General features: G+C 36.9%; 1 protein-coding gene across 5 annotated transcripts; it reads right to left on the bottom strand.

The window, feature by feature from the left end:
* Positions 1-49,654: 49,654 nt before the first annotated feature.
* On the bottom strand, positions 49,655-215,643 carry EPHA7 (EPH receptor A7). 5 transcript variants are annotated; one of them, XM_054629295.2, is made up of 17 exons: positions 215,301-215,643; positions 211,202-211,266; positions 206,314-206,983; positions 160,631-160,786; positions 159,427-159,762; positions 96,028-96,152; positions 92,292-92,460; positions 84,748-84,856; positions 83,996-84,051; positions 80,177-80,302; positions 75,891-76,076; positions 75,271-75,332; positions 74,066-74,275; positions 72,852-73,001; positions 68,214-68,407; positions 66,961-67,116; positions 49,655-53,434 (listed from the first exon to the last, which is right to left on the bottom strand). In XM_054629295.2, exons 1-17 carry the CDS (start codon positions 215,395-215,397, stop codon positions 53,239-53,241), a joined length of 3,063 nt encoding a protein of 1,020 aa, XP_054485270.2. In that variant the 5' UTR covers positions 215,398-215,643; the 3' UTR covers positions 49,655-53,238. The 5 variants fall into 5 exon arrangements, with proteins under 5 accessions (XP_054485270.2, XP_077030863.1, XP_054485272.2 ...); XM_077174748.1 differs by having other exon boundaries at positions 80,177-80,290; positions 215,301-215,546; XM_054629296.2 differs by lacking the exon at positions 49,655-53,434 and adding an exon at positions 61,572-65,794.
* Between the last annotated feature and the right edge of the window lie 72,715 nt (positions 215,644-288,358).

The following is a 288,358-nucleotide window of genomic DNA, read 5'->3' as shown; positions in this document are numbered from 1 at the left end:
TCTTCCTAACTGCATACAAACAAATAACAAGGAAATTCTCCCCACCACAAAGAACTTGCAATCTCATTATAAGACGATAGACACCAGATGGATGCAACAAACAGATGGAGGAAGAATAAGGTAGCAATGAGATGATTATAATCAGCATGATAAGCAGTGATGCATACCAGCAAACCGGCTGCCTAGCCATTATCTATGTGTGTGCGCACGCATGTCAAATTTACACAAATACCATTTACGTGATATTAACTAATTCAGAAGGTCTGATATTGTCAGTTTATAACAACAAGAAATGCAGGCTCTGCCAGTGAGAGTTGATACCCTCAGGTGACACTGGGAAGAAGTATTATACATGCCTGATGATATTAACTAAAGAAAGGGTGGAGAGCGCTTTCAGTCAGCAACTGGTTTGCTGAACTTTAACAAAATGATCATTTCCATGTTGCTTGGAATTATAAGATGAGGAAGGGATTTTAGGTGAGGAAGATTCATCTTTTAAGGTTTTCTTTCCAAATGAAAGTAGAGACAACGAGTACTAGAGAGAAATGTGTTTTGGATAGGAAATGTGCTGTGTGAGGAAGCACAATCTGAAAGGCTTTATTGCTAAACATCTGAGGCCATTTTGTTCAACATTAGATCAGAATTTCAAACGGAAAATTCTACTCATAATAGCAGAATTACTTTAGAAGACACTGTAAGATCCCTGGGAAGTATGTGGTTAATATTTTCTCTTTGAAAAAGAAAAATTTTTAAAGTTTCTTCCAACATTTATGACCTGAATTCCCACCAATATTTAGATAGCAAATACTAGAGGAAAAAATATGGTTGCATCTAATTCTCTTTGTTGCAAAGAAAGATGTCTAAAGGTGAAAATATAAATTTAAATGTAAATGTATATTTAAATGTAAAATATGTGAAGCAGATAATTCTGCACACTCACTTGTTTTCTGTGTGTCACACAAATAACTGTGGGGAACATTGAGCTGCAGCCACCCCTGGCCTCATGACAGCTTTTTTTATCACAGGATGGCTGAGCTTCACAAAATGTTATGAAAATGACAAAGTTCTGCAAACTGCAGCACATATTTTTGTAAACAATTAAACAGTGAAAAACTAAAGTGCACTGCAGAAATTTTTTGCAAAACATGTCCCATGCCTAAGTAAACCTCATTCTTCCCAGTGTGACATTCAAGGAATAACTTGAAGTTTGTTACTTCTATCTTTTTTTAAACACCTATACAAACATGAAGAATATGCAGTAATGTGAATTTGAAACAGATCTTCAGATGGTGACAGTATTGCATTTGCATTTCCAAGAGGGATTGCAATGAATAGAAAAAAGTCTACTTTTAATTTTTCATGCAATTTTAGTTCTGACTGCTTAAACAAGTATATATTTCTCATGGGTACTTTAGGACTCTGAGTCTTAATGCTGTTAAAATTCATTCAGTTTCTGAAATTAATTCAGGGTTTTTATTTTAAAAAAAAATATAAGGAAATGGATTTTTAATCCATTGCAAACACATTAAAAGCAAACTTTCCAAATAGATTGTTATTAATATTCTATTAATAATATAATTTATTTCTGAAAAGATTTTACTTTTTCCTAAGCTACTTTATTCAACAAAATTATTTTTTTCACACAATCTTTTTCATTTTAGGTGTAGATTTAGGTATATCTGTGGTCTTAAACGCCATAGAAATTATTTTCTTCAAACAAAGGGACTCAAAAGATACATCACTTTATACTAAGTCTTCCCAGATTGACATGATGAGGACATGTGAACACCTACTAAAAGCATATACATATTGAGAATTTTTCTTCTAAAAGTATAAATAGTAACTTTTTTACACATACCCTTGACAGTAACTCAGTCATTCTGTCACTGTTATTTGATTTCATTGATTTAAACAGATAATTTGCTTACCTTAGCAGGTAATAATCTGAAGGAGGGCAAGATGGAGATTGCAAAGGGTAGCCCAGGTCTACCTTAGTGCTTTGAATGGTTCTTTGCCTATGACAGAACTGTATCCATTGGAGTCTTTGAAAATGTCCATAGCACTTTAATGGATGAGTAGGTTAATTAATCAGTTTCTTTAGTGAAGCTTTCAATTTCTTGTCTGATAAATTTACTAGATTATTATGTTAGGTGGCTTTAGATCCAGATGTTAGTCATAATTCAGGTAATGCTAAAAAAATCATAAAAAGTATTAAAAGTTAAGAAGATGTTAACAGCAAAATTTTGTAATGTTCATGCAATTTCACTAAAATTAAAATTGCCTTATTTCTTTGATTTAGTATATCCAGAGTAATGGGCTATATTAAAAAACAGCAGCTTGGCTTTTATTTGAAAAATTAAAAAACTTCTACTACTTCTTTCCTTTTACATTTTACTTTCTTTCCATATTTATGTACTTTATAATAGCAAATATTATTATGCAAGTTTCTCTTCCACCCTAAAGTCAGAGAGAATAATCTAAGCACTAATAAAATAATTTTTAAAAAGGGAGAGTGATAGATAATGAAGAACTATAAACAGGAGAAGAAGGTAGATAAATGCACAATAGTAAGGACAAAAAATTTACATTGGAAATATTCCTGAATATTCGATTTTATAGAACTAATTTGTAGCAGACTATTGTTATTTGCAGGTTTTTAATTCCAGCTGCTGCTAGGATTTGAATTGCATTGCTGAAACAGGTGGTTGCCTTCTCTGTGAAGGGGCTTCCATGACATAAATCATTCCACCACTCCCAGATTGTGTTGAAGGAGGAGGAGTATTTCTAGTTGAAGCAACACTTCTTTCTACTGTTCAGGGCTGTTATAGGAAGTTTTGAGTTTTTCACCCTTCTCTGCCTGTCTAGTTCATGCCACAGGTAAAATAAATCCCAAATAGCTCCAGTACAAGGAACTGAAGTGTAAAGGAACAGCGCCTTTGTTCATAAGGTTGCTGGCAAATCTTTATGGATGAAGACCTCAAGTTCATTTATTTGGGACTCTGCTGAGAGACAGAGTAGAATCATCAGTGGCCTTTAGGATATGCACATAATTTCTGAGGTTATTCAGTTATAAATCCTTCATAGCTTTGCCTGTCAGATATTTCTTGTGCTACATTTAATAAATTAATTAAAATATTTCATTTATTCATAAAAGGCTGATATCAGTTGCAATTAATTCAAACTTTACTTTAAAAACTCTTGTAGAATTTTCTTTTGTATATCTGAAAAAAGATAGAAGAACATGAGAAAATTGTCCAGATTTTCTCACATTTCTTTCACATTTTAAAATTTATTTTACAAATTACTGACATTTTTAAATTCACCAGCTTTAACCTGTACAAATTAACTCATTTAGAAATAATTGTAAATTATTTTTATTTACTGTTTTTCTGTCATCTTGCTTATATGTCATGTCTCTGACTGATATAAATCTGATAAAACAGATCACCTAATGTGTCTGTTAATTACTGTGGCTAACATAGTAATTAAAAGAAGAAAAACTACCAAATGAAAGGGAGCAATTGCTCACATTCACGCATCAAGGAAAAATGTCTTTCAATATTCAGCCAGGGCTACAGGGAATTGATTTCCAAAGATAGAACTAAAACTGCTGTAAAATGCTAGTTTAATGTTGAACATCTGTTTTAGTGCAATAAGCCACATATATTGTAGAATCAGGACCCTAAGACAGTAAACCATTTAATGGAAACCTAGAATGGAATCTAGAAACCCAGTTTTGAGTCCTGTTTATTCAACTATGCTTTTCTTTTCTGTTTTTGCATTGTTCCTAATGACATATTCACAGTCTGTGGTATTTCATGATGATTTTCCTTTCTTTTTTTTAAATTTGAGAAGATTTTGCTTATTCTAGAATGTTTTGAAATATTAATATTACGAATATTAATCCAATTTTCCCATAAGCAAGTAGCAACATGAGTTTTCTTCTGCTTTTGTATGTCAACAGTAAACATATGACAACAATAAAGATGGAAGAACAGTTACACAAACAGCAAAATATAACCCATCTGTTGTCAGATATGGATATTGACAGTCCAAAAGTGCTTGGACATGTAACAGTTAAAAGCTTGGAATTATAACCCTGAATTAGGGTTTCAAGCTGCCTACATGTTGTAGGATTGTTGCTGGGTACCTAAGAGTGAAACATGCAGCCGATGAAACACTAAGCAGAGAAATGAACAAGTGAGATAAAAAAGCCACATTTATAACTCTGCCTTTTCTGGATTCTTCTGTAGCCTTCTATAAGACACCCATGGGAAACCGAAAATCCCTGCTGAAAATGCAGCTCTCGTCTCAGCTCAGACATTTAAATCATGCCCCTGAGCAGAATCAGCCAACATGTACCTCTTATGGAAAAACAGTATGGGAAAAGAAGGAGTGACAACTACTGCCTGATAGGTTAATACAGGGAAAACTCTCAGTGAAAGCAGGGAGTTGCAATATTCCACACTGCTTGGCCTGAGGACATGAAACCACCTGCAGAAAGATAGTTTAGCATATGCTACCTGGTTTGCCATACCGTGCACACTGCCAACTAAAACGCTCCAGTAAAGGAAGGAAGGGTCACAGGAGAGAGCAGGGAGAATGTAGCTCTACATCCCATAACCAGGACTTTTACAATAGATATTGGAAAACTCTGGGATTTGCCAGAAATATTCCTCCACCAATAAAGCCTGAGCTGAAAAAACCACGTCTCATCTGTGCATGTGCTGTGCTGCAGGTATGGCAAGGAAAAGGCTCTAATGGGACTGTCCCTTCCCATCCCGTCTCAAGGGCTGTCCCACCCTACTCATCACCCAGGACCCCACTTCCTCCAGCCTGGACTGTCAGCCCCTGGCCCTGAAATGCCACAGCAGGACTGGTCTCCAGCCCCCCATAGCCTTTCCCTGCCCACGCACAGGGCCTGCTGAGCCAGTCCCATCTTCAGTTTCTCAGCCCAGGCCATTCTCAGCCCATCCTGACCTCAGGTGAATGGCTGGTGACCATGGTTGTGCCTGTTCTGGTGCCACCAGCTTCCTTGCTCATGGATGGAATGGTGGGGCGGGTCCTGGTTGGTGTCCCCTGAGGAGCCCCCAGGCTCTACAGACACTGATGGAGAGCACATTTGGACTTCACTTGAAGTGAAACAGCTGTCAAACACAAGCTGGGCTTGGAATGTCTATAAAATTGGATATTGGTAACTCTTTTTCACTGTTTTCAGAGTGAAAGTTGAGAATTTGTAGCCCCGTGTGCCAAGAAAGGATGTGAATTATTCTTGCATCCCAGAGGATCATGTCAACTGTTAGACAAGTAGGTACACAGAGTTCCTGACAACAGGTTTGCTCCTCTGGACTTGTCCTTTTGGTGAAGTTGACCATTGAGACTGCATTTTGTATTGCTGGAGTGTGTTAGTCCTGCTAGCCCAGAGCCTGTGCTGGGCACAGGGCTGAAGAACCTGTAAATCTTAGGCAGCTTAAAGCAGCTGGTGAACACCTAGGTACTCACATCAGATAAGAGGCAAATGCTTCAGGGTCTGATTTGTAGCAGAATCTTAAGTGCCTGAGCAATTTGTGAGGCAAAAATACACTCCCTGAACAGGATAAGTGTTGGTTTAACAGACTTAGAGATCTAAATCTTGTTTTGGATCTTGCCTTCCATTCATACCTTTAAAACGTTAAATGCTCTGTATCCAGGACAGCTATTCTTCAAGAGGCACATCACTCCTGACAACTGTAATCCTCATGTCCTGACAAAAATCTCCAAAGAGAAAACTTTCCTCTCCTACAGAGACATGACTTTAAAAAAGCTGGCCATGTTAATCACTGTAATTATTCTTCAAAAAGAGTTTACTAGAACAACTTCCTGAGGGAAAGAAAAGCTGCTTCTTCAATCTTCTCTATCTTTACATAAATAAGCAGACTGATAATATACTTACTAAATAGGAAATGTTTTCCTACAGATTTGGATTTTGAGAGGCAAATTGAGAAAGAATTTTTAACAGTGCTGTTAGAGATGTTTCTCAGTTTTTGAGGTTAGTCTGCATAGCTGCCTAGGTAGGTTGCAACTATTTGTCTGCACTGAGCAGTGATCTGAATCAAGCCTATCTGGCAAATATATTTGTACATAGCCAAGGGATGTATAAGAATAACTCTCTGGATGGGTCTGGCAGATTGGTGGAGTTAGGATCACAGAGGATACTGAGTAATCTTTCAGAAAGTTGATTGTTTCAGCAACTATTGAATCCTGAGGACACTTTTGAGAAATTTGTAGGCCTTAGATCATTTCAGGTGTGAATAAGAGGACAGGACTTAGTCCAGTCCATGTGGTAGTCAAAGAGAATTGTCAAAGCAATGTATAAGGCATGGAAACACAGTGAATGGAGCAGAGGAAGGAAATAAATCTCTACAGGATTTGTTTATTGGAGGATGATCCAAGCTGTTATACAAAATGAAACTTCATGCCTTTTAGTACTTGCTCATTGTTATTATTGGTGGCAGGATAGGGACTGGAAGGAGAAGAGGATCAGTAAAGGAAAACATTGCTAACTGAAATATTTGATTTAAAGATATGAAGGTATATCTAAATAAGAATTCTCTTTCATGCACACTCCACATAGTTCGTATTTTTGCCAAAGAAGAAAGATTTTCTTCAAGTAATCTTTCCTTAGTCAAAAACTTGCCTTATTTTTTACCCTTTTAGAGAGAACATCAGCAAAATAAAAGTTTTCTTCTGAAGATCCTAAGATTTTATTTTTTCTTTTTTAAACAAATAAGAAAATACAAAAAAAACCCAACCACAAACAAACAAAAAAAACCCATTAAGAGCTGGAATTCTTAAACAAAACAGAAGGATTTTGTAATAGTAATAACCTCGTGTAAATGCAGACTTGTGTGCAAGAAAGCCCATTTAGAGGCTGAGTGCTTAGAAGATTTGTGATCAACTCCATTTACTCTTGAAGGATAGATGATCCTCCACAGAATACATTGACCCCTTCTAGGCTCCAGAAGCTCATTCAGTGGTCTTATGTCTGTTTGGATGTTCCTTCCCACCAATATAACTTAGGGGTTGAGAGGGAAAAGGCAAGGCATCTTTTTCTAAGGCTTCGATGCTCTTAGACTTACCACAATTATTTTCCCATTTAGTTTGTTCAGTTGTTGGATAGCTCAGTATGTAAAGCCAAGGATTAAAAAACAAGAAAGAAAATAAGAGGTGGTCTGAGATAGGCTGAGCTGTAATCTAAACAAGGAGAGAATGACTGAGCATTATCTTCATGTGAATGGGGATTCCTGGGATAATGCTTTTGGCTCTTAACTGCAAGAAACAGACTCTACCAATAGCCACCTATTGTCCTGCTTTTGTCAAGACTGAAATAAGAGAAGACAGGCTTTTCAGGTCCAGCCTGTGAGGATGGCAGGGTGGAATGCAGTTGGATTCCAGCTGAGTGTTTGATGTCTTCATTTTTGAGGCCTCTTCTGAAAAAGAGCTGGCAGGAAAGTGTGGCCTTACATAGAAAAAGGGCAAGTCCTGGAGCAAGTCGCTTCCCTAGTAATGAGTAGACATCCAATTCTATTATAATAATGTTCTTTCATTGCCACAGTGGAGCTAATAGAGTTGTGGTGACTTCACACCTGCTGCAGCCTGGAAAAAAAAAGTCACCATGAAAACTCCCAGAAGGCTACTGCTGTCTACAGGCAAGAGTGCAAGTGACAGATAAAGTGTCTGACAATGACATATTGCTTTAGGACTGCCATGAAATTACTAGAATGCTGTAGTATAATCTCCAAATTCCCTGCCTCTGAATAATATGAGAAAGGCAAAGAAATTATACGCACAATTGAACGCTACCATTTCTTTTCCTAAATGTCTGTGGAAGCACTAGTACTCCATCTGAGAAGTTTGAGATTTAAACTCCTCAAGACCATGTATGCCTATTCAATTCCATACTGCTTTTATTACTGTTAGAAAAGAGCAGTTACCATCTTACTGTTTACATTCACTTTCAAATGACATTTTGTTTTAAAAAATGTCAAGATCAATGGAAATGTTTCCAATGGCACAAGACTGTGTTATTGCTTTTCTCCAGATTCCACTGATAAACACAACTTGGTTTTCTTAAACAGCAAGATGCCATCTTTTTGACAGATACAGTATGTAGTTATGTCACAGCATTATGATAAACCTTATAGGGAAGACACAGCAGGGTCAGAGAGTTTCTACATTCCCAGCACAGTTTCCATGAAAGGAATGTTTACATGACCTACAGCACAAGGTTTAAATATATGCAGCAGTTTTGCTGTTAACTCCCTGAACTCACTTGCTGAGCAGCCTGTGGCCAAAAAAATTCTACCGGACTTGTTACAGTCTTAGTGTTAACATTTTCTTGTCTTGTCAGCTGTTTTGGACATCTGTTGTGCTCTATAAAATGACTGCAGAAGGGTGGCTGGGAGGTTTTGTTTGGTCTGTTTGATCGTCTGAGGAACGTAAATATTAGTCTGTCCTTTTGTTTATATTGGTTGAGAGCAGATGAGAGAAGGAAATCTTGGATATCAAGCCAATGAAAATGAGTAAGAATCTTTCTTGACAAGTGCTGTATTTGCTTTATTTGCTTTTTGTGACTGCTTTTCAAAGCTGCAACATATACGTAGAGAAAGCACAGGCTAAATATGACGTCATGTCTTGTTAACATGTTTTTATAGGACTGATTCAGAACTCATTGTAGTCGCATAGGGTTTTCATAATCTTTGTAAATATCTTTTGGTTGACATGGGATTGCTTTATACATAGGACACATTCTGTACACCAGAGAAATGAAACTGTATAAAATGCCTTGAATACTTAGAGAGCATTATATGTTATTTTCAACAAGGCCTAATTAAAGCAAGAAGGCAGATCAGATAGGGTGGTAACCAGTGACTGGTTGAAATTGATGCACAGAACCAAGTCCAGACCCAGTTGTGTTTGTTCCTTGTGCTACAAAATCTTATACTCATAACATTTAAAGCAATTTTACAGTGGCTACTATTGGTTCTAGACTAGAAAAGCATGGAGATTCATGGAGAAAAGCAGTTATTTCCCAAATCCCAGTGGTAGACCAAAGAGACTAATTCAAGACAATGTCTGAAGTGTTAGCCACAGTAAGATCAAGTCCATATTCACTTACTAATTTAAAACTGGTTAAAGCATTAGATGAGAGTGAGCTTCAAAACTGCCCACAAATCATGACTCTTAGCTCATGATAACTTCTTTAATGCCATGGTTAAACTGTTAGAGATGCCTGCCCTACCCTGTTTAAAGCTAACTTGATTATGCTTATAACATAATACCCTTGCTTTTTGTGACTGACATTCCAATTACTATCCACAAAAGAATGCTGCTTGCTTAGGAACTCTAATTAGTTTGCAAGTTTTGAAGGACTTTCTGAACAAAACTCAAAACTCTGGGGAACTGCTCATCACAGCTCTAATTTTGTGTCATTGTTCAAAACTTCCAAAAGTTCTTTAAAAGAAAGACTGATTAAGACTGCAAATAACTAGCAGTGCATACTTGAAGATTAAAACATTATGGCTTTGATTTATTAGAAGTTACTCAGTTGAAGCATTTGAGCTTGCTTAAAGTTTTTTTCTCTTTTTTTTTTTTTTTAAACTTATTGGCCTGAAGTTAAGTCCAAGTATGCTTCTTGCCTTTACAAAGAATATTGTTGGGGTTGTATTCATAATGGGATGTCTAGTGTCTTAGATGTACTAAAGAAGTGTTACCTCTTTAAAATGTTTTGTTTTCAAATGTGAAGTAAATTCTTCTGATTTATTTTTCCTTTGCATTAGCGCATGAGACAACTATCTCAAATAAGACAGGCTACATGTATTTTTTACCTTTTGCAATGACTGTAATTGAAATGTCTTCAGTAGTTGCAAAGAAACTTGAACTCAGCTATACAAGCAAACTGTGTTGATCTTTCTCTCCAAATTCAAGTTTAACTAGCATTGTATCTTTAGTTATTGGAATCTCTCTCTGTAGTACTATTACTTCTTTGCAGACTTGAGATGATCAACAACTTTAAAAAAGTGCTCTATGACTCACTTTTTAAAGCTTTCTGAAATAAATCAACCATATCTGAAGACAGGAAAATTAAACAAACATTTTTCCATCTGAATGCAAATTCTTAATGAATGTCAATTTACACTTTCTTCCGCACAGTAAAAATTCTAAGATAGTGACTCAGTCAAGCTGAGATATTGACAAGAGGGGCTGAAAGCTCAGGAGTCAGATACGAGGGAAAGGAGGCAAAGGATAAGTCTTAGTCTTGGCTGTCCTGTATGAATTTGCTTAGCAGTAGCAGGGAGGGACTGGGTATGCTTTATGACAAAAATGTCAGAGATGGTCAAAGGAGGGCTTCCAAGGAGTATTCCTAGGGAAGGACGGCACAGCGCAACAGCAGTGACACCCAGACAACTGCCTGGCCAGTTGCTAAAGGTGAATGGAAAGCACAATGGGAAAATGAACATATTTGACACTCACTTTTGAGAGAAAAGCATAAATGTTCCTCTTGCCCTGAAATATTTCCTTCCATACGCCTATCTCAGACCTGCCAAATTACCTGGATTCACCCTGTGCTCACTTAGATTTGTTCATTTAGATCTCTGGTGCTTCAGGGACTGTTAATCCCAGAAACTCAGAGGGAATCTCAGGTTTTGATCTCTCCACCCTTTCAGCATGTCCCACAGATGGATATGACAGCTGTTTGCATCTGACAGATTAAATCTAGTAAGTGAACTTGCTGTGTGTGCACTCAGCCAGTCCTTGAACCAGAACCCTGGGGATGTATAGAGAGCAGGTTTACCAAGTGAGTCAAAAGGGAGCCTGCCACTAATAGCTGTGCTAAGCTTCTCAGTTTGAAGTCAGTTATTTTCAAGTCTTGCAGCAGTTCTTTAGCAGGGGAGATTTCTTTCCTGTGATGAAACAAGAAAAAGAGCTGATGTTAATAAGAAGAGAGATGCTATACATTGCCACACTGAATGTGTGTCTGGTTTACTGCAGTAGGCTCATGGCTGTGAATTATGTCATTAGTGCCTCACCATAGATTTGTAACAGGATTTGAGAGGGAGAGAAGATCTTTAAGAGTTGCTTTTTTCCTTCAATTTAATGAAATGGATTCAGTCCTTATAGAATTCTAAAACATGACAGAGCTTCTATCTTTGTCACCTGATAAAATTTGGTCAAGGCTGTGTGAAGCCCAAACTATTGGTGACAGAGGTGTCACATCTATGTACCTTGATAGTAGAAATGCTGAAGTTTAATAATTTTTAAAAATAGATCCCAATGTTAATTTCTTGAAATTGTCCCTTCAGGCAGGTTTCAGCATCTCTGTCAGAGCTTCAAAGGGAAATGTTTCCCCTGACCTCAAAATAAATGTCAGTGTTTTGTTTTAAGACCCTCAGTCATGAAATCTGTTGGGTTATCCATCCTATTCCAATATTTTAAGTATGCTGAAAAGCATCTAAATGTATGAATGTGTTGCTTAAATTATTCAAAAAAATATGTATACACAATTCCCATCAAAGCCAAGTTCCCATTTTTTTTTAATCTTTGTACTCACCTCTCTGACTAAGAAGCTACATTTTTGAGTAAAGCAGAGAACCCAAAAGATTTCTCTCTTTTTATTCTTCCGGCAGCTGATGGAAACTCAGAGCAGGCGTATCTGAACCAGGCAGTGGTGGCAGCCTTGGAGTCATGAGCCTTGTCTCTCCTTAAAGGACTTGCTCTGCCTCACAAGATCTGCAGGAACTATGCCATGCTTCTAAACACATTTCTGGCAAATAATAAGGTGGACTTTCATTACTATTTTGATGTTTTTTACTTATTTGCTTAGGGGTTTTCTACTTATTTAATAGGGGTTTGAGTTTTGTGCCATATAATGCCAAAATACTGAACTGCTGAATGGACTAACATTTTGTTTGCAGATTTTTTTTTTACTGATATAAAAAAATTTAAATAGAAAATATAGCTCCCTAAGGATCAATAGTCAAATACAACTTTGGTAAACTGATATTAGAAAAATGTGTAAAGTTTTAGTATTCACAACCTTGAAAGGAGGTTAAGAGTTGGAGATGAGGTAGCTAAATCCATAGAAAATATTTGCAGGCTAGAAAAAAATTCTTAAAGTGAGAGATGTAAAGGTTTTCATGTGTTGACTTTTTTTTTTTTTTTCTGTAAATGGCTTTAAACTTATCATTGTCATCGTAGATGGAAGATAAAGGGTATTGAGGATTTTAAAATCTAGTAAAGAAAGCCATAACAAGATTTATGGCTGTAAGAAGAAGCCAGATTTCAGATTAGCAATAGAGCACTTTTTTAAAACAAGTGAGCCTGATTAATGGAAAAGCCCAGCAAAGAAATGAATTCTCTGTCTCTCAACATCTTCAAATCAAGACAGGATGCTTTTCTGAAAGCTCTGCTTTCCCTAAATACAAGGCCAGTTTTAGTTAAACAAGGACTGTTGGCTTTAGTACTCAGTGAAATTTTATGTCCTATAAGTAAGGCTAGGTAATCTGGTGTTCCCTCTGGCCTACTTTTTATTAACCTCTTATTAATTTAAATATGTTTTCAACAAGAAGAAAATAAAAAGACTGAGGTCTTCATATAGAAATCATTCAATATTTTCTTTATTGTGAGTATCATCTTGAACTAGATGAACACATTTTTCTTGGGTCTTTTTGAAAATACGCATGTGCACTTTATTTCAGTAGATGGAACAGAATAAAACTCAGTTTTTATTTCTTCAAACCAAAACCAAAATCAGAAAATCCTGCAACTCTTTGCTGACATATAGTGTCTTTTATCTAAAATTCATGGACAATTACCGTCTGCAACAATAAAGGCAAAAAAATACAAGCAAGGTTGGGGGGGGATTTCTATATTTTGTGAAATGCTAGGTGCTTGCTCTCCTTATTATTGCACTAGTCTTCCAGTGCAGATGTGCATTCAATATCAGATTACATTTTGAGCTACAGCTGATTTTCCTGTACTTGTTTGAAGGTAAACTAGCAGAGGGAAATTACAAATCAATAGGAAAATTGCAATGAAGGCAATAGTACAGAAACATTGTCTTAAACTGACAAAGTCAGAGTACGACCTGGCCCCTGTTGGTCAGGGATGGTGGTCACAGTCCAATCAAGCAGTGGTTGCAGTGGTTGTTGAAGTGGTGGTTCTGGCCTTGTGAAAAGTTGTGGTCCCAAGAAAAACTGGGTTCCCCTCTGGTTGTCCAGTGGTGGTGGTTGTCCAAGTCCCCAAACCCTCAGGTTACATAGCTCCAAAATCCAGGTAAGAATGTTCAGTCCCCCAGGACAGGGAGTTTCACAATGAAATGATGCAATCCTTTGAGTCATAGGATATTCTGGGGAGTCCTTGATGGCCCATTGACAGAAACCACCCCCCTTATTCTGGGTGCAGTTGCCAGGTGAAGACCGAAGAACACTACCCTGAGCTCACAGCTGTTACACATGACCCACCATTAACAGCTCATCAGGAATAATATAGATGGGTGTGTAATACATGGTTTGGCTACACTCATACTGGTAATCTTTCTCCTGTAACCACAACACTTGACATGTCATTACATTTGCAGAATCATGCAGAGGATTCAAAAAGATGAAGACAAGGTATGATGGCTCGGTTTTTCGGAAGCATATTTTGGCATTGGCCTAACCGTGGTTTGTTGGAAATCAGTTAAAGTTGTGCTCTTTATTTCACAGGCAGTGTCTTCAGGCTGATGTTGAATGCTTGTAATAATCTTAAACTACAGCTCTGCAGTATTGTTCTTATTTTTGAACTCTAGAGTATTAAATGACAACAATGTATTAGAGGGAAACTATGAGTAATTGTAAATGAGAACATTTATTGGAAGGAAGTAGAGACTATTGATATGTTGGCAAGCACATACGTAAACCTATAACTCCTCACTGAAACCTTATTTCAGAAGAGTGTTGAAGAATGTTTCTCTTTCAGCTGAGTTTTAAATGGAGGGAGACTGAGAAATTTACACCATTAATTCAAAAACCTTACTTTTTTCTTTCCTCTCTGTTGTTCTAATATACAGTGAACAGGGGAGATAATAACATTGAAACTGATCAACATGACAAGAGATCCAAATGATTTTGAAGACAGTTAATAACTGATGATACAAGTCAAGAGATGGGCATTGCCTCATTCCTCTCAACTTGGTTATAGGTAACTATTATTAGAAATTTACCATACTGCACAGCTCTAACTTTCACCTTTTTTCTAGATCAGACATTTTTTCCTGTGCTCCTCTATTAATTGTATTATGTCCCAGTAAAATTCAGTTGATTCATCAGTCTTGCCAAATTTAATAAGAAGCAATTATTAGCAATGAGTAAAGTTTGTTTTGTGTTGATGAACATGTTTTTTGCTGCCTTCATCTTGCTAAATGAGACTTTGCCTTTTATGCCAGTTCGGATCCCAGGAAATACCAATAAGAACAGTGATATAAAGGTGAGAAATTTAAGAAGAAAATATATACAAAATCTGAATCAACAATGACAAAAATGCAACAACAAGAAGCAAAAAAAAAAAAAATAGCTACTCAGATCCACTTTTAAAGTGTAACGAAGGGTGAAATTTTAATGTTTTACAGTCCACTTACACAGCTGAAGATATTCTGATCAACTATGGTTCAATAGGGCATAGAAGCATAAAAAGAAATTAGTTTGTGGAGAAAAAGATAATGTGCAATCTATTTAGGAAGAGAAATTAGTTGGGTAAGGTCTTGATCATTGATTTTGATTCAGCTAAAATCTAATTCAAGTATTTCATTTGAAGGCCAAAATTTTTCTCTCATGATTTTCTGTGAAATTAAATATTTGGAAGTGCCCAAATCTGCTATGAACCTAAATCTCTTTGTGATATTACTAAACAACCTCCAGGACTCTGAAAGTTATCCAGGGATATCCAGAGCCTTTTCTGTATTTCTTATGCATTTAAATTCAGCTTCTTTTTCTCTACTATGTCCATATTGACAGCCAAGTACGGAATTCTATAAACCTTCTGTGATTGTCAGGACAAATATAAGAGACATCTAATAGTACTTGAAAATCAATTTTTATATATCTGTGGCAGTATAAGAGAATATTTTTTTCAGAAAATGCATATTTAAAATAAAATGAAAATAATAAGAATATACTAGAATAAAATATCTGGAGGGAAAGAGGCTTTCTTTTGAGCAGTGTTTAGATAAGGCTAAGCTCTGAATCACAAATAAAAATATCTGAATTGTTATTCTGTGTTCTTTTTCACTGAAATCATTGGAAAATTTAAATATTTCAATCTCTTGTCAGCACTTCAGCTCAACACTTCTCTTGCATCTGCAAACAGAAAGGATAATAATCATTTGCTTACATGCCCTATCAAGAGAAAAAAAAAAAAATCAAGCATTTCCCTGCATCTGGGGTAAGGAACACAAGGGAGCTATGTATGCTACTTTCTGTTGATGATGTTGAGCTGGGATTAATGATAAATGATTAATGAACAGATTAAGTGAGCATCCATTGGGAATGGGGTAAATACATTTGGAGCAGAAAGGTAGTGTAGGTGACTCCTCAAGGTTCTTTCCAGATCTATTTTCTATTGTTCTATGATAACATATAGGTCCATCCTCTCTTGTTGTTTCAGGCTTTTCTCTGAGGGAATGTCTCCATTCAAGGTCACTTCTCTAGAATGATATGCCGCATAATTAATTGCCCTTAAATAGTGCTGAGGTGGCAAAGTGAAAATATGAAGGCAAAAATTTCAACTGCTAAGTAAAGTGTTTCTGCTCACTACCCCAGAGCTGCTACAGCTCACCAGAGATAAGGCTCCCTTTCTTCAACTTTCATGTCCAAAATGTAGTGAGCTCATTCTCAATATTTAAAGTACCACTGTGGATGAATTCCAGCACTGGAAGCACATTTGAACTGGCAAACAGTAAATGGCTGCCATCAGGCATAAGCACTTGTTATATCAAAGCTTTGGCACATTATTTATGGAAGACTCATTCTAATGAATTCCATCCACACCTACCAGATGTGCAATCCAGGATTATGCCAGCTGTTTACCAGAATGCTTGATGTCCAATAATATCACGAGTATATCATGACATTCAATTTTAATGTTGTTGAATAAGGAAACTTTGTCTTGATATCTTTATTGAAAATGAATAAGCAATGTTCTTGCATATGCTGATTCAAAATGTTGGCAGTCCAGCTCCTCTGGAAACACGGGCACTTCTGTGAAAGTGGACAACCCCAACTGAATCTGCAAAGGCTCTCCAGTGTTCTTAACAAATTAACCTCATACATAAAATCTGTGGAACAATAAAATACCAAATGAATGATAAAGGAATCTAAATAGGCATTTACTATTGTCTGTTTTTTCAAAGGTATGTGCAGTAACAAAGGCATTCTTTCTAATAATACTCTCCTTCAGAAATCTCAGTAAAATTAGTGGTATCTTTGACAAATTCAGGTTTTACCAAACATATATGAGGACAGAAGAAATTAGTTCTGTTTTTTTATTGTGTTAGACTTACAGATATATGATTGAAATGGTATTCCATCATGGAGCATTGAAATAATTTAATATTAATCATTCCACTTCTTGGGTAGGAGCATTTAATCTTCAGATTTATATTTTTACAAGATTTATAACTTGTAATACATTGGCTTCATGGTAATTGTATTTACAAATACAATAATTTACCAGTGTAAAGAATAACTCATACTTTTAAGCAAGGAAGGCAACAAAGACTTCTTCACAACATTGGGTTTTACAGGATGATAAATGTTTGTGATAACCTGCTTGGTTTTATAACCCATACTTCCCACCATAGGTTCACAAGCTCCTCTCAGGCATCCTCCCACTCCAGCATGAGTCTCTTCCATAAGCCGCAGGTGAACCTCTGCAACCCAGTGGATCTGCATGGCCTGCAGGGTCACAGCTGCCTCACCATGGTCTTGGTCATCGTGGTCATCATGGCCTGCAGGGGAATCGCAGCTCCAGAACCTGTCACACCTCCGCCCCCTCCTCCACTGACCTTGGTGTCTGTGTGATTGTTCCTCTCAAATGTTCTCACTCTTCTGTGGTTGCAGTTAGATCTGCATAACAATTTTTTTTAAAACTTCTTCTGAAATATGGTATCAGAGAAGCATTACCACAATTTCTAAATGGCCCAACCTTGGCCAGCAGTGGGTCCATCCTGGAGCCTGTGGCATTGGCTCTGCTGGACTTGGGGAAGCTTCTGGCAGCTTCTCACAGAAGCCACCCCTGTAGCTGCCCATGCTACCAAAACCTGTCCATGGAAACCCAGTACACTACATAAGCCACTGACATATCAAGTTAGGAAGAAATACAATGTGTTGATAGCTACCCAAATAAGTAAAAAAATCACCTTTTTTTTTTTAAAAAAAAAGTTGTTTATAGATCTTTATTTGGATAATGAAAGCTACAAACCATTCATACAATAACTGTTTCCACAGGGAAAAAAATATGGCGCTAGTTTACTGTACCTCTTTTATGAAAGAGATTTTATTTTTAAACAACTATAAGGTTGACCTTTTAAAATGTTCTTTTCCTCCAAATTGCTCATAAAATTAGGACTTACTAGGTCTTGATCTCAGAAAATTGTCACACAATTCTTTTTGGGTTTTTTTGTTCAAATACTGCTGTATGTGCAAACATTTCCTACACAGGTCTTTGATTTGCTAAATTACCTACTCCTCTGTACACATTTTTCTAATCAGAAAGAGTAACTCTGCTGCTGATGTGACTGCATTAAAAATTCTAGTTTCTGACATCCCAGCTTGCTATTCCTACAAGTAAAGCACCACAAAATGATGTAACAACATAGCCACATGCTGGGGATATGTGTACTGTAGTTGTTCAAAACAGGGCATGAAGACAGTTATAAAATATTACTTTGTTTATCTTTTCCTGTAGAATGGTAGTAATACTTGTAATCTATTTTTCAAGTCTTCTTTATTTCCCCTGTGGGCTAGATTCTATATCAAACCCATAGGTTGCTATATTGAAAACAACTTCAGATTAACATTTCCATGTTGTAATACACCATGCCTAGGCTTTTATCTCTAAAAGCATTGTTAGAATTCCTGCATTTCAATGGTGTTTGATAGATGGACAATACTTGGGAATGTGTATAAACATCTTTTATTCTGCTTCTGCATGCAAATATATATGTGGGAAAAAAGTGAGCGATCTTGGCATGAAAAATATCTTTCACTGTTATAATTTCCTCACCTTATTCTGAATGTGCTTTATTCACTGGTCTTCTCTGATTGTTTCATTGACATCTCTGGCCTAAAACTTACTAAGGTCAGTAGGTTTTGAAATGATTCTTCATGTTCCAAAGTCATGGATGTATTTTCTGGTTTTGAATCTCATTAGAAAATGAATATTGCATATTAAAAAACACCTTAAACAAAACAAAGTTTTGAGGTAAATGTCAATCCACTCATCAGAAAATTTAGTTAAATCATACTTAATACTTCATTCTTCTGTGTTATCAACCTAGAACAAGTAGTCACTTCTATCCCATAAGTGTACCTGCTTGTCAGACAAGATAAAATCATAAAATCACAGAATGTTTGGGGTTGGAAGGGACCTCTGGAGATAATCTAGTCCTATGCCCATGCTCAAGCAGGTTCACCCAGATTATGTTGCATCAGATTGTGTCCAGGAGTATCTTGAATATCTCCTGAGAAGGCAGCCTTTTCCAGTGCTCAATGACCCTTACACTAAAGAAGTTCTTCCTCATGATCAGCCTGAACTTGCTCTGTTCCCATTTCTGCCTGCTGCCTCTTGTCCTGTTGCTTGGCACTAACAAAAAAAGAGCCTGGCTCCATCCTCTTGGTGCCCTCCCTTCAGATATTTGTAGACAGTGACAAAGTCCCCACTCAGTAATTTCTTCTTGAGACTGAGCAGGCCCAGCTCCCTCAACTTCTCATAAGAGAGATGCTCTAGTCCTTTAATCACCTTTGCAGCCCTTCGCTGGACTCACTCTTGGAGATCCATGTCTCTTCTGTATTGGGGAGGCCAGAACTGGACACAGCACTCCATACATGGCCTCACCAGGTCTGAGTGGAGGGGTAGGATCCTTTCCCTTGATCTGATGCATCTTTGGGCACCATTGGCCTTCTTAGCCACAAGGACACACTGCTGGCTCATGGACAACTTGTCCACCAGGACTTCCAGGTCCTACTCTGCAGAGATGCTTTCCAGCAGGTCAGCCCCCAGCCTGTTCTGGTACTTGGGATTATTCTTCTCCAGGTGTAGAACACTACATTTTTCTTTGCTGAACTACAGCAGCAAGTTGTTCAACTCTCCAGTCTGTTCAGGTCTCAATAAATGGCAGCACAGCCTTCATGGCAGCCACTCCTGCCCATTTTTTATCCTCAGCAAACCTGCTGAGGATACATTCTCTCTCTACACCTAGGTCATTGATTAAACAAAACTTGATCCAGACCTGACCCATAGGGAACACTACTATCCAAAAGTCACCAACTAGACTCTGTACCACTGATCACAATCTGCCTCACTGTTTCCTCATCTAACCCACAATTCCTGACCTTACCTATGAGGATGTTATGGTAGACAGTGCCAAAAGCATCACAGATTTCAAGGTAGACAACATCCACCGCTCTTGTGTCATCTACCCACCAGTTATTTCATTGCAGAAGGCTATTGTACTGGTAAAATATGATTTCCCATTGTTTAAATCAGTGTTGACTACTCCTGGTAACCTTTTACATGCTCGGTGATGACCTCCAGAATGATCTTACCAGGGATGAAGTTGGAGCTGACTGCCCTGTAGTTTCTTGGGCCCTACTTCTTGCCCTTTTTGAAGACTGGAATGACAGTCTTCTCCCAATCCTAGGCATTTCTCCTGTTATACATGACCATTTTAAATATGGCATCAAAGCTTTCAGGCTATTGGAGAATGTGTTTTTATTGTTTGTTTTTTTGGTTAACATAAACGGCCTTTTAAGAAAAGATGAGGCCCAGGATAATTAAAAACTGAATAAAATCATGGGGGCAGGTTGCACATCATCTTCTGCAGATTTGGAGAATAGAAAATGAATGAATGAATGAATGAATGAATGAATGAATGAATGAATGAATGAATGAATGAATTCACAAAATTGATAGCAGGGTTGGAGCAACTCTCCTGTGAAGATGGGCTAAAAGAGTTGGGATTGCTCAGCCTGGAGAAAAGAAGACTCCAGGGAGACCATATAGCAACATTTCATTGCTGAAAGGGGGCCTAAAAGCAAGCCAGAGGAGGCATGTAGTGATAGCACGTGGTGGAATGGCTTTAAACTGGAAGAAGGTAGACTTAGATTAGATATTAGGAAGAAATTCTTTACTGGGAGGACAGTGAGGCATTGGAACAGGTTTTTCAGAGAATTTGTGGAAGCCCCATCCTTGAAGTGTTCAAGGCCTGGCAGGAACAACCGGAGCATTGAAGGAAGATTAAAACTAAATGATCTTAAAGGTCCCCTCCTGCCCAAACTATTCTGTGATTCTGTGATTCTAATGATGATTAGGGGGAATGGGCAGAAGGGAGAGAATCTGGTTTGCAAAATATTTCCTATTACTATTACTAGTGTACTCCTCTAATGAGTTCCTGGTTGTCTCTATTCATTTCAGCATTTTGCCTGGAGAAAACTTAACCCACCCTAAAAACCTGTATATGATCTGTGTCCAAACACAAAAGCCTCAAACTCACTTCAAACTCTCCAGGAATGCTGGCAGACGGTCTTTTTTCACTAATCATACCATATGTAGGTAAAAAGGTGCCAAGAGTCAGACCAAACCTGAATCGTCTCCCACTCAATTATTTGTTTGCACATAACTTTTAGAAGCCAAATTTTAATAAACAAATTATTTTGCTATTAGTTCCCATCATCTTTGCTCAGTCTTTACAATGCAAAAGCTATCCCTTTCCTAAAACCTCTCTTTGGACACATGTCCAAACCTATGATATTTAATGGCAACTCATTACTCATTCTTGCTTCATTGGCAAGTACACCTGCTGAAAATGGCCAGACAAAACTGGAGCTTCCTGTACTCATAAACTTTCCAAGAGTCTCCTAGAAAGACAACATACTCTCTCTTTTTGAGATATTAAAATCATATCCAAGAACATAATAAAAAATATTTAGCGTAACAACAACAAAAGAAAGAAAATGTTGAACCTTATGGGGCCATACTTAAAAATTATTTTGCTTTCTTTTTTAAGGCAAAAGCAATTTCATAGACTTGGAAATATTTTTTTTTGTCACTTCATGGTGAAGACAAAGTTGACTTAATCAGGGAGGTGTATCATGGTGCATTCAACCTGACACGAAGTTGTTGTGATCAATAGAAAAACATCTACCCTTCTGACAGTAAGATACATAGTGTGGACTTAAATTTAATGCCCTTGAAACCTGAAAGCAGGCTCACGGTTTTATGGCACATCTATATGGATACAAGCAGTGCTTCTCGGAATTGTTACCAGTACCCTGTTTACACATGCTTGTATCTTGCTTTTATCTCATGTTTATAAGATATTTATCTTTGTATATACATGTATGCGTGTGGTATGTGTATGGAAAGGAAGAGAGAGAGGAAGAACATGCTGTAAGCTTACACAGTTATGGTGAAGTCACATAATCTTTTATTAATGTCATTTGCATCTTTCACAAATGTAGTTGTATGCCAGATAAAACAGCATCAAAAAAAGGAAGCAAGCAGACACATGGTGACAATTTTAGAAAAAATTAGAGGAGAATTTTTCTTCTGTGAAAATGAAACAATAATTTTATAGAAAATGTGTGTCTGTTGACACTTAACATTCCCAGGGAAGTATTTATTGCACAGTTGCTGGGAAACAAACCCTTCATTGGTATATTCATTTGCTCTGTCATGAGACTGAGCTGCAGTTTACTATAGAAAAGAAACATTGTCTGGCCATTTATATAGATTGTAGTATGCCTCCTTTGTATGAAATGTTGTCACATAAATATCATAATGCTACAGTTAAAGTATTGCCAATAATTATGGATTGCATCACTTCTAATGAAGAAGGTTCATTTTTTTTAGAAGAAGGAATGTACTCAGCCCTCCATGAAATCAATTTTAAACACAATAAGCAAAGTAATATACCTGAAAGTAGTCTCCCAAGCATGGGGATGGATCAGGGCTAAGTTGGGGCTCCTTCTAGAGTTAACCAACACCTACTCACAAATGGGATATATGTGATTAAAAATTTATATTAACTATTTTCTTTACTATTTTTTTCCTTTTTTACTCATATGGGGAAAAGAGTTGTACACAATTTGTTCTGGTTTTTAAGTTCACAGGTGAGGAGAATTGCATATTTTTTACTACCATCTGAACCCTTTACTACCATCAACTTTTACTACCATCAACTCTTTCATTAAATGTGCAGCTGATTAGAGAAATGTGCCACTGATTTAGAAATGCATCAGTAAGAAAGTATTTATTTATTTTTAATTTTTGCTGTGACAAGAGACAAAGTTTTGAACAGAGAATCCTGAAAGTGATTCAAAAGGAAAAGTATTTCTCTTGTGTCATGAAATTTTAAGCTGTAAAAAATGTCCTTTATCATGCAGGTTGACACTCAGACTGCCTAATTCTCTCTAACCTGATACTCAGATAGAATTTAAATCATTTATGTCTCAGACTGATCCTTTTCACCTGAGACAGTAGCATGAAAATCTGGACACCTTTGGTGTGGCAGATAAAGTTCGTAATATGCTTAAATCTAAGCTGTAACATATGTTTGAAAGCAGCACCTGGTTCCCACCTAAACCATTTTATGATTCACAGATGGGCTGGGAAGCAACAACACATTTGGAATTCCCAATATGTAAAATATGATCTTAGCAAGACAATACACTCAGACAGTCTAGAATTTTAATTAAAATCTACAGCCAGATAAAGGATCTTACTGCAGTTAATTCTGACAATTCAAATGCTTATAATGAGGGATATGGATGCAGATACTAGAGCTTCAGCCCTGTAAGGGGTGTCAGAGCTAGGCATTCTGCCACCAGGAAGGGAATTTAAGCACCAAATAACAAACTGGACAGTAGCAGCTTGAGCTCCTCTGGGTTGAATTGGTGATTCAGAGAGCAAGAAAAAATGTGGCTGAACTGTATAGAAACCTTAAGGCAATTTCTCCAGGTTAGGGATACCTGGACTACAATCCATTCTAAAAAAACATTTATTTATTTTGAAGAGTGAGCCATAATGCAAGAAAATAATGATTCTTTAAATAATTAATTCCTTAAATTCCTTAAATTTTAAGTCCTAACTTTCCTTCCTTATCCCACTAATGTGGTCTCTTAAATGTTTTCACAGTCATGTCCAGATTTATACCTTGCCTAGAGTGCAGATAAAGTTATTATAAAAGGGTAACCTCCTTGGTTTTCTCCTCCTGTGGTTGTGTTTTAAAAGGAAATGACAGCCACTTCTGTGGTCTCTGTAGTGCTGGTTGCCTAACACAGGTGTAAAGGTGACTAAATTGGAGTAAAAATTGCTTCCCAGATTTTGATTGTGAGATTGAAAGTTGTGCTGGCACATAAAAATACAACCTATACTGGGAATGCAGAGGCACCTGAGGAATGGTCATTTCAAGTGCCAACAAGTCTGTATGCTTTGGAACTCCTACAATCAGGTATCAGTTAAATATGTATTTTCAGGATCATAAATTTGAACCTAGACACATCATTTCCACTTTATAGCCCTTTGTATATCTCACCTTGTGAAAATGTTGCCCACAGCTGTAAGGAAAGAATATGTAACTTCCTTTACATTTATATCATTGTATTATTAGGAATGTTAATTAAAGTGATTTTTTATTCTGTATTTTAAACCATTTTTTAAATTAATTTAACACATTTACCTTTTTTATTTCAAATCATATATTTTTTTTTTATCCTAGCTAAATAGCATGTAATCTTACATATTTATTTACTAAAAGATATTGCTGACTATCTCTGGATTTGTTATTGATTTTACTATTGTAAACTGTTTTACTAATGATTTTTACATTGTTATGTAGTAAAATCTCCAAATAGTTGAATTACTTCAAACCAATAGTCCAATTTTGTGTTTAATATCACATTGTGTTTAATTTCACTACTGTGAAAATGTCTTTGATGAAAAGCATTTTGTTTTCTGAAAGAAAATGCATAATCCCAAACCTTCAATCACTGAAAAGTAGTACAATTCTATTTAATGCACTTAGTTTCAAAGCTGAAAAAATTAAAGAGATTCCTTTTGGCACATTCTATTAGAAGTTAAAAGACATTCCAATTTAGAAAGCATGAGCATACCTTCAGAAGGAAAAAAAGAATTCAGAGAAAAAGCCCAACATATGCCAGGCACCACTCTCTTAATACCATCGAAATAACATCAGAAGCCACTTGAGGATTCTCTGCACAGGCTTGTTCACCAATCACTAGACAGTCAAATGGGAGTAAGAAATCCCCTGTAAGACCAGCTAAAAGGCTGTGAATTATTCCTCCTTTCATCTGACAGACTTGTCTTGACCACAGAATGCAGAAATTGATCTGCAAAATAACAAAAAGCTGCACCCTAACTTTGAAAGATACATGTGTACATATATATTATGTGTATATAGTGTATATGGTTATATATATGGAGCCTTGGTCAGGTATCACATTGAACTGTCCCTCTGCCTGCCTCACCTGAGCTGCTGAGCTAGAACACATCTTGGTGAACTCCAGTAGTGCTACAGGCTTGCTTAGAGATCTTGTTTGTGCAAATACAGAGAGAAAAGGATTTATCAAAAACATGATCTGAAAGCACACTGGCACTTTCAGTGCAGATAAAACCTGGTCTCTGCTGCCAGCCAGGTGAGAAGATTTGAAGCCAATATTTCAAGCAAATCAGTCAGCTCACAGTGCCTCTCTCATCAGCTCACATGCCATCATCCTGCCCTTGGCTTTGTTTACTAGAGGCTGGGGGTTAGGGAAGCTGGAGATCTACAGCTTCTGCTTTCCAGCCTGGAAGCAGTCAGATGTGGGTAAGGCTGTGGGGAAAAGTGCTATGGTTTCTTATTTCTCTGCAAGACATGGTACAGCTATGCATTTTGGACTTTAGATGATAAGTGTGTCACAGGCATTTGTAAGGATGCCTTCACAACTCTCTTGACAAGTTAAAAGCTGCTTGATGCCTGTAGGTGGGATACCCTTTGTTCATTATTTGTGCCATTGGCCTTAATCCAGTTCCCTGCTGCTGACTTTCTTTTCCCTTCCTGCCTGTTAGACAGATATTTTCAGATAATGTCTTCTGATAACATACCATACCAGCTCTTGCAGTTCATTCAAAGGCTGAGCTTATGAATCCCTGACCATACAAGCAGTAAAAACTGTGATAAGGGCAGAGAGTGGATACAGAACATGGAAATACTTATGCTTACAATGCCACCTGATTGGTTTTGTGTTATGAAATTGCTTTTTTACGTTTTTTGCCCCAATAATTCTCTGTTGAACTTTTAAAGGAATAATATTCTGAAGTCACTTCAGACTTGCAAATATTTGTCAGCTGTAAGTTGTTTTAATGAAATTTACCCAGTCTAAGAGTCTATGTTATTAGTTGGGATTTTTTTTTCCCCACAATCACATTTTTATGGGAGCTAAGACTTAGGAGCAGTGATAGAGAAAGCTTTTATTTTTTATGAGAAAGGGAAGAAATGAATAAATTGAATGAATTAGCTTTGCAAACAGATCTCTGATTACAGTTGTTGCTCTGGGACTATCACTAGTGTTACAACCAATAAACAATTTGCTAATACTAAGCCAAGTTCTAACTCTCCAGCTGCTAATTTAAGGTAGAAAAATTGTTTTCATTCTTAATATGCTTTTCTTTCACTTATGTATTTTTCATATCCTTTGCTAAATGAAAAGGTAGAACTGTGCTCCATTTAAGTCTAAATAGGTAGTTTTATTGTATTTTTTTCATACTTCGCTAAGTATTTAGCACCTAATTTTCACCTTAATTATCTTTTACTCATATTTGAATAAGAGAAGAAGTGAGAAAAAAATCTCACATTAAGACTTGAGTTACCTTATATGATCCTAAATTAAAAAGCTTTTTTTATATCTGTTTTTTTTTTTACTTTATGTCCATCTGCTTTTTAATTGGAGCTCAATAATTTTTTTTAATATATTTTCAGTAAGGTGGATTTGTACTTTGGGGAAAAAAGAGAAAAAGAAACACATTAACAACAGTCTTCCAATTTTGCTTCTTCAATTTTTCAATGCCTCTCATGAAATCTAAGTTACTTTCCAACATGCTGAACTTCCCAGTAACAAAGAAACAAATTTATAAAACTTTGTTGTCTTTCACCTTTAAAAATAGGAATAATGATATAAAAACTAAAAATAACAAAAAAAAATTAACTTGCAGTAACTAGAAGATGTTGTTTATATTTAGAATAAGTAATACCCTTGTACCTAGGTTGTAAACTTTTTCAATTATATCTCCACAGGGGTGTCAGGGAGATTGGTTAGAAGATAGTTGTGAAACTCAATGCAGTTGTAAGTTACTTAACTATTCCTGGTCATATAGATGAATTAGTGGTTTTAAAAAAGTGCAGAGGATTTATTAATGAGTCAGCTATCTATTCTAGCAGAGAGACTGGAAGTTAGACCTGGAGAACAAGGTAGACCTAGAGACTAGAAGGTAGACCTAGAGAACATCTTCTGATGTATTTTATGTGGACTGGGACGAACAACATACCTCTAAAAGAAAATGTGTAACAGGGAAGGGTGTTGTAGTGGAAAAAGAAAAGACAAAATCACAGATCTGTTCTGCATTGCATTGCCTCCACCAGCCTGCACTGCTGCCCCTATTTGTGGGAACATCATTATGCATGGTGACAGCTGCAAAATTGGAAAACATAACAAGAGTCCAGGATATTTTCCTGCAGATAAGCATCCAGAAAATCTATATTTTTGCTTCTACCTGGCTTCCATTCATTGCTGCAGGAATGCACATCTTCCATAGAGCCTGTGTCAGACCTGTCAGTTTGTGCAAACTTCTCTGTTTTCAGAGAGTAACAGTGTACTACATGTTTAATGCATTTGCATGTGCTGACAATTGTGACATGAGACCTATGGATAACCATCTACCAGGATGGATACAAGGCATTCCAGTGCTCCTAAAGTGCCCCTGGACACCTGTGTTTGAACAACACCTATAAATTTCATCTAAACTTAGCAGAACTATCCATTTCCACCTGGTGTACTGACAAGACGTGCAATGAGTATCCTGCTAGTGATAGAGACACCGTAAGACAGACACCCAGACTCAGATGCCTTGGTCTCAAACTGAATCTCACCCACAGAGGATTTTCCTTGACTAAATGGTGGCATTGCATACCCAGCACACAATACTCACACAGATACAGATTATTTGTGTCATCCTCATTGCTGAATTGTGATGAAAGGTGTTATTAATAGAGCTTTCCCTGCTGGCTGCTGGCAGAGCTGTCCTGCACAGCATTTTCTGTTTAGCTGACCACCTAAGGTTTCTGTGCACTCTCCAAATTTGCTGGGTAATAGAGTTCTTGGCTGCCCTGTGTGAATCTTTTCTTGGTTGAACACCAGGACATGCATGAACTCAAAGGATCTCACAATGGGTTCCTGGGCACCAGCCATGCTAGCTTAATGGCTCAATGTACTATTATGATTTTTTTAAATGCTGTGCAAAAAATTATCAGCTGTGGCAACCTTTAGTAAGAGTCAAATTGCTCTCAAAAATACTGTTCATATCTTTATAGCATTTTTACAATTATTAAAAGTATTTCCAGAGGCTCAATTTTTCTCCTGTTATTTCACAATCTCTTCTGAGCTTTACCTTGTGTATTGGGACTGCTTTAAAGCTACCTTTATGCTTCTACTATTCAGATAATATTTTAAAGAAGTCTGGCTTCTAATTATTCTCAAGACATGCCAGAGCATGATGGCAATCTGGCTAATTCTAAAACTCTATATCTAAAACTACTTGGGAGAATGCAGCTGACAGAATGATGAAGTCCTATATTAATTACTCATGTCATATATTATAAGGGACTTTTCTGGCCATCCTTAATGTAAAAATAAAATGTAATATGGACATAAAAATTTGGAAGCCAAGGAACTACATAAAAAAATTAGGCTAGAGTGAGATATAAAATGTGAGACAGGAGAGTGTGGATGTTTGAAAGAAGTTGAGTAGTTAGGAATACATCTTCACATATCTTAGAACAAATCAATTCATTCTGAGGTGCCCATGCCCCTACTCCAGTATATAAAGTCTTTAAAAAAAGAAAAACCAAACAAAAAACCTCAGAAAACATGTGTGCCATAAAAGATACCATCCAAAGAAAACTTAAACATTTTAAACAATAATCCTACCCACGCTACTTTTCTTTGCACAAATATAAAGTCTTCTTATATTTTTGCTGCCTATCTGTAAATAAGAAGGAAAAAAATCTCCTTTATTTTTGAATTTATAAATTAAGAAATTATCTTTTGTGTGCAGTAGAAGATATACAGGTGAGGAAGGTGAATCTACCAGAAACAGAAATACAGCTAAAGAATTATGTGTAGAAGAATTTAGAAATATTGGGAAAGTGAAAGAGCAGTGGATTTTTTTTTCTTCTCTTTTGCTAAGTAAAAAAAGCCCCAAACACCTCTAATTAACTGGAAGAGGGATACAGCACCTAATAGCCAAAATACCCCAAACTTCAAACCAGAAAATAACTTTTCTGTAGCAGTGAGCAATTCACTTTGCCACTCAGAATTTTCCCATATGTAATTTGTAGAAAAGCATTTATTCACCTCATAGGAGTTGTATAAGGAAAATAAACAAATGTATGTGTGTAGCTTGCTTTTGAATAATATTTTGATTTTTAAACAGGATTTGTTAATTATGTTTTATGTATTTTGAAGGCTTTTACTGCCATTGGTGTACACCATTGGTTGTGGTGTCAGACATTCTGATCCAAAACCCTCCCACAAGAATATTTAAATGGATTTAAAATAACCAAAGGGGATCAAACATTGTCCTCTGAATGTAATAATCTCTGCCTAGTAAAATTATGTAAAAGTAATTAAAAAGCTGAATAAAGGGATCCCACATCATGTTTCCCAGTTCATTCTTGCATGTAACATTTCATGCAAATCAGCTTATGTTGTTTAACTTAAAAATTGCTGGGCCAGATTCTCAGCTGAACTGGAATCAATGGAGTGGAGCTGATTTACACAAGCTGTGGGTCTGATCTATGACATTTGTTTAATTTATTAAAGTTGTTAAAAAAACCCCACAACAACAGAACAACAAAAACCAGGAAAAAAAGGATTTCTTTCTGTATATATATATATATTTTTTTTTTTTGCCTTTAAGTGTAAAATATAGTTCTGCTTCATGGTAAGCAACACTAAACTGATGAGATCCATGCAAGATTACAAGGGAGCAGAGTCTGAATTTAGCCATGACTATGTAAGGGTGAAGATTGTGCCTACACCCACCACAACCATTTGAGACAATACATGTTCACAGACCCAATTTCTTCTCTGTTTCCCTTTACATCCAAGGAGTTAAAACTTATTACTGGTGAGGCTCAACACTGCATACCTATGCTCCCACTGTGAGATGGCTCAGTTGTTTTGGCTAGGGAAAAGGAGAAGTGAATCACTGCTGTGATTGTTCTTCCATTTCACATAAAGCAACCTGGCCCCACACAAGACCTAGCCAGGTTCAGCAGGAGAAGAGCAGTGTAGATAACAATTTATCATTATTCCTAACAATAACAATTCCAAAGCAGTCTATATGCCTTGGAAGTGCAGCAGCAGTAAATGAATGAGGCATAGTAACCTCCTCAACTTCAACCTGCTCATGATACATTCATCATGTATCACTAACTAAGAACCAGAAACAGAAATCAGCTGGGAAAAGATAATTTGATCCTAACTTTTCTTCAGGTTTTGTGGGCTTTCTTGTTTTCAGATTCTGCTGAAATTGAAGGATAAATTTCATAAATATATTGGAGGGAAATAGCAAAACACAGTAAGTTCCTTTCCTGTTCCTAGAATTTTGATTCTATTTCCAATTTTGCTTTCATAGTTAATGTGTGTTTAATCATCATAATTTAATGGCAAAACCAGGGAAATATTAGGTGGGTTACAGAGATAGTGGAAAATCACACTTTGCTTTCTGGAAAATGAATACATTAATCATTGGATAGATGTATTTTTACCTCAGTTGACTAACTCATCTCTGTGATATCATAAATATCAAGAATCACTTTTAATAAATATTTGTCATCCACTCATCCATTACTTTTTCTTCTCTTTTCTTTCCTGTAATGAAAAGGAATGGCTTTTTCTACATTAGTCTACGTTGCAGTAGCTAATAGTTCGACGCAAGCCCAAAAGTTGGTGTGAGCAAATTTTGTTATGTGAAACATCATGTAAGTATTGTTTTTGCTTTGCTTCTGCCTAAAGGTTACATGACAATAACATCTTTATTAACTTGAGGTGAGAAGCTTGTACATTTGTTCATCAAATGGCAGTGAAATGCAGGGATGACTTAAAGTTCATTAACTGAAGAACTGAATGTATAAAATTTACTCACAAACTACTGACTGTTTTTGGATCCAATTAAAAGGAATACTTACAGAAGCAGATCCTTCTTGTTCTGGAACCAAAGCCAAATAAATATATATAAAATGCAGGGATTAATAAAGAATTAATAAAATGCAGGAATTAATAAATTCTAATCCATGTTTCCTTGAGACAAATTGAAGAAGATTAAATAGGTATCTGTCCAGACCTCATTTGAAAAATATATCTTTGAAGATTCTAGGGCTTCTTGTGTTGCACTTACTCATATTGAAATTAAGACAAACAGAAAATCTGTTGTTTCAAATTAGTCAACATCTCCACATGATTGCTCCACAAAATCTTAGCATTTCTTCAATTTACTATAGTGGTAAAACTTTGCTGGAAAGGGAACTTCTCCAGACAAAGAATCAAAGAATCAATACATATGGGTATGAGCTTTCACATATACCTGTTGGAATAGAGAACAATTTGCATGTAGAGAGCACATTGAGTGCCGTGGAGTTTACAGAGATAAATGAAATGCCTCTGGAATGCATTTGTAAACAAACCTACTTTTTATGACCTGTATTTCAAGTAGTGGTTTTAATGTAATTAAACTGATTGCAACCTCATCTCCCTCAAATATAATTTTTATTGTGGTAGAGCATGAACAGGACAGATGTAGAACCCATAACCAATCACTTCTGGACTGTATCTGGACTGGGAGATCCACAAGTTTGTCTGAGCTCATGGTGCAGGTTCTGGCCAGGTCCACACCAACTTTCTGTAATCTGTCTTTTGCAGGAAAGAAACCTGGGTATACAACACCTTGGTATGCTCTAAGCAAGTCCTCAGAGACAGTCTGATCCATCAGGAATGTTTTCATGATTGTTCCTGTAATGTAGAGATCAATGAAAATCTCAAATCCACCAGATGGGCATAGTTCTAATTGTTCAGATTTCCTATGGAACACCACTTAAGTAACAGTAACATCTTCATGTCTCTAAATTCAATTCAGAAATTCAGATAACAGTAAAAGCTTTCTCTCAGTTTCATGTTTTCTCTGTATTTAAACTGTTAATATAAGGTTTTTGTATAGAGAAGAGTGTGTATGTGTTTGTGGGTGTACATCTGTTCTCTATAGGGATGGAGAAAAAAATGCTGCAATATACATTTTTAGAAACAGAAATAGAGACAAATATTTACTAGTGAAAGAAACAAATAATTTTTATCCAGTTGTAAAAAGTGCTTATGTACGGGCTGTTCTACTCTGGCTACATTAGCTAGATCCACGTTAACAAACTGAACAGGGCAGAGACTAGTGCAGTGGTGCTCAATCATGCATACAAATTTCTAAAAGGCCTTGTAAAGATTCATCTTTATGTGTCTGTGGAACCATGTACTCTTCTAATGGTGCTCATCTTTGCTTTAGACAAAAACAGTAGAAAAAATATATTTTGAAGATTCTTTATTGTCTTGTTTGTTTTCTAAAACATCTTTCCATACAGCCATCACACTTAAAAAATAGTAAATTCCTGTATTCATACCACCTTCTAGAGGTGTCAGATATAAACATTACAGATATTTTTGCACCCCAGGTCAAACCGAGAATGAGAATTTTGGATCATCTTGGCTAATATTTGCATACCTGGCAAGCTCTACTGTCAGCGAAAAGAAAAACACTCAAAACCTAAATTTCACAAACAGCAAACAGCTTACGTTGGGACTCTAAATTAAATGCAACACTTGTTCTTTCCATTGACTCCAAAGTCAGTAGGTAAGCCAAGCTGAAAGATTTTTTTTCCTGGAAATCTCTCATCATGATGCTTAACTGGAGTACCTCTGGAAGACTAAATGCCTCCTATGACACTTTTCTTCCTGCATAAGGTCTTTTTGAGTTTTGTTTGAACTTATCCTCACAAACAAAGCACCAATATGCACAAGAAATAACAGTACATTTATGTTTTTATTTTTAGTAAAGCAAGAATTTTATTCAGTACAGAATAATTTGCATTTAACTAGACATGTTTATAAATATGTAAATGCCACCAACAACTCTCTTCTTATTTTTGATCTAAGATCTTATTTTTAGGGGAATCATATAGCTCCGATGCCCTAATTTTTTAGAGTACACAATAGTGTTTGCTACTAAAAAATTGGCAACCTAAAAAGAGGTTGAATGGTTGATACAGCTGTTAAATCATGTCTACAATGTACATTAAAAAGCCAAAAGATATAAAGCAAGAATTTAATTGACCAGTTCTTGGGTAGTGTGTGACATTATGTAGCTGTTTTAGCTGGCTTTGTAACATCACACAAATCTATAACTTCATACTTCATGAGTCAGAATCAATAAACCTGCCATTACAGACTCCAAAATCAATCTTGCCTTACATGCTTCCCCGCCTTTACTTCTTCCTATTTTCCTTCTACTTCCCAGCAAAACAAAACAAACTGCTCTGAGAATTTATAATCTTTTGAGCTAAGTAAAACAGATGAATTAGGAACATGGATTCTATGGGAAAAATCACTTACCATATTCTTCAGGGTTGAGTGCATTCAAGCTGGTATTCCAATGTGGCCATAGCCCCTCGCTCCTCTCCCACTATTTTAGATTATTGTGACTTAAGCTTAACATAATCAGCCTCCATTAGGCAAATGAAGATCTTCAGTTAAATTCAGAAGCAAAGCCCTAATTTATTCTTCAATGCCTGCAATTCCTCAATTCTTTCTGAGAATTCGTTTTACAATCCTGATCTCCAATATTGCGATTTATATCTTTTCCACCTGACTGTATTTTTTACGTCCCCAGTTGACGACACCAACACTGTAGGTGCTAAACTTCATCTACTTATGTACTTAACCCCACATTCAGATGTCTTAAAGCCTCTACCATGCAAATTTCATGGATGTCCCAGAAATTTCATAAGCTTAGTCGTTGAAAAAGCAATGTAGCACACTCTTGTCATTCTAAAAATTTGACTACAGCAGTTGTGACACAAGAATAATTTATATAATGACTCTTTGAGCTTTTAATACATGCTTGATCATTTGAAATCCTTATCCTGTCAAGAAGGAGGAACAAGATCCTTCAGATATCCTACAGAGAAAGTGGATGTTCATGGAATGAATATCCCTGTTTTTTGAAAGTACAAGAAATCACCTTCATTTTAAAGTTAGTATTAGTTACCAAAGAAAAACTGAAAGATAATGAATGTGAATATTATTAACATTTGAATGACCAAAATAATTGCACAATCTGCCCCTACATTTCTTCTCTAGGGGGTTTGGTTCAGTAAAAAAATATTCTGTAAAAATATATTTATTTTGATGATAAAGTCTTGTCTTGATATTTAAATGTCTGGAGGATTAATCTCCAAAGAAGCATATGAATCATATATGAAAAAAATTTCAACAGGTTTAAGTTTGATAAAAAAAAATACCTGCTTGAACAGGCTAGGCCAAATCTCAAAAGCAGAGAAGAAGGGATATGATCTTTGATTTGGTTCATTATTGTTCACCAAGGCAAGTCTGCTAACAGATCTAAGATTTTATCTTGCAAAATGAATAGATAAATACTATGTTTTGTGCATCATATACTCCTGGCAGTAATTGAACTCCAACAATCTGAATACTAATCTCTTCTGAGCACAGATTTCCTGTATTTTCCTCATTATTTATTAATATTTCCAAATAGCCCAGACACTGCTCAGGATGTGGTTTAATAACCCTGGCTCACACTGTTGAGCTATTAGGGCTCTTGTAGGGAGAGGCTTTTGGCATGAATTTTGCTGTGTCAACCCACTGGGGCACTTAACAAAGGTTGGTAAATGAGAAGTTTGAGAAGTTAGCAGGTGTCATGCATTTGCTCGCAGAGCTGCACTTGTTACAATGAATGTGTAATCTGGCAATGATGTTGGCTTGAAATGGCAAAGAAGAATGAAAAACAAAGAATGTATAGCACAATTATTTTTCCTGGTATTTGTTTCATAGGTTCTGGCATTCTGGCACAATTTTTGCCATTTATAGGAAAGGCAGTGCAGTTCCTCCACACAAGATGCCATGTCATCCTTAATTAGCTTCTCTGATCTTTTGAAAAGGGGATGTGGATTCTTTCCAAAATTAATAACTGTGCATCTGTTAGTATAACAGTGAGGCAGATTTGTGATCAATAGACCTACACATGTATCTGAAGAGATCAGTGGCACTGAATGAATCTAATCATGTAATTAGGAAAATTAGGCCATTCTACAAGTCATCTGTGTCTCTTTATTTTGACGGTATTTGATTCTGCTATGATATTTCAAATGATCAAAGTATTACCCTTCCTTCCCTTCCCTTCCCTTCCCTTCCCTTCCCTTCCCTTCCCTTCCCTTCCCTTCCCTTCCCTTCCCTTCCCTTCCCTTCCCTTCCCTTCCCTTCCCTTCCCTTCCCTTCTCAACAAGAGGAAGAATGACCCTAGTCAAATGAAATTAAAAATCCCTAATTAATTGCAACAGAACATGGAGGAGAATTTTCACCAACCAGTACTCAGTAGACCAAAAACACATTCTCCTTTAACCTCTTCAGAAGCTGTTCAAATTGTAGAACTTTTTGGTACAGATCAAGTTTATTCTATTTTTGGTTGTGCTATCAAATACTAGTAATACAAGCACCGAAAGGGACAAAAGAGTGTAAAAGTGTTTCTACATTTTAACAGCAGCATATGCACCAATACTAACTTTAAAAACTGACCAGAGGGTTTGTTCTCCTATATTTGTTACTATGGTCTCTATGTGGATAAAATCGTCACTGAAGTGCATGGCCTGAGAAAGAATTGCAGAGAATTTCACAGCCAACCCACATCATTTAGTATGAATCATTCCTTTCCTGCAGAGGAGAGGAAAGTGCTGTCAATAAAATGAAGTTTTGACCTAATTCTATAGGAATTAAATACTTGTTTCATTTGGCAAAGAAAATAAAGAAGCTTGTAGATTTCAGCATTTATTCTTCACACAAATGTGCAAATCACCAGTTATTATCACCAGACTTCAAAAAATTTAGATTTTTTTCCATTCTGTTAGGAATCTGAAAAATACTCTCCAATCTTACATACATGTAGAGAAAGCAATGAACCAATATGGGCAACCAATAGACATTGAGTTTCTGAGACCTTCAGTTTTTGGGAAAAAATATTATCACAACCTCCTTTTGCACAGAGGTAATTATATTTTTCAGTCAATGAATGCAAGATAAACTGCATATGGATATGAATTCTGATGTTCCTTGTGATTTATTTTGGCCATGGAAAAGGATAAATTTAGTCTTAAATGAATGTGCCATGTCACTAACTGACTTACCTGCTTGCAAAAAACAGTAGTTATTCAAAGGAGGTGAAGAACAGGTCTACCTGGGGATTCTGAAGTTGTTATTACTAATTAAATAATAGTATTAAGCTTGAGATATTTGTCAAATTAGAAAACACCAGACAAACAACCAAAAGGAAAAGGGTCAATGAGATAACTAAAGCTGAATTATAGGGGAGTTATTTGGTTTATTTTGCAGTACTACACAGGAGGCTTCACAGTAAAGTGTAATCTTTATAATCTTTTCACAACATGAGAAACCTTTTGTTTTTATGCCAACCCTACTGATACCTTGTGCCTTGATAAAGCCATAACTACTTTCAGTAACAGCAAGTGTTTGGCCTCTGCACATTGGTTTTTTGACCCTTTGTGGTGGCCTGCTTTTAACTTTTAACCATGGTTCTTCAAAGCAGCATATCAGTTCTCCTGATATGCTTGGGGAAGAATCTTGTTTGGGGAAGAATCTTGATGAGAGTGAAGTTTCATCACTTTTCCCTGAGGATCTGGCTTCTTTTCGAAAATGTAAACTGTAATGCTTCACATGCTGTCCCTGGCAGGACCTTTTCTAGGCAAAATGTGAAGATTTGCAATATGAAAACTATTTCCTACCCATTGAGATTTCAGTGGGAAAGACATGAAAATTATTTCAGTTGTCACAGAAATCATACAGAGAGATGCTCTCTGCCAGTGGTAGATTCAGATTTGTAAGCAGGTGAGCAATTGCTGCTGACTTTTTCCAGTCTGCTCTGGAACTAAAGGTCAGCATGGATTTATGTGCTACACAATACAGCTGACACCTACCAAGGCAACTATAGTGCCTTGTTTTTTTTACTTAATACTTACAACTTGTAATTTCCATCTTTTTTTTTTTTTCCAAAACAGCATCCCTGAACAATGTTATCAATAGAGGAATGATCTCTCTTTCTGATTCTTATCTGAGAGATGTTAACTTTTTTGTGCTTCTCCCCACATCATTTTGTCAATGAGCCATTAAAATGACATGCAAGAGCTTGAAGTTAGAAGTGCTCTAAATTATGTATTTTAGTGCAGCACAGCTGCCTGGGAGATGTGAGCTTGATTTCACATCCAAATCTCATAATCCTGCACATTTAAACAGAAACCCCATGAATAGTAACTGGTAATTAATAACCCTCTCCAAATTGTCATCTCCCTCAATCCCTGAGAGTGACACTGCTTCCCCCATCGGCACAATAGAAAATGCAAGGAAATAGCAATAGAAATGTGGATGCCACTACTGTGGATGTTTATGCCATATTCCTTAACAACAAGTTACTCCTTGAAGTCCAAGAAACAGCTCTGATCATAAAATGAGTTAATATGTCCATCCCCTCACCTTGTTAGGACCCCCACTGGGTCTGAAGAATGATTACAGAATTTTACATATTTTTCCCCAAGGAAGCAGCTTTTACAGACCATAGATAAGAAGAAGAGACCAGGTCTTGATCTCATTGATCTGTGAGTCCTTGTGTTACAGTATTGGCACTAGCTCCAATGGCTGTGGTATTCTGCAACCATGCAATTAGGCTATCACAGGAGAAACTGCATTCCAGATTCAAAATAAGCCTGGAATAGACCCAATACTTCCTGCCACTCCAGAATGAAAAAAACACAACTGAAAATATGTCAAGGCCTATCCTGCTTTTCTGAAGACAAAAAAATCCAAAGGAAGCTCAAATTGATATTTCTAGTTCACTACCAAACAATTTGTTACATTGAATAATTATTCTTTGTAAATAAATATATTCGCACATTGAAACCTGATTATTACTTTTGTTTCAAGGAAAAGAAAAACTTTGTTTTCCATAGAGAGGTTGTTACATAGATTAGTTTTAAAAATATAAATATTTATTCTTGTGAATACAGATCACAAGATGCTGGTTTATGTTATTATCAGGCTCATTCTTGCTGCATTGTCCCCTAACATCCAAATTTTGAACACATTTCTCTGCTGAACACTTTAAGCCATATACTGCTGGGTTTCCATATGTATGCAGCAGTCTGCCATTGAGCAAGGAATTGCAGATTTTGGGATGTAATAAGAGCATAATGAAATTAAAGGAAATACTAAATGAAAAGTTAGTCTGTTCAGAACTGCATCATGCCCACTATATTTTATAGTTTTGTGAGAAAAATGGTGATTTGAGTAAGAAAATACATAATGATATAACATTTTTAAGAATTCTGACTATGAAAAGAGTATGAATAAAATAGATGATACTAAATTTAGCAATAACACAAAGATTTTTTGGCAAAAACTGGAGAAAAGAAACCCTTTAGGAATATTTATCACTCCTGTTTTATTTTTCATTACAAGGTCTCAAAGAGCTTTATAAACATCAATTAGATCACACTTGTCTCCTCATCTACTTCAAATGAGTAAACTGAAGTTCAGAGAAATTAAAGGGCTTCACTATTATAAAATAGTAAATCAGTGGAAGACCTGAAAACAGAATTTGAGGCTTGGATGAGAAGACCATATTATGCAAAATTTTCATAATGCAATAAAAAATGTCTTAAATATCATGGAGACTGTTTGTTATAGAGATATAATTGGATCTAATCTAGTGAAAATTACATTTATATTCTAGTGGAAACAAAATTTGGCTTTGTGATGGAAGTATTCAAATCACATTTGGGACTGTTTTCCAGTAATAACATGCCTGTTTGTGGGTGAAAATAGATTCTTGAAAATTGTTTGTACATCAAAGAATGAGTGAGAATTTATGGTTTTATATACCAGTATCTATGTATATGTATACCAATATGTTTATTTTTATATATACCCATAGCAAATAAAATCACATTATTAAAGCTACAAATGCAGGAGGAATGGTGGGACTGAATATGTTACCAGACCATGATAATTTTCATGCAAAACTACACAAAATAAAACCAAAAAATTTAATCAATTTCTAATCTTAACCATGAACACAGAGTCAGAAACTAATGTTACATTATAAACTGAAAACTTATTTCAGTTTCCAGACACATGAGCAGTTGTTTTGTAATATCAATGATTTCTTTTTTAGAATGAGCATAATTTATGCAAGTAATGGCAAGTAATGGCCAAAGTTAAGGCAATGAGATATATTTAGGATATTTATTGTTTTCTATACTGACAACAGTAAGATCAACTGAAACCTCTGGTGAACTTAAAACAGAGGTTTCAGCACTTCAAATGGTTCATGATGTTTTTGTTCTTGGAGATTTATTTGACTATATTATGTCTGGCACTAGCTGGTGAGCAACTAACAACATAACACAGTGGTGACTGCATGATGCTGTCTCTGCTCTCACTGTGAGCTGGGCAAAGATTCCTGTTTCATATATCCTTAACGATTCGTTCTAGTGGTGGAAAAAAACCTGAACTTGTCACATACTGGCAACAACAAAAGCAGTATTCATCCAGGAATGTTTCTGTCTTGTTAGTTTTGGAAAGTGATCTGTGAAGCTGGATGTGTAAAGCACACGTCTCGGTCACTGTGTGAGTTTATCTCATCGAGGCCTCCCAGAGCCACCTCAGCACCCAAGTGTCACTGGCCTTAGCTGCAGATACCAGTTAAGGATTTTGGTGTGTGCTATTGCAATCTCCTTTACACCTTGTCATTTCTATCTTTCACACATTTTGCTTGTTTCATAGCTCAGTAAAATTCCAGCTTCCCAGGCAACTGCCAGCTGCAGCTGCAATGTGGCTGGCACCTTCTCTCTGATCCCACTGCAGGCAGTGAAAAGTTTCTCACTGATTTCATCAAGAACTGGACTAAGAGTTCTGTGCGGAAAAAGCTCCTTCGAGACCGCAGTCTGTAATACTCCAAGTCAATTCCTCTGCCATACTCTTGGCCAGATAACAAGCTTAAAATCAAATTCCTGCTTGCCAAACCCAAACAGCTGAACACAGGCCATTTCTGATCCACCTGCAAAACTCAGCAAAAGTCAGTAAAATTGCATTAGTAGAGGAGAACTAACAGATGTGTTGTTTTTTCATTTTGCTTTTCTTTGGGGTTGGCTGCAAGTCTTTGCCTATTTAATCAATATTACTATAGTTTATTTGATGATATCCAGAGGAAAAGGTTGGTTTATTCAGGATTCTCAGGTGAGCCTTTTTCTACACGAGGCAGAAAATACATTTATATAAACACATATACAATACATACAAATGGCAGTTCTTCCATTTGCACAGAATAGGGAGGTAACATCATAAGAAAGTATTGGAAATTCTCATTCTGAAATTTACTCTTTTTGCTCATGTGGGTATAGTCTCATCTAACTCTAAAGCAGCTGCAAGCTTACCCATGTCACGTGGAGTTTATCTATAGCCAGGAGAAAGAAAAGCAATGAATCTAAAACAAGCAAATCAGGTAAAAGGAATGACTCACTTTCTAATGAACCTTGTCTCTCTGCATTAATTATATTATCTAAATAATTAATTTAGGTTAGACATATATATATTCTCTATCCCACTACTAATTTTTTCTTCAAAAGTTAAATAAGATGTATTTTAAAGACAGATTTTAATCAATCTGAATACATAAATTTATGTATATGACTAAAACATACATAACATGAAATACATAATACAAAACCACATATATAGATGTGTAAATTCACATAAATTCACACATGCATAAATTTATGCACATATTACTACCATAACTCTTGCTTTCATATACATGTGATCAGGTTCCTTAGATGTCTTTCTAAAGGCAGTCATTCTGTTCCCTTAAATATCACTACATAACCTAGTCACATCTCCCTGTGGTGTCTAAGGTATTTAATTAAGGAAATTACATCAATAATTAAAAAATAGTGTGGCCAATTTGAAGCTGTTTCTTTTTTATTTGATCTCTCTTAAAAAAAAAAAAAAAAAAACCAAAACAACCCAAATCACCACATTTAACACATTTGTTTGCCTGTCACTGTGTTGTCTTAAAAAATAAAACCGTAGAAAGATTTCCTTTCAAATACCCATTATTCAGTACAAAAAATAATTAGTTGCTTCTTTTAATAGTGATTTTAATAGCTAAAATGTCATTTTGATGGCACCTGTGTTTTAAAACAGCCATAATAAGGTTTTAAAATTCATCTTTTGTTGGAAAAATTCTCATGAGAGTGGAAGAAACAGTTTATTATTAGGAAGATAGAGAGGGACAGTAAATGCACTGTAAGATTGGAGTTGTCTTTATTTTCAAATTGATGTTAATTTTGCACCAGAGAAATATGATTCAATTCAAAATTATTTTATTCAGTTATGCATTTGAGTTAGATTTGAATCTGACAAACCAAAGAGGTGATGAGACACTACAGTTATAATCTCCTATAAATGTATTTAGATTCAAAGTCTTGTATCCTTTTTGGCTTGCATTTCTCCTCCAGATAAATGCTAACCTTTTAAGAGATTGTTATCATTATCAGTAATTGTTAACAATAATGTTGTTAATACTAATTAGCAAAAATGCTGCTACACACAGAGAAAAAATAGGCATAGCTAAAAATACAGAGGAGGTGCTTGTTAGGAAACTGATCAAACAAGCTTAATTATGACCCCCAGATAAAGGGACTGCCATTAAACCATTAAATTATCACAGATAAAACAGACGCTCAGGCACTGTCTGATGATAAATCACAGCTATAAACAGCAAGGAAATCAGAGCTTGAACTGCTAATCCTTCTGAGGTTTGTGATGAGCACCAGTTCCCCTACTGTTTTGCATCTATTTATATTGCACTTCGAACCCCCAAATGGCCTCTGCTTATCTGCAGCTCTAGATAATTTATGTCTACTGGTGTGTCACCTCACAGCAGAGGCTGTTATCAGAAAAGAGGAGTTTAGGAAATCTGATCCCTTGAAATGCTAATCCTCTGGAGATTACTGAACATAAACGAGTTTTCTGCCATGATTTACTTTTGTTTATTAGTAGCAGAGATTAGCACTTGTGGCTTGCCATTTCAGACAACTGCTTAGTTTGGGAATAAAGTTATCACTTAATGTGCAAGATTTTCACATATGAAGTTGTCCTGAGTATAGCATTCAAAGAAGAGATAGTAATTTTTCTTTATATGTTGTCTCTTAAAAAGATTTGTAAATGTTTTTTAGCACATGAAAGGCTGATCTTAAATTCCTCGTTCCTTAGACCCTAATCCAGAAAAGCACCTACCTACAATTCTGTGCAATTTTAATCATGTGGGTCATCATATAGTAACTTTGATGGGATATTATTGTCCTTATATTCTAGCTGTACTTAAGCACTTTGCTGGATCACATCCCAGCAATGAGATTCTCTCTGGTTTCATGCAGCTATGAAGGCTACACTCCATGCTGAAATGGTTAATGATGAGAAAGGATATGGGAGTAGGAATTTTATTTAAATGGTTTTTTCCCTATCTTAATGCTGTTGAACTGCTAAGAAATCTTATCTTTCAGCATTTGATGGGGTTATTTGGTTGGTAGCTAAATGCCACGGGTTTTAGTTCTACAGACTATTCCTGTATGAATAACTCCCAAAACCATCAAATCCAAACATGCCTATTAATGTAGTATAATGAAAGCTTGAACTGCAGGCATATAATGCTGCTGAAAATACGTGGGCTAAACACATAGCTGCTAAGAGTTCTCAATTTCCTTTTTTGTTGCTGCACTCAGGTTCCGTAGTCATAGTGGATGAGATCACACCAAGTGACATGACTGATTACCAATTAGCCAAGCACACTGATGGTAGCTGTTGGTGGCAGCTACTGAGATACAGTACTATGTGTCAAAGAGATAAGGAGATGCAGGAAATTAAGTTGACCTTGAGATTTCATTACATTTAACGTCACCTAATGGCACTTGATATTTTTAAATCCTGGTTACATTCACCTCATCAACTCCATTCCATCTGGTAATTATTAAAAAAAAAAAGTTTCAGAACTTGTGCATTGTTTATTTCCAAGGGAATACTTCACTATAAAAGGCATACGAGAGCAGTCTGGAGGGAAGGAAGTGGTGAAACTAGTCCCTGCTATTTTTGAGGGTGACAGAGGGACAATTTCATTACTTTAAAGCACACATTTTATAATTTTGAGGTTATTTCTTATGTCCCTTGTGGGAATGCTGTTAGTCATTAGTTCTGCTAACCTTCTTCAAAAGCATGGAAGTGAAGAGGTGGAAAATAGTGCCATCACCAAAAATAAAAGCAAAGAATGGACACAAAAAGGCAAGTAAGAATGCAGATTACATCTCTGAGTGTTTGTTTTTGTTGGATTTCACATAATTACATCTTTATACACAGGAAGGTTTCTGTGAAATTTTGATTCAGATATTGCACAAAGGCAAAGGTTTGCCTAAATTATTTTATTCTCAACATATCTCTAGTTTCTGAGAAAAGAAACTAAGATAAGACCTTTTGACAGGCTTCTCTACATCTATTTGTGAATGTGTGTTTGAATATCTGTGTGCACTCATGGGTAGATAGATAATAATTCTGGTAAATTTAGAGACAGAGCTTTTAAGCTTTCACCCAAGAATTTTGCCTAGTTATACAGAATAAATTATGGACAGCTCTGGTGATAATTAAATTGTGATTACAAAAATATCCAAATCTTTCATTTTTATTCACCATCAAAATGAATGTACCGTTTTCATGCCTGTACAGATAAAATAGAATTCTGAATGGAAAAATGTGACAATTTCTACATTTTTATTTGGCTGAGATGAATAATATTAATATGTTCATCTAGCTTTGAACTTAATTTGAATCATGTAGAAAAGCCTGCACTTATCTTATTGAGTGAGCCTTGCCTACTTTTTCTATAAGATAGAAGCAAAAGCTATAAGTTGTGTTTTCAACATACATTAGAAAACATTAAAATATGAAGTTTTCAGAAAGAATGTGCTCCATATATTTTTACTAATTAATTGGCAAATTCTCAACAATATAAATAATAAGAAATTTATAATAAGAAAACTGTATATCTTGAACTGCCCAAAGAAATTTCTGTTGACTCTAGCAACCAAGACCTACTATAGTAATGTTTGAAATATTCCTGTCCAAATTGGTATTAATTATGGTTGACAACAATGCATTTTCTAAGTTTCCCTTAGCTGAAATATTTAATGATGCATATAACCAACTCCTTGTATTTATTAGAAAAACCTGCCACCAAACTGACCATCTCGATTTGTTTTCCTTGATACTTCAGCTTTGATTAGAATGGCTGTCCACTGGTTAGAAGTTCATTTGTAATATTAAGGTTGAGAGACTTCCCTGGCTATTCATCTACACCAATGCATGCAGCAATGAGCAACAAGCAGGAGCTGGAAGCCATGGTGCAGCAGGAAAACTATGACATAATTGCTATCACAGAAATCTGGCGGGAAGACCCACACAGCTGGAGTGTTGCAATGGATGGTAAAAAAACCCCAAAACCTTCAGAAGGGGTAGGCAAGGATGGGAACGTTTTGATTGCCTAGAATTTAATGATGGTGATATTAGGGTTGAGCCTTTACAAGTGAGGATTGGAAAAAAGGCCAACAAGGAATATGTCATAGGAATCTCTTAGAAACCACCCAGCTAGGATGGAGAGGTGGATGAAATAATTTGCAAGCAGAAGTCTGTAAGAGAAGTCTCACATGGCTTTTGTTCTCATGGGGGACTTCAATTTACCAGATATCTGCTGGAAATATCTGAACGTTACAAGAGAGAAAATGGTCCAGAACTTTACTGGAATGTGTGGAAGATATTTTCCTGACACAATATCTGAATGACCCAAAAAGGGTCCTGTTGGACCTGTTTTTTGAGAACAGAGAAGGACTTTAGGGTGATGTGATGGTCAGAAGGCTCCTTGGGCACAGCCATCATAAAATAATAGAGTTTTCAATCCTTGGAGAAGTAAAGAGTGGGATCAGCAGAGCTTGGCCTTCTGGAGGGCAGACTTTGACCTTCTTAGGAGCCTGGCTGACAAAGTCCCTTGGGATGCAGTCCTGGAGGAGAAAGAAATCCAGGAAAGCTGGATGTGCTTTAAGAGGGAAATCTGCTGCCACCTGCCATAAGTTTTGGAGGTGAGGAAGAAGACCGCCCTGGCTTAACAGAGAACTTTGAGTGGGAGTCAGGGAAGAAAGAGGGTTTATAACCTTTAGAAGAAGGGCAGGCCATTCAGGAAGACTACAAGGATGTCATGAGATTATGCAGAAGAAAAACTTGAAGGGCTGAAGACCAACTAGAACTTAATCTGGCTAATGTCATAAAAGATAATATAAAATGTTTCTATAAATTCATCAGCAACAAAAAGGAGGCTGTAGAGAATTTCCATCCTTTAAAGGATGCAAGGAGAAATATAGTAACAAAGGATGAGGAAAAGTTAGAGGTAGTGCCTCAGTCTTTAATAATAAGAGTAATTTTTAAGGCACTGGGGGGTAACTAGTCCTCTGAGCTGAAAGAAAGGGATGGGGAGCAGAACGAAGCCCCCATGGGGGGAAATTTTCAGTGTCCTGCTACATCACTTGGTGAACACAAGGGTTACAAGGCCTTCATGGGATTCACCTGAGGGTACAGAGGAGATACTAGAAGAGTTCACTAAGCCATTTTCCATCATTTTTCAATACTCCTGGCTCGGCAGGTGAGTCCCAAATGACTGCAGATTAACAAATGGGACACCCATCTACAAGAAGGGCTGACCTCAGCACTGGGGAAGGTCTTGGAGCAGATCAACTTGAGTGAGATCACATGTCACATGCAAGACAACCGTGTGTATCAGGCCCAGCCAGCAGGGGTTTAGGAAAGGCAGGTCTACCATGATTGACCAGCTGATTGCCTTCTATGACAGGGTGACCAGCTTAGTGGCTGAGGAAAAGGCTGTGGATGGTGTCTACTGGGAATTTAGCAAGGCCTTTGACACATTTTCCCACAGGATTCTCTTGGGGCAACTGGCTGCTCCTGGTGTGGAAGGTGTTTGCAGTGTAAAACTTGCCTGGATGGCCGGCCCAGAAAGTGGTGGTGAATGGAGTCAAATTCCATTGGCAGATAGTTACTAGTGACATTCCCTGGGGCTCAGTGCTGGGCCAGTTATGTTTAATCTTTATCAATGATCTCCATGAGGAAATTGAGTGCACCATCAGTCACTTTGAAAATCACGCAAAGTTGGGCAGGATTGTTGATCTGATGGAGAGTAGGAAGGTTCTACAGAGGGATCTGGACAGAGAGGATCAATTGGGCAAGCCTAGCTGTATGAGGTTCAACAAGGCAAAGTTCTTGGTCCTGCATTTCAGTCACCACAAACCCATGCAGCCCTGCAGGCTGGGGCAGAGTGTCAGGCAAAGGGCCCAGCAGAAAAGGACAGGAGGGTGTTGGTCAACAGCCAACTGATCATGAGCCAGACGTGTGCCCAGGTGACCAAGAAGGCCAATGGCATCCTGGCTTTTATCAAAAGTAGTATGGCCAGCAGTGATTGTCCCCCTGCCCCTGTCACTTGTGAGGTGACACTTTGAGTACTGTGTCCAGTTCTGGGTGCCTGACCACAAGTACATTGAAGAGCTGAAGTGGACCCAGATAAGGCAACAAAGCTGGTCAAGAGTTGAGAGAATAATTCTAATGAGGAGCAGCTGAGGGAGCTGGGGTTGTTTAGCCTGGGGAAAAGGGGGATCAGGGGGACCTTATTGTTCTCTAAAAATACCTGAAGAAAGGTTGTAGTGACAGGAGGGTGGTCTCTACTCCTGGGTAACAACTGGTAGAACAAGATGAAATGCCTTCTAGTTGTAACAGAGGAGGTACATTTTGGGTATTGGGAAAAATTTCTTCATGAAAAAAGTTCTCAAGCATTTGAAAAGGGAAGTGGTGGAATCATTATCCCTGGAGGCATTAAAAGTTGTGTTGATATGATGCTTAAGGACATAATCTAGTGTTGGACTCGGTGATACTGGGTTAAGAGTTAGACTCAATCTAACCCTTTTCCAAACTAAATTATTCTTATTCTATGATTCTTTTATGTGAAAGTGCAAACATATGTGTATGCATTTATAAGAAAGAGAGAACTCAAGCATAATATAAATCAAGGTCCTAAAATGTCAAAGAAAATTCACTAACTAAGGCTTTTCCTTTTACTTTTAAAGATGCCTTTTTATATTTCTTTATTTTGTAATAAATTGAGAATTATGGTACTTCAGAGGTTTGGAAATCAGTACTTTCAAAAAAGTTAGAGTCCCATAAATGGCTTCAAATTGAGATCCCAAATGTTTGAAAACCTTAGGGAAAAGGTATGTTATAGGAAATGTTTTTCCTTAAGAGAATTAGAAGAGGTTTATTTTTTTTTTTTCTGAAGAATCAATCTGTCATTTATCACTTCCTAAATCTGGGTTTTGGAATAGAAAAAAAAGATTGAAACAGGTCTTTCAATAATGTTAGTGTAGTTTACAGTCAAAACACAACTAAAAATATTTTTCATGAGTAAACCTGCAACCAACAACCAATGAAGTCTTCAATCATGTACTACATAGAAAGAAAAGAGCTAGAAAGGGCTGGTGACATGGGCTGTGAACAAGGAAGGGGAAATTTTCTAGGATCTGGTGTGGACATAAAGTATCAGAACTGGCACAAAATTATCACTTAGATGTTTTTGGACAAGTTTAAAAACACAGGCTTCTACAAGTTCCTTCATGTCTCTAAGTATGTGAGGCCTCGAAAGAGCTTTACTGTTATTTGATGTCAGTGCATAAAAACACACTTCTGTGCCATTTTGGCATTATCTACAAAAAGCATTGTGCCTGCCCAGTACACACCAGGAAGGACAGGCTGAACTGGGATTTGTTATGAATTTTTCCTTAATCCCAACTTTCTGTTCACTGTCTTTTATTTTATTGCTACCTGACATCCTTACTCAATTAATAACTATCAATTAAAAAGTAGAACCCATTAATGTTAATATCAGCAAAACAAAAAAAGCTGAAGCACTGGAGAGACTGTGCCAACAGATAAATCTAACTATCTGAGAAAGAAAACAATTACAAATGTGTGAACTAGCCTGTATTAATATTGATACATAGATATAGATGACAGAACGTTGTATTAATGTAGATGCATAGATATAGATGGCAGAGATAAAGATAGCAGTCATTCAGAGCTTGTTCTTTTTTAAAAAAATCACAGGGCAGATTGATTTGATAGTTTGCAGTCTTAATTTTTGGCTTATTAATTCTCAAAGTTCTACTGTTTCAGACAAGGATTTACAGGCACCTAACATGTAATGGAACAGATGGAAATTCATCATCCCAAACCTCCTCTGGTAGCTGGTTCACTTTTGTCACTGGCCAGATTAGTATAGCTATATGTTCTGATAGAATTACTTGTATAACTACAGAAAAACAAGCACAGTACCTAACTGTGGTGTTTGGGGTTTTTTGTTTGATTTTTTGTTGTTGTTGTTGTTGTTTGGTTTGGGTTTTTTTGTAGTTTTCTTAATATTGGCAAGTGGAGATCTTTCTAAAATATTAAATAAATAAATAAATAAATAAATAAATATGCTCTCAGTTCTTTCTCTCAAATATTCAGCATGCAACTCAGCTTGAGAAACACTAAATGTCAGTCATGGTTCACTTAAATTGCTCACTCCTTTCCCCCACTATCTAAGATTTTTGGTATGTTATGAATACTTATAACTCATAGGGTCTACTCACCTGTCTACATTTACATACTGTCAGTATTCACATGGTAACATGGGTCATGGCACAACACTTGTGTAGACCAAGCACAGGCTTTGGAGGATTGCAAGAATGCCATTTGAGCGAAGGTTATATACGGGTTATATAAAGCAAGTCCTTTCTCACAAGCAAGTTTAACAGGTCTGCAAAGCTGGGATTCAAATTCTTGTCACTGCTTTCACTGGTGTTGTAACTTAGACCCCAGCTTAGACTTGCACTTAAACAGAAGTAGCTAAATACAGCTTTGAGTGCTCATGCTGACAGGGTAGTTCCCTAAAGTCTACTCACTTGTTGCCTAACCCTGAAAGTTCAACATCCACTGTGCTAGAGGAAAAGAAGGATTGTGACCTCAGCATTGTGGTTTGGTTCTAGAGCTCACTGCAGGAAATAATGTGATCAACAACAGCTGCTGTGGGAGAGATGCTGAACGTCTTACCTCACAGCACCTTACCATGAGCAAGGCAGTATTGAAAAATATACCAATATCAGTACACCACTCTCTGGTTTAATTTAGCCCATCTGGATGTTTCTTCTGTTCACTCAGAGTGCTCCCTGCTCAATGTTAAAGAGTTGGTGGAGGTTGTTGCTTAACACCCAGGTTTTCTCTTTTAGTATAGAGGGATGTAACAATCTGGGCTTACAGCTTTTGCAAGGAGAAAGGAGATCTAAGAGGCTAAAGGCATTCCTAGATGCAGTTTATGGATCTAGCCCTTAGCAATTTTTCACTCTGAAGGTTGTATAACCACTCTGTCAGAACCAGGAGGCAATAAGAAGGTCTAAAATCTACTTTTAAGGTTTCCAGTTAATAAAACACAAATGACAATAGTTTGAAGTCCTCCCTCCCCCAACCTTAAAAACATAGAAGTGAATTATAGCAATTGGGTACTTAAGTGTTTGCAAAGATTCCTGGACTGAAGCATGAAATAAAACAAAGGATTTAAGCAAAAGTACTTTTATTAGTAGTAAAGGGAAATGTGATATCTAAGAACTGTCAGATGAGAAAGTTTGATACAAAATGCTTCTTGTAAGTTAAATCAGTAAGGAACTGCCTGGAAAGAACTGCAAAATGATTTCACAATTTTCAATGCCCTTGGCCATGAAGGAGTGATGAAATCTGATAAAACAGAAAGAATTGAACAAGGGGTAAATAAGTCTAACTCTACACACACAGGCAGGAACTACGAATTAACTATTGCTTGAGAAGAAAAAAATAAGGAATTAACATCAGACATCTCTCTGGAAACATCAAGTCAAGCACCCAGTATCAAGTAAAAATGTGAAACAGGATATTTGGATGATTAAGAAAGAAACTGTAAACAAAATAGAAAACATATATATATATATATCACAGTATAAATACATTGTATAGCTATATCACTGTATAAATACATCATACACTCTTATTTTGAATAATTCATGCAGCCCTGGTCATTCTACTTCAGGAGAAAGAAGGGCACGACAGAGAGAGAAGATTGACAGAAGAAAGAAGTAAATTCACAGAATATAGGACAAATTCAGACTACTCATCATAGTGCACTGCCCTGATTTGGGAAGTATTTGAACTGTACATATTGGATATAGAGCCCTGAAGATGTCTGGAAGCGAACAGCTGAAGGTTTCCCTGATCTGCAGGGATCAGTGGAGGCCTTATAACAAGACTGTACCCCCACCAAGGCACACAGCCAGGTACACAGGGCTGCGTGGGCTCGTGGCTTGAGTCAGTGCAGCTATTCCTACTTTATGCACAACCAAGTGTCTTCTTGAAAGAGCTGACAGACAATATCAGGGAAGGATTGTGAGGAGAAGTATAGGCAAGGTTAGAAATTAATATATAGGCAAAATAACCATGCTGTCCTTCAGTCTCAGGATACATTATAGTAGTTTGTTATTTTTTTTTAATCTTTTTCCTGTAACACCTTGTGGCTACTGAGGTAGCTGGTATTAAATCCCTTCCCAAATCATGCATCCAGTTCAGTGTCTGAACCCAGAAGGTAGGTCAAACTGCATTCCCCAGAGGTTATGTCACATTTCCCAGTGGAATTCCCTTTTTTTTTTTTTTTTTTTTTTGTATCAGAGGGTTCCACACAGCTGAATCCTCTCTCAGCACCAAAAGTTAGGCAGGTATGGATAACCTCCATATCTGCTTTCATGCCAGAAGCAGTGGCAAAATTATGCAAACTCTGGAGCTTGGCTAAATAAAATTAGTACAAATATTACCTGTGTTTTGATATTGCTTTATGTTGTGCCTCTTATTGCAAAAAAGTGGTATGCAACTGAGTAATGGGGTTCTTTCAAATATGTAAAAATGATATGCAAAAAATCTATATTATGGGGTGATATTATGACACTACTTTGCAATCCCATTTTTTTTTAATGATAGATGGATTGTTATAAAACTTTGAGCTACATTTAATTGAAGAATTATTTAGGCAGAGAAGATTTTGGTAAATTGACACCATGACTGTAGGATTTACATCTGTAGTATTATTTTGATGACAGTGGAGAGAAATTACTGAGGTGGGAATCACTCTTCAAGCACTGTTCAGCATTGAGTTTACTCTCTATACCTCATATGTTCTTAAGTAGCCAAAGTTTTTACACTGACAGAGAAGGTCTTGTAAACCTCATTGCTAAAATGGTACCCTGAGATGACAAAAGCTTAATTAACTTAAGCAAAGTCCAAATTGAAGAAAATTAAAAGAAAGCGCTTGGCCATTGCTGGCATTTGGGAACCCAATAAAGCACCATTTACCAAAATCTTCAAGCAAATGATAGACAAATCCAACCAGTTAAGGATTTTTGGTAATATTTCAGCTATGACTTTCAGTTGCCTCCTCCTCACTCAAACAAATTATTTTAATCTTATCCAGAGTCATCATTCTCAAACAAAGCCATTGTCTCCATGAGACAAGTCATTCCACTGCTAGAAGAAACTAAAAATGGGCGTCATATTGATAAGGTGTCACAACAACCAACTTGATATCACTCTGGTGTACATTCAACATGAATGACTCATGAAAAGCTGTGTTACCCTGAAGGAGAAGAAAAATTTACCCAGTTCTGTCCTCTAAAACTTACCGAAAAATATAATGCGCAAGTACTTATAATAGCCTAAACATCAATACTTTGCAGTCAGAAGTACCAAGTGAAAAGTGTCTATATATGCCAAGGTAATAGAATACTTCATTAACAGCAGTAATCTCTCAACTGTCATACCAGTACATCTGCTAAGCTATAACTACGTTCAGGAACAGTTTCACTGAAGACAGAAAGATCTGAGCCTTTCCAGCATGCTTTCTGATAAACCTTTCCAGGCAAAATGGAAGAGCTTTGAGGAGGATTTAAGTGGACACATAGTCTGCAGCAAAAAAGCGACTTCCTGTAAGTAGATCCAGATAAAAATTCTTAAAGTAGTTGGCAAAATGCCTTTTCTCAGGGAGACATAGAAACTGGCTTTGCTCTTTGCAGACTAATCATTAGACATGTCTGATCACAGAAGCAGAGGAGAAGGAAGTGAGGAAGAGATTAGACTGGCCACTTCTCAGCTTTCTTACTCCTGAAGAATTCTTATCTTGGAAATCAGGGTATTTTAAAATGTCTGACAGACCGAACATGGCAATTTTCCTGTTTCCTTCTAAAAATACCAATCTTCTAAAAAAAAAAAAAACACAACAGAAAAAGCAGTCCTACATAATTAAAATAATTTCCAATTTTATCAGAAATTTCATGAAAAGTTATAATATGTATTTTTTTTCCACAATGAGCAAAATCCCCTTATATTTTTCTGTAATACTGAAATTATTATTTTCAGCATTAAAAAAAAAAAAACTGTTAAAATGTCCTTCTTTCCCGTTTCCATTTCACTGTGAGTGGTATAATTTCTTTCTGTTCTAGAATGAAAGGACATTTTAAAATGTCCCAGATTGGCTGGAGTATTATAATTTTGCTGAATATTTCTCAACAAGGCCTATTTGTAAGCAGAGGCAAAGACTCACATAGATTCATCTGCAGGAGTATGACTAACAGAATGCTCTCTGCTTCTTGCTACCATGAGGAGTATCAGTAGGGGTAAATCTGTATCATCACAGCTTAAACTTCTTCCCCAGCAGGATCTTTGGAAAAGTTTATTTAGCTGCTTCTCCTTCTCCTTTGCTCTTCTATATACATATTTTATGTATAAGAGGGGAGCTAGAAAGAAGATGGGGAAGCAGGGTTATGTTAGCGTGAGGAGCTTCCAGGGCAGGATTCCAGGGCAGCTTTGCTGGCTCTTCTCTCCCTAGCAGCATCACCATGTCCTGCTTCGCCATCCTCCTGAAATCATCATGCTCTTCAGATGTGGTCTTTCATCCTTGTCATTAGTCATAATCCTCAGTTTGTCAGATGTGTGTTCTGGCCTCTCCCATACACCTCTGTTTACTCTTCCTCCTGTTGCCAGTCTGTTCCTCCCTTCTTCTCCATTCCTTTCCATGCTTCTTTTCTACATTTCCATTCTCTAATCCCAACTACAGTCCTTATGGGCTTTAAAAAAATGCCTCATAGCGTTCACTGTGCCTCCAAACCAATCTCATGATCTTATGGTTATAACTCTTGTTTTGCTTCCCCTTTCTGCTTCCTTTGTCTCCTGCCATTATGCCATTTCTATTCAGGCTGTCATCTCTTCTGGAAAGGGATTTTTCTTGTTCTCTGTTTTGCAAAGCACCTGGCATGTTTTTGATTCTGTCAAACAAATAATAACAACAGATATGAAATTTGCAGTGCAGCAGAATCCTGATATTAGGAAGTAATAGAGGCAAATTACACTATCATTTTCATTGCCATGTATACACCACTATTTGACAAAAATTCTCATTGACTGGATAGGTAAACATCAAAAATTCTCAAGCAAACACCTCTAACATGAAGGATATGTAGTTGTGTTTCATGTTGGATCTCAATGAGCCACAGGGTTATACTTGACAATTTCAGTATTGGAAACAAAGGAAATAAATGAATGAGGTGCAGGTTTTCAGATGGGTATTAGGGTATAAAATCAAGTACCTGGAGAAGATGTAAATAACTGTTTGAAACAAAGAAGCAGGACAAGGGTGGAATGGGTATGTTCAATTTAACTCTGCATAATTAAAAACATATACAAGGTAGATAGATTCTAGCATGTAAGCTAATAAAAGTAGACTCTCCCTTAGCCCAGTGTTATCAGAAGCTCTTGGTGTGGCTGAAGAGTCTTATAAAACATTTTAACTGACTCATCTCAGTCATTATATGATACTTGGCACTTGAAGACAATGCTTATGTTACTTGTGCTGCTTAAAAAGCCCCAACAAAAAAAACCCAGAGCTGGAAAAAAAAAAGGAAATAAGACGTGGATTTTACTGGACATTTAGTGACAGACTAGTAATATGAAATCTCTAAACAGTATAGCTTTAGCACTAATGGATGCAGGCCAGGACTGAATGTAAATTATTTTACATATGGCTAGAAATCTCTTAACTAAGTTATTTGCAAATTCCTGGGAGAAAAGTGATTTGTTATAGACATTGAGACAAGCCAATGTAAAACTAATACTAAAGAAAAATAAACTAGCAGAGGAATGTCCCCCTGCTACACCAACCAATATACTTATAGCTGCTTCCAAAGTAGTATCTGTCATTCCAGCACATGGATTATATTATTTAACAGTGGGAATCAAAGGGAAGAGACTCATTCAAGAGAAGAGTGATATTAACACATCATTGCATGACATACATCTCTGTCACCAAAGTGGAAAAAGATGGGAGCAAGATGTTTTATGATAAACTGAGAAGAGGATCTGATATTATTAATAGCCATAATATCTGAGGCTTAACAAACAAAAAGAAGAGCTAGAAAAAGCAATCTGATGGAGGGACAGAAAGTTTTCCTCTGTCTCTAGTGAAGTGTCCAAGGGACTAATTTTACATGAAGGGAAGGAATTAACTAAGCTAAACCTCATTTCTATTATACTTTTTTTGCACCTGCCCTTTGAAGCCCTAGTAATGCATGGAATGCATGAGAAAAGAATTCATCAAAAAGGCACTCTGAGGAGAAATCTTTTCAAAATGGAAGAACTTTATTACTCTGATAGGTCTTTTTAGTATTTTGAAGACAAGTAAGCCTTTGAATTAGTAAAAATGATTGACATGTGAATTGATTCAAAGCTAAACGTAAATGGTAGTCAAAAATGTCACTTTGATGCATAGGTATTTAAAACCTCAAGTTATATTTTTATTGGCTCTCTCTCTCTCCTGATATTTTTTGGGCAGCCCAAAACGAAGGTCTCCAGATCCAGAGATTCATGAAATAGGGTACAGGGCCACCCTGGACTGTGGCACAGATTTACTCTGGACTGCCAGTAGTTCTCACTGCCCAAGTACCAGTTTCACCAGAGCAAAGCCCAGGGACAATAATAGCATGAAAGAAACAAGAATGAAACATCAACAAATGGGAGATGTGGATCCCTGTGCAACACATGGCAAATGAACGAAATAATTTCCTTGCATCACTAGGACCCAGCTACTCATTATCATAATGGCTCGTTTCTAGCTGCCATGCTGTCCCATATCATTCCAGATTTGAATTAGACAGTCTATCTCCCTGGAAAGAGATGGAAACCCAACAGTATGGAGAAACTAAAGGCCAGTCAAAGACGGTAGATAAAGCCTCTAAAGTGAGGATAGGGCTTCAGTTCTTGGTTGCTCCATCTGTATGGCTGAATTCAGCCCTTATTTATCCAGTCTCTGGTGCAAGCCAAGGCCACATCCAAAATTAATAATGAGAGAAAATATGCAAAAGTTACTACCCACACTGTGACTTCCACAAAAAGGAAACTCCATGAGAGCTAGCTCTCTGAGTGCCCTGGGTAAGCTATCATGTATCCCAACACTAAATCAGGATGTGTCAGGGATTCACAGCCCCTAACCTCTGAAATTAGATCTCTAAATTCATCCTTTCAACAGGAGATACATGTAAAGAAGGATCAAAGAGATCACATGCATGTTATCTAATAGTTGAGCAGTGTCAGAATGATATGACAAAGTGTGGTGCCTGCAGACTGAGATACTAGCTCCTCTAGGAAAAGAAGGCCACTCAATGTCTTCTGAGAAAAATCTCCATTTTACTCAGAAAAACAGTCCACTCATTCCCAGAGAAGTGTCATAAACAAGATTTTCTGAGGAAGAAGGAGAGGATTTCTGAAAAGGAAAGGCGCACCAGGAAGGGAAGGGATGGTACAGTACAGGAAGTAACTTCAGAGGCAATTTTTGACTAGGCTTATCCTAACCAACCTTTTCCCAGGCAAGCAGCTGCAGCTCAAAGTGTCTGGTAACATATGAATACTAATATACGAGTCTCTCCTTTCCCACAACAACACTTTTTAGAACTCAAAAATATCATGTTGGCCTTCTTGTAATACCTTCCCACAGCATAGTAGTGTAGAGTCAGTCTTAGTCTTTCTATGCCTTTCTCACCCAAGAGATATGCAACATTTCCATAAGTTCCAGAAAAGTAGGCCATTCATAATATCACAGGAAAATAAGGTGAGCGTTATCCATAAGGATGCCAGACAGGTATCACATGTCTGTCCATCAACATCCTGAACCATGGATAGCCATGATTCAGCTATTAACAAGCATGGAGGGAGTCAGTCTGTTGTCTTGCTCTGGCATTTATGCTAAAAAAGGATAGAGAGTGAGCCCAGTAACAGCTGGATGTCATCTCTGTGAGATATCTTCCTACTTGCAGCAAACAGCTTCTACCAATTTACATCATATTCATCTGCTTACTAATGCTCACTGACTTTAGCTAACAAGGACTTCTGTCACCAAAAGGTGCTTTAAATTAAAAATAATAGCAACAACACAATAGAATTTAGGTTTAAGAACTGTCAAATATAATATATTGTCTTGCAAAAGTATGCTGCAATGGTTCAATGACACATTTGCACATACATAAGTCTTTGCTAAGATATCTGGCTTCTTTGTATATATATATATATATATATATGTGTGTGTATATATATATTCTGCATGTGTATGTATATATTATATATATATGCATTCTTAATATATATTTAATATATTTTTGTAATCTTAAATTCAAACAACTTGACAGCATCTGATATTTAAAAAAAAAAAAAGATAAATTCAGCTTTGCACAATTCTATTCAAAATATACAAGTGTAAAAATGGTATTAGCTACTTTAAAGGCTTACTTTATACATATTTTTCTTCCCTTTTCAATAATTATTAAGATACTTTGCTATACTGAAAGCAGGTAATATTTCTAAGGTATACCTTCTTTTCTAAGGCATATCTTCTTGCTTTTTCAGCAAATAATTCAGAAGCAGATGACACAGGTCAAGCATTGGTTTTCATATGATTTTCAACAATCCAGCTATATTAATGTCATAAAATCCATAAGAAATGTTTATAGCAGTACAAATGAATGTGAAGAGACTTTCCCCCCATTCATTGTGAGGAGTGCAAAATCACAAAAGGTAACTCTTTTCTCCTGCTTCCCTGACATAATCCCTTCATCAGGTTTTTTCTCTTTTTCTGCCATTCAGCTCCCCCTTAGATTGCACTGCCAACAGAAAGAATTTGACATTATTTTAAATAAACTCCATTAGCTTCTAACACTGGTGTTGACTGGGCATTCCACATAAGCCTGACATCCTGCTTTTCTGCATACAACAATTCCCCCCACTGTAAACACACTTTTTCTTGTTTGTTTTGATTTGTTTTGACCAACACTAATGACTTCTGCACTTAGGAGTGGTCTCCCTGACTCACTGCTGGTTGTAGACAGACATTGCTTTTGTTGGGTGCTGGGTAGTAAAAATTCCTTCCTCAGGATCATCTTCTGCTTAGCCTGCAGGGAAGCATGGGTGCTGCTAGGTAAGTGTTAATGACCGATGCCAGCTGGGGAGAAATTGAAGTAGAGCATAGTGCTACAAATAGCTTCCTACCTCATGGCTGAGAAAATATCCCTCAAAGGCAGCTCTGCACAAGGTAACAAACATGGACAACTGCAGAGGGAATTTGGTGTTGGGACACTCAAGTAACTACTGCAAAAAAGGTACTGCCTGGGAGTCATCCTGTTGTTAGGAAAGCAGTTTCATGGGATAGCAGGCAGCTTGTGGCTGAGACTTTCAACAAAGAGCACACAGCCTAATTGGGATGCTTTTGCCAGCAAGTAAAAGGCATAAAAGAGGACTTGCCTCTTGCACAAATTTAGGTAATGTAGGCATTGAGACAATTATTTCTCTTGAAAAGAGCACTACATAGAAATGCCTGAAAGCTATTTTTTATTCTCCTTCCCTGCCTCCATTCCTGCTATTGGCAGTGGATGAAGTGTAGGGAACCTCTGTAGTAAAGAGCAGCTTTTCCCTCCACAACAGCAATGAATCATTTCTACACAGCACTAAGTGGTTAAGGCCCAGTAATATTAAAGGAGAATCCTCATTAGGAATACCTCTCAGTGCCTTGCTGGCCCAATTTCTTCAGCTAGGCATATTGGCTTGGATTTTAATCTAACCCTGTCTTTTTCTCCAGCAGCCTATGAGGGTACAAATATTGTCTAGTAGCAAAGGAGATGCTGCTATTTTGTATAGATTAATATAAGGGATGATTTATGGGCTCCTCCAGTAAACAAATCAGGAGAGAGACCTGGAATGAAATGGCCTGAGGGCAAGAGCTCTGCAACTCTTTCACTTTCTGAACAAAATCCTAATCACCCAATCTCTTAAAAATGCCATTTCTGAGTGGTCTTCAGGAGGTATCTGGGTGATTTTACTAAGTTTCTTCCAGGCAAATCAGATTTCTTATGCAATATACTATGCGAAACATCAGGGGAATAACATATTTAATTTATGACTATGACTGAAAAGAACATGCTGGAGAGAACAAATCTGAGATTCCTGCACCTTCTTTCTGTTAAGCTACAGGCTGTTTGTCCCTGAGAAAAGGAAATTAAAACATTTTACAGCAGACATGTCAAAATGGACGTGCAGCCCTTCAGGAAGCCAGTGGAAGTTGGCATAGTAACACAGGTTGAACAACAGTCAAGAAATTGCCTGAGTAATGTTTCTACAGACATGAAATGAGAGGGATCAATGTGGATACATTCTATCTATCAATCTATCTATCTATCTATCTATCTATCTATCTATCTATCTATCTATCTATCATTAAGTCTAGACTCTTGCAAGCCAGGTTTGAATGTTTCAGTAAAAATAATGGATGGTTTTTCTTCTCAGTGAGACAGTATCTTTGGATCAGGAAGCGTGTCCCTTAATGTAAATTCATGGTTTTCTTCATAATTCTAAGGAAGTAATCATAAAATCACAGAATGGGTCAGGTTGGAAGGGACTACACTGGGTCATCTGGTGCAACCTCACTGCTCAAGCAGGGTCATCCTAGAGTACACAACAGGATTGCATCCAGATGATTCTTGAATATCTCCAGTGAGAGAGAGACTCTACATCTCTGGGCAATATAATACAAGATAATTTCTATTGCACTTGCTACAGACTCTCATAATTCCTTCTGTTTTGTTTTGGCATAAAAGAGGAAGGCTTTAGTTATGGGCTTAGGGCTATAATGTCTCCAGTTTATAAATGACATACTCAGAGTCATGGAACTCTAATACCAGTAGCACACATAAGTCTTTGGGCACAGCTATGGCTCATAGCACTGTGTGTGTTTTTCAGTGGTAGCCATGTTATGATTCATCAGAGGACCTCTAAGTTGTAATCTTTTATTATTAATTATTATTAGCAGCACAGCTCTACAATTGGTTATTTGGTTCAATTAAATGCAGAAGCCTTGGTCTATGGATGAATAGATTTTCTATTCCTGATTTAGCTCTTCTGGCACCAGGCATTATGTCTTGTTTTGTCCAAGATTCATTTGGCTGGCTACACAAGTTTCGCCTGGCTGTATCACATCTTTTTTCATAGTCTATCAAGACATCAGTTATTTTTTAACTTGTGGTTCTTTTTTGGTCACTTTAATTAGACATTAATTTCACCCAATTTATATGGTGTAAGTGCTAAAATCTGCTATCATTATACAAGACTTAAAGAGAGTTACTCTAAAATCATGTAAGAGTAAATACCATCACAGTTCATGTCCTATTTTCAGGCTTTTATTGTAAAAATCTCCTTTCATGTCTCGATTTCAAGTCTGCTTGAATGAGTTGTATATTACCAGTTGCTTTCCCATCTGTCTCAATTTAGTCTCTTGACAAATTCCAATCTGGCCTGAGGAAAAATCAGAGTCCTGAAACCACTCCACACTACATTATTAGGTATATTATATTAACAGTGTCTCTTTACTTAAAAAAATCTTCACACTCATTAACCCCCCTACCAGGAATGTCTTTTGGAACCCTACAACTTAGACTGAGACACTGTGAATGACTTCACAGCTCTCTTTCCACTCCCTCCCATCTTCTGACTTCTCACCATGTACCAAACCGAGAGTTTTCATCCATAATTTCTAACCTTTCTAACCTTTCATAATCTTGTTGGATGTAACCTACAGGGTGTACACATCACTCCTTTCACTTTCAAACTGCCTACCCCTTGCCCACCCTGAAAGTGCTCTGAGAATTCCATAGATATTATAGACATGCAAATTTTATCCATTTTGTTTTGTCCCAACAGATTTGGCTCTAAATGCGTGTGTCAATTATTGTAACTTAAAAGTCTCAAAAAAAAAAAAAAAAAATCCAGAGGAAAAACTCTCACAAAATTAGCTTGCATTCTGCCACAACTCTTTCATCAGGATATTGCAGTATGCCTGTGGTTTAATCCTTTATATTTTTCAAATCCCTGTATCGAATGTGTTACAAAAATGGGGAGCCTGTTATATTTTGGGTTTCACAGTCCATTTGTTAGATGAGGTTTTTCCTTCTTTTTTCCCCTAAACCATTATATTCCCTCCCCAATCCATTTTTGCAGGAACTTTAATTGCAGAACTGCCTATTTCCTAGTAAATAGACAGCTGCACTAATCAAACAGTAAAGATCTCTGTTTAAAAGTAATTGTTGGCTACATTTGAAACCCTTAAGGGATTACAAGAAAAAACATAGGCTGCAGCCCAGGATTTCTTGTTTTACTAGAAACTTGTTTTTGGCTAAGGCTTTTAAGTAGTCTTGGAAATCTCAAATCTACCAAATGTAGGTCCACTACAAGTTAGTGGGGAAAAAATTCACCTGTTTCCATATATCAGTTAATTGATCAGAAGTACAATCCTAACAGGTCCTGAAGATGGAGAAAACCTGTTGTGATAGGTGCTCAGCAAATCATAGCACCAACTCTCTGAATACCCCTGCAGCACCTGGTGCCAGAATGGCTCTTGGGCAAGAATTTGTATTACACTTTTCTAAAACAGCACTTGTCATTCTGTACGGGATTTGTTCTCTTCCATGAGAACCTCAAATGTCACTTGTTTAAAATAAAACAAATAAGAGAAACAGCCCAACCAACAAACAAAATCCACCAAAGATCAAATGCATATCATGAGCACATCCGTTTTAAACCACATGCAGGGAAGCAATGAATTAAGGATGTTTTAGCTCTAACATGTCACAAACATAGGTTTAAAAGGTGAAATGACCATTTTTTGGCTGAGTTGCCCTTCAATCCTTTCACACAGCCAGTGAACTGCTTCATGTCATTACTGGGCAACAGAACGTTGGCTGAACCAGCCCTTGTGATGTTTCTGTACCACCTGGCATTACGGCTGTAGTGACATGACCACCCTTCCAGCAGTAACCCAAAAGTCACGGAATTTAAATCACTCTCAAAATTTCTAAATATGAATTACTTAGAAAGTTAAGGACAAATTATTATTTTTTTATTTCAACTACTAATCAATAAATGTAAAAAAATACCAACAACAAAACAAAAATAAACCCCGTTCATCCCCCACATTAAAGCAATAGATTTGTAACATTCAAAACAGTGGAAACTATTCATCGTATATTACTATTAGTGGAAAAAAGCAAATTTAATTTAAAATCACTTTTTCAAACTCCCTCAGTGGCTGCCAGATAATTCAAGCTTAAACAAATATAAAAAACCTCATTTTAAATTGAAAATAATACAGACAGAGCTCAATTATTGAGATATTAAGGGCAACATTCAATTTGAGATACATTTAAGCATCTTTGCCTCCTGGAGATTTTACATGACAAGGCTTTAGATAAACATGGTTTTGCAAACAGCAACTATCATATCTGATCACATAACCTCTGGACTAAAGCAGTATGTCAGCAAATATTTCTGATTATTTAAAATATTAAATAACTGTAATTTACTAGGCGGGTCTTCCTCAGAACAATCACAAAAATTTTCAAGAATTGATATCCACATACAAAAAGCATTTAGATGGCCTGTTACAAGTCTCTGAATAATAATAATTAGAATAAAAAATCACCTCTCTCTGTAATAAAGCCCAGTTTAAATACATTCTGGGATATACCAGTGGTGGAGGAGCTGCCTTTCTATGACACTCGGCTTACAAGGAAAACTGGAGCAGCCAAGGACAGATAGGGTAGGAATCACTTTACCTAACTTTAGCTATATAGATATTAGATGCCTAATTTAAGCTAATCATCTGGCTTCCCTCTACCTTCCCTCTAATGGAGATAAGCATTCCCAGAGGGAGATTCATCCTGCTTTTTTTTAGGCATCTCTCTTCTAGATGCTTGCAGATGAATAAAGTCAAGAAATATGAGTCTCACTGACAGCCTCATAATCTGTCATTAGCAATGCACAATGTCCAAATTCTTGGAAATAAAGCCGGAACTGAATTTGTCTTTTCTTTCATCATTTAGCCTTTCATTCTCCCCTCAACCCAACTTATTCTTCAGTTCCTTCCATGAGCATCAACTTTCTCTGGCACTTTTTTTTCTTACCCTGGACTGTGTTTTCTGATACCTGGGGAACTGCAACCAATGTCAATATTTTGCTGCTCTGCCAGTTACAAATCCATTTATATGCATGTGCTCTAAATTGCAGTAATGATCTGAACATGTAGGTAAGTTATCTTATTGATTGCAGTTGATCGCGATTGTGCTTTCTGGGTCTACTCTACCACTTTCAAATGTGTAAAAATCTGTGGCAACATTAAGGCAGTCAAGGTATATAGATGAATGCTAAAATATATTTACTATTCAAAGAAGATGGCTTAAATCAAACGAGGAAAATTAAGGAAGAAATACCATTAGGGCCCTCACTTGTACATGCGTGAGCCCAAATCACCACACATGCTTTGAGGCCTCTGTGCTTCGGAATATTGAACAAGTCCTAAAGGTGAAGCCTGGCCTCAATTCTTTTGCATTTAGGGTTTGTAGATTCTCAGCAATACCAGCATTGCTGCATCACACCTTTGATGACCAAGCCCTTAGAAACAGTAGCCGAGATTTATAAGGAAGCAGGTGTCTGAACTTAAAGACTCCTGAATTCCTAGCTGGGTGCCTAAAGCAGCAACAAGACTGTCAAGCACCCTGCCCAGCTGCCCACAGATGCTCACCACAGTAGTGAGGCACTTAGCATTTGTTAAAACACAAAATGGATGTTTATTAATTGTGTATTTTTTTAATTGTGTTCTAATGGCTACTTGAAGTGCCTTGGCCGAGTGCTTGCGTGCACTAATTCCAATATTGGGCATGCAGTCTACTCTGCGTCTTATTCCTACAGATTTTTTAGAAAATTAATTTTAATAGTTAAAAAAACAGCTTGAGCTGCATACGTGAAAATAACTCCGTTACGACTGAATGACAATCTAATACGAAATAAGAATAGTCACCATTTTTTCTTACTCTGCCCAAATCCAGGCAATAAATTAGGCTTCTCAGCATGACTGTAAAGTGCTGTGAATTGTATAAACAATCATATATGGACACTGAAAAATAACCCTTATGCACATTGCATTATAGTTCCAAAAATATATTTACAGTCTATTACAAAGATTACAAATGGAAGTGTCTATGTATCGGGATTATGCTAGTTAAAAGCTTTTTACAGATTTTCTTCAACAAAGGTGGGTGGGGACAAAAAATTAGTAAAACCAAACTGATTTTTCTAGTGAAACAAATAAATAAAATGACAAATATAACACTGTACAGTGATCTAAAAAGGGGGAGAAAAAAGGAAGGGGGGAGAAAGGATGCATTTAAGTTTTTGATAACTATCTTTGGTCCTAAATGTGGGAAAACACATTATGTAGCACTGAATATACATGTTTGTTTGTGATGCTCTGCAAGTAAAATAGAAAAATATAGTGCATTTTCAATGTATTCAGAGCTCACTACACATAAATGTGTGTACAAAACAAGACAGTATAAATAAAATTTACAAGTTTTACAAAGGAACATTTACAAGGTTTTTCTTTTGTTTTTTATTTTTTTTGTGTGGATGCCCACATTATCAAACCAGACCAATTTATGACTGATCCCTGGGATCTTTCTCTATCAAAATCAATAGAAGCAGCCCAATTCTCTTTGGAAGTACAGCATTTCATTGCTGGGGTAGTTCACAATTTTCAGATTTTTTTTTTTCAAAGCATTTCTCTCTGGTTCATGTACATTCTTGCAATATCTGTAAAGACTCTGTTCATTATTGCTTATGGTAATTAAATATTTTAATCAAACAAAATTTATATATAAGTAAATGTTGTAAAAAGATATTCCATTGAGCAACTACCTTTGTATCTCTGTTCCTGATGAATGACCGTTGTGTCTGTGTGACCACGTACACGCATGTTCGTTCAGAGCAGCAAAAGCTTGTAAAAAAATTGAAAATTCTGAACTGCCCCTTGTCTCATGCTCTACAGTTCTCATATAAAAGCTATGTCCTTATTCTGACAGCTGGACTGCATACAGCTTAAACTCATAGAAAATATACACCAGCTATTTCTCTTAGATTTGCTAATGCAGAGTACTGAAAAAAAAATGTGATGTGCTCAGATTAAATGGTTTAGGTAACACTGGAGAACTGCACACATACTCTGAGACACTCCTACAATCACTTGTCCATTCAATGCTGTGTCTCAGCAGGTTTACAGCTGTAGATCTACATCTTAGAATATATCTCAGTTTAACTCTAGTCCATTAAAATCATCTTGCAAACAATTTGCTAAAAGTGCCTAGAACTACTTAGGGGTCATTATTGCTTTTCTTTTTCTTGCTTTTTTTTTTCTCTTTTATTTTCTTTTAAAAGATAGCATATGTATAACCTTAAAAAATTCTTTAAAAAATATCAGAGCTCTTGGCAACTTGCATTTTCCTGACTCCCTGCCAATTAGCTAGCCATGTCAATACGGTGTTGACTTAACAAAAGGAAATGGCACAAAGGGATACCAAAGTTCAGATAGATATACATTGCTTGGTCATGCTTCTTAAATCTCTAGGAACTCAAATTCAGAGGTACCCAGTGTAGTAATGTGTCATTGAATTAGCACTAAAAAGGTCCAAAGATATAAACATCATACTAAAAGAAAGTCTTTATGAAGAATAAACACAAATGATTAAAAAAAGATTCAGAAATCACAGATTTAAGGAAAATATTTTGTTGAATTCAACAATAATATCATGATTTTATCTGACAAATATATTCTTTTTTAAATTTTTATGTACATTTAAAAAGTCTATTAGATAAAAAGGAGGTTAGAGAGCTCAAGGTGTTTGTATGTTTATTCAGGTAGTACTTTGTTTATTGTCACTGCTGTTTTCCTTGCCACCACTGGTGGATCCTAATTCCCTTTTCATAAATTCTGGTGGCACTTAGGAGTTCAAGTCTGTAGGTGCTTCTTGTAGCTCTTCTATTCACTGCAGGAAGGACCCAGGAAATCAAGTGTCTTCTAGCAGCACTTCATATATACTGAAGGCCAGTGCTGTTCTCTCAGTCTGTCACCTCCCTCATAAGGGAGAAATGTCTATCACACTTGGATGCCAGTGCCGTGTAAATGTAGCATTTGTGCTCTCATAGTCTGAATGCTGCTCATGATTTTCTTTTGATGACCAACCAACGTGATCCCTAAACTCATCACATCCCTGGGGAAGATAAATGCGTACATTGTTAATTTTTCAACTTAGACTGCTATTGTATGGCATTCAACTGTGAGTCAAAGCTACGCAGTGGTTTGGACTACGGGGTTCTGAACTACATGGAATCTACGCTGTAACCTCAGCTCAGTACTGGGAATTTCATACAGGCACTGTTCAACCTCTCAGCCACGAGTGCAATTACATGACAGGTGTCATGCAATTGCACTGTGTGGGTCTCCACATCTGAGAAGGAGGTCAGTATGTTTTGCATAATCTTATCTGATCACCTTATGGTGTGTCTGTTAAGGACACCCAAAGACAAAGACACTTCTCTTGTAAAGTACTTTGGGTAGTTTTCAGGACAAAGTTATGTATAAATCATAGTCTGTTTCCTAAAGAGATGCCTAGATGCCTTTGCACATTGACACATTCCCATCATGCAAATGAGTGAGGAGCAGCAGTTTGAACTCCGCCCCTACTAATGCTAGAAGCCTGTGGACTCTGACAACAGTTCCCAAGCTATAGGCTGAGACCCCTGGTGACACCAGGCAGATAAGAATAGGGTTGAACTCTTGAGAATATTGGATTAGAAACTTTTTTAAACATCCACCGCTCTCTAAGAGGAATTACATGTGTTTGGCAACCACCAGGACAAGAAAGTTTTTTGCAGGGTGCCAAGAAGACCTGTTTTAAGATGACAGTACTGATACAGGCCATGTTTGCCTTCAGAAAATTGTTTTGCTTCTACAGACTTATCCTGATGCAAAGTCCTGTCTTGCAGGACACAGACAGCCCCCAGCCAATTAGAAGAAAATTCCACATCTTCCCAGAGCACATTGGGAAAAAGGTACCAATTAGGTGGTGGAGGCAAAGCGGTATTTTCCTACACATACATACTTTGGAAGGGGCCACATTCTCCCTCAAATTCTAGTCCCTTTGTGTTATTTCAATTGGTCTGAAAGGCAGGGAAAAATGTGATGCCACACAGAGGTAGCAGGGTATTTGCCCTTTCATGAGATGCTCTAATACAACATCATCAGCTGCTAAAATGGCTGATTTGACCCTCAAGTACAATGTTTGTACTCAAGGTAAAGTTTTGGAGTTGAACAATGTGTATTGTTGTACCTAGAAATTCCCTAAATGCAAGTTAAACATGCCCAGTACTAACTTACTCAATAGTCATCCTGGCAACTGATTCAAGAGAGTTGTAGCCTGCTGCTGTGAAATTATCCTTATATCTTTCCATCTTAATAGCTTGTAACCATTCGCCTACGGAGCAGAAAGTGGTAAAATCGGGAGTGTTCTGGTCCAGAAGAGGGCTAATTGGTCTATGGAGAAGGAAAAAGGAAAGTAAGTTGTTTCCAAAGAGAGTAAAACATCAGGGAGTATTTAGCAAGGTGAGAGTCAAATAAGTTTTGGGTATTAAAAATGTCAAGATTAGAAAGTAATAGGCCTTTATACACAGTTTAGATTATTCTGTGAATAGCTCTTGACTGCTCTGTAGCTCACAATATGTACTTCCTAAGCTTATTCACATAAAAGATGAAAGGTCAGAGTGAGCAAAATCAGCCTAATGGACTACTGTTACCAACAGAAAATCAACCTTATTACCTAGCATGACAGCAGCTGTCTCTATGTTGCTGAGTAAAATAAAGATGCTATTCTTTTACTCATCTTAGAAAATATAGTAGCAGCTACTCCCATTTTTCAATTGGATGGGACAAAACAAAGACAAAGGAAGAGCAGAGACACAAAGTCTTAAGGTCACACAGCAAATCAGTCATAGAAGAATCAGGAGCAGAACACAGGCCAGCTGATTCCCAGTACAGTGGGATAGCTAGCAGATCAAAGGATTACCATGATTAAATAATTCACCTGAAATTTATGAAGAAGCCATTAAAAACTACATCATGAAATACAATGAGATGCAATCACTGAAAGGAGTTAAAGCCAGAAAATGAAAGATAAAAATCTAGAGGGTAGTATGTCAAGGTACATTGGCCAAGCATGAGTATTGTTAATTACTATTTCTACTGTAGCAGTTCCTTGGGCAAGGGATGCATCATATAAACATACAGTAGGCAATGATCCTTGCCCTCCAGACTTTATAATTTTAAGAAACAAGGAAAACACAGACTAGTGATGAGAGTACAGAAAGATGAGCAGGCAGTAGTTTACTGAGAAATGTGTTAGTTCTGCGATATTTATTTTGGTTTGTTTTTTTCTAAGAAAGTCCTACTTGGCTTTGTTTAGCATGGTAAAAAAGAATGGCAAATGAGGGAAGAGAAGAACAGGGAACAGAAAGAAGGAAGAACTGAAAGACAGATGAAATAAATAAGTGTGAACTGGAACCAGCCACCAAGCAGAACATCCAGAGCCCAGCCATGTGCACTGTCATAAGAACACACACCAAAGCTTTTCTTACCTGCTACAGGTTCCCAGGGGGGTTTTCAAGCTGTTTGGATTTCTAATCATTTTGTCCAGAATGCCAACTATCTGCTCAAACTTTGGCCTTTCACCGCGTTCCTTCTGCCAACAATCCAGCATCAGCTGGTGCAGTCCTGCTGGGCAATCCATGGGTGCTGGCAAACGATAGCCTTCTTCGATTGCTTTTATAACCTAGTAGCCAAAATAGTTAATCATTTTTCATCAACAGTAATTTAAAGAATAGGTATTGCTACCCAGTTCAAATATCTAAGAAAAAATAAAATAAAATAGAATAAAATAAAATAATCAATAAACAAAAATTTGCCATTGGTGTTGCAAAAATGTGAGTCTGTTGTTTTAACACTAGCCTTCGGTTTTTCAAATCATTTCCCCAGCTTTATCTTTGGGCTTATTTAGCATATTGTTCTATATGTGCAGAACATAGCTATATTACCTAGACAAGTGAGTAGCAGGGAACAACAATTAAATTCACTGAGGGAGCAGCAGATAGATTGATAAATTGAGTTATTTCAGAAAGCATTATTACTAGCCCCAAGGTTTTTATGAAAGAGTGTGTGGTAGAAGCAACTGACTTTTAAATGGATGGATATCTGTGCATGCACATATAAAATACAAAAAGCCTGAAGGTATTATAAAAGGATCCAAGAAAAATGTTTAGCAGACAGAAATTGCTAAGGAAAAAGGTTGTATTCTTTGTCTAGCCATGTTATATGAATGATAAAGCAGCAGAACTGTATGAGAGAGAAAGACCTGGGTATATATATTAAAATGCTATTTTAATATATCACAGAAAGTTAGATTTAATAAGAGATGCTGCTAGATGATGATATGATCAAAGGACAGCATAAATGTCTGAACCAAGAATTACACCCACCCGTTGACTTCCTTAGCCGAGTCCATTTGGATTTAAGTAAAAATAAAAATGGATAAAGTAAAATCACAGCAAACTGCTGTAAACCTTGAGGGCAGAATAAAAAAAGCACATCAGGAAGCAAGGCAGATAAGAAAAGCTAGTGAAAAAGGGCTAAAACACTGTTCATGGGGGATTTCAAGTATACTGACATTGACTGACACAGCAGCATTAGAATTGCTAAGGAAGGGTGCTTGTTCCTGAAGGGGACTGTCTTCTCCCTCATTTTGTAAAGAAAACAAGATCAGAAGCTGTTCTAGATGTAGTTCTGGGATGTAGATCTGGTATGATAAATAATGTTGGTAAATATCTAGGTTTTAGTAAATATAATAACCTCAGAAAGAAAATATTTTGTAGGTTGTGTGAGAAAACACAGAAGTAGTGGACTGCAAAGTAGACAGAACTGCCGACAATACAGAATGACCTTCAAAAAAGCTGGCTGAAATCCAGCCAGGTTTTGTATCAAAACCTTTTGCATAAAAGAAATTTTGTGAAAAGAGAAGGTATAGCCTAGTGGTAAGGCACTGACTGCAGTTTTGTGTCACAGAATGTCCTTTTGACCTCAGGGAAGTTGCCTCATCTCCCAGGCCTCAGCTTTCTCTCTGAACATTTAGAATGACAGAACTGTCCTACAGCTCAAAAATGACTGAGAAATATTCAATTCCTGCAGAAACATTCACACCTTGAAGACTGAGTGCAGTGACCTTTTACAAACGTTGAAGTTGTCTGTCAGGGAGGGTGTGGAGAGAGGTTTTCTGCAGAAGAACAGGGAAATTGGAAGAACAGAGCTATATAGTGAAGAAAACATAAAAAGTAAAATGTAAGATCCTTTAGAGCTATATTAAGAGGAAAAAGAAAAGAACAGCTCCTTATGCTTAGAAGTAGTAGTGGAATGAAAGTGAAAAATAATCTACAGTGTGTATAGGACAATTGCTGTGCTGTGAAAAGTAATGCAGGGATTTCTGACCCTCTAAATGGCAAAAGGTATTAAACACTTTGAGCATGCTATGTATGATTTACTACAAATGAAGTAGTTGCTTAAGAAGTCAGAAGACAGAGATCACCAATGAGAAACTAAAAAGTAGGTGCCAGCAACAACAGTTCAACCACTAAAATATCTAATACCCTTAAAACTGGCAAAGTATCCACATAAGACTCTATCCAAGAATGTAAGGGAGAGTGAAAACATGAATGAAGTGATCAGAACAGGAGTTTTCCCCATTCACTATGAACTGCAGATAAACCTGAAGAAAACTGGGAATCAAGATGATGATGATCTTTTTGAAAGGTGTTACTTCAGAATCAGCTTCTCTGATGTGTATTCTGAGCAAGAAGGGTGAAACTGGGAAATATGAAATAATGAATCAGCTAGAGATGGATGGAATTGCTGTGAACACCCAAAACACTGAAAAAATATTCTAAAATATTGATAAGTAAAGTACAAGTGTCCACTCTGCTAAGAAAGGAGGAGGTGTGGTTCAAAACATCAGTACTCAAAGAAAATTAAATAGATGCAGGATTTTTTTTTAAATAAGCAAACCTACAAAGAGAAAACAGCTGGAGTTCTCACTAATAGAATTGATTTATATTATCTACACTTCCCCCAATTCGTTTTTGAAATTCTGCTTTTGCTGCAAAAAGAGTAAAAGGGGATACTGTAAACACTATACTTTTACCATAAGCAGGCTGAGTATGCAAAACAGGATAGAAAGGACTGGGTCTGGTTATTTTATATTCTAAATGCCAACAAGGAAGTATTAAATAAGGGTAACTGGACAATGTGATGGTGTAACTCTGACTATGGTCATAGAATATAATAATACAAATTATTGATTATAATAATGGTAAGAAATCCAGAAGTATAGCCTTGCCCTTCTCTGAAGAACAAATCTGCACTGAGGTTAGAAACAAATTGGGAGCAAGAACATCAGCAATCTAATAGGGGAATGGGGGTTTGAGGGCTCCTGGTACTAGCAAGGATTAAACTGAGGTGAGCCCACTGCTCAGGGAAGTTGGGGCCTCTGTCTATCATCTGTGCTCAGCCTGCTGTGCCTCTGCAGGGACTTTGCAGGATGAGTGTTCTTTTCGTGCATCCTAGCCCCAGCTCATTGCAAAATGGACGGTTTTGCTTGAGAAGAGTTCATAATGCAAATCTGTAGCTTCCATCAGTCTAAATCAATGACTTAAAGGAGGAAGGGCAGGATTAAAGAAATGCTAACTGAAGATCCAAAGTCAGGGAGGCCTATTATTTAGGAGATCTGGTCTGCTCTATGGCTACACCCACATCCACTTTTAGGCAAAATGATACACTTAAAATATAAAAACTGAGTGCAAAATTAGAAGAACACATTTAGAATTTTTCATTACCGTTAAATACTCCAACTGGTGACTTTGAAGGAGAATAAATAACAAATCATTAGGTGATTCTAAATATTTGCATCATAGATTATCTAGGGATTGGTAGGATGTGTATATGGTATGGAAGAACATGCCTGAAGATCACAACATACAAGAATATTTGGAATTATTTTACCAAGCAATTGATGCATCTTTTAACTATGTACTATTCAAGAGTATCATGAAAGATGCTAAAAAGGGATAAAACTGTAAGAAGTGGCAATTAGCTGTTTTTTGAAAGCTCTTTTTTTCATGTGTTTTACATGCAGTTTTCAACAGAGGAATACTTTTCAAAATCTAATAAGAAGCATAAAGATATCAAAATTTCTCCTCGGTTTCAAAGTTTTTCCTTATTGTTCCCTGAAAGATAGGTAAGGTTTGCCTTTGAGGCATCTTATATTCCTGTCAGACTTCTTTTATGTTTGAATCTAGTACAGAAGGAAGGTGTCAAAAGAAATGAAACTCTACTGGGTGTCTGGGGAATGTAAATATTTCTCTTTCTCTGCCCCAAGGACTTGTTTGCCCATATTTTGACAGTCCATGAAATCTTTGACACTGAGACCTGTCAAATATTAACAACTTTGCACTGTGCCAAAATGACTCATCATCTACATTTTTATCTTTTTTTTTTCCAACTTTGATGTTGATCATTCAATCAAAAATTAAAATAACAATTAAAAAAACCACTCAAGCTTCAACCTGAACAACTTTAAATGAGACTCTTTCTGACATTTATCACACCTGTATGGCTTTTTCCTGTGTAATTTCTATATTAATAGATACTCCTGTCAGAAGTTGAAATTAACACCCATCTGTTCTATTACTGCTGACCTGTTGCTCTGGATCATATTTTATGCAAACAAGGGTACTTTTAAATCAGCATAATTAACTTGAAAAAGCCAAAGTAGGTCATTAACTGCCACTCAGACTTTTAACAACTTTTTTCAAATGATTAATCATTGCTCTAAGGTCAAAAACCTCCAAATTACTTTTTATTGGAAAAAAAAAATTCTTTCCACACTTAAGCATAGTAAAGACCCCATATTACTATTTTGATGTTCCAGTTTTAATTGATACTTAGGACAGAAACCTACAGTATCCATGTGGTAAAAAAAAAATAAATTTTGATTTTGGTAAAAAGTGAAAGTGAAAACTTTTTCATTTTGTGACAACCACACAGTACTTTGATAAGTCTTATTTCTAAACCAACATTTTATGCATTTATAGTGAAATACATATGTATGTGTTTGCAAGATGTAATTTTGGTTTTATTAACACACATGCACGCTCATGAACAGACAAACCTACATCTTGGTTTGACATGTCCCAGTAAGGCCGTTCTCCATAAGACATTACTTCCCACATAACTATTCCATAACTCCACACATCACTGGCTGATGTAAATTTGCGGTACTGAATGGCCTCTGGAGCTGTCCATCTCACTGGAATTTTTCCACCCTATGAAAAAAAGAAAAAAAAAATAGGAGAAATTTTTCTTTGTCACCCAAGGAATTTTCAGGTCACCTTCCACAGAATGCATTTACCATTATTCCCATCAACATCAAGAGCAGCACTTACATGATCTGCTATGGTGGACCGATTGCAGAATTTTCAAAGGTGCCTAAGGAAACTTAGTATCTTAAAACACTCAGAACATAGACACTTAGATACTTGCATAAGCTACCTTGACTGAGTTTCTCTGGAAGTGCTTATCCCTGCACTGATTTTAAAGGGCTGCTTAGATGTCTGATTTACACTAGCCATTCAACTCCTGGCTAGCTGAAGCTGGGTGAGGGGAATCCCAACCTATATAAATCCCATTGACGTGTCATATGGCTCCTCCAAAATCTTGGTCTGACATTTTTAAACCAGGATCCCACTCAGAGCCCAACGGCAGGAATGACAGCCGTGAGCACCGGTGTGGTTTCCTGGATCCCTGTGCCTGTCGGAGCAGATTCCAGGGGCCCCTCCTTCCCTCAGCATGGGAAAATAGGTACAGGGAGGCCCCATGGGTGGGAAAGTGGAGCTGGCTCAACAAAAGAATAAAGAGCATAGTGTGCCTGATGAATGCATATTTAAGAAAAGTGTCCCACCCAAAAGCAAGGGAAAATACAGAAGTTGAGCTTTGTCACAGGCTAGCCTCCAGCTAGTCTCTCCCTTTGGTGAGATAAAATCTAGCCTGAAAAATAGTAACAGCCTACAAATATTTTAATTGACTCACAGTAAATTAGATGTTTAAAATGTTTGTGGGTAAAACCTCCTTATTTGTTCAATCAGAAAATCATGAGAAATGGAATAAAGAAGATACCATAAAAAATGCTTAGAACTTAGTCAATAAAAAATTATGTTCTTATGAAAATATTGTCCCCTAATTAGAGACAGATGTATGCAGAGACTCTTCCTTTTGACTGGTTAAAACTCCCCATCAATTAATGTACTTGTCTTATCTATACTCTCCAGAAGATACACTTCTTCTAAATAACCGTATCTCAAAACTATTAAAACCCATTGATTTATCTTACGGTTGTAGTGTAGACAGCCTCTGGATCATCTTCTATAACTCTGGAAAGGCCAAAGTCTGACACTTTACAAACAAGGTTGCTGTTGACAAGAATATTGCGTGCTGCGAGATCCCTGTGTACATATCCCATATCGGCCAAATATCTCATTCCAGCAGCAATTCCTCGCAACATTCCCACTAGCTGAATGACAGTAAATTGCCCATCATGTTTCTGGAGGGAAGAAAGGAGCAGCAATTCTTGTTAGTATAGCTGAGAAGAGAAATAAGGATTAGTTTTATGACTTCAGCTTTCCACTTATTTACTCCTTCTGTGGCAAAGAAACTCACCTCAAACACACTTTCTTCAGTGATAAAGCAGTGCATCCAGTTAAGAAATGTGTGAGTAATTAATGTACTGGTAGTAACAAAACTTGCTAACCACTGTATATTTCTCACTAACTCATGGCAAGTCACTTCCAGGAGAGATTATCTAATGAAGATTTCTAATGTTCTTATAGCTTGCTCTTCCTCTCTCAGAATAATTATTTGTATCAAGAAAATAAAATAAATATCTCCTTTTTGTAACCCTAGCTACTGATAATCTTCATTCACAGCTTGGAGTTTATTAAAAAAAATAAGTCTGTTCTCTATAGAGTGTTTACATATCATTTCACCCTGACATGCATACCTGGTAAGCAGTCAGAACTGGCAAGTTCAGAACACACTTAAACAACACTAAATTGTTTTGAATTCGCATTTATTTTTTCCTTGTTCATCTCTTAAATAGAATTGTAATTCCCATAGAGATTCTTTTATGCTGATTTCCACCATGCTGACAGAGTAAAATTCTGCTCCCAAATGGGCAAAGATTTGACTTCAGGTATCAGTGGTTTTAACTTCAATTGGTGGCTATAACCATGTCTATGCTACACTAAATCACATAAATTCCAGAATGATTCTGTCTGATCTTCTAATTTCTGATCTGGTTTTGCTGAAACAACATAGAGAACCTGCTAGTATTGGTCAAAACTCCATTTCAACCTGAAAACCATTTTAATTATACTTAATTAAATATAATAAATATAATACAAACATAATTAATATTTTAATTGAAACCATGCATGTATACATATATATGCACAGGTATAAGAAATATTTTTTAAAGTGTCAATATACAATTTTTATGACTTTAAATATGTTTGTTTAAGTTTTCATTTTGGTACTCACCCTAAGAAATGCATCTAAGGCCCCATTCTCCATGTATTCTATTACAATCATGACTGGTTTCCCTGAAAGAAAAGAGGACAGATATTTGAGAGCAGTAAAACAAATGGAGTGCCTTTTTTTGATAAAACACACGCTATTCCTTTGAAGGACTGAATCATTCAGACACTGAACATTTCTGAGCCCTCCAGCACTGTTACAGAGCTCTAATTTCTTAAATATCTGCATGGAAAGTGGTCATGATTCATAAAATCGAACCATACAAATCAAAAAGTCAGTGTGTTCTCCTAACTCCTGCTGTGTGAACAGGACTCTGGAATAATGACACTTCAGATTATATGAAAGGACATGAGAAACCTTATCTCTCTGCATGGTCTTTGAGGCTAAATGAAACTAGAAAAATAATATGTTTCAAAGTACTTCATCTTTTAATCATGTGTGCATCTAAATTTTTTTCCTCAGGTTGTAGCATAAGGTAAGTATTGTTTTAGTTAGTTACGCATCAGGAGAAAATCCATTAGGAGTGTTCGGTCTGTTTATAATTTGAATCTTTGACCATGAATAAGGCAGAGTAATGTCTGCCATTTGTTGTTATTTGACTGACAGACTGAGCTGCTGCTTACCTCTGGTAACAACTCCTTCTAGGTGAACCACGTTGGGATGGTCAAACTGTCCCATGATGCTTGCTTCACACAGAAAATCTCTCCTCTGCTTTTCAGTGTAGCCAACTTTCAGAGTTTTTATGGCTACTGCAACGTCTCTCTTGCCAGGAAGCTTTAGACGCCCACTGCACACTTCACCAAACTCTCCTAAAATGAAGCAGATCAATGCTGAATTACTCTGAATACCAGTATTTTTTTTAGGCCTTGATTCAAAGAGCCACCTAAGCGTGTGTTTAAATTTAATGTGTTCATATTTGAAATGGATTACTTCGGCATGCACCTTAAATGAATTACTGACCCTTACGGAATAAACACTTCAGTTAAGCCAACTGACAGGAGTATTATTTGAAAATTTTAAGAGACTTGTTAACAATTTCTTGCATTTTTCCAAAAACAGAAAATAAAGAATGAAGTGGCTTTCATAAGAAAACACTATTATTGAAATAGTAATACCATTCGTAAGTAAAAATGTTATTCCGCTCTACATGGTTTCCTTGCTATCTTTGGTTTCAATGGGCTTTTTTCTTTCAGAAGGCAGGTCTTGCAGACCTGCTTTTAATTTAGCATCCTTATGGTGTTAAATGAAGCACTACATTATTACCTTCAAGCAGCATAATTTACTTTACAGATTATGAAATGAAAGGTGTGACTTAAAACAAATTTGTTACATTAAACAAACACAAGTAAATACTGCAAGTTTGTAAAAGGTTCTAAACTAACAGACAATTGGAACTTGAAGAAGCCTGTGATAAAAAAGACCAAACAGCCAGCAAGAACACAAAAAAAAGCCCCGACAACCAAATCTCAAGAGAAGTAATTGGATTCCATCAGACAGAAAAGAGGATGAAAACATGTGAGATGTGGAGCTGAATGGCAATATATCTACCTCACTATTAACGAGATTATCAAAGATTTAAGAATTGTCCCTTGCCTCACAGCTGTGTCAGCAGAGAGCAGAAGTGAGATCTCCAATTCTGCAGACAGGAAGAAAAATCTCCTTGTATACATAGAAGAAGAAGGTAGTAACAGATGTTACTGAATAAAAGATTAACCACAAAGATATTTAATAATCTGGTACTTCACAAACACATCTGGAGTTTGAGAGATATGGTTCCAAGTCCCTCCCCCAAATCAAATCAAGTCAGAAATTTCTCTCCTCCATACCTGTGGAGCGCCTTAACATTAAGCTGTTACATGTACCCAAGTATGCAGACACACCTACATCTAAGATGTGTTTTAGGATGAGTGCTGAAACAAATGACTGAACTAGACAAGACCTACACAGAGAGTTTGATTAGAGAATCCTTTTGTGAGAAACCTTGTGGGATCAGGACTTAAGTGGACATGCAGACTGGCAAGGTGTCTGGCTGTCAGTGGAGAGAAGTATGCTTGAAGTTGGGCTGAATACCTGAAGAGATAGAAGTTGGGGTGTTTTAATGGAAGAGCTGCAAAAAATCTTGTTTATGACATCATCAGTATTTGAACACTTCTCTTCTCCTATGAGCCCCAAATCGAGCTTTGGGAAATAAAAAAGCAGTACCTGGGTCTTGGCTTCATCCACAAGGGTAGAATTTTGATCATGCCTTTGACCATTTTTAACTGACTTGTTTGAGCAAACCTCCACTCAGTATGGCTCTTTTCACAACCCTGACAGGAGATGACTGCACATAGAATCAAATTTCTGTCCCCCACATTCTATGCTAGCTGAATCAAGGCTAGCTCAAATTAATTCCATACACCTTGTGCTGTACCTATGCTAATTGACCACACAAGTGTTCCTGCCTGCATATTATCCTCAACCATCCTTGGGCACTGATCTAAGAATGCCACAAGGTACAGCTGTTACATACACAAAACTAGCTGCTCATGCCCCAAGCTTGGTGCCTTAACCTCCCTCCTGCACTTCATTAGCAACGTGGATGACTATTAATGAATTCACCACTCACCCCACTCACAGCTCCTAGCCACAAGAACTTCCTAAAGGGTAACAATTTTCTCTAGCAGTACTTTCCAAAATTTTTTCATTCCATGCCCGAAAACAAGACGTGAGTATAGGAGTGTGTCTGTGTGTCTGTGGTATTTCAGAGCCAGGTAATTAGGATACTTGGCACAGGAGACACTAAGGCTTAACTCCTTTCCAGCTCTCTGTGATCTGATTTTGATTGATTTCCAAAGGCAGATCACACACACTTGGGCAAACGAGAAATTTCACTTGTATGTTATGCATTTGAGGCCAGGATGCTAGCCAATTAACTACTTTTATTCCCAAGAAAATAGTACATTCAGCTGAAATGATGCCCAAAAATAAACTGGAAAATATGACAACAAGAGAGGGAATATTGCACAGCCGCACAGCCACTAGCTCAGCATGTCAACAAAGCAGAGGCTAAAACAAAGGATGTGTGGTATGAACAACTTAACATAGTGGACACCATATTCTGTATCTGACAGGTGGCCACAGCGGGATGGTAATGAAAATGTTGGCGAGGAAAGCACATATCCCTCATGCAAATTGAGTACAAGCATACTTGCACCCTGTTTGTGTCTGAGAGACGTGGCACTACTCAATAGTTGATGTGGTCAGCATTGCTGATGCATATTGAGATTGCTAAGTGGCTTTTCTGGTGCTGTCACTAGCAGAAATTCCATATTCTTCTTTGATGTATGAGTTTCAACTGCTGCTTTGGGTCTGCTTGCTTCTGTTGTTCCTGGACTGCATTTCATTTCACTCCTGTTTGCTATTTACATCAACAGGTTAAAGCCATAGCTAAACATGATACACAATATGCTTTCACCACTGCACTCCTAATTAATTTTCTTCAGATTGACTACTGACACACGTTAGTTGTTTTTGCTATCAATTATACTCATTAAAATCAAAAATAAATTCATCTGCAGTCAAGAAAATTAACACTCTGGAATTTGTCATAACAGTGAAAATGCATTTTAAACAGTATACTCTGCAGCTCAAGTGTTCTCAGCATTTTTCTCAGAAGGCATTAGCAAAATCCAACTGAATATATCTTTGTGCTCTGAACTGTTGCTATGCTGGTAGCTTTTTAACTCAAAGCAAAAGATAAAGCTCAGCAAATTTTCCATGCTAATCTTGCATATTGTGTATCTATTAGAAGAGATGCTGCCATTCTGGCATCACAAAAATTACTAGTTAGCAAGGGCTGGATTCTTATGCTCTTACTCATAGAAGGAATAATTTGCTCAGCAGTCTGGTTAATTTCAATGGTACTACTCCTTGATTAAGACATGATTCAACATGACTGAGGTTACTTTTAAAAGGCGTTGTGAATTCTAAGTGTAAAGATTTTTTGACAGGTAAAACAACTTAGTCTAAAGATTTTTCTTCTTCTGTTTTTAAATAATACTGCAACATGTAATTTACAGTACTAAACTACAGGTGATTTTAAAAGAATTCTACTAATACTTACATAAAACAACAGGAAAGCTAAAGAACATTTCCTCCAGGAATCCAAAGTATTTGATATTTTTCTTACTCGTGGAAACTTAATTTCACTACATGGAGTAGTGCAATAAAAATGTCACGTATCTTATTAATGCAAACAAATGAAACTGCCTTTTTAGAGCATGAACACCATGGCTTAAGTAGGTGGTAGACAGTTCAAGAGAAAAAAAGCAATGTAGTGCTGGTGCAATTACAATCAGTCATAAGAACTTAAACAATAACTTTTTGTATTCATAAAATATCAAAAAGAAAAATGGTAGAAGGAAAAACAGCTTTAGGGAAGATTTTGTTATAAAGAAACAAGACCTTCCCACTCTCTATTGAAGATTGTGTGCTGCAGCCAGTTTTCCTTACTCACATGAACGAAGCTGCAGAGGTCAAAAAGCCCCCTTGCAAAAGGCAAGCAAGCACAATTTGCACAAATGCCTAACGCCTTTACTCCGAGAGTAAATAATAGGCAGCACAACCGGCCCACTCCCCCCAGTTCCAATTTTAACAGCAGATACTCGATTAAAAACCCATAAGCTTTCAATGTCAAGCAAGACTTTTAATTTACTCATTTATTTGGAATTTTTTAGTTGTAGTTGGGCTTTTCTCCTGTTTGTTTTACATTTTAGAAGCAAGTGCGGCTTCATTGCTCTTAACCACTCTGGCAAATTCAAAAAGTTCTTCTATACCTGAGGTATAATTATTTGCCTGTCATTATGATGAATGAGTTTCGATCCCAGCTAAATGGAACAGTTGAATCAGGAAGCCACGGCAGCCTTACCTGCGCCAATCACACGCTCAATTTTAATACAAGAGGCATCTAGCTCCTTGGCGAATTGATGGACAGCTCTATTTGGGTCCTCGTAGGTTTCAGGGTCAATGTAGGTTTTGGTGCCTGGAAATTTAACTGTAATGATGTAAGAAAGCATGACTGTGATGAAGCAAAAGCACTTATTGTGCAGTCAGCCCAGGAATTTCATTATGCAGAGTGCTCCTTGGAAGAGTGAACCTGTTTCCATGCCGCCTGAGCCAGAGCCACTCTGAGAGGCAACCTTAGTTTTAGGCATCATCTGCAAGCATGCTGACACAAGTATAAACAATCCCACCTCTAAAAAATGACTAACATTAGCATCTGCATCTCTTCTTGAACTGAAAGAAATAATAAATATTAAATAGTGCTTAATGGAATAAAATGCAAGGGTTGAGTGGGAGTAAAAACAAAGCGGGGAAAGGGTATAACGCCAGCAGAGGAGGTGAAAGTCTCTTTTCCGTGTAAGGACATCTTATCCTCTTCACCCAGGATGTGTAAACAGCATTTCTTTATGTTATTTCTCTCCTCTAGTGGGATTTGAAAGGCTCCTCCAACCCCTTGAATTTGCTTAATCGACTGAATATAATATTGTTTGTAGACTGTGGCAATAGTCAAACTATTCACAGCACTCAGAAATTACAACCTTAGGTGTATTTCTTGCACCATAATATGAACATGAGAAACACCTGCAGCCAACTTGTAAAGGCACAGGAAGGCAAAGTGGCCTCTGTGGCACAATTATCCCCCTTCTCAAGCACCTAAGTGAATAATATGCAACAACTTGTTTTTTGCTCATTTTTTCTCCACGCTTAGTACAGCCCAGGCAGCATAGTGCTCTGGCCAGCATGCAGTTTTTTCCCTTAGTTTGATGATGGTTTAGGTAAATTATCTTTCACTATTCTGGTCAAAGCACAAGCTCAGGGAAATCTATTAATCAGTCAATTTTTATGATATAAATTTGTTCAGAAGAATTATACTCTTGAGCTTTAATTAAATCAGTGAATTAAAACTCAATATGAAAATGCAAAAATGTTCTTCTGTTAATTGATATAAATAAGAACAGGATCAAAAGTCAATACAAAACATAAATAATTTTCAGTGGCTTTGTATTCTTTGAATTTAACATAAAATATATTAAATTTGAAACTATATTGAAAAACAGCTTAGTAATCATGTGTATTTATGTTTTAGATGGTATTAATGACCTAAATCCACAAACCATAAGAAAAATAAAAACAAACCTAGAGAAATTGTTTCAGTAATATAATGAATTTACATCCAGGGAAATTATTTGAAATGTTGCCCAGATGTTGTTATCTGTCACATAATCTATTTAAATGGATGTTCTTTTAGCTGTATTGGAAATTTGAATGCTGATATTTTTTTAAAATTATAAATATTTATTTCTTAAAACCAAAAGAGACTGGACAAAATGAGAATTAAGCAGTAGGTTGACCTCTGGTAGTAGTGCTTTAAGGCAAGGAGATGGAGAAGGAGACATCCTCTTGTGTTTGTGATAAAGGGCCTGGACTGGAAGTAACCTTGTGAATCTCAAGTGGGCCTTTGACGGGTCTTTGTTCAAGCTGTCATAAAACATTTTGACAGGCCAAGGCTATCCTGGCATAGCAACATGAAATAATGCTGGCCTGCATGTGCAGACATTGTTAGATGAAAAAGGGAGGAGGAAACCAAATATAAATCTGAATTGCTTGACTAAACTCCTCCATTGTACTTGTATTTTCAAGTGTAGCACTTGAGGTCAAATAGAGATGAAGGGAACTGAAATGAAATATATGATGGTCTATTAAATGCACTGCTTTAAAATCTGCTTTAAAAAATGTTTGCAAATTGTTGTTCTAAGTAACTGCTTGTTGTAAGTTACATTTTTGAAAATCCAGTCTGGTACCTCAGTGCAGAAGAATGTTGTCTAGCTACTACAGAACAAAAGGCCACCAAACTGGTGTTCACAGCTCTGTGACCAAGCTGGTGACCACAGCATTGGGTTCCATCTCACTCTGCACATGGCTATCAAATGAAATTAAATGCTACACCTACAATCAACAGATGAAGGAAAGCTAGTTTGGCAAGAAGTGACTTTTATCTGGTGCCATGATTTAAGAAACACTATGTATGCTCAATAATCAGGCCAATTTGCTAGATAACAAGATTTCTTGAATGTAAAATGAGGGAAAGGAACACATAAAATTTCACCATTTCTGGATTAACTATCAATTACTAAGTAGCAGTTTTCAAATTAATTTACACTTTTACTGAAATAAAAAAGAAAAGATGTCACCAACAATAGAGATAAATTATTTAGTTAGTGTATCCCTTTTGTTTATAAACTGAAAAACAAGAATACATAGCGGATCTTTTCCTTCAAGGACATAACGGGGATTTTAAAAGTAAAAGTAGTAGCTCTTCTGGAGATGTGAAAAGCTTATAATGCACTATGAGAGGCAAATTTCAAATCCATCACTCCCAGAAGAGCAGCATTTAAGTAAAATGAGATTTTTGACAAATTCTTTAAAATCAGCTGCACTGCAAAATGCATGATACATAATTCTTATTAATATTTTCCACCTTTCTGGTGCAGTTTACGAATTGATTGACTAAAGCTGCAATGATGTCGCTACTTAGACACTCACTGCATTTAAACAATTTAGATAGCCACACACCCAAACTTAGGAACTATGATCAATTTCCAGCTTTTTTTTCAGGGAAGAAAGGTAAAACAGAACCTTGATCTGATTTTGAGTGGAGCTTTGGCTAGAACTATTCATTTAAAGAGGAATGCATTGAGAAAATGCTTAGAATTTATGACTAGTGGATACTTCATTTTCCGTGTGACATTATTTTTAGATAATAGCTCATGATTTTAACATACTTAAAACAATCCCTATAGCTTTCATAAAAAAATAATAAATCTGATGGATTTAAGATACAACTGCAATTATTGGTAGACAACAAAGGCTACATACAGCATAGCATGACTAAATAACATGTACTAATATGAGAGTCACCAGGTATGGGAGAAGACTGGAAAGACTGGCATTGTTCTGCATCAGAACTTACGTTCAGTTTAATTCTGTGATTTTTTTCAATTATGGTTGCTCAAAATAATTTTGCAACTTAGTTTAACACACTTCCTGAGTTAATGACTAATTCTAAAATAGATTAAAACATTCCTCTCCCCTTACATTTTCAATTGTCATGAATCCAAGGATCTGTTTTATTGAGTTTTCCCAGGGTTCTAGTTTAAGTTGAAATGGTAGATGTGATTTTAACAAGAGAGGCTTTAGGTACTATTCTTAGCTAAGCAAGTGATTGTACATCACACAACAGTAATGAAGTGGCTGACCTTTCTTTTCATATTAAATATTCTATTTTTAAGGACATTATGTTTTGTAAATATTGATGGTGCTACTGTATTCGCAGTAGCAGAACACAGCTTTTGAGCAGAACAGCTTCATTTTAGGGTGATGCAGTGACTCACACTTTCTTCATCTGAAGTTTGCCTGAGGTAAAGATCAAAAAGTCACTTAGGCAAAGGTCTCTTGAATACTGCACCTCAGAGGGATCATTAGGACAACGTGAAACATGTATTCAAAGCAACCAAAAGAAAACAAAATATGCAGAATGAAACCAACACTATATCATAGACATTTATAGAAATAAAACCATCTGTGTGAGCAATGTTGACTTTAATCTGCGTTTTTTGTAGCTCACATTTTTACAGTGCTGCAATTTGGAATTTTTGAAAGGCGGGAAAAAAAGCAAAACACTTACAATGAAAGTAAAGTTCTTCATCCCCTTCTTGATCCGCTTTGCTATAGCCACAATGCCTGAAAAGAAAAGAAAACACCAGTTTTACTAGTAAATAATGATTTACTTATCACATCTAAAGTCCTGACAAAATCAGTTCTGCAGGCTGGGATTTTCAGGCACTGAGCACCTAACTGCTGTAGGCCCTTTGAAACTTTCACCTATAATTCTATTGACAGCAGAGTTTTAAATAAATCATGAACAGTTGCAATCAAAAGGCTTTTGTATCAAATACCAGTCGAGACAGGTCTTGGAGAAAAAAATTCTAGTTCTAGTGAAAGGCTTCTGCAGATAAAACAGAGGATTAAAGAACTTGAAAGTAGAACACTGTTTTACATGAGGTTATTCTTAAACTTACTGCTGTGTCTCTTTTTTTTTTAATGTAAAGTCATTTAAAGGCTGATCAGATAAAGTGTCAGACTTCTCCATGTGAGAAAACTGAACAGAAAGAGAGACTTTGAGGAGTAGAGGTAAAGAACCTGCTAGGGGTTCCTTTTACAGCACATTTACGCAGGACAAAAAGAACATCTTGACACAAGTATCTTGCCAAAGTAAGAGGACAAACCATATAATTGATAACAGGATTTAAATGAAAACTGTCCTTACTAAGAATTTTTCTGTTTCAGTTTTGCAAATTACTATCCCAGGCTCGACTGTGTCTCAAGAGTTCACAAGAGCAGTGTCAGATGTGCTTATGTCCATCAAAGATGCAATACCTTCGTCCGATGATGAATCCAAACACCATGAAGACCAGGATGATTGTTCCTGCCACAGCAACCACAGCTATGATAATAACAGGATTCTGTTCACTGGAAACAGCTGTGGCTGCAAACAGAGAACAGAGTTGAGATTAGTAAAAAATTAATCCCTACTGAGGGACTTCAAAAATTTAAGTCAATCATCATGAATTGTAGATTGTCTACTGTTGTAGACTGCCTTTGTCTGAAACATTTACATTGATGAAGTTAGTCTAAAGAAGGGCCTCTATTGGAAATTCAACTAAATGCTGTATGAGTTAATGATTGTCTACGTTGAATAGAAAGAAGCCAAGCTGGAATTATCTTGGCCAAAGTGGTACAGCCATTACCTGAAAGCCAGCACCACCACATCAGTCACTTCCACTCCCTACTACTGCTTTGCTGCATCTGTTTTGACTCCCTCCTAAAAGGGGAGTCCTGGGTATCCCTGAAGGAGGGACAGTAGGACAGTAATCCCCTAACTCTGCTCCTAGCCTCCCCTCTAAAACTCATTGATATGACTTTGAAAGCTTCCTAGGAAATACTGTCTTTAAGAAAAATGTTTGTGCTGAAACACTATTAACACAGATTTCCTAGGTAGCATATTTCAATCTCTTACTGCTATTAATCATTGTAAATGGCTATTATTACTTACCATTTGTTTCTGTTAGCAACAAAAAGGTGCTTCCACATTAATACAAAATAGAATTATCCATGCTTCAGAGAATTTACATGCTAAAATATCCCCACATTATTGCTCTTTTTATTCAGATATGCCAATTCTATTAATATATGTAAATGTATACATGTCACATTAATGTAAACTGAGGATGTAATACTTAGCCTGAGAAACCTTGAAGCTTGTTAAAAACATTACTTGCCTGACATCTAATAAGGGTGGCCATGTACTGAGATACATTAAGTAAGCACAGCTCTCCTGAGCTCTGGAGATGCACTGGTTTGTAACAGTGAGGATCTGAACCAGAAGATGAATAGAGGATGAGACATGAGGGACTGTGTAAGTGAGAGTCAGCAGGAATCACAGAATCATAGAATCATTTAGGTTGTAAATGACCTCGAAGATCATCAAGTCCAACCTTTGACCGAATACCACCATATCAACTAATCCACAGCAGTAAATGCTACTTACAGTGGCACTTGGAACACCTCCCTGAGTGGCCCCTTCCAATGACTGAACATCTGTTTAGTGACAAAATTCTTCCTGATATCCCCCGGTGCATCTTGAGGCTCTGTCTTGTCCTTGAGAATAGACCGACCCTCACCTTACAACAAGCTCCATTCAGGTGTTTGCTTAGAGAATGGTTCCTCCCTGAGCCTCCATTTCTCCAGGCTAAACAACCCCAGCTCCCTCAGTTTCTCCTCATCAGTCTTGTGCTGCTGAAAATTCTGTTCCCTTCTCTGGACATGCTCCAGCAACTCAATGTATTTTCCAAAGCGAGGGGCCCAGAAGGATACAGGACTCATGGTGTGGCCTCACCAGTGCCAAATACAGAGCGATGATCACTATCCTAATCCTGCTGGTGACAATATTCCTGAAACAAGCCAGGATGCCCTTGGCCTTCTTTGCCACCTGGGCACACACTGGTTCATGTTCAGCCAGCTGTTGATCAGCATCTCCAGATCCTTTTTCACTGGGCCACTTTCCAGCTACTCTTCCTCTGACCTGTAGTGTTGCACGAGGTTGTTATGACTCAAGTGCAGGACTCAACACTTTACCTTACAAACCTCATACAGTATTCTTTGGCCCATCCATTCAGACTGTCCAGATCCCTCTACAGAACGTTCCTATCCTCCAGCAGATCAACACTCTGGTCTGATTTAGTGTTGCCTGAGAGCTTGCTGAGGGAGTCCAAATCATCAATTGCTATATTAAACAGGACTAGCCTCATTACTGAGTTTAGGGGAACCCCACTTGTGACCACCAACCTGCTGGATGTAGCAGCATTCACTACCACCCTCTGGGCCTGGCCATCCAGCCATTTTTTAATCAGCAAAGAGTGCACCTGTCTAAGCCATGGGCTGCCAGTCTCTCCAGAAGAATGCTGTGGGAGTCAATATTGAAGGCTTTACTAAAGTCCAGGTGGACTACATTCCCTAAGTAGGTAACTTGGTAATAAAAGGAGATCAGGTTGATCTAGCAAGACCTGCCTTTCCGAAGCCCAAGCTGGCTGTACCTGATCCATTTGTTGTCCTGTATGTGCCATGGGATCCCACTCAAAATTATTTGATCCATGACCTTCCCTGGCACCAGGGTCAGGCTGACCTTAGCCTGTAGTTCTCCAGACCCTCCTTCCAGCCCTTCTCATAGATGGGTGTCACATTGGCCAATCTGCAGTCCTCTGTGACCTCAGCCTTTTCCTCATCCTTGGCTACGCTCCTCCACATCAAGAAACCTCTTTTTGTGGTTAGTTTATTTATAAAAACACTTATTCTATTTCACAACAGACTGAGTTCTAGCTGAACTCTTACCTTCCCAGTTTTCTCTCTACATGACCTAAGAACATCCTTATATGCTTCCTGAGTTGCCTGCTCCTTTCTTCCAAAGGTCATAAACTTTTTTTTCCCTGAGTTCCAGTGAAAGCTCCCTATTCAGCCATGTCAGTTTTCTTCCCCACTGGCTCACCTTACAGCACACAGGGAGAGGCTGTTTCTGTGCCTATAAGATTTCCTTCCATTCCCTCACAGTTTGTTACCCATACAGTGTGCATTGGTGGAGATGCACTTCAGTTGGGTTGATTTCACCCCCAACACTGGCATGCCACCCTTAGACTCACCTCTAGCAAGCCTGGTCTTACCCCCTTCCCCTTTCAAACCTAGTTTAAAGTCCTGTCAATCAGCCCTGCAAACTCACAGGTTAGAATCCTTTTCCCCTTTTAAGACAGGTGAATCCCATCTGTCTCCAGCAGGCCTGGGGCCGTGTAAACTGTCCCATGACTGAAATGCAGCCAACAGATGAAAGAGAAGGAAAAAAGGAAACCAAACTGATATCTGATTAACTAAATTAATAGTATGCTAAAATGGTTTACTGCTGGTACTGTAACTGAACTGGAATGTCTATACCAGGTTTTATGAACTCCACAGAATTGGGCTCCTGTTACAGACTTCAGAGGTTCCCATAGAAACAAATAACCCAGAATTTTCTTGGGAGAAGTAAGCCAATCAACATAATTTATTTTTTCACTGACACTGACCTGTACCAACTGTTTCCCCCCAAAATAACAAACCTTTTGTTGCACTACACAGATTTAGAATACTCTGCACTGGAGGGAAATTACACACACATCATACACACACCCCTCTAATTTTATTTCCTGAAGAAACTTGTAATTTTTCTATATTCTCTCTCATGTACATGAGGAAAATCACACTATTCCTATAACACTTCAACTAAAAAAAAATGCTTATCTTTAAGTAACTATAACTTCTAGATACACAGGTCAGTAGGATGCTACTGTAGACTAGCCTATATTCCACTCATGCAGCTTTTAAGAAATCAGTGGTGACTGTCTTGTGCAAGAGCATAGGGGCATAAGTCATACAGCTCAGTTCTGCAACTTATCTAGGTCATCAAAACAGACAATCCCAAGGAATGTAAATTTCTGTAAAATACAGCATTTCCCTAAACTATTCCCATCTCTCTTTGAACTTCACTGCAAACCTCACTTGGAAGTGAAGAAGAAGCAGCATCCTGGCCAGGGTGTGAAGCTTCATCCATCCAAAAAAGTTTGGAAAAGTCCCCAGCCCTGCCTGTCACCTAGTCCAGTAGCCAAGATAAGTGCATAGAGGCTGACATATGTGAGTGGGTTGCTCTATGTAAGTGCCTCACAGATTTTGGGTACTGGCACATTCTGGAAGCAAGCAGACAATGTTTTTTGGGCTCTGGAAAATGTTGGGGATATGGTACACCGGCCAACTGGTAAGACAGGTGGGATGCAATGTATGATTTATTTTTATATCTTAAAAAAAAAGAGGGGAGGGGGCTGATTGTGGGCATGGTCTGGTATAAATTCAGTGACAGCAGTGTAAGACATCTGCCTATGTTCAGGTACTCTGCTGCTTCTCCTGTGTGATGAACTCAGTCTGCTGGTGTAAGGGTGAATCAGAGCACAGCCTCCAGAATGATCCCTGTGGCTTGGCAGAAACAAAGATGCTAGAATGTTCTTAGAGGAATGATTTTGGGATGCAGAAGGTCTTTTCAGAGGGTGCACGCACGGCTACCTGTCACAGGTGATGCCACAATAGCAATGACAGGGAATCAGCACCGGGACAGGAAAGTTCTTACCTCTGCTTAAGCTGTGCTCAGGGTGAGAGGGTGGCACAGGGAGCTGGTACTTGGGCATTCAGCTACAGCTGACACCTGACCTGAGCCATCCAATGCACAATGCTTAATTTAAAGGAGTTAAATTTAAACCAGCTTTTAAATACATGCTTTGGGATTGGAATGCATATCTAAACACCCTGGAGGATTTAAAAAAGGCTATCAGCTGAAATGCTGCGCTGATGCTCCAACAACCTTTTCTCATGCAAGCAATTTCAAATGCACAATTTCTGGAAAAGAATTCTTGGCCAAGTTTACCATGAAAACTTCAATGATAACTGGATCCATGTATGCCAAATACTACTTTCTTAAGTATTTCTTAAGTATGTGCTTTATGCCTTCTATAAAAATTTGTAGTATTTGTATTTCAGACTTTGGAGATCAATTTTACGTATGCATAATGCTTCAATCTTGTTTGATTTACTCTGATTCATGGAAAAAGGAAAAAGCAAAGTCTTCATGCCAGGTTTTGTCAAGTGCTTCTACTTTAACAGTAAGAGCCTTAAAGAAGTCAAAGATTGGACTCGATGACCTCAGAGGTCTTTTCCAACCTAATTGATTCTGTGATTCTGTAAGTGGAAAGATCAGCTTCATTTACAGAAAGCAGAGGATTGCCTTTAGGTCCACTGGCTACAAGCCACTTAACTTGACTTCTAAATATGTCAGTGAACCAGGAGATAGAATTGGCACTTCAGTGATATTTCATACATTTGTGTGTTTTTCCAGAGGGACTTCTGTTTCTAATAACCAGCCAACAAAAAAATACAACTAGAAGCCATTGATTGATCTGTGGCAAACACAGTGTAGAACAGAAATGGTCTGCCTTTATGAAGCATATTACTTTGTAATTTTGAAATTTTTCCATAAATATCTATGCAATACCCAACATGTATGATATGATCCAATACAGGTATAATATACGTATATTTCACATATCAGATTGTATTAATATAATGGATATAATAGTTCCTCAAATATTGAAAATTGGCTATATGGTTTCTATCACGATTCAGAAAACAGCACACTATTCAAAAATCTACTTAATTAACAACACCAACCAAACAGTGCCAACCAGAGGAAGTGCCAGGATAAATCCACGTAGGCAACATGACTGAATGTGGTGGTCATTATATATATTCTTACACAAATGTATACACTTGTGTATTTTTTCTTAAAATACTTTGACATTTTTAAAAGCTGAATTCAGAAATCCACGTAATAATGAGAAGAAGCCAAAGCCTCTAAACTGTAGCATAACATGGTTTAGTGTTCACCTGCATGGTATGTCCCTTGAGGTATATTTCCCAAAAACAATCCAATAAAGGTCTTCCTTTCAAATGCTAGCAATAGACAATTTAATGAGTCTTTAAGTTTTGATAAAATTATAAATAAAATATAAGAAACTAATACTTTAATGTAAAACAATTTTAGAAAAGCTTAATGGAATTTGCTATATTTTACCAACATTTTAATTATTTCTGAAAACCCTATATGGGAAATCTTGTATGCTTTTCGTTGCTGGGAATTATATTTCATAATGTTGTCTCAAGATAATGGAAAATATGCTACTTTTAGAATCTTCTTAAATGAAAACACAGGACATTTTTCATGGCATCTCAAAGCATATAGCTGGCCTGTGACAAAAGAAACCTGCTGTGCATCCTGGCCAAGAATCTCTGTGGTTTATATGCATTTTTTCATCATCTGTGTCAGAAAAGGAGTACAGGAGAGTGGTCAGTGATGCATTTATTATAGGATTTTCTAATCTCCCATATGTTGACCAAACTCCAGTCAAAACTGTTTATCTTTGAAATCATCTTTGCTAATCTTAGCAGCTACCAGTCTGCTTACATTCAGTATGTAAAAAATACTCAGATAATTAAAAAAATGTTGGGGAAATATTTTGATGTAATAATTTTAAACCACTATGGACAATAAATTATCTAATTAGCAGAAACTTATTATGACAGACTTCTAATTTGTTTTCCAGAAAACTATTCAAAATAAGAAATTACTTCTGGCTGTACCTCAGGTTCCCTTTCCGCAAAATGGGGATTCTGCTACTGACTCTTTCTACAGATGGGAAGTATGCTATTAGACACAGAGCTAATAATATTAGTAATAACAGCTTACTGCTGCTATTATGATAATTACTGTTTCAATTATGTCTATTAGATATGTGGTATTATTCATTATTTATAGTTTTTATATTCTGTGTGGAACTAAGGTGGAATCACTGTATATTAACCACTGTATATTAAGAATAACCACAAGTTGTTCAGGCAACACCTGGTTGCAATTAACAGGACACAATAATGTGTGTCTGCACACACTCTTAGATAGACTGCTGCATGGGGTGCAAAGAGGGTATGGCATCCATACCCTTTGAGTTCACAGCCTAGGTATCCCTGTATTTCCAGCTCCCAATGTGGCTGACCTGACGTCAAGGTCAATGTGAAGCAAATGCTCTAAACGAGGGTAACCAAATTTGGGTCTGTAACAGGGTGCTGGAGCTGCCAGGGATACAGCTCCTGTGAAGGGGCTCAAGGCTACCAGGTCTCACTGGTGGAAGAAGTTTTTTGGTTACACAGCTGACAACTTTTTATATGAGCCTGAAAATAACTTAGTATCTTTGAGATTCCTATTTCTTTACTCAACTAAACTGCCAATGAATTCAAAATACACTAAAGAGGAATTACAGCTGAAGACACACACATAAACTAAACTACCAAGTTGTTGGGTTTTTTTTTCAGAAAATCAAATGGGAAAAAAATAGCCTGGAGAAGTCTTTGTGGCTTGAAATCTCCTCCTTCCTTCTCTCCCCAGTTACAGAAGGATCTAGTTGAGTTATTCAGCTCACCACTACTCACTTCTTTTGTGGGGAAAAATAAGAGTGTATTTGAATTTTAAAAAAAAAGAAAAGTCTTCGTGCATTAGAAGGAGAGCAAAGGAGAAGAATCTAATATGTAACAAATCTCCTCCGGCCAATTATAAGGCTAGTTTTCACTTCTGTGGTAAAATAAATTATGGAAGCTCATCCTTCAAAAGACAATGACAAAAATTCACCTTCATGTAGAACCAAATTCTTTCTAATTGTAATTATATTGCTTATGACACTTTCCTTTCTTGCTTTACTTACTATCTCTACAGAAAGGGTTATTTTCCTGTAAACCTAATGCCTTACCTGTGGCTTCTTCCAGTGTGGCAACATCCAGTCTGGGGCTGTAATTTCCATAACCAGCAGCAGTAAAAGCACGGATCTGGAAAACATACACTGTTCCTGGCTTTAGGTTATTAATAGAAGCTGAAGTGGACTTGGTTTTCACTGTTGAATAGGTCCTCTCCCTTTGATCCTGGAAACAATAGGACAAAAGATTAAATGACATTTACAGATGAGATTTTATCATGATTGCAACTGACAACAGCAACTGACAGCCAGCCTGGGTAGTTTATTTCAATTGTTGAATGCTCTCTTCCCCAACGACAAAAATAAAGCATACTCTGTGAAGTATTACAAAACATTGTCAATGCAATGATGAGCTCTAAGTGTAACATAAAATTCAAATGGGATGCTCATGTTGTTACTCAGAAAACAGAAAACATCCAAAAAAAAAAAAGAATGGTTTTTGGCTCTGATTAAATTTTGTGACATTTTGATGAGAAAAAACTCAACCACAGATTTCCAGGGGAATCTGTGAGGTCTAAACAGTTCAAGGACAGGGAAATTTTTCTTTCTTTGTCAGAACATGACAAACATAGGGCTGCACAACCTGCCTTCATTCTGCATTAATTCAGTTTACAGCTGTCAGAATTTTTTTATTTCTAGAGTACTTCAAAGTTATAATGAATGAAGTCACAGACATTGTGAAATGAATGGAAAAACTCTGACATCATTACTTTGACATCGTACCCTTCTATCACCTCTAAAAATACAATATTGCCAATGTATAATTGGCTGGATTTTGCATAATTTCTGAGGTCCTTAACTCAGTTTTCATTCGGATTTTTATCTCTGGTTTTTAGTCTTTTCTCAGTTTTAGGCTCTAAGGCATAAAGAGGAACCCAGGGAAAGAAGCTCAGTATGACTCTCCACAAATTTGAAGCTGTAAGATTACAAACCCTATGAGTAATAACTCACTTTCAAATAGTACAAAAGCTGTATCACAGATCATTAGAGTATTCAAAAAGCTATACTTATTCATCACATTTACTGACACAGATTATGTTTCAGCATAGATATGTGGAGCCCTGTTGATTTTTGGTGGCAGATGCAACCCTGATTTGAAGGGCAGAAGAGATGAATTAACCAACCATCTGAATGCACCACATGACCAGAGAAGCATGAGCTGAACGCAGCAGTGCTAATGAGATGGATACAGAGGGAAGGAATAAATCTGTAACTCATTTCAATAATATTTCACCAGCTAAAAGGGATGGAGAGCCTTCCCTGTCACAGTCAGTAGAGCAACAAAGGCTTTTGCTGAAATACAGGGTTATACAGAACATACATTACTTCTTTTCTCAGATTCACTAAGGGCTTCTTCTGGTTCTTGCCCAGTCTGTTACTTGAGCAAGCCCACAGTCTTGGCTAGCAACAATTTTCCATATCTTTTCCTAGAGAGTTTAAATAATCTGTAAGTGAGGACCGTGGCAGAATGTATGTTGGTATGTGAGAAAGAACAGGAATGCTTTAGAGATGACACACAAGGGTAAGGAAACCATAAACAGTCAGGTTCAGGACTGTAAGCCACAGTGGAATTCCAGTTTGGGTTTTGATGCATAAATGAGGCTTATTTGAATTGCCAACAGTCCTTGTATTGAAAAATAAATAAATAACAAAAAATAAAAATAACCTGCACTAGAAATCTCACAGGACGGCTTACTTTGGAGATTTCAGGCCGTTTCCATTCCAGCCCTAGCCAGAAGTGAGAGGTGAAAAAAACACTTATCAGAGTATTTCAGAATGACAAAAATTGTTTGATTTAATTTGGCTTTAAAATGAGCCGAAAGTTCAAATCCTTTTATTTTTCTTCTCTTCTAAACTGGTGGAACAAAACTTAAATGACCTCTCTCGTTCTGAGCAAGAAGACTGTGAATTAATTTTAAAGCTGAAATGCATTTATTTGGAAGGAAAACAACCATTTCAGTATTTGTGCAAAAATTGCTTCAGTCAAAGTTATATATTCCAGTTTATCTGTGATTGTTAGAATGAGCTTTTTATTCTCTTTTATTAATTTCACTGTACTAAGTATAATACTGGAGGATGTTCTTCCACTAAAAAAACAAAACAAAACAAAAAACAAAAAACAAAACAAAAAAAAACTTTAACATCAATTTTTATTTTTGAAAACACAGAAAAAATTGGCAATGAAATTCTGCTGGTTATTTAAAATGAGTATACAGGGAAAATAATAAAAGCCAGATTCCAAAAGCTATCATTATATAAAAAGCTGGGTATGTTGGTAATTTTTATTTCATTTTACATTACCCATTTAAATTATTTATTTTACTTGAACAGATTAGAAACTGCTCTGCACATTAAAGAAATGCAAGCTTTTTGGTTCTCAATTTATTTTTTTTTTTGGTTGAGAGGACAGTTTTGCTTTTGTTAAATATGTAACATTTTAAAAATACTTGGACTTTATTTGCATGTGTATGTACACACACATGCTTGAGGGGCAAAAATCATCTGCTAAAATTAGTAAAATTTCTTCCAAAGAATTATTTAGCTATCTGTACCTATCTGTCAGATTTTATTATAAGAATCATTAGAGTGAAGAACTTAACCTGGAAGTTAGCCTCAACAAATAAAAATTTTATACCTTTCCCAAATCATATAAAGATCTTTTCATAAGTATATTTCTGTAATTCAGCACTGAAAATGAAATATGACACTTGATATTACATCCAATCTGGGCTGAATTTACCTAACTCTGTGACCCAGCAAGCTGACATGCTCTTTTTGATATAGGGGTACTGTTACCTTGCCTGCAGAAATGTCTTCATGACTGACCACAAAGGAGCCCCTTTATTAATTTTTTTTTTCCAATGTACTTCAATTTCTTTTTTTCCCCAGAATGTTTTATAAAAATTAGGAGTATGTTATGTTATGCAGACAATTTCCCAGGGAATCTGGAGGAGCCAAACTTAGTCTGGGTCCCATGACAAACATAGAGCTGCACAACCTGCCTTCACTCTGCTTTCATCCCGTTTACGGTTGTCAGAATTTTTTTATTCTGCAGTACTTCAAAGTTATCATGAATGAAGCCCTAGACATGATGAAATGAATGGCAAAACTCCGACTGACATCAGTAAGATTGCAATTTCACTCTACCAGAAACAGAGATCACTTCATCTACGACTGAAAAGCAGCCTTCCATTCATTACTGTGTTGAGAGAACAACTGAAAGATAAATTTCACAGTCCCGGTCCTTTTTAGAAGGAAAAATAAGGAATATTTATTTCCTAAAAGACTAGGAAGTGTTTTTAAAAAATTTCAGACATCAAGTAGAAGCTGCCCAGCTCATAAGGAAACAAAAAATTCAGTCAGGAGTTGTACTTGATACATCATTTCAAGACTAGAATTACATTGGTACAGAAGGAAATGAAACAGGCTTCAAACACAATGTAGAATAGATGTAAAAACAGGAATTTAATGGTAAAAAATATCCAAGTACAACTTAACAATTAAAAAAAAAGGCAGATTTCAAGTGTATATTTCGTTTTTAGTATGCCACAATATAATATATGAGACATATGATAGCAATAATAATGGCAGGATTTAGCTAGTTATTAAAAACAAGCAAAATCACTGACTTTGCAGGGACGAGGTAGTTGATAGCTGATGATTTTAACACTGTTCCACAATGCATAAAGCAAACACCACATTCTTGCACATTACAGATAATCTTAGCACTTACTTTCTCATAATACTTGATTTCATATTCAGTAATGACTCCATTGGGATGTTCTGGTTCCTGCCAGGAAAGCTCCACGCTCCTCTGCAGCACTCTTTCTTTCATTACACCACTAACTTGCGAGGGAGCTGTTTGGACAAGATGTGTCAATAAATAAAAAGCAAATTCACTGGATGGCTAAAATCAAATGTCATTACTGATCCACCCCATGCTGAGCAACTTTCATTAAGGTAAAAGAAAGCACCTTTTCATAGCTCACAATTCAAAGCTAATGAATATTCTAGCAGATGCCTATTACTGTTCATAAACTTAGAACAGAAATTGAACTAAAGTGCAAACAGCAAAAGGTGTCATCGTTTGAGTTGGTACAAAACTGAGATTGATGGGATAGGAAAAACAATTAAGCAAATTAATTCTATTGACGAGAGCAAATCAAATTTTTAGACTGAAGTGTAGCAAATTAAGAGTCTAAATATTTATTGCATATGTTTCTGAAATGCACATAAAAAGAGAAATAATCTTTTAGAAACAAAATCACATTTTAGGCTGATTTGATATGACTAATTCCAGTTCTGCTTAGAAATAACCTCTCACATTATCTGATTACGACATGATGGTGATGAAAATGACTTTGTTGAGAGACTAAGCCTACTCTTTTTCATTAGTTCCAACCTTTCCAGGACATTTTCTCTTTAGAGCTGAATTTCCATATTTGGTCTTAGCATTTTTGAAAGTGCCAGACAATTTAAGAAGTAGATCTTATGGAACAAAGGCAACTCTGTCTTCCTCTGCCTCGCTCTACAGAGATATAAATAAATGTACACTTTGTGCACACACATGTATACACACTGAGTTTCCTAATAAATATCGCCCACAAACAAGGACCTTTTGAAATTAAAAAACCCCAAACCCAATATAAAAGAATTATAGGGACATTGATTCTCATATAAAAATGTTTAAGAGAGAATGTAATAAACTGTGAGAGACTGAAAAAATAACTCGCTTTCTCAACTTATTTTTAATGAGAAAGACAGCAGATATTTTTCTGATGTGCAGCATCAAAGGAGGCCAAACATCACAGTCTTACTCAAACATACACACTGAATTTAGAACAGAAGTCCTGTAAAACTATAGCACTTCGAAAAACAACTATGGTCTTGGAACCATGCAGAACTTGATCTTGTTCTCATTCAGTTTAATGGAAATCAATTTTGCTCATGCAAAAGATAAAGAACAGGAGGACTTGACCCTCAGCCCCCTACAGTTAAAAGCTAAATGCCATTTACATGGGTAAGGACTTGGTATTGGGCAGACTCAAACACAGGAAAGGTGCCTGAGATAAATTTATTAGAAATAACATGCTAGAGCTAATACTAAAGATATTAGAGATAAAATTATACATTTTTCTAACTCAGAATCTAATACTGATTCTTTATTGAAATTCTTCTTTAAAAAACTGATAATTTTAAATATTTTAGGTAAAAAAACCACCACCCTATTTTAGAACTGTGTATAAAGCTTTCATTATGTAAAATTATGTAGTCTTCAGAAAAAATGTAATTCTTATCCCAAGCAACAAGGGGATCTTCACTTTCTCTAGTTTTTTAAAATAACATAAAACATCTAGAATGCACACTCCTGTATCGTTAAGTATAAAAACATAATGACAAAAACAAAATACCTTCAGAAAATAATCCTCTGAATAATTAAATTGGATTGTTAACTTCTTACTGCAAATTTGAAGTTTCTAGGATTTTTTTAAAATTACAACATGTATGTTCATATAGGCTAAATTTCATTGGAGGCTCCAAGAATGAATGAAAATTAGGTTTTGAAGCCACGCATGATAATCTTCATTATGAACTATTATGGTGTACATAATCAATATAATCAAAGTTGAAGATCTCTTACTCTAGGCTGCCTAAATGATAAAATCATAAAATTGTATCAGACCAACAACCTGGGCTGCTGCATGAAGCCAGGAACCGTCTCACTCTCCTTGCATTCTCTTTCTAAAAGCTAAGAGTATTTTCACTCTTTAATTAGTGGAATATATTCTTTTTCAGAGCTAGGACTCTAGATTGTAGGAAACTAATTTACTGTCTAGTTTTCTTTGACATGATTAACTAGTTGTCTTCTTTGCCTAAATAAGTACCTCTGCATCCTGAATGAATTTCAGAGAGGTCATTATGTTTCATGTATAACTTTCTATCTCATCCAGATAAATGTTTCTCAAATTGCTAATCTTACATTTTTAGATGTCTGAAATTGTTAATGTTGGTACTTATCATTGAACAATTTTATATTACCTAGGTCACTGGAATTTGTTTTCCATGTTTCCTGCTATTTTTGTTTTTGCTTATCAAATTTTTTTATTCTGTTTGCCACAGCATTCATTTCTCTTAAAGCAGTGAAGCAAAATAAACTTGATATTAGTTAACTCTGTGTATGTGGGAAAGGAACAGGAATGTGAAGGAGGAGGAACCGAGAGAGGGGAAAGATTTTAATTGAGGAAATGAAATACACTGTGTGACATTCCTGCTTAACACCTGTACAAAGTACATAAAAACCAGGCATAATCCATTCTTAAAGAATTTCCATTCAAACTAAAATCCCACTGATTTATCAACATTGCAAGACAGCATTCAAATTGGTTTGGTTTGGGGTTTGTGTGTAGGGTTTTTGGCAATTTGTTTTTTTTGGGGGGGGGGGTTTTGCACCCAAAACTAAAAAAGTTGTGCTACCTTTCATTGCTAGAAGAATCACGAGGAAAAAGTAAAAGTCCAAACCTACAATCCAACCTTGCATATGCTGGCAGCTCTGAAGACAATTATGTTGCATATAATTCCCAGACCATGTGAGATTCCTAAAATGCAGCATGCTATTTAACCTTATTGAAGTCCCCATGTTTTTCAGGGGAAGAAGGGAATCATCAAACTGACTGAAGCCAGAGTATCCTCCTCTGGCAATGAGCACCAGTTTGTTTTCACTGATTTCACAGAAATCTTTCAAACTAGAGCAGCCACATAAGCCAATCCATTGAGAGGGTAGGCTAACTTTATCCTGCCTTTTGGGCTGCATTTCTTGATCTCTGCTTAATGAGAGTATACAGGTCAGAAGCATTTTGGTGTTTATTCTACAATAATAACTTCCTCTGGCTTCTCTCTGTGGCTTTCTTACAGATGGTTTTACAGTTTTACATTCATGTTTTATTTGTTATGACTTCCTGACATCTCCTTTTAAACCTTTAGCCAACTTCTCATTGCCTATCTATGCTAATTAATTAACAACTTTTTGTGGTTTTGCAACAACAATTTTGAGCAAGCCTGAAAATGAGTTAAAGAATACAATTCATCCTTAAATACAAGATAAATTAGGGAATTAAATTGCAAAAAAAAAAAAAGATAACTCCATAACAACAGGATTAAAATAACATATTTGTTCCCATTTCTAGCTAACCCAATAACGATAATAACAATAATAATAAACTACTTCAGGGTGTTTTTCTTCTAGTAATCTACTTCTTGCCACTGCATCTCTAATGAAGTCTTTCATGGCAAAGACACTTCTTACAGCATTTCTAGACAACTATCTACCCAGTCCTGAATGACTTGAGCATGCATAATCCCTACTGTATCACCCCAGGTAACAAAGAAGCATCACTTGACAGAATCATTATTTCCATAATATATTACACGGGGGGGATACGCACTGTTCAAAACACCATTTGCTATCAACTTTCTTTCTGATATACCTCATCTCTTCTTTTTCTCCTTCCTGCTGACACAACATCCAATGCATCAAACACACACAGCCTCTCAGGGCTAATAGGCAGATGTACCTACACACGCAGCATAAGAAAGTACTTTGAGAATGACAGGTCCTCAGCACGCTCATTCACCTTTTTTAAATGCTTCAAATGTACCATTCAGCAAAAGAAAAAATTGATTTTCCCCAGGTTTCAACATCACAGCCACTGAGAAATATAACTGTGCTGGGTTTTACTGATAAAGCCTTCAAGTTATATAGATTTCAAGCTGGTCATCATTTTCAGATCAAGTTATAGAAAAAGTTAAAACTGAGGTGACAAAAAGAGCAGGATATTCCAAGGATATATTCTCTTCCAGAGAGAATATTGCATCTGGTAGACTGATGTGTTCCATCCATACTCCTAAGCCAATCATATAGTACATTATTAATATGTGCAAATATTAAGGCATAGAAAACTGTAGCAATTGTTTTAGAAGTCACTACTTTTAGTCCAGAGTCATTTGAAAATTTTAAATTATAATACTGCTCATGCCTTTAATCCCTATCTTTAGCTATTCTCTGGTTCTCATTTTCCTTGATCCATAATGTGCTTTCCAGAAGGAAAAGACAGGTGTATCCAAACACATCACCACCAAAAAAAACAAAGCAAAGCAACAAACTCCCAAACAAAAAAACCTAAAACCAACCAAGCAAAAATGCCAAGCAAATAACAACAACAACAAAAAACCCCAATAGAAACTGAAAAATTAAAATACATGAAGCAGGACTTACTTTAACATATAAGAGGAATTAGGCATAATGTACCAATTGCTAGCACAGAATTTGCTGTAAACATCTTTTTTACTGAAGACAGATATGTCAGCAAAAGGAACATACATATCAATTTTTCAGTGATTTCCTAAAGTCCTGAATATTGAATGTGTCTCAATTCCATCAACAGCAGCAGTCATGGAGGCTTTTAATTTGATACTTTTTAAATAGTGTCTCTAAAATCAGCATCTTGTGTAACAAAATACTGAAAATTATTAGAAATAAGGGTTTACGATCCTGCAGTCACACTTCATACAGAAAATTTCATAAATGAACAAGAGTACATGCTCCAGGACTAAACTCAGTATTATTCTACCAAATCTATGCTTGCAACTCCAGTTTCATGACTTGTCATACAAATTCTAAAGAATGAATGGGCTATCAGACTTCCTTTTTTTTATTTATTATTTCCTATCTTACAACAGCAATAATGTGCTCAAATCAATCTGAGCTTCCTCTTTTACTTGCTGAAGTCAAACAGTAACCCTGGCACTTTGATAGCACCCTTACTGCACTTCCTAAAGGACAACTTGGATTTTGGCATCTTTTATTTTCCTACCCTGAAGATATGCAACAATCATTCAAAACTATCAGCTTTTCCTACAGCAGCAATGAGATCAATTTTACATCCCTGTAAACTGTATCTTAGGGCCCAATAGAAGTTTTACATGACATAAACCATTTTTCTGCAACAGTGTTCTACAGCAGTGGAAGGGTGTTTTGAGTATTGAGCCTGAAGGGGACATTGCTAACAGATGCAAAACATAGAAAAACAGGGATATTGACATCCCAATGGTTATAACCTACTCTGTTATTTCTTTTTAACATGTCTTTGCTGTGTCCTTTTTTAGCAGAAATCTTTGGATAACAAAGTTGTTTTTCCTCTACATCTATTTTAAGTGAGACTGTAATCTGGCATTTTATCAATAACAAATGTAAAATGAACATGTGTCTATATATATAAATATAAATATATATATATATATGCGCTGATTGCTGATATATATACTATATATACATACACACACACATATACATATATATGCATATGAAAATACTAGCAGAAAATTATACTGTTGTTAGCTCTTAAATGGTTGTTCAGGAAGAGAATACAAAAATCCCCATACTCCATTATAGTCCTGTACCCAGATTACCCAAAGGGTACCGTTCTTCACTGATTTGCTCCCGGGAGAAACACTGAAAGAGAAGTCATAACCTGGCCTCCAACCATGTTCTGGTTGCTCTCAAGGGAAACAGGCATCAGAATTGCCAAAATTACTAAACAAGAGTGGAAGGCAAACAGATTATACACCTTGAAGAATTGCAGCTGCTGCTGTCAGGGATCTGGGGGTCAGCATGTGGCACCACACTGGTTTTGTGCTGGTCTGAAACAGGATACCTCAGGATACATGCCCTCCCTTGCTTCAGGACACATGCCTTTGCTTACTTCTATGGAACTGATGCAAAAAGAGCCTTGATCAGATTTCTGGTACTGGACAAATTTTAACACTTTACTGTGTAGCTATTTCCCTTACTTCCATATTCTGTTTCTTAGAAAGATACAAAAGCTTTTTTACAATAAGTTAAAAAAATTATATTAATTATTAAACTATTAAAAATTTCAAAGCACTGTAATATAGCACTCACTTGAGTGCTACTAAAGCCATGATAGAAAACTGCCACAGCTTATCCTTGAAATGTTTCGAAAAAAAATGCTTACATTTCACTTCATGTTTACACTAATATGCACAATAATTTTCATGTTATTCTATATAATAATTCATGCAAAAAGATAACAGAAAAGATCATGATAGCTCTTATACTGAAAATTATTAGATGTATTGATAGACATTCACAAGATTTTCTGTTTTGTTATGGTGTATTTCTCTCCCCTCAGTTAAGCCTCCACATGACAAAGCAACCCATGATAAAAGGTTATTGAGTACCACTGTATTATGCCATTAGTACCCATTGCTTTGGATCAATGGCAGAGAAATTCCCCACTGTGTTTACAAGCTGCAGCATTCAAAAAAAGACACAAATAAATCAGATATTTTACACTAACAATATCCTACAGAGAAACCATTTTAACTTACTTGCTGACACACTTTACTTTCCAGCTCATAAATATAACACAGTGTGCTTACAGTGCTGGGAAAGCCATCAGCAGAGGCACACACAGTTGCTCTGAGCCACCTGGGGATGTCATGAGTGCATGGGAACAGGCAAGGTAGTCAAGTAATACTTGACTGCATTACTCCATCACATGTTTTGCCATTACTTTTATGGCTGAGAAACTCTCAAAATACTTGCTGATTTACAGAGAGGAACAGAAGCAGTAGTTGCCCAAACTGTCAAATATCAATTAAAAAATAGAATGATAAAATATGCTGAGTGGGAAGGGACCCATGAGAAAAAAACAATAAATACATTCTGATCTTCCCTAATACCACTAGCAAATTTCTAAGAATGCTTATGCTCCAATAACATTATTACCACGTATGTAGTGATTTGCTAATTGTCCATACCTTTTAAACATCTGATGCATTTGAAATACATAATGGTTTGGTAATTCTTCATCAAACTCAAAACTTAGCAGCCAGATCAGTTCTGTATGCTGTCTATTCTGGCAAAATTCTGGGGAGGGAAGCCCATAGAAAGAAAGAAAAAGAATCTACCAGAAAGAAATGAAACAGTTAGGAAAGATCGAGCTGACAGCTTGTCTATCATATTTTGATTGTTTTCCTGGTCACAGTCTACATCTAGACCCATTCTATGAACTCCCCTGTTTCTTCTGCCTGACATTTGGTACAAATATTACTGTTATGTCTGCATCTCATTTCTTTGAAAACTGGCAACTTGGGCATCAGTCAGTGCTGAACGGATGCTGAGTTGCGTAACAAGTGACAACGTTGTCTCCCAAGATATCCACAACTCTTGTTTTGTGAATAAGTTTTGACATGTCAGGCACAAACCTGATTCTTACAAATGTGTTAGAGTAACAAACCAGCCTTACAAATAACAGAGAGGTGCCTTTGTTCTCCTGAAGCATTTGTTTTCCTTCGCAGAAGAAATATTTCTATGTTAATTAGCTTTTTCTTTTGTCCTGTGTTTTTTTGTGATTCATCTTTCATAACTTTTTCTATGTATTTTTTTTAGAGAAACATCTGCCACCAGCCTTGCAGTAAATCCTTGGCACACAGATATCATTCTTCATTAAAGAAAACAAAACACCACAAAACTCTCCAAAGATGAGGATACTCTTTTCCCTGGTGGGATACTCAGACACATAATGTTCTCCTTCTGTCTCCAGTCATCTCTGCTGGCAAGTGTCAATTACAGACATAGGTTTTAGGGAACAGAAGGATAAAAACCAATTTACAAATACTTTTCTCTGGAAGCAGACAGGTGTAATGACTGAGACTGTTTGCTGTAATTGAATTTCATGCTGTCATCTATTCAGTCACAAATAAATGTCAGCTTCAAGGATGCTACACATGGGAAAAAAAAACAAAAAACAAAAAAACAACAAAACCCCCTTAATACATTCTTATTTCTACTGGATAGCTAAGTTTGCTACTCCAGTTTGACTTCAGCAAAAGAAATTTTTACTTTTAGAGAAGAGTATGAGGTGACTTACAATAGTGGTTTTGGAGGCCTATGGAGTAGTTAGATTATGTTTATTTAGTGTGAGATGTCCTAGACACAACTGAGTGAATTCCAGCCTCATAATAAAGCTTTTTGTTTCAGACACATCCAACCAAAATCTGGAAACAAAGTGGCATGCCAAAAAAATTAAAAACAGTTGATCAAATATTAACAAAAGCCATATAAATATTCTATAAAGATGTCAGCACAAAACAATAATTATGTGCCAGAGGTTTGATCAAATTGATGCTTCCAAAGATGTAATTGTTCTGTGGGGAAAAAAAATATTACTCTACTAACATTCCTCAAATATGTAACAACTTCTGCTCCAGCCTTCCAAATTCCTGTGAAATGCATCATAATGGCACTGCTAAAAATGGGCATATTTCTGAAAGCAGCATGGGAAGTATTCACAGAGAATAAGGAAGAACTCCATGCAAGAACAGTTTTCATTTTCTCTCATGTTATGAGCTATTTTTTCCCAAAGAGCAATAAATCTCTAGAATTTAAGATGGATAAATATCCGTCTGGGAATCTCTGCTACAGTGATAATTACAGAAGCAGTAACGCTGAAGTTCCTGACCATGCACAGGAGGGAAAGTCGTGTCCATGAGGAGAAGGCCAGTCCCAGCAGACAGCCCCTGATTCCCTAGGGCAGGACTTGTAGAGGAAGCAGTTTCACTGGCCAGAGCCAGGTCACTGCTGTGGAGAACTGCCACTGACAGAAACACAATATTCAAAATTTCACCTGAGGTACAAAAATTCACATACATTCTGTCAGCTGAGAAAAAATCCATTTGATACAAAGTTGGTTGTCCCAAATGAAGTAACTTTGGATGTTTGCACAAGCTGTTTGAAAAATACTCTGTGCAAAAGCAGAAGGAAAACCCCTTATCTTCAGGGGAATGTATTTTGCAAAGCAAAGCTATTTGATTGGTTTGACTATACAACAAAAATTAACATCTCACTATTCAACAGCAAAAACTAATTTAGACATAATGAGCATATTTACTTAAAAATAAATCAAACAAATTTTGTATGAAAATATATTTAATATTTTTTATTTTCTTTTTTACACCAAAATATTAAAACTTGTAATATATTTATAGGGCTTATGCAACTACATATGATAAAAAGATGACTTTTAGAAAATTTATCACTACTATCTATTACAGAAAGAGTAAACTCTGTACATAATTTCAAAAAGATCTTGAATATTCTTCCCTTTGAGTAGACATTAGTTCCTAACATTCCCTACTGCTTATAGTAACTTTGGATTTGGGAGAATTTTTTGTTTTGTTGTTATTTGAGAACATGCTATAGTTTAATGCTTCTCCAGATTCTGCTCACCAGAAAACTTTGCTCAAAGACTTGTCTCCAGAAATGTATTAAGCTGGAAACACATCAATCATTTAATGAAAGAATTTACTATGTGGTTTGAAAAGCTGTACAGAATCATCTTTTCTTTTTTCTTTTTTCTTTTTTTTTTACATGCTTTCTAGTGCCTTCACTTCCCTGAATACTATGAGACTCTAAAGGAAAGTAAAGTTCTGTATCCAAAGGTTAACTTCTTGGAGATTTAGAATATGAAAATGTCAATTGCACAAATTATAAACCCATTTAGCTTTCTGATTAGTTCCACTTTTAGCATACCATTTAGGGCTCAATTCTGACCTCTCATCAATTATATTTTAGTTCAGCTGCATTGATTTTATCTAAGTTATCCTTGCTTTATACCAATGGAAACAAGATCAGAATCAGGTCCTAAGGGTATAGTAATTAAAAATGTAATTACCACAACTGATTATGCAACATAGCTACATCAATAATTGGCTACACTTTTAAATATATTTTTTGACAGAAAGATTACAATTTCTTTGCCAGTTTCACAGAGATTGGTCTTTATTTCAGAGGTAATTCCATCTGAGATACAGACAATCTAGCTTAGGCACCTGGGTGCACCTCTCCTCTAGGCAACTCCAGCACACATAAATTAAGTGCTTAAGTTCACCCAAAAGGTTTGCTCCCTGTAACAGGAAGGTAAGTGCACTGCAAAGATCTAAAAAGAGAGACTGCCTGTTTAAACTGAGATCAATGAATTTTAAAACATCACTTTAAGACCTTTGAAAAACTTTTTCCACTGGCTACACAGTGAATTTAGGCATTGATTTCAGAAGAAGCAGATAACCAAGTAAAGCAAATAAAACTGACACATAACATTTATGTACTTTTTAGGTGAGGTAGACCCTATCTTTCTTACACACTATCTACAATTTTTTCCTTCCTCCTAAATTTTCCATTGCATTTAAGGAGTTATTCCATTATCCTTAAAGCTCTTGAAGGTAATTAGCCAGGAGTTTGCTCAGATTCACCTCTCATGCAAATCTTGTAGGATCCAGGTTTATACATACAATAGTATAAGTCTAATTCCTGGTGAGCCTAGAGGTATTTTAGCAAACTGCTATTAAATACTGTGACTACTTATATAACTCCAGCTTCACAACTGCAGAGAATCAATTTAATGATGAAAATACTCCAATGTAGTACTGAAGTCTGAACTAATATTTTATAAGGGAAAAAAAATCCACAAAACAAGACCAGAATAGCTTCTGGGTTGGATTCTATTTCAATTTTTAATGGTGTGAATAAGTAGTGACTGCGTTGACTCCTTTCATCCTGAATGTTGAACTTCAATCAATATTCAGAATGATGGAGATGAAAACAGAGCTCTTTGCAGTAACCCAAAACCATGCAACAATATGTCAGAAAGGATATACTTAAAAAAAACCTAACCAAACAAAGCTGGCTCTTTTTTATTGCACATTTACTCAATATATTAGAAAAGTAAGCAAAATTGAATAAATATCTTGAATAGTTTATTATGGTTCTATTTATCCCAAATAATAGCCATTAGATCTGATTCTCCATTCCCTCACTCAGTTAGGGTATTGGAAGAGAGTAGGGTTGGTCTGTCTTTCAGACTGCATCTAACATAAGCTGTTCTGCTAAATTAAAGTCTGGAAAATGGTGTCTACATATCTAACAAGTCCTTCCAGATTGTAAAGGAGACAGCAAAAAGGCCATAAAACTGGAATGTCACAAAAGCAATTAAACTTGAGTCTTAACAACTGCACAACCCTGTGTTTTACAAAACAATTACTGTTTCCTACACAGACTGTGCAGATAATTTTTCAATTACTATTTCCCTCTGAGAGCCTCCAGGTCTACAGTAGAAATTATTGCTACCTACATGTATGTATAGCACAAACGCAACACTTGCCACCAACAGCAAGAGACTCAAATGAAGTAATTCCAAGGCCCATCACTAGCACAGCAACTGAGCTGACATGAGTGAGCACAGTGTACAAATGGGTCATATTTAGATCAGCCAAACAATACAACATAACTTAGACCAACAATGTATTAAATAACAGAATGTGCAAGGTTGCACAATACGTAAACAGAAACAGAAATAGAACTACATCCTCTGAACAATATTCTAATATCTTATTCATTTGAAAAAGCTCCAGTGTAATTATTTATACTCATGAATGCATTATAATACACATATTAAGATGGATATACATCAGAATCATAAACATCAATAGCTGGTTTCCTTAATGAATATGGTCTCAGCACTGACACATAACATTATGTGCTTACTGTATGAAATGAAAAAAATAAATTATTGGTACTGGAATTTCCCATGATAATAAATATACTGAATGTTCATTACTCTCCCTTATATGTGCAAGTAAAAGCGCTGACTTAAAAAATAGCTGTGCTAAACCACTTAGAAACTCCTCTATAAACATTCAATGATAAAAGTAGTCAATCTACTCATTACCTAGCTATGAGTTTTGAAGATCGTCATGTGAGCACTGCTAGTAAAGGAAAAATAGTAGAGATTACTTAATGTACAGATTACTTAACTAATCAAAGCTGTACTGCACACATGCTCAAGCATAATAAAAACAGCAAAAAAAAATCCTCCTTTTTTCTGTCTAGCCAACAGTGGTTGAAATAGTCATAGAAAAAAAAACAACCAGCAATGATATGTGCAAGTTTTATTTTAATCTTTACTTGAAAGCTTTTTTCTTTTTTTAAACCTTGTCATTTCTCTAATCCAAATGAAAGGTTTATGAAATACACATATCAGATAATACAGAGACTCATGGAACGTTTTTAAATAACATCTGCATCCACAGGAACCAATCAGATCTTTATACATGCCGTATGTGTCCAGATTAAATAGAGTAACTATCTTCAAAAAGACATAACTGAAAATTTATTTTAAAAGTGAAACACACAACTGGCTTATCTTCATTAAAATAACTATTACTGCATATATTACAGTCTTTAAGGTAATGTACAATTCACCATTAAATATAATTCTCCTTATCTGGACTCAAAATTTCACACACCAGTGTGCAATACCCACCTGGACTGATCCCATCTAATTTTTTACAGACATATTAAAATGCAAGTCCAGTGTCTTTAAGGGCCTTTAAGGAGATTCTTCTGGCCATTCAGATCCCAAGTAAGCAAGGCTTAGGTTTGCCTTTAAGCTAGATTGTTTCAGGTGTGTCCTAAGATGGAACCTACATCACTTGACTGGTAGGACTGTTTTCTCATTCTACATCTTCAATAAGGTTTGTGGTTTTTTTATAATTTCATTATCATTATTAAATTTTAAATCATTCATCTAATATTTGTTTTCTCTGATAGAAATACAGAGATGCTAATTTCTGGTATTTGTCTCAATTTATTACCCACAGCTGGGAACTAGACTTCCTAATTTAAACCTTTGAGTCTATTTAGTACATGCCTAAAAACTTTCCGAGTAAGAAATCTAATCAAGGAAAGGGGCTGCCCTAAAAGGCCTAGAGAGAAGCATCCTCTCTGGTACAGCTCAGGCACCCGGCTAGGGAGGCTGGACTCCCCTCTGAGGGATGGTGGAAACATCTGCCACTCTTCAAGAGGTAAATGAGGCATATCCTGCAAAGAGTCTGGCTTACTCAGAGTTTAAAATTTGTGTCAATACACAACACACAACCAAGTTTGGCAGACGGAGTCTACCACCTACCCACCTTTCTGCTGCAGTCATTAACTTTTCTCCAGAGTGCCTAGAAACCATTACCACCTCTAGATACAAACAGACTTTTGAGTTTTTGCAAGCAATTTCCACAAGATTGTACTCTATGAAACATGCGTTAAAAAAGTACACGATAATTTAGGATTGTGACTAATGCAGATTTGTGGGGTTTAACAGGTGAACAGCTGGCCAGCTGACCTAGAGCACAACAGCCATATGCATTTGTCTTAAGTGACTCAGCATGGCCTGAAGTTACAGGATCACCCCAAATTCTGTTTGAACTCTACACTTTACTGTACAGCCAGACCACTCAGATTACATACTCTAGTGTTACGTATGTGCTTCTCCCCTTTTCAACTCTGTGGTTAACTGCTTGCCAAAGAATTTAAAAGAATAAAAGAGATCATCAGTTTGGTTTTTAAAATACTTAGAATGTATTTTTATATTTGCATTTTGTTAATATATATATTTCATACCAAGGTAGGTCTCAAACTACCCCACTCCCCCTCACTGCCTCCCCCCAAAAAAAACAAAGTGGGAAAAAAATTCCAAATCTACAATACTTTTGAAGAAGATGGATTAGATTATTTTGAAATTATCCCATTTGATCTTTTCCCTTAGTTTTCATACTAGTCCATAGATCAGGCCATATGGTTCAAGAAAGGAGTATGGTCCCAAGAAGGGAAAGGGAAAGGGAAAGGGAAAGGGAAAGGGAAAGGGAAAGGGAAAGGGAAAGGGAAAGGGAAGGGGAAAGAGAAAGGGAAAGGGAAAGGTGGCTTTTTCAATCAGCGTATTCTTTCTGAAAAATCAGATGCCTGCATCTCTTTCATTAAATTTAACATGAAGAAAGTAAAATCTGGAAAAAAAATTTGGCCCACTCTGGACTGTGTAACAGTAGGTGAGGTGCCGTGACTGATCTCAAATACTGGCTCAGAAGTTCCAGAAGGTCAGGAATGCAAGCAGCTGGCTAGAGTTTAAAGGAAGCTTTAAAGGAAGCTTAAGTGTTGTGGGAGAAAGCCATTTTAATGACTTACCAGAGGCTTACAGAAGGTTAAGCTGTCTGAATAGATACAAACAATGACAATAAAAACGTTAGACAAAAGAAATTCTCCTTACCTATAGAATATCAATGTTTATCAGAGGAGCTTTATCTTGTTCTTAACAAGTTGAATCATGCAAAAAACAAGATCAATAAGGGAGGATGCCTTTAAAGCACCACTGTTGCATAATGAAGATTACTTTGAAGAGCTGGCTGTGTATTCATGGAGAGTTAGCAAACTGTCCCTGCAGGCGCTGGTGACATTAGGCAGCTCAAAATACAGTATTTCACTTGAAGCACATCTGACTCATTCTATTGGCATAAACATCACATGTTTAGCATTAACTGCTTTTACAACCAGCTTTTTAAATATAGTTTGCTTCCCTTTCCAACGGCTGTCTTCTCCCTTCTTTTGTTGCAAATATTTTTGCTTGTTACTTTTGCCTCTGACAGTTTGACAGTTATTACCTTAAGACATTGCAGGTGTTCTTTAGTTCTTTCCAAAGAATAATCTAGGTATCCAAAGCCTTCAGAACATTAACTGCTGACTAATTTTCAATGGTAAATCTAAAAGAATAAAGCTCAAAGGCACAAAATACAAATAAATATAAAAGGATGACAGGAGTACCTCATGTTTTTCAAAAAATCCAGTGGTGGTATTTTATGGTGAAATGAAGAAGAATCTAATCAGTAGCACTTTTTAACATGGCACTGTAACACTCAGGTTATAACAAATGGAACACACTATGCTCTTTCTTAGGCTATTAATCAGCAGAGTGAAAGGTGGGTCGACACTGTTGCCATTTCCTCAAGATACAGATTTCCAGATTGTCACTGGTTATCCAGAGAGTGGAAGTTTTGCTGGAATGGTTGTTTTGCTTAAACAGCATCCTTTGCCCCAGTCATTCTGGGACTGAAAGCAAATCTCCCTTATTTCTTTTGTTTCCACAGCAAAGTCTCTTTGTCAGGAATCAGGATGTAGGAAGACAATCCAGAAATGTTCTCTAGCCTGTATCAGCTTTTCCTAGACAGAGCCACACGCTTCTCTGAATAGATGCTGATATGGACAAAACTGTTTCTCCTCCCAGAATAAAGCAGACAAGAGAAGAAAGGTCAGCCTTCTTTCTATATATCTGTTACCCTATTATTTCCTTCTTATAAATGTATAATGAGATTGATTTGAACTTTTTTCCTCTACAGAATTCCTATATTCGACATTCTCATTTTGTTTGTACTGAAATGTAAAACCAAAGTCCTTCTCAATCTTGACTCAACTATGATTTATGTTGTTTCATGCATTTAAATGCACTCAGAGTTTTCAAATGAAGTTGTGATGTTTAAATAACAAAATGGTAAAGCCTAACGAAGACTTTAAGCATCTCTATGGTAGAAGAGCCAAAGAGAAAGGAAAAGACAAACTTCTTAAATATAGCAAAATATAGATATTGTAAGGAAGTCATCAAAAGGATGGGTAAGAGAGGTGACCCAAATTTACATATCATTTAGAGTAACCTCAGGGTTGCTTCAGGATACTTCTAGGTCTCCTCTAATATTATTACAGAAAACCTTAACTGTAATTGAATTGAAAGTTATATAACTTAAAATTTTACTTAAAACAGGAAATCTCACTGCAGCAGACTGTGATGTTTACTGTGGTGTTTGCCTATGGCAGATGAAGAGGAGGATTAAAAGTTACATATGTAAATCAGGGATGTACTAGTGTTGAGTGGTTTGTTTAAGAGACAATTATGTTTGAACAGAGATTGTGAAAATTGGGCTCTTTTGTACATCCTACAATTATCTTCCAGCCTTTTAATTGGAAATGGCAAATTCTCTTCAAAATAATAAACAGGATATGGTACCCCTTTCCATCCCTCTTCGTTTTGGAACAATGATCTAAATCTAGTCAGTAGAAAGCATCCATACTACTAGCCTGCATCCCCCAAAGGACTGGAAGGGATATGATGCAGTGTGTACCACTTGAGAAAGAGGCCCCAAGAGTAAAATGCTGCTAAGGGCTGGAAAAACAAATTATGTCTTTGCATCACTGGAATCATTCAGCCTTGTGTTAGATCACAGATACAATTTAAAAAAAAAAAAAGAAAATTGTGTGAGCAGAATAAAGAAGCGATCTTAATGAAATTAATTTTTGTCTTCTTTCTTCCTGACTCTTTTGTCATGGTATTCAAATACAGTTTTCTTCTAAATAAAATTAATGTGTCCTTTTTCAAATTCTCAAAAGATTTATTTTTTCAAGGTAGCTATTTTGAAATTGCAGTCTTAAAAATGCTTTATTTAATGCACTTTATAAAACTACCTCTCTCTTAGACATATAATTTTATGTACTAACTTAGTGCTTCCATCTTTCTTTTTAACTTTCTAAGTTTATTTTATTACTTGCAATTTTTTACAGCTTTGAGAGCAACAACGTTACCTGTATACATCAGGATACAGCTCTTTAACTCAAACTCTCTGCACAATGAGGGCTGCACTATGATCTTTCAGTCAAGATGTATCACCTGGCACTTTTTTTGTTTGGATGGTTTATGCATTTTCTGGTCTACCTGATCTGTTGGAGCACCAGCTGTGAATAGACACTAATACACCTGCTTTGTTTTCACTGCTCCCAAGTTAAGTTTGCTCACCAGAAACAATCAATACTACAAATGACTTGTGCACTAATGACATAAAATAAACAACAAAAAAAAGTGTTAAACTGATCAACCTCTAATTATCACAGCTTTATTGTGGTATTGTCTGAATATTTATAAATGCTGTTGGACTTTTGTATTGCCAGGACATTGATTTTTGCCAATTAATGAATCTCCGTATTCTGAAAGAATACTGTTCTTTCTTGTGCTAGATACGGATCTCTGATTACAAAGAGATGTTCTTGGGAAAACACTGTAATTTTTCATTTTAATGTTCTTTTATTTGTGAGAAACAGCAAATTCAATTTGCTGGGATAATTATCATGCCCAAACCAACCAATAATCTATATCATAAAATAAAAAAAACAAACCAAATCCACCAAAGTGCTGCTGATAATAAAATAAATCACACTATGTTTCCCTGATTAAAAAAAAAGAAGAAGAAGAAAAAAAAAGGTAGTATGCTCATGCAAATGCAATCCTGATTTTTGCAAGATGGATTTTATAGCAACCAGATACTACTATAGCAAGTATTTATTTATTTTTATTAGGTTCTCTCATTTCAACTGAATCATGTATTGTTTATTAGCATTTACAGAAACATTGGGGAAACCACTTTTAAAGGATGTTGATTTAAAAGTACAGAAAACAAGGAATTTCACTGCTAATAGAGATACAGCTTCCTTAGGTGTCAGAAATTTTCATCTAAAATGAAGTTGGGGAACTAAAGTACCTCAAGCATCAGCATCTGTTGCAGTGACTCGAGGGTGTCTGGATGGCTCATGCTCTAATGGTGATTTCAGACCAGAAAACACAGGTTCACCATCATGCAGCTTTAGGCACTAAGTGGCACATCAAAGTTAAAAATAAAATCTCCAAGACTCAGAGCAAAGTCACCTTCTGATTTAGCATCCCTATGTCTTGCTGCTGGATTCATGAGAGTCTTAAAAAAAACCCCCAACTTTATCATTATAATACAGTCTTCTGGGTAGGTACTAAACTTGATAAGGATTAAAATTAGGCCTGTGTCCTTATCTTGGAAGTGTATGTGACTGAACTTACACAGATATATTGTCCCAGGGGAGTCTGGAAAAACAGTTTCTTTGTCAAAATATGATCCACTGTGCAGATACAATCTCAGCTGGCCAAAGCTTGCCCAAAAGGTCAGCAAAGCTAGCACACAGCATGACAAAACACTAAACAACAGCCTAACAAAATGATGTTACAACTGAAATTAAATGTGCTTACTACCTCATTATTTTTTAAAATTTTCTTCCACCTTTGTTCTTACTTGTGGAAAAGGTGGCATCACTTTCTATAGCAAGGTTAGAGGAGAATTCAGGGCACCCAGTTCACAGTGAAATTCCTGCTTTAAAAGCAGTGTCTGTTCAAGTGAAAACATCAATTTAGTGATATATGCTTACAAAATGCAGGAAAACAAAATCATGAGCTCACTGTATCTCTCTTTCAAATAGGGTTTCTCTGTGTATATCTAGGACTTGGCCACAGCCAAGGAGAAAACTTCGTGCCACTCAAAGGAAGTTGTCTCAGAAATGCCATTCAGACATTTGCTGCTTGTACCACTTAAGATTACACAATGCTGAATATTAAACACTCAACTTTTACTTATTAATCAATAAGTATTACATGTGTATTCTTGCTCTTTCTTTTTACAGGTTAAAGTCAATTTATAGAAAAGTCACTACAAGTCTTGCATTGCAAAGAAAATTTAGGACATATTTTTGCAACTACTCATACTGCCTGTGAGAACTACTCTGGAAAAGTACTGAGTGTAAGGAGTGTAAGGAGCTGGAGTATCTCAGGAATGAGTGAGTGCATGGGCGAGATGCCCTGAAACATCTGTGTTATAGATATGTATGAAACACCTTCCCTTAACTACAGTTATTACAATCCTTCTTATTCACCCAAAATGAATTTTGCTCTTAATATCTGGCCACCTGAGAAGAGGCTTTCAAAGGCAGAAGAAAAAGCAGGTGCCATAATTTTATTTTAAGAATGATGGCTTAAGGGATACTTTTTGTGCTGCTCTTCTAAATTTTTTTTTAAAGTTTTAAAATATAGACATTTCCATGGGGATATGAGGTTAGGTTTTTAGCTGAAACAAATCAGTAGAGCACCAGAGAATGTTATAATTTAACTTCATGTATTACATATGTAAATAGTATTTGTTTTGTGCATAGTGAACAAAATTAAACTCACTGTTATTCAACCTAACAAATCTGACCAAATTTATGTTTTGATATCATACATAAGATTTTTCTCAATTACAACAGGATTATTTTATTTGGTTGGTTTGGATTTTGTTTTTTTTTTTCCCTTGTGTGTGTTTCTGTTATTAATAGAGTAATATAGCTTATACCTATCTAGAAGTAACTTAGTGTTTGGTTCATAAGACACATATCTGTTATATATGTACACATTGAAATATTAGGGTAATCATTGACAAGAAAATTCTGCACTAATGTAAGTCACATGGCTCATAATACTAAGATTAAAAAATCAGCACTTTAGAAAATGATTATACAGCAATGATTATCTATTCTGATATATAGTATTTTCTCAATGTAATATAATTTGTAATATATAATATATATATATGTAATAAATAAAAAATTGTTAGAATAAAGGAATGAATAACCTAGTTACAAATACTTTGACAAAAATATCTATTAGATCTAATCAGATAAATAATGGTTTATTTACTTATTTATTTTGATTTAGCTCCCCTACAAAAATAACACCAAACAAGAATACAAACAAAAGCATCAATAAGATTTAATATTTTGTAATATCTGAATTCAGCAAAGTTCTCGTTGTCAAAAGAATCTTCCCTCTAATTATTTACATTCTTTTAAAACAATTTCTAATATTAGAACTTTCTTTAAAAAACCTACAACAATCAAAAATGACTAGCATAATTATTCATTTTAAAAAGCACAAATATAATTTTTTCTGGGCTTTACTGTGAGTTTTTTTAACCTGAAGTCTGGTTAAATGTGTATTTCACCAGTCTGTAAGAGAAGTGATATTTTTAATACTCTGGAACACAAACTTTTCCAAGTCCCAGAATTTGCAGACTCTCACTTACTTCTGACTTAATGCAAACTCTCACTAACTTTTGACTTAATTTTCTAATCTGAGGTTCAAAAGCTATGCAATGTTCCTTCTGTCATGTCTAATAAGAAAAAAAAAAGCCCTTGTCAGAGAGTTAGGAAAGAAGACATGGGAAATGTTTGTTGAACCAGCAGATAAAGATTTTCATCTAAAATGGTGGAAAGAAATCTGAGGAATCTGCATTGTTATCTAGACAGAACCATTGTAAATTGGCATAATAAATGAACATGTCTTAATTACTCAGGAAGTTCCTGAAATTAGAATCATAAAGCTGTCCTTCAGAGTAAAGGACTTTTGTCTATTCCACCATGCAGACCGTTGGAAGGAGGTAAACAGGACATTAGCATTTCACCTTGTCCTTGGCATAGCATGCCATTGTTACTTAGAGTAAAAAGCTTTTATGGTTAGAGAATGCATTTTTATATGTGGATCTAATGACTAATGTAGTCAGCCTGAAGTCTGATGGGAGCTTTTTAATGCTATTCCAAAAGAAACGAAAAACAGTAGGAAAAAAAAAAGACAAAAAACAACAAACCAACCCTGATAATGACACTGTATTTCAGCTAGTTTGGTAGCAGAGTTTATATGGCTCTGCAGATGAGAGATAATTTTAAGTATACTTCAAAAAAAAAAGGCAAAAAAGTACAGTAATTTCATGGAATTAATAAGACATATTCATAGCAGAAAAGTAACTGAATTATGTCTATTTTCCCCTGCCTTAGACATAACTCACTGCCATCCTCTTCCTTTATCAGAAATACCTGCAAGAAACAAGATAGGGTACCTCTATTTCTATCTTGGTTAGCAGGGCTCAGTCCTGCAGAAAAACCATAAAGTTGATTTGTGACATCACAAATAATGTTCCCTATATCAGTTCTTATCAGATTTTGGAGTAAAGAGTCTTTGAACAATAAATCAGAAAAAGATAGGTCATCAGCAGAAAAAGCTTAAAAATATCTGGAAAAATATAAAACTGGAGCATCAAATGGGACAAAGAATTATTTAAAGCTAGTTTCAGTAACAGCCTGTTTTCCCAAACTCTGTACCACAAATATGCAATGAGAATGCATATTCCATTTCTCTAAATATTTATAATGCACTGGCAGAATTCTCTTTCTTCTTCCACCATTAATAATCTATAATGCTAGTGGTATATCCAGACAGCAATAATACCAGTAGGGCATGGTAATGGCAATAGTGAAGGAATAAATCTTTTAATATTACAGTAATGATTGTTTCCAGTGGCTCCTAAAGTGTGTTTAGTATTATATAAAAATATAAAGAGAATGGTAACATATGTGCAAAATTTAAAACTTTCCATTATCCCATATTTGCCAGAATTCATCAAAAGGAATGTTTATGAGCATCTCCATAACACTGAATAAGGCATAAGTCCACAAAAGGTGCATTCAAAATGTGTACCATTCAAAAATGGGTAATTATGTCAGACCAAAAAGGAATTCCATAAAAAAAAATATTAACAAGGCAAAGTAATAATCAATAATCACTATTTCCTTGCCAGAATTTCAACTAAGTTATTTTGCAGCAAGTGTGGCTCAAATGAATAAGTCATAAAATCCCCCACATTCCACCCCTTCTCACTAAACACGAAAGATGAGTATTTTATTTCAAAAGCCCAGTATTCTTTTTCTGCAAACTACTAAGCAGAAAAAACACAAAACCCATCAGTCTGAAAAATTTTAGCCAAAAATTAAGAGCTTGTTAAATTAAAATCTGTAACCACATTTAGGCTAGGATTATCAGAAAAGTAAATTCATTCAAGGAAGCTTTGACTTCATACAACCAGTTTTAGGAGATGTTTGGCATTGATCTTGCCAAGTAGTTTAAACTTTTGCCATTTGAAGACTATACATGTCTGTGGTCATACCTTATTGTAAATAAAGTATTGAGGTACAGAAAGAAAACTTTTATTCTTAGTACAGAGAAGATAGAAAAAACAAAACAAAACATTACCATAACTTATTTAAAGTTAAATATTAAAAGTAGGCAGCAATTTTCATAAGCCCTATCTACCTATACTTGACAATGAGTCAAGTGTATGTAAAATTACATAAACCCATGTAAATCTGAAGTAAAAGGGATAGCGTTTGTTAGCTAATGAGCTTTACTTTTTAATCTGCAGAGCTGTTGAAAGGAGAGGTATTTCAGAGCAAAGAAAAGTCCACCATATGGTGCAAGGAAAGACGCATAATAATTAACCCTTAACAAGGGAAGCGCTGCATGCAATCAGCTTATGAATTCTCTTCGCATTAGCTAGATTTCAAATGGTGACATAGTTTTAAACAAAGAGAAATCTGGAGGCTCCCCAGCAGCCCTCCTCAGGAGTGCTGTGGCTCAGATATGTCTCTGTGCATCAGCAGCTCACTTTCTCCTTCCAGGCTTTAAGGCTGGGGCGAAAGATTTTGATTTTTATACCTCCAAGACTTCTGTGTAAATATTTTTTCTTGATTCTGTAGCATTGATGGGTGAAAAAGAGGAGCACAGTGTAGAAGCAGAATGCTTAATGGGCCTTTTGGAGCATGCTGCAGCTCAATGATCTGATTGCATCCACAAGTAGACAGAGAGGCAAGAACAGGAGCCCAGATCCTGGGCTGCCAAGTGGGCCACACGTTCTTCTGCTAATGCTCTTATTGAAGATCTGCACCCTTAAAGCAATATACAGTTGTTTGCATGGGAGCACAGAGGAGATTAAATGATAGCTCTACTCCTTATCTCAGGATGACATCTAGGGTAATGCACAAAAGAGGGGAGGGGGAAAAACCTGAAGAGCTTTTCACAGTACAAACGCAGTATTGCATCCTCGCTTCACTCAAACACTTCAAGTATGATGAATTATCAGGATTTATCTGAACTTTCAATATTGCAAGCAAGACGCTAAGAGAAGGAAATCTATATGTGCCAAGGTATCAAAATTAAAACAACTGCAGTAACATTGGATGTTTAAACTTCATTAAATTTTTCTAGGCATGTCTGGATGTTAAGTGCAAATAAAATGTCATGCTAGTCAGCTCTACCAAACACTGTAAAATTATTGCTATTAAGAGATAAGCTAGTTTCTTACTAGTTTTCTGGTCTCTACAATCAGGGATATGCTTTCTGGAAAGCAGGTTTATGTACTTTGACAGATGGGATGGATAAAAATTCTTTTTTTTTTTTTTAAGAGGATAAAAATTCTTTGTATTCATATGAAAATGCTGAAAACCTGTTTGCAGCTCTTAAATTTCAGCATATTTCCTTATGAAAATTGAAGAGGATTTGTGGGAGAAGTAGGATCTCATTTCAGACAGCATAAATAGACAAAGTGTGAGAGAAGCTTTCTAAAGATATTTTTTTAAAAGAGACAAAAAACCAGGATTGAAGCACAATGAAAGTGGAAGGGATGCAAGCATACAATATATTCTTTATCTTCCATGAAATGGTCACTGTTTTGAAGCCTTTGAGGATTAATCACTAACGAGTGATGTGCCATATGATAACTCAAAGCTCCATCTCAGGGTCTACCCACACCAAACTTTATTACTGCTGAAAAATACAACCTATTTCTCAATGGCTCACTGAACTGAACTCCTGTACACTCTGCTCTGGCAAGTGGGAGAGCTTTGAATAAACCCAAAGACAGAGCTATCCAAGCCCTGCCCTTCATTAGCAGAAAGCTTTATAAAGAAAAAATTGACTTCCATTAACCCCTTCAAACCAAATCAGAATTAATCTAATTTGTTTAGAAGCTGAAGAGGAAAAAAAACCAAACACATATGGGGGGAAAGAGGAAGTGGAAAGGGGCAACGGAAGATGTGAAAGAGATGAAAGAAGAGAGAGGTGGAATCAACAAATTCCTAGCTGTGAAATCCTGGCCTGCAGATTAACACAGCCCAATCTGCAATAAATTCAGGACATGATTTGCTCCAGCCTCAACAATTAAATCAATCTGAATGCTACTTTATAAATCATTCAGTCATTTTTTAATAAGATGAGCTCCTGGCAAGATCCTTTCCCTCACTGTCTCCTGGAAGAGATTACATTTTAAAAATCTTTAATTTCTGAAAGTCTTCAATATGCTAAAGTATGGGCTCCTCCAAAAAGCAGCTTTAGCTCTGTATTTCAACAAATGAATTGAGACTGAATACCCAAAGAGAAAGATGATTTACACTCACTGTCTATCACAGATTAGTGTGGTGGAAAAAAAAAAAAAAAAACAAAACCAAACAAATAAATAAACACGAGACCACTCTTTTTTTACCTAAGCCTTGTTACTTTGTTGAAAGGCTGATTCTAATACAAACTATCAGAGAGACTGTTTGTTGAATCAATGCTTTTTTACTCATGCTTCCAGGAATGGGTGATACTTTAAAGCCAAATTCACCCTGATACAACTGGGTCATACTAGATTAGATTCTGAGCTACCCTGAATCAATCATTTACCTGAAATGAGTCACAAAGCCACAGAAAGGGTTTTCTGCTTTTGATTTTTTTCCTTGTCATTTTCTTCCTGAAAGATAGCACTGATAGAAAATAAATCATATATTTAGAATTTATGCCATTCGCCATTCTAAACAAGTAATTTCATTTTCTGATTCTGAAATTGTTTAATCTGATGCAAGAAAATTGAGAGGTAAACATATTTTTAATCTACTAGTAAATAAATTCAGCTCTGTAAATTCTGAAAACCTGTGCTTAAACTTTCAGTCAAATGAAGTCAATGATATTTAAGAATGTTCTGACTTTTGGTTACTTATTTTATTAAAAATTATTAGTTTTTGGGATCAAGTCCAAATTAATTAACCCATCTGTAGCCAACTGCCTGCTTTAACTACTACATTCCCATACTCTAACTGTATTTAAGAAGGAATATAAAGTAGATATTTTTGCCCTCTATATTTGAAACATTGCAGGCAAAGGATCAAAAACTCCACGTAACTATTTGCAATAAATTTTAGGCAAATTTTGCTCAGGGAAATACTAAGCTAAGTTACTCTAGGTTTACACATGGATGCCAGTGCACTTGGTGGAAAGATCTCTGCCAAGAATTTCTATATTCTGCTTCATTCTTTCTTTCAGAGTTCCCTTCTTGCAGTTTGCTTCATGTCTCATCAATCTCATGCACACTGCAGAGGGAACAGTATAGAGGGAATCCATCTAGAAATTAATACACCTGTTGCACATTAACTTCAAGGTGAATTTTATTATGGCTTGTCCTTCCCTTTCAAGCCTCTGGCTTTGGACAGAAAAGAGTGAAGCCTTGAAGGCATGAGCCTTTGTATGTTTAAATACAAATTCTTAGGAAGAAAGGATTAGGCCAAAGCAGAAATCCTACAAACATGGTTATTAACTTTTCATTAAATAGTTTCACATTTATAAATCCTACCTAAAAAATGAGATACAATGTGTAACTTTTTATGTAGCCTGAGCATACTACTCTTCTTTTGGCAAGATCTTTTCTGTAGAGAAAAGCAGTCAATTCTACAAGACTTACATATATTATCAAGGATTCACAGATAAGACACACATTAATCCATTTCAGGTCCTAGTATCTGTTGGAGGTCCAAGATGCTTCAAATGATATATATCAAGTTAGTGGACTGTTCTTTTTTTCAGTTGGCCTTTAAATTATTTGGAAAACTTAATTTCTACATGTTCTCAGGGTGTCTCAATATATTTAAAGACACAAAATCAGCACCACCAGAAAAAACAAAAACAAAAAAAAAGAAACCAACCTAAAACTGGTGCTATATTAATGACATTTACAAAGACCTGTTTCAATGTAAATTAAACCTGTTTGAATTCCATTCAGTTGAATTTACACTAAGAAAGCTTCTTTTGTAATACTCACAAAGGGATATAAAGGCAGATAAATACTCATCAGCAAAATGAACCCACCTCATGAAAATCTTATGGGTTAGTGTTGTAACTTAAGCACACTTTTGGGATTTCCAGGTTTACACTCCAGAAATGTGTGGCCAAATGCTCTTCTTTATCTCTTTATCCTTCTCCTCTACTATGCAGACTTTTTTGATGTGAAACTGCATCAAGCACAATACTTGAAGAAAATGTGGAATACATTGTCTAAGTTCTCATGACGAACTCACAGAGGATATTGTCCACAAAAATTGGATTCATTACCCAGTGTGCAACAAGCCAAAAATTACACACTCAAGGGAGACATCAATTACTTCAGGGTTGCACAAGCCTGGCTGCTCAGTGGTATTCCCCAAATCAAGCACATCCACTATCAAAACTTTTTACTACTCGTAACTTCAGCAAACAAAGGAATTAGTGTTCACTGGCTACAAGTTGCATAGTTTCCTTATTAATTAGTATTCTATCTTCTATTGGTTAATGATTCCCTAGTTTCTCATGCTAATTAGTCCATATGTTCAGTCTTTCTCTCCTTTTGAGTCAGTGGGTTTCTTGGGTCAGTGGTCCATGACTCAGTGGTCATGATCTCCCCCTGCCAGAATTACCTTTACCCCAGTTGGAGCTGATTCCAGCACAGTTGCTGAGCTGGCCTTGTTAGTTCCTTTCTTATCTTGGGAGTTCTGCCAGATGTCCTTGTGGACTGTAAATTCTGCATACTTTGTGTCCATTATCAGTGGGCATCCTTCTTCCCAAGCTTTTTTAACCTCCCCCTAGGTCTGAGATCATTGAACACATCAAGTCCTAAACCTTAAGAAGGCAATTCTACCAACAAATAATTAGTTTTTCTAGCACCTGGACATCACTTGCAGCTTGTTAGCTACTATTCAACAGATTAAATCTCCCTTCTTGTTGATTAGGCTTGAAAGTATACAAAGGTCAAACACTAAAGAACATCTTTCTTGAGAAAATTTTACATATTCCACATTTTGGAACAATATGGCTGAAATGTTTGAGGGTTTTAGCTTTTTTTAAGCTCTAATCAAACCTGGAGAGGCTGACTTCTCTCCTGTCACACAGCCAGTAGACTCCAGCACTGTGACAGGAAGCCCCCCAACCAGATATGAAACAAAGTCCTGAGACCCTTAAAAGGCCCCCATGATTGTTACTGCCAGTAATATGTCAAGAATAATTCAACAGTTAGAATATTGTACCCAGATAGTTTTATTAAGTCGACATTTTATTAAATCAACATTCATAAAAATACAAATTTTTATAATGTGAAATTGCCCTTCAGGAGTCATCATCTTATGGGTTTTAAATTCTGAATAACCTGACCAAAAGTCATAACTGACATTCAAACTCAGAAGGGAGTAGGTATAGACACTAGAACATTCCTGAAGCAGCAGGCTATCATTTTATTAATTCATTATATGTGCCATACAATAAGACCTTGCCTAGAGATAGCAGGGCTACCACCCCTGAGAACTGCTTGACTGAATCCATTGGAAGATTCACACCAATCTTTAAACTCTCTCATCCTTCTTCTTGAGGGGAATAAAAGATATTCAAGAAGGAATTCAATTGTTAAAATCCTTTCTTCTGTGCTTTTCAAAGGAAAAAGCTCAACTATTAAAATACCAGGTTGCCTCTCATAAGATGAGTCTTCAGTTGTTTGCACACAGAAGAGATGAGTCATAAACTGATCTAGCTAAACACTTACACATATTTGATTATCAACCTCTAATTAACTGTTCTTCATCCCTCCTCCTCAATGTCCCCAGAATATTATGAAGAATGAAATAAAAATTTGCTAAAGTTCTCTTGATTATCATTCCCTCTTTAGTTTCAGGAAAAAGAGACTGGTCATAGCTGCAATATCCTAGACAAAACTTCTGCATTACAAGAAGTGTAAATGGGACAAAGAAGAGACACAGGCACATTTAAAAACTTCTTATTACTGAATAGGGAAAGTGACACTCATATGTCAGCACCCTGTGGTACTCCATGAAATGTACAACTCCTTTGCAGCTGAAACTGCATGTTCCTTGTCTTCTTCCACCAAGCTTTTCTACACTCAGCCTCCCTTCTCATTATGCAGGCCCAGACACTATACCAAACCCAAAACTGTTAAAAATTTCTACACTATTAGTTCAAAAAGCTGCTTACAATGCAAACATTTTAAGAAGCTATTGTGTTGTTCCATCCCTTAAATTGCTATATTTGTATAGGAAGAATGGATGGTTGCATATTAGAAAAACTATGTCATTACTATGACTGGAACCTTCTGATATCTGAGAATAATGTTCTCAGGATATTATTTGGAATGAAGTTATTTTTCTGTGATGGCCAATAAAAATTATCTGTGACTTTAAATGAAGACAATGAAGGCACAAAAATTACTATTAAATAATATACTCTGATGCCAGGAAGAGGAAAAAACCCACTAAAAACAAGGAACATTTAGGATCCTCCTTGTAAAACATACAGATACTGAGCTTATTTTAGTCTGGGACTAGATGAAATAGAATTCTTTCACAGAGGTATTCCTTAAACTTGCATTTGCTATTAAGTCATACCCAATGTAAACTGATGGTGTTATTCAGAGCTTAAATCTGTGTGAAAGTGACCCTTGAGACACATGGCAACGAAGGACAATGAAGCTGGTAAAGGGTCTAGAGACTGGGTCATGTAAGGAATGGCTGAGGGAGCTGGGGTTGTTTAGCCTGGAGGAATGCAGCTCAGGGGAGAGCCAGTGACAGGATGAGAGGACACAGCCTCAAGCGGTGCCCAAGGGAGGTTCAGGTTGGACATCAGGAAGAATTTCTTCATGGAAAGGTTTGTTAAGCATTGTAATGGGCTGCCCAGGGTGGTGGTAGAGTGACCACCCTTGGAAGCATTCAAGGAACAACTGAACATGTCAGTTAGTGCTGGGGTTTAGTTTGCAAGGTGGAGATCAGTCAAAAAGGTTGGACTTGAGGAACTGGAAGTCTTTTCCAACCTAAATGGTTCTGTGATGCCAGCTCAAAAAGATGATGAACTAGATACTGCTTCAAAACAGCCAAAACTGTATTGTGTCCTGATTGCTGCTACTACAAGACTTCAACATCCAGAGGCTTTGAGCTTCTCCACCCTCTCTTTTACTTCTTGAGAAACCATCTTTTAGATGTGTTCAAAAAGAAGCTTCAGAAACTTCCCCTGTAACCATGTAATTTCTATGGAGTGAGTATTTAACTTTTTGACAGAAAGCATGAATTTGCATTCCTCGCTTTCAAGTTCACATAGCCTGACTAATAACATGAGTATCAATCTTTGCTTAGTTTTTAATCATAAGCTATTTCCTTTGCAATGCTGAAAATCTGATTTAAAATAGATTTATTTTAATCTTCTTTTGTATTTTGTTTGGTTTTAGTCTTCTAAAATCCAGGGAATATTGACACTTCTGAACGCAATGAATAAACATTTTAAGAAATGCCACTTCTATTAAGTGACAGCTTGATTCACATATTCTGATTTGGGAAATTCTCCATCACTAACAGAACAGGCTAAAATAATCTGGAGATGTGTTTGCTTGGCTGACACACTTTCTAGATACTTCCTCTATTTGGCAATACATTGTTTAATTTCTGAAATTTCTTGGAATCAGTATATAAATCCTGACAAATCATCATACTTCTATGACTGGAAAGAGATATCTGTGTCAGAAAATTTAATTCTCTGTTAACATTGCAGACATTATGTGGTCAGGATATGAAGATTAAAAATACTATGGGACTGCTACTTTTTTGGCTGGAAGATTGTTCTAGAATAAGATGCATACATTTTTAACTTAAGGAACATTTCCTATCTGCCTTTCTCTTGCTAAACAAGCTAGGCACTTTAATGTCGTCTCACTTAGGGGAGGTAAAATGCATACATCTAACTCTGCTAAAGTGTTTGGGAGGAGTCACTAAACAATCTTTGAGGTAGGAGAGAAATTTGAGTGGGAGACAACTGTTGCTAGGAAGCCTGATGCCAAGAGTGCTGTGGTGAAGGGGTAGGAGGTAGAAGTGACAATAAGAAGGGAAGGAAGTGAAGGAAGCCGTATAATGCAAGCTCCAATCTCTCTCTCCCTTACTCGACTCAAACCCCTGTGGTAAGTGATAAAACCCAAACAGAAGCGTTCTCATAAGGCTGCTTTCTGGACAGCCCACTGATAGATACAGTTCTGCTGAAAACAGGTTTAGAGTAGCACATCTCAAAGAAGTGAATTAGGTCTCACTCCTTTTGTCTTCTTACTGCTTTGGATTATTGCAGCCCAGGTTTTTCAAAGGGTGCAGAGAGGTGCAATATGTCCAGGCAAGTTACAATTCCCTTTTTCTGCACAGCCTGCCAGCTGCAGAGCAGAAGGGCCAGGATGCTCCTGAAGTTTGTTCAAGCCCTGAGAGTTCCCCTTGGAGAATCTGACCTATGAGAAGAACTAACACCTGCCAACATCAATGCAGTGATACAGGGGATAATGCTGCTTTGGCTTTGCATGTAATTTTTTCCCTCTGGTTTTGACATGGTCTTGGCTGCTATGTGATTCTTTATGCACTTTTTGAAGGATAAAATATAGACTATCTAATCAGATGATAAAAAGAGAGAGGAAAAATTAGAAGGGAAAATAGGAACTGAGATGGAGGGAATTTTGCTGCGAGATAATGTATGGCATTTCCACTTGTCTATCCAAAATATGAACCATATAGCAGCCAGATTGTCTTCAATTTCTAATTCCTCAGGTGAATGCAGTCTACATATGTATCTTAAGCAGACCATTTTATAAGAAAAAATAATTACATTATAAATTACCAAAAAAAGCTCACATCAAGTTATCAGTCTCCTTAAATGATTAAAGAGCAAACCTTGGACTTGAGATGCTTGGATTCTTTACTACACTCTGCCAATGATTTCCTTTCATATCTTCAGCAACACTTGATATCTCTCCATCAGAAGTTTCCAGCACAACATTGGATAATAATTCTTACCCTTATTTGCGATGGATATAGGGATTGGAAAATAATCAGTACATCACACTTTCCTAGGGATTTTCCCACACTTAGGACATGAACCCTACAAGGCATACCTCTGTAAAAACATAATGTAATTACTGCATTAAACAAAAAGGTCATTGACTGACCCTGCTGTATGTATTTAATGAGAACATTTCTGAAAGACAAGACCATTACTACTATTTGTATTTAGCAACAGTGTATGAGGCAGTGAGATTCTCCTTGCTTCTTTACACCCACCAGCAAGTTTTCTTCTCCCAAAGATGGCAACCATGAAAAATATTTGCTTTGTTATACAAGGCATCTTCCTTATTTAAGTATTTATTATAATTATTATTACTACTATTATTATTATTGTTACTACTATTATTACTGTCTTTGAAGAAAATGAATTAGCTATAGGTTCTACAATGACTAGTAGAGAATAAAAACATAAATCTGAAAACATGAGATTTATTAAGTTCATTATATCTTTACACACTGATTTACTAATTGCAGCAGCACATAGGAGCAGCAGGTTCTAGAATCTGAAAATGAATGAATCCATCAAGCCACAATTGGTAGGTTGTGAAAAGACTGTTTAGTACTATAAAAAATATTTGGTTATCAAAACAAAGAAAATTATGCTAATCAGGGTGAAGATGAAACTTCCTTCAATTTTGTCCCAACTTACTCAAACTATTAAGTTTTAAATTTATGTAAATAGTTATACTTTACAACTGAGTGTGCTGACACATACAAGAAAAACAAAAACAGCAAAGGCTTTCCATTTTTAAGTTATTTATGCCTATTTCTTCAAAATACATTAAATGAGATAAACAAGTTGATTTGATTTGGCAAGCAGAGAGAAAGATAAGGTATGAAAAAACCCCCTCTATTCTACAGAGTGGTAATATGAAATATCAACTGTACATTTACTAAAACTATCCATTAGTTTGGCTTCCTGAAACACAAGGAAACACACAGTTTTGACCTTTTAAGTGAGTCAAAATGTGAAGCCAGAAGTACATAGCAAGTCTAAAGCAGCACTCTATCTCCTGCTTTCAAAAGAAGTACATTCAAACTCTTGTTGCCTTCAAGCAAACAATAAGGAGATAATCGTTTCAGGGGTCAAGCAACAGGAGAAAAATGTGCAATTTCTGTTTCAGTTGCAACATGTTCAAATATACATTAAGACTCTTATGCAGCAGACTGGTTTACTTTATCCACCGACTTCGATTGTTTTTTTCCAGATATAGCCCACTGTTGTAGAATTCATGTCCCCATACCAAAGGTAAGTCAAATGTATCAGGATATGTTTGGAAAATCAAAATAAATTGGTGTCTTTGCTAGGGCTACAACACCCTGCCCAATAGTATTCTTTATGTAAAGCACTTTTTTGCTCAGAACATACCCATACTAATTTCCTTATGGATTTCTGTATTAAATTTTAATTTTCAGCTCCTAATGGTAACAAGCAGATTATGCAAGGACTTTTTTTCTTTCTCTGTTTATAGCAGCTGAACCATCATCCAATATTTCTGCCTCTTTATAGAACACAGCTTAAATATGACCATTTTCCTAATTCAGATAATTCCTATTGTCTCTGTTATCAACTATTTTGGAATACACTTCTGATTTCAATATCTTTCTGAAAAGCCTAAATCCCTCTGGCACACTTTATAGAAAAACTTGTGTGAAGAAAGATATGGTGTGAAGCCACATATATTTACTATCTTATCTATTTATACTTTAATATTCACCACCAGTTGTTGGTAAGAACTGTACATGGATTTAGCACAAAGTCCACCCGCTAAATTTTAGTTTTACATATGCCATGAAAATAAAGAAATGCAGCTGAGATCAGACAATTATCTACTTTTCACACCTGCTCTTAAAACTACTCCTTTATTAAATGCTGGGTTTCACTAGAAATTAAGACACAGTGTAGTTTTAATATCATGAAATTTTAGTAAAATTATACATTAATTTTAAAGAAAATGTATGTATGTTATAATTTTCTCCACTGAAAAAGGAGCTCTAAAAGATGAGCTTTATATTTCTTTGTTATACCCCAAGGAAGAACAGTTATATTAGCTTTTATAAAGGAAGTTCGGCCATTAGTGTACAAAGCATTTTTGTCAAAGTTCATTGTACAAAGTAAGAACATATCCTCTAAATTTTCATTCTAATTAGATGTCATGGAACATAATTTTCATAATTAGGTGATAAAATGGCTACATATTCTTGAAAAATCAACATAGAGCTCAAATTGAAAAATAATAAAAAAGAAAAAAAATATGGCATATTCTTTCAGGTTACCAGGTTTATCTATAATACACTAAACTACATAAATGCCAGTGTAAAAATATTTTTTGACCAAAAGTTCTAAATTAGTGGTAATAAAACTTAGTGCTCTGGAGGCAGTATGGTCCAGCACAATTAGTAAAGACCTGAGACAGCCCTAAAATATAAAAGGTAAGATGAGAATAAACTTACTGCCTCATAGATCCCCAAAAGAATCTGGACACAGATAATAGGAAATAATCCCATTTGTAAGAGGCTCCCACACCCCTCACACCTACTACAGAAACTGTGTCTTCTGTCCTGTGGAATTGGCATGATGGAAGTACGTGTAACAAACCCACTGCCTTATAAAACATCATGGCTCTTTATCTCTCATGTTTCACCATGTTTCACCATCATTAATTTTGAATAATTATGGCCCCTGAGAGGGAGTGCATTGGAGTGCATAAATGCACGTGTGGTTTAAAAAATGGGCATGGCCGTGATATAAAAAGGCACATCAACAATTTGAATGTTCATGTAGTTTTTATTTACAGGTACAGCCTATGATTGAAACATCTTTAAATGCTGCTACATAATAATTTTCTTATGCAACTTTCCTACAAGGAAGAAACATGGCACTAGAATTCTGTACAAGCTTATATTTTCAGGAAGCCTAGCTCAGTGAAATGCAGGATTAGGATGCCTTTCTGGCACTTTTTTATGTTTCCTAGGCTGGATTATGATGGAAATTGGAACAGTCCCCAGGAGATGACAGCTGAGGGGGGAGGCGGGGGGGTTCTGTATTATAGCAAACTCCAAGGATGCCCTAAGGTAAGCAGAATTGCTCAGAGTTTGCACAATGCCAAATGTTGTTATTGTGTTATTGAAGGCACCATTACAATTTGGTACACTGTACACCCAGAACCCACCGGCAAAGAGGTGACAGGCGTCACTGGTCATCTAGCAGAGGAGTTCTGTTCCCCTCAGACTGTCATTTATAATGCAGCCAGTTTATATGCCTGGAGAGATATTTTCTCTGCTACCTGTGCAATGACAACAAACAAAAGAGTCTGCTTCAGAATATCACATGCCAAAAATGAGGGAAAAATTCTTGGCTGCCTACAGGATGGTAATGTGCATGAATAAATCTCACTTGCCTCTGTGTTACCCCATTTGTATGGGAATGCCACTGGAACAGATCTCTGCCATGCCAGCGTTATCAAATGTTGTGTATTATAGAAAAAAAAAAAAGACATGTTCCACTTTTCTTTACAGCCCAAGGTGCATCTACAACATTTGGGAAAAACTTGCACAGAAAGAACAATTGTTCTGGGAATAATAACAATATGGCAAAGAAAAAAATTATGAAAAATGAAAAAAATTATGTTTATGCTTAAAAAAAATCTAGTTCTAGAAATAACACTGAACTCAAATTAATCCCTAGTATAAATGTATGGCATACTATTAATCTAAAGAGAATAACATCCCACACTGTCATCAGACTGCTGCATGGCCAGGACCATAGAAAGAGTGTACTTCTGTCCCTCTTTCATATTAAGCTTGTTCTAAGGAGATTTAATCTGAAATGCTTGTTTGAAATGAAGATTTTGGTCTCTGAATCCATATTCTTCCTTTAAGGCTCCCTGGCAGTGGGATCCTCTCCCACTGTTTGCACAGTGCCTCACACAACAGGACATCAAACCTCATTGTGTGCATTAGACACAACTGTAAAATCATTACTGTCTACACATATCTGTTCCATCTTGGTTCCTCACAACCATTCATATGCCCTCTCCTCTCTGAAGCCTCCAGCTGAATGTTCTCATGTGTGAAACAAGAGACTACAGAGGTAAATATGAACTACACAGATTCTGAAATCTGCCAGCAAAGCATACATGGTAATTAAACATCAGCAGATGCGTGTTATTTGCTAACTAGGCCTTAAACATCAATACGTTCTGGGTTATGTTCTGCACTCCTCAGGCTATTTATTAAAGCATAGTAATAGCAAATGTTTACCTGTTTTGACATATTTATTTTTAGATTTATTTTTAAACCTTTAACTTCCTGCTGGATTGAATTTATTCTTACAAGGCCAAAGTAATAAAAATTAAAGAAATTTGCTGCTAGATGATCTGATAAAGCACCCTCTCCACTTCCAGTCATTCCCGCTTTTTAGCATCTTCAAGCCTGACATCAGTTTTGGATGCAGCTAAATGCCAACTATCCCGATAAACATGTACACTACCAGCTGCGGCTCCATCTGCTCAACTAAACATTTTCACACCAAATCTGCCGGGGAAAAAAAAATATTGTTTTTGGAGTTGGTTTGTAACAACTGAAATATTAAAATCTTAACTCCAGGTGGCCCCTCACTTTTCTATTTCCTCTGACGAATATACTTAGAAGAAACACAATTATCTATTTATAGTCTGCCTCAAACCCACAAAATCCAACGGAACGAACTTGGTGCTAAAACACAGAAAAATAAAATGTAAATCCAGAGCTGATAAACCTTCCCATTGCCTTTTGCAGAGCCCTTGCAAATGCCTCTGTGACTTCGTGACCTGACCAATGTGCAGCAGCAGCCATAAATAGCCCCTGGTCCCTCTGCCCCAGCCTGGGGGCAGGCAGGGCTGGTGTCTTTGTCAGGCTGCTCCCAAAGCACCGCTTTGCAAACCCAAAGTGGCAATTGTCACTTCAGTACTTCAGTACATTGGGATGACAGCTGTACTTTTTGAGAGCCCTTCATGTAAACAAAATACACCTTTTTTTTTCTTTTTTGTTTTTCTTGTAAGGAGGAATACCTGTAGGATACACCACCAGACCAGTCTGCACTGACTTTAGCTGTGTATATCCCTTTGTATTGGGAGATCTAGCTCCCAATCTGTTAAACTCTTCTTGCCTTTGAACAGTCAGATCTTCTTAAGCAAAGAAATAAAAGTCCTCAAGAAATGGCAGAAAAACACTGTGAATGTGGCTCTTGCTTGAACTGTCAAAATCATGTTAGAAAGTTCACGTGGTAATGAGAAGGCACTGGGAACAGCACCTGCCACTGTGCAATAAGCAATATAATGTACCAAGTCTGAAATAGGAACAAGGTTTGAAGTGCACAAAGCCAGTGCTTATCACTTTCCCCTCCTCCACTGGGAACATGACAGAAGGTGTGGGGCAGTCCAGTTCTGCCACCATGAAATCTTGATTGGCTGTTGTGAAACATGGGTAGCACAATGGCTGATCCAGAGGAGAAGAATAACCCTAGCCACAAGAAGTTCAAGTATGTGTTTCCTGCTAGACCTGCTAGGGCCTGTACACTGCTCCTTCTGAGAGTCCTCAACTGCACATGCCAGAGTCCTGAGGTAATCTTACACCTTCAGGAACAACAGTTTGAAAATAATGGTTTACAATGTAGTCTATTTAACTCGAAAGACCAGGTGATTCAGTCCATCAGCTGGTTTGTACACTGTCATCTTAAAGGCAAGACCAGAAAAACTCCCCACCCCAGTTAAGGCTTTTAAACAGTTGTAGTAATGTAAGTCAGAAAACAGCAAAATAATCAATTAATAGAGTGTGGTTCCAAATTCAAAGAAATCCTAGTGGAAACTCAAGAAGGATGAAAAGGTATGATGCTTCTCTTAATTTTTGCTGAAATCCCAAGAGTAATTTTATTGAAGTGAACGGAGTAATGCAAAAATTTTCATATTAAAGAGACATCAGCTCTATTTAGTTGCAAAGTACTCCTTGACAACTAAATATCTTTCTGTTCAAGAAAATTATATTTTATTTTTGATATTACACCTTCTTCTTTTCTGTTACATATACTCCTTACAGAAAGGAAAAAAAATCCTGCTACGTCTAATAATTCCTACTAATTAAAAAAGAATGTCACCCAGGAATGCGCTTTAAGTAAATGTGGCAAGCAATTAACAGCTTAGACACTACATCAGAGACTTCTGAGTTTTTTTGATACAGCTTTCTCATGATTTTGGTCTGAGTTGATTCTTACTATTATAACCTAGTACATAGGAAAGTCAGAAAGTTTGTTCAGCTGGTGAAATTAAAAAACACAAATCAAAACAGTCATGAGAAAAATATCCAGATTCTGCAGAAAGATGTAGGTTTGTATATTTTATTTTTTCTGTTCCACTTAGCAATGACTTGTCTATCTGCAGGAATACAAACATGTCAGTGGAAAATATATCTATCAACTAAATTAATCAACTCACATAATCACCTAACAGTTCTTACTAGAGATTACACACTGCAATCTAGTACTTACTGTTACAATTAAACTGTGAAAAATAACTTTCTTTCCTTTCACATTTTTGACTGAAGAAGCATTACAGAAACCTCAGTAATAAAACTAATTGTTTATTAGTGACACAGGAGTGCCAGAAATAAATTGAGTATTATGAAGTTCTGTGCAGAGGCACATATAGATAAACCACTTTGCTGCCTTCTGTGATTTCAGCTTCTCCAAAAGAAGTAACACCAGCATCAGTCAAAGAATAATGAAGAAACATGTCTTTGTAAAACAAAAAAAAACAAAAAACAATTATGAAGAATTTTAAAACCAAGATCAATATCCAGCACTGTACACAAATAAATTGGGTTTTCTGTTGCTTAGTAGCCAACATCTCTGCCTGCTGACTAAAAGTAAGGAATAATACTTTAAAAAAATTAATAATATTTGTTTTATAATATTAGTATTTAACTATGGTGTAGATATTGCACTATTATCTACATGACTTAGGAAAAAAACTAATCTAGCAACTTCTTTAGAAGTAAAGCCTATGATATATCATGTTCTCATAATAATGATTTCCCATGTACATATAATTTGTTATAATTTGGCCTATATTCACTGGAGTTCTTTGAGCTCTACTAGTTTATAAGCCAGGGATATTTACAAACACAGAAGCATATAATTATAATATACATCCCTCATCCTTTCTTAAGGAGGAGGGAAATGAGTAACTGAACACCTAAGCTTCAATGTGCTTTTTTTGTTCTGCTTATGGCTGTTTCTGTGCAACTATCAAGATAGAAGCAAGTCCAAGAAATTTGCATCACACAGAGAAATAAAGCAATATTTCGATAGTCATCAGATTCCTTGGGAATTAACTCAGAGACTTTGATGCAAACTGCACTGCTGTATGCTCTCTTCTACAGATAAGCCTTATATTTTCTGTGAAGAAATCTACTGAAGAACTTCCAGCAGTGAAACTATCAAGCACTGAGACTTCAGATAGCCTTTTAGATATCTGGGCCCAGGCCAGAGAGTCTTGAAGATAAGAGTGGAGACTGCAGTTAAGCCTAATTTTCTGAAAAGCCAATGTAAGCCAGGCTCATGTGTTCCTGGTGGTCTGAGCTGCTGCAACCTTTTGTACCAGATAACTCTCCCTAGCTGGCAAGAGCTTAATGCTCAGGTATACTGTGCTCCTGTCATCCAAGGGAGAAGAAGAAATGCAAGAATAACTACATACAGTGCCACATCCAGCAGGATGAGGTCAAATTCAGAGATGGAGTTTCATTTACCAGATGACACTCAGTAGCAGCTTTACTGTCAACAGAGAATACAGAAGTACTCCTAAATTATGGAATGCATTGATGAAAAAACAATATATAACTTTCACCAGAAGCTCCTACTTCCAGAAGACCTTGTCACTTTGTTCTGTCTGCCTCATTTAGGTTCAGTTTGAAAACAACTATTCTTTATTTCTGTGCTGGTTTTTGCAATCAGTTGCCACTACAGTGAAACTGGAATGGTTACAGGCCTCAAAGGACAAAAGGATATGCATGTGATCTGCATATTTCTCAAGCATACCATCCGACCTGCTCACACAGTAGCTGAATATAGATGCCAAAAAGAGTTAGCAATAAAACTGATTCTTGAGAGACACTGGAATGAAGAACAGAAAGGCAGTCTGCCCTGACTGCTGGTTGGATGTGCTTGTCTGGGAATAATGCCAACCATTTTAGTGTATTACTTTGGATCCTGCTACCTCTCTCAAGCAAGAAAGTACTATCTCATGATCAACTGTGTAAAATGATTCAGATATGTCTAAAGTGATGAGAATAGATGTCTGTACTGTCTCCACTGACAGGAGCAGATTACATATGCCACTAAAACCATTTCAAGTCCTGCTTTAAATTCAGATTGTGCTGGATCTAGAATTTTATCTTAATTTAGTTAATGCAGTTGGCCTTTGGCTAGCTTCTCTATGAGCCTGCAAAGAGTTTCACAATTATTCTGTGTCTGTATGTGGGGACAGACAAAGAAAGACGATTACAGTTTGCTCTAGGGTGAAATGTGGAACCTCTTATAGAGCACATGGAAATGCTACACAAAGACTTGGGCCAGGAAATGAATAGCTAATCCAACTGAAGCTACAGGGGGAGTGACATGGATGTGAGACATAATTATTCAAACTGGAATTTGCTTAGGACACTGAGGTTAACGCCTCTCCTCTAAAAAATTGTGTCAAGGCTACAGCTAACAGGACTTCAGTTCATTTGAAAAGCAACAAATCCAATTGCAAAATTCTTTTTTTCCCACAAGGGACAAAGGGTTTGGCATAATAGAGTGAGAAAGAGCTATCTTCTGAATCATCCTTAGCGCTTCTTTCAACATTTGGATTCACACTGCAGGTATCCATTTCCAGTAATAATACTCCCCATTATAACTCAGTTTGATAGGTGAAAAGAAACAGTATAAAGAAGTGTAGCTACAGTGACCATGAGTCAAACACTTGTGTAATTTAACATTGCCAACTAAATAACAAAGTAACAACACACAGAAATCTAAACACTGGAGAATTTGTATACTGGAAAATTTTTAGGTCGTTATTTTCAATTTAAATAAGAGCAGGTGTACTAGGAAGTAGGTGAATGAAGGTTATTAAACCACATCTATATATGTGTGCACTCACACATATAAAAGAATCAATTTCATGATGTTCAAAGCTGTACAAAAACTACTACGTCTTTGTGGGATTTTGCTGATCTTTCAAGAATGACACATCAATTTGTTAAAAGGAAGAAAAATGGATTCAAAACCCACAATGTTTTAAAAGCAATTCCTTTCAGAGCTCTACTTTTTTGATAAATTAACTGTGATCAGCAATGAAGAAATCCATTTTCCTTTCTATCTAAGCTTCAAGTAATGATATATTATAATAATAAAAAAGAATGCATATAAGCAGTTTATGTCAACGCCCAAATTTTTAGAAGCAGCCTCTAATTTTCAATTACTTGGGTTTTGTAATTGATTTTCACATTAATGATTTTCAGAGATGTCAATTGCCTACAAGTCCAGTGGCATTTCAGTTATGCAATAAAATAATTTTGACGAGAAGTCTGGTAGGTGTCTGTTTCATTGTGTCCCTGAAGCCTGACTGAGCAACTTGGTGCAACGTGAACTTGTGTCCTACCACCACAACTTCTTTCCTGACCCATTGAAAGAAACAGCTCCTCACAATAATCACTGCTGAAAATCAGACCATGGGCATCAATCAGTGGGCATCCACCACCTGAAGCATTCTGAGAAAGCACATTTTAGAACCCTGATCATATTTCTACATAATCAGGCAATTATGCCATTACTTACAACCTGTAATCTTAAAGACCCTCCTCCAGGGTTTCATTCCATAGAGCAAGTTAATGACCCATTGCAAAGCACCTCCTTATAATACAATTCCAAACTTCATTGTCACACCTTGATTATGACTGGCATTTTCTTGTTTCACCTCCAGGAAGGTGCTGAGTCATTAGCAGCACAGGATACATGAGCAGAAGTTTTAATACTAATAAAGCCAGGATAAACACCATCTTCCAAAGAGTTCTTGAACTTCGACACTACGTAAGAACATACTACCATTATCTGTAGCAGAAAAATCTTTGAGCAACTAGTTTTTGTGCAACACAAAGGCAAAACTTGTTTAAAATGCACTGTAAGACCAGCTACTACTGAGGATCATAAATTTGTCTTCTGGGTTTGAACCACTGATGGCATACTATCAAAAAAAAAAATCTACTTTGAACTCACTTAACTGTAGTACCAATGTAAAGCAGTACTTCCAAGTTCTCATTTTACTGACTACAACACGATTTGTCCTCCCACAAATTGCAAAGAAGTGTTTTGATGAAAAAATGGTGAAGTCAGAATACAGTCAAATGGATTTCTAGCACCAATCATGCAGAACTTACAGATTCTAAAACGTTAACAAATGCAACATTCATTTAAAAGTAAACAAACCAGGGATAAGTCTTTGCTCACCTTCTAAATTTACACTGTCCAATGAAACAAGACTTACCCTATGCTTTATCAGTCTTGACATTGATATTAAAACAGATATTACAAAGTGCCATAATTGTTTATACATCCCTTCCAGCAATTTCAATGTGAACAGTGTCCTCCTTGTTTCTCTACTCTACACACAGCGATTTCATCATCTCCAGTTCAAGTATCAATTACCAGACTTGTGCAATCTAAACAAATTTTCCTCTTTTCTATGTCCAGCCTCTCTTAAGCAATAAAAAAAATACCACCATCAAATTACAGGTGAAATGTTTCTGAGAAACCAGAGAACATAAAAAAATATATTTTCCTAATTAAGAAGGTAGGAGTGGAAGGGTACTTTGGGATCACTGTGTCCAATCACCTGCCATCTAAGGCAACCATGTGATGTCATTCCTTCCAAAAGAATATTCACACACTATCTTAAATCAGATTATGTCTCCCACTACTTCCATCAAAAGGCTGATTCAGAATCTCACTTGTCTGTTGGATAGAAAAGTTAAAATTTCCAGCCTAAATATCTCATGGTACAAAGCCAACCATTTGTTTTCACATCTGTACTAGTCATTTCATTAGGTTGGAATGTCACTCCTGATTATTACCCAACATTCAATCACAGTGTATTTCTGAACACTAGTGAAATATGAGGCAGTGTGGACTCTCTCTGTGATTCCTGTTGAATCTCTATCAGGTGAAATAAAGGCAACAGAAGAAGAAAATTAGGCAGTATACATAAACATAGCTCTGTGGACTAAAGAAAAGGATATTCCTAAAGACATGGAAGGAGTACAGTAAACTCAACAGTTAAAGAAGGGACCTGACTCTCCTGTTTCACAGTTTATGGTATAGTGCTGGAACAGCATTTCTGAGTCACAGCACCCTATTTTAACAGAAGGCTTAGCTTGTTCTTTTCTCAAAAAAAAAAAAACAAAAAACCAAACAAACAAAAAAAAACAACCAAAAACATGAGCACTGGCACACTCACCTCAGGACAGGTTTTCTGGCTCTCAAACCCACGTAGCTAAGCAGTGCCAAATTAAAGGCAGACAAAAGAAGCTATGTGTTCAGTTAAGCAGGTCCAACAGCTTTCCTTCCAGCATGTTTCTCCTCAAACCTTCTGAATCACCTGATTTTCTAGAAGCAGAGGGTGAATTTTCATACCCTTATTGATCCCCCCCTAATATGGGGCTACTGAAAAAATATTCTGGTTCTCCTTGCTGCTTGAAACTATGCTACTCCATCATTTCCTTTACATGAGATCTTTGGAACAAGACCTGAAAGTAAGAGGAAACTGTTCTCTTGCCTCCTTCCCATTGGAGTCATGAGTAGTACTGCAGAACCCAGCACTCAGCACATAGGCATCTTCCAGCACTTTGTTTCTTTTTCAACTGTGAAACAAAGCTGATTATCACTCCTTAATGCAGTGTTAAACTACCTGTTTCTCCATGCTCAACAAGATGATCACAGTGCAGATGCAATAAAAAGAGGGTCAGGTCTGATGAAGTCCATGTTGAATTCATACTGAAGAATAAGTTATGTTTTACAAGTGGTCACTCTTGGACTTTTCAGAAGGAAATAAATTTGTCAAACCCCAAAATATAAAAATTACTTCACACTTGTTAGAAAGAAAACCAATTTTTTTTAGCTAAATCTAAACTATAGATGGTTTCATTTTTAAAAACTGATCTGAAGTTCATTGTCATTAATCATGCAGCCATTACCAAGCTTCTGCTTTCAAAGTGATTTTTTTTAAGATCAGTTTAAGACAAGAAAGCAATAACAACAATACAGCACCTAATGTCACAAAAGTGAAGAATTTGCTTTCAACTCTTACAGGAGTCTAAGCCTCATCTGTTTCATTTTTCATCACAGTTAATCTCTACAGATATTACACTATATTAAATCTGTACCACAGCCATATATATCTTCAGTTCTTCTGTTATGTGTATGTTCATGACAAAAACAAACAAAAAAGACCCCAAAGCAAATTCCCCAAGATGTCTCATGTGAAGAGGATATGTGAAGAGATTTCTTTTAATTCATAACTAGTTACCAAAACCTAACTATTCCTAGGTTTAGCAGTATTAGATCTACCTGGCTATATTTTAATTCATAAACTCCAACAAAAAAAAATTAATCATTTTACCAACTGTAACACTTGTTACAATATTACTTTCTTTTTTCCTTTTATATCCCTCCCCAAAATGGAATTAATAATACAATTAGTGTTGAACACCTAAAAGATTAATTTCCCAAAAGGTTAAAATGTATTTTAGAACTACATTTTCAGCTGTTCCTAGTATGAAATTACACTTGAGACAATTCAATGCAATAATCTATAAATCAGTGTAACAGTTCCGTGGCCATATTTTCCAACACTGGCTTGCATTTCAGTGAAATCTGGAGGCAACAGAAACTGAGAGCTATAGAATACAATAAAAAATTAGTATTCTAACTCAAAGTGGATGCAAGCAACAAGCAACAACAACGAAAAAAAATAAAAACAACAAAAAACCAAAATCCTCAGAGAATTCCCTTAGGCAAAAGAGAAATAATAATGTGTAACACAAGCTTCTCTGAGATTTTTAATATTTCGTGTATGTGCAAATAATAATTACTGATGTCTACAAAGTCATTAATAATATTGTCAAAGAAAAATATTGTTTGTAGTTGAACAGATTTTTCTTGAAAAAAATTAAAAAATTTTATCACCTACTCATTTCAAGGTTAACAGGATAATGCAAATTCATATGGATCCCTGATGATCAAGGTAGGATTAACATATTTTCACCTTCTCTAATAGAACTGCTTTGGTACAAAATACATTGTTCTGCACTGTCATGATGTATGGCTCATATTTAGAAATCTGACAGTTTAGGAGTGCATTATGGCATTCCATTAAACTGAATACATTTTTGTGCTGCACAGGAAAAGATAAAGAGGCCACAATTCCTGTCTTCTTTTTAAAGAATAATGGCTTTTCTCACTACTGTAGTGAAAATTTTAGAAAATGTGGTATTTAGTGGACTGCAAAATTCTCTGTGTCTCAAAAACCATGAGGATAACTCTTTATTTTGTATAAATACTAATTTTTTTACAAGAACACAAACCATATTAATTGACAGAGATGTCAGCTAAAACCCCCATTTACAACTGCTGTAACAGTAATTCTGAAAACCTTTGGAATTCACCCTGTGAATGGACTGTGATGTTTCATCTTCTGAGCGATATTCATGACTTCCTTAGTTCTGAAACTCCAGAAACACTGGTGATGCACACTTATTTCACTAAACAATGCTGTCACTGTCATAAGAAAGAAGGGAAAGAAAAGAGGACTAGAAAATCATGTTAAACTTCAGGTTAAAACAGACATGTGCAAGGACACCTTATTCCCATGGTGACAGGACAGTGCTAAGTTGTCTACAATACCCTGAAATGTAGACAAGGTGTTAAAGAGATTTATCTATCCTTCAGGTATTTGGGGTTGTACCACTACAAATCCAGCTATATCATAAATGTTATTAGCCCACTGCTCAAATGCAAAACATTACCTCAACAAGTATCTAGAGAATGCTTTAAAAACAATTTGTAAGTTGACTTTCTTCCTTCAGCAGTATGGACGTTACCTCCCCTTCAGCCTTTTACCTAAAGTTTTCAAAATCAAGACTAATAAAGAAACAACTTCCAGAAGATCCCTGTTATCCCTAGTAAGAATCATAATTTAGTTGATCATTAAGAAAAGCAAAATTTTTGTGCATGGCCAGAAGAGGGGAATATACCATTGGGTGGGAGTCCTTCCATCACAGAACCCAAAAAGGTAGAAGTCCCAAAGCTTCAGCTGAGTATTTGAGTTTCATTCTTCCCCTTATGGCTGAGTCAACAAAATGCCATTTGGAGCAAGAAGGTGGCAAAACAACCACAGCTTCACACAGCAAATGTGTGAGGAAGAATGGTGGCTTTGAGAATGTGTTGAAAGAGGAAACAGGAGGCTGAGGCTTCATGCTTCTGCCTTTGCTCACCCCTCAGCTGGAGATGCGGGAAATTGTCCTCTGTGTTTGTACCTAAAATTTACTCTGTGATTATCCCCTAATATTAGTGGTTTGGATTTGCTGACTATTCATGACTTTACCTATATTTCAAAAAAACCCCAAAAATAACAAAATTGATCCCCAAAGTTTAGTATCCTCTGCTGTTCTTTCCACCTACTTTTGTGTGATCGTAGAGACCATCAGGTTTAAAACTGCCTGTCCTGCAGCCATTGGAACAGAAGCTTATATGCTGAACAAATTCTTGAGCTTTAAGGGTGTTACAATGTGGCAGAAAGGTGACATCTAAGCTTTATAACACTTCCAATTTAAAACAAACCCAAGATCTTTCCACATGAAAGATACAAGAGCAATGGTGCTGTCTTCATAAAATTATTTCTTTCATTTGGAGTAGCGGGGTGAGAAAAAACATTAGCCATGAAAATGAAGTTTAACGCGACCAATCTTGTTATTTTAGAGTACTGGGTGAACAGCTTATTAACTGCCACAAGGTCCAGATCTTCCCAGGTGCAATTAGGGAATGAAGGAATGCATCAGTGCTACAGTTTAAAAACTGCTGTATTAAAGACCTGGTTTTATCCAATGGAAGACTTTCCTTGAACACTGCAAAAAGATTCACAAGGGTCAGGTTGCCAAGAAAAGTCACAATTATTAGTTATTAAAAGCAAAGTTCCAGAAATAAACTCTTTCAGAGAGCTTACAATCTCAGGACTTTTTTAATAAGTAAATGTATTATTAAAATATTCTTAAGGGTTTACTCTGCTACCTGCTCTGTCTGGCTAAAAGCTTCAAGATTCCTGGTGAGATTTGTTTCTTTCTTTTGTACAACTCACAGCTACCCAGTCCATCCAACAGAGCTGCAGGAGATGCAAGCTTTCTGAAAAAGCTGGTGACACATTGGACTAGTCCTGTTTAAAATTTCTCTTTAAAATGTACAAGGATTTAGATATAGAGGCATGAAAAAGTCTGTTTAGGGAGGTTTAGAAGAATTCCAGCCAAAAAGAATTTGGCCATTACTGAACAAAAAACACCAGTACTTCTAGATTAACATGAAAACAAGGGTTTAATTCTATTTTTCATTTTAACAAGAAAAGGATAAAACCCCCAAAAAACCCAAATCATGGAAGATAGACAACTTTAACCTATCTTCGTATTTGTAAAGCCACTAGCAAAACAGTATCTGAACGCCTCACAGTCATTAATGGATTTTTCCTCACAATGCTTCTTTGATGCAAAGAAGTTCTATTATCCTTATTCTTCTCGTGAAGAACAGTGTCATGGAGAGATTAAGTCATTTATCCAAAGTAACACAAGATGCCTATGGGAATGACTATGTAATTTATCACGGATCTCAAGAGCCGCAGTCCACTGCCTGAACCAGTAGACCATTCTCTTCTTAACAGACAAGAGCTGTTGTACAGTACCTTAAATGACCTTTCAAAAAGGCTATTTGGTGCACGGCTTTTGCTCTACCACCATTCTGAAGAAAGCTATTAAAACAACATACTTTGAGAGCGCTTAATTAAAAACCCTGTATCTTGTCTCAACACCAGCTGTGAAACTTGGGAACACGTGTACTTTCAGACCAAATATTACAGATCTCTTGGAAGTCAGCAGCAAAGTTAAAGCTCAGCAGCTTGGCAGCTGGAAAAGATCCTTCATGCTCTGCAAATGACCATACTTTATTCAAGTCTTTTAAAGGTTTTTTCCAAGGCTTTTTATATTCCTGTGACTGAAAAAACTACTTATACTCGCAATATATGTCTGAATATATGGCAGGAGCCATTGGGTAACTACCAAAATATGTTCTTTCCCAGTGCACTGAAGAGCTCTGTTTATCATTTGGTAATGCTGCTTAAAACAAAAAGGCAGTAAATTGTTTTCTATTTATATTCAACAAATGGTTTCGGTTTGAATGTAATTCAAACTCCAGGAGCACCCATGAGACTGGTAGTCTAAAACACTGGGTCACTATCTGCCTCTAATACTGAGGCAGATACTGATACACAAATTAATTAAAATATGCTATTCAAAGAAAAAAACTACTTAAGTTTTGTCTTTATCCAAAGAGCAAGTACAATTCACATCAGCAACCTAAAATTCTCAAGCCACTATGTTCACCTGAAGGGATCATGACCAGGAGTGAAAAGTTTACTGGGTCATGCTCCTTTAATCTTACCGTCTCTTTTGAGTGACTGCCAAAACCTCTGCTTATGATGAAGTTTATGAAGAAGAAAACGAACTGAGATCATAATTTAAATTCCACACAGATCACAAACAACTTTCATATGGTAACAATTTTTGGTCACTGGTTTCCAGAATTTGAATTGGTGACCTAAAGGTGAAAGATTCTGCATTCCAATATCAATCTCCATGCTGTTTATTGTTCCAATTTTCTGAAGTTCAAAGTGGTAGAAGTGAGAGTTACATGGTTAAACACCCTTGTCTTCACTTTAGAACCACTTCAATATTTTCAGATTTTTTCCCTTAAAATAATTGTAAGCATAAACCACAATTATACTAAATTTTCATGTCTGAAGAAATTTTGATTTTAAAAAAAAGAACCTCCATTAAATAAGAAAATAATCTGCCACAAAAAAAATTATGATATTTAAAATGTCCTGTTACGAAGAAAAACTGTGTTACAAGTTCAATTGTGCCTTTGTAAAGCTGTCTGCTTCTTTCAAGGGCTTTTAGTTATAAGCATCATACAGATTGCTTTGGCTAACTTAAAAATTATAAAAACAAAAAAAATCCTATGATTTTAAAATTTCATAATTTCCCTCACAAATCCTCATATTTTATTAATTCTTTTTTATTTTTTTTTCCTAATCCATCCATCCAGTTCTGTTCTGTACTTAAAACATGAAACTTAACTAACACATTACTTTATCAGCTTCAGTGATCAACTGAAAAAATTTATTTCCAGGAAATGGACTTGTGAAAATTCTCAAGGAAGTCTCAGCTGCCTCTGAAGTTTTTTCTGTCAAAACATTTGAAAAAAAAAACAACTTTTTTTTTTTCATTAGGGAATGGGAAAGAAACTGAGAGGAAACAGAGAAGGAAAAAAACACTTTCAGAAAAATTAGACAGGAATTTCCAAAACACTCAGTGTGTCTAAACTGTAGGCAAAGAAATGAAAGATTTGCACCATGCAATTATTTATTTTTAACCAGTGAGGCATTTTTTTCTGTTTCCTAAATACCTTAGCCGTTCACCAGTTTTTTAATGAGACAGACATAAGAAAAAAGAACAGCCTCACCTATAAATTTATGGCCATGCTATTTAATCTTCTCCTTTAATAGTACATTTTTAAAGGTTTATCTTTTACCCACATAGCAATGAAACACAAATCTGAACACAATTTGAAATCCTTACTCTGATATTGGGAGGGGGACTTCTAATTTATCCTGCAAACGCACCAGTTCTACAAAGTAACTCTTTGGCATACAGAGCTCATACTGTGAGAGTTATACATTATTCAAGAGAAAAAAAATTATTATTTTTGGTACCTAGTTTCACAACCTGGTAACTATTTCTTAGAGACTGATTGACTTTTATGATCTGTGTTTTTAATTATTTTTTTTATCAGCCACCATTTTCTACCATTGCCCTTTCCTGCTTTACATTATGCAAATCTCAACTATGTCAACAAAAGCAACTAGACCACAACATCTGTACAAACCCATTAAGCTAAGAGGAAAAAAAAAAAAAGACAAAAAAAAAGAAAGGACCCAAAATTTGTTTCATGGCCTATTTGGTTTAACAACAGACCCAATGCCCATTCAAGCACATATAATTCAGAAGGCCTGCCTGCCAGCAATAAAGACTGAAATTGGATACTTTGTGAGATTAATTACCTAGATAGGGCATGATAATGCTAGTCAAATGGGAAGGTAATTAAAGTGCACCTTCCATGAAAATTATTCATTGCTGATGGATCAGGTGACAGATAAATCAAAAGGCACTTAAAAAAGCTACAGGTTAACTTTGTGGAAGGCCGCTCCTCCCTGGAAGTCCCTGCAACCATGCTCCTATTGTAAGACAAAAGGAGGGTGAGGTGGCCCCCGAGAAAGAGGAGCCCAGGGAAAAGTTACCAGCATTGTGCCTGCACACAAAGGGGCAGCTAGAGTGGAACCAGCCGGCCGGCAGCCTTCAGATTCCTGGATCTCTCTGCTTGCACGCTGTAAAGGGCTATTGCAGCATGAAAGGCAGCAAGTGATGAATTAATAAGTTGACTGGTCCCCCGGGTGCAATCCTTACAGGCGGAGGACATGCCGCGGTAATCAAACGGGGCTATAAATTGTGTACATTGAATGGCACAGAACGCATCTCACTTCATCACCGCTAAGTCAAGACTTCCTGAATTTGTCATTAACTCTTTGGCTTCAATATATTTATTTAAACAGTAAAAGTAAGAGAAAGAGCTTACAATAACAAAAGGGCAACTGATACTACCCAGCGGGATATACAGTCTAATGGAGATCACTGACTTTTACTTTCTACAGCTACATCGGTCAAAATCCACTCCTTTTACACCAAAGCTCCCCCTGAGATGCACCAATCTGAGTTCAAAACATTACACTACATGCACTTCTGAACACAGAAAAAATCCCCAAAACCACAGGATCGAGTTATTTTTTACAGCTAGTTTATGCAAATTCCTGAGTATTTATTCCATATTTGAAGAAAATGGAGTGTTTACAGGGGTAAGCATTTCCCAAATCCCACATTTTTACAGAAAATTTTTAAACAACCTTATATTATATGTAACATCTGAGATTATTAAAATATATCAAAAAGGACCAATGTATGAAAACAGTTCAATAATGACCACTTTCTCTTTATGTTGGTTTTTGGGGTTTTTTTGTTTGTTTGTTTTTTTTTTAATGCGTGCTAGGTTGTGATACTGAATAATACTGGCTGTTCAGAGGTAGTTCAATAGAAAGCAATTTTGTGCCACCCTATTTGTCCTTAGTATTCATTTTAAATGGCTTAGATACCTATAAGAGTTAAAGAGAATCTTACCACTGACTCTGAATCAAAGCATAAATAGGTAAGAGAACATTTTTTAGAAACTCTTTACTAAATTTCTTCTATCAAAAATATACTTGAGGTTTTCCCACATTTTCACACAACAGTTCTGTGTGTTTTATCAATAGCTTCAAAACTATTTTACACATTCCCTGAATATTTTTACCTTCCCTAGGCTTCATTGTGAGTAGAGGAAAGGAAGATTTAAGTCAGTATTGAAACATAATGCAAATTTAAAAATAGGAACTACAAACTGAAGTACTTTCTGTGGGTCCAATAGAAAGCATAACCCTTTTTCAAAAGAGAATTTATGAAACAAGCTATGATTGTTCCCAGGAGTGTTCTACATTCACAGAAATTTATATGACCGTGTGACCAAGACAGGCATAGTACCAGTTTACCAACTTCACTGCAGTTGGCAGCTGTGGTACTTCCTCCAGAAAAGGAGCTGTGCTGATTTTATGAATAGGTTTATCACTTTGAGATTGTCTCATTACAATATTTTGCAAGAAGTCAAATTTTATAGACCTCCTGATCTATAAATTTACCTCAGGAGACTTGGTAAACTTAATCTAGTAAAGTAAATGGCACTAGAGTTGAGAATGGAGTATGAACACATGCTTGTTCATACTGTTACTTTGTTAGCATGCTTAGCTAGTTGGGTATAATTCTGGCAATCTCAGCCTGGGAACACTGTTTTGAGAGACACAATAAGTGAATTTTGCAAGTATGAGCCCTGACATGCCAGGAACAGAGGGTGAATCCTGATCTCTTTCGAGCAGGCTTAGCTTTGGTAAACAGGGAACACCCATTAGTTTCTTTAAGAGTCCCAATGCCTGTAGCTGGTATTCCAGAGGAGTTTGAGCTATCAGTTTAGATCTACAGACTGCTAAATGAGATGGGACATGTCTGCCTGCGAGATCACCACCAACCTCTCAGAATAGGTCTGAAAGGCAGTCTCTTTGGCGTACAGAATTAACTCTCCAAAGCTTTGTGAATGTGACAATACTCTGAGAGCTTGGGGTACCTGCTAGGGAAAACATTGAGAAACAGCTCCCAAGAGTTCAGTGAAGGAGTTCACTTTCTCTACTTACTGCTCATTGAAGGTTATGTGACTGAAGTTGTTCTGTGCCACTGCATGGCTGATCAAATTCATTTTTATAGGGAAGGTTGTAACACTGATGGGTGACCATCACTGCATTATTGTTGGCAAAATAAGCTGAAAGGCACCTGCTGCCATCCTAATGGGGACTCTTAACTAGCGTTACAATAAAAATAAATCATAGAACAAGTATTTTACATTTTTAAAACATTTTTAACATTAAAGCTATAAACTGCAATAAAGTGAAATATCCCTATTTTCAGGACACACCTGTATATGAATATCCTCACTAAGCACCTTGGTTAATTCAGTCCTTGGTAAACAGCTTCAAAGAGTCATAATAACATGAATTACTAATAAGACAAGCAAATTATTTTCTAGAGTTTTAAAATCCCACAGACAAACTATTTTAAAATTTGCTTGCTTGCTTGCTTAGTATTCTCTTGAAAATAAATAAAATCATGTAAATATTTAATGCTAACATTGTGGCAGAAATTAACATTTGTGTATGCGGGGTGTGGGAGGAAGAGGGCATTGAAGTCATCAACTTTTGCCAGTTAATTTAGGTGGCTAAATAGGGAAGGTAATCTAACGCTTCCTCTGTAATTAAGGACGAGTCAATGCACAATTCCTAAACTTGGCTCCTGTTCCAAATCACTCCCTAAAGAAACCTATCAATCTCCACTGACTACAACAATGTAAATATCCACCAAAGATTTAAATGCTAATGTTTAATGCCAACATCAAAGAGCAGAATGCTTAGCCCTAAAATATTTCATGCGATTAACTCTACACAATATAAAGTGCAATGACACTTTTCCCTCTTCATTACCAGTTAAGCTGCAATAGAAAAAAATTAGAACTAAGGGCGAAATTTTGATCTCAGCTATGCAAGGGAATATGTGGAATAATTCCACAGGAGGTCCACAGAGACACATCATTACTGTATTGGCTCTGAAATATTAGCACCCAATTCCTCATTTCACAGCCATGATTAGAGGCTGTATGAACTTAAATAGATTCTTTAGAGAAATAAATGGCATTTCTCCACATAAGCATCAGGGTTTGCTAGCTTTGAATTTGCTTTGCTGACTCAGCCACTACTGCCTGATAGGAGTTTGGATATTACGGAAAACTATGAGCTCTCCATGATGCATTAGGAAATGGGATTCTCAAAAAAAAAGAAACATTTACGTGACAGACAGAAAAGGTCAAAAGGAGAGATGGCAAATAGATCAAATACATCCATCAGCAGACATGAGATGGCAGATACAGAAACAGAAGGCCCATACACACATATGAGAGAGAACACCAGATTCAATGGTTAATTTTGTACAAGCTGCTGAAACGCAGATATGAGTTTAGGAGGGCTAATGCAAAGCCAAAGCTAAGAACCACAGTGACAGGACCTCATCCCTAATCTTAAACCTACTTAAGAGGAAGCAAGATCTATCTGAAAAATTATGAAAAATATACTAACAAGTTAGAAGAAAGAGTGATTAAAAGGAGATCGAGCTACATGTAGGTGTGTGTATGTTTGCATGTACACATGTGTGTATCTGTCTCTCACCCTCCTTTTCTTATATAGCAGAAACAAGATGGAAGTAAGATATGAAACATCCCATTCTGCACTTCTAAGATTTCCTGCAATAACACTACAAAAATTCAAGCAGTTCTGTGAATATTTTTTCTTAAGGTTTCCTGCGTTTTTGCACATGTGGATTCTCTTGTGTCTGACACCATTTACCTCATTCAGTAAGGAATGAGGTCTTTATTGGCCCATTGATGACAGGTAAGATCTGAACACGTCTTCTTCTCTGTCAAACGTAGTTGAAAATGGTCAAAAACCATTGACAGAGGATAAAGGAGCTGAAGGAAAATTTTCCAAAGAGATGTCTACTTAGCATGCTCACAAAGCCTTAGATGTTTAGAAATCTGAGCTAGAAATGACCTCTTCTTAATTAGCATTAATATTAAAAATGGTCTGAGTCACACAGCTTTTGACACTTGCTGTGAAAATTTAAATGTACAAATGAAAAGCAGCCAGTCAGGGAGTTTACAACTACAGCTATCACTACAGTCTTATTTATTTTGTAGGCTGCCAACAAATATAAACTACCTTATGGAAACATAAAAAGCAGCTTGTTATAAGCTCGAATTGAGGACATTTATATTGGTCCCACAGTAAGAAGATTTCTGTGTCATTACCATGAGCATGATTTAGTTGTATTATGTTCACATGTAGACACCATTATGTAACACTTAGCTCAGACAAATGGCTCTGTTCTTGATCTTTCTTATTCTACTGTAGTTAATGACCAAATATTGTTAAAAATTGGGACACTAATTATCTGATGTCGACATGTTATGGATAATTAAGAATTGCTCACTCTGAAGCCATGCTAATTGTTTTTCACATGTCTCCTTCTCTCGTCCTTGTGTCCTCAACAAGGCAAGCAGCTACAGGTTTATACGTACATCTCTGTCACGTACTTTGTCACAGAACATACATCATCCTTTCTGGCTCATCCCCGATTAATTTTGCTGGCTTGCAGCAATTACCTCTCCCTTTGTGACTGACCTCCTGGTAAATGGAGTGCATGATCACTGGGCAATTTTTTCCTGCGTATTTTACCACTGACTTGATCCTTGTTGGCTGACCACAATAGGATACACTAAATTTAAGTCATAAAATAGTTGAAGTTGAGAGGAAGTGGCAATTGTGTTTCAGCAATTGTAGCTGACAGCTGTAAAAATCAGATCTTGATAATGTTCTCTCATTTACCCTATTACTTGGATCAGTTGGTTAAAGCTGTTAATGATCCTCTTGGATCAATGTCGTTTGCTTGTAGCTATAATTTACTGCATTGGTGGATTAGTACAGATGTTTTCATAGATAGCTCTGCATCATTCCACCAGATTGCTGTCTGCATCAAATTTGCTTCCATTCATCACTAACGAAGCAAAGAAAAAGATAATCAGCATCTCCTATCTTAACATTAACTATTGAACTTTGGATAACACTTTTATTGTTGTCAATTTCCAGCCTTCAACCATGGCTTCCTCAGTAAATTGCCCTGAGAGTTCTCTCTAGAAATAGAACCAATTAGATATTTTGACTGTCACAGGGAATGACTACAGAAATGCTTAACTGTACAAAACAATACATTCACTAAAGAGTAGTAGATAAAACTGTTCACTTAGGAACATGCCCTATGGAGTCAGGGCTGGTTCTATCACATACAAAGCAGAGGAAACTACATAGGGCAGCAACGTGTCGAAGTTGGCAAAAATTGTCCAGGCTATTAATTACTGAGACTATTCCAGCATCTGAAAAATCTGCTGACACCCATGGGTTGTCATAGTGGGTAAGTCAGCAATGGTGTATTAAGGGAGATGTCTCCCTTTCCTAATATCCCACTACCATTAGAAAGATCATACCCATCTCTTAACAGAATTTGTCTCTCTTCAAGCTTTCCTGCCAGAGGTGAACCATTTATTCTTCGGCCATTAATACTCCCTAAACTGCCAGAAGGCCATGAGCCAGAAGAGGAAGACTTGTATTTTTCCACTGAGGGCCCATTTAGCCAAATCTGGTTTTCCTTCTAAAAAAAGAAAGCTTATTGGCACATGCAACAAATATAAAATACATAACTGAATAAAATATTATGTGCTCCAAAAGAGAAGCAGAACAGTCTCTGACTATATTTCTAAAGAGAATACACATGAAAAAAAGGAAACTGGAAATACACTGTTTTAAATTTCTGGACAATTCTACATGGCATCATTTAAGCTTAATGAAGAAACTTCTTTAGCTCTCCCTATACAAGCTACCTTCTCTCTTCTGAAGATTTCCACAGGAGTCATTACAGTAGGTTGGCTCCATGCCATGCTGTCATCAAATGCTTCACTATATAGAGATGTTACAGTCTAAGAATTTTTCAATTCACTACATTCAACCTTAATTAGGATTTCACATTTGGTAGCACTTATACACTTGCAATAGTGCCTTTCAACAGTGATGTTCATTTCTCATTGAAAAAGCGTCTGAGCACTTAAAAGGTTTTGTTTGTTTTAATGACAATGGCACTTTAATTCTTCAAAAGGTCTGAAACAAATAAACAACACTGAGTTCAGAGTTCCTACTGATGATGTCCTGCACTTATTTATATCTTAATCCAGTTACCATACTACTGCTCTCAAGAAGCAGTAAAAGGAAGATCTGGGGATGTTGTTCTGTTGTGAAAATCAAAGGTCTGTGAAGTTGCACATTCTTCACACATAAGTTAATTAGCTGCTCTAGAATGTGTATCACCAAGTATAAATATATCAAGCAATTTCTTGTCTTTGTAGTGCAGCTATCCTGGAAGTCTTTGACACTAGCTGGGTTGTCACAGAACTATGTATTAAAGTTCCCAAAAAGTATAAAAAAGTGCAAAGAGTGTCTACACTGTTAAAAAGAACTTGTTGACATGAGAAAAAAAAACTAACTATGGATGAAGGGAAAGAAGAAGGGATTTTGGAGGGTTTAAAAATTCACCCAGCAGGTGTCACAAGTAGAGCTCTTTAATCTTAAAAACCTTTCAAAGATTGGTCATAGACTGTGATATTAATACTTGCTTTTTCAGATCAGGGTTAATTTTTCATCACTGTTTTTATGAACACAATTGGGTGAACTCATAAATATTGAGGAGATAGCTGGTCCATGTTTTTAAAATAAAAAAGGGGCTTCTAGTCCTTTGTGCGACATCAGTAAAGTAATCCCTCCTTTCCACAGAGAAATTGTACTTTATGTTGCTCATTTTCTTCCTCAAGTACATAGTTTTTTATTGTGCAGCTGGTGAAATTATTCTTGAGTAGTGTACATTAGACCATGGTGACATAACCTGCTTTTTCAATAGCTCAGTGCACAGGAAAGTCAATAGCCCTGCGGCTGTCATGCTTCTCTGAGCAGGTTGCCACCAAACATTCAACATACATAGCTTAATCAGACCATTTCTAATTTGGAGCTCTGTTCTGTGAAGCTGAAGCTTTACTTTATCTTTGTGTAGTTATACTACAGTGTAGCTTCCCATTCTTTTCACTTCTAACTACTGTAAAATTCATGTAAACCTTATAGAAAAAAATTAGTTTCTTAGCAAAAATTATTATATCTCTTCCAAAAAAGCTTTTATGATAGAGCTGGACAGGCAAGACTTCTGATATCCATTTTTAAAAAAAACAACAAAAAAAAAACAAAAAAACCCAAAAAAACCCCAAAACAACAACAACATATTTTTAGTATGCTATACAAAAAATTCCAATTACATTCAGTCACAAACTGATGTGGAAAAACCTGACACAGTCAGACTCAAAATGTGATATGAAGTTAAAGTTTCCTTTCAGGATGACAGAGAGCCCATTGCTTTTGTTCCTGTGTGTTCTGATAGAGCATAAGGTTCAAATCCTGCTCCTATTGAAGTCAATGACAAAGCTTCCATTGACTTCAGTGGTGCAGGATCAGACCCTAAGCAACACAGCTAGCATCTGCTTGCTTTTTTATCTCTCTTATCTTTCAGTAAAAAATATTGGAACAAATTAGAACTAAATAGTAGAAAAAAAATTAATATAAATTCATTTTCTTATAAAATGCACTGCTTGTCATTGCAAATTTTTTGTGAATATACATGTTCTGTGTATGTATATAAAGTATTTTCAAAACTCCCAAATATATGTGCCATACCATATTATATACTAGACAGATGTTTCCTTCTTTGTGAAACTCCTGAAGAAAAATCTAACTTTTAATAATCTAGTAATAATGCTCCAAACTTGCAATTCTGTAGTATCTCTATAACCTTGTGGATGTCACAATATTAAATATGACCTGATATAATCAGTGAATGAACAAACTGCTTTCCTTGATCTGATGGTATTTGCTATACAGAGACTGGATTCTTATCAAGTTTTTATCCATCAGTTTAATTCAGGTATGAACTCAGTTATCGCCTCCTGTAAAAAAAATCTGTGATATTAGTTCAGGGTAATGTGATTGCAGATCAATAGGCAGCCTTAGCTCCACAGAAATAGCCTCATCCATTCTTTTAATGTACTGAAAAGACATCTAAAAAAGTAAAAGAATAATAACTATCATATGCAACTAATTTCTACTCTTTTTTTCCCTTTATAGTTGATGACCATGAAATGCAGAACATTTACACTGCTATGCTTTCTGCCTACTGGTCTAGGAAAAAATTTTAAAATATTAAAATATATCTTAAATATTATTAAGAATAAGCACAGACATCCATACAGCTCCCATTAAAAAATAAGCAAAAAGGTAACCCAAATGCAGTCATAATCACATATATGTTTCTAAAAACCTCAGTTCAATGGAAGCACTTAGTGAATATTACATTCAAAAAGTGACTTTTTGTAAAATAATTCCCACAGCTCAACAAGTGAAACACTTTTGGTAAAAAAAAACATTACTTTTTATAATCTGAATTCTTTTTACATGAGGAATTGCTTTTAAAAAATATAAACTGATGATGTAGACATATTAATGTGCGAAAACAGCTGGACGTTAGGAGATGAAGCATAGCTCGAAAAGTAAAATCATTAGCAGGAAATAGCCAAGGGAACCTATAGCTAAATTAAGTCCACTGAAATGGGAAAACATTGAAGAAATGCTAAGTTGAACTCTGAAACTATTTGTAATAAGCTGTCATGAAGCACCAGAAGTGAACATTGGATGGAAGATGTAGATGAAGGTAGATTAAAACAACTTGATGGCACTGTGGGAAGGAACCAAAATGGCCTGGTGAAAGGCGGGAAGTGAAAATAGGACTAGAACACTGGGGTCAGAGTGACTGGGAAAGCTGCAGGCACCAATCTTCTTGATTGCTGCCTCTGCTGGGGACAGTTCATTGCTGAAGAAAAGCCAGGCTTAAGTGAGACTGACAGGAACAGGAAACAAATAGATGGTCAGTAGTGCAGAGGCTATGAAAGAAGAGACTTTAAAAAATGAGTAGGGTTAATTGAGAGCTGGGAAAAAGAGTAACGAAACAAAGAAAAGAAAAATTATAAGCAGCAAGAATGAAAGGAGAATGTAACATGACAGAATGTGAAGTGTCTCTCTTACTTAGAGAGACTTCAGAATTACCTAAGAAAGGCAGAACCCATCCCATATATTTGCATTTATGCATTCAGCTATTTCTTCTTGTCATGTAAATCAACGGTGCTGCTGATAATAGTCATGATTTTATAGCATGCAATATTTTTTTCAGTTCAAGTTGCTGGGTTAATGCCAATTTGACAAATTCAGCTTCCTTTTTTTTAAACTTTAAGTGTGAAATTTGGAATCTGCTTCTTTTGTAGGAAAAGGTCTTAAAATTGAACTCTAAGATGTAAAAATGGAATAGCAGCAAATCAACATATACAAAGGAAATTGTTACTAAAAACCAATGTTTTTCAAGAGTAAGCCTTGATTATGGAACTGGATCAGGGTTTTTTAACCACTTGAGGTTGTCAGCATTGAGTGCATCTGAAGGCACAGCATGACCTAAGAGTGCTGTGGGGCACCTTTCTCCTGCTGTGAAGAAGCAGCAAGCATTAGCAAGTGCGCCCTGCCCAAGAGCCATGAGTACATTTCGGGACAGTTATTGGCATTACATTTTAACTTCTGTTTGTCTTACTTAGTTACGGTATTGAGGCATGATGAGGGTCCCCTTGGATGTGATTTTTTCTTTTCAATTACTATAAAGACAATTTAAACTGGCTCAGGACACATACTTGAATTTTCTCAAACCCTGATAAATTTTGGTATTCATTCAAAATAACCTAAGTTTTATCAAGGCCAGGGTAGGTTGGGTGTATATAACTTTTCCAGACATGAGGCCATTGTTAATTCAGAAACATCCGAGGGGAAAGGATGCAGAAAGACAGTTTTAAAAACACACTACCTTTGCAAAAATGTCAACAGAAAAGCTATAAAATTGTCATTGAAGCATATTTTGTAAAGTGAAAATGCATGAATGCCAAAATACAATGAATATTCATCTGCAGTGAAACTTACCCAATTTCCATTCACCTTCTGGGTGTTGTATGGAAAAAATGTAAAATTTGGTAAGGAATTTGATGGATCCAAAGGAACTACCAGTACAACTGAAAGGGGAATATTTTATCAGGGAAGTGGTCAATTTTATCTTTGTTAAAACCCATTCTTGCAAAGGTAGGGCTTGTCAGCTGCTTGCCAGGTGCAGCTCTTTGTTTGTTAATTGTAACTAGAGCTTAGCCACATTCAAATCTGAATTCTACAAGGATGCAGGCGTTCTCATAGATCAGCTTGCAGTACTGCGATGACATCCTGTATTCTTTATATGATGCAGGATAGGCAAGATATGAAACAAAGATGGTTTACTCCTTGGGGACTTTGTGTACTTAATCTTGTCAAAAAGAAAAGAAAACAAAGCAAAACCAAAAGCCTCATGGTTCTTGGCTGAAGCACAAAAATAAACCACATGACAATTGATAGCCTAGTCACAAAGTCTTTTTAAAACAAGGAATGAACAGCAATGTGTCATACGTGTATATATATAAATATATATTTAAGTGATGTGAAATGATACCTACCCACTTGCAGTCATTTTATTGTATTATTTCCACAAATATAAATAGGTTTTTATCACCACCTGGCTCTTTTATGTGGCATGCTCTCTTTGTCTCATCAGAAGCTTGTTATATGTGGGCGAAGAAACGCTGAATGTATTCTATAACCCCATTCTTTTATCAATAATTTCCTGTTATCATTACACAATGATTTGAATTTTGGGACTATGGACACAAAGGAGCAATTCAATTAAACCAAAACTACAAAGGGAAAATCTCATTGCAATCCTCTGTGCAACTGGTGAACCCAGTAATTATATATAGCCACCTATTGTGTTAGCATAATAACATGTGAAGAAGGTTTAGTTAGACACATTTACACACATAAAAAGCAATATGGGCACAGAAAAAAGTCAGTTTTTCCAGAAGTACAGAACAGTCACACAGGAACAAATGAGAGCTGCATGAATCCTAGTTTACTTGGCTATAAATAAATCCAACATTTTCTTTCTCTCTATAGTAAAATAAAAGAGAAACACAGAAGCATAACAGTTTCCTTTGAGCAACCAGTCTCTTTCTGTTCAATTATAGTCATCAATCTGTTCCACCTAAAATATTTTCCTCCTTGAGAAACCAAAGAAATCAGTATTAGGATCCAAAACATGCTGTTGCAAAAATAATGTAGAAAAGGTCTTTTGCTAAATGCATTTGTTCTGAACGTCTGTATTTTCTTTAACACAAATTTTGTGATTCTGTGAAAAAAAAAAAAAGCTGCATTTATGTGGCACTTCTAATCAGAAAATCTTGAAAAGCTTAGTAAGGAAAAATGAAGGTTACCTTCATTTTACAGAGAAAACTGCAACAAGAAAAGCTTAAAGCCATTTTTTTTTTCCAAAATCTGTCCCCCACGTATATTCATTTTAGATGCCAAATTGGAAGCATCTAAATCTTTATATTCAGAACTGCTAAACAGGCAAAGCTTCAGTCATACCCTTTCTCTAAACAGTGTCAAATCCTGGGAAATGCTGGTCTGTGTGTAATCCCACAGGAAACTAGAGAGTAGGGAAGGAACAGAGTCAGATCTCCTGCTTCATGGTCTTACAAAGCTTGTCCAGGATGTTGAAGATTTTTGATTACATCTTTAGTAAAGTCTAGATGCTGCCTCAAATATATATGCAAGCTCTAGTTTCACTAACACCTCTGGGCTTGATTTGAGGATCATTTCATAAAATCACATGGCTTGTGTTACGTTTAAGACAGAACAGGATAACCATATTATAGCTTCTGGCCTAATAAAAGCCTTCTAAATCCTTGACTATGACCACACAAAATGATGAACAATAATGAGCTGTCTTGGAGAAAATACAACAAACTTTTGATAAAGGCTTCTTCATCTTCTTGAGATGTGGTACTAGCCACTAAATTGCACTGTTCTTCCTTTACCCTGTGTGCCACTGAACCATCAAAGCACATAAAATAAAGCCAATTTGATTCAGCTAAATAGGAAAAAGTCCAAATCCCCTTCTTCATGTGATAGTTCTGTACAGTCATCTACAGAGAGCAGAACACTGTCCACCTGTGCATGTTTGGAGAATTATTTTGAAGATGAAAAATCATGGTGCCAAAATAATATCATCTGTGGTACAAAAATAGTCTCAGAGTAAGTTTTCTGTGCTGAAAATCTCATCATAAACTTCAAGAACTGAATGAACACAGAGACCAATCCTTTGAGCCACAGAGATGGCTCCAAAATAATGTAAAATGTGCTCTTGGAATCCATAAAAGCACTACAGGGAGATTAAACACTCCAGCCAAACTTCAACAAACATATCAACTATCCTAAATTTGGGGGGAAGGAAGGAAGGTTTTGAACTAAATCTCTTGTCCCTTATTTTTTTTTTGAGATTATTATCTTTAAAGTACAAAATAATTAGAGTTTTTATTGTTTGTTTACCCTGTTTGGTGAGTTTGTTCTCCATTGAACACATTACTTTAGGGGATCATTTCTACTGCACTAAAAAAAACAAATCCATGATTCACAGTCATTGAAATTTCCTCCAAGACATAAGTATGAAATATCCTTAAATATCCTTTAAAATATTAGTCAGCTGTTCTTACAGGAAGAATCACATTAGTTATTCACTTAATATTTTCTTTTACTATTAAAAGTAATAGTAAAAATACTATTTAATATTTCTCTGAAAGCCAGATCTTGCAAACAATATTTTGTTTAAGATTGTTAAAATTACAAAAAGTTAGCTTTACTATCCCCTCTTTAGGAACACAGCATACTATTGTCTGTAATTTTATCAAAAAGCAACTGGCCAGTTCAGAAACCTAAATCTGAAAATTCTTTTTTTTTTTTTTTTTTTTCTTGTTCAGCTGCAGACAACTAAAGCCCTTTTTTCCCCTGGGGTGATATGCTGGTTTGATTTTATTTCCCCTGACATTTCACCTGTCAGATTATGATAAATAGAAGAAACAAAGAATAATCATCACATTCTCATTGCATCTCATAATCAAATATCTGGAAATATAAGATAAATCAGAAATATTGTCCTGAGGGCAAACATTAACACTGAAAACACCATCAGAAATCCAAATCATCTTCCAGTGACCCAGGAGTCCCATACATGTTTTAAAAATTCAAAAAGGAAGTCTGCATAGATCTCTCACATACATTTTTTTTATCTTCAATTACTAGGGAATTAACCATAATGAAGTGAGAACAAAATAAAAGAAAATCTTCCTAGGTTTAGAAACTCTATTTAATCACAAAGCTGCATGTCTTCTTTAAGTTTTCTGTGAATGCTTTCTGAAAGCAATCCTGAGGCCAAGAAACAGGACAGGTTATCCTGAAATAGCATAAGCTCAAATTAAATAGCTGGCAAGACGAAAAGATTAATGAGCCAAAGCACACTAAACATGCTCCTGATTTACTGCATCTATAGTTTGCATGTTCCAAATTTCTCTCAGTCTCACAGTGCTGAGATTCATAAGTGATGAAAACTTACCTGCTTGGCCGGTGGTAATACTGACAGCTGCAAAAAGCCTCTGGGAACGGCTCAAGTCAGAAACCCCATTCACAGCTTCAACTTCAAACGTGTAGTTAGCGTGAGCGAGCAGGTCCATGACAGTGACATAGTTATCTACTAATCCAGTTTGCTGGGGCATATATCCAATGTTACTCCCACAGGGAACGCACTCGCCCTGCTCCCAGCTGCACCTCTTGCACAAAATGCGGTAGGTCACATCACTTCTTCCCCCGTTGTCAGCGGGAGGACTCCACTCCAAACTCACGGTAGTCTGGTTGATATTGAAAATTAGGTTCTGTGGTGCAGATGGAGGTCCTACATAATACACAAAGAAGGCCAGGGTAATTACACAAAACCACAGTGGGACACACAGGTAGCATTTTAATTACTGAGATAGAAAACACTTGAAGCATTTTTCTTCACATAAACATTTCGTTATTTTTAGTACAGGCTGCATAAAAGCGTTCTTGAACTCATTTGGTAAGAGCTTTATTTATTTTCCATTAAGACATCAGAACAACAACTGTCAGTATATTTACTGCAACTGATTTTTAGCTGTTTCTCTTCTGCATAATTAAAAGGAATAGTTAATATACCTTAAAAGTTCTCTTTTACAGGTTTTCCACATATGGGGTTTGTTCATCTCTTCTAAACATGCTGCACAAGCTGCATCTAGTCTTTTGTTATCAGCTCTGATATGATTTACAGAGATATTTAGTGATATTTTGAATTTAAGAGGCTTCCACTATTTGAACCACCAATCTGTGTCAGCCAATCTATTTGCAGTTAGAAGTTTAAGTCAGATCCAATTACAGTTCAATCAAAGTGCAGCTCCACAGAGGCTACTTTTCATTTTTCACATTACTAATTTTGGTATTATATCACATAACGCATATTGTCTGCAACAATTTAGGGAGAACCGGGCCTGTATTATATCTATTATGGTGAGTTATGCACTTATGCAACATGCAATGTTTTCCAAAGCTGTACCAAGCAAACTTGAAAATTATATTTATGCTGATTCTGTATTCACTGTCAACCCTTTTTCTGCCTTTCAGTTTCTTTTACCATTGCAAATGTACTTTTCAAACCCAGGAAAAGCCAGACAAAACTACTCACTGCAAGTGGCTGCACCTGGTTGGTTAAGCAACGTCCTTTACTATTAAATTCATGAGTCACTCACTTGTGCATGCGACATATGGTGGATCAGAAGGTGCTCTATAATAGCTATCTTCACAGTCGCATCTGGAAGATCCTTCCTTGTCAGAGAAGCTGTGAGTAGGGCAGCGGGAGCACTGCAGATCTTGTGAGGAGGATTTGTAGAACCCACGGCCACAAGCTAAAGCAGAACAAAACAAATTAAGATTTAGATTTGCAGGGACTTCTATCCTGTCGTTTTTTGTTTCTGTCACACAAGGTACACATTTCTGTAAACACCTAAACTGCCCACACTGTTATGTTGGCTCAAGCAAGATATGATCACAATTTCTTTTTCTTCAGATGATGCTGTTAATGATTTTGTGGCATTTTTAGAAGTTCAAGTGTATACTATATGTACCTCAACAGCTGGCAGTACAATATTTTAAAACAGAGGGCCACATAAATACAAGAAGCATCTGTTTTTCACCAAAGAAAAGTCCAATAATGGTGTGAAATATCTGGGTGCCTGCAATAGGCCTAAACAAAAGGAAAACACTCTAGAGATCTGCTGTAAGGCCACTGAAGTGTTTGCAGTATCTGAACTAGTTATTTTGGAGCAAAATTTATTCTTCCCTGATTTCAGAAATCCAAAGAATCTGTAACCCACCAGAAATCCCTGATCCTGAGGAAAGAACGAGGCATGAACATCTGCCTAAAAGATGACTCTGGTAAGAACATTAAGAAAGAGGAGGAGAGCAGACAGCACAAACTTCTCAATTGCTTTTCCCAGTTTCACAGAAAGACACAAGTAGGTTGAAATCAACTTATTAAAACTCTCAAGGAAAAGACAAAAGGTAGACAATAGGAAAAGACAAAAGTTAGACAATAGGAAATATAAGAGAACTTCTTGCTTTGGTTTGCTCACTGTGAACCCATGAAATTAAAAAATGTGTTGTGTTACAATGCTGATGTTTAGAAATACTTCTTACAGCCACTGCCACAGTTCCCAAGGCAGAAACACACATGAAACACATCAACCATTAGACTTGCAAGCAGAGCACTGCAACCTAGACAGACAACTTAAGAATGTATAAACTATAAGAACTGTTAGGAATGAGGAAGAGAGAAGTGGGGATCCAACAACACTAAAACTGAACACAGATTAAGACTCAGTTTCAACACCAGGGTTACAGGCAAACTTACAAACACCGTCAACATGCAAAACAAAAGTCCTCCAGAACCTTCTCATAAAGCAGAAGTATTTTCAACCAGACTAAATAACTCTTTTCTTTTTTTCTTCCAACCCTAACAGACAGTATGACCTTCTAAAGCCATCACCTGTATGCAAAGGAAAGGGACAGAGGGTGAAACTTTGTACTGGGTATCAAAATATTAAATCTAGTTAAATAGTCATTCTGTATTCAGAGGGAGAGAATTTACTTTGGTTACATTCATATTTGCTTGGATATTTTCTCAGAACAGAAATGCAAAGTATCAAAAGACACTGGTATTTGGAACAGTTATTTCAGTTGTCTGGTACTGCAGAGATGGAAAGAGCATGAAAACAATGAACTTTATCCAAAGCTCACTAAGTCAATGAGGAGTACCTTTGACTTTAATAGCCTTTGGACTGGACCCATAATGTTGCTAAAGCAACATGAGTCATATTAGTCTGATTAATTTCATGCAACAGAGAAAAAAAATAAATGCAGCAATAATTAAGACAACAACAGATAAAAGCTGATGAATTATGTAAATTAACAATGATCACAACAGTAGGAAATTCGGACTGTCTATTACTCTATCAATATACTAAGTTTTTAAGAAAAATATGCTTAAAATAGCCATAACATTTAGAGTTTGTTGTGCTAAAAAATACCCCAGTGGATGGAAGCTAAATTATTTGGCAGAGCTAATTAGCATGCAAGGCTTTGATTTTGACAAAGGGGCATAAGTTTGCATTAGAAGAAAATCTAGTTCTGCTTGCAAAATGTGCCACAGCTTGATTTTGCCACAGGAGCTGTTACATATGCTCTTTAGAAAAGATAACAAAAAGAATTTTAGAGAAGCACTTTAGATAAACATGACCTGTGAATTCAACAGGCATGTGGCAAATTCAACTCAAAATTATCCTTTTATACCTTCATCCAAGGTTGTTTCAGAATTTTCTGACTGAAGCACACAAAAGCTGAACAGATTTGTATACAGGTACCTTAAGAAATGCATTAAAACTTCTGTCCACTTTTTTAGTACTTGCAATAGAAATGTAGCTAAAATTACCAAATAATAGTTTCCTGCCTTTCTTAGATTGTCATGTTCCTCTTATACCAAACAAAACACTGGACAAATACACCGGAACTGCCAACATGTAGTCCTCTGCAAAGCAAAGAGCAACTTAAAAGGTAAAGTTCCCTACTGTGTTTCCAGTCTGTCCTTCTCAGCAGGGAACATTACATGGCAAAGATGCAGAGAGTAAAATAAAGATTTCAGACAGAAATAACAAAATGTAAACAGAAGATTACTTTTCAGTTTTGGGTTTGGTTGTTTGTTTTGTTTGTTTTTTGTTTTTTTTTTTTTGCTGATGACTTGATCAAGACATTTATATGCTTAGTCATTCACCATTTAAAGTAAGTGTGCATTTCATTTCTTATTAGAGTTCAAAGGATCTGAGTGTCTGTAACTAGTTTACATGACTGAAAGCCAATTATTCTCCTGCACAGCATAACACAGGCAGCAGGTTCAGGCATTCATATCATGCTACCATTCCATTAGCTTTTTGTCCACTAAGAGGCTTGTGACCACATTTAATAACCATCCCTTTAACTTATAGATCCTAGAGATACAAGGGGCGGAATATTCCAGAATTGAATTTTTAACAGTAGGAAAACAGCACTTTTAAATTGGATTTTTAAAAACTTTGTAGTTCTTCAGAAAGGAGGGTATACAGGGCTGTACACTATAATTAAAGGTACTCATTGGAGGAATACAACTAAATTATTCTCCCATCTATCTTCATAAAATTAAATTTCTCACTTTTTTTTTTTTTCAGGCTAACAGTAGAATACTTCTATTGCTTAAAAACTGGGGGCCTATGGGTCCTTATCTGTTCTTAACACATACCATTGTCCTTGCAAAGAAAATTACAACTGAAAACTCTACTAACATGGTGTTGCACAGACCACTTATGAAGGCGTGAGAACTTGCCAGTCAGCTACACAGATAACAGATGGGAAAGAATAATTCAAAAATACTGGTTTCTTTTTTCCATTCCCTTTTGCCCTCCCTTGCCAAATTGCCATGGTAGTTTTTTGTTTTATTTTATGAGTAATTTAGTTAGATTGTTTTGCTCTACACTATTTTAGTTCTACATATTTTGATTCAATTTAGTTCTTCATGTAATATTTTTAAGATTACGGGGACAGGTGGCATAAAATCCCCACTGCTGCTACCTCCATAAGGAACACTAAAAATGTTAATTGCAAAAAACCAAAAACAAACACAGTAGCCAAACAACACTCAGAGCTCTGTACAAGCAAATCTAAAGGTGATAAATACAGCTACTCTTTCACAAAAGTATCTCATGGCAAAGCTTCAGGCAACTCAAATGACATTTGATCACATCCATTTTAATATTTCATTTCATTAGTACAGAAAAGCACTCATTAGCTGCACTTCTTTCCTATAAAGGGAGCCTAAATTATAAGTCAAGGCACAGAACTCAAGCAATGACAGAAAATATGCAGGGGGATATAACTGGTCAGACAGCACTCTGATGCTGTAGCTCTAATCCTCAGCATTGCTGATCTGTTTAAAATGTGCAATCATTTGGTGTTCCTCAAGCAAGTTAATATCCAGCACTAGTTTTGCAACTGAAGGGCTTCTGGGGTATGACAAATGACAGTACAGGGGTGGGAAGAAAGGCAAGAAAGGCAGCAGAAAATACAACTCTCTTCCATTCATTCTGTTGTGTCATTTATGGCTGCTAATTTATTAGAACAGCTCTTCCCACATGAAGCTCCCATTTTGTTCCAACAGCTGCTCCAAAGTCTTACATGTTACTGACAGCACAAAGACACAGAATAGCACCTACCTGCATGACCTCAAACAGCTTAAAACAACACAATTAGTTTTTAATTCTTTCCCCATATACTACAAAATCAGACAATAAATACAGAAAAACATGTTGTTTCAGTCAAGGCACAATTCTTGGCTTAGTATCTTAGCCTCAAAACTTTTAGGGACTGTCCATCACTGACCCCCCCAGACCTGACCAGCTCCATGGACTTGTTCACTTATCTGCAATAGCCATGGCTGCTCCTTCGAGCAAATCTTCTCAACTCCTCCATGAAACTGAGATTTTTCTTGTTGGGAAGCTGGCAGAATTTCAGTGTGAACTACAAAGACAATGTGAACAAAATCTCTCGCACAACAGAGCTTGCCTGAGTAGGGGTTTGAGACTGAGGAAGCCCTCGATAAAGCAGTACAGTATACTATGACAGACCCTCCAGAAAACCATACCAGCAGTCTCTCTGGGCTTGGACTAAGTTGCTTTCTTCTGGCACATCCAGTAGCACTCAGCCATAACAAGGATGTATGGTGACAGTGGGGGCTGGCACGGCTGTGGCATCAGGGCGCAGTGCCCACTTGGAAATGTGCTAAGCATATGCTGAAGTCAGGGCATTTGCAAACATTTTTAGCCAGTATGTTTGGGATCCCTTAAGAGGCTACACAAATACTGTAAAGAATGGAATTTTGCAAAGCCAAAAGTAAATACTGAAGAATTAACACACTCTAACAAGAACTATGATGCCACATCTGCAGCATAAGCTGCTGACTGCACCTAATGGAGAAAAATAGCAGCTTCTCTGCTGTGAGCTCATCACATGCTTTAGTAGCCTGCTAGAGATCAACTAATGTATATGTTTCTTTTCACATTTATAAAAAAAAGTCCAAGGACCTCTGGAGAAGGGAATGAAAGCAGATGTAGATGGCAACAAATAGCAGTCTGGAGCCCCACTTGTGTGACAGAAGAAAAGAAAACAAGGATGTGTTAAGTACTATTCATTTTTATGTAGCCTTTTCACTATAAAACACTATGAGATTCATTTTGTGTCTAGGATAGCTAGGGAGCTTAAATTGGGAGCAATGATGGAAATATAGTGAGGGCTATGAGTGACATGTAACAATTACTGCTTATATAAGCAATGGAGAAAGAATAAACAGTTATAGGGCACTGACACATTAATCAAGAAAATTATTTGCCACTACAAAAACAATTTTTTAAAAATCTCTATTTTTCAAAGTGTAAGGCTTCCAGGTGGCATATCAGCTTAAGACTTAAAGGCCCCACAATTGTTTCAGCATGTCAGACACTTGATTGAACATGGCTTTTGATAATTAACTTTTGAGTTTATATGAAAATAATTAAAGAGGTGAATGCACTAATTACTGTTTAATCCCATTATAAAAAAGTAGACTGGAGTAAGAGGATAAGAATAAAGATGACATACTGTGCTAGCAGAGCAAGAGAGCTTGTCTATTTACTCCGGTTTGCACACCATTCCCTGAGTTTGCCACCACTAGGTAAGCCTTGGTGGTGTGACAGTTTTATGCAAGCCAAGATGAAGCTAATGTTTAAAAAACAACACTTGGCAGAGCCAGTGTCAAAGGATGACAAAGGAGTAATCACAGATTTTCAACAACATCAGTACTAACTATGAACTTGGGGTACTGGGCTGGTCCCACTGAGAACCGTGGGAAATTGACTGCCCATCTTGGAAGGGCTCAGGTTTTCCCCTGAGTCCTTTTCTCTCCTCACTTGAATAAGTTGACTATAACTGATCCTATGCATTGTATTTTTTCCTACAAGCAGTGAGTAGAATTAGTTTAATATCTGTGTGGGCATGACTTGCCATTTTTATGATTTGTTTCCATTATCTTAATCAACTCCCTACCTTTCTACCTTCTCCAAGACTGAGAAAATTAAAGAGAATACAGCTAACCCTCTTTTCACAGAAATGATGTATACACAAAGAGTGCATGCAGATGTTTCCTGGATGAAGTTATGCAGCTGCAAAGATTTTATTAATTATAAAATGTAAAATGGATTGTTCTGTAATTGAAACTCTCTGGGGCTCAGATACATTTGAAAATTAACATACATATATGTATGGCCAGGACATAGATGGATGCCGTTAGATTATTTATTACAGATGGATATTTTAGCTAATGCAGAAAAAAAAAAAAAAGAGCTGGTCTTTCTCCACTGGAGCTTTCAAATATTTGCTTCATAATAATGTCTTTGGTTCCATAACTCAGGACTAAAAGCACAGCTTGCAGAAACAGTACTCCCACTGCTAGTGTTGCTGACCTCATCTACGATGGACAGGTCTAGAATCTTTATTTTAATCCTATTGACAGTGCCTCAGTGGGAGTAATTATAACAGTAAGCCACAAATCCAGACCTCCTGTCACTGATATATTAGGGTTTTTCACAACCAAAATGAGCAGCAGACGAGGATAAAAAGCAACATGGGGTAGTGATTATAGAAAGATTTGTCAACCCCCTTCTGTATTAACCTGCTACAAACACATGAGAATTTGGCATGGGAGACATTAGAAATGCAAAAGGTTTAACCTTTCACAGTGTCAAGAAAAAAAAAATTAAAACATTTAGGGGGGCATTGTTCTCTTATGGGATACTTGGCTGGTAGATCACATTGGCCAAAGGCACTTTGTAGCTGAGCTCTCTAAAAAGTTTAGATAAACTGGAAGCAAACCATTATAAAACAATTCCCAACTGCAGATTTCAATGTGAAATACTAGACACAAGAAATCTAGTAACAAAAAGAGACTTCATAACCTCTGATCCCCTTTTCCAATAATTTGTGTATGTTCCAGTCATTGCTATGTTTGAAACTGTAAATTACTTTTATGGTGAGAGATGGCATCTGTTATGCCTTCTCTGGCACCTAATATATATTGTTTTATAAGGAGCTTAAACTACAGTATTTTGTCTAACTACTATGCAATGCTAAATGTCTAACTGAAAAAGAAGTTTATTTTAGCTTGATTTTTAAACTGCAATAACATCTAAAGATTATTCATGTTTCAACTAAGGAACTATGTGGTATGTTTTATTCAGAGTAAACTCAGGACTTTTAATGGTGCCTAAGCTATAGTGTGAATAACATATCTAAAGAGGGTTGTCCCATGGCTGCATACCATCATTCACTGAATGTTTGTTGTTGCCTGTCAGGAATCTCTTAGAACTCATATTCATTTTCCAAGCCTACAATGGTCTTGTCTTCCAAAATCCTGCTAATGTCTTTTGAGAGATGTTCACATACTTCTGGTCGCAAACACAGAGATCCAGAAAGAGAATGCTTGCTAGGTAATAGTGACTTTTTCTGATTTTTCCACTGAATGAAGTGAAAGCTTCACCTCTCTATAAATCTGCTTTAAAAAAACAAAACCAAACAAAACAGATCCCCAAAAGTAAACCTGACAGCATACGTGCCTTTTTAATTTATCTAGCTGAAAAGAAACATAGGCACCAAGCAGTACTCTGCTGTTTTCCTGGCTAATTTATAGACAAGGACAAGGTAATCAGATTGAAGAACATATCCTACAAATCAAAGAATACCCAGTGTCACTATACTGTAACAGCAAAATTACTTTGAATCTAATCATTCCGAATCAGCACATAAAAGACTACATCTAAATGGCAATTAAAGACACGCTATAATATTCTGAGGAGAATTAATTAACTGGGTGAGTTAAAAGTTGTGCATTCAGGCTATGGCATAATGTTTCTCTAAATTTTCACTATACAAGGATAAGGCATGCGCCTCTCATTAACTTTCCTGGAAATGACAAATATAAAGCCACCATGAAAATTGGGGGAAATGAACATGTGAGAGATACAAACACACTAAAAAAGCAGAGTTATGTAACTCTGTTACTCTGCTGTAGAGTTCAAAACTGAAAGGTGAGTTAGAAAATTAAAGGAGAAGAGATATTGTGGGTTTCCTGTTCATTCTTTTCCTATTTCTCCCCTTTTGTGCAACCATGCTCTTCCCTCAAGATTAGGTTTGCAAGGTGCTTGAGTAGCTTCTGCTCAGAGTTGAGTGACAGCTCAACTCATTAGCCAGTTTGGCAGCAAATGCTCCACACTTTGCAGGACATGATATAGATTCATCACAAAAAAAAAAAAAAAAAAGAATACATGCTTGAAGTATTGTGAGCAGTATAAATTTTATCTGTCTTCCACAGAAGGTTCTCAACCAGTCAGAAAATTAATGATAAAGATGCAGATAGCTTCTGCATCTTTAGGTTTTGGTTACTGTTCCTTCCTCTTTTATTAAAATGGTAATATTCAGTTAAAAATTTTTTGAAATTTTTACTAAAAAAAGAATCTGTTAAAACTATAGTGACTAAGAATTCAGCAAATCTAAAACTACAAACCAACTTATGTTGTGAAAGCTACGATGGTCTGATAGGAAATTTGTATGATTATCTAACTGAGCAGAATAACACATCTCTGGATGCATCAGCAGACAACAGAGAACTGCTGTAACCAAAAGAAATTGGCTGTGCAAACTTGGATGTAAGTGGCGCTTTTTTTTCTATACAGATATATGAAAAATTCATGAGAAATTTCTCACATTCCTGTAATGATTTTTTGGTTGGGTTTTTGTTTTGGTTTTGGTTTTTGGTTTTTTAGGGTTTTTTTTGTCTGTTTTTTATTAATATAAAATTCAACTCGAACAGATGAAATAAAATAAAACCAAAACCAAACAAACAAAAAAAAAACCTACCCACCCCAACCCAGTGGTGATGATGGAATGAATACAATAGATTGTTTTCATGAGATTTTTCTTTAACTTTTTTGCTTCCCTATTCTAGGGCATAGCTCAAACAATGAAGCTCATACAATATTGCCATCTAAATAATAAAAAACTCACTGAGTTCATCAGGGACTTTTGACAGGGGAGATTCTGTGACTAAACTCCTCTGATTTCACACAGGTTCTGTACAGCCACACCTTGTCTTCCCATACACAAATTAACATTTCGAGGTGTCTAATGCACACTTGGGATTTGGTATTGCCAGTGTGACTTAGGTAAGGATTCCTGTTGTTTTGTAAAGAAAATGAAAAACATCAAAACAGTAATGAAAATAATTGATTTTTGGAAGGGGAGGGGCAAGTATTTTGAGTTTGCTTGTTTTCTAGATAAAAATACAGCAAAATCTGATCAGTGACAAATAATTTGGAAAATAATTTTTAAATAATTTTAAAACAAATCTTTGAATTTCAAGCCAAGAAGATTTCCATGGTATTCTGGGTCTTCTTACCTGACTTTCCAATGTAGCAAAGACCTTTGGATTTAACAAGAAAATCTTTAACCTCTATTACAGTGTTCAGTCCTGGGGCCCTCACTACAAGAATATTGAGGTGCTGCAGCAAGCCCAGAGAAAAGCAACAGAGTTGGTGAAGGGTCAGGAGCACAAGTCTTATAAGAAGCAGCTGAGAGAACCACAGTTGTTTACCCTGGAGAAAAGGAGGTTCAGGGAAGATCTTATCACTCTCCGCAACTGCCTACAAGGAGGTTATATGGAGGTGTGGGTCAGCCTCTTCTCCTAAATAATAATCAACAGAACAAGAAGAAGTGTGCTAGAGGAGGTTTAATTTGGCTGTAAGAAAAAATTTCTTCTCTGGGCTGCAAGTATTGGAAAAGACAGCCCAGGAAAGAGTTGAGTCATCGTCCCCAGAGGTATTTAAAAGATGTGTAGATGTGGCACTCATGAACATGGTTAAGTGGTAGATTTGGCTGTGTTGCGGTACCAGTTAGAGATGATGATATCAAGGGTCTGTTCCAACCTAAATAATTATATGATTCCTAGATATTAAAGGTAAAAATGTAAAGTGGGATGCAAAAGTACTGAGTATTAGGTAGGACTGTTTTTTTTTTCATTCTCTTATTGATTTTTTTAAGAAACTCCATTATTTTAGAATCTTTTAGCCTCATTACCTCAAATCAAACAAACAAAGAGAGACGGTCACACTCTAAATAGCAACCTTATTACACAGCACCACTCCACCACAACTACGATATGACAACCTTTTATACAGAGCAGTGAACACGTCCCCTGACATGAGCATCTCTAATGCCTAGTGAGCCCCCCAAAGGCTCTCATTTCCCTTGCCAAATGAACACCCATAGTCTTGCCAGCACAGCTGTCAGAATCTTCTAATCAGAGTCTCACTGTGTTTTTTTCACCAAACCTTACAAAAATAGTTTGCAAACATCTGAAAATCCCTCTCACTCCCTGCCTACCCCTATTCTTCATTCCTGTGAGCAGCACTGAGAAACCTCTAGAAGAAGAAACATGAACTGGTGAAGGGAAGACGTGATGAAAGCTCTCCTGACAGTTACTTCTAAATTACCACCAGAGGCATAACAGAAAGAGGGGTAAGTTTTGGTCTATCATTGAAATATGTCATCTACATCTGCCTACATCTACATCTATCATTGAAATACGTAGTCTACATCTGCCACTCAAGGAGATCTAAGTGTAGAGTATCAAGGTTTACAACTCGCCTGTCATCTTTTGGAGCTGTTCCTCAATGGACAAGTGTGGTGGCTGCAGAGGACAGATGGCTTATGCTGTCCCAGGAACTGCAGATGCCTGCAGGTAGGTCTTTCTCAGGCTGTCTCAGACTGGATCTGGCCTCTGTGACCTTCCAGGAGAACCCATACCTTGACCTGCCTGCCTGACCCCATCCATGGACAGGTATGGGTGGGATAGTGTTGGCTCAAGCCAGGTGGAGGATACTGGGCCAAGTTTTCTTTACCAGGATGCCATGAAGTTCACCTAACACTTGCCTCTAAAAGCCTGAACACTCAGACAGTCTGTTTTGCTCAAATGCTCAACACTGATGTCCAAAATACAATGTAGACACACCTATGCTGACAAAGGAGTTCCCCAACAGCAACCACTTCTGCAAAACATAAAAATTTATTATATAGGCAAGATAATTAATATGTCACTAAAGCCATATGTATAAAGCCTTGTGACATTCTACTGTAAAACTAACTTTTGTGCTGTTTTATTGGTTCCTCAATCCAGTTTACTCTACAGCCATTAACTGTCTGTGAAGTCACTAACTCAGGGCAAAGGGTAGCAAAATGGAGCAGAAAGTGGAAAAGTTGTAGAAACACTCCTTACAGCAACAATGTTTAATCAATGCATTAATAAAATGTAAAGGTAGTAAAAATATAACCTGAGTAGCTTCTTGTACTTCTGTGGAGACAACAGCAATAAGCTTAATCATTCTATTTTTATGCCAGACTCCCTCTACACACAGATCATTCCCTCCAAAAACCCCAAAAATCCTGCCCTACAGCTCTCCAGATACAAATAAAATCTAAGAGTTTCCTATGGAAGCCTCAGATAATCTGAAATCTTTTCATGAAATCATTTTGGGATTAATGAAATAATGAAGGTCTTTTTGTGGAGTCTCAGATCTCTCTCAGATCCCATGGTTCAAGGATAAAGTTCTCTGTAAAGCAAGTGGTGCAAACGAATCTGTTCTGTTTCTTCCTGAAGCTTTGAGACAGTCAACTTGTTGTGGATGTTTAATTTAATTTAGCTGTAATGGGCTTAATAATTGGCTGGCAAGAAATAAATCTGGAGTGCTTTCTTGTGAAATAGAATAGAAACAGGCATCTCTGTAAGCTTTCCAATTGAATTGAAGTTAAAATAACTTAATAACACATTTTTGTTTCCTTTGGACAATGACCTACTATTACCATTCCAGGCCTCAATCCAGAAAAATTTTTTCACAGGTTTCTGTAACACATTCCTCAAGGCCATCATTATACAGCAGTCAAATCCAACCAAACAAAAGACCAACTTCTAAGAACCCACAAGAGAGAAATTACTCCACTTCAGCACAACAGTGCTATAGAATCTAAAAATAACTTTACTTGCATATCCTGATCTCAGATATTTCTACATCTAATGCTGATTGTCCTACTTACTCAGAAAAAGTATGCTCATGCCCTTGAATCCATTGTAGTGCTTTTGAAGGAACTTTAATGCAAAAAAGAAACTGTTCTCCACAGTTACATTTGGTTTGGAATGGGAAAAAACATAAATGCTGCCAGAAAGGAAACAAAAAATACACTCTGATTTCTTTAAGAAAGAATTCCCACCCAGGTTCACAGAAGACAATAAGAAAATTATCAGTGCATAGACTGGAAATTTAACTGTCTTTGTAAGAATTTAACTACAATCCTTTAAAATAAAAATTGATTTAACCTCTTTATCTAAAGATTAGAGTGTCAGTTTATTAAGGGATTACAAACACACAATTCCCCTTTAATGAAAAAAATATAAAGGAAAAGCATTACTATAGTAATTCACTGACATGAAACTGAACTGGAACAAAACATGAAGAAACTTCTGCATTTCAGCAAGCATGTGGTAAGAAAAGCATTGCTAATTCTGACAGATTTATCTGTACTAGTTTTTATGATAAAACTCCTTGGATTCACACAAAGCTTTAATTCCAAATAGTACAGCATGAGTTGTGATACTGTGAAATGAAGTTGTCTTTACTAATTGCATACTCTGAACAGAAGTGTGTCTTATAGCAGAGAGCGTATCAAATCTGCCTGGCTGATCCTTATGATTTGAAAATGTCACTTTCTACTAAGCACAGAGAAAATAGGGAGGGGCAATAAAGTCGCTCAAAGATAGCAGCCATCCAAAAAGATAAAGAACACGCTGAGGAAAAGCAGACAACAGATTGCAGAGACAGAACAATCACAGATGGAGGCCAGGTGGGTGGGTCAAACAATTTTTTTATAAAAGGTTTATTTTCATATTTAAACAGTACCCCGTTGTGTAAATGTTCAGCAAAGAACTGATAAGAAAATGGATTTGTAAGTGCATTTGAACAAACAACATGTCTTACAGTCAAGAGGGGCTTAGTCATATATAATTAAGGGATAATGTGCATGGCTGAAGAGTGTATGATACTGCAAGTGATTAAACACCACGGCAAAACAAAGGAGTTAGATATTCAAGGAAGCTTTATGGAACCAGCACGATGCAATCTCAAAACATGAACTTTATTTTTGTTAAAGAACAAGAGGATATTTATCTAACCAGACAAAAGATTTTTTCACTGAAAATGCTGTGCACTTCCAAGCTGCTCCTGCCCAGTAAGCAAGCTAACTAAGATTATCACACTTTCTGTTTCAGTCTATGCTACTATTACATTTAATCCTTTAAAACCCCTAACAGAACAGCTCTGTGTACATGTAAGGCCCAGGTTCTCTGGTATTGTGCAATCATAGTTCTCTGCAAATTTCCAAAAACTTACTGGCATTAGTCAGCTGAGTAATTACATACCCTGAGGGCTTGAAACAAGCCCACTGAAGTAATAGGTGTCTTGGACAATGGATGACCTGAATCATGCAATTATGACAAGGCAAACAAGGAAGATCATAGGTCCACTGAGACCACTGTTATTTCATAGCAAAGACTGCAGTATAGACACATGAACAATCTCCATTGCATCTATCCAGCTGTCACGTATATTTTCAAGGATACCAATATTCTAAAACATTTACTAAACTTTTAAGGGTTTAGAAACACAGAATTTCTATTTTTGGGATTTTGTTATTATATTTTTTTTATACTTGTGTCTTGGGTTTCAACCTGTGAAAACCAAAAAGGAATAGAAAGAATGCCAATATAACACTAATGCATCCACGTTTACATTTTTGTCTGGATGCAGAGTGCACTTTTGAAGGGATTTCCCAGTCATCCATGTTTACTGTGTTTTGGTTCCCACCACATAATCTCAGAGAAAGTGAACAGGTTTGTTTTCAAGGAAATTGACCAGAAGTGCTCCAAGAATGAAACTTATGTGTTCCAACTGCAATAGACCTGCATAGACCTACTACAAATAACACCGTCCTGAAAATGATTTAGTGTGAACATCAAGTCCTCAGGACAAACTGTTTTGCTCTATGTTCACTCCTATTGCTCTATTCTCCTTGCTAGTGACACCATCATGAGGGGTAAACATGAATTCTTTATTTAGATAAGCTTTAGTTGTCGGCTTTGATTGACAAATCACTACTTAAAATATCTAATAGATGTAGAGGTGACTCAGCATCCTAATTGTGAACAATTTGTATCTCAAATGATTTTTTTGTGCAAGTAATTCTTCAAATATCTCTGTGACATTTGTTAGAAAGACAAATGTCTAGAAGTTGGTTCTTCAGTGCTCAAGAAACTGTACAATTCCTTGAAAAAAGAGCAAGACACCGAAAGAAAAATAATGAAGGAAGCAAGTTGTTATAGTCATGAACAGAAGGAAAACAGAAAAAGAAAACAAAAGCTGGTTTATGTAATTGAGGGGGAGAAAAAGCAAATTTTTATAAAGTTCAATAACAGGCAAGGAGGCCCAGTTCATCCTCACCTAACGTATTTCCAGCTCCCAGTAGAAACTGTCCATGTTACAGAAGTTCCCTCACAGCCCATGGCAAAACTCAGTTTTCCATTAAAGGTGGAATTTAGGGCTTTTAATTAGGCATCTCTATTCAAAAATCATTCATTCGTTTGTTCTCAAAACGATGGATTGCCAAGTAAGAAATAAAACACATCCCACAAAGGCATGAAAGTCATGGCAATGGCCCAGGGGACAGCAGATACTGCCACTGATAAAAAGCATTCCCTGGTATCTCCCTGGCCTCTAATGCATTTCCATCTTCATTTCTGCTACACTACCCTAAAACATACTGGCTCCCTAGTGTTGCTCTCCTTCTTCCCAGTCTTGCAATTTTCTGCATTAAATACCTAAATAGTGGGTTTTTTTTTCTGAATGATAAAAGATACAAGTAAACTTTAAGTTAATTTAATAAGAATAACAAAGATGGAACAAATTCAGAGAATAGAGTGGGTGTAGAGGTCCACTAGAAACCAAGGAAGAGGGCTGAGCAAGGGGAAACAAAACAGGCATGCAACCCTCATGCGGGGTGCTCAGTTCCTCCCCTTCCTAACTTTTTCTAATCACACAGCCAGACACATTTCCATTTCACAACCCACCTCCTTATCACCAGCAAGCACACCAGTCCAGCAGACCCACTGATCTCAAATGGGTCTCCTCTGAGACAGTGACAGGAAAGCTACACAAAGGAAAAAGGTTGGCCAATTCTGACACTGGATTTAAATACAAAGTCAGACTGGGACCTGGGTATCCTGAGTCTGCCCTGAGGGCTTCTGCAGGAAAAAAGGGGCTGTTGGGAGGGAAACATCAACAGAAGCTGCAGTAATGTGATAGAGTGTGAATACTTGTAGAGAAGTTGTCCCTTGGTCTCTACTGCTCTACTGCCCAGCTGACAACAGGCCACAGATTAAACCTTTGGGATGTGATTTCTCCCAAGATTTTACAACACCTAAATTTCAGTTAGTGCTTACACATGTGATGTGCAGCTCAGTCCTCACCATAGTCTGTGGAGACCCAGGACTCAGTGCCCAGTTGCCAAAGGCTATCCTGACAGGTTCTCAAGCTAATGGTCCAAAAGAATATGGGTCTTCTGTGACTCCTGTATCACATCTGTCAACCTACATACTGCACACTGTACCCCACTTCAAACAAGACCAGAAAAACAATGTTTACAAACCTAACCCAAGCCTCTTGCAAATGGTCAGTGGAACTGCTCTCCAGGCAGCAGCTTCAAATAAATCCTTCTCTTGCTTACCTGTCCTGGCATGCCAATATAAAGTATCCAGTCACTGGAATTACCAGTAATCCTCAAATGGCATCCAGCTTCATAGCCTCATAAAGTATCTCCTGTTTTCATATGCATCTAGCCTCCTATGAGGCTGGGTAGTGATGAGAAATTAGAACAGCAGATTGTCCAAAATTCTTTAATAATAGCTGGATCCACCTAGATCCATACACATAGCATCGTAGAGCTTTTTATAGCTTGTCACACAAAATCTTGGTGACTGAGCCAAAATGAGTAATGTATGCCTACAGGGAATGAGATATCAAGCTGAGGTTGGCATATTTGAGCTTTTGAGCAAAGAACTGGTGTACTGTAACTAGTACTCTAAATTCAAAATAAAATACTGGTGCAGTCAAGTTGTTTACGACTGTATTAGGCTATTACGACATTTATGTGGATGGTGATGAAAACTAATTTGCTATGAATACAAACGCTAGCTGGCAATTTCCTGTACTCTAGCAGCAGTACAGATAGGACACACATTTGAAGAATCTTAATTTGTGGGCATGTGTGTACACATGTGCATGCTTCATGATCATTCATATTTCAGTGATACAACCCTCTCTACTGGCCTATCGTTCAGCCAAAGATGAATGGCAAATAGTTGGGGTGAACCAAAGAACAAGTAAACATACTCAGTTATTAGTGACTTCAGAAGGTTGCACTGTTAGACTTTATCAAGTACACATTTGTTATGAAGAAAAATGAAAAAAAACCCTCTATTTTTCTTTATATGTCTCATCATTCTTCTTTCTTTGGAACTAACCTATGACATCACTGAAATAGCAGATGCAGAAGCCCTTTGTTAGGCTTTTTGCCAATATATGCATAAAGCTACAATTATTAATTATGGACTTTTCTGAGGGATCTGGGAATCCCTGAAAACATGCTACTTCCTGCACTACAAAGTGTGCCAACCCCTTTGCCTAGCCACTAACTCTCATGTTGAATTAATAAAGGACCTCTGTGCACTTTTGTGCCCTTTTGGTTTCCAGGTCCTATAAGGCCTGTAAGTGCTTGAAACTCTAGTCTGCATTTAAGTCACAGCTTTTAAGACATGTTATAATTTCTGGGAATCTTGTGAAAACAAAATGTCATTCAGAATAAGGAGTTATAAGATGCAAAAGGGAATGCAAAGCTTGCTGGAATCTGTTTCAAATGCAGTAAGAGGTTTTAACTGTGTATGCCAACACATTTGATGTAAGAGCGGCTTTACTGGACATATTTGCAAGAATGAGCCCAAATGTACATCAGCACTGCAGGAATACTGGTTTTCAACCAGTAACATTCCCAACAAGAACCTTTGGATGCCCTTAAGCCAATATATCCACCAATCTGAGCTCTCCACTTATATTTTTCCAGTAGTGCCAGAGATTTCAAACAGCCCCTACTTTGTGCTGGATTTTCACTCATCCTCCTTCAGTCCTGAACATAGCACGTATTGTGGATTAGCAGTCAAAAAAACCTGTTTCATCAAAGTCTGATAATGGGAGTTTGTGAAAAAGAAATGGAATTTAATGTGAAAATAGGTATTGCTAGGGTTGCTGTACTGATTGCTTTTCTTCGTTGTTTTTTTTTTTTTAACTGCATTCACTTACAGCATCTGCTTTGTGTTTGCAGTGAAGCTGCTATAAAATTTTCCATCAGCTGTAACTGGTCTGCAGAACTAAGGGTTTCTGCTGTACAGTTTAGAAACACAGATACTTGACCTTTTCCGTGATTATGTTTCTACAACATCCTTTGGCAGCAAGACTCACAGTCTAATCAATCGTACAGTAATTGTCCTAAAAATTAATATAAATTATTCTGACACTGTGTAAGCACATAGCACTTTTATTTATGTCCACGGGCATATCAAAATAAAATACTCCTTTTTTCTTTTAGTATTTGTAACAGGTTGGCAGACTTAAGATTTTACATAGAAATAAAAGAATTTCTGTGCATTGACCTGCTTAAAATATCCAAATAAACAAAGCCCAAAAAAAAATCCAGAAAAAAAATTACAATCTTACAAATGAAGAGAACAAATGCCAAGTTATACTGGTAGATGAGTAGTTTCCACATAAAGCAGCTCTTTCAGATAAGAAAGTCATAAGAGAACAGGGGACAAAGCAAAACCTCAGACAGACCCAGAATTCAAGAAGATTAGGTGGGGTTTATGTGGTTTTACTAGTAAATCAAATCAAGTAACACAAAATTTGAGGAAGAGATTGACTTGTGGTATTATCTCAGTCTATATTGTCCAGCTAAAAATTCGACAGGTATATAGCCCATTTACATGCAGCTTTTTGCATATGCAGCAAAATTTATGTCTCCTCCTCAAATTTTATACCACTTCTGTTAAACTTAAAAGATTGATAGCACTGCTGTTCTCATGAAGGTCAAACAGGCAATGCAAACTTCTGCTCCTTTTAGTTCCTAATTTTCTGTAGAGTTACCTTAATTGTGTAGGGCTTAGGTTTACTTTATTAAGGCTGTAGCTATGCTTAAATATGTCAGTGGAGTAGGAAAAGGGAATTTTTCTGTATAAAAGAATAACATAACATTTGCATATATCTGCATTATCTCCTTAATTTTCTTTTTGCATCAAAAGCATTTTAAAACTGCAGTCATTTTCTCTATTCTCAATTTCTTTAAATAAAATTATTTTACATTTCAAGAACTTGGGCAAATATTCCCTTGAAGTATCTATTTCTTGAAAGAATAATGGAATTACAGACTGGTTTGGGTTGGAAGGGACCTTAAAGATCATCTAGCTCCGAACTCCCATCCCCACTCCCTGCCATGGGCAGGGACACCTCCCACTAGACTAGGTTGCTCAGGGCCCCATCCAGACTGGTCTTGGACACTTCCAGGGATGGGGAATCCCCATCTTCTCTGGGCAATAGATATGTTGTCTAGAAGATGAGCCCAGTAACTCATCATCATGGCAACTCAGCTCTTCTAGTTTGCCATTTTTATATCAGAGAACGCGCATACTATTCTTCCAAGCATGCTTTGTCTTTATTGCCTTGTCTTCTTCAGCTTGAACTCCTGACACTGAGTACACCAAACCTGTCTGTCAATTTTGAATTCCTATTCCCTCATTAGGGAATTTAACCTACTGTTTCACTGGGTCTGTTTTCATAGGTCGTCATTCTGAAGTGACCAAGTCAACAACAATATATGCACAATGTCCTTTTGTCACATCATTAAAAGCATTTAAAATTAGAAGTTTAGTCATTGTTTTAGCCATTGTTCCAATTGGTTTCAGTAGAGCAAAATGCAAAACACTGTTTTTTCTTCAAAATTATGTTATTCAAGTACCTCTAAGCCTAATGTACATTTTTACACCCTTCTCTTTGTGGTAATAGCTATTAAACTAGATTTCATATGAAGAGCTTCAGAAAGATGGCTACCCTGCTCTGTTTCAAATTTCATTAGTCATGATAAGCTACAGTACAGCCTGAAAATTTAGAGTTTATGGCCTCTATTCTGTTTTAAGCAGAAGTATAAAGTAGAAGTGGAACAAACCCACACCTGGTTTTATTTTGAGATTTCATCCTACTTCTCTGTTACCTACAATAGGTATTTGTCCAGTTTTTCAAGCTAAGCAGTCTTCTTCATTGGAGAAAATTATGTAGAAGGATGCTCAGTAACAAGAGTACCAAGTCAAAATTTGTGGTTGGGATTCATTCCCCACACTGGCACTTTACAATTTTGTTACCAGACCCATCTCAACTTCTCTATCTTCTCTGGTTATATAATGAAAACTAGGAGCAAAGAAGGGATACATTCCCATTAAATACATGGAAATGAGTACCCCAGAATCAACTGATTCCTCTTCTTGAGTCTGGCTGAAACACGTAGGCATTAACACAGTAAACAGCAACAACAGCCTTCAGTAAAATCTGTGCCATTTCAGAAGAATTTAAACTGCTCAAAAGAAAATATCACTAGAATAGAGAGTACTTTATAACAGCTGATAGAATTAAATAGAATAACTGACTCTCTTCTCCACCAAAACAAGCATGAAATGATAAAGTGGAAAAGAGCCTTGCTGTCAGCCATAGGATGTACCTAACAGACAGGCACATTGAAGATAAATGCTTTATTCCTGCATCTTTTTTTCTTGTGGGTTTCAGGAAAGGGCTGTGGAGGTAAGAAGGTAGACAAGGGGCTTTTATTGATTTTCTCTGCTATACTTGCTCTTGCTACTTATTAAGAGCTGTGGAAATTGCCCATAGCTATCTTTTCCCATGTTTTTTCTAGCTGCAATACTGTCACTCCTCTCTTTGTTCATGTCCTGGAAAAGTAGTTCCTCTAAGGACCACTGCTACAACAGCAGCAAACACCTAAGTCATATAAATGAAGACAGTAAGAGATGTGCAAACACCTCAAAATATTCCAAATTCTCCTATTAATACCACAGTCATGTAAAGAGGTGAAGACCCTCAACCCACTATCTACAGTTAAGACAATCTAAAAGCACTTGATGGCAAGAGAGACCCCAGAGGGTCAGGCTGTGAAAAGCTACCTTTTTTTTAACTATGGGTCTTATTTTTCAACTAGAGTAAGAGTCTTTGCAACTTTCCTTTAAGGATTTGCAATGGTGTCAACAACGGCGGCAGTAGGGACAGCAGCTTTCCAAGCATCTGTCACGTCGGTGCTAGGGCCATCAGCAGAAACAGATTGTGCTAGAGACAGTTGTCCCATGTGAACCAGCAAGACTCAGCCAAGTCCCTCCATTCTATACTGATCACTGATGAAAAAGATTTTCTATGAACTGAAGGATAAGTTCCTCGCAAAAGAAAAACAAACAAAAAACCAAACAAACAACAAAAAACCCCAAAACAAACAAAAACAAACAAAAAAACCCCACACACCAAAAAAAAAAAGAAACTCACAAAAAAAACACCAAACCAAAAACCCCTGAGCATGTTTTATGACTTACTTTCCCTGAATTTCTTCCAATAAATGCATACTCCAATCTCATAAATATCCCCTGAGGAGCACCATGCATTGTGCTGTCCAGACACTGGGGGGAAGGGTAGAATTAAAAAAAAAAATCAACCTATGGATGACTAAATATTGATGAATATGGCATGAATTCTGAGGCGGGTTGTCCCCTCCTCTGTCTCCCACTTCCTAATTTACAGAATCTGCAGTATTTAGAGTCACAATGTCAACCAAAGTCAGAAGAAATAGAATTCTAGAAAGCATTACAACCATCATTAGCACTCTCTATCCTGACTACTTATCAGACACATATAAATCTTGATGCCTATGTGACTCACTATGATGAAATTAAATGAGAGCAAGCAGAGCAAATGCATGTCTACTGCTTTTATCTCTAACCCAGTCAGACAGTCATCAATATATTTGAGCTACTGCAATATATTCTGTAATATTTCCAAATATTGTTATCATTTTATTAACCCAACTATCTTTAGCATTTTCTTCTATATCTCCAGCTTTTTACAACAGATAACCCCTCTCCAGCCCTGACTGCATTATCCAGCATTTTCTACAATGTGCTCCTTGTTCTAAAAAAAAGAAAATATTTTCGAATATACATTTAATTTATGCCTAATATAGTGAAAGATGAACCAAAATCGGCATGCACAAAGGCAAGGAAGGAAAGCAGCTAAGAATCTGTAAGGACATTAAAGCATGTGTATCCCTGTTCATAACTGCATGTATTGTAAAAGCACAGAAGCTGTACATTCACACCAAATCAATCCTCTGTTTACCCCTAGACATTTTAATCTGTTTCCTTAAAAGGACAGGTGCTGATAAAGATTTGAAACAGAGACCAAATTAAGAAAATGACAGGAAAAAAGAATCCCTGCTGCTTCAAAACAGCATTCTCACCGGGATCACATTTCTTGAATATTCTCCTTCAAGGAGAAGAGCATATCATTTTTTATATTTAGCCAGGGAAGGTGACAGACTGAAATCAGAGTTGCTAAAACCAAAGCAGGTAGTGTGAAATCTAAGGAGGTACAGAACTGGGAACCTAAAATGAGGAAAGGGCTTATTTATATATTTTTTTTCATCTTTAGGACACCAGCACATTATTCCAACTGAGCTAACACGCTCAACTGTACTGCAGGATTACAAGGAAGCTGAAGACAAAGGTTTCATTCACAACTCTACTCTTTTACAAGGGATAACCTCTTGCGCAGATGTAAAGTCAAGTCACGTCTGATGAAGTTCGCTTCTCCTGGGACAGTGGACAACACTTTTGGAATCAAAATAGAAAGAGAAACCTTGATCCTGTATTGTTCAGTGTCCTGTACATTGTTCAGATCAAAATTTAGTATAGGAAGCAGTGCATATAGATAGTTATTACAACTATGCTAAAAATCAGAAGTTTTAACCTTCCTTTTCATTTTCACCACTACACAATAAAAACATTAACTGTTCCTAACAGCAAGGTGTGAGATATCTTTAAACATCACTGATTTTACACCCCTTACTTTCTCTTACTACACGTAACTTAAAATAAATCATTGTCTGTGAGGCTTAGAAATGTACCTCCTCTAGATGTTTGTTTTACCCATGATGTCTCTGCTTCGTGACATCACAACTAGCTGTCATGAAAATTAATATAAGATAACAAGCAGAATACTTTGGGTCAATTCCCGGTCCAATTAAATTAACACTCACACCATCCACATCACCAAGGACAAAATTACACCTTCTAACTTCCACCAGTGAAACCCCAGTGGGAGCAGCTAAACAGAAAATGGCATCCAGTTTTTATGCAATGCTTGATAAATAAATTCAGCAGGACATTTACCATTTGTTTTCATGAAAAAGTGGATGAACCTATCTCATGTTAATAAGATGTCGTGGCAGAAAAACATGCATAAATTGGAGTATTTTGTAGAAAGTGATATTTTCCACACAAAGCTTATGATTTTAGGAACTTATTAGTTGCTCCAGTGGCCAAATTAAAAGAGATCATTTTACAAATAGGAAGAAAATTATTTTGCTTGTCCATGATGTACATATCATTTTGTTTTGTTCTGAATTTCTACCAGTGTACTGTGAGGTTCTATTAACTCTTTGTGTTTACTGAGGCAGCAAGGGAGAGTATGAGACTCCTGGTCATATTAGAGAATTATCTTTTACTACATCATTGTGTAAGTTTCTCAAACTATGTTTAACCATCATTTCAAATTAAAAACAATAATGTAAAATTATCCATATGATACACTAATTACCTACCTCAGTACTGTTGGAACATGAAAAAAAAAAGTGAAATATAAGACAGAAAGCTGACAGTAGAAATATTTTAATTCTGTTTCTAGCCTAATATGTTAATATTCTTCATTTATCATAGAAAAGAAGGATATGTGCTGACCTGACACTGTAACTTTCTGCAAATGCACAGTAGCCAGACACTAAAGCCTTTGAATGTTATTAGCACACTGTGTTGAAAATAAATGTATCAATAAGCTCTTAATGACCTTAAATGAGATGCCTCTGTGAAAGCAGCCAAGACAGGCATAAACATAATACATGGTGTTTTATTAATAAAAGAACAACCATTTTTAACTCCTTTGAGATGATCCCCTTCAGGCCTCAGGTGCACCACAGGTGAGAGCTTTGTGACAAAAATAGAAAGGCATTCTCTTAGTCCTAAAATAATACTGCCTAGAAGGCATTACTTTCTTCCTTTGAAGCAAACAGATTATTTTGGACTTTCACACAGCCCTAAATAGCCCATAACTGGAAAACACATCTGAACAAAAAACTTTAAACTCCCTGGCTAATGAATGATATGCATACAGAAGGGCTAACTGTAAGAGGGTCACCTCTACTTATTTGCATTGGAGACTTTAAAATATGAATATTTCCATTTTTCTTTTTTGATTATCCCTTATCACTTATTATCTACTTTTGATATCCTTAACTACACAACATTTTTCAAACATCAGAAATGCCTGACAGCTGACCCTTAAAAAATTAAGGAATAGAAACTGAAATATGTTTCTGCAGGAGCTGAAACTGTACAGCAGCAAATTGCCATAAAGCTCATGACAATACTACAAGAGCTGGCAAGAGGCACTTCATGCAATGAGGCAAATTCAAACTTACTTTATTGTCCAGCATAACTTTACCAAATTCCTGCACTTTATTTTTAGCATAGGATTAAGTGTTACCTCTCAGTGCTGCAAAGAAACTCAGTGAATGATGGGGTATTTCAGTTAATTCAGCAGAGCAGGAGTTGATCCTTCCAGGAATGCAGATGTCATAACATAAATGGGCAGCAGCAAGGCTGTAAACTTCTAGGGGTGCATACCAAGAGAACTGCGCATTACTTTAGTGGAAGTAAAAAACACAGGCAAAGTAGAAAAATGCAGAGGAATACGGTTCTGAAATAATCAGACTGGTATTGCATATCCAGTAGTTTATCTCCATTTAGCATTCAGTGTTAAAGAAACGAGACACTGGAACTCATGGCTAAACATCTGATTTGCAAGCTGAGGTTCACTGCAGTCTTCACAGCCAGTTGTTCCTGACTGTAACCATGCAAACAGATTAAGACTTGCTCCTGTTTATTTTAAACCACTTTGAAACCTGGATTCTCCTTGACATGCCTGTTCTGCACCAACAATTCCTGTTTTATCCTGCACTCTTCAGCACGGAGGAACAAGTGTGCCCTGATTAGAAACCTTCTGCTGCTCAGTGTAGAAGGATATTTCCTCACTTTTAACCTAAATTTTACCCATAGGGACACTCTAATTACACAGACATTGGAGTGTAATCCTGTGCTCCCTGATGTGCTGCATGGGAGAGGCTCTGAAAGGGCCAGATCTCCTGTGCTCAAAGTCCTCTGCAGTCTGGCTGTAGAGAGTATTTTTCACATGCAGGCTGCAGCAAAGCTTTCACTCCACAAGGGCCCCCACAGTCATATGGGAGAGAGACAACCATGCATGTTAATGGTCTGCTTGGTGAATTCTGCAAGAAATATGCTGATTTTGCAAGAAAAACGATGATTTTGCTATTCATCAGCCATACAAATCCAGTTTTTACTCTGGATCTTTCAAAGCCCCCAAGGGGTTTCTCTCCTCCCCATTCCTCATCAGTGGTAACAGTGTTTCCATAAGTTAAATCCTATCCTCCTTTACACCTATGCAACAAATAAATGTTCTCCCACACTTGGAGACACTTTGCCCATGATGATTTTATACAGGTAAAAGCTGCTCAAATTTATTATGATTAGACTGTCACTTCCTAAGCAGTCCTGTCACTGGGGTATGACATGAATTAAGATCCCAGGTTCAGTCCTTCAAGATACACTGGTTCATCATAAATAAAAGAATATTTAAAAAAACCCAAAAACCCAGAAAAAGAATCTCAAACCAACAACAAAAAAAAAAAAAACAAAAAACAACTTTGCAGTTATTTTAAATGAGGATTTTAAAATGGGCTTCAAAATCTAAGTATGCTTGAGCATATGAAGTTTCTAATTTCTACTTTTTTTAAAAATTCATAATTCTAAAGCAATTGGTTATCTATTTTATATTCCAGTGCCAAGAATCACATGGCTTTGTTATTGTTATTGTTATTGTTTCTGAATGACCAACTAAACTCTATCTTGAAGAAAAAAATGGCTTCTCATCCTTCCAGTTGTAGAAAATACTTTGAAAAGATGACCCAATTACATTCAGAGACTGAACAGATGCATACAGAGGGATTAAAGAATAATTTTTATTTCAGACATTCCTGATATTGTGGGGACCCAATTAATTTCAGCTACATGAGCTATGTGTGTCTGTCTAAAGCTAAAGAAGTTAAAAAAAAAAAACCCAAACAATAAATTCTCAGCTTCAGAACCATTCTTCTTTTACTCAGCTCATCTTTAATTTCCAATTTTGCAGGCACTTGGGGATGGTGCATAAAGAAAAGAGACATTCCAACTTGCTTAATGAAAAGCACAGAGCCCAATCACCTTAGGCTGAGATCACAAATTCAAATTGCATCTTTTTTTTTTTTAAGTGGTATTTTTCCTTTCTCTTTTGCCATGTGGATAAAACACAGTGAGGTCTTTTGCATGGGTAATACAAAAACCTAACTTTTGTCACACCCTCTGCCATTTGAGGAGAAAGAGGAGCTGCAGGGAAGAGGAAGAATGTACCTTATTCTCCACTAAGTAAGAATATGGCTGTGCTTACAAATGAACCCTTCTTTTTTTATTACTTATGAAAGGTATTTCCACAGTATTTACCATTGATATTTCATCTATTTAAAAATTATCTTTTCTCTATGTGTGAAAGGCACTTTGAAAACTGTTGCCATAAAAAAAAAAAAAAAAAAACAAAACCAAAAAAAAACCAAGAGAGGCAGCAAATAGACCTTAGCGCTTCTGAAAGGTAAAGACAATCTCCCAGTCATTTCAAAGGGGCAAGGTCAGGCCTCACCTTTATTCTTTTACATTTGCATTATTGACGTTACGAAACCAAGGCAGAGCTCTAAGTAAAGACCTGGTGGAGCAGAGCAAGGGTGGCTGTGTGGTGCTGTGACATCAGTGACAGCGGCTCCCCCGTGCACCCCACGCTGGCCGAGGCGTTGGTTATGTGCAAATAATGAACGCTGTGCACAGCATTCAGACACCACTTTGCCATGCTACGCCAGCCCTCAGATGGAATGCCTTCCATGGCAAGGAGAGCTCCTGCTTTGTATTTGTGCTCATCCACATCTTGACACTCTGAAGTACAGGGTAGAAGCTGAGAAATACCACCATCCTCCTCAAGCTCAGCCCCTGCCCAAAATCTTATCTTTAGATTGCATCTCCTCACTGTCCACAGTTCCTCATAACTGAGTTAGCCTCTCCTTCCCTCTCCCCAGTGATATATTCCCAGGCTTCAATCTGACAGCAGGTGCTTTACGCAATTCATTTGATCTTTTTTTCCCCATATGGTGTATTTTCTTTGTTGTAAAATCATGTATTTCATTATTGGTAGGTTATTTACAGTATTTTTGATCTGTTCAACAAAATGGTACATGGTTTAACTGTTCTCTTTGAGGTGATTCTTTATTAGTCACACAATCCATTTTTCTACTGATTAGGGAAGATGAGTCAGTACTAAATATTCTATCTCCTCATGCAATTGATTTTCCTGTGTTTTTTTTTTCTTCCAATATTATTTTCTCCAACAGAGTTTTGCTGGCTATTTTTTATTAGTACAAATCATCTGCAGACGTGCTAGAGATTTCACAGCACAGCTTCAAAGATGTTTTCTAGAAACTCTGGAGAACAAAGCAATTTTTCATATCTAATTCCATTCTTCTCTTCCCAGCTGATGTAACTGTCAAAGAAAATCACAGCCATGCTAACAATGCAATACAAATGAACTCGGATCCATACAGACTGTTTCTGAGGAGACCCAGAGTCCAGAAAATTATATATTATCCTAAACAATAGAAACAGCCAAAAAAACCTGCTGTTGAAGACCTCACCTCTTACAGATGAAATTAACCAGGAGCAAAAACAACCTAGTTCCAAGCAAGAATTTCAGATTTGTAGTCCCTGACAGGTTTCCTCCATCAGAACCCCAGACACAGCACCAATGTCAGCAGCAAACCCGCAGCTGGCAGCACCTCCCATCAGCAGGAGAAACCCCAACAACCTCCCCACACCCCCAGCTACCTGTGTCCCTATCCCCTAATGAATCTTCTGCTGACATTTACTCCAAAGCATTTCTTGTTTTGTTCTGTTTTGTTTAAGGAAAAAAAAAAAAAACAAAACCACAAACAAACAGAAAAGTACATTAAACCAAACACTTTCAATTTATATTATTTTTGGATCACTTCCTCAGTGGCCTGCCCATGGAAAGCTAGCATTTTGCAAACTTTCAACTAAAATAAGAACAATATTCAATACCAACAGGATGAAATGAATCAATCTGTCCATGGGTTAATTCACAAAGGCAAATTTCTCTTTCACAGTCTCCTTCCAGAAATAGGAAATAAACTTCTGTAGTTCAGTATCCATTTCTGCCGGAGAAGAGGGCAGAATTGGGTCAGTTTGATGTTTCTTTTGGCATTCTACACTTTTCATAGGACAAAGCCCGACAAAGGGACAGACTAACAAAACTGAGCCAGAAATGAACCGATTTACAGGAGAGTAGTAAAACGAAAATGTGACTCAATCTGGTTATTACTCAATATAACTTACAGAAGAAATGGGTCTTTGTAAAGTCTTAAACAAATTAATTTGCTTGCTTAGCAGACTTAGGGCTTGTTAAAGGCCCACTAAGGTGCCTCATTGCTTTCAGTGCTCTCTGGCTCATTGCTCTTTCCACACTGTTCAGTAGCTGGCTGTAATTCTATATTTCAGAAATTTTCAGCTAACTTCATGTATTTTCAGAATAATTGTAGAATAAACTGAATATAAGATTGGGGCAGGCAGGGAGGGGGAATCTGATTTAATCTAGCTGGACAAATTAGTCCTATCAGACACCCCATTAAAATCAGTTCTAAACTAAAATTAGCCTTTTAATCATCTGAGCTATATGACTGAACTGTCATATGTCACAGACATCACACAAATAACCAGAAGCTAATGAAATACAGTGTTGTACTTCAAACAAAATCAATCACCAATTCCTTAAAATTTCATCCAGGAACCTAGTGAATTTATTTATCCTTTTTTTTTTTTTGTTAAATCCCATCTGATGTGAGTTAATATCGAGCAAAGACAGCAAGAAATCTCTAGCTGATGAGTTTCTAAGGAAATCTGTTACTACAGGAAACATGTTCACTTCTCTAACAGGTACAAACAAACATAACTGATGGGAAGAACACAATCAATAACACAGTTTCCAAAAATACTAGGACTGTTTATCTTAAGATCAGATTTGAGTGATTTCAATTAGATGCAGATCTGTTCTGTTATTTCTCATCTTTGCCAGCTTGTCAGATAATTGCCTCCCAAGCAACTGTGATTATCAGGTTTTCTCAGTTCAACTATTAACTCATTCTTTGACCAAACAAAAAAAAAAAAAAAAAAAAAGTCATGATATTTTGAGTTCTACTTCAAAAGGACAGAAACGCATCACAGCATAAAAGGTGCTAACTGTACTATCATTATTCAAACATATTTTTAACACCAATACCATGGCATAATAGAGAATTTTCTAGGTTTCTGTTACCTGCTGCTGCATTTTTTACGCAGAGGGGAAAAACATGGTTGTGCCAAGTTCATTGGTTGATACAGCTGAATATTTTTGTTAATAATGACTACTCATCCTGCATCTGCACTTTATTACCATATGTTATTATGCTCATCTCACATAAGATAAGCACACATGAGCCAGAATTATAGCTAATTTTCAAGAAAAATAAACCAAATCAAATACTTTTCACCTCCCATGTGTGGTACATGTTTACAACTTTCCTCGAATCAGAACCACAGGCTGCTGAGAAATAGCACTGTGCTTTAAAAAGAACCATAATGTTTCACCCTAGAGTTACAACATATGTTTGACACCGGCTTTTACAGAAGAGGATGTGTTCTGTTTCTAGAAGTCTGCAGAAGGTTTGAGGATCTGTCTGGATGAAATGCACTGTACAAATACGCAGATATCACCAGTATGCTTCTGTCTTAGAAAAATTTCTGGCAAAATGGAACCTGTAAGAATTATTTGACTTTCTGTAATTAAAACATTAAAATAATCATGTTTCACCATGACAAAATATTACTGGAGACAAAGGAAGGCATTAACAATTGCTTGCAATAGGCCTTTCAAAATAAAAGCTGTCTGTACCTCTGAAAGTGTTTTTTTTTTTTTTTTTTTACTTCTGTTAAATATTTCCTTTCAGGGAGGTATGTTGCAAAATAAAATGCTATTCTTCATTTTGCTCTAAAAATGTCTGCTTTGAATTATTTAAACTATTTTAATAACTCACTATTTAATCAGCATAAATAAATTTTGCTCACTGACCCATATATTTCTTATCTAAGTGAACCAAGCTACTTCCCCTTGACCACTTAGTGCAAGTTAGCCAGGCTTTGTGAGCAGCATATAATGATATGCAAACTAAAACCATAACTATGTCAATTTAAGGTCAAAAAGGCCTATTTGTGGTTATTATGGAAATCAGTTTAAATGCGAGGTGCCTAAACAATGCGTCTTTGCATACTGGCTCAGCAAAAAACCACAAACAACCTGCCAACATCTGCTTTTTGAAGTGTCAGATAACATTATTTCCAGGATGACATCAAGGGCCTTCATTGGCTATGCATAAGGTCAGTGAATATTAACTTCATTTACACTTGGCTGAGAATTGGCTGGTGCCAACAATAGGGGTTTAGATCCTCTGCTGAGCAGGGTTAAAAACTGACAGAAAGCTGCCATTGAGGAAGATGGATGATCGTACTGCCTGACCCTATTCCTCCCCAAGTGTCACAGCTTCGGCCTCTTTTCTATCTTCACAACAAAAGACCCTTCCCGAGCTTCCCAGTGGCCTTCAGCTTTATTGGTGCTAACAGGCCCAGACATTTTCATCGATTGGATTCTCTACCTCTTAAACACAAGAGCTTGCCCTCCCTGGCTAGCCAAACCTTGGCACAGATGTCTTTTTTTGTAATTGCTTCTCTGCTGTCTGTTGGGAAGGATGCAATCGGACAGGCGAACATCATGTCAACACAGAAAATGCTTCACCATTTATCTCAGTTTCCCAATGGCATTTTAAGGAAAGTGATACCCTGTTTGCCTGGGGGGGTGGGGGTTAACCCTTCAATAGCCCAAAGTGTCTATAAATACAGAAAAAGAAGTTTCTGTAATGTTCCTGTAATAAAATTCTACTGTATTTGTCCTACACACCATTCACAAATTATGAATTTACTTTTCCCAATCAAACTGTTAAAAATCTACATCCTTAAATGCACAGAAATCAATTTAGTGTTGTTACTGTGTATCCTTCTACATCAGATCCTCAAGGGCCTTTTCAGTCAAGTTCAAAGTATAAATTTAAGGCTTGAATAGTTAATAATGCAAACATCTGTAGAATTTCCAGTCTATTTCAATCTGAGGGCACAAACTTAAGAAATATCACAAAAATACACTAGGAGCTTATATGGAACATATCCATTACACGAAATGAAAACAATCATTCTAACATTTGAATGACAAAATAACTGGAGAAAGGACATAAAGGAGACATAACAGAGCTGTAGAGAATGATTTCGGGTTGAAGAAAAGCAAAACTGATGTTCCTTCATATTTTTTTTTCCAAACATCTGCTACTGGACATTTGCTGGCAAAAGAGTAATGGATTTGACAAGCCACTTGTTTGATCCAATACAGCAATTCCTGTCTTTCTGCATACACCATGGAAACACGCAGCCTCCTATCATAATTTATATATTTTCCCAGATTCTGGGCTGTGCTGCATGTGCTCTGTGCCAGACTGATTGTTCAAAGGCACCCTTAAAGGCACCACAGCCTGCCAGGGGACTGGCCTGCCACTGAGGTGCAATCAACAGGATTACAGCAACCCGTGTTCTGCCTAACAGATTTATAGCCAGAAGTGAAGGAGCATGGATTAAATGCTCCTATTAACACTCATGGCTCAAGTTACCTTGCAAGGACTGGGCATAATTCTCAGGACTAGTAATGAACTGATGGAAAAAAAAATGGGCAGGAAGACATCAAGCTGATCCTTTACAGAGATATGGGGTTAATATTAAATAGTATGGAATAATCCTCTTAAATATGAAGACAGAAATACAAAATACAGAGGAGGTCACAAAGTTGGGGGAAAAAAATGCAATCCAACCTTGCAGTTCATCCCACAGGTGAATGGAAGTAACAGCCACCAAAACTACCTCTCTGCCATGACATGGCATGGCAAGATGGATCAAACTATTTCAGTTCTCCAGTAACACTTGTTTTTATAAATTGAGGGCGGGGATTGGAGAGTGTGCGGGGCTCTATCAAGTAAAAAAATCAAACATTCTCTTCTGGAGGAGAGGGAAAAATGGCATCATTTTCAAACTAGCTGCTATAAAAAAAAAAAAAATATATATATATATATATATATATAAATGTTTACCTCAGTCATAAAAACAGTAGAAAAGAAAACCCAGTCATAATTCAGCAATAAAATAAAAAAGATGTACTGTGAAAAAAAATATGCATTAAAGTAGCTGAAATGATTGTTGAAAATACTGCAATACATATATTTCTTGGAAAGAGATGTTTATTGCATACAGCCTACTGCAATATAAAATAATGTAATTGTGTGATTGTACACCAAGATTCATGATGACTTTTTTTTCACTACTGGAAGGGAATATTGTCACAGTAATGAGGAAAACACACATTTTTCATATTTGTAGTAATTCCTATTAAACAAACTGCTTTTAGCAAGGACTGCAAGACTGGGCCCTTGCTCTTTGTGTTAATAACAGATGGTTATGACATGGGGCCAACTCCTGTTTTTCTTACTTTCACAAGCAGTCCCAAGGGACTCATTATTTTATTTTTTTTTTTTTATGAATAAAGCAAGCAAGATTTTACCCAAGGGAAAATAAGCAGTTTTGCAACAGAAACATTTGTGGTGTCCTTTTCCACTGGGTAAAAGCAGGGAGCTCTGCCTCATTGCAGGAATACCCTGCCAGCCCCAAAGAAGCATAAAGGAACCCCAGTAGCAGATACTTGGAAGAAACAGAGAAAGAAAACTGGCACACAAGTATGAAATTATAACAGCTCTCAACAGATTTCCCCAATATGCTTCAGAAACTGTTATCAGGGACAGAGATTGGCAAGGGATTCCCAGCAGCACGCTTCTTCCATCTGGAGTGGGTGGAACTGCGATGTCTCCCAAAGCTCAAAGTTATGGGGATTTTAAAGAACACAAGACAGATCCAATTTTTAACCGACAGAGTCATGTAATAGAGCACAGGAGCTTTGCCCCCATGGATAATCACAGGAAAAGGGCTCCATTCATAAGCTCTCCTTTTCAATCACCTTAATGAGCCGCCCTCTGTCTTAGTTAATAACTGTGATATATTTGGAAGCATATTCAAAAAATTAAAATTGAGAAAAATGACGAAAATTAAGAATCTGTGACGCAGGTGCTTATCATATGTTGATGACCAGGCTGCTCACTTACACAGGAAAGTGTCATCTCCCTGAAAGTCTCTACAGCCCATGAACCACCATACTCTGCTTCTTTAGCTAAGTACCACCACCATTGTACCAGCAGGTGCCCACCACAAGAAGCAGGAGGAGCTCAGACACACAGGCTACTCAGCTTAGGGTATGTGGAATTGGGATGTGACACAAGAGCTTGCTTATACCCCCCTTTAAAACGAGGTGTGAGGGCGCCGTAAGGGTGGCTCCACTTCACTGAATGTAAATACACTACTGATTCCAGGAGATGCACACAACTGTATCACTGCAGGTATTTAAAACTCACTTCTGAAGAGATCACAGAGATAGCAAGAATGAAACGCCTCTTCCATCTCTGTATTTCAAAATAATATAAATTAGGAGTTGAGGATTTTCTTCTCCCCATAGAAAAATTTGCATTAGTATATATCCATTAGGTAAGTACATACAGCACTCCAAAAAGCAACATAAAAAATATTGCTTCAAGCTGAATGCTTAAGCACCTCAATCACAAACAGCTAGAAACAGAATAGCGACCTTTTTTATCTGTATTTACCACACTAAAATGAACTTTTCTTAACTGTGCAGGACCACAGTGCAGGAAAGTGAAGGCTTAACTTAAAAATCAAATGAGTCTAGGACACCTGGAAGGATATCCTCCCTTCAGAAAGGACAGCCCGAGCTTTTTGTGTATGGGGAGCTGATCTGTAATGTTTCTATGTATTCAGATGACCTGAGCAGGTTGTTTGTGCATAGTCTCAGAATAATGTCCATCAATCAATGTCAACATTCTTCCAAGCTCCACTCTGACTGGCAACTGACAGTCAGTTATCTCCTGAATGTTAATTAATAATGAATACCCTTGTCACTGCTTAAACACACAGAATGTCTTTAAATGGCAGAATTATAAAAGTGGGGTTTGTTTTGTGAGAACAGGTATTGCATTTTCATTTAGTCCTTGTACTAAGGAGAGAAATAAAATCCCTTACTCAGATACTGCACATCATTTGTGCTATCAGCCTGTGCTTTATTTTCTAAAAACCATTCATCTCTACTTGTCATGGAATTTTGAATCTTATCTTCTTGGATACATGATTTTTTACAACAATAATACACAATACACAATGACTGTGGCTCTAAATATGACAGAAAATCTTTAAGATAAAAGATCAAAAGTAGGTATGTCATTGTCTCCTCCTATGTCGCATTTGCCCAGGGAAAAGAAAAACTGTTTTAAAAAGATGTCATTTCTCTCCCTTGTTTACCAGTATTATTCACTAGCAATTCCACTGACAAGACTTTTTCAATAACAGGACAAGTAGAGACTTATTTTAACTGACAAACAAAAGCAGACAGACAAGCATATACATGATAAAGACAAAAAAATTATGCCTTTTAATGAGAAAATTTGGTGGTATGCAACTAATGATAAGTGTTAAGTAAAGAGAAGAGACAGTCAGAGATCACAGACTGAGAATTCTATTCCATCTGCACAAGGGGACATGATTTTCAGCCCTGATTATGATTTTAAGCACAATACTTTCACACTTCCCAGCATCAGACTGCAGATGAAATCCAGCTGAGATGTCCATAGGTGAGATAATTAGGTGAAAATGTGAAGCTTTGGGATTTGCTAACAGTTAAAACAATATCCATTTCCTGTAGTTATCATTTGGAAGGACTTTATCACTACTCTTTTCTTCTAGTTAATGCCAATAAAACTGACCACACTTTGAAAGATGTCAATTTCTCTGTATAACAGACAAATGTGCTCTTGCATAACCAGCACAGAACAATGTCACAATTATAATATACTCAGTAAATAATATAATGAATGTTATTTTTTCCTGAAGAGCTACTGATATGGAACAAACCTTTTCAATAAATTGAACAAAAAAATAAAATGGAGAGTTAATTCATTTCTTTACTGTGCAAATAAATTGATCAAGAAAAAATACGTTGACATTTTGAAACATGAGAAATCAAATATCTAAGATTCAATGGTTGATATCAGCTAAGAGGCTATATCATGGGCCTGATCCAAAAAAATAAAATCAAGTAAGAATACTATCTCTTTGAAAGTATTCCAGTCACATCCCAAAACTATCTCGATGCAGAAATTAAAAACAAAATACCAAATATCTTAAAAAAAAAATCTGTTCCATACAACCTTTTTCTTTCTAGTTACATTTTATTACTTGATATTTTAAGACTTCAAACAAAGCTATGCATTCTAACAGAAACAAGGGAAAAGATCAATACATCTCCATTTGCTTTGACATACAAACACATCACCCTTATAAGCAAAAAAGAAAAAAAAATCAGTAGAACTTTTTCTCCAGTTCTACCATTCACCTAATAAATACATACATATATACACAATGCAAGTAATTAATCAAAACAAATTTATGGCAACATTGGAAACACTAGAGCACAAATAGTAAAGATTAAATGGTTTATATTTTATATGCATGTCTGTGTTATATATATATATATATATATATATATATATAAATATATGAAAAAGAAAGCTCATAACCTAAGGCATTGGAATCTGTCACTCCATATGAATGGTTCTAACTGCTACACTATGAGCAGAACAAGTTTCAGCAGTAGTTAATAAAACCTTCCAACAGTGACTGCATGTTGGCTAAGAGACATGCTCTATTTGAAGCAAGAGATGCAAGCTCAAATTGTCCTCAGCAAGAAAAATAATTGACCTAAGCCTGGACAACATGAGTTGAGTGAGGTCATGTAAATATGGCCAGTGACCACAGACACACGTTGCCCACTCAGACCATGTCCCACAGACAAATTTTTGAACATCCAATTTGTTCCAGCATTAACAGAGCTGAGCCATTTGGCACACAAACTGCCAAACTTTTAGGAATACCATAAACTTCACTTACAAAGCCTGTTGCCAACATTCTTTAAGAATTTTCATGGTAGCTAAGCAAGGGCTCCAATATTTTATATTAGAGATTTAATGAGTTTCTCAACACCATCTATATCCCTCTGTGGACACAAATTGATTCAAATATGCACCACACACATTTTCATTAAATGTATCATTTTGTCTCAAAATCTAACCATATAATGATTTAAATAGTTTAGTGAAAAAAAAAAAAAAACCAAAAAAAAACTGATATAGTCAGGAAGTTAAAAAAAAATACTATGTTTACTACCCACAAATGAACATTAGCTGGTAAACTGAGGGATTTGGAGGATTGGAGGCTCCATGTTATTTTAACTTTTCAGGTCAAGCGAATCAGGTCATTAATACAAGTTCCATACAACTCCTGAGTTTTGTTTTGATGATCCATCAGAAGTGGATGAAGGACATCCTGCCCTCTCCTACAAATGGGTTTAGATTTCCATAGGAAAACATGCACAATATGTGCATAATATGTTGTGTACAATATGTTATAAGACTGGAAATAAAGCATATACATGGTCATTTGAGAAAAAATTAGCTCTAGCAACTCTCAGGGGACACTTGCAGCTCAGTCACATTCTGAGGACACCTGCAGTGAGACAAAGAAGGGGAATGTACAGCAGGTCACATGCATATAGCCATATGAGGCCACCTGAGGACACCCCTTCAGTCACCTGCCAGACTTCCAAACACCACCTGACCCCCTCACATGAGTTTATTCCACTGTGTTCCATCCACTGCAAAATGAACATCAGTCATCTGGTGCTCACACTCCATCACATATCATACTCACTACATGCAAGGAAAGAATAACAACAAGTTATAGCCACTAATTATGCTAGAGATAGCAAATTTCACCAGTGGGAAATGTACCATCGGTGGAATTTTAGGGTCCTGTTTATATTCACTTCTCTGTATACATTTATAGCAGCACAATATTGCAATTCTTAAAATTCTAATAAAGCATTCATTTAAATATGTTTCATCAACGTAGAAGTTGCAAGTTTAAGTATATGCTTACACTTATCTAAAACTTTAGCGCTTTCCTCAGTAGGAAAACATCAACATATGATGTTACTCTCATTAAGTAATAGGATTCTTTCCATTAAATTCTGGGGATGGTGCCTCAGCCTGCAATTCTTCAGATAGCTTCCTGCATTAGGCATTACCTCCTTAAAACACTTATAACTTGTTTAGTGAAAAGTAGAAACCTCATTTTTACACTTTCTCAGTATGTTTATTTATGGTAATACATAGTATCAGAATTTTTTTTGATTAAAAAAAAAATAGCAGCAGTCAGCCAGCTGTAGACTTAGTCCAGCCTCTCTAAAGCCTTAGTGTACTTCACAATTACAACAAGAAAATAACTTTTGCATTTATTATACTAAATGCATTGCAAAATACCAACAGTAATTATGTTTCTCAATCATGTACTTCCTTCTTTTTCCCATCAATTGCACACATTTGAGGTATGCACTGGTATCAGATGATATTAACAATTGCAGTTAATTAGACTTTTACTGGAAAAATGCTTGGTACTATTATTGCAGGAGAGCCATGTATTGCCAAGAGACAAATGTAACTAACCCAAATCACAAAAATTAAGAGATTAAAGTATCAAATTACCCTGAGTAAAAAACCCTGATGTTTGTTAGAGATTTGAGCAACTTTATCCTCCTTAAGACAAGCAGTGGGGCCACCCAGCTGAATAGAAATGTACAAATACATGCCCTGACAGGATATAAACTCAAGAAATACAGTATTTGAACCCAATTCTTACTGCATGCAAGTTTTATACTTGGTTGCCTTTGCTACTCTGAATTAGACTTATAAATTAGCTTGATATTAAGCAAAATTTTCCAAAGAGCATATACAGTCATTGAGATAATTTTTCCTAAATGGAAAATCTCTTCTTAATGAAGAAAAATAGAAGGAAAAAAGTGTTAAATATTTAACAAACGCTCTCCTTTTTGTTGGTGTGTTGTGTTTTTTAGGGAGACTGTGAAGTCAGAAGCAGTCATGAGAGGAAATGTATACAGAAATACTTTCACCAGAGCCACCAGGCACACATTGCTGATGTGTCTGAGAGCAAGAAATGAAACACAAGATTACCACAGTTTCTGCTGTGAACTATTAACTGGATACTATTCACTTCCACATATAACATGTATTTTTCATTAATATTAGGGACAAGAGAACTCACTGTGACAGACAGCAGCAGCACAAAGATTAGGAAGTGCACAGGGATAAAAGCTTCTCTAAGGAACGTCTTAAATAAAAATGTCTTAAATGCATTTGCTACTGCTGCTGTTTGCACAATAATGCTATGTTATAGAAGAAATTAGACACACCATTCTGTAAAGAGGGGTTTCTTTTTATGAAGTTAAAGACAGGTAATGCTGACCTAAATAGTGAACCTGCCCTTTTTTGGATTCTCTTTGATGCCACAACACTCTGTGAAGGATTACAGTAGAAATCATCTACATTTTTTTCCTTTCAAGTGCTTGGCTTTTAATAAGCTCCCTGAATATACTTTCCTAATTCTTCGAAAAGGAAACTCCTACAAACTGTTTAACTCTCAATTTGGTTGCAGTCTTAAGTTTTTTGACAGAAGTAATACTTACAGTACCTCTAGGAGAGGCAAAAAACAACACAATTAAGTTATATACATATAACTTATATAGCTTATTATAAAACTTTAAAAAATCCATTTTGACTTTAAAGATATTAATCTGAATACGTTTTATTTGTTTTCAATGTAAAAAGTGTCAATACACATAGTTTATTGTGCTAAACTCTGTACAACTTATTGTCTTTAATAACTAAATTAGCATTGCAGACAGAGCTTGCATAGTATAGGGCAAGCCAGCTGAGAAGTCAAGAAATAAGAATTAACTTTTACTCTACAGTACAAGCATATTAACTGAAAACCTACACTAAAACTATCTCCACAGTTTCTCAAGTAAAAACAGAAAGATATTGTTAAGGATTTAATACTGCTTAATATATAGGAACTGTTGCTGAGGAGCAAATATTTTCACAATAACAGAGGAAGTTTGGGATGCATCAAAATTCAAAACCTAATCTAGTTAACCAAACATTTTGCCCACATAATTTCCTTTTTTTTTCAGCTTCTATACCAAACATAGATCTTGCCATATGGTTGTCTCACTTCTTAAATAAAAACCGCAAATTCAGCCCTTAAGTTTCCTTATTTTCAAAGAAAAATTTATACTTTGAACCACAGCTTTCTTGAACAACTTTCAAGAGCATTTCACCACAGACATAATAGATGTTTTACAGATACATGAAGTAATTAGCTAAGTAGTTATTAACATGTTCTTCTCTTTTCTGTGATCAGTTCTTCCATTAATTGATCCCTACTTTCAGTTTCTCTGTAACCTACTAATTCTCTTTTCTCAGTTCCTGAATCCTTGTTTTCTGGATGGGTTTTGCTTCACTTTTTCTTAAAAAGCTAATAGTCATATTTAATGGAATGCATGTATACTTATGATACTCCTAATGAGGATTATATGACTTCTCCCATTTGCACTCAGAAATTAAAAAATACTTAAGATTTATTTTTAGTGGCTAATTCTGAAAGGTTAACAGAAACCCTGGACAAAACCAAAAAAACCCACACCAAAACAAACAAATCAAAAAACCCTCTCAGAATTTCCAAGCAAGCAGCTTCTTTTTCATGTAGGAAAATTTGTTTATACTTAGAAACACAGCAAACTTAGAAAACGATAGCAAAGCCATTAGACCCCTATTGCACCCTTCACAAAAGATTTCTGGGCAGAAAAGTTTGTTTCAGAAGCAAAACGTATGGTTTTGGGCAACAGACTTGACAGGATGAGATTCCACCTCTAAATACCAACTAAAGCTTCATTTAGAACAAACAGCAGACACACTTTATGGCTAAGGAGTTAATGGCCCAGCTGTTGAGCAACCGTAGCTAATTCAGTAGTGGCATCCCAGACCCGTAAAACAGACAGTTTTAGTGCTTCTCCTGTAACTAAAGGAGATATTACTAAAATTCTCTTAGATTTCATTGCTGGTTTTGTTTTCATTTCAAAATCTGTGCACAGCAGTTGATCTGACCAAAAAAACACCCAAGCAACAACCACGCAGCAAATTAAGTTGAAGAAATTCTTATTCATCAAACCTCAAGTAAAATGCAAAATGAAAATTAATTCCTGGACACAGCTGAAGCTGGGAAGAGGGGCAGGCCAGAGGGCAGAGGAGAAGAGGCTGGAGAGAGAAAGAGCTCTACATTCAATTGTATGATCCAACAACCCCACTTCTAGGATGTGGGCTCCTGATTGCCCATGTGCATCTGCAATTTCAGATTCAAAAATTCAGCTCCTCTGGAGCAAATCTACTAGTTTATTGTGAACTAAACCTGTCAGTAGCTCTGCAGTTAATTTGTTTTAAGGATCACTCAGATGGCATTATCAATGAAAACTAGATGGTTTTGACTGCCTTCATTACTTATCACTTTGACTTCTCATCATTTTACTTCTCCCATCTCTTTGTCACATTTGGGAGAGAATGCTGTATCACCAAAGCTATGACATTCTAAAATCAGACTTATCAAACTAATTGAGATACTTCAGGCAAAGCAACGCTACAAAAAATCAATTGTATCTTAGGGCCAAAAGACAACACAGAAGAGACCTGGAACAGATTTTATGAAGCATAAAGGCATCAGTTTGTTTCAGTGAATGGCCAGCCCTGACCAGAGAGAACACCAGCCATTTTGTGTTACTTCATTTGGAAAATACTTCCAAAGAGGTCATGTTTAACAGTGGACATAGCTCCTTTCCCTTTCTATCCCCTGTGCTTTCACATCCAGAAAGCTGAAGAACATGAACAAAGTAGGTCAAAGAAATCCAAAATACTTAAGAGAGACAAATAAATTTGTAAAAATCATCCTCTTTATGAACACTAGACTGTTTTGAAAGGAAGATATAGCAAGAAAATATATATTTGTACCACATCTCCCTGACAAGAAGGGAAGTCAGAAGACTATAGGGTGAATGATAGCCAAAACATTCAACTTTCTACAAATTATAGAAGGGGCTTGAAGCAGAAATTAAAGCTCTCTATTTTATGCTAGAAATACCTTCGGTAATTCTTGACTATCTAGCTAAAAGGTCTTACTTTCACTTTAAAGTATCTAGTTTATTTTCCTGAACCCTGCTAGGATCCTTTGCAAGGATACCTACCTTTTAAACTTTTTTTTTTAATCAAATAGTTAATATTCAGTATGTGGTGCCTGATATCAGATCCCACTGGTCTTTCTTTAAAAAGGAACAGAAAAGTTATTTAATATGTTAGGGAATAAAAAGAGAAGGAGATAGATGCTCTGCTGTTGAACTTCTACGGGCTTCTGAGAAAACGACAAGACTCAGTGACACAGAGATACCCTCATTCTCTGCTCAGGTTCAATTAGCTGAAACTAATTACATTCTCTTCCCTAGAGTAATTCTGGAAGCAAATGGAAGAAAGGTAACTCTTCTTCAAAAGAGGAAACATTTAAAGTCCTGATGATATAAATGCCATTGAAAAGTTTTTTACCATGTTCCTCATCTTCACAAATCAAAAAATTTTCAACTTGAAAATGCAGGAATGTCAGCATAGGTTACTTAAGTTGCAGGTCACGCGCATCTGTGACACACACCCTGAGCTGAACTCTACACCCAATTCACAATATGTGCAACCTGGGCTTTTGGGAAGCATAGTAATATTTGTTTTAATTACAACTTATTCACGTTCCCATCTTAATTCATTGTCCTCTATTAATAAACGTGTGGCACATAAGCTCCTAAATGGAAAAATGGAGTAACATTAAAAAAGAAAACAATCAAGAAATTAAAAAAAAAAAATTAAAAAAACCACAACCACACATACTTTACCACAAATATGTTGCACATAAGGCAAATTCAGTTTCTGGATCTGTTATCAAGTAATATCTCACAAAGTCAAGAGATAAAATGTTTGTCCCAAGAAGAAAAAAGAGAAGGAACAGATGCAGCTTGCTCTTTGGCACAGTGTATAGCACTTGACAAAGTTTGGAAAGAAAAGCCTGTAGCTCCCTTTTTACCTCACCAAGACAAAATGTGCAAATAGCTATAATCCCCTCCTCATTTGGAGGCCAATAAAACAACTGTTAATGCATACAGTATTATAATAGGTTTAACAGTAAAATGTATCCATTTGGCTTTCCCTAGGAATTTGATTTTTTGGACTTGTTGTCCAGTGATCTATGCAATTTCTCAGTTCAGTAATATTTAAGAAAAGCTTCATACCTTCTGAAATATCACTCTACTGCTCTGATTAAATAAATTTAATTCTCTCCCTCTCCACCCTCAACTATCATGAAACAGATGGAAAATACATTATAGTAGAAGCACTCATAGAATTATTTTCACCTTCAAATATCAATCACTGATCACAGTGTATTCCTTTATGTGCATAACATATCAAATGAACTCCACTGTGAGAAAATTCCAAGTTAGACCTACTGGGAGTCCACTACAGCTACCAAGAAGCCCATTTGGTTTTTGTGGCTGGGGTTTTTTTAGTTGGTTGGATGACAGTTTTTTGGTTGATTAGATGGGGATTTTTTCCATAATAGATGCAATACATAGTGTTAGGAGAACTAAATATGTCTAAGTACCTTTCTGGTACTGCTGCTAGGTACCCTTCAAGATAATCCTTTAAAATGTACGATTTCCACACCTAAGTCTAGTGCTACACACCATCAGATCTAAGATCAACACTCAGGAAAGAGTCTCCTTGTACAGAAGCAAAACAATCTGCAGCTGAAAGTTCAGAGGCTCACCTGCTTTCCTCATGTTTGTTTCACACAGCTTTAAGATTTTGCTTTAAATTGCATTTGTGAGCTCTCTGAAATTTGGCTCTCTTACGTATGTTTTAGACCACTGAGGTCACAAGGATTCTTTGGCACTTGTATAGTGAGAAGTAATCGGTGTACATCCAAAAGGAAAAAAAACCAAACAAAAACTCAGTTTGAAAGATCAAGCAATGAAGAGGGAACACAGGGGACCTTATTTTCCAGATTACGTGTTTCACCACTCATGTTTGTTTTCTTCCTTATCCTTCCCTGCACTACAAGTTACTTACATTCATTAAAAAAAAATATAAATGCATCCAGTGCAGAGTTGTGTATAAATCAAAATTCAATTGTTTGAGTATCTGAACTCAATAAATTTCACAAACAGGAGAGGAGCTGTATGCAAAAGGAACGCATTATTCAATCACAGACAGCCAATCAAGCTAGCAAAACACAAATGAAAATCCCTGCTGAGTTACAGGCTGAAGAGATATTTGGAACAACAATGTGGCCATCTACTTCTACCTTTGCTACAACAGATAAGGTATTATTCTGTATCTTTAAAAGACAATCCTACTGTGCTAATTCAGCAGAGCTTTAGCAAGTGTGAGAGAAGAATCACAGACGTCTGCCCATCCTGACAGAGCACAATACTTTCTGCCCTGAGTAGTCCCAAAGAAGTCACACAGCATGCCAGGTACAAAGTATTTGCAGAAGTGAGCCCTCAGACAGGGCTACAAAAGCTCTGGGTTAAGGAAGCACACACCAGCTTGCTTCCTCTTGATCTGTTACACAGCTTGACAGTAACAGATAGCCAGTTGCATTAGTGTCAATGTACAGATAAGTTTCTCTCAGTATCTGTCACAAAAAACAGACGCAGTATCAGTGTGCCAGCTGCATTATCAGTCACTCCATAGCTGATCATACTTAATAACATCCTCGAGCCCAGACAGGACACGCAGAGAGCAATTACAAGCGTGCGCCACCGTCACCCAGATCGGTCTGACTTGGAGCTGCCGACTCGGCGCGCACTCGACGAGTGCCTGCCCACCACCTTTTCCCTCTCCAACACATTAGGCTGCCTCAATATGGGGCCAGAGTTTGTTTTGAAACTCTTAACAGGATCACTGAAAGAAAAGAGGAAAAATACCATAAATGATCCTCTGGACTGCTTCCAGAGTAGCGTGTTCTCCTAGCGATTGCTTTGGAAGCAAGCCAAAAATGGGAAATGTTCTTGCAAATGAGCACGCCACCAGGCTCAAGTACAAGTTATCATTTAATTCTTTTGTCAACATCAGCGCGGTTAGAAATTAAGAAGCCTGTTCAAAAAAATAGGTTACTTGAATTCCAGTCACCAAACATCCATTTCTTCTCTATCCATCCCTGCCATGCTCACTCAGCTCATGTCCCCCACCCCCTTCCTAACATACACTGGGGGTTTTTTGGGATATTTTCTCTCCCTTATTGAAACTCAAATAAAATTAGTATATTAATTACATCAAAGATAACTAGGTCTGTAATCAAGAGCAAGTTAACTAAAAAAAGGAAAAAAATCAGTCACTCAGAAAAAAAAATCTAAAACCTCAACACAAACTTCTACGGGACACAGCACTTAATATTTTTAACAGACCTCTAATACAGTCTACTGAACAGTTTTGCCGGGGCAGTTTTTCACATTACAATTACTCCTAATGAGATCACCCTCTGCAGTGTTTAAGACTTCATCCTTTCCCAACAGAACAATGAAAGATTTGTGTCGAGCTACAAAGACCTCAGATCAACTCCACTCACTTCACCTTCTCCTGAATTTCCTCATAGAAACTCATCAAAAGCAGAACTGTGTTTTTTCATGTGGACAAACTATTAATAAAGAGACTCATTTACTTATCCTCTACAGTTTTTGAAGTCCTCATCAGACTGAGGCACCTCAGACTCAGTGAGCACTGCCAGCTTTGTTTTTGAGATGATGTAAATGTCTCCTCTTCATGGATTTGTGGGGGCTCTTCCACTTTTCCACTTACAATATTTCTCATCAACAAACATCTGCCTATCTTGCAATAAACATATGGTGATAGAACTCCTTGTATTATCTTGTGATAAAAATTATAGACCTTGTATGAAATGTACATGAAAATACCTGTCTCCAAACAAACTGCAGATTCTCTTGTTCTTACTGGAAGCAAAGACAATAAAATATTTTTTTCTCATGCTAAGCAGAAATATCTTATGCCTGTAGCCCCAGTAACAGCAAGGCTAAGGGTAAGTATAATTCTAGAAACATGGTTAACTGAATTAGTCTTGAATCAGGAAGTACAACTCAATAGTCTCTGATCAGCTAGTATTTTAAAATAATCACAATGATTCAACTGAAAGCCAAAAATTTAGAGTTAGTTTTGTGGAAAAAAAAAATTATAGAAAGCATATCATACTTTATTCTCAAAATTTGATATTCTATTTGAAGTATCTGTCTTGCATTTAGTTTTTACACACTTGAAATAAACCTCTAGCTCGGTTTTGATTTTGGGTGTATTCTTCCCCTTACTAACCACACCCATTCTGTCTACTACATCCATTTTAGCTTCCTTATAATTATGTCAGGGATCATGTGAAAGAACAAACTGTTTACCTACTCATACCTGACATGATTGCTACAATGTTCTGTGATAGGTATGATTTACTCAGCCTTACCAAAAGGTACAAGCAACACATTAATCAGTTAATAATTTTAGTCCTGAACCTGTCTTTATACTTACGACTTCAATCTTTTTCTTTCAATTTAAAACTGCATTGCACAACCACTGATTTTCATAATCGGACCGACTGATTTAGATTAACCAGTGTGAACTTCACAGATTGAGGATCTGAAAACCTTAAAAGCAGACTGATGATGCATTTCTCTTTTAAAAAAGCAAAAAAAAAAAAAAATTAAAAAAAAAAACCCAACAGAAAAATCTGGTAGAACATGACCTACAATTTACAGGAAGCTGTGTGTTTACTTACGTTCACACGTGTCTCCTTTCTGCTGGTATCCTGCTTTGCAGATACATTTTCCAATAGGCACTAACCATTCTCCCTCCGCGCTACAGTGCATCTTCGGCGAGTTCTCCGCCTCCTCCTCCGCGCTGCTGACACAAGTTCCTCGCACTTCAACTAAAGAGGAAAACTCTGAGCCAGTCACTGTGTCAGGAAAAATAGCTAAGTTCTCAATGATGGACCAGCACTTCTTGTAGTAGACTTTGACAGAGACCAAAGCAATGCAGGCCCCTACGTCCTGAAACGCAAGATAGAATCCTTTTTTGGACAAAGGTCCAATTTCTCTCACCTCTGTGTTAAGTTTCATTTTTCTCTCCCCAAGATCACCCTGGGTAAAACTTTCATCTGCTGCAATAGTGTCTATTTTTACATATTGGTTTTCTCGGATACTCCTGCCAGTGTCGTAGTCTGTTTCATAATAATACAAGTTAAAAGTTTCTTTACAAGTCCCCAGAACTCCAGGAAGACTGTTACAATCCCTCAGAGTGAATTTCAGTTCTACAAAAATCCTTTGTGCATTGCTTTTTGCAATCCAGTTAGTCCGAAGCCAGTTGTTTTGGTTTGATTCCATCACCTGGCATACCTGGTATGTTCGTATAGGAGTGTAGTTTTCATCCAGTCCACTAATTTCTTCCCACTAAAATGATAACAAACAGTTAGTAATAAACAAGAAGTATGTCACCAGTTGTAACTACTGAGTATTTAAAGAAGTTTTGCACAACTCACATTTCCCTTCTTTTTAACAGTAAGTTGTTAAAAATACTGTTAAGCACCTAAATGAAGAAAATATATATTAATACAGGAGTAGGCTCTCTCTCCTTTCATGTCTTTCCCCAATACTTCTAAAAACCATTGTCATATCATGGGCACAGTTGAAATGGGGCAGCTTCAGAAAAGGCTGCTTAGCATACCAAGTTCTGATTTCACCCTGAGCTCACACACACTTTAATGTCACAATGGGTTTTGAGCGAGCAAAGACCACAAGGAGTGAGGCAGCTTCTCTTTCAAAGAAACCTAATGTCAGTGAAATCTTAGAAACTGAAATTGCTTAGCATTAGAGTACACAAAACTCGTGCATATAAAGCTTCCAGTGAAACTTGCAGTTGTATATAGAAAGCATGGGATCAGGTCCTGAAACTCATGAGTCAGATGATTCCCACCCCTATGTGATCGAAATGGCATAGAGAGAGGGCAAGAGAAAATTGACAGAATTAAAAATCTGAAAGAAAGAAAGAAAACATTTTAATTGTCTCCCTTTCTTTCAGTGTACCTTCTGTTTTATTTACAAACTGAAAACATAAGTAGCCACTGTTTGTCCAGTGGCTGCACCCCTATTAGAAGGGGCAAACTTCATTTAGCTGGCAGTTCAAATGAACCATGAGACTACACACAGAATTAAAAACAACCTGTATGACTGAAAGCTCTCTGGTTCAAAGCCTGAGTTTTGTTGATTCTCTCTCTTTAGGTTACCAACTGAATAACGAGCTGGTAAGCCTTTAACAATCCCAGAGTCTTTAACAGCCTTTGGTAGCGTGGGAATTTGCACCTCCAGCAATGGCAAACCTTCCACTGAAATCAACCAGGCGGATCTGCCCAGGTGTAACCAAAACAATCCTCATCTCTCACCTTTTTTCACATTTCTTGTAGCATTTCAGTGCCTGCAGAAACTGCAGCTGTAGTAAATTAGAGGAGGGGGGGTGAGCTATCGCCACCCCAGGATACAGGGAACCATGACTTCTCTGGATGGCACTCAGCCCTCTGGCCCTGTGTCAATAATGCACTTAAGCTCACGCTTAAGATCAGTGACTGTACTTATGAGCTTAATGGTAAGCACATGCTTAAGTGCTTTGTGGGCCTTGTATAGTCGGCACCTCTGCAGGAGAGAGCATCCACTGACATTCCTCATGCCGGCAACCAAGCATGGAAGGCATTGGCTTCCCAGATCAGGAGTCACACAGTGTACATTTCTCTGCAAGCCTATTTGACAGCAAATGAGACCATTTTAATGTTGTCTGTTTCAGGAAAAAACAGATGTGGCTGAATTGATGCTGGAAGTTATCACCACAAAATATATCACAGCTGCAGATGCTGAAATGCACAGAAGTTGGAAATATCAAAGTGCATTTCAAGGACCTACAGTTAATACAGATGAGATATATACAGTATTATATATTATATGCATATGGAATTAAATGATTGAAATAGATTATTAAATGCTCATGGAGTTAACTGCAGTGATTGCATATGGAACAGTATTAACCTCTGAACAAAAGAATGTCTATCTTCATAACAGATTTATTAGAGCTGAATGAGTAATTTTTTTCACCTCTATAAGAGCTAGAAAAAACGGGGCCCTGGACTGAGAGGGTTTTGGCTATACTATGATAATAAAAAACATCTCCGCATTAAAAAAAAAAAATCCCATCAAGATGACAAAAAAGGCATAAAGCCTAAAATTTTGCCAGGTAATGCTATGTCCTTTGAGGTTTCTTTGAGATGGTTTCGGGGGGTTTTTTTGTTTTATATTTTATCTTGTGCAAGCATTCTTCCCTTAAAACACCAAGCCAGATTCTGCAAGGAGATATTCAGTAAGACAATGCATTACATCTTTGACATGAAAGTGACTCTCATGCACCACACAACAGAATCTGTCTCCTTGAGTTCTGATGTGGATTGCTCCACCAAAACAAATCCCCATTCCTCCTCAAAAAAAACCAACAAACTGAAATAAACAAAAAAGAAAGCAACAAACAAAATACATTTTACAAAATCAACCTACTCTTCGTAATACAACACAAATGTGTTTTCTCAGAGTCAAAATCCTACTAATGAGACTAGCTGGCATCAAAGAGATTCTTATGTTACAATCAAGAAAAATAATAAATTCACACAAGAACCACTGCTTTTTGTGATCCCTAGCATTAAGCACTGGAACTATCTTTCCATATTTCGCCAAAGCAAAAAAATTAGGGAAATGTGATTTATGATGCAATTATGCAATCAGAGTGTCTGCAGCAAAAAAAATATGTATCAGTACTTCAAGATGTTTTCACCTACGGCAGGTGAGACCACCATCCACTGAAGTTTTCTTATAGTGAACAATTTCACAGAAAGAAAACTCCACTTTTCTTTGTCTTGCTGCAAAATATGGTGCTATACATGCAAATCTGTTTGAATATGCCCTGTTCTATTGGTTTCAATTTATGGTATTTTAACTTCTTCGTTATCCTAACAGCATTAAATGTAGCATTTGCAGTTGAATGAGGCATTTAACGAGTGTCTGACTGATATATTCTCTACTGTGATTATGCAGTAGTTTCTCTCAAAATTTTCTGTGCTCATTCCCATGAAGTCTTTATTGCATAGTAAATAATTCAGTAATTAAAATTATAAAAACATTTATTTTCAAAATTACATTATTAAAATGGTAGTTTTATGTTAATTTACAGACAACTTTTTCTGAACACTTCCACACATGCAAATCTAGCCATTAGTTTTGATTCACTTTTAATTTGTGATTGAAATTCACTTCTACCTCTGGAACTCACTTTTCACTATTTGTTGAATTGGACTCTACTTTCATGTTTCAGTATGATGATATGGAACACGTGCTGACATGTCTTTCATTATCTACAGGTTAGCTTAATATAAGTGCCACCAAGGTAACCTTCCAAACTCCTCTGGCAAAGGCTTCAATCAGTGCAAGCAACTAATGCTGAGGTTATTGGACATCACACACATTGAGCCTGGGTTCCATTCCCTCTGAAGTCCTTAGATTAGTTCCCAGTTTATGCTTGTATTGATACTACAATCTTGCTTTTAAAGAAAGACACTTCCACATTTTCATTCTTATTTAAAGGATTTGTTACACTTTTATATCCCTACTCACACTTCACGCTCTTCTGGCTTCAGATTTCTTAATGAACTGAAGATTAAGGGACTGATCCCCCAAGTTCCTGTTCGTGCAAGGCGTCACAATAGATTCAGCAAGACTGTTTCCATGAGCAAGAACTGTCCATGTAATTTATGATTTGTCAGACTAAGTTCATATAGGACTGAGTTAAGACAGGACAATATATCCATTGTATCTTTCTGAAAATGTTCTTCCTCAAGGCTTGAGGAATAAGAGGTTTTATAACACTTTTAATTCAGACTGAAAGCAGCATTTCCCAACTTTACATATATAATAAATAAGACAATAAAACTGATGTTTCTAAACATCTCATTTTTATAATGGTGTAATTTACAATGGTACATTTCATAGAATGCCATAAGATTAATTTGTACGCAAGCTGGAGGTGGCCTTAACCACATAATTCGTGCCTAGTTCCAGATATCAAGCTCCTCAAGGCTTGGGGATGTTTCAAGTTTGGAATGTCATTTCAAACACATCTGCAGTAAAAATGTTTTTATTTTAGAGCACTTCAATCTGTGCTATTCAATTACAAAGAAAACATCGTAAACAAATTTATGATCACCCATTCTACAGAAAATGAAAAACATATTTTTAGAAAGTTTCCACACAGAAGCAGATCTGTTGTTACTAAGGGGAGAAAAAAAAGTGATTTAAAATACTGTGTTATAAACATACAGTGTAATCCTTTGTACAGCACAAAGAAATACACTACAAAACAAAAAAGTAATAAAAGTTTACAAAGAGCCACTTGCTTTTAATTGGCTTGTACATTTGTACAGTGTAACCTGAAGTTTCATTCTAAAAATGAAGAAGCCATAAACACTTGGTATGATTACTGAGAGAAATATGAGGGGGAACTAGTTTAAAGCAGGTCTTTCAGCTGCTTTGATAAACTGACTACTCATCTTTAGGAACTTAAGTTTTGCCTGCAGTACTTACCCCATTGGGAGGAGAGGAAATCCATTCCAACTCTGTCTGTTGTGCTTTAGAGTCCAGCAGTATTACTAAAAAAAAGGAAAAAAAATGAAATTCCACAGCTTGTTAAACATAACAAGGGTGGATTTAAAACTAAGGAACAAAAGACAAAATTTAAAAAGTGATAGAATTAACATAATTTTTGTACAGATTAATAGTTCTTCTTCCTATTGTTAAAAAAAATTATCTGCGACCCCAACTAGCTATTTATTTGTAAACAGACAAATGATTCTCTACCATTCACATATAAGCAGACACACATATCTGCTTATACGTGAGAGTAAATACATAAATCTTTACAATTTCATTGCTTAAAACAAAGTGAGGGATTTTTAGTGCTCTGAAGTACTATTAATCAGTCATTAAGATGCATGCTCCCTCCCTCTCCTTTTTCATAAGGACATTTTCCATATGCTGGTCATTACAATCAGCTTAAAGCACACAGACATTTCAACGCATTCCCAAACTGATTTATACAGGACTGGTCTATACCTTGCCAAAAGTCACATTGAAAAAGCAATGATCTTTTCTGAGTGTCAAAATGAAAAATACTTTCACAAGTATTTTTATTTCACAAGTAACAGCAATAATTCTGAAAATAAATGACAACCAGGAACACAGAAAATAAAAGACTCTGCAATTACCTCACACCTCACATACACAAAATCAGCCTAATTCACTTTATGGTAATAGCTTCCTAAAATCTTCACATCATGGTGACATTTATATACAGAAAGACATCAGTTCTAGCAGCACCACAACTATTTTCAGCTAAATGTAACCCTACCTCCAAAAGTGGTTAATCACAGCCTAATAAACCAGCTCTTTAGTAGCATTCCTAATTTGAAGCTATTCCATATACCTTTAGCTATAAAGCTATTTATAACTTTATACGCAGCACTTCTGTGCTGTCTAAGATATTTAGATGTGTGACTTAAGGCTGTAACTTGAAGCAACTTTTTGCAGGTCCAACAAAACAGTTTTAATTCTAGCTTTGGCCCTTTCTCCAAGGAGAATTTAACACAAAATTACACTGAATTACTAAAAAGATGCCTAAAAATTCATTCAGCAATACATGGCATGTTAGCTGAACACAAAAAGGTAGCTTCCAGGCCTGTATTTCAGTAATGAAGTGGAACTACTCATTAAGGAAGTTTGATAGTCTCCCTCTAGAAAGATTACCTGCTTATGTCATTAAGGTTGGATTCAAGGGGCTTTACTTTGTAACACTTTCTATAGAAAAGCAGGTGGTGTATGCGGCGGCTTGTTAAACAAGAACATTTATAATGGTCCTGGAAAAAAGGTACCACCAAAAATTTAACCGTTTCAGCACCAGCAGCTACGGCTGCAATTCATTATACTTTTTATTTGGCAGTAATTCTTCACCACGTAGCAACGGGTGAGCACATCAGAGAAAGAAAAGATAACAAGCAAACAAAACAAACAAAAAGAAAACCCACAAAGAAACAAACAAAAAGAAACCCCAACACAGAAACCCCTGCTCTGCAAACACCCCTTGTAAAGAAATCGTGGCGTTCCTTCTGGCATCCAAAGTTACCGGGGAAGAGCTTTCCAAGCCAGCGGCTGCTGCCCTGCTCCCAGCGCGGGGGGACCCGCGGCTGTCCCGGCTCGTTCAGCAGCGCGGGGAAGTGATGCGGGGGACGGCGCCGCGCCCCGCGCCCCCCGCCGGCAGCCGCAGGGGCTCCGCAGCCTCCCGCGCCGGGAGCGCACCGGGGCTGCTGCGCGCTCCCTCCGCGGGGAGCTGCGGAGCGCCAAAGGAGGCGGAGAGGCGGCGGGCGAAGCGCGGGGGCGCGGCCGCGGGCAATGGGCTCAGCGGGGCTCCGCGCAGGCGGGGAGCAGCGGCCTCTCGCCTCCGCGGGGAGCCGCAGCCGCGCTCCCGGCGCTGCGCGGAGCTGCGCGCAGGCGGCCGCGCCCCCGCGCCGAAGAGCGGGGCTTGGCGGCCGAGCCGCTGCGGAGCGCCGGTCCCGCGGCCGCCCCCGCCACACCCCCGACAGCCGCGGCTTTGGAGGAAGCGCCCGGGACAGCGGCCCCAGAAGGGAGCCCCGAGCTCCCGCAGCCACGGAGCGGACAGACAGCCCGCTCCCCGTGTCCGCGCTGGACCCGAGCGTCCTGGCAGCTGGAGAGAGCCCCGCAGGTAACGCGGTCACTTTCTCGCTTAGAGAGACAGACGGACCCTGCCCCGTTCCTCTCTAGGACCTCACCGCGGCTTCTATTGAGCTACAGAAAGGAAACTCGGAAAACTTTTCAGCCTTTTACCCCTCCCATCCCTTTCCCGTACCCAGCGGGGAGGGGTAGGAAACCACGAGGGGCTGCTGCCACCACCGGCGGGGCCGGCGGTGAAGCTGCAAAGTTACTTTTTTGTTGTTATTTTGTTTTGGGTTTGTTTTGTTGTTTTTGGTTTTTGTTTTTTAACTCGCTCTTTCTTCCGCGAGAGTTTTCTGCGCTTGCAGCAGGTAGCCGCTATCAATCCCTGTCTGCCGCTCGCCCCCTCCTGACCCTCCTTTGGCTAGGTGATTTTCCCCGAATATACAGACATTATACACGCACACTCATAGGTATAGATGCATATATAACCACCCACACACGCGTAAGACAGGAAAAGCCGGGATAGGCTACCAGTGGGAAGCACCGGCGTAGCTCCGAGGACGGAGCAAGCCGAAGGGCAGAGCGGCACATGCAGCCCGCAGCCTCCCCGCCTGCCTCCCCGCCCGACTGCCTGGCCCTTCTCCTCTCCCCACCCCACGGCTACTGATTAGTGCTCCCCGCGGGAGGGTTTCTGTGCTTTACAGCCCCTCCAAATAAACTTTCGAAACGCTGCTACGGAAAGGCTCCTTCTTCTTTCCCTCTCTAATCTCGCCATCGACTTCGTCTTTTAAGGGCAGAGTACATTTTAACTGAGGCGTTTTTTAAAGCTCCAAATGATATTTTATTGCATGCCAGAGGTTTAATGAAAAATACTGACGCATCCAGCTGAGGCGGGGGGGTGGGGGGGAGGAACCCCAAACGCATACATATGCAGAAGCACCGAAAATGCCCTGCCTTCCCCTTCCCATGTCATGTCGTGTGTGTCTTCATTCCCCCCCCCCCGAAGATGGAGACGGACCTTCGCCTTCGGCTGTCAAGCGCGAGCAGGGCGCTCCTTTAAATCATTTCGGATTTTCTCAGCGTGAAAAAAGAGACTCCCAGATGGGCTTTGTGAATTGATTTTAAACACCTCCATCAGTCTCTGATACAAAACTGACTGATTTGTCTCCGTGCGCGGGGGAAACAAATGTGCGGGGTGCGCCTTACACAGATACCAATATAGGACTGACGAGAACGGGGAAGCTCCGTTGTGCTACGCAGATGGTGTAAGAACCCTAAACCTCTCTCCAGCGATGCCGGGGGAGAGCACACACACTGCAGGCACAGTAAGCCGGGCTGTATGTATCCTCTAAATACATGTCCAGCCTGCACGGCTGGGACGTGCCAAACTGCACCCCGATGCTCCTTCCCGCGGTCTGTGCCCGGCCCCGCTGAGCCGGAGGAGCGCTGCAGGCCCCCGGCGGGGAGCGCCCCGCAGCCCCAGCCCCGCGCTCCGCCTTGCCTCCCACCAAAGCGTCCCGAGCCCTGAAACTCGGCCCTCAGCCCCTGCCCAGGGAGCAGCGAGGAAAGCCGCCCTCCCCTCACCTCCTCGGGAGGAGCAGGGCTGGCACAGGAAAGCGACGCTCCCCGGCACGGATACCCGGGCCGGGGGCTCTCCCAGCCCCATTCCTCCCCATCACGTGCGAATGCTTCGCAAACCTCATTCCTGGGAGCAAAGGCAGTTGCCCCGGTCCCTCACACATACACAGGCACAGCCCCCAGTGAATGCCGTGTTTTTTCCACCCTCCCACCTCAACTAAAAAGTCTTTTATTTTTTCTTTTTTTTTTTTTTTTTCCTGAGAGGGGGGCTGATAAGCAGCTGGCAGGGGCAGGAAGGTCCCCTGCTGAGCCACCAAACAGACTTCATGAGCAAAAGCAATAAATAAGCTCAAACTTTTTGTTTTCCGCATCACCTTACCTTCTTTTGCAGCCTGTGCCTCCCCCGTGTGTGCAAAGCGGAACAGCCAGACGGAGCACAAAATAATCCAAGAAGGGAGCCTACTTTGGAAAGCCATGGTGCAGGAGCGGGGTGATTTTATATTTCTAGCTCTATTCCTAGACACTGTCACTGCCGCCGCTTGGTGGGTGCTAGAGGACGGTGGAGAATTTGCTGTGCTAGTCTGTGGCTCGGCGCTCCCTCCCTCCAGGCTGCCTTTCTCTCCTTCGCCTCCTTCTCCTCCGCCTCCGCGCCGCTGCCCGGCTCCCGCACCGGGCCGGCCGCCCGCCAGCCCCGACTGCAGCCCGGCCGCCCGCGCCGCGCGCCGATAATATCAATGAGGGCAGGGGGGCGGGGCCTCGGCCGTGGAGCGGCCCGTCCCTCAACGTGACTGACAGCGCCTTCTGCCCAATCAGCAGCATCTATCGGCGGCCGGCGGGCCGAGCCGCCCCCTGAGTCGCCGCGGCCAGGGGGGCGGGGCCGGCGGCGCTGGCCAATGAGCGCGCGGCGGTGTCGGGTGTCTGCCGGTGCCGGGGAGCCGCGGGCTGCAGCGCCGGGACGGAGGGGCTGAGGCGCGAGCGGGGCGCCGAGCCTGGGCGGCTCCCGGTGCTGTCCCGCGCGCCTGGGAGCGACTGCCCGGATCGTCCTGCGAGCGAGGGGACATCCGTGCATCCCTCCCCCAGGGTTCCCTGTGCTCTCTCTGCGTCGCAGCCGCCGGGGTAGCGAGGGAGAGGGGTCCCAGCCAGGTCCGGCCTCTGTCCGAAGCCGAGCAGCCGCCGGCGGGTCCCCGCGCTGCTCCTGCGCGGTGCCCGCCTGTGGCCGGGCTGAGCGCGCACCTGGGTCGCTGCCACAGAAAGGGAAACTTGGGCAGAAGCTGCGGGATGGTTCCCTGAGACAGCCCTGCCACAACAGCCAAGTTCCTCGGGGCTGACATCACTGGGGATCCCTTCCCTCTTTTGCGTTCGTGTTTTCCGCCCCGTGTCTCCCGTTTGCCCCAGATATGAAGAACAGTTTAATGGCAATATAGATATTGTGTGGGGAGGGAAAGGAGAGGCTGCTTCCCCCCTGCCCTCTCCGGGTGTAACCTGAAGCGCGTGTAATCCTCTAACAATGAGACAAATAGGAGGGGGAGGGAAAAAAAAAAGCGAAACCCGAGGGGGAGAGGAACTTGCCAAATCTCTCTTGTCAGCGCTCATCCTGCGGACCGGGAGAGCTTTTGCCGGGGATCCATCACGCCCCCACCCCTCCGCTTTCCTTTCTTCCAAACCCACGCCTCGCTCCTTCGGAGTGAAACAACTGCGGGACAGACACAAAACCTCACCGCTCCCCCCGAAGGAGGCCGCGGAGCGGAGCGCGGAGCGCGGCGCCTCGGTGCGAGCGCTCCTCTCCCGGGCCGCGCCGGGGCCGGGGCCGCGCAGCCCCCGCGGCGAGAGGCGAGAGGCGGCGGCCCCGGCTGCGGTCCCCGCTCCGCGCCCCCTGCTCGGCCCCTGCCTCCTCCACCTCTGTCCCGCGCAACCTTCCCGGGGCCGGTGCCGAGCGGCATGGACCGGGTTTTGTACTGCTCCGCTAAAGGTCCATGGTCGTGTCCTTTCGAAGGATAGACACTGCGATATAAACAGAATTAGTGACTGTCGTCTCGGAAGCAAGCGAAGGCAGCGAAGAGACAGGGGTGTAACTGCAATTCGGTGGCAAGATTGTGCGAGAATCTGAAACACGCCTTGCGTAGATGCGGAGCCTCATATAGAAAATGTTATGCCATAAATGGGAATTTAAGTTGGGGGGGAGGTTTGTTTGTGGAACCTTTAGGTAGATAAGACAAAATTAGAATTACTACTACAAATAATAACAATATTGCAATGCTCAGCATTGACGGATTAACAGCCACCATACTCCGGGTTTTGAGCACTTTCCCTGCGGGCTCCTTGTGACTTCCGAGAAGAGTGTAGAGAGAGGCTCCAAAATATGCTGTATGTCTTTCACTTGCTGAATAATTAATATGGCTTAGAATATGACAGTTTTTGTGTTTCATTCAGAATGCTCTGTTGATACTTTGGATACCATGATAAGTGTAGGCATGGTGCAGACTCTTGGTTTTCTCATCCTCTGCCGTCTGTCATACCCATCCTCATGCATGTGTACTTAGAAAGGGGAGCTGTGCAGAACAGTGAGTAGGCTTATCTTCTTTTTAAAAGGCTGTTTTAAATACACGCAAGGATTTTGTGACTTCTTGGCAAATTTTCACGGGTGAAGTTAGTTTTCATGTTGCATATATTGTAGCAGTGATTAACGAAGATGTAGGAAGTCTTCAACCTAGTTAGTTCTCCACAGTTTCCTAGCATGAAGTGCTAGCATTTATTATGTCACTAAGCCAAAAAGACAATTTTCACCCCAAAGAATGTACTAAAAAAATTGCACTGAGGTTTTGAATGACTATATTTATAAAAATATAGAAACTTGCTAAATGGAAATATTTACAGGAGAAAGGCTTAAATGGTAACGAGGTGTCTTCCTGTCCTGAATATAGTTTTAGGCCAGACAATTATTTTTAACGTCACCTGCATTTATACAGATTATACTGTACTATTTTATACAATCTAATATTGTATGTGTATGATATATGTATCAGATCATACACATATACAAGGATTCTCAAAGTTATGTAAATGTATTAACCACACAAAGGATGTGTGTGTGCATGAGGGAGCATAAAATGAAACTAAATAAAAGATTAAAAAAAAAAGTGTATATTCTTCTTCCTGATCAACCCATTTTAAATGCCCTGTCTTCCTGATAACTGTAAATAAAGATAAAGATGATATATTATATGTACTGCTCTGTTAAAGCAGTTATGGATGTATTGACTGTTACACCAGCATTCCATATGCACCGAGAGTGTCTATTAGTGTTGGGGGTGTTGTTTTGTGCTTCTCTCACATTAAATCTTTGTGAAATTGATGAAGAATTTGAAATCTTTTTTAGTGAATTTGAATATTCCATTTTCTCTGTTTATTTGTAGTGTTTTCTAATACTTCATTGTATTCTGTAGGATGCACATCCTGTATTGCATCTCATCCAGCTGTGTTAGATCTTCTGCAAAGAAAAGCAGAAAAGAGATATAATACTACTGAACAAAAATACTCAGGCAAAATTGACTACAATCTTCAGATTTGGTAACAAAACCTCTGAGAGAAGAAGGAGAAAAAAGGTGGAGAAAAAAGGAACTGGGAATTTCATTCAATTCAATGTGTTACTATTCATGTACCACCAAAATAAATGGTTAATGGGAAAAGAACAATGTAATCCAAGATTGTCTCTTTATTCTGTTTTGTCCTTTTTCTCCTGTGGGCCAGATTCTGTTTTTTATTTTTACTTGTAGTTAGAATGATTTTCTTGACATTACCAAGCTTCCCTATGCTGGTACTAACTTCGTGCTAGCTGAGCCTCTCTATGCTGAATTGCAAAGCTCTAACCAGACTTTGGAAAAATACTTAAATAATTTCCTCCTCCTTAAAATTGACTAACTCTATCTCCACCAAAACTCGGTCTGAAATTGTGGCACAAGAAATATAGGATTAAAGGGCTACACAAGTGTATGTAAGGAAATGAGCATAATTTGAAAGTTGTTACAAAGTTCTGTTTTCACTAATTTTCTTCTTGCGTGATTCATTTGTTCTTTCTTTCTGACTTTGTGCAGCACTGAAGTGAAATTTCAATAGTTTCAAAAAGCTGTTGAAGGTTAGCCTCAGACACTGTTTCTGTAAATCAGGTTGAGTCTTGGTTCAGTCCACAGTACAGTGATCCTTAAGACTGTTTTTGAAAAAAAAAAAAAACAAAAAAACAACCCTTCAACTCTGTTTTACAGTAGCAAAAGAAGAAATTAGTTTTAAGTAGTAAAAGAAGACTTTCTAAACCCTGAATTTTTGGTCTTAATCTAAATAATCCCTGAGCTGTGTTTATCCATGCACAAGGTTTTCTATGAAATACACAGTACACTTTTTTGTGCAATTTTTGTCAATTTTTTGTATATTTTTTAATATTAAATTCAGTGTCTTTGTGACATTTCACTTGTAAGTTGTGTATGCATAATAAATCGTTATATCAGACTATGCATTTAGTTTTACAGATGTAATGGCACTTACATTCCAAATCTAGACCAGAGATGGATTTTCCATACACTGTCAATTTCAGATAATCTGGTGGATTTATAAGTCAGAGTAACTCTATTATAGTAAAGAAGACAATGTATTAAATAAATATTATTGGTTCATAAAGAAATTGTAGAGAATAGGGACTTGTTTGAAAAACATGCTCATATAAAACGTTCTTTTTCTAGTTAAAATGCCAATTTGGTTTTGGGTTTTTAAAAACTATTTTAGTTAACACTAATCAAAAATAGTGCCGTTAAGCTTCACACTTTAAAGTCTTTACTTATATCAGAATGGTAATAAAAATTCACTGTCAAATTTTCTTTTGGGAGATTTAAAGTTGTACTGTGCTAAATAGATACATAGATCATGTTTTCCAAATCTATGAATTTTCAATACACTTTGAGAAACAGTACAGAAATAGAGGTAGGATGGTGTGTCATCTTGCCATTTAATGGAAATGAAATACATTCTATAGAACAGCAAAAATTAAATTCACATTAAACATACAGTGAACAAAAAAAGCTTTTGCCTTTCCCGAGGAACGAGAGCAGAGTTGTAGAGGGTCCAAAAGCATGCTGCATTTGAGTGCTGTGAGACTGCTTCCCCTGATAAACCTGAATTTGGAAACTGCTTTACTGAGCCACAAGAGCCTTTGGAGAACATACTGTCTCTTTGTTGATCATTCTTCAGAGTCTTTTAGTATATCACATTGTGCTGCAGACCTTCCCCTGGGAAGCTTGAGCAGGACAAGCCAGTGCCATCATCCTGTGATAGCATCTGGAGATATCCTGAAAGGAGATAATTTGCCTTTCTCCCCTATGAATTAAAAGAGTGTCTTTGTGTTTGGAGGCAACAACGAGTATCTGCACATATAAGCTCCTTGTTGACTTCAATTCTTTGTAAGATTTAAAGCTTCAATTTTTCCTAGGATGTTTGTCATACTAAAAATTGTGCACAGAAGAGCCTGACCATAAGGGCAGCTAATTTGTATTTTAGTTAATTAGTTGTAAGTGACAGATAAACTCTAGCAATATGCTCCAGTGAGGTTAGTATCTTCCTGTTCTTATTCAGCACAAGTGACATCTGATCACTTCCATCTGTGACAGTCCTAGATCCTTCTTTCAGCCCAGCTGAGGTGAAAAATCAGACCCAGTAGATTTCCTGTTTCCATATATTACCTCCTCTTACAGTCAGTTTCAATCTCTCAATTTCCTTCTGTGAAAGAGCATGAAAGCATCTCTTCCCTCAATCCTCCTTCTGTGTTAGGAGGTAGGAGGGGAAAGGATAAAAGAACAGATGCAATAACCCTTATTTAGTTCTGAAAGAGAAACTACAGATTGCAATGGCAGGAGTTCCAGTGCTTTCACCTCTAGATCCAGGAAGTGTAGTGATGTGGAGCAGCACTACTGACAGGAAAGCTGCCAAAGTGTATGGGAGAAGGTGTTCCTTGAAGTAGAATAATTTAAGAATTGCATCTCTCAGGAGTACAACCCTCTGCAGATTTCCCTCTTTGTCATCTTTCACGTGTTCTCATACTCTTGTCAAGCTCCCATGCAGATGTACTGCCACTTCTGCTTTGGTCTGTGGATTTACCTCCCCTGCAAACTGATCTTTCATTATCCACTGCAAGTAAACCAGATTTCTGGCAAGTAATACACATACTAATTTGTTGAAGCTTGTTTTGTCCTCAGATACTTGATGCTTGCCAGATACATTTAATCACAAGACCTTGCATATTTTATCCCCTTTAAATATGAAAGTGCACATGGTAGTGTGTTTCATGGGTAAGTAATGCTTTATTCAGAATGCATTTCCTTTTGGCTTGAATTTGCCAAGTGTAGTTTCAGGATGTGATTTCTTTAGTATTTACTGTAGTGTGACGAAGGTTAATAGAAGTACCTAACAAACTGTCCTTCTGCAGCCAATTCTGGTTTGTGTAAAATAATCATCTTCTCATACAGATGCAGGCATGATGCAAATCCCCTATAAAATTAAGCTACATGGCTGTATAAGGAAGAAAAGAGGGTTTGCTGTAGTAGACCCTAAAGGGCAAGCTAACCCCTGCCTGGCTGAGTAAATATGACAAATATAAATCACAGTATTGCAATATTGCCTCTGGTCCCCTTCTTTCCCTCATGAAACCAGATTAGCTATCTCTATCCCCATGAAAACATGCACCACAAATGGATAATCTCACCCCCTACACCACTGAATAGTTTATTTTTCTTTTAATTAATATAATTTCACATGCATGTGCCAAGCAAACTCTTAGTTATTTCCCATCTAAGGCCTCAGTTCAGATAATGTTTTCCTGATGTAAGTGCTTCCATTGATCTAGATGAGAGCTAGGTGATACTCCAACTGAATGAGAGTGACACTCTTAACACTAAGTATTTTTCATGCTGTTTCAGGTGAAAAGCACTTATTTTCAAGAAATACTTTATTTGTCCTTTTGCACATGTTGTTCTTGAGAAGGTTATTTGAGCTGAAGTGATTAAAAGAGCTAAATGGTGCAGTGGGGTGTGGTTTCTTACACATCAATTTTTTTTTTGTGTTCCTTCTTTCTCATGAATAATATGGCAGCTGCTACAGTAATTCATCTGTCATTGTGTTGCCCAGTTGCTTAGAGTTAGTGTTTCTAATCCAATGCATAACTTTTCTTAATTCTGGCTACCCTGAATAATCTTTTGCTACATTGTTGTCTACAATTTATCTGATAGGTAAAAAATATATTTTCTACTCATAGTACATATCTTGGAGCATCCTATAATTTCCTTGGGTTTATGATTAAATTAACCATTTCTTTTTTAATACACTTTTTTTTCTATCTCGAAGCTACACTGCAATTTTAGACAGGTGTCTGCCTTGCACTCTGTAATTATTTTGGTCTTAACAGTCTTCTTTGGGTGGACTAAAGAAACTATCTAGTACCAATTTATTTGAAACTTTATTTTTTCCCTTCTAATAGTACAATTCAAAACATTCATGTATCATCTGTGATACATGAATTAACAACATCTTCTGTTGTGATACATGAATTAGCATGTTCTATTTCCCTTCACTTCTAAAGCTTTTTCTTTATTACATTTTACATCTTAATCTTACACATTTTCAAATATAACCAAATACACAAATAATGTTATGGAAATGGAAATGAATAAATATATCTGGCAGATTGAACCTTAAAACCAAAGAATTCAGATTTATGCTCTCTGTGAGGTAATATGATTTTGTATTTCTTTCACTTATTTCATTTGTACACTACCAGAAAAATTTCTATACCTGCTGTATTACTGTAGTAAGCCCCACAGTAAGAAACCCACTTACCTAAGTGAATTTCCAGTGTTAAGATTAAAAGATTAAAAAAAAAAATAAATAAATAAAAGGTAGTCTACCAGACCCAGGGCATCTGCCAAGGATATTTTAGAAGAAATCTACCTCCTGAATTCCAGGAGAAAAGATCTACTCTTCTTTTCTCTTCTTCATTGTTAACATATATAGATATATCTTTCTAATCATCCCATATGGGTAGTGGGAGTTTGTTTTTTCCCCAAATGGTCACAGGCTTGTCAATGAATGTTGCTACACAACAAGCAAACAAACAAACAAACAAACAGAAATACCAAAACAAAACCACCCAAAACTTTGCCATTGTGCGCCTCTTAAAATTTACTCTCAAAGGACATGGCAGGCTGAAAGAGAATTAAGTAACCTTCTCATTTGGTAAGCTGAAAATGCCCTCATTGTATTCTGAAATGCTCAGAGGTCCTGTAAAATGATGGCACATTTCAAAAGCTGGCTGGTGCACTGCAGGACCAGTTTCACCCTTTGCTGTCTGGAGCCCTGCCCCAATCCACTCTTCTTTCCCCCAACCTGGCCTTAGCTTTCTTTGCCCCTCGCTGTGATTTGCAAGTCAGTGCTCTGAAGGTTTTCTCGTGGCATGCCTATGCAAAGGCTTTCCTCTCTCAGAGAGAAACAGGGAGGCTTTACTGGTATTCCTACCTCTTTGTCCTGCCATATAATGTGCCTTGCAGATAGCCAGCTGTAGTATAATTAAGCTAGATTTTAGGTGCTTAATCAGGCTCAGCAAAATACCCTAGTTTGTCACATTCCTTCCTGCTGAAATCAGAACATAGCTTTAAGTCTGCACTGCCTCTACTGTACCTGTTAGTAACTGCTGGCAGCTGGCAAGAGCTTCATCTGAATTTGGATTCACTAGGAGGTTATTTAAGATACTTTTCTTTCAAAACAAGTACTGTACCGTATCTGTTCATACTGAGACTTTTCAGTACATTTATTTGTCAAATATGCATATGTATGTGTCTACATACATAATTTCCTCATAAATTCAGAAGTCTTAGATAAATGGAATGTAGAGATAATACAGCTTCATGCACGAAACACTGTTTACAGAGGGCTAGTCTCTTATCTCCTGTGAATTGACATAATTGCAACAATATTATGCTAGTTGGGGCTTTTTGGCAAGAATTCATGACAGTTACATAATTCATTACAGCCTATTCTAACCTACTGAAATCTATGCATATTTTTAGGCGTAGCTTGTACATTCTTACTGATTTCTGCTCTGAATTCCCTATTGATGTGCCCTCAGGTTCCCCCTGGGTATGCTTCTGTCATTGTGTCACTTTGAGAGTCACTGTTGCAATTCCTCCACCTATACAATCCTCACAGAAGTCAGTGCAGTGTTTAGATGCACATATGTAATAGGGCTGGATGGTGGTCAAAGCACAGTAGGTCCTGAGCGCTCTTAGTCCTTCACACACGCTTCCAATTACCAAGTGCTGTGAGCCTGAGCCTTACCTGATGTCAACCCCTGGAGTTGGTGTTTTTATGCACCTGCTAAGATATCAGACCCATGATGAGGTACACCACTTAAAGCTTTCAAAATTTGTTTATCTGGATATTAAAAAAAAAAAATCAAGTATCTGGGTAATATTAGTTTTTTAAAGGAACAAAAATTCTGCATTCTTTTGTGAGAATGGACAGGTCTTTCTCCACCTCTTCCCCCATTAGCTTTCCCCCTGACTTTTCTAGGGGGTTGAGAGTTGTTCCTGAGGAAGTTTGACTTATAGTTGAGACAGTAACCTACAGTCAGGTATGAGATGTTTGAACTGCCTTCTTCTGCCCATCCTCACTGAGCTATGCCTGTCCTGGGAAGCATCCTCACTCTCCTGAGGGCACAGCAGATCTACATGAATGCTCTCTCACTATTTGGTTCTGTTTCAAGAGTGTGTTGGAGGAACGAGAGGAGTGAGGGAAGATTGAGTGTACAGCCTGCCTCCTCCTCTGCCCTGCTGAACCAGGGAGAGGGGCAGCTCAGGGAAGAGGAGTAGCTTCTAGGAGTAAAGACACAAAAAGGGGAGGCTGCTGTGCTGTGCTGTGCTGTGCTGTGCTGTGCTGTGCTGTGCTGTGCAGGGGGTGTACTGGATTATCACCGTGGGTACTGTCATAGTCACTTTACAGCTTTGGTGCTGTTTGGTGCAATTACTAATGATGCCATCAGGTGCTCTATTATCTATACCTTACCTTTTTTCTCACCTTCGGTTTTGCTGTTCATAGGGAATTATAGAATCCTCAGAAAGGTGTAGCTTTGATTTCAAAAGGTGTTTGTCTGTATACAAACGGTGCAAAGCGAGAAGAGTTGATAAGGAGGCCAAAATAATAAGATTGTTTTAAAATTACATTTGCTTATGTTTTTTGCTGCAACATCTGCCTAGCATGCAGATATGTGTGATAACCCCACTTTGCTGACAGTTAGGTCACATTAATCAGGCTGCTTCAATAACTGCTTCTTTTCACCTGCAGCTGCATATTGTTGTCCAAAGAAATTGCATATACTTCTGACCAGTGAGGAGACAGCTTTCCTTGGCTACATTTTGTTTTGAAATTAGTTCACATCAAAGTTACACTAACTTCAGTGACAGGTAAGATTGGTGTGTAGCAGTGTGAGCTGATATAAAACTCTGGAACCTGGCTTTCAATGGACATCTTAACACAGATCAGAAAAGCAAATCCCAGCACAGTATAGCTCACAGAATTGCTACAAAGGAAATAAATGAATGAAAACTGCATGATTAAATGCTTTCATCTGGAAATTTTGGTGCAATATTCAGAAACTCTACAAATTCTTCTAATTCATCATACTCTTTGTTTATTACTAATAAATTATTGTGGTGATGGAAGGAATTCATTACCCTTTCTACACACTTCACTAGTTGCAGGTCATTTATTAATCTGTGTTATCTGGTAAGACTAAAACCAGCTGTAATTACATTGTTAAACATTGATTAATAAGCAGCCCACATCACTAATATAAGCAAGAAGCAAGATAAAAAATCTTTTTAAAGATTTAGAGTAAAATTTGAGCATTCCTTTGGGAATAAGGAAATCTGGATCTTCATAAATATTCATTTTTGTAAAATTCCATTTGCTTTGCACAGCTGTATTTTTGAACACCTTTTGGAAACAGATTAACAAGCAAATTCAATTACACTAGAGTAAACGAACTGCATTCACAAAGTGGTATTAATGTACTAAATGAAACATTTAGAATGAAACATTTTTTTTAGATAGTCTTCAGCTAACCATACTTTTTTTTTCATTCTTAATTTAATCATATCATTAGGCATACATTTGTTTTAAATCCATTTCTGTTTCACAGATTTTAAAACAATATTGCAATTAGAAATACATCATTAAAAACACTGCAGATTCCTAAGCCTTGCTTTTGTAGGTTTTCAATAAAGTCAGTTTGATTGAAGTGACATAGATAAAATTATTAGTTGTCAGAAACTTGGATTATTATTAAGGGTAAATAAGCAGAATGTCTCTGGCACTTGACAAAATTGGGGAACTGATTTTTATGATATAGCTTTATGGGGAATAAATTCGATGAAAAGAAGATGCTTTTAGAAAAGATGTTTTAAGACTATCCTCAATTAATCATAAATGACAAATCTCATTATAGCAGCACTATTGTTAAGGGTCTGTCAGTATTTCCATTACAAACCTGTATTTCAAAGATTTATAAATGGGCTACAGAAATTAACTCTGGGATGAAATTTGCTGTTCACACTCTTTGCTATCGGATTATACTTTCCTCACAAAACTTTAAGAAAATCTGTTTTACCTTTTTCAGTTGGTAGGCTTCAAAAGAAACAGAAGTGAGTTCTGTTGATTACTTTTTTGTATGTATAATTTTTTAAAAGGACACAATTTAATAGATCAGGGGAACTGTGATTCTATGGCATAAAGGATCGAACTTGCCTTTTTTCCTTTCTGTCCCTGTAAGGATGACCTATTCTAGTGTGAGTTCAGCTTGCAATAGGGTTGCAATAGGACTGCAGAAATTCTTTACTCAGTCTTCTAATCCTTTTGGGTTATGTCTTTCAATTTCATTACTAATCAAGGATTTGAGACCTGTTTTCCAGCTCATCCAAATGTGTGCTAATCCAAAACACGTTGGACCACAGGGATCTTATAGGACTTTGAAGCAGAGCCTACTATTTCTGTAGAACTGATTCTCTAGGGTGCAAAAATAAGTATTGCTAGAAAGTCCAACCAGTGTAAAGGTCAGTAGTGCTGTGGCTCTTCCGTATTATGACTCAGGAAGGCAGATGTCCTGTCAGGCTTTTGAAGCCTCTGACAGAAATGGGGAGAATTCCTTAAGGGCACTTTGAAGAGGACCAGAACCATATTTTGATATTTCTAAGTACATTCTCTCTACTCAAGGATGTTAGAGGTGATGCAGTTGTCCTTTCATATTGTTCTGTACCTGGAAGACAGGACTACACACATAGATATGTCCTGAAAGGTGATAAATGCCCCATTCCTAGAAACGTTCAACTCCTTGTTGGATAAGGCTCCGAGAAACCTGGTTTAGTTACAGATGTTTCTGCTTATAGCATGGGGTTGGGCTAGATGACCTTTAAATGTCCCTTCCAACCCAAATTCTTGTACAGTTGTATGATATTGAGAGGATGATAAGGACATCCTGTTTCCTGGCATCTGGCCATATTTTTTTTTACCTTCTTTAGCTAAATCTGTCTTGGTAAGCCATGTCTGTGCATGTTGTCTCACACTGGTGGTCTGGTGGAGGAGTTTCTGTACCCCACTCCTCAACTGTTGGAGCCACCAAATCAGTTACCCAGTTCCAGGCTCCCCATGGGGAACTTCATCTTCCCATGCCCAGGAATAATTTAGGAAAGTGCTAGCTGATCTGGCCACATTCTGATCTAACAGCACAAATAGTTGATGTTTGGCAGCATTCCACACTGTTCTTTTATTCACTAGTGCAGATAGAGATTTTGAGGTTATTCAAACTGACAAGACAGCTAGAAGTTGGTTTGGAAACAACTGAAATATGTAATCAAGATGAAGTTTGCCAGTTCCAAATGGGGAAATCCAGCTTGAGAGGGCCAGACCCTCAAGCTGACAAAGACTATTATACCTCTAGAGCTGCTAGCCTTGGATGACCAGTGTATAGATGTACACTGATACCTGCACATCACATACCTAAAAAAATTCCTGGTTTATAAGGGGGCATAGGCTGTGCTCCTGAGGAGACACAGTATTTGGCTGGCTGTCCTGGATGAGCTCTTTAGTAAGAGAAAAATAAGATACTCTTTTGTCCACTATTGCTGAAAAGTTATTTTCCTAATAGTAGCCTTGGAATAAGCCTGCACTAGATCACAGCCTGCTACCTGGCAAATCAACCTGCAGATGAACCTACCAATTACCACAAGTGAACCTTGCAGTGACTGAATGAGAGGCTGGCATGTGTGATCCATGTGTACAACCAGACAGCATCTCCATTAAACACATCTCTCACTTCACCTTAGATGGCAAACTTGACTGGCTGAGGAGAGGTAGTACCCTAGAGCCAAAACTCAAGCTGAATTACCAAGACACTATAGATTTGAATAAGTAGATTGAAAAAGGGAACAAAGTTCATGGAGGGAAGATATTCAATGTACAATGGCAAGTTTATTGATGACATGGTTATTGTGTTGAAAATAAACCTGTTGTTTGCGTAGAAGACAGAATTTATGAAGAACAAAATGCATGATCTTGTGGTTTACTCTATTTAGAAAACAGTATTTATGATAGTTAAAATCTAGGCTGATAGCTTGATTAATTTAGACAGTTGATGCTTAAGGTATGGTGGAGAAAAAAAATCTTTCTACTTTATTTGAGAATAAGTTACCTAATATTTTAGGTGGAGAGTAGTTATGGTGTGTCACTTTTTACCCATTTCTTGTTTGTCTTTATACAATGTTGGCCATGCCAAGGACCGTAGAAACTTTACAAAATATGATGTTATCTTCTAAGAATATAAAAACAAATTCTAAAAGGGGTGAAACCAAAGCAAATGGTAATAAAGGGAGGTGAGTTGAGTGAACAGACAAATAAGTATTTAATGAAATTTTCTTTCAAAAATATTCTCTTTTCCAGGTATTTAAACAGTGGCGTTATATTTTAAACTCACTGAACACCTGTAAAAAGTTAAAATGTGGTACAGACCTCTCTGCAGTATGCAGTGAGTCTCTTCTGCATTTTAGTGTGGTATAACCAGAATTAATGTGGCCAAGCAGTAAATTTTCATAGACATTCATAAATAAGTGTATGTTAATTTGTGATTGCTGATGATTTTTGAGACTGAAAGATGTGATATGTAAAAAATGTAAAGGTTATTTGTGAAGATAATTACTGTTTTAAAAAGTTCCATATCTTGCAGCACATATAAGTATTTCTAAAAAGAGGATTATTTTCCTTTATTCCATTGTATCTGTGTCTGTTATGAACTAGAATCTCCATTGTAGAACTTAAAAAATCAGCCACTTACTGGCAATAGCCACAACTGGAACTTTATAGCATGGATGAGGATGAAACACATCACTTCTGGCCTAAAAATTATTGATCTATCCAAACTTTAACAAAAGCAGCCAGCGATTCATTACTCAAAACATATCTAAATGTTTGCGGACTATTGTTAACTAATAGCCTAATCAACAAAAAATGAAGAGGAGTTACTGAGCAATGTTCATTCTAAGCATTGCATCTGCTTAATGACTCACATGCAAATGTTATCAAAAAGGTCCTTTAGCTCTCTCTTTCACTGCAGAGTTCATTTGAATATGCTGCATTTGAATTATTCTCTTTTGATTAGCCTAGCTTGGCTGAAGGTGTGTATTACCCAGTGGTAGTGTGTGAGTGGTCAGGGCTGGCCCAGAGTGCTTGGTGTACACAATAGAAGTCTTTGGGGTCAGGAGCATGAGCACAAAAAAAAACACTGATGGAGAAATTCCTTCTTTCTTATGGACATCCAGAAGAAATTACAAGACCCTGGAGGCTGAGGGATTGTGTTGTCCCTAGCCTGCTTGTATGAGTAGCTGCTGGATTTTGTTTAAATCTTTACCTGTATTATTTCTCATGCTCACAGGCTAAAACTCAAAGCCTCCATGTATGCATGTTAAAGGATTTCTTACTATGAATAGGACTGAATTTAGGAGAAGAACTGGAATGGAAACAGCCCTATAGGATACTTTGGGATGACTGGAAAGCATATCAGCTTATGAGAATGTGTGGTGTCAGCTGATTTTGATGCACAGCCAGCAGGCAGCGTGTGACTTGCCACCCTTCTGCCATATGCACACTTGTGCCTTCTGTGGGTACAGTGCTCTACCAGGCAGGCTGAAGTTTAGTGAAGAGAGAAGCTCTGGTGTCCCTTCGAGGAAAATACAGAAGAGTCTCCAGTTGTGCCTTCTCTTGCACATTTTTAACGAGCATGTTGAAATTGCTACAGCTTTTAGGTGAATTTCACCAGCCAAGTGATGCACCTGGAAATGTTATGGTATAAATTCTGCCTGTTTGGTTGTCTCACACAATCTGTTCCTTTCTACTAAAATTATAGCCTCTTCTCTGTAACAGATCATGGGACCTAAGCACAAACATGTACTTGGCATCTTATGGTGGTATATTTGTAGAGAACATGGTAGTCTGCAGGATTTTCTGTGTCCTAAGGAACCTGCCTGATATTTTTGCATAAAAATGAAGCTGTAGATTGTGCTGAAAAATCTGTATTTTTTGTTTTCCTGTAGGAAATCCCAAAATAAAATGAAAATATTTTTCTTTTTGAAGGTTTTTGTCGTGGTGGAATTTTGTTTGCTTTCAAAGAGAAATCAGAAAAATTAAATCAGATTTTTCTTTACAGAGAAATACCTTAGGTAGAAACTGTTTATTTACTTATTCATTAATTTTAATAAAGAGGGTTTGTTAAAAAAAAAATCTCCCTAACCAACTGTAATTATATATTGAGCATTATTATGAGGAATGTACTGCAAAATCTGCTAAATACCTATAAAGGTGATTTAAAAAGTGAAACAACATCACGAAATATAAACTAAGCTTTTAGATGTGACAGAAAGCACTCAAAACTATATGCACATAAATAAAAAAGAGACCATGTTCTGTTCTTTACTCCTGTTTGCATCTCCTCCCTCCTAAAGGTGGAACTGCTCCTGCAGCCACTCCTGCTGCCTTGTCCCCCACCTGAGCCAGGGCTGGCCACTCCAGGCAGTTCCAGCTCTGAGCCTCTGCTTGCAATTACAAGTGTGGGTGGGATAAACCACAGATGGTCACAGGTCCCTGTTTAGAGCCGTGCCCTGCTCCTGCTTAGTTTCTTAGTGAAAATTTAACAAAGAGAGTAATTTTCTGCAAAAATTTTGGCAGCAGTTTGGTTTACCTGCTGGACCTGATCCTCTGTGTCTACAGAGCTTTTCTCACGTGGGAGAGCCTCACCACAGATGAGCAGAGCACAAGGAGAAGCTTTTGGCCTGAATTAAGATGATAATTTTTAATAGAATGTGAATCACTACCATGTCATCAAGAATATAGCGGAAATGCATAGAAAATTCTGTCAATAGAATGCTATTTCCATGGTATATTTTGTATGATTACAGATTGCATTTGCTGTAATAAGTTACAAATGTAATTTATTATAAGTTGAAATCAGGACTGAGACAAGTCATTAAAAATGTATAATATACAAAATTTTGTTTCTCCTGATGAATGTGAAGTTTCTGAGCTCAACTTGCCTCATTAGTATGTGACAGTACCAGAACATACTTTGATCCAGAAGGCTAGATATACATGCTGTATGCCATAAACACATTTTAGTTGTAATAACAATCCAAGAGGTTCAGCATATTGCTTAATAAAAGATCAATGCAGTAATATGATTAACCGCTCTGTGTTGCATTCTTTCCATTTGTGAGAAAAGATAGTTCAGGAGCTGCAATGCAGTGAATAGCAAAATGACTAATTGACAGACAAGAGGAAGGTTTTCCTAAGGGTTTTTTTCTTCCTCCCCGCCCTCAAGGCTTTCTTTGTTGTTAGAATGCTGTTAACTCTTTTGTTTAGGGCCTCTTACCTTTAAACAGGCTTGTGGAAGAGCTTTTCATATTTTTTAGCAGTAGATTTACTTGCTGAGTAAATATAGCTGATGAAAGAAAAGCTGGTGATCCATAAAAGACCAGGCTGCAGGGATCCTCATTAATCTTCCAATAGTTTTTGCTGTCATTCCTCTTTAAAGTTCCTCCTTGCCTTGTAAAGTGTTTGTGGAAAACATAGGAGCACTTTTGCCTTCCACTAAGCAGTGATTTTCAGCCAGATCCCAACAAAAGCTCTCTCTCCCTTTCAACTAATTTTAACTTCAACTGTGTCATTGGGCAGGGTTCTCAGCTGTGAAAGGGGAAACATCGTTTAACTGAGTTTTACAAAAGGAAGACAAAGAAAAAGCCAATTTTCTTGTTATCTGATGATGGTAATGTGACTACATCACTAAATGCCTAAGATAAGTAGGATACAATGATAAAATAAATTGAAAAAAATATAATATATTCAAATTTAAAGAAGAGACTGTCCTTTGGAAATCTTGACTTCTCTTCCAGAGATAATGAAGCATATGGCATGAAATTGAGAAAATTAATATAATTAGCTGTGATGGATTATACTAAGATCATGAGAATATGAGGATGGAGGCTTGTAGTTTAGAAGTTATTTCAGCTTTGGGATTGCTGAGCTGATAGTCTCAGCAGGACTCAAAGCATGGTCTGCTTCTTCCAAGGATTGTTAAACTCATATTCAGATTACGTCTCCTGTCCTGTCCAGGGTTTTAGTGCATCCATCGGATATGCTACCAGTAAGTCTTTAGCCTAAGGAGTCACTGAATCATGGTTTGGGGTGGAGAGATCACCTAGTTACAACCCTCTTCCCAAGAACAGGGGAAACTTCATTTGGACCATTTTGCTCAAAGCCCCTTCAAACTTCCACAACTTCCCTGAGAAACCTGTTCAAGTGTTTCTTCACCCTGTTTCTTTACAGTGAAGAATTTATTTCTTCTATTTTTTAGATATCTAATCTAAATCTACCCTCTTTCAGTTTAAAGCCATTCCCTCCTTGCCCCATCACTATTTAAAAGACATTATTTAAAAAGTGCCTCTCCAGCTTGCTTGAAGGTCCCCTTTACTTACTGGAAGGCTACTATAAGGTCTCTCTCTGTGGCATTCACATTTTCTGGAAAAATCCCTTCACCCAGGATTTTTCTCCTGGGAAGCTGAGAAGCCTCAGAGAAAAAGGAAAACAAATTCTTAATTCATTTGCTTCTCCTGTGTTGTGCTCACATATGGAATGTGTTTGGAGATTGTTTATCCAACAGGTGATTGTTTCATTGGTTTCTGCTGTGGGTTGTTTTTACTCATTGGCCAATTGGGGCCAAGCTGTGTTGGGATTCTGGAGAGAGAGTCATGAGTTTTCATTACTATCTTTGTAGCCTTCTGTAAGTATCCTTTCTGTATTCTTTAGTATAGTTTAGTATGGTATTCTTTAATATAATGTAGTACCATGAAATAATAAATTAGTCTTCTGAGACTATGGTGTCAGATTCATAATTCCTTCCTTCATCAGGGCGCCCCACAAATCCAATATCTCTGAAGTCTTTTTTCCATCTCCAAACCAGCTTTTTCCCTTGGTCTTCACAGGAGAGAGAGGTACTTCAGCCCTCTGATCATCTTTGTAGCCTTCCTCTGGACTCACCCCAGCAGGTCTGTGTCCTTCTTGTATTGTGGATCCCAGAGCTGGTCACAGCACTGTGGGTGGACTCTCACAAGAGCAGAGCAGAGGGGCAGGATCCCTTCCTCACCCTGCTGGCCATGCTGCTTTTGATGCAGCCCAGGACACGTTTGGCTTTCTGGGCTGCAAAATGCAGACTGCTGGGTCATGTCCATCCCCTCATCCACCAACACCCCTAGTCATACTCAGCAGGACTGTGCTCAGAAGAAGTTGTATAGAATAATTCAAGTTCTTTCATGGACAAGAGAGAAGGGAATAAAATGGTTTAAAAGCTTCTTTGGTTCAAAAGGTAAGAAAAAATACAAACCACCAAAATTCAACTGTTTTGCATCAGACCAAGGGGAAATAATTTTTGCTCAAGGTAGGGAAAGAGAGATACAATCTTAGATAATATCTCTACACTTTCACTAGAACAGTGCAAAGACTTTGAGACAGAACATATTCTTGGTCCTCTTTCAGCTGTACTTGGCACACTTATTTTCAGAGCTGTGTGAAAGTATTTTAGTGGATCAATTTTTCTAACAAAATGTAAAGCCTTAGGGAACTGGAAAATATTTGATCTTGGATTAAGTTTATTACATATTTTTTGGTAAAGCAAAAAAAATTTAAAAGAAAAAAGAGAATAAGAAATACAGTGATATTCTGGTTCAGCATCCCTGACAATCTTTTCTTTTGATGTGAACATCACTGAGAAAATCAAGGAAGTTCCCTTACAGTAGAAGTAAGGATACTTGCTTCTGGAAACTCCACTGCTGAAGCCTTCTCTGGGACTGTGGACACCAAAGTTTTTACTTATTTTCTTTTTTAATTGAAACAGAAACACAATTTTGTGAATATTGGCAGTCAATTGCTCTTTCTCCAATCTCCCACATTACAGCTTTTCTGATTTTTGTATAGTGCTGAGATTATCATTGGCGTACAATCTAAAATTTTAGAGGCAGTTTTATCTGGCTTAGATTTATACCACTAAATGATAGTAATTTTGTTTAAACCATCATCTAGAATCCATCTATAGTTAATGTCAGGTCAGCAAAACAGTTTTAAGACCTATCTAAGGATTAGTTTGAGCTCTGAATCTTTCTCTGCTTTTGGTAAAGGGAATTAAGATTATTACCTAAAACTTTGTGTCTTTATGGAAGTGGGCCAGGTTGGTTGATATGAATCCCTGATGGGGCATCTGCTCTTCTAGAAATTCCTAGACTTACTTTCATTTTTATTCTGTGACCTAGTGAATAGTTATTTATTTATAAAATTTGCAATAATTTTTAAAAAGCCATAGAAAAACATAGCTCTAAATTAAGAACTTGCATAGGAGAATGAACTTACACAGCTTACTAGGAAAATGAAGATGTTAAGAAGAAAAGACTATCAAATACCCTGAAGGAAATATTTGTTTTTCTAGAAAAAACTAAGTGTTAATTTGTCTCTGAAATTTGATTTTATTTTCATTGAATTACCTGTACAAGCTATCTATCATTATCCCCAATGCCATAAAATTAGGTTATATACTAAACATACCAAGATAATAATGCGTTCAAGGAATGCTTAATAGATGTATCTCTCTTTGGTAACATAAAATAATGAGGGTAATTTCTATTATTTGGCCTCACAGTGATCAAGAAACTAAAATTTCTCCTATAGAAAAGAAGTCAGATCGGTTAGATGCAGCAAATATTTGGGATTTTACAAGCAAGCCCTCAACAGCTACAGAAATGGCTTATTCTGTGTATAGGTCAGCCTTAGACAGATGGCTAGTCCCTGAGAAAGCCTACTACAGTGAGTTACAGGACTGCCTGGGGCAAGCTCTCTTCATGGAAATGAGCTCACCTCTTCTTCCATTCCCAGATTCCTAATTTTTGGAAACACCTGTTCCTTAACCTGGGGCTTCTTAGCTCGAGAGAGTTACTTCAGCTGGTTCCTTTGTAGTCTTGGCTTTGTATATATACCTTTGCCTGCTGGGTGGGGATGGAGGGACCTTTCCATCAGGGAGGAAGGCATTCACTCTCTGTGGTGAGGTTTGGGGCTGTTTGTGAAGAACAAAACACACAGGTCCTGGTTGTAATTGAAACTTGTTCCCAGTGCCAGCAGGATATAAAAGACTAGATACATTAACTGTTATTTGCAACAGCCATCAGTACAGTGGTGAAGGACCTCCATGGTAAGGCAATTATGATCTTAAGTGAAAATCTGTTCCTCAAAGACCTGTAATCTATAGACTAGGACCATGGAATGGCAAATAATACCCACTGGTACACCTTAAAGGAATGGATGGGTTCAGAAAATCAGGGATATTAACATAATCCAGTCACTAGTGAGCAGGTAATGTTTAGGAAAGACCTAAAACCATCTTGATTCACATTTTAGGAATCATCAGCTCAATAAGGCCTTTTTATCTTCTGGCTCTCTGAGGCCGAAAATAACACAAAACAAAACCAAAACATTCATATAATGAAAAGTAACCCAACCCCACAAAAAACAAAGGAAGAATATAATTGCCTTTTTCACTGCTAAATTCCAAGGTATAATGAATAAGACCTACAGGAAATTCAGGCTGTGTTTTGTTCTGTGAACAAGACCAGTCCACTCTAGAGGAAGCTGCCTTTGAGCTGGTGGACATGAGGCACATGGCATGAATTGGCTTGCAGGTCACCAGTTGCTCTCTGAGGTATCTTCAGCAAGTTCGCTGTAGCCTCATTCTCTCAGGGTACAAAACACAGTGCTAACTCTGCTGGGGAATGTTGAGATAATCAGTGTGCTAAGTCCTGTTTTTCTGTTTTAAAAATACACAAGTGAAAACAGAAATGGGAGGGTGAAAGCTGGGTGAAGTAGATCTAGTAGAGGTTTTCAGGAGAACCACTCAGTTCTAATACCACAGTTTCTGTTCTGTGTTCTCACTACACACTCCGGGATGTTGTGTGACTGATCTGACCAGGTCCATCTCCTTCACTGCTCTTGCTGAGGCTAGGCTGAAACATCTGGGCTGTTCTGTTTTTTGTTGCCATTCTCATTGCTCTCAGGGTTGAAAAACAGAAAGGAAGAGAGCAAGAAAAGGAGTGACAACAACAAGAATCTGAGGGAAACACAGAAATGTGCTGAAGGAATGAAAGAGGATAAAGATCTCTTTTTCTGTGTTTGTGACTCTGTGAGCTAATTATCAGGTGTCCTTTGTAGGTAAATCTTGCTGATCATGAGTCCTTAATGGAAGTGTTTTGATGACAGTAGTGATAACAATAACATAAACAGTAACATCACCTTTTTGGGTTTTTTTTTTTCCTTTTTTCCTCAGACTCACTACTGAGGCCATTTGAGAGGAAAAGATTTTCTTTTAAAGCTTTGAGAAGTAAGGTTACAGATGGAATATAATATCTAAGACTATTTCATTCAATATTTAGCTCCTTTTCTGTAACATTGATTTTGTTTTTTGTTTTTTTTCAGTCTAGCCCAGTCTTCACATAGGTGTTGAGCTTTATTAAGATTCTTGTCGTGTGAATGAGTTATTTTTTTCCCATTTTCATACTGCTTTCTTTAAACAGTGGGTGTATTGTTTTATGAATTTTTGACTACTTTGAACAACTGAATTCAGCATTAGGCAAAATTTTCAAGGTCAGAGTTTTACTATAGGAAAATAAGGAAACAATAAGGCACGTTGGTCAGCATCTCAGGCAGTTGGCTCAGCACTTGCAGCCAGACAGTTGGGAAATATTTTGAAGGCATCAGGAAAAAGGTTGAAAGGAAGACAATGAGTTAGGATTGCAGATGTTTACCAGGATACCTTTCCAAATGTGAGTAAAAAAAAAAAGAAAACCACAAAGAGAAAAAGAACATAAGGGCTTGACATAAAAATTAAAAAACTGCGTTTAACAGAATGAAATTGGCTAAGATAAGCCATGAAAGGCTCTTCCTTGAATGTGAAAGCAGGAGTCAGAGTTCAGTGCAAGAAAGAGGGAAAGAAAATTCAAGAGAAGACAGAGAGGGATGGATTGAATTGGTCAAAGTGCCAAACTATAAAAAAGATCTTTACAGAACCATTTTGAATATATTGAAAGAGAAAAATTAACTGTCTCAGGTCCTGTGAGAGGGATGCTACGCTAACTGAAATGACCAATGACAGGAACCAGGCTGAAATAGACAGAAAAGATAGAAAAGGTTTCAACCAAGAGATATTTCACAATATTTAGACGCATTCTGGAAATAAAGATCTAGGGAAAAGCCAAAAAAGGCCTAAAACTATTAATCTTCATTAACCATTAAGCAAGTCTAAATGACTATTTAGCTTTAATTGTTCATACTGATTTCTGTGATGGCTAGGTGATAGATGTGATTGACAGATAGGTCTTTGCTTTTTTCAGCAAAAAGGAAAAAAATGGAGGAAGTCTTTAAGAAAAAGATTCTATTTTAGCTGCATGGAATCTGAGCCAACAACTAGATATATTCAGGAATGTATGAGAGATGAAACACTATTTTGATTTGTACAGGAGAAAACAGATTTGGACGAAGTAGAAGTATGATTAGTCATACCAGAGGAAGAATAAAATCAGTTTGCATCTGAAGATAAAATTACCTGTAGAGAAAGAAAAAGAAGACAGTAATCTAGAACACAGTTTGTAGTTCCACCACTCTGAGGTTTCTCTTTTGATGAATGCCCTGAAAGGTCAGATGTTAGATGCAGAGATGATCCAGGAAAGCATCACAGAAACTTACTGAGACAAGAGGTAAGGAGAGGTCAGTAATATCAAACACAGCTGATAGATGAAGATGAAATAGTGTCTGGCAAAAAAGAGTAATTAGAAACTGTATTAAGAGTAGTTTCATTGTACATATGAAGATATGTTGGAAAATAGCTCAGATTAGAGAAAAAAAATAAGGAAGATTTTATAAACAATGATCAATTAGCTCTAAAGTAGAAAGATGGGAGATTTTTTTTTCGGTGGCAAGGTTAATGTTTGTGTCACTGGGAGGAAAAGAGCAGACATTGAGAGCTTGTGGATAATAGAAAGAAATAGAAATGAACAATAGGTTTATGGGATTAAAGGGTACCTAAGATTCCAAATGAGAAAGAAGAAAAGGGTTTCTTCTGAGACAGGATAGTAGAATGAAGGGTAGGGTAGAAAATCATGTTTATTATCAAATGATATTTTGTATGAATATTGGTTCAAAATGATATATACGTTTTCTTCAAACTCAGATTATCTTAAAATACTCTAGTGGATTGTAACAATTTTCTTGTACAGTGCCATGAATTATTCTTGAGAAATTCTACAAAAGTTAAAAAGCCTAAACAAACCAGGTTTTACTTCCCACTCATTATATATAACACATAACAATGTATTTCTTAAGAAAAAGATCTATTAATAGCAAAGGGCCTAAACATTTCTCAGCATGCTGTGATGGCACTGAGAATGTAGTGACACAGAAGTAGTTAGAAATATTAGAGTACACAGCATTTCTTTAAATCATCTCTTTAATTTTCAACCATGACTTCACCAAGTTTAGATTTACATAACAGAAAACAGTCAGGCAACGGTTCAAGGGATTTTTACCAACCAGGCATTCCCCATGACAAGCAATCTGTACACCTATATTTCTGGGCTGCATTCTCAATCACTTTTGGAGTAAGGCAAGTAAGGCAAAGTGCTCCTCAGGACTGGGAATGAATCCTGCCTCACCATCTGTTACTAATTTTGGAGCTGAAGACCCCATGCATTCTTAAATCACTGAGTGTAAAAAGTTGAGTATAACTGGTGTTAACCCTCTACAGTTAGAAATGTTAGTGTTAATGCCTAGATTTGGGGCAGAATGCCACTGATGACTAGATTCCTAACCATATATACCACCTGACTTGGATTTCTTTGGGGCAGAAGATGATATATTTTGTAAAGAATTGTTTCATACTGTGGTGACTGAGTACTGACATGGTCTTGAATAGTAATATATGGTAATCAGTCTTTGCTGTAATACCATGCAGCAGCTAAACATGGAATCACCAGTTAAGGGTATGCTCTCAGCTGTGTCTGATATATGGTGCTATCTGATCTGTGTCCTCACGATGTGATGGCTTTAAAAGGCCATCCATTGCTTTACAAAGGTCAGCTTTTTTGGCCCAGCACTACTCTCTTCATCTTTTTGTAAGCAGCTCAACAGGACTGCTGAGACAACAGAGACAAAAGAGTAGGAGATGACAATTTCAATTTCATTTGGTGCAGAGTTCTGTAGTATGGCAACAGTACAGAGCATTGCTGTACTGATTCCTTCATTCTAAAGTTCTCTAACTTAGTAAAAATGGAGGTATGCTTTTGGTCTGAGTAATTTCTAGGATTACCTTCCTTTTCTGCAGGATTTCCCAGGAGAAATACAACCACAAAACACTGGGCTTGCTGCACCTGAGCTGTACAGATGGTCTGCATGTACACATAAAATCAGATGGATTGACCTGCCCATATGTAGCCTACATGTCTCTGCTGCTCCTCCAACTGAGCTGCCAGGCATCTGGAATTCTCAAAAAAAAAAAAAAAATCTCCAAAATACTCAAATTCCACCTGGACACCATTTCTGGGAGGAAAAAGAGGACATATAAGGAAAAACCTGGACATATGGCAGCCCTAGTACAATCAGAATTGTTAACTAAGAAAGCGGTCAAATAAAATAAATTATGTATTCTGTATTCTCTGCCTTGTGCTGCAAATGTTGCATACCCATCAATGTGATTTTAGGGTGATTCTTTATTTTTTATCTCTTTTATCATGGAAAATAGAAAAAAAAAAGGACACAGATCTTCTACAGTGCATTGGGTTTGCGGTCTTATTCAATGTCCATATTTTCTATAACATGAAGCTGCGTTTTTCCTGTTCTTCTCAAGAGTCACTATCACATGTAGTATGAATGTGTATCCACAATAATTTAAAATAGCTACAGGGGATCTGCAGCTCCTACTGCAGTCATAAAGCAAGCTCACTGAACACTTTTTCAACATCTTTATATGTGTAAAACACAGTCACTACTTTTGTTACTTTGCAGCATTAAGGTAATGACTGCTTTAAACATGGAAACACTGTGCTGTAACAGTAGTACAGATTGCATATTATGAACATGCAGTACTCAGTGCAAAGCAAATATCCCAATGGCAAGTAACTACTGAGGGTGTGCAATAGTTGCTTTTAAACTACAACATATTGCCCAATTTAAATTACTTAAACTGATTATTCTACATTCCAGGCTAATTGCCTGCAAAATTTCATTATAAAAATCACAGCTGTTTCCTTGTGCATGTGTGCATGGGATTTTGTTCGTTTGGTTGGGTTTATTCATTTGAGAAAAGAGAAATATGTGTCTGAAACAAATCTTTTTTTCTGTGTTCAGGGCAACATTTATTATAAATGTTTAACACAGAATCAGTTTAAGCCTATTAGGCCTTGGTGCCTAAGCTTCCATGCACATCATCTCTGTGTATGGGTTCTCACTAACATGTTGCTAAGGAGGATGCACCAGTGCATCAATGCCTAAAGATACATATGGCTTCAAAGCATATTGACTTAATCTGGGCATAATTTATATTAAAAAATGGACAATGCTAATCCTTATTTGCATATAAAAAGCCACAGACATCTTCAGATATGAATCAGAAAATCCACTTGGCATCAGTGGAAGTACATGATCTAAAACTAGCATATGGTCAACAGTTTGTGGAAAACAAGTGTTCTGGTTTCACACCTTTCTTAAAAGACACACACATAAAGCTCATGTGTTGTACTTTCACTGAGTGCAAAATGGAATATATATCATTATGAAGTAATTTTTTATATTCTTTATTTTGGTCTGTATCTCTATTCAGAAAGATTGTGTTTTAACTGAGCATTTAGCGAGACTAATAAGTAATGTTTTGCATAGAATAAACCACTGATAAAGAGATAAGGAGCTAAATTTACCAGATCAAAATATGACTGATGCCTTAAAAGTCTACCTCTGTTACCTTTATAGGCAAGAGTAAAAGCTGCTGCCTTACAAGAATACCATGATCTGCAATAGTAACAATAGTGATTGTGGTACATGAGCAAGATAAGACTGGGAGTCCTGCCTTATATAGAAATTACATCCAATCAATTAATTGCTGACTTCTGTGCCATCTCTCCAACTGCAGGCACTGTCAGCTCTCTCCATAAAAGGCTGAGAGTATTCACACTGTAACTACAACTACTACTCTCACCCACTGACTGGAGAGGGTTTTCTGGTAGACACTATTTAGTGACTTTTCAAAAACACCTGCGTGACTCAGAAGTTTGAAAGTGGCTTAGACACTTAGGAAAGTCAATAGAAATTATGCACCTCAGGGCCAGATTTTTAAAGGCTACTATCTTCCATTGATTACAGGAATTAGGAACCTAAATACCTTTACAAATCTGGCACAAGAGGCTAAATCACATTTGAAAGTCAATAGGAATTAGACTTCTAAGTGCCTAAATCAAATGAAAAAAAGACGTGTTTTAGGAGTGAGACTCTTTATAATTGTATTCCCGCTAGTGTAACTGCAAATTATGGGTTCAATTATTCCACTTAGGCACAGCTCAGAGGAAGAAAGTGGTATGAAGTTGCAATACCCCAGAGGAAAGCAACCATTCCTAAACTCTTTCAGGAGATGCAGAATACTGCTTCATGAATTTTAGGCTTGTGAGAAAAAGAAATGATGGTTTTAGTTTAGGCTGTTTTCCTTAAACAATCAAGATAAGGACTAATGATACTACAGGTCTTTATTTCTATTCATATTATGTTGTAATTTTAAAAAATTATACTGTCTATTGTTTCCTACAGTTCTGAAAACTGATATGATACTTAATAAAAATAAAACAAGACTCAAACAAGGTTTGTTTGAGTCCAAAAGCTTACAGTATAGGGACCAAATTACATCATTATTTGAATGCTCACATGTGTGCTCCAGTGATGTAAATCAGTAGGATTAAGAAGTAAAATTTTACTTAAGTACTCATTGTGAACAAATGTAGCAAAATATTACCAGGAGTAAATAGAGACAAATAATATATAAAACAAGAGAACAGAGAAGTGGTCCAAAGAAAGGGAAATAGCAATAAGAAGATAAAAATATGTTTTCTAATGCCTTGAAAGACAAATAACTGTATAATGGTGACACAGAATTATTTTGTTTATAATTTTATCATAATTGCATAGGAGAGAGAACCTACCACTGCCAATAGGGCAGCGATTATATGCAAAGGTCATCTCTCTTCACATTAATCAAGGAGTTAACATTGATTGAGATGACTCAAGAAAATCCTAGAATGAGAAGGGGGTAATTGTTCAGAGAAAGGAAGAAAATAAATAGGAAATATCATGTATTTAAAAAATTAATAATGAGACTCCAAAATGAAAACTACAAAATTTTTAACATTACCTCATTTGGGAAAAAAAAAAAGTACCATTTGTGCTATCAGTGTCAGATGCAATAATGTAAATATTTTTGAATTCCTCATTAGGAAGACTAATAATGGGAACTGAGGATGACGTATGAAGAAAATTATGTAAAGGAAGACTATAAAATCACATACCGTATAGCAAAAGCAAAATAGGGACTGTTATACACCAAGTCTCACCATGCACAAGTTAGGAGCAACACAATGAAATGAACAATTAGCAAGTATAAAGCAAAGTAAATGAAGATAAACTGTTTTTCACACAAAATATTTTTACATTCCATTAATTTTGATGTATGCAGTTTTAGAGCTGAAGTATAAGGTTGGTCAAAATGAAGAAGACAACTGGGAATTTTAATGCTGTTAGCACAGAGGTTAAGTCTGAAAATTTCTAACTTCAGTGACCTCTAGAATCTGGGTAATGGATAAAGGAGGAATCCTATTATTACATTCTTCCCTTAACATATATTAGCTTCTGGTGCTCCTCTTGTTTTTTTTCTTGTGAACAAATTCATACTTTGCTAAAATGTCTTTCCCTGAAACCTGACCTGGGGAAGACGAATAGGGAGAGAAAACCCACTCTGGAGCAAGCAGAAGGATTGTGGGAGAAATAATAAACAGGGAAGGGAGGAAGGTAACAATTTAATGGCCACAAACATAAGAGCAGGGAAACAGCAGGAGACACCAAGCCGAGTGCCCCAAAAGCACTCATCATTTCTTGAAAGTGTCATCCAAGGACAGGTGGGCACTGCCAGCTGCTGTGATGTATGGAAATGTGATAGGACAAGTTAGAGTGTCTGCAGTTGCCCCTTGTTCCTGTGCATATTTTCCTCATTCCAGGAATGACCAGGGCCAGCAGGAACGTAATGAGTTGCTAAGGCATGGTGGACCCTCAAGAATCACAGATATAAAGAAAAAGAAATGGAGAAAAGAATCATCAAATAAAGGGGTTCTTGAGGAAGTGGAAGAGCAACTGCAGGTGGTGTTCATGTTATACCTGCTTGCCTGGGTGTGCCTCTTGCTGCAGGAATCACTAAGAATTGCTCCATGTCCATGAACACAGCCACAATGTGGACAAATTTCCAATAACTCACCAGTCAAATGTGGAGTGTGCTGCTCCACAGTCATAGTTTATCAACTTGATAATTACAGAACCTATTAATTAGTCTAGATGGAGTGCAAATGCAAGGAAAAAGAGTGAAAGAAGTGCCGGTGTGTGAGGAGTTGTTTTCACAGGGCAGTTAAGGCCTGAGGCAATAGGGGCCCACACATACCCATGGTCTATAGTCCAGCTGGTCTCCCACCTTGCTGACACCCTTCCTCCATACACCAAGAGGATCTCTACCACCTACATACCTGTAGTGAAGGGCTCAGCAAGATTCTCCTTTTTGACAGCAACAGACAGTAGAGTTACTACATAGAACCTAGGGGTCCTATTTGCATATTTTTTTTGGAAATGATAATGTTGGTTAGACAAAGGTTTAGTCTAAGCCTGGAAATCCTTATTTTTGCTTGAGTTTCTCATCCTTTTATACAATAAGTCCTACTCCCTTTGTAGCCAGTGTAGAGAGAGACACCTCCAAATAGTGATTTATTTAATTCTGGAAATGGCTTTCTCTCATGCTAGGGTGATTAACCTAGATGTCTGGAAAATATTGTATAGCAGGAAGCAATTCATATATATTGACTATTGAGGGAAAAAATTTCTTTTTGCCTGACTTGGTGCTGATCTGATATAAGGGTGGATAGCTTTCATAATGTCAGATCTAGCTGTTAGATTGTAATCATAAAAATAAGTTTTCTTCAGCATTTGGTAAAAAGAAACATTTAGAACCCTTTCAGGCTCATTTTTTTGTAGGGTATGGAACAATAAACAATTTAAACTTTATTTGTACTGCTCTATTAATACAATAAAGCCACCCTCTGAGAATTTCCAGTATTGAAACACTTCCACAGCAAGTGCTTCATTTCCTATACAAAATAAATCAGAAGTCATATAATGCTGCAACAGAGCCCTGTCAATACCAGTTAAGAATACAAGGGGATTTATGAGGTGACAGCCTTCTGATTCCTCAACACAAGGTAACTCAAATTGCTCCAAGGTTTCATTTAAAATCAGTGACCCTTGAAGTTTACTCCTTAAATATTATAAAAAACTTGCTGCTAATTATCAGGGCCATTACTGTCAACAAATCATGACTTAGAAAACTGAACCTCTGGCTGTCTACTATCCTATTCATATATAGAAGATTTATTGCTGCAATTCAGATCCTGTCAAACCCTTTCATCTGTAAAATGACAGGTGTGATTTACGCATGTCACTTATCTGTTAAGTTCAGTGAAATTTCAGGGCTGAATTCTTCGTATTTTTTTAACAAGAAAAAGTAATTTCAAATATTTTTTTCCAGTGAAATGAGCTCTCCATATTAATTGAGAAAACATTGCTTGTGGATTGCACAGTTCTAAATAGAAAAGTAATTAGTGTTTGAAAATCATATGGCTTCAGTTCTTGTCATTTTGAATACTTAACTGAGTGTTGATCTTGCAAATATTTGTGTATATGAGTACTACAGCTAAGGTTAACAATGCATCTACAGCTTGGTAGATTGGATCTTTTTGTGATTTATCCCAGCATTTCCTTTTGTTGATTAGGGGATACATAAAATAAGAAAAAGGATAGTTTGTAAAATCAATTGCTTTTAGTTGCTGCTCATTAAATGATCTCAAGTTATAACCAGTGATGAGAGGACTTTTTCCTTTCATAAAGCTTTAAGAGAAGATTTGTAAATTTCGAAATGGTCATGTATCACTGAAGAGCTAAACTGCTCCTCACAATTAATCTCTTATGTTGCTTGTAATTATATTTTTCTTTCCATTATTATTTTGCTTTTCTACATAGGGCAAACTGGATTTCAAATGGTGTGGTAGAACTAATTACTCCTATCTGTTAGTCTATGTTATGCAAGACTTCCATTGTACTCAGTTTATGCTAATATTTCTGTCAACTTGCTTTTATCTCCTTCTCCTATATCATGGCCTTTAAATACTATAAGCTATTGATGGTTTCTGATTACAATAAACAAGAGTCATAAAAAATTCTAATGGAGTACAAGGATTTTTCATGTACATGTTTATTCACTTAGTAAATTGAGCTTTTCCATGGCTTTGGAAAATGGATCTAAAAAAAAAATCATTCTTTATTTTCTAAGAAATTCAAAAATAAAACCTGTCTTGAAAGAAATGGAATCCCTTTCCTCCTCATAGAATCACTACATTACCACATTGGATTAGGGACTATATCCAAGATGTAAAATTTGCTAACCTTAAAGGAAAACATCCCTTCCTTTTGTTCTTGAAATAGTTCATTTGTTTTAATAGAAGTTCAGTAACCTTCCTACCTTGCATGAAACAGACTTCCAAAAGTATGTAGTATTTATACATGCAATTCCCTTTAGTACTAATTAAAACACATAATTATGTGTGCAGGATTTTCCCATGTGCCACCTGGTGAATTGTCTCTGATAGCAAGTTTCCAGTCTAGGGAGAATCTTGTATGCAGAGGACAGCATGGAAAAAAACCCAAAATAACAGAGAAAATGTAATGAAGCTATCAGGAAAAAAAAAGTGAATGAGCTTTTCTGGTTAAAGAGGAGAAAGTATAGTGGGGTATGTCGTGGTTTTGGGAAGTATTCACTAAGCATTTAAAGACAACAATAATGACTTTTGATTCACAGTGTCAATAGTTTCTGCTGGGTAGCTATCAGTGAACCCTTGACAGCTCCACGCTACTGACAGATAAATACCCATTTCTTTTCACTTCTCACTCAGCAACTGCACCCAGCTATGGCATTCACCAGATTCTTCTAGAGCCAGATCTAGTACACAAAGTCTGCAGAAAATGATCCCAAATAAGAAATGCAGAAAGGTACAATGAAAGAAAGAAAACAAACAAACACAGAGAAAAGCAGTAAAGGAAGGAGGAAAAGAGAAAGGAAAAAAGAGAATGAGAAAGGGAAGGAACGGGTACTGAGAATATAATTTCCTTTGCTGACTAGAGAGAGATCTAAGCAATTGATTAGTAGTAGATAACTAATTGGTAGACAGCTAAAAAAAAACAAGAGACAAATTTCAGTCTTAGTCAAATAGTCTTCAAACCAGACGTAAGATAAAAGAAGTGAGCTTATGTCAATTTTTTTGTATTGCAATAGACTACATGACCATTTGTTCTTGAACTGCTTGTTCTGTATAGCAAGATAAAGAGATGTGTATTTGCAATGGGCCACATAGCCCTGTAGAAAGATAAGACACAGGCACACTGTTTGAATCCTTCTGCACATCCTGACTCAAAGTATCTTTGTCAGCTGACAACATTGGACTCAGCTTCCTTATGGAAAAATATTTTTGCATACTAGGCATTGTCGGCACTCCTCCTCTGCTACATTGTGTCTTCCCTTCCCCATAGCTCCCCTTCCCAAAACTCACCTCTGTGGGGCTCTCCCAGGACTTGGTGAACTCAGGCACTTCTCTCAAACTGCCTCTTATCCCTATTTATCATCTACCCTTTCTACTGATCCTACACGAAGCACTAATTTACTAATTTGCTTCAATACTGTGGATTACATTTCCTGAAAAAACTTCTTCTTCTTCTTCTACTCCTTCTTTGATGATGATGATGATGATGATGATGATTATTTTGCAATGCTCTGGATTGCTCTGCTCTGTTACACCTTTTACCCTGTTGATGTAAAGCCTTTCTCTACACCTTCTCTACACCTGGCTCAAAAGCACTTACAGAACACCAGTTAATGCACTTCCTCCAGAGATACTTCCAGTAGCAATGAGATTCACAGTTAGTTCTGTTTCTGGCCTTTCTGCCAGGAACGGCTGTGGCTTCTTCACAAAAGACAGATATCTGGCTTATGGTCCCAGGATTTCCAAACTATGTAGAAAAGGAATAATCTTCCTATTAACCCAACATAAAGTGCCTATTTTGTTACACTGATTGGTGTTTCCTTGATTCAACTGGAAGTTATTTTCATTGCCAACTTGAAGTCAAAGCTTTACAAAATATCCATGATCAAGTTTCTATTTTAATCCTCAAATTTAATCCTATAACATTATGTTTATTTCTGGTTAATATGCAAGGATAGTTGAGTCATGTAGTATTTACAGAATTAATTTATTTAATGTTTATTAAATCTGCATATTTTACTGTTTTTAAAACTCATCCACTTGAGAGTTTCTTGCAAATTTGATTAAATTGTTGCTTAGGAAAAGGGCTTCAATTATTCTCCTTTTTCTCTGCACTTTTTTGAGGAGTCACTGGAACTGAAAATAGTACTCTAAAGTGCACTGATGTACTGCTAAGCAGTGCAGCATAATTGCCTAGCTTGTTTAACATGACATTCCTAATAATGCAACCCAGATAGCATTTATGGTATTTGAAATATGTCATGTTGTTGACTCATTTAATTCATCATCTCCTAAAGTACCTAGATCTTTTTCTCTATCTGCAAAGTTACTGATTTATATATTTTATATGTATACGTTTAGTGGTTTTATTCTTATCAGAGACGGTTGGCCTAATCTCATTAGATTCTGTATTCCTTTTCAGGAAATATATCTTATTTATCATTGTTACAGTTGTTTTTTATTATTGGCAGGACAAACATATAATCCCTGGTCATGGTTACCAGAGTTCTGCAATTTAAAAAAAAAAGATGAGGTAGACACAGGCTCAGCCTTTTACATCTGTCTTGTACCACCATGATATTTTAAATACTTTCAGCCTTGTATTCATCTACAAATGCAATTAACATATTCCCAACTTTAGTCTCCAAGTCATTATTGAAAATATTGAATGATACTGAAGCCAGAATGGATCCCTGAGAGACCCAACTTAATATCTTCTGCCAAACTGATGTTGAGTCATTAATATTAGAATGGAAGAATAATTCATCCTGACTAATTTATTGGATGAGCCTTATTTTTTCATCTTCTTCTTGCTAGCAAACAGTAAACATTAATTGAAATGAAAAATCTAGTTTTCATTAAAAACCTACTGTAGAATTCTGTGATTACCACTTTTCTCTTGAAGTAGAAGAAATTGCACAGCAATGTATGCTTTAAACTGTGTACAGTGATATCACTATTTAGGATCTCTATACACAGAAGAGTCACAGAGCAAGAATCAAGCATGGAAATAATATTTGCTCTTCATTAATTCCTATTATGGATGTACACAATGATTTCTCTGCCAGGAACCAGCTACTCCCTGTTCAAGATGGTATGGCTACTACAGACAACGTTTTTCAAATTTCTCACTAATACTGTCTGTACTAGTGGATTATACGTGCATTAGAGCACTTTTTAGGTGCTGATGCCAACTGGCATGATGCTGCTCACCTCTCTGGTAGCCAACTCTCCTAGCTCCACTTCAGGGTATAGCATATAAGATGTTTATTGGGAATGAGCTAGCCTGTGTAAGCTCTATCTCCAGGCATGGTCTGGGCCGTGCTAGTTGGCATGAGCCAGGTTAGTGCCAAGGAACATTTAAGTATTTATTCACATAGAAAGTTGTATTCCAGCATCTGGAAATGTTCCCAGACATGACTGAATTTAATGTGAGAGGTACAGTTTAAAAGTCTATACTGAATGTTTGTGTGGCAGGTTGATCTGTTTTAAATTCATATCCCATTGTGCTGTTAATTATTTCTCTTATATTCTCTGTTTCTGTGCAGATACATGTAGTAACTACTTGGAACTGTTTCCCAGCACAGCTTTCAGCATTGGTTTTATCTTGAATCTTTTTCCTTGAGGAAAATCAGATCATTCAGTAGCGAATGACTCTCTGCTTTTCAGCACATTTTGTTGCCTTTTCTGTTGAGGTCTTTTACTGGGACTGGAGGTGAAAGCAGTCAGCTACTGTTAAAAGCATAGAAAAACCTAGTAAATAACCAATATTTTCTGCTGAATCTTGAAAGCCATTACATATCTCTTGCACTAAAGAAGCAGAGAGTGCTGTTAGTGATTCATGGGAGTGTCCAAACCTGTAACACCTTCAGTGTTTATCCTCACAATACTGAAAAGTCTGGTTCCTTCTTAATTTTCATGGTATTTCATATTTTAACTTGGTCAACCTGGTGTTTTCATCCTATAAACTATGACAGATTCAAGCATATTAAAATCATGTTTCAGTATCTCCATCCATGCATGTCATCTTGAACTTCAGTTTAGTTTGCATCTTTAATACTGTGCAATTTAATGTTTTAAGAACTTTCCATAACTCATAGCAATAAGTTATGGAAATGCAAAGATGCAAATGAAGCAAAATTTAGCAAATGAAACAAAATGAAGCAAAATTCACACACACACACACACACAAAAAAAAAAAGCTCCTTATCTTGCATATCTTATTTGATGGTCGTTCTTTAGTAGCGGACTCCTTCTCCTTAAAAAAAAAAAAAAAGAAAAAAAAAAGAGAGATGAAAGATGAAGATGGGATTTAACAAAAAAAAAGAGTTTTGAAGGAAAAGGATATTCAACAAATAATGGAAACAGTATAGCTTTTTTTCATTTGAGCCTTGTTCCATAACTTTTATCCTTTCTTCTTGCCACAGACACTGTTTCCCTCCTCCTCAACATAATTTAGATGTTTTATTAATACTTGCTCTAGGTAGTTTTATGGTGTTTTTGTGAGGTTTTCTTGCCAATATACAATTGCTGAATGACCAGATGTCTGATTCCTCTCAAAGGAGGTAAAGGGATAAATTGTGTTTGCTTTTCTCTCAGGAGAGACAATAATTTTGGGGTCTTTTCTGTATCCTGATTCCAATTATCATATGAACTTTGAAAAAGTTAAATTCTTTATTAAATTGGTTGAAACTGGAAAGTGACTTCAGAAGTTATTTGTAAGATAGACAGTATAGTAGCTCAAGCCTTACTGTAGAAGACGTAAGAAGAAACCAGACTAAAATAATACATCTGGAATAGATATCAGAACTTCTGCTTATATATTCTTCTTGTATTTTTATAGATTTCAGCAAAATTCAGTTCATACAGTTCAATAATTTCCAATTATTCAACCTTAAATTTCTCAGTTTTATGTGATGTGACATACAAATCTTATTATATGATTCTTTTAATGTTTTTCAGGATGTTTTACATTATTGGATCTTGACCACGAAATATTTATGTCAAATGGCTCTAAGCCAAAAATGTGCCTTTTGTTTAATAAAAATGCACTATGAATGGTTTAAAAGATGTCTGTGTTAAATGATGAATAAAACACTGAATGTTCCTTTCTACGGCCAAGTTGCTGTCTAGCTTGAGGTGCTAACAAAGAGTAAATTTTGTGGTCTCTGCTAAGCTTGGAACTGGAAACACTAGAGAAATTGCATGTTCAAGGGGTTTCAGAGCAGGACATAGAAAATGGCTTAGTATGTAAATGAAGTAATAAGAGGAAAAGGTCCAAAGAATATTCAGGGAGACCAAGGATATTGACCCTCAGGATGATTAAATTAAGGTTACTGTGCTGTCCTGGTGCTCTGTGCCTTACCCTTTTTCCTGGGGGTGCATTCCCCATGGATGGGACAGCTGGCTCTGTGTGAGGCAGCTCGTGGATGGCATCATTTTAGAGCTGGCCTTTTGCCTTACTATGGCAGTGGTAAGCTGTTCAAGAAATAGCCTCCAAGTTGGTCCAGTCTTCCCAGCTGCAAGTGGCCACGTCAGCAAGAAGCAAGGTGAATAATGGCAGGAAATAGCTGCTTCAGCCAAACAAGTTCAATCTACTTGTGCTCATATGTCAGTGCCAAGATGGAGTGAGGTGAGAGTCAAGGTAAAATTTAAGGTGAAATGTTAAGCAGCTTTCACTGTAGGTTTTACCTCACACAAATTTTGGGAGTGCAAGCCACTTAACCACAAAAAATTCTTTTTTTAAGCTTCCCTGCTTAACTTTTCCAGTTAAAAAATTACAAAGTGCTAGGTCCTGCCAGCTGTAGGGAAAAACCTCTTCACATCTCAGAGTTCTTCTATCACAGAAGTAATTTCTGAGGCAGTGGGACTTCTTCAGCAAGCGATGAATATTCATTTACACAATTCTTTCTGAGATAAGATGTTTATATATATTTGTCTAGCAGTGATGGTTGTTTACTTGGCAAAGTTTTGGTAGTAGGGGTCTACAGGAGTGGCTTCTCTGAGAAGATGACAGAAGCTTTCCTTATGTCTGACAGAGCCAATGACATCTGGCTCCAGGATGGACCAGCTGTCAGGTAAGGCTGAGCCCTCAGAGATGGGGGTAGCACCACTGGGATAACCTATTTAAGAAGGGAAAAAAGTTACTGTGGCAGAGCAAATCTCAGCCAAAGAGAGGAGTGAGACTATGTGAGAGAAACAGCTCTGCAGACACCAAGGTCAGTGAAAAGGGAGGAGGAGGAGGAGGTGCTCAAGAAACCCAAGTTACAGATTTCAGGCTAGTATTACACTCTTAAAACTGTATGAGTCCAAACAGAAAGGGAAGAAGATTCTAGCTTGATTTCTTCTTGACTCCTACACATGGATTTTGTAAACTTTCTATACATAAAACATGATAGATCATGAAAATAAGATCCAACCAGAAGATCCATAGCTTAAGGTTTTAAAATCTGGAACTCTACAGATTTGGGTTAAACACACACACACACACACACACACACACACACACACACACACACACACACACACACACATATAATAACACCACACTTAAACAACTGACCAATGTTTTCTCAGCTGGGAACTGTCCAGGGCATGTGGGACAGATATTCAGCCAGCAGGAGAAGGCAGGGGGTAAGAAGAATGAAACACATGTCATTCCTTTTTGTCTTGAAGCATGCTTCCTCTCCAAAGTCTGCTTCAGCTGGGGGCCAGGGCAAAAAGCTGGGTGGAAACCAGGGTGTAGCTGGGAAAGCCATCTCTCTGTGCTTCTACTAGGTGAGAGGGAAAAGACAAATCTTTTCAGAGTGGGACAAAAGAAATGAGAGACATGCAATCTCAGACATGGAATACATAGGTAACTCTTTCCAGAGCAGGAAATACAGAGATATTTGAAGGGATAAGGTTGATAGGAGAGAAAGAGACAACTAAAGAGTACCTGAGCTTTAACAAGTTGGCTACTGACATCAGTCTTTCCAGCAGAGATTCATAGTCTTCACTGCCCACCTTATTTTTCTGTTGGGATCTTTTCACAACAGTGTCCAAATCTCATTGGAGTTACCTATTCTCACCTGATTTCTTTGTAACTATTTGTAGCTAAGGTGTTCTGATAAGAGCTGTTTCTGAAGGACTTGTAGCTTGGCCAGCTGTCCTCTATTTTGTGCCAGAGAAGAACTGATTGTCTCAAATCTTTCCAGATCTCATTTCTGAAGCTGTAGTTGAAATGCAAAAGGAACTAGAGTGAGGCTTGAAGCTCCTGAATACCTTTTCGTATTATATATAAACAGGAAATTTGTTTTCTGTCAAAAACTCAGATAAAGATGATGGCATGATCCACATCCTACTAAACCCTCCAGTGTTATCTTTCTGAAAACTTATTTATCACAGGAACAGTAGGGAGCTCTGGCTCAATGTAAGATTTTATAGCACTTGAAAGGACACTTAATCAGAGACTCATTTGTAATTTAATTTTATTATACTTAAAGATACTATAAATACAAATTTAGGGACTGAGACTGCAAGTCTTTATTCATGCAAATAGCCCCATTGCACTCAGAAAGACTATTTCTGTGATTACAGAATGAGCTCTTAGGTTATTGGGAAGCTACACAGCTGTTAATCAGACAATATAATTTTCATAATAGTTATTCAGGAAAGGGATCTATAGCCGTGTCAAGAGGGAATGAAAGAATATTGAAATGGAAGGTATGTATAAGAAAAATTGCAATCACATAATAAAAACATTTATTATATTACAGTCTATAAATAAACTCTGGTGTATGCCATTTGTCCTTCACATGCAAATCTACCTTAGAATTTATTTTTATTTTTTAAAAAAGAATTCATATTCAGATTCAAACAGTCTACTTCTGTTTAATCATCTATGAGAGGAATTCTCTTAATTTTGTCCAGGATGTAGAAATTATTTTCAGTTCTTGCCTGTCAGTAAAACTAGGTCTGTGTTAAAAAGTTACTGTTGCACCAGTGACAATCTTTGTATCTGGCATGATTGCACAGCCAGATTTGATAACTGGCACAATTATAGCAGAGGCTGTTCTGGTATAGACAGTACTCAGATATGTAGCTTGTAGATAAATGTTCTGTAAGTGGTGTCTTTAGCACAGTGGGTGAATTGGTTGTGATGTTTCAATAATTCCTTTTTCTACACATTAAAAAAAATTGTTTCCTTTACCACAATTTGATCTTTTAATATGAAATACATTCAAGACTAGAATGTATATTAATTTGATTTATTTTTAGCTGTACAGAAGCTAAATACATGTACCAAACCACTTATACTGGGAAACTACAGAAGATGGAAGGTGGGTCTTACCACTGGCATGCACTTGCAGGATCTCAGAAGGGTTTGGGTTGGAAGGAAACCCACAAGGATCATCCAGTCCAGCTCATAAATGAACAGCACATACAGGGATCAAACTCACAACCTTGTGTTGTTAGCATCATGCTCCAACCAACTGAGCTAATCTCAGGCTTATGTGTCCAGCTCCCAGACAATATCTGTGCACTGCTGGGGGACAGCCTAAGGCAGGTATCATTCCAATAAAGGTTTAGGTGCAGCTCCCCTGCTTTGGCAGACAAATGGTTGTATGTTATTGAATGGAGGACTCAGACCCATGCCCTGCTGATTTGTCTCAGGCCACAAAAAAGTCCTTGTCTTTTTTTACTAATATGCATGTCGTCTTAGCCTCCTCACCCAGTGCCTCTCTCATCTCAATAGAAAGACATAGGCATTGCCAGTAGGTTCAAGCTGACTTAATATCTTAATTAGAATGATTACATTACCCATGGACTTCAGAAGGATCTGTATTGATTAAGTTAGAGCAGATGTTACCTTAGTCAAAGCTCAGTGAGCTAAATCTTAGGCTGAATCCCTCATGGAGGCAACTGTGAAGGAAGAGCATTTTCCAGCTGAAATCTCAGTAGCAGCAGCCTAGAAACTGCAGAATGAATGTGAAAAAAGGGCCAAAGGCATTCATGCTACAATGTGCTGCAGAGACACTGCAAGGTTTCATGGGAAGCTGTGAGGTATTTGAAATCTGAGAGATAATAAATAGGCTTGGAGGAAATAAAAATAAGTAGCCTTATATGTGTAGATAATTGTATATTATTAGGACACTCTCTTAAAGAATAAGTAGTCTAGTTAAAATATGATTTGGGTATATTTTTATGAGCTTTTACCAGCAACTCACTTGCACTGTTTTTATACATGAATGTGCTAGGTGAGGTATAGCTTTTTAAAAAGTAAAATCATTTCAGTCTCTTGTCATTTTGCAGTGTTTGAAGTGGACAGTTGTGTGACTGTAAAAGGTGGAAATGTTAATTTTTCTGACGGGATTTTGAACTTACTTCTTACTTTTAAATGCCCCAAATATCAGAAAACTGAGAATAGAACCCAACAGATCAAATTCATCTGCACTGCACTATCTTTAATATATCCATGACTCCAACACCACAAGCCCTCATCCAGAGGACTCCCACAACATGTGATTCCTGTTCTTTGTATGCTCTCTCTAGGGCTATTCCTTTCTGTATCCATATTTCATATGTCAGACTTAAAGGACAGACTTCTCAAATCACCTGACAACAGTGAATGACTGCTATGTAAGCATACAGCTTGTAATTCATGCAAAAGCGTCTTTGTGGTGACAGCAAATCTTTATGTGTCCTTCCTGAAGGAGCGTTGTTGACATGGAACCATCAAGATTTGTGGATGAGTCTGTGTGCAGTGATTGACAAAGTGCTTGTGCTGCTATTAGTAAATGTAGCTCCTCAATGGCTGCACAGGTACTATCAGAAATGCATTAATTCCCTGACATATTGCTGTCCTCTCCTAAAGCTATGACGTGCCTGACAGGATGGCAACTGAGCTCTTTCCTCCCCAAACAATACAGTTAAGAGTTGTTCCTCACAAACATTACTCAACCATGAGCTAAGGGCAGCAAGAGGGCATCTTGCACAATGTGGAAAGCGATCATAGTGTCTTGGATTCACCACAGAACTTGTGCACCTTGGATAGGAGTCCAAAGATGTACAGTGCTTGATATCCATGTATTTAACTGAGAAAAGGAGCCTTCAGCCTGCTCTGAAGGCTGTGAACCCACAGGGCACACTATTAATCCAAGAGGCAACTTCTTCCACAAGATACTTATCTGAAGGAGTCTGTAGCAGTCACAGTACTGTATCTTCATAGAAGCTGAAAAGAATCCGCAATCCTTTAACAATGTTTCATAGTAAGAAAATTAGGAAGTGTAAGAGTTCTACACAAACTATCCATGTACTCAGCAGAAATTAAGATGGCAGATACTCTGTTGGAACACCTGAATTAACTCCTTCGAGCTATAAGGACTTGTTCATAGCTGATTGATGCATTTAACATAATTATGAATTACTAGGGCTTTTAACCAATAGTTGGAAGCAAATGCACACCATGTGCATTTACACTAGAAAGTAGACAGTATTTAAACAGCGGCAGTGGCAGAATAATAAATCAATGGAGTTACTGCTGGATGAACTTCTCAATTTTCTAGTAGATGCTGCATGACTGAATTTTCAAAGCAAGGCTTTTTTTTTTTTTTTTTAACCATGATTCAGAAGTTACTGAGCTTTTATAGCCAAATAACAGGTTTCTTGTATTTTTCTGTAGGTTGCTATATATAGATTTATGTTTCTGCAAATACTATATATGGTCTGAAAATCATCTTTAAACTGCCTGATTTAGCCTTGCTGACTGCTAGCACTTTTTAAACTACAGTTACTACCTGCTGTTTTAGTTCTAAAATTAATTCATAGAAGATGCCTGTCTTAAGGCCAGTTTGCAAAATCTCAATTATTCTTTAGGGTATCATAATCTGGGAATATCAGTGTTGAGGACAGGAAGATTAAAATAAAGTTCAAGAGCATATTCAGAGAGCAGTTGTCAAATAGCCTTCTTTCCAAGAAAACTCGATCCTAATTAATGATACCTTTGTAAAAACATTAACAAAATTTCTTATCCCTGAGCTGATGGGTTTGATCCACTTGAAAGATAGATGGACAACTATGAAAAGGATGTCTGAACATACAGAACATAAAAGGCTTTCTAGAGACTTTGAAAATGGATCAGCTGGAAAGCAAATTAATTTGGACAAGTGAACGGAGGATCCTGATGGTCACAATGTATGGAAAATTAGATGGACATTTTTCAGGGTGAAGGAGCTACTTTCATTCTTGAAGAGTTCACATGCAGAATCAGTGCAAAGTAGCCATGGTGTAAACAGGAATAAAAATTCTCTCTTTTTTTTCAGTCTGCAGCTCAAACTCTGTTTACTTCCCAAGGAATATTTTAAATGTAATTACTTTTTGTTCTCAGAGATCTTGTGGGTTTTTTTAAGAATGCTGTGGTAGGAATAATTTCATGTAAATATTCTCAAAAAAATATAGAGAAAAATAAATCTTAGGAGAAGTAATGAAATTTTAAAAAATATTGTTAGTTTCTTATTTTTGGCTTCAGGTCAGGGCTATAAGTGAAGGTGTGAATTACATCGTTGACAGATGAGAACCTAAAAGACAAATGTGGGTGGTTACAAGACCAAGCTCATGATGGTAAAAATAGTTTCATGACTAGTATCTTGAGTGCCTGTACAACAGTGGGTGGACAGACACACACCATTCCAGATCCACCATTACATCATTCAGATCAGTTAACTATGTTTTCCATTTGTTTGGGTTTGAGATCTAAGCATTTCTTTCTGAAATATGAAGCCTCCTTCTAAAAATCTGTACATATGTTTATCAGCTTCAAGCTGAAGAGTCTAAATCCTGCCATCATTTGATGTTCTGAACACCCACTATAATTTATATTTTAAAAAGATTATTATACTTTATTTGTGGTTTTCTATGTATTTTATGCCAGAACTGTAAGAAAATATTCCCATACATAAATAAAAGAAACTTCACTGATATAATAACACGTAGGGTATGCATATGAATCTTTCTATAAATTATAGTAACTCAAAGCACTTTACAAATGCCAATTAAGCCTTGTAGAGCATATCAGAAATTTGCAACTTACCACTTCATTTTACAGATATGAAGATGGGCAGTTGTGACTCATGAGCTACGAGCATTTAAATGCAGTAGCTCGGGATGCTCACCAGTGATTTGTCCTGGTACACAATCAGCAGTGAATACAAACAAGGAGTGCTGTGACCATGGGATCGATGCCTCTGCTTCTGCCTGATGCCTGCAGGAAATGGCAGCAGCAGAAACACATGGGTGCACGTGGGTGAGGGCTGGGGGAAGCTAGAGGAACCTCCAGGAGATCAACTCTAATGGGTAATTGAAGTACCGGGACTGTTTTTCATATCACGTAAGATACCCACCCCACTTAATTGTGCCCCAGGCTGTCAATACAAATAATTCTATCTCTTTCTCCCAATTCAGGGTGAAATCCAGATTATATGAAGATCATTTTCTCATTCCTTGATCACACCATCTTCCTGAGGACAATACAAATTTCAGTTGTGTTGACCTGAAACAGACAAAGTAGCATATTAATAATTAACTTAGATTCTAGGACAATGATGACCACAACTGCTAGGTCTTCAGATCAGGAGTTTCATCATAACACTCAGTAGCAAGTGTGTTGTCCTATAATTTGGCACTATTGATTTTGTACTCTGAAGCATATTTTAATTTACTTGTTTAGGGAATTGTATGTCATGTTTCTTTACTAGTGATCATTAAGAAATGGTAGGAAAAGACATATAGTCTTTTAATTTTATGTTTTTGTTGTTGTTTTGGTTTTTTTTTTCTGAAAAGGAAAACAATTTTTGAAGCATAAAGGTTCTCTGAAGATTATTCCAGCATGACAAATATTTATACTGGTGGTATATTTTCTATGTACTGAGAAAACAGGTTCACCAAAGCAGTTAATCTCTAACTACTTTGTTAGTGACATTGGGCAAGTAACTAAGAAAATTCAGACATTAAAGCAAAAACCCTTTTAAAGAATCACATAAAGTGATTGTACAGTGCTAGAACTGCCTAAGTGAAGAAGCAACAGGAAAACAAAATCCGAGAAAGAGTTTTGTATTAGAAATCAGAGATTACTTTCTTTAGAACAAAGTAGTTCAGGTTTAAATCAAAATTATGGTTTTGTCAGTACTTTATCATTTTGTTTATGGTCATTTTCTGACCATTTCTCCTAATTTTGTATTCTGTTTACATATTTAGATAGGTGAAAAATATTTCTTGTCCTAAACTTCTGAGCAGCATTGTTTTTTGACAGAGAACAGATGGGTTCTTCAGTTTTCACTTCCTTCTTTCACTGAGGTATTATGACCTAAGTTAACTAATATTTCTAAGGCAGTATAGGATAATTTCAGCAGAGTTATTTAGCTAGCACAGAAATAACACTGGATCTGGATCCATCACATTTGCTGAAGTTCAGAACAATGTGGTGGGTGTGATGAGCACAGTTTGTGACTAGCAACAGTGATGAGCATTTCCAAAGGACAATTTATCCTCCATATCTCAGAGACCAAATTTAGGACAGCATGTGTCATAAGATTACCTCCTCATTTCAACCTACTTCTTATCATTTATTGTAGGAGTAATCCATGAAAATATCTTAGAGTAGCCTGAATTTCTCAATAGCTAATGTTAGATGAGAGAATATGATGCTATGGTCTAAATCTGCATCTTTAGAGTGATTTTAATGGAGCATCACAGAACTGTAGAATCCAAGGACTTCATATAAGAGGAGAAAAAGTTTAAATGAAAAATTTAAATTCACTTGGAAATTGCCAGTTACAGCTAAACAGAAACTTAAAGGAAGATAAAAATGCTTTGAATCGGTACATTAGCATAAGAAGAATTGATCAGTTAGCCATCAGGTTAGAAAGCTACTAGGAAAAACACCACTGAGAACACCAGAAATGTCATTGTCATTTGTACTCTCTACTCTCATTTAAGTTAAACTGTTGGACATGACTTATAATTGGCACCAATCAGATAAGGGTCAAAATTCAATTTATATTAGGAAAATTTAAAATCTTTAATATCTTAGATAAACTAGAGATTTAATTGACTTTGCCTTTAGGGAATTAGCTGAAATAATTTCAGACCAGTAAATAGCTATGTTCAGTAAAGGAAGGACAACTGAATCATCATGAAACTGGATTGTGTAATAGTGACTACATGATTAGTAGTGACTAATCTCAGGTAGTAAGATGAAATGTATACACCAAACTTAAGGCTTTAGAATAAAAATCAAAGAATCTATTTGTAATTATTTAGAAGGCAATAAGGCAGTAAGTAACAGCCAACACAGATTTGTTAAGAACAATCGTGTTGAATCAATACAATTTCCAGCTATTCCTTGGGGAAGAAACGTAAGTGAAAGATGTAGTTTTTCTTGGTTGTTAAATAGTTTTGAGTGACATCATAATCATAATCAAAGTAGCTTAAATAGGGTATAGATAAAACTATTTACATTGGATGGACAGAATACTAGAAAAGAAAGTATAGTTTTGTGCAGTTTCCTATCAAATAATTCAAGGAAATAGGTTGGGTAGGTATCTGTTCCGAGTCTGATACCACTTCTTTTTTAACAATAATTGAGAGTATATCTATTTAATGATAACAAGCTGAAAAAGATATAAGTACTTTGGAGAGCAGGGATATAATTCAAAATGACCAAGACAAGCTTCATAAATGTTTGAAAAATAGGAAAAAACTTATTAAGAAAGAGAACAAGGTACTACATTTAATAAGAATAATCTGCACCTGCAACATGTGGAATGATTGTCCACACAGTTCTACACAATACAGTCTGGGAGATAATTCTTTAACAGATCATCAGTCAATAGTGTCACATATTTGTAAACCCCAGTATTTTTCTGACAGAAAAATGTTGGGATTTAGAAAACAGAAACATTTCTTTTTATTTCTCTACAAAAATGGGCAACTCAGGTATATAAAATAAAATAATCCTTTCCATGTCCCAAACGGTCTTAATTAGGCATGATCCAGAAAACTGTGAAAATGATCAGAAGCTTGGAAAAGACTTGATACAGTAAGGAATAATCATAAATCTTGCAACAGACAAATAAGCATGAAATTGCCTAAGAAAATCTCCAGTTGTCTGTACCCATAGGGATTGAAAGGTGAAAAACATATTTAAGTAGCAAGAGGATTTTAGTCACATCTTTCCATTTAAAGTCATTGAACCCAATAAACTTTCACTTACCAAATTTATTCTTTAATATTAGTTTTATTTGTGTGTATGAAAACTTTGTAATACCTCCAATTGAAAGTTTAGTTATATTTTTTACATGAAGAAATAATGTCTATCTTATTGTCAGATAAAGAGTCTTGTAATGGGCATTAGTTACCCCTTGATAACAAAGTTTATATTTTCTTATTCTTAAATAAGGTTCAACCAAAAATTCCATTAAGAAGACTTGCTTTTTAGACTGAAATAAAAGGTGAGCATATGCAAAAATGTTAATTCCTGTTATCATTCTCATTCTTCCTTTAAAATGAGTCAAACTTTAGAAGTGTAAAACTTCATATGTACAACAATTTGACTAAAAATTGAATAAATATTGCAACTTGTTTTTAATGAATGAATGAATGAATGGTCTTTAAAGTTTATACATTTTAGAATATATTAATTACCTTAATTGTTTTAAATACTGAAAATTTTACGACACAGTTTTACTATAGGCCCAGAAAAATAAAAAAAAACGTTCAATCTATTAATTTTTACTGCTAAAGAGTGTCTGATTTGAATCAAACTGAAACTGAAATATTAAATATCTGAATTTGTATGATATTCCCAAGCTAAGTGATAAATTAATGTAACTTCAACTTTAGGGCAAGACCACATGACTGAATTATCTTCCTTGTAAATTGAAAACAATTCAGGTCCTTTATACACCTCTTTTATTACTTGTTCCTCAAGATGCAACCTTTCAGATATCCCTCTTTTCATTGAAAAGTAGATTCCCTCTTTTTCTTTTAAAAAACCTATTCAATAAACAGAAGGATTTGATTCTTAGAGGGAACTTGGCAATAAATTCCTTGTTAGTTTGCTTACAGTTTACTTTTCTGATTAAATCTCCTTGAACAAACTGCAAGCACACTCTTAACATGGGCTGTTAATTCAGAATGCAAATCATTTCCACATTTGTAATCTTTGCCTCATACTTCTCCCTCCTTCAGAAAAATTTCCATTCATTTCTGTATGGGGGATTTTTTTACAATTATTAAGCTAAATGATGGTTTCTGTCACAACTAGTTGTAACACCTTGCCTATTTAAACATATTTTTCTTCATTTTATGAAGAGGGGCCAATTAGGCAAGATTTTGTGCCTCAGAGCTTTTCTGGATCTAATCCCATGTGAATGTTAATGATTTATAAAATATTATATTGTCTTGCATACAGAAGGCCTGCAGAAGGCTTAAGCTGTCCAAAGATTTAGACAGGTTTAAGTGGTTTAGGTACTGCTTTTTTTACAGGAGTCCTTTGCCTCACTTGGATGTATAGAGATGTACTTTAAGTCGTGATGCTTAAGATGTGAGTCATAGATCTACTCTTACCTTTGAAGGATGGAGTTATTAGACTGTGAGTTCCTCAAAAAGAGGAAAAGAATAAAATTTATAGAACACTTGTACCTGAAATTAGATCTGTTCATCTAATGCATCCTTCAATAATTTATTTTGCAAAAAATGGTGAAGTTCATCAGATAATCTAATCTGCAATGAATAACTCAATTACCTTGACATGACATTACATGCAGCTCCTTTCTATAGTAAGGCTACAGGAGAAAAAAATGCATAACTACCCACTTGCCTGATCTGCAGGAAGGAATGAATTTTGAATTTTGCCTTCAGGAAAGGTGGTTACATGTCTGGAACAATTGCTCTGCACATCAGAGTAATAAAGTTTTCAGATGATTTCATCCCATTTGACTTCTGCATACTACTACAGTAAAGACAACTTCTCTGATGAGAAAGCTGACACCTCTTATCACTAGTGGGCGTCTAACTCAGCAGCAGAAACAGATGGAGTCAGGGAAATCACAGCATCTGTCACATAGACAGCTATGAAATGCATAAACACTTACTGTGAAGGTGAAAATTGGCAGATTAGTCTTCTGGTTGTAGTATAAAACCATGAGGTCTGGGCTCCAAAACTAGCTCCTGGATGGATCATCCTCACAGGTAAAAGTCACCAGTTTTCACACCTACACGTGAATTCCTCCTGCTTCTGGCTGGGACAAGCACAAGACAGCCAATTATCTGTGCTGAGAGTAGGGAGCTGCTGGAGAGGTGGGCAGATAATGCTGACAAGTCTAAAGAACAGCAGGGGAGGTGGTCTGGTGAGCTGGAAGATGGAGACAGTTCAGAAAGCACTTTTTTTGGAAATTGCCAACACTAAGGGCTTTTGGTCATGCTATTGTTCATGACATTTCTAGGCTTTTCCAGGAGCAGGAGATGTTGGGAAGGGAGCAGACACTGTAGGATTCATATCACAGTGGACCACATGGCAGGAAAAAATGATGCCTGCATCTGGCTTGAAGTGCACAAACATTCTGCCAAGACCTGTGAATGAGATATCTGTCAAACAAGATATGAGTCTGTTTGTAAAAGGCTCCTGATGCATACTATTTCATAAGCTGACAAAACTCATGAATTTCAGTGTTTTGATGCACTGGGATATAATACTTTCTACTGAACATGGGCAGGTAATAGTGGAAAAAAAAAAAACCCAATTAAAAGGTGATAGAATTGATAGAACTCCCCAAATTCAGTGAGAGGAATTGTGAGATGAGAAAAAAAAATTAAAAATCCCAAAACCACACCCAAACCAACAAAGCAACAATAACAGAAAAAAAACCAAAAAAACCCTAAAACACCCAGCTGCCCTTTTCCCCCCAAAGAAGAAATATATTACAAGGATGTTTGAAATCACAACCACTTCAAGGCCTTGTCTGCAAATAAGCTAAGCTCTACAGGAAAAAGTCACTCAGTTTGGCTGAGGTGAGAGAATTAACTTTCTGGTGTCCCCACTAGTAAGCCAGATATAAAAACTGGAAAATGACTAGGGATTCAGTTGAATCATTTCACTTAGGTAATGGGCAACCTAGTTGCTTAAGAAGTTAAAGGAAACTGGGAACTTGATGATAAACAAAATTTAACTGTCATGTGCTATACATAATTAAAATTTCTTTATAATTTTAGATATTTGTACATCATTCACTGTCTTTGAAAAGTAGTACCTTTCTTGTAAAGAGCAAGAGTAGTGAAACCAGTGTGGTTTTTGTTATGGCAGAACCTACAATGCCCATTTTTACAGCCAGCTGTCATGTTGTGAGGTTTTGAGTGTGGTATGATAAAAACCATAAGTATTTAATAGCCCTTTGTCACTCCATCTCACAACTCAAAAATGGCTTTCAGCTGTGTGTACAGCAGCATAAACCTTGGACTCAGAAAGCTTTCTGCCTATTTGTTACATTGCAAATAAAAAAGGAAAATAAAATACTTCAAAAAGAAAAATCAGGAAGAACTTGGTGAATTTTTGAATTTTCTTTTCTCTGCTTTAAACTCTTGGAAAAATTGGAACTGTAGTATTTATAGAAAATTCAGGGTAAAAAAGTGAGGAATGAAATAGTTGACAGTCACTACCACACTCTCTAGTTATTCCTCACGGAATTATCTGAGGTATTAACTCCATGTAAAATGGGAAATGGGAATCACTGGCCTTCTCCTAAGATTCCATAATGTTGGAACTGTGAAATAATTGAGTTTACAGCTTGTCGGCATCCAATCTTGCACTCTATCAATCACTATTTAGTCTCTTTTTAAGTAATATTTCTGTATTTCTCATATTTTTATTTCTGTAAGCTGTGACTGAGGGTAGGTGTACACCAGTGAAGTAACCCAAATTAGGGAATCTCAAGGAAGAAAATTGGAGAAAAAGCCTCAAGGCAACAATGCACAAATGAAGGACTATTCTGCAAGGAGATTACCTTGCCTCTGAATTGAATCCCCTTGCAGAGGAATGAAACAAAGTTTCTTGTTTTAAGGCAGCTTTATCTCAGCTCCTTAGTCTTCATTATGTAACTGGAACTGCTTCTTTAAATTATCTCGGATTTCTCCATACCTTCCTATTTGTATGCTTATGCCCTTATTTTACAAATTATATTTCTCTTCCCAAAGATATCCTGTTATTTAATTAGTAATTTTGTATCCACTTCTAAAATGTCAGTCTGAAGCTACATAAAAGGTAATTCTCTGTACTTAGTATTAAACTATGCTTGTACAAAATATGTTATCAATATTTATTGTGAATGTTATTTCTGAATTAATGATAGTATGAAAATCATCACTTTTTGCTTCTAGAAAATTAGACTTTTACTCAAAATACATATATTCTGGTCATTCATTCTCCACTCACAAATATGATGGGATACAGAGGTGAAGCCTACATTACATGAAATCAGAATTGTTTTGTTTAGATGATCTTTCTAGACTGAAAGATCATTACATTTAAGTAATACTTATTGTCCTTTACAGCATTTTGATAATTAACTGTTGATGAAAAATTGTGTGAAACCTGAACCACCCGAAATATTGACTGCTAAAAGAGCTGATACAGTTTTCTTGGAACAAGTATCCTCTGCTTGTAAGCCTGCCAGAACCTGAAATAATTAAGTAGAAATATAGTGCCTTCACTAAAAGATGAACTATAATTGAGTAAAGATCTGTTAGGAGATGCTAAAAATATTGATATAGCTTTACATTTAAACTTGACAATTTCTTTCCCGATGTCTAAAAATTGTGAAAGCTGCGTAAGACTTGTCACATATAAGAACTGTTACTGAGCATTGTGGCTGTCCTACAGCAACTCTTACCCAATGAGTTCTGCTTTCTACTAGGTAGATTCACTTAGTGTACCTTGCAATGCACTCGGTGGAAATATGGCAGGTTAAATCCAGCAGAAGGGGGGTTAAGAGAGGGTATTTTCTGTTAATGAACTGTATGATCTTCCTTCTGATCCAGCATGTCTTCTGATTTTGCAATTGAGTGCTAAAAGCACCTTGTCCAGTTTTTGACTGAAATAAAATTTTTCTTCTTCCTAATAGCTGATGCAGTGCCATGTTTGGAATTTAATATGAAAATAAGGTTATGATAATTCTCTGATATTTTAGTGGTTGCTAAGTATTGCTTACTCTAAATCAAGGACTTTCCAGCATCTCATGCTTTGCCAGTGAGGAACTGCACAAGAAGCTGAAGAGAACATGGCCAGGACAGCTGACCCAAACTGGCCAAAGGGATCTTCTGTACCACAGAAAGTCATGCCCAGTGTATAAACTGTGTAGAGGTGGCTGGGAGGGACCAATTGCTGCTCAGGGAAGGGCAGGGTATTGGTCAGTGGTTGGTGAACAATTGTGTCATCATCATTTTCCTGACTTGGGTTAATATTTCATCATCTTCATCATCATCATCATCATCATCCTCATCCTCATCCTCATCCTTATCCTCATCCTCATCCTCATCATCATTGTCATGATGATGATGATGATGTTATAATTAGTAGTTTATATTTGACTTCATTTCAACATTTCAACTATTCTCATCTAAACCCATGAGTTCAACTTTTCTTCTGCTTCTCCCCCCACTAGGTGGGGAAAGGGGAAAGTGTGAGTAAGTGGTTGCACGGAATGCAATTGCTGGCTGGTGCTAAACCACAAAACATTGTAATTATCTAGAGACTCTGGTGCCTTCACATTCCTCTTTTGAACTTCTGTATTAGTTGTTAAGTCCAGTTCTCTTTTTGTAACAGCATACTCAAGGGTGACAGAATGTGGAAAAGTTCCCCAGGCGAGGAAAGCTAAGAATGTGTAGCCAGGTATCTGCAATAAAATTTGACTCTGAGTCATTTGGCACACTGAAAACAAGTTAACTTCTAAAATACCCCCAAGTCCTTAATTGTTGCCCCCAGTCCCTTTGGCAGAAACACAGAATGGCTGAGTCAGTAAGGGAGATTTGGAGAACACTGGAGACCATCTTCTTTCCTGGGCAAAGGAATCCTTTCCTAACCATTCAATAATCTCTCTAAACTCATGGTGCCTCCTCATATGATCTGAGATTTTTGGCATTAGTTTTTTTTGATATAGTGGAAGCTTCATTCCTGTAAATGCATACTTATTGTTGCTTATGCCTCATTGAGACCAGAGACTAAAAAGAGTGATGAAGATGTGTATCAGAGCCCATTTGAGAAGACCAGGTCCTTTGGAACAATTTATGGTTTTTTGGGAGTGGTTGGCATCTTCTGTATAATGTGCTGGAAAGGAAACTAAACATTTAAGATGTGTGCTCTTTTATTCATTAGCAAATTTATTACAATAGTTAAAATACTTAAATTATCAGAAACAAAATTAAAATTATTAGCAATTTTCTCAAGTTTTAATCTGACGGGTAAGATTTTATACTTACATTAGAAATATCACCTCTTCCTCTTTCCTTGTTCTAGCCCAATTTGAGATTTTTCTCTGAGTTGGAGAGCATTGCTGGGTTGCATACATTTTCCCAGTTGAATGACAGTAAGCAGAGCACAGTGAATAACACTCTTCCATTTCATTGTCAATATGTCTGTGTCAGAATGATTTGAAAATGAAACAGAATTTCGAAAGATAAAAATTTTTCCACTTCCATTGAGAGCAAATGTAAAACTTTTATAATTAGTTAATTCTATATTCTGGCAATATACTTTATTTTAAAAAAATGAAACCCAAAAAAACTACAAAGCAAAACCAAATAAAAAAGAAACCCCTAACCCTAAAAAGGAAAATATTTCCCTATTCTTATTTTTAATTAGGACTACTGGTTTTGTATTTGAACAAACAAAATAGACTATTTTGTGTCTAGGTAGCAGATAAAATGCTATATCAGGAAATTGCCACTGTCAGTCTGCCTAATTCTCATGCTCTTTCCCAGAACACTGATTACTGGACATTACTTGAAACAGCTTTCTGAGTTATATACCCTTCCCATTTGACCAGCTTAGCAATTATTGATTCCTATTTATTTTCTGTTAATATGAGATTTTTGCGCATACCTAGAATGCTATGCAGCCTTCAGACTATTTGCTGAAGGAAATTATACTATTGCAAATGTGTTTAGGATGACAATATATGTATTTTAAGCTGGTGATACTTTTCACATATAGCTCTTGCTAACAGAGCAGAAATTAACAGAGAGAAGATAAGCCAATTTGTAAACCTCACCCTCATGCATGTGAGCCATTACTCACATGAATGATCACAGAGTTTTCACTCTCACTGCATCAGAGAATTGCTTGTGAAAAAACTCATTAGTTTGCAATCAGAAGACAGGGGCACAGGGTAAACTTGTGCTATAAGCATACCCTTGGTGTGAGATTCATCATATGCCAATATATGGAAATCCTCGTGCAATCTTACCTCAGTACAGAATTATTTTCAGATGGCATTTAACACAATGAAGAGTCTGTTTGACGTACTTGAGGCATTAAGGATCATATTGTAATTCCAGCTGAGTATTTCTGTGAATCTCTAAACATATGGCTCTGTGGTTGTGTTGGAGATTTTCAAGAAATGTGGAGGTGTGTATTTGAAGTTGGAAGCTGACCCATAACACTGTGTAGTACAGTAAAACAGTTCTCTGTGTTTTTCAGCAATGTGCCTTCAGATGAAAATTTCAGATGAATACCTTTTTCTTTCTGTACTGGCTAACTGATTAGAAAATGTGTCTCAGAAAAAATTTTTTCAGCCAGATATCTGTTTACCCCCTCTCCCTTCAAATCCTCTTTTAATGACACCCACAAGGACATTTGTTGAACAAAATGTAGCACACGTTTTTTCTTTTTGGGGGTTGGGGGTGGGAAATACAGTTCATTTCAACAAATATGTTTTTCCTCCTCTAAATCTCAGGAAGTGTGATCTCAAATGGCTCCAAAACAGACATTTTGTGCTGGGGTGAAGGTCAAAAGAATGCAAGTGAGCAGGGGAAATAAGGAGGGACAGGGTATTTCTGGATAAGCCAAGGGAACAGTGCCTGCTAAATGTGAAAGATCTATGGGAAATCAAGTCCTGATTGTAGGATATCTGTGAAAGGATTAGTTCCCATCCTTCCTTTACTCCTGGCAGGAGAAACTCAAGAGCTTTGCTGCTAATGGCTTCTCCAGCATTTAACTTGAGTGACTCTCCCTCGGCTCACTCCTCCTTCAAGCTGACAGCCTCTCAACCTGCTCAGCACCAGCCATGCTGCATTCATGAGGAAACCCTCCTGGGGCCTTGTAACCTGCTATGTAAGCTCCCTTCCTATTCCTGCTGCTCTCAGGGCCTCACTGCTTCCTTCTCTGTTCCTACATTCCCTCCAAGCAACGCAGCAGAAAGAGCTTTTGACTAATATCATTAAAGCTATTGAAATAACAAAGAGAAATTCAAATAGAAGTAGGCAAATCACAGTGAAAATGGCTCTCCTCCCTTAAAGACCGTGTGCTATTTTTATTAATAGGCATAGCATATTTTGTCTAGAAACAGTGATGATATTCAAATAGAAAAAAATAAGCTTACCCAGATAAAAAGAAAAGGACATACATTTATTAATAAGAAATCATTCGTTACTTTAAATTAGTGCTGTCTCAGAGGAGGTCAACTTACAGTCACACAACAACTACTTTAGTCTCTGTCCTGGAAACAACTTGGTACCCCTCACACTGCACTGTAATGCCAGAACTTCTTTTCTTCCAGTATGCTAAAAAAGGACTTTTTAACTTCATGAATCATTCACGTTACAGAGCAATTATTAATGTAAATCAGTTCATAATCTTCTGTACTTACACTAAGTCAGAAAGGTATATTTAATTTTTCCTCTGACCTCTTCAGTTCTCTCCTCTTGCAGAGTTCAGTCTTAAAGCACATCCTGCTCATTTGGATCTTCTTTCTGTTTCTTGGCCTTTAGCATTCAAATAGTTTTCCCCTGATCTTTCCCCTTTCAGGGTGCCCTAGGAATGCCCTGCATTTTAGTTGTAAGCTCACTTAACATTCTTATTATAGCTGTTGTCTTAAAATATTTTTTGCCAAATTGATCTGGACTACTTCCAAATTAGTTCCTGTCATTTTCATGCACTGATGCTGCTGTCTGAAATGCCTCTAACGGCATCTTGCAACTCATACTCCTTTTTTCACTTTGTCCTCCCTGCTGGTTTTCAACATTCTTGCTTAGTCTTTTCTTACACTGGATGTCCTGTCCATATTTTTAACTCATTTGTCTTTTGGCTGAATGTCTATAAAAATTTCTTTATTTCTTGTTTCTGCAGACTACGTTCTTCATTATGCATTACATTCTCCAAACATCCTACACATTGCCAGTTTTTTTGGGGTTTTTTGGGGATGGGGGCAGGGTAATCTCAAGTAATGCTAATGTTAAGAAAGGACTTCCCATTTTTATCCCAATATTTGTAGTTCACATTTTTGGCTTATCGTGTTTCATCTGCTGTTCAAGATTGCATCGATTTAATTGTATGGATTTAATTTCTAAATCTATGTTCTTCTGCTTTAGCAGTTTCCTGTTCTTATTGACATCAACACTATCACTCTGCAGCTGGTACCTACAACAGCAGGACTGTTTGGTCTCTTGTCTCTCTCTTATCCATGATCCATGCTTTTAGGTTTTGCCAGCCAAATTATCAAAAAATATGTGGAAAAAAATTGCACACCTTGCAAAACTGTACAATTCATATATTCATAAGATGAGTAAAATAGCCAAAATGACTATGGAGTGAAGCAAAGCTCTGGTCTGTGTTTTCTGGATATGCTTGTCAGAATAGTACTACTGTTATGTATTTACTAGTAAATTTGGTATTGACATGCATTTTGTGTTAGTATTCCTAAGTCTGATATTTTGTTTCATGTTCCCCCAGTCCAGAAGTTCTTGTTCAGGCTATCATCTCCCATGTAGAGCTCTCTTATTGGTTCCTGCAAAATTATAGTTTTCCATGGTGGTTCTGTTTTCAATGTTATTCTTCAGATTTTGCTTCTGTTGAACCAAAATTTAATAATGTTATTGAAAGTTTTTATTTAGTGGACCGGTGTACTGAAAACTGTGACAGATAAAAAAGTCAATTCAACTCAAAGCCGTAACACAACACAGAATTGCTATTGTTCCATCCTCCCATGCTTTATGTGGTCTCTATCTTGTCTCCCTTGCCAACCACCATGTATAAAATTAGTCTAAGAAAAAACATACAAACTCAACAACACACACAAGAAAAGGACATTACAAGGCAGAAGAATCACAAAACCAAAAAAGATTAATGGGGCAAATGCTGTGGAGGAGATCAAGCTGTTTTTACAAGCTCATCAACCAACCTCAAGTTCAAAGGCCGCTGCTTCTGTAACTATCCTCATAGGGGTGTTGGTCACCAAACAAACACTCCAGTAAGACTTCTTTAGTGTAAAGAGCAAAAGTCTGAGAAAATCTGAGGATGAATAGTTCCTCTGCTCAGTAAGTGGCACATTCTTCTTCCTGAGAAATTTGCTCAAAGAATTAAGTTGTTTAAAAGATGCTAGAAAATGTGCTTCACAATCTGATTTGGGGGATTTTTTCATGATTTCTGCAATTGAACTAACACAAATAAAAATCAAATTTAATAGTAATTATTGTGAACCAGATTTACTAGATATTGAAAAAAAGCGCACATAAAGTTGCATTGTTGTGTATTTATTTGTTAATTTCTTTTATCAGAGGTAATAAAAAACATTCTTTCTATAAAAAAACAAGCAATCCTGACACATTGCTACTTTTGATTTGTAGGAATAGAATGCATATGTCACATAAGAAACATCAGTGAAAAACATCCAGTGAAAAGATTCCCAACTATTTCATTATGTCCAAAATAAAAGTCAGGTTCAGAGAAACTTTCTTGAGATGGAGAAATATCTAAATTCAGGTAATACTTGTATAACTGTAAATTCTATTTGCAGAGTAGAACTCTGATGTATGAACTAGGTATTTATATTACTTCATAGGTTTACTTTTGAGATGAGGTAACCTAATGTCAAATGTTTCACCACAGGACGCAAGGGCTACAACTATGTCAATAAATTAACAGATCCAGGCACTTCAGTGCTATCCTGGGAACATCAGTTCTGCCTAAAAACATGGCATGCTCCTTGGATCACTTTCTGCTACACACTAATAAACACTGGCAATGCTTGACCACTTTCAGAAAATGACTAAAGAAAAGCATTTCATGATGGTGAAAAAAATTAGTGACAGTGCTTCCACTGTAATTTACATGTTGTAAATTTTAGAGCTTCATCTGCTGGTGGTATCTGGGAGAAGAACCTTTATCCCAAATAAATGGCAAAATGCTTTGCTTCTGGAGTGAGATCATCTCCTTAAGATCTACACAGCCAGTGGGAATTCAAAAGAATCACAGATGTAGCATTTAGGTGATGTAAAATGTCCCTAATTAGAGAAACAAAAGTCAGATGAATGCACCCATGCAACCTTCCCTTTGCTCTCCTCTGGAGAAGACATCTAAAAGAAAATGCCTAATCTCTACTAACTCACATGAATCCATCCATGAAAAAAATGTAAACCTGTGCTAAGCCTCATCGGATGACTGAGACACCAGACTACAGAGGGAAGAAGAATATCTTAATCAGGGCAAAGGATTGCATGAAAAACAACGTGGTATGCACAAACATCTTTTACTGAAAAGGTTCATTAAACTTGATATATGCAAAAGCTGATGTATTCTATACTCATCCTTTAAATAAATATAAGTTACTGCATTCTAATTTTGTGACTGTCTGAATTTCATGCTATTAACTATTTTATGTCACAAAATAATATAGGTAGAATGTAAAAATTTCTTCAATTGAAATCTTGAGAGGCCAGATGTGTTTTTAGCTGGCCTTTTTAGTGGAAGGACACTTCAGGAACCTGTTCCACTGTGCGTATCTTTTTGTCTCTTTCCAGAAACATTTAATGAAAAGTCCAGCTGTCAGTTGGAAATCATAGTATCAGTTGAAATGGTAACTGAATTTGAGATGAGACTAAAGTCTCAGAAACATTAAATTTACAGCTAAAAGTAAGAAGCAGAAAGGAGAAAAAATATGTAGGGCATGAAGCAAAATATGGAAAAATTCAAGCTTTGAGGAAAAAGGAAAAAAATTCCTGATTTTATCGACTGCTGAAGAATCAGATGACAACCAGAATTCTGCAGCTTTCCAACTTGAAGTATCTAAACTTTAAACCTACATAATCATACTTGTAGAAATGTAATATCCTTGCACCTTGTTCTCACTCCCTCATTTGTAGTGTGTATAGTGTATTAAAAATTTGTTAACTTACTTACCTTTATAATTTGTATTGAAGCCTTTTTTAAGGCTCAAAACTTAAGTTTAGATTTGATAAACTGAATTGTATTTTTTACATAGAATTTCTTTTATTTCTGGACTTGTTAATTTTTCTATTCCAAATAATTTTTAAAATATTTTTGATGGAGAGATGTACAGGACACTCTAACAATACATATTTTGTTGTGTTTGTTTTGTTAATTTTCAGATAACAGCAAACCAATAATTTTTCATTTCTGAAATGAAAATGTAATCCTAATAAGTGATTAATATTGCTACAGAAAAAAAATTGCATAGGAACAGCCACACATCTGGTAGCAATAGAAAAATAGAGGGCACATCTAACTGCAGGCGTAAGGAGGTTTCTATGCTCAATAGAAGTGGGAGCCTTAAGAAACTCTATTTAATTTCCTCCCCAAGACTTAAATGATTAAGCCTATGTCAATCTGGCATACGTTTGCCCTACTTTTTTTTTTTTAAATGGCCACTAATGGAGACTTAATAATATCACCAGACAGTCTATTTTTTATATTAACAGCATGAGAATTTTTTTACTTTACTTATTACTTCATTTTTTTTTCCTGCTGCATGACTTTTGGTCCTTTGGGCTGTGAAGACAGAAGATGTATTTTTCATTTCTCTTTGCAGTGTCCTATATCTGCACAAATATACACAAGTATGCTCATATATAAAGAAATAAATATAAGTGTATATAAATATGCATATATGTTTCCCTCCTCCCTTCTTCATTCACCTCATAAGCCTTCCTCTTGGCTTAAGGTAAGCCAGGTCATTCAATATTTCCTTTCAAAATAGTTCTGATTTTTAATTTATGATTGTTTTTGTTTGTCTGCCTTGTCCAATATTTTGCTTGACATAAATATCCAATACTCTGCTCAGCATTCCATCTGGAGTTTGCAAACTCCAAACAGGTCTGTTTTGTACTTTTACTAGCTCGTCACATTCTCAAATGATGTCTGCATTTTTTGCCACAAATTAATACTTTTGGCACATGTTCCAGTCAGGATTCCCTATAGCCTTCTATTCTTTCCTATTATCTATTCTATTTATATTAATAACTATTATTAACTGTTCAGTTACTAACAATTTTGTTTTACTCTTTATTTCCACAACTGATTACCACTGCCCTATTTGTTGTGTTATGCACCTGTCCATACAGTTCCTCCCCAATGCTCCTTATTTTTTCCTCTACTTGTCATCAACATTTTGAAACCTAATCTTTCCCTCCAAAGCACTATCATGTTAACATCACCTGAAAATATGATCAAATATGAAGGAAATCATTGATTGGCATTAGACTGTCACATTTATGAGGGACAAAACCTGCACAGCCTCACTCAATATATTTTTCTTTTTCAAGTGAATTTATAGCTGCTCTTCAAGCAGGATAACCTGGATATTTTGGTACAAATTTTAATTTCATTCCATACAGTGCATGTGCCTCTATTTTGCTAATGAGAAGGTAACATGGAGAGTATCAAATATAAATGTCCACTGCTTCTCTCTCATTATGAAGGAGCTCCTGGCAGTTTTTCAATTTCTTCTAGTGCCCTGTGCCAGTGGTCTCACACTCATGCAGATATCTCACTTTTCTCAGTAAACTGTAATCTCTCTTCTTTGTATCCTAGGATATGATCCTTCCTCCTAATTACCCACATTAGTTACCCTACTGCCAGCTCATTGTTGGCCTTAACTCATTAAGCACCTCAGCCCACTGAGAGTTGTGTCTTGACCATTGCCGGGATATGGGTGGGCCAGTGGCAGGAATCACATGAAGTCATGGAACAACAGGGAATTGGATGTGGCAAGGCTGAAAATGCTTAATTCCTCAGCCTTCAGTTTAAGAAAAGATAAACCATCTTGAAAATGTGTGTTTTCACAGACTGGATAACAAGGTAATGTGGCTGGAGTGGCATTTTTAAATAGTGGTGGATGCAGAAATATTTACCTGACTGTTCATGCACCCTGATGTAATTAATGAGATGTGAAATTCCCTGTTTCTATTTATCTGATTGGAATATCAGCTTTGAAGCCCAGTGATGGCATGTTGCTCTTGGCATTTACTATTTAGACACTGTTCAGGGAATGAGGGCCAAAAATGGGATTTAAACCTCTTTGGGTTGGAAATGAAGGACTTGAAGTGTGAAAAAGAGCAAAGAAAATTATAAAAAAAGGTTAGAGACAAAAAAGAAGCAAAGATTTAAAACAGCAGTGGGCAGAGGAGATTATTTTTTTTTTTTTCAGAGAGTAACAAATGTGACAAGAAAACATTAGGAGAATTAAATAAAATCTGTCTGGTGTCACTACACCAGCTCTCTACTGACTTCAGTGGGTGTTGTGGCCCCTGCATTGCAGACCTGAATTTATACCTCCTGCAAATAATCATATTTTGATACTGCCAAAGCCAGTAAGTGTGCAAAACTTGTAAACCAGTCATGTAACAGAAGCAGGGAGACTGATTTTTAAGTAAAGATGATCAAAAACAAATGGCCATTCTCCTCATCTGGTGCTTTTAAGCCTTTAAGGTCAGCCTGGGTCGTGCTCTCAGACTGTGCTCTGAGTGGCTTTTGGTTGAAGCTGAAATTCCCGCATGGACACTTGATTCCAGAAGAGGGAGCTTCAGCAGGCACAATTACAGTAAAGTCAATTTGCAATGAAATATTTAAATAGTTGTTTTCTTACAAATAGATTTGAGAGTTTTGTTCAGGGTAACAGCAGAATTCAATTTGGTCAGAACATGATTAAAGGCTTCAAACGTTTTCTGTCCCCAGGCTCTTTTAATAACAATGTTATTATTATTTTTCTTTAAATTGAAACAATGGCAAATAAATAAAAAACTTAAATTTTATTGAAAACAAATACTTTTAAAAGTAGTCACATATCCATGTAAATTATATCTAAAACTGTGATTCCTTACATTCTAATAGCTTTCAGTGTGAGTGTCCGAAAATAAACAAACTGGCAGCTTTCCATTCACACCAGGTAAGGGAAAAATACACACATTTTCTTTTATTGATAGCTTAAATAATAAACAGGGACTAGAAGTTGGGATGGCTGCTAGGTCATTTTATTAATTTGGGTTTCTTGGAAAGCTGGTGTAAATGCATAATTGTCAGGAATAAACTAATAATGCACCTGCAGGGGTATTTATGTGTTTTTATGTGGAGAAGTGCCCTAAATCTGAAAGAAAAGAGTCTGAAGACAGAAGAGAGAAAAGTTACACTTATAATTAAGCCCTTGGTGAAATCCAGTAACAGGTTTCTGAGGGCAGAGGGCTGATTAAGAATACAGGAGTCAAGAAAACAAATAGCAAATAACTTGTGCCAAGACCAAAACATTTTGAGTTTCTACGTTTGCCTTAGGGTATGGATTGTCCAATAGCTTTCAGAGCAACAAGACTACTCAAATGTAAAGAACTCTTTCTTAGATATTTTGCACAGGTCCTCTAAGCTCCTTGGAGAGCTTGAAAAGCTGGCAATGAATACATGCACACCTATCTTCCTCTGAAGCCATGACAACGAAGGAGTATGTTCTGAATGTGCCTCTCTCCGTTTGGATGGTTTTAATATTTATTACCTCAGTTAAAAGAATTTTGAAAATTTTATCCTAGAAAGCCTTAAAAAGCAGAAAGTCCAGACATTTATCCGAAGTTTCATCTGCCCTGGCCACTAGTTCAGAACAGTTTAATAGGTAGTACTTCAGTTATCAATTACAGTTGAGTATTTTCTAGGGTTGACCATTTATTTAGGCTGCAGCTTTCTTTTTCATGCCAAGTAAATAAAGCAAAAAAGAATATGAAAGTATTGATAGAGTATATTTAGGAGAAGATTTTAGTATCACGCACACAGTGATCTGTTTCAAGGTTCTCAGTCTTTTAAACTTGTGATGGACTGTAACACCCAGAAAGATACAAACTCAGGCAAATACAATTTCCCCCATAAACAATGGTTCAATTTACAATTCTTTCAATTCCATTTTTTATAAGTATTGAAAATTGGCAATAAGTAAGAGTGTCACTTTCCTAGGTATTACTTCAAATTATATTGGTTCATATTAGAAAATTGTAAAAAAATGTGAAAAATTAGAAAATTGTAACTACATACAGTAGAATTTAATAAAGAAATCACTGCTTGAGGGACCAAAAAACTCCTTTATAAACTAGACAGGGTTCAGTTACAACTCTGGAAAAGATAATTCTTATCAGAGTGAAATATGAAATTTTTTTGGTTTTAGATCTCTTTCTATCCTCATTGTATCCATCCATTATATAACCAAAATAAAGGCCATCAAAGTTGGTGTTATTTTTTTGTGTTGGTCTGAATTGACTTTAGAACACATTTTTCTTTCCACTTCCAATGTATAACTACATCTGTATTTTATTTGCTGTTATAAAACATACCCTTAACTTTCTGTTTCAGTTTCCAGATTTTTCACACTTTTTGCATAATCAATTTAAGTCTCTGGGAAATAAACTTTTTTTTCTTAGTTATTTTTTCATGGACTACTTTGATATATTCATTGTCACTTGGTGTTCCCAGTTTGCACATTTTATATTCACCTGCATATTAAGAGGCCATTAATATTATCTATTTGCTCCAAGAGAAATGAGTAGCTCATGTTTGGCTTTCAGTAAATGATCCATTCAACAGTGAAGTTGTGACTTTGCCTTCTAGTTTGTTGTGTTAGTGCAACATAGATACTGTAAAAATGTGCCCACCTTCATGCCTCTGAGTGAAATTTCATAAAGTATCTAAATAAGTACTTTCCAGCTTTAGGAAAAAAAAATTATTCTGGGAATAGAAGATGGGGAATTGAGCGAGTATTGCAAAGGTCAACCTAAGAATCATGGCTCAGGCATGTATCACAATTTCAGAGTTCTTCAGATTCTCTGTAGTATATCCCCAGGTTTCACACACTAACAATGCCAGTACTTAAAAGAATGTAGCAATATAAGAATTTTCTCAATCATCCCCTATTAAAGGTATAATTTTTGACAGAGTTGCACCTCTTTTACAATGTGTGATAATTTTAAAAATCTAAGTTAGGCATTTTACTTCTTTGAGGACGTTAATGGAAATATAGATTCAAAGTGGAAAAAATGATCACACTGATTTAAGCACCTAAACTCCATCACTTTAGTATGATTCAGAACCGAAACTTACACACAACTGCATGTTCTTTTCCTAGTATTTTTATTATTGCAAAATATCACATTTATTGTCAATGTGAAACAAATCGGCCTATTTTTTTAGGACTTTTAAACTTATTAATTTGGAAAATCATCTTTGAAAATGATCAAAAATATAAAAAATAAATCTGGATGACACTTCTTTCCTGTCACCGATGCATTCCACCAACCATTTCAAGTTGTCAAATTGAAAATAAAGTCACAAAGAAAGGATAGTATTTGGAAGAGAGAGGGCAGAAGTGTTTATCAGGCTTAGCATATAAATTTGATTGCCTGTTATGTCAAAGACTGCAAAATTATTCTGCGATACATGCATCAGAAGCATGTGACAAATATACTTTCATCGATCTTAAAATCATACCAAAAATCAGTAATCATCAAGTATTCTTCCAAAGTCATTTTCTAAAATCAAAAAGCTGATATTTTAAGCACAACTCACGCAGGCGCAATGTGCAGGCTCACGTACACTGCCTTGCTCTCCTCCTTTTGACTTGAAGAGTTATTTGGTTTTCAAATTACTTTTTGTCTACTTTATTTTTTGCACAGTGGTGAAGTTAAATTAAGTGCTTCAGAAACATGTATGAAATACACCTTTTCCCAGAATATATATTTCTGGAAACCTAAAAAAATTGCAAACTTTATTCCCATTTCTTACTTTGTCCACACTCTGGCCTGTCACACACTCACAGTTTGTGATGACAAGACCCTGCTCAGCACCCAAGTCACTTAAAATGCAGGATCATTGTACTCCATCAGCCCATGTGAGATCAGAAATGTGGGAATAATCCTGTTCTGGGTTTGTTTGCCTGATTTGGTCATATGACATTACCACAGGGAAACAAGATTTTGAACACAGTCAATTATTCCCACCCTACTAGGAATAATAATCTTTGACCTGTGTTAATGGATAGATTTTTCCCAAAGGGCGTGTAGACTGAGCATACATCCAAAATCCCGAATATACTGGCAGTTTTGTCCCAGGAAAAGGACTGATCCCTCTCCCTGATACAAGAGGACTCAATGAAACAGTGAAAAAAAAGAGGCCTGGGTGGTTTAAAGTTTTTTATGATGACCAACTGGCAAATAATGAATGTCTGCATGTGAAATCCTGCTCCCTATAATTAATCTGAAGTAGCTATCTTAAAATCACCTTAATATCCTGAAAAGTATAGTATCCTGTATCATGAGTGTATAGCCAAGGAATCTATAAAAAAAAAAAGCCTGCTGAAAGCATGCAGAGCTATGCATTATTACAAGTTTTCTAATGAACAGCTCCCAGAACTGCTCTAGCTCTTTGTATCAATTCCACACAGGATAATTCAGGTAACCCTCACTCAAAATTTTTTGGACAAACTGCTTTGCAGAAAATAGGTTAAAAAAAAGCAACAGAAATTTTTCAGTATATGACATAATTTTCTCTTCCAACATATCCTACATCTCAGAATCTTGCAGCAATTGCCTTAAATTGAACATGATTTCTGCTGCCTGAAAACTGCTCATAAAGACTTTGAAATGGAAATTAAGTTTTCTTGAAGGACAGTTTAGGTTAAAAGACACAAAACTGTGTTAATAAATAACAGAAAGCAGAAAGTTGGATAAAGGTGGAACACCAAGGGTCTTAAACTTACTTGAAGACAGTAGAAAGTGAGCATAAAAGGCATGAAAATGTCAGCCTTTTACAGCCACTTTACATTTTCTGAAAATGTCAGCCTTTTACAGCCACTTTACATTTTCTTTGCACTCTTGCAAAATAACTGATTTATTACAGGGCAACAGTAAGCTGAACTTATAAAAAAATATGGAAACCAACCCTGAAAATTGGTTGGACTTAATTCACTTTTCCTAAGTCTGATTTTTTTATATTTGCTTTAACAGTTAAAAATCCTTTAGAGAAGGACTTAACTCTCAGAGGTTTAGAAACATTTAGACAACATATGCTTCAATATTTCTGGAGCAGAACATTTTTGATCTTTTTATTGAGAAATAAAATGTTAAGCTTACTTGATGTAAAAAAGACCCTAGTTGTAACTAAAGGCTGATTTTATAAAAATGAAACTTTCAATAAATCTGAAATGAATTCAAATAATATGATAAAAACATGTTATGCAGATCCATAGCTGATCAAGAGAGAGCAATTTTCTTTCTTATAATTTTATTTTCACTAGACAATTCACACTGATCAGACACTTTGTATGTTAACAAACATGCAGACGTGCACAGAGTTAGATCTACCATTTCTTTGATTTATACTTCATAATTTTGTCAAGGACAGTTTATGGAGTGTGACTGATCAGTGTGCAATTGCACTCCCGAAAAAGTTACTGTGAAGATATTTAACATGAAGGAAGAGAAGAGAAGAGAAGAGGAGAGGAGAGGAGAGGAGAGGAGAGGAGAGGAGAGGAGAGGAGAGGAGAGGAGAGGAGAGAAGAGAAGAGAAGAGAAGAGAAGAGAAGAGAAGAGAAGAGAAGAGAAGAGAAGAGAAGAGAAGAGAAGAGAAGAGAAGAGAAGAGAAGAGAAGAGAAGAGAAGAGAAGAGAAGAGAAGAGAAGAGAAGAGAAGAGAAGGAAAAAGGTCTTGGTTCTGCTGGATGACAGGAAATGGTCTTGAACACCCTTTCTTTGTTATTGCTGAGCTTCACTGGAAGTACAACAGTTACAGCAATGTTACTCAGTCCCACAAGAGCCAAGGGTATCAATTTACTGTTTCCACAGCTGCAGGGTATTAAGTGCTGACTGCACCAGTTCTGTGGTCATTGCACTGTGTTTAGCCATACACCAAGTCAAGTGTCAGATCTACCACTGACAAAGGGCTTGTTTTTCCTCTGGATTGTTGGATGCTGATGAGTACATATCCTCTTGCTCTGCTATCTGCCCATCAACCATCAGTTCCTCTTATTGACCATCACTAGCCCCTCTTAGGCTTCTTTCTCTCACACCTAAACACAGTCACACACACATGAAAGGTAATTTCCTATTGGGAGATCTTGCTAAGCTTTCCTTTTCTAATTTTTTTTTTCCTGAAGGCTCTTTCCTCTGAAACCTTCCAAATTTTGATCAGCAGTGAGGACAAAGGAAAATGCTTAAGGAGAAATGCTGAGCTCTAAATAGACATTAATGAATAATGGAGGAAGGGATTGATATACATTCTTAACCATTCTGTCTGACTGAGAAATTGCTGAAAAGTTATTCTGAGTTTTAGGTTTCTTCTTCCTTCATTACAAATTGCTGGAAGGGCCAAAAGCTATCCTTTCAGTTATTAGCAACAATTAAGGTTGTTCATTTGATACCCAATTACTTTGGTACTCAGGAAACCCTATTCATTGTGGGCAGTTAAGTGTGAAAACCTGACAAAAATAAAAAGAAAAGTTGAGATTGTCACTAGCCAGAAGTTTTTCAGACTTTGTAACACCATGTGAATATATCTTCTGCACTAGGATTAGGGCTCAATATCCACAATTTGCTTTCTTCTCTGTTCTTTAAGGTATTAATAAGAAAGCCTAAAGTCAGCATATAGCATGTAGTTACCTTTTTTCAGTGAATGGTTTGCCTTACATGATTTCATCAATTCCTGTGATCCTTCCCTGTAAGAATTTCTGGGAAATAGCATGGAGGATATTGGGGCACTTTTGTGGCTTGCTCTTAGCATGCCACCAGACTAGTGGAACTACAGAGTAAATTGACCACACTGAAATTATTACACAAGATGGACAATTTCAGTTACTCTTTAAAAACCCGAGTCCATGGACAAGTATTTGTTTTCCACTTAATTTTCTATTTCATTATCAAACATGTGTTTTAATCTACAAAAATAAAAGGCAGTCTTTAGAACAGAAACATAGCAAGAGTTACCCACAAAAGGAACTCCTGACAGTCTTTTTATTTGGGAGTTCTCATTCACGTTTTATGGTCCTGAGAGAAGGTATTTGTCCAAATGAAGAAATATATTCCAGTATGAGAATAGAACTGAAGTGAGGGGCACCTGTATTTGACAGTTTGGTGCACAAAATTCCTAAATTTTTGGGGGGAATACTCATATCACAAAATATTAATGCATATTGAAGCTGCTGCAACTGTCAGTATTGTGACACCTGCATCACAGATGAAGGATGGTAACAGAGTGGTTTATCATAGCCCTCATCCAACTGTGTGAGCAATATTTGCACTCAGAAAAATTACCATTTTGAACAAATTTGTTGGCAGAAAATAAATTTTTTCTGGGGTAAGATGGGCATCAAAGAATGTACCTAAGTGAAATAATGGCAAGTTTTGACACAAGTGAAGATGATAGAACCATACAGTGCTTTCAGAAGGACAGCCTGACTTGACTGCAAGAACAGTCAACTAAAACATATTAGTCTTGTAAAGGTGCATAGCGGTGTCATGTTGTGAAGATGAGTCAACCTATGTAAAAATGGAGGTAATAAGTTATGACTACCTGACTCTCTACACTAAACAAATCGGCTTAGAATTTAAGGAAAGAGTTGGTGAAAATTTTATATGTAAATTAGTGCTTTACCTGTGCATTATTTTTTGGTTTAGGTAAAATCACATTGGTTGAGACTTTTGTATGGTGCGTGTTTATGAGGGATTTTGGCTGTCATATGCCCTTGAGTACTCAGATGGAATACTTATAAGGGTCTTGGGAAAGGACCCTTGTACTTATAAATACTTATAATTTCTGGGAAAGTTTTCTTTAGCTTATTTGGAGGCCTGGGTAAAGAAGAAAATGCTGTGCTGGGCAGGGATGTCTCAGAATGTAAGGTTACAGCTCCTTTTCTACACAAGTCTCATAAACAAGCTCTCCACAGAATGGGTGCTGTGGATCACCTGAGACACAGTAAAGGGACAACCATACATGCAATCTTGATGGCCACAGATTTTATCCTGGCTGTGTCCTGAAAAGTGTGTCTTACTTATAGTTCACTAAAAAAGAAGGGCAGAGAAATTGCATAAAAAAGGAATAGAAACTGGGGAAAGAGACAAGTAAAATTTTGATGGCTCTTGAGGGGGCTGGGATGATAATATATGGTATCAGACATAGAGATTTAAATGGCATGGATGGTTTAGAAAAAAATCCCTATTCAAGTCACAGAACGGCTGTCAGGGGCCTTCTGGGATTGCTTTCCTGTGGATCTCTGGATACTCCATAACAGGCTCTCTAGGCTGATATCCTAGATATCAAATGTTCCAATATTCCCAGTTTCATCAATCAGGACTTCATAATCTGAATGACTAACCAGGCAAGGCAACGAGCTTTTCCTCAAGCAGAATTTAAGAAATAAATCCTCACAATGCCCTTTGAATAACTCAAAATGATGTCTGGTCTTCCTGGATGAGGAAGAACTCATGGGGAGACCTTTGCAACTTTGTAGGAGTCTCTGTAAAGTGAGTTCAATTCATCTGCCAGTGGGATTAGATTTCCACTCATTTGAAACCCATTGAAGGGCCAGGATCAATTCTCAACTGTGTTGATTCAGATTTCCCTGGGAAAAGGGAAGAAAGGAGCATTTGAATCAATAGCTATGTCTGCATTCTTGTTAATGGAAGAGCTGTTTATTAGTTCATGCCAGGAAGCCATCTCTGCCACTCAATTTTGACCATTTACAGAGGTAGATAGCCAGAACTGTCCCCAGCAACCCTTTGGCCCACATCACTTCTCCAGGCAGTGTTTGGGCACAGTACAGGAGTTAGGGCAGCCCACTGGCTGCTCCTAGAAGGGAGTTTGGAAGCAGCTGCAGTATTCTAGAAGACAGGAAAAAAGTTAGGACATGGGGCATTTCAAGGCAGCTAACATCAGTGCTAAAGGCAGTTCCTGGCCTTGTTAGACTTCTTACCCTGTTACATAATTTCTCTAAATTCACCCCCTTTTTTTTTTTGTTTTTTTTTTTTTTGGGGGGGGGGGGGGGAATAATAAGACCCCCGAACAAAATGTCACCAACCAATGAAACCATGCCTGACTGACTGATGCAGGATTTTTCAAATTAACATTGTTTAGCAACTTTTGCTTCAGCTGTCTTTTCACAGCTCTTCCAAGAGGAAAAGAAAATAAGACTGGCCTTTGCCACACTTGTGAAATTGTTATTCCGTATAGAGGGATGATCAGAACAGAGCTGATCAAACCAGCACTTCTGGTTTCTCTCAGAATGTAACTGCAATGATGCTTATTTTAAAATGGGCCTCTCATCCATTTCCCCTTACAAAATTCAGAGTATCTGAGCCCTGCAATGAAATGCATTTTACATCAGATACACCATCTAAACAGTATCTGGAGCAGAGAGAGATCTCATCCCTTCCAGTCCTAATTAACCTGTGGGTTTTCTCTTGTGACATGACTCCAGTCTATTAAATCTTGCATTTCTTGCTGCAAAGTAGCACAAGTTCAATGGGAAACATAGAAAGTGTCTTTCTCTTCCAGAATACTGTATCTCAGCAACTAGGGAAATCTTCTGGGAGGTGGATGAAGTAGATTTGAATTACCTCCATCTGAAGTAAGAACTGAATCCAGTCCATTTCCCAAAGAAAAAAAGGTTGTAACACAGCTACATCCTTTGGTGATCTAGTAAAAAAATGTAGATTTTTAGAAACCTCTATCTTGCTAATATCCATGCAGATGGCTTTCATAAAGAAATTCCTAATTCTTGGATTTCAGTGGATGGAGGCAGGAGAGATGGACTGTATTTTATATGCATTCCAGAGATTTAACAACTTAAATGTCAAACATGAACATATGGCAACTTTAGATGCTAGCAGTTACAGGGATGTTTGGGAAGAAGGGGATGGGGGGAACATGAGAACATTTGTGAGATAAGATTGAAGATCAATAACTCAAATCCACTTTTGCCCAGTTATTAAATGCCTGGGAGCCTTTTATTTATGCTGGTAGATTCATGTCAGAGCACAGGCAGAGACACTGAAAAATGATCATTCATATTCTTAAAATGATACTACAGTCTCTGACACAATATCACTCTCTTCCAACTAGTGTGCTTGAAAATAATTCTCAGGCATGCATTGGAAATTAGCACAGAGTGGGAATCATTCCCAACAGGCAGTTTGAATGTTGTTAGCTTGTTTTTGATGGCAAGAGAGCTTAATAGTAAGGATGTGCCAGTTGGCTTCAGTGTCAAAGAAAGCCCTAGGCTCTGTTTAGTTTGCTAGTGTAGATATAATCCTATTGGTTCTAACACCTAAATCTAACCTGAATCCTTTTCTATTTTGCAGAGAGGGTGGAAGATATTTTGGGATGCTACCCCTTGTGATTTGGAATTGACCTTGCAAACACCAATTCATATAAATTATTGTAACTCAAATAGTTCCACTGATCTTAAAAAGCTGCCTATAAAATCAGAACAAACATTTGTGAGTGAGGTTTTGCAGAATCAGCATGTGGTGGGACAGGTGCAAAATAGAAACTTAGATTCTGATTCCTGTGTGGTAGTGCATTCTGCTTCCAGAGAAACTGAAATCATAAACAACACAGCAATCTGTCTCACCTTTGAGTTGTTTGTCTATGCATAACTTGATTCTGTGGTCTTTCCCCAAATCAGTAGTGGTAGGAGCTTCATTTTATTTGTATCCCCTTGTACCAAGTATGTGGTGAAGAACTAGTCCCCTAAAAATTCTACCTTTGAAAGAATAAATGCATTATTTTTCACTGCACTGTATTGTACCATATGCTCAGTATGGTTTCTTCTTTTCATCCTTTCATCCTCAGTGAGGAAATTGAATGAAATCTCAGACTGTTGTCTATTTCCCCATCAAGGAGTTTCTTCCTTGGAGTAAAGGAAACATTATGTACTATCTGCACTTGTCTTTAATATTAAAAACTAAGAAACAAAGTGTTATTAATTATTTAGAAATTACTGGCTGTGATCATTATACTAAATGACAATGATGGTTATTGTTTACATCAAGTAAGTTCCAGTGAGGAAACAGAAGAACAAATTCCCCATGTTGTTTGAGCTGCACAATCATAAAGGAAAAAGACAGACTTTCATTTTGGAAAGAAAGAAGCAATAATGGCCAGTTTTGAGAACCAAAGGGCTAAGAAATAAAATCAATTTGATTTATTTTCGTTGGATTGTCCCTCCCTTCTGCAACCATACCCAGGGACATCTATCACATCTCTCCATGCATTCCACACTTTCCTTACATTCTACTGCCTCTTCCCTTACATACCTGTATGACCCATTTTACACCTCTCTTCACCTTCTTTTGTCATTTCTGGTACAATCCTAAGAGATAGTGCAGCCATTGTAATAAATAATTTTCTACAGCTAGCTCTCACACAGTTGTGAGGATGCACCTGCCATCCATCTCAGCAGACTAAAGTATAGGGGGCTTAATTTCTTCAATTTGAGGAAATATTATTTCATAGAAGTCTTGGCTGGAAGGAGCCACTGTAGGTTGTCAAGCCCAGAGTTTCTACTTTAGGTGGGACTGTATCACCATGAGGTCATGTGTTTTGGTTATATTTTATATATTTCATTTGTTTTGGTTAGGTCCTTGGAAGAAATCCAAGGACAGAAATTTCCCTCTTATGCCTTGCTGGGTAACATGTGACAGTGATGAACAACCTTTCTGGAGAAATCTTCCTAGAAGTCTTCTTCCCCTCTAGTGGGAATGTTCCTAGCCATAGTTTATGGCCTTGTTATTTCTTTTGCCACTACCACAAAGACATTGGCTTGGCCATCTTAAAAACTGACTTTCAAGCTGCTGTAGGTTTTTCAGTTGGTCCTGATCTGTCTCCTCACCAGAGTAACAAATCACAGATCTACAGACTCATAGAATCATTAAGGTTGGAAAAGACCTCTAAGATCAAGTCCAACCATTAACCCAGGACCACCGTGCTCACCACTGATTGTATTACAGAGGGCTACAGCTACATGCCTTTTAAATGCTTTCAGGGCTGGGGATTCCACCACTTCACTGGGCAGTCTATTCCAATGCTACTCTTTCAGTGGAGAATATTTTCTTAATATCTAATCTAAGTCTCCCCTGGTGCAATTTGAGGCCATTTCCTCTCATCCTGTCACTTGATACCTGGGAGAAGAGACTGACCTTCAACATCTTCTCAGATAATTGTAGAGAGTCATAATGGAGCCCTGAGGCTCCTTTTCTCTAGGCTAAACAAACCCATCTCCTTCAGCTGCTCCTCCTAAGACTTGTGCTTCAAATCCCTCACCAGCTTTGCTGCCCCTCTCTGAACATGGTCCAGTACCTCAGTGTCTGTCTTGCAAGGAGGGGCCCAGAACTGAACACAGGATTTTATGTGTACCCTCACCAGTACAGAGGGAAAATTGTTTCTCTGGTTCTGCTGACCACATCACTTTTGATGCAAACCAGGGTGTTTCTAGGCTATCTGGGCACACTGTTGGCTCATGTCCAGATGACTGTTGACTAACACCCTCAGATCTTCTTCCACCAAGCAGTTTTACAGACACTCTTCCCCCAGCTTGTATCATCACATGTGAACCAAGTGCAGAAATCTTCACCTTGTTA

Source organism: Agelaius phoeniceus, chromosome 3 (assembly GCF_051311805.1).
Source record: "Agelaius phoeniceus isolate bAgePho1 chromosome 3, bAgePho1.hap1, whole genome shotgun sequence".
Taxonomy (NCBI): Eukaryota; Metazoa; Chordata; class Aves; order Passeriformes; family Icteridae; genus Agelaius; species Agelaius phoeniceus.
This window is presented reverse-complemented; position numbering and strand designations above follow the sequence as displayed.

What these genes read in the sequence shown, in the direction of transcription:
- EPHA7 (XM_054629295.2), bottom strand. Translation starts at nt 215,397, where the DNA reads ATGGCTTTCCAAAGTAGGCTCCCTTCTTGGATTATTTTGTGCTCCGTC. An exon ending in CCTTAGATGCATTTCTTAGG is followed by an intron (nt 74,276 to 75,270) that starts GTGAGTACCAAA and finishes TCTTCCCTCCAG; the next exon opens with AAACATGATGGGCAATTTAC. An exon ending in GGGACATGTCAAACCAAGAT is followed by an intron (nt 68,408 to 72,851) that starts GTAGGTTTGTCT and finishes TTTGGCTACTAG; the next exon opens with GTTATAAAAGCAATCGAAGA.